The sequence below is a fragment of the Leptidea sinapis genome, chromosome 3 (genome assembly GCF_905404315.1).
Source record: "Leptidea sinapis chromosome 3, ilLepSina1.1, whole genome shotgun sequence".
Lineage (NCBI taxonomy): Eukaryota > Metazoa > Arthropoda > Insecta > Lepidoptera > Pieridae > Leptidea > Leptidea sinapis.
The window spans coordinates 15,371,836-15,660,193 of record NC_066267.1 but is presented as its reverse complement, the minus strand read 5'-3'; the positions used below and the strand labels follow the sequence as shown (position 1 = coordinate 15,660,193).

The 288,358-nt window shown below is 34.3% G+C and overlaps 3 protein-coding genes across 6 annotated transcripts; all 3 read right to left on the bottom strand.

Moving 5' to 3' along the window:
- Positions 1-62,437: 62,437 nt before the first annotated feature.
- Positions 62,438-224,403, bottom strand: LOC126979362 (5-hydroxytryptamine receptor 1-like). Of its 3 annotated transcripts, none has more exons than XM_050828600.1 (5): positions 224,179-224,403; positions 176,499-176,519; positions 120,209-120,242; positions 70,561-71,965; positions 62,438-70,215 (listed from the first exon to the last, which is right to left on the bottom strand). In XM_050828600.1, the coding sequence occupies exons 4-5, from the start codon at positions 71,569-71,571 to the stop codon at positions 69,481-69,483; spliced, it is 1,746 nt and encodes a 581-aa protein (XP_050684557.1). In that variant the 5' UTR covers positions 71,572-71,965; positions 120,209-120,242; positions 176,499-176,519; positions 224,179-224,403; the 3' UTR covers positions 62,438-69,480. The 3 variants fall into 3 exon arrangements, with proteins under 3 accessions (XP_050684557.1, XP_050684559.1, XP_050684558.1); XM_050828602.1 differs by having other exon boundaries at positions 62,438-70,080; XM_050828601.1 differs by lacking the exon at positions 176,499-176,519.
- On the bottom strand, positions 84,340-88,976 carry LOC126979363 (5-hydroxytryptamine receptor 1-like). Of its 2 annotated transcripts, none has more exons than XM_050828603.1 (2): positions 87,905-88,976; positions 84,340-87,559 (listed from the first exon to the last, which is right to left on the bottom strand). In XM_050828603.1, the coding sequence occupies exons 1-2, from the start codon at positions 88,913-88,915 to the stop codon at positions 86,825-86,827; spliced, it is 1,746 nt and encodes a 581-aa protein (XP_050684560.1). In that variant the 5' UTR covers positions 88,916-88,976; the 3' UTR covers positions 84,340-86,824. The 2 variants fall into 2 exon arrangements, with proteins under 2 accessions (XP_050684560.1, XP_050684561.1); XM_050828604.1 differs by having other exon boundaries at positions 84,340-87,424.
- Positions 193,045-193,863, bottom strand: LOC126979341 (uncharacterized). Its single transcript, XM_050828584.1, has one exon. It carries the CDS (start codon positions 193,861-193,863, stop codon positions 193,045-193,047), a length of 819 nt encoding a protein of 272 aa, XP_050684541.1.
- Positions 224,404-288,358: the final 63,955 nt, after the last annotated feature.

The following is a 288,358-nucleotide window of genomic DNA, read 5'->3' as shown; positions in this document are numbered from 1 at the left end:
AAAATTAACTATAAAAAAGATAAAAAATCTTCTATTTGAATGTTTGAAACACTTGGACTACACTTAAACTCAAAACTTTTTTTTAATTTTCTTAATATTATAAGATAAGAATTTTTTACAACACGTCATGTACACCAAGTACTACACACATAAACACTACACACACCCATAACCATCACCCACTCTAACGCCAATTACTTTATATATCTAATTAGGTTATCTTTATCTACAATATATTAATTTTTGTATATCCTTTTCATCTTTATAACCATGTACTTTTGGGGGCTCAGTGACTTGTAGCACAGGTATACAATACCTATTTCAAGTACTGGTCTCTCACAATTCAAACCATGTCTTAATATCGAAATTAATAAGTGTGTACTATGTGATTGTAAGAGAAAATAAATATATTTTGTATCGATTTTAATTGAATTCTAACCTAACTCTACAAGGCCTTGAAATGAAATGAAATTTTATTTGCAAGAAACATTGTACTTGAGATGTTTTTTTTTTTTTTATGGAATAGGAGGACAAACGAGCGTACGGGTCACCTGGTGTTAAGTGATCACCGTCCACACTCTCTTGCAACACCAGAGGAATCACAGGAGCGTTGCCGGCCTTTAAGGAAGGTGTACGCGCTTTTCTTGATGGTACCCATGTCGTATCGTCCCGGAAACACCGCACAAGGAAGCTCATTCCACAGCTTCGAAGTACGAGGAAGAAAGCTCCTTGAAAACCGCACTGTGGAGGAACGCCACACATCCAGATGGTGGGGATGATTTCGTAACTTGTGGCGTGTCGTGCGAAGGTGAAATTCGGCGGCAGGAATCAGGTTGAACAGCTCTTCGGAACACTCCCCGTGATAAATGCGGTAGAAGACACACAATAAAGCGACGTCTCTACGTAACGCCAAGTGATCCAGCCGTTCACAGAGCGCTAAGTCCCCGACAATTCGAGCTGCTCTGCGTTGCACGCGGTCAAATGGATCGAGCTGATACTGGGGTGCGCCAGACCAGAGATGACAGCAATACTCCATGTGAGGCCGGATCTGCGCTTTGTAGAGCGCTAGAATGTGGGCCGGCTTGAAGTATTGCCGTGCTCTATTTATGACACCCAGTTTCTTCGAAGTCCATTTGGCTTTGCCCTCCAGATGGCCTCGGAATTGGCAATCGCTCGAGTTTTCGAGACCCAGTATTCCGATACTAGGCGAGGCTTTAAGGGAAGTGTTCTCGAAGAGCGGTGATACGGCAAATGGGGTTTTGTTAGTGTTAAACGCGCAAACTTGAGTCTTCTGGGGGTTAAAGTGGACGAGGTTCAACTTACCCCATTCCGCGACCTTCTCGAGAGAGGACTAGATATAAGACACAAGTTTCTCCCGGCACTGGTCAACGTTTTCCCGAGAGAGACCTGCATGGCCCGTGTATACTGCATCACCAGTGCTGTCGTCTGCATAGCAATACATGTTGGCGGTGTTAAACATATCATTGAAATGCAGAAGAAATAGCGTGGGAGATAGCACACAGCCTTGGGGCACTCCAGCGTTCACGGGCTTGGGATTCGAGCAATATGCGTCGACAAGGACCTGTATGCTGCGCCCAGTGAGGAAGCTGGAGGTCCACTTGCATAAGCTCTCGGGAAGCCCAAATGATGGAAGTCTTGCGAGGAGCGCCTTGTGCCATACACGATCAAAGGCCTTCGCTATATCCAGGCTAACTGCCAGGCCTTCGCCCTTGCTTTCAATAGCCGCCGCCCATATATGTGTTAGATATACCAGAAGATCGCCAGTCGACCGACCATGGCGAAAGCCGTACTGGCGGTCGTTGATCAACTGGTGACTGCTGGCGGTTAATTATGCTCTCCATGATTTTGGAGAGTAGGGAGGTAATAGCAATAGGCCTGTAGTTTGCCGGATCCGAACTGTCTCCTTTTTTGGGATCGGATGGACTAGGGCTGACTTCCATTAATCAGGGACTACGCCTTTTGAATAAGAGTGCCGGAATAAACGCGTTAGCACCGGCGTCAACTCAGGGGCACACGTTCTACGAAATGCCATCCGGTCCGCTCGACTTCCTGACGTCCAATGAAAACAGAGCTCGCCTAACAGTTTTCTGTCGGAACTGTACTTCAGGCATGGAGCTCTGACACCGCGGGATGGTCGGCGGTGTTTTTCCGTTGTCGTCAAGAGTCGAGTTGGAGGCAAAAAGAGTGCACAGGAGATCGGCTTTCTCTTTTGCCGTATGGACCAGGGTGTCATTCCTCATGTGCAACGGCGGCATGGACGGCTGGTTGAAGTTACCAAGAGCAGCTTTCGACAACGACCAGAACTTGCGTGTTTCGGTCGGGTAACTGGAAAGCTGCTCGCCAATTTTGACGACGTGCTTCGATTTCGCACGGGCGATTTGCTGCTTAAAAAATCTGGAGGCACGGTTATATTTCCTCTTCAGAACTTTGCAGTTCGGATCCTTTGAGCCCAGCGCCGCAAACCAAGTTCGATACGCCTGTTTTTTGCAGCCAGATACTGCTTTAACTGACGCATCGAACCAGGGCTGTGATCTGCCACCGATCGGTACTACAGAGCTTGGTATAAAAATATCCATGCCCTGCAGTACCAGATCGGCTACTGCAACGGCACAAAATCGTTAGGCGTTAACATAATCTTATATATAAAATTCTCGTGTCACAATGTTAGTTACCTTACTTCTCCGAAACGACTTTACTAATTTTTACCAAATGTTATATGCATATTCAGTAGGTCTGTGTATTAGCTACTATCTATTTTTCATCCCCCTAAATGTTAAGGATAGTCCACCCCAAAAATTTATTTTATTATGATTCAGCATTGAAAAATACATACTTATTTAAATTTTCGCCCTTCTATGACCTATAACTATTTTTGTATCACGATTTTTATATTATTCTGTTCCATCCACTAAACCGATATAGGGTTGCAAGATGGCAATCGAATACAATAATTGTAGCCAATTATATCGTAATATTTGGTAGGTCTGAGAATCGGTTGCACCAAAATTTTAATAATTGATTTTATTTTAATATGTTATATGGCAATACGACGTTTGCTGGATCAGCTAGTCCTATTTATAATCCAATATGTTTCGTCAATTGACATGCAAATTATTATTATTATTTAATCTTATTTCACAAACTACTTAGTAAGAATATTATCGAGTAGTAGTAGCGAGGAAACGCGATACGCATTAAACGCGATGTCGCGGGTAAAAGATAATATATAAAATATTTCTGATTTTCTTTTAAACTATCTCTATTCCTAAGCATAGTCCAGCGTTTGATCGAAATTAATAACCTACCTCTTTCTATCTATACACCGCAAAACCTTTAAATTAAAACCTCAAGCTCATTTATTTTATATGTTAAAGCTCTGTTCAAACTGAGGCGAATAACGCGCAGGACGCGGGACGCGTTTTAGCGTAATTCGCTCGCTCGCTTAGCCTCTCCAACTGACGCGACTTCCCGCGTGTCTATTTTGGTTCTTCTGTAGAGAACAAAGAGCATAATAATATATAGGGAAAAGAGAGCCCTCTCTACGCATTATGAGCTGTCTATTTGAAAACTAGCGCTACCTGGAGATTGGCCCCGAAAATAACTATATATAAGCTCGAAATTATAAAATTCATTTTTAATGTTGTGACGCAATTAAATAACTAACTCTACTTTTTAATGTAGGTATTGCAATTTTTCACCATGTTATAATTGCGCTTAGAGTTAGTTATTTAATTTACTCACAGCATAGAACATGAAGGATAGATTTAGTAGTGTAAATATGCAAAATGGAACACGAGAGCTACATACATGCGCAAACGGTAGAAGTAGCCGCCATTTTATGAGTGGGCAGTGACACAATTAAAAAACTTTATGGCTCACTTCTACTACTAATAAGGCACTAGAAGTCAGAAGATTTTGATAGGAAGCATTCCATACTTATATTCTAGTATCAAGGCAGCGTTTGTTGCCCTTCCGATAGTTTTAGTGCTTGTGTTGTTGTTATAGCAATGTATGCATGGATATTTCTCTCCTACCCCCAAGCATACTCGTACAGCCAGTGAGAAGTCGAGTCTTGTCGCGTAGGGTAGCGCAATAGAACGTGCATATTTAAAATATTGATTAAAAATAAATACAAAAGGTATAGTTAAAATAAAACTGAGGTATTATTAAGAAATAAATGAAGTTTATTTCTAAAAATAACATCGTCTAAATGATGACCCTCTCTAGGACGACACTCGTCTAATCGCAAACGGAAGTTATTCAAAGCTTTCTTCAGTAATGCTGGTGTAATTGCTGAAATTTCACCACGGATATTCTCCTTGAACTGATCGATGTTTTTCGGATTATTGCTGTAGACTTTGTTCTTGAGGTATCCCCACAAAAAAAGTCAGGAGACGTCACGTCTGGACTACGTGGGGGCCATGGGATATCACCTCTTTTCGAAATCAGTCTGCCAGGGAACATCTGTTTCACAACCGCAATGGAGTCATTTGATGTGTGACAGGTAGCTCCGTCTTGTTGAAACCAAGTCCTAGAATTCACTATTCTTGAATTTTCAAGCTCTGGAGCCAAAAAACCTTCTAACATCGCAACATAGCATTTGGTATTAACAGTGACGTTTTGCCCCCGCGCATTTTCAAAGAAAAACGGTCCAATTGTTCCTCTACCAGAGATTGCTGCCCATACTGTCACTTTTGGACTATGCAGTGGTTTCTGGTGCTTGAGTTTGGGATTCTCACTGTTCCAGTAACGACAATTTTGACGGTTTACGAGCCCATTGATATGGAAGTGGGCCTCATCTGAGAAAAGGATATTGTCAAAATTGGAAAATCGATTAAGCATTTCATTAGCAAATGCGAGCCTTGCTCCGAAGTCAGACTCTTTCAATTCTTGTGTTAACTGCAGCTTGTAAGGATGCAGTTTAAGATCCAAGTTTAAAATTCGTTGCAAACTTCGTCTCGATAAGTGTAAGACAGACGATCTCTTGCGAGTAGACATTTGTGGATCTCCTCGTACAGACTGCATAACTCTCGCAATATTATCGTCAGTCCTAGATGTTCTTTGACGACCTTTTGCTTATGGTTTAAACGTTGAACCAGTCTCTTCAAAACGCTGTACCCATATTTTAATTAAATTAGCACTCGGAGCTTCACTAATTTGCCGTTGTCCATATTCAGAACAATATAAACGCCTAGTAACGATGTATGAACGAGAGTTCTCGTAAAATGCGCGCACGCAAAATGCGCGACGCTTCCCGTCAAAGTGACTCATAGTGACTAAAACTCCATGAGCCCGCCTACCCAACGATGCAGACTCCCCCCGCCCGCGCACTTTCTACCCTGCGAAAAAAGATGATGCAATATGCACGTTCTATTGCGCCACCCTGTATTTGCGGCCATGACGGCCCACGTCCTATGTCGTTAGCAAAACTTTTGAGCTACGGGCAGTTTTAAGACGGTAGGTTACATTATTATTATTTACATTCACAGATTTGAGTCCAATATGGGCCCTGTTTCATGGTCTAAATACGTAAATGTATTTTCCTTGTTGTAGTTGAAAGCTTTAAAAACGAGTGACAGCTGACATAGCTTTCATTTTCGGGCTAACTAACAGATGGCACTACAGTCTTCTGACAACGTCACTTTAAGGCGTCTGTCCCACCCCTGGTGGAGAAACATTATACATTATGAGATCTCGCCGGGCGTCCCGCTCTTGTTTCGATTCAACTTGAGCGAGAATTTGAACACGCCCAGACAAGTTAGCTGACACAATCGGCGCGAGCGAATTCCGTCTCACGTCCCGCGCGTTATTCGCCTCAGGTTGAACAGAGCTTTATCGTATTTATCTCTTTAATTTAGGATGATCTTCTATGGATGGTCCTGTTACCCGGGAACTCTGTTTCGTGTTTTTTTTTTAAATTATAGTTATTTAATTTTTAGTATCGGTAATTAAATGCTTCAAATTTAGTGTGTGAGTGGATTTATGCATCCACTATTCTCAATATCTTGTGTTTTACATATTATTTTACATTTACTTTTTTTTAATATAATCGTGTTAGGCATTTACTAATTGACGTTTGAGTATTTTTGCACCGCTTTACATATATTGTAATTGAAATAATTTGTAAAGCGATGAACCTGTAAATGTTGATTTAAAAGAGTGGCAATGAGTGTTTTGCCACTTCTTCTTATTAATAGTTGTAACTATAAAAAAACTATTTGACAAACATAAGTTTCATTTCCTTGACCTAAATGAATAACGTGATTTTGATTTGATATGAATATTAATGAAATTTACATTTAAGCACTTTAAAGCAACCCAAATTTAAATTGGTTTCAAAAGAATTGCGTGATCATGCAAAAGAACTGAACACTTTCTTAAAGTTAAAAAACAGAAAGTTGAGACAAAATACAATTTATAAAATAAATGAAGTCCAGACTGTAAGCTTTGGATTCAATTGGCTACAATACAGCTTTGTGTAACGCTTCGAGTTTCTATATCCTTCCTTTGTTCAATTTTGTGCAATTCCAATTAACTAGTTATTGTGAACAATTGCAATGAAATTTTCAATTAAAATAAAATGTAATGTACAAGCCGTTCTATTGTATGTCTCAATCGCGATCACATTACTCACCGAAGAAGTTCGTTGAAACATTCACTGTTCAATAGACATACCAAATTGGATTCCCATTCTAATCTAAAATCCAATTCACTTTGTCAAAGAATTTATACAAAGGCTTTTGTTACCGATCGTAAAGATTTCACGAATATTTTTGAGAATCTTTATATTTTTGATCTTTAAATATAAATTTGATTTTTCAAAGAATGTTGTGAGTGTCTCCCTTTATTTATTATTAACAGCTTCTGATTGTTTCATTTATCATTATAATATTTTAATTATAGCTTTGCCAAACATCTTATTATCGTTCCTTCCTTACGGTTCAAATCACGCTGAGCGCGTTTTATACTTTGTCAGCTTTACTTTGTAAGCGTCAAAATCGACTAAGTCTAAGTAAGTTCTTTTAATATGAGATATAACTAGTGAAATTCCATCATAGGTCCGTTTCGACATTAAGTCGTAGCAGTAACCTCTAATAGATGTATTGTTACAGGACTGATCTATCTGTATGTTTTTTTTTGTTTTTTCGAGAGGAGGAAAATACATTTACGTATATAGACCGTGAAATAGGGCCCATATGTCGGGCTCGAAAGTGTGAATGGACACCTACAGTCTAAAAAAATCCCTTAAGCCGTAGCTCAAATGCTTTTCTAGCGACGTAGGACGTGGACCGTGGAAGCCGCAAATACTACGCCACGATGTCGCTGGGCGACTCTTAGGAAGACTCGACTTCTCACCGGCTTTTTGATTGGACGTATGAGAGGAATATCCATCGGAAGGGCAACAAACCCTGCTCAGATAGAAGAATGTAAGTACGGAACGCTTCCTATCAAACTTCTATATGTGTCTTCTTACTTCTAGTGCCTTATTAGTAGTAGAAGTGAGCCATAAAGTTATATCCAATTTTATACCTTGGGTATGTTAAATACACTTGGTTGGGATATCTGCGTATGGGTCAGGTATAACAACTTACGGCTCTCAGGGGGATGGTGGGCGGCCTTTACTACTTGAAACGAGTTGCCGTGGTAATATTGCCTCGTTTATCCTCAGGGATAGCGGTATTGAGTATGAGAATATGAGTGACGATTTAGCGCGAAAGCTCAGGTAGAGACTTTTGTATACACTGCAGTACACTCCTGGTGAGACTAAATTTGAAGGCCGCAGTTATATTATTGTAGTGGAGGGATGAGGAGGGAGAGTTGAAGAATGGGCGCCGGTTTTCGAAACTAACTTAGCATAGCGGAGCTCGGCCGCTACTTCACGCCGGTTTCCTGGTCATCTATTATTTCAATAATAAATATATCATAAAATACAAATTGATCAACAAAAATCTTAATTTAATAATATTTATGCTGGGTTTTAATTTCATTTACGCTTTCCCTATAATTTAGAACTAATTTTCTGTGGAGCAGTAGTTCTTTGTTTTACAAGAGGCTTTTTTCGAAATAGAAAGATATAAAAGTATAAATGTTGAAAAATGCCTTGTATGCCCATACAAGGCATTTACCCAGGCTGTACGATCACTTAGATATTCAGCTGTGGAGTAGAAGGATTATCAACAAAGCCATTTTTTTATAAAACATTTAAGTTTACTTATAAATTATGCCCAAACAGTAGTGGCTGGGACTTTATTATAAAATGTATTGAAATAAACCTATTTGCCATGAATCGACAGAAATGGTATTGGATACTGACCCAAATGAACGCTGGGGTAACAATTATTTCTCCTGCTGCATGTCGTACCACTGCCACTAACCATTTGCATAATCAGTCCATAATTCTAGTAATATTCTGTTATCGATAACACCATGTAGCATTGCGTGATAGCAACTATGCATTTTATAGGTCGTATTAAAAGTCTCTCGATTTTGGTGAAGAAACTTTTTTAAAGAAAAAATTACCCATTTTTAAATCCAGTGGAATTATTATCCAATGTTAATATACAAATAGAATTTATAATCCAAATTTATGAACGATGCAGGATGTGACTCGTCCCACGACCTCACGAGTTCCGCCCGAGCGCTCCTTCCAACAGAGCCAACCGTTCGAGTACGCATGGGTGGTAAATTTTGGTATATCTTGTTCAACTCCCAGGTTGTCGCTCCTCCTGCGGGTTTGAGTCCCGCATCGATCATGCATTTTGGTTACAAATTTAATTTGTATAATTAATCCCAGCAGTGATGGTTATCACTTCTACAAATAACATATTGCAATGGCAAAAATCTTCATTAGGAACCTTAAACATTTGGCGCCGATTTCTTTATTTTCAGCCGATTTTTGCACGAGAAAGTACTAATTATGTGCTTCAATTTTATATGTGTTAATTTTATCAGCAGTTCGATATTTGAAACTATTTTTTTATCATTTTAAGTAATGAAGTTCATAATATGAACGACGAGAAATTAATAGTTAGTATTTGTTGAGTTGTTACAGTGGAACAAAAAACATACAAGGTTTTATGACGATACGTCACTCGAACGGTTAGCTCAGTTGGAAGAGCACTCGCACGGAAGGCGAGAAGTCGTGGGTTCAAGTCCCGCATCGTTCATATTTTTTTTTTCGAATTTTATTTATCTATTTATCCTAGAAATGAGGGTTATCACTTTAAAACATAACAAATTGAATAGTATCTGTATTTTTAAAGCAAAGCAAGTAACAAATTCTTCTTGAAGACCAAAGACGAAGAGAAAAGACTAAAAATATTATATATGTATTTTACTGAGAGAGCTGGTGTCACTAACTCATTAAACTTTATTTTATATATTAATATATATATATATATATATTAATTTTAAACATTTTTATCAGAAAAAGTAATGAGAGTAGTATATGTTCACCTGTTGGTAAAGTTAATATTTTTGTTTTTTACTAATCCTAATGATTACATTTTTATTTATAAACTAGCTGATCCAGCAAACATTGTATTGCCATATAAAATAATAAAAAAAAATTTGGGGTATAAAAAATAGATGCAACCGATTCTCAGACCTACCAAATATATTGTACTTATTCATTGTATTCGATTGCCATCTTGCAACCCTATAGCGGATTTGTGGATGGAAGAGGATAACATAAAAATCGTGATACAAAAATAGTTGTAGATCGTAGAAGGGCGGAAATTTGAAGTTGTACCTATGTATTTTTTTAATGCTGAATCATAAATAAATAAAAGTAAAAAAATTGTAAAAAATATATATTTAGAAAAATAGATGTTGGTCGTTTTTCAGACCTACTCGGTATGTACAGAAAATTTCATACCAATCGGTTCAGCCGTTTCGGAGGAGTTTGGTAACAAACACCGAGACATAAGAATTTTATATATTTGATGAATAGCTAACAATAAAGCACTCATAATGTAAACTCACTTGATGTTGTCATTTTATACAGGGTTATTGGTAATTCGACGTAAACCCGACGTTAGGAGAAGATAGACGTGATTATGGGTGATAATTTTAGGCCCCATATGCATTATGCAAACTTGAACCATTATGTGTTATTACCTTTCCTGAATGTAAGGGTTAAGTCTATAAGTTAACCCTTTCATTAAGTTATAGACTTAACCCTTACATTAAGATTGGTCTCCGTTGCGCTCCAACTAGTTACCGCTATATCTTAGAACAAAGCTTTTTTTATTACGGCAACTATTACATGACGACTAAGCTATGTCAATATGCTACTTTACTTGGACATTGTAAAACAGCCCCTTAGTGTCACAAGCCCAGCAATTTTACTAGCTAGGATAGCTTTCAAACGAAACTTTCGGGGACCCAGTACCCTGCGAACGGCTGGATCACTTGGCGTTGCGTAGAGACGTCGCTTCATTGTGTGTCTTCTACCGCATTTATCACGGGGAGTGTTCCGAAGAGCTGTTTAACCTGATTCCTGCCTCCAAATTCCACCTTCGCACGACCCGCCACAAGTTAAGATATCATCCCCACCATCTGGATGTGTGGCGGTCCTCCACAGTGCGGTTTTCAAGGAGCTTTCTTCCTCGTACTACAACGCTGTGGAATGAGCTTCCTTGTGCGGTGTGTCTGGGACGATACGACATGGGTACCTTCAAAAAAAGTGCGTACACCTTCCTTAAAGGCCGGCAACGCTCTTGTGATTCCTCTGGTGTTGCTAGAGAATGTGGGCGGCGGTGATCACTTAACACCAGGTGACCCGTACGCTCGTTTTTCCTCCTATTCCATAAAAAAAAACACAAATAGGACGTGCACACCGCAGGCAGCAGAAAAAGGTACACAGACAAATGCATCCTTTGTCTGTGCATACAGAATTCTCCCTAGGAAAATATTAAAATATAGTAAAAACCGTTTGTATTTTTGCATGTAATATGTAACAGTCACAGAAAACCACATTATTCAAATAGAATCAATATGATAATATATCAATGATATATAATTAATAACAGGCAATACTAATATAGTCAAAAAATACTTAATTTAATTAAAGTAATATAATTGAGAACCTGAGAAGAAAAGAAACAAATTTTGGAAACAGCTTCAAATTATCCATCGAATAATCTGAAGTTAAGATCATCATTAAAAGTTTAAAGGTGAGTACATCTCTAAACATCCCTTCTAATTAATATTTACATAGCTTCTAAAACCCTTAAACAATCAAAAGTTTGAAATATATAATCCGTTTTATTTCTTAGCTAATTGTTACTTAAATGGATAAAAAGATGTATCTAAAGGTTTTAAATATTTACGAAACTATTAAAGTTATTTTATCCAGATTTACGTCCAAGGCTATGACTATGACTTTACTCGTTTAATATAATAACTTCATTACAAATTTCTTTGTTGATAATTATTTCCTTACATTTATTTCCACCTGAAAGTGTGCCGTATATATACGTATACGGTTTTCAAAGTTTTAGGGACCGTCAAAAAAAAATCATGTAAAGAGGCCGGAAACGCTCATGTGATTTGTTTAGTTAACTTATTGGGCTAGTGACATTTAACTTAGCTTTTTTAGGATACATTTAGTTGCACAAATATTATAAACTAATAACACTGCAGAGTTAAGAACAAATTTCACATTCTTTCAAGTCTACAAATGGCCAATCTTTAATGAAGACGAGGAATAATAATGGTACCAGGAATAAACCCTGAGGCACGCTCATCCACAATGCAGCTTCTGATGAATCATCATGATTAATTATTACTTCTCGAAGTGCCTTATTAAAAAAAGCCCGCTGAGTTTCTTCATTTGAATTTGAATTTGAAACAACGGAGGATGGGCAACAGCATCTTTCGTTAAGAGCACACCATCTACTGCGATCACCAACCTGCCTGCCAAGCGTGGCAATTATGACAAAACCTCCCAAACATAACAGACACTATAAGGCCCCCAGTCCTCGGCGGTAGCGACCACAGAAGTGACGGGCAGGGGGTGCTAAGAATCCCCGAGTTTGGCAAGGCGACCATAGGCCCTGGCAACATACACTGCGGACATACACATACACTGGAGGAACTGAAGGAAGCTTTGAGCAGATTACGATGAGATGGCATGCGATTATCTGAGGTTTGCAGACAGGGCGCGGACTCGATAATCCTAAATTCCGGACACATGCTCTACTTCCGGGAGGGTGACCAAATGTCCCAGGGTAGTGTCGGGTTACTCGTTCACAAGTGTCTAGTCAACAACGTAAATAAAGTGGGAAGGGTGTCGACAAGTGTCGACTGTCATACCTAATATTAAGAATTACTGAACGATATTCGTTAAAGCTTATACAGGATTTTGCTCCAATTTCGACACAGTCAAACGAGGAGGTAGAGGCCATGTATGAGGATATCTCAACAGCCATTCACACTCCGAAGACCCACTTTAACGTTGTCATGGGAGACTTCACCTCAAAACTGGGCAATTGTAACGGCAATGAGTAAAGAGTGGGGCAATTTGGTTATGGAATCGGAACACCTGAGGCCAGATACTAGCCGAATTAATGGAGAAGGAAGATCTCTATATGATGAACTCGTTCTTCATGAAGCCAGAACAACGACAAATTGACTTGGATCAGCTCCGATGGTGCTATCAAAAATGAGATTGACTTCATTATGTCGACCAAAAGACAATGATGTCTCCGTGATCAAGTCAGTTAAAACTGGGAGTGATCACAGCATATAAAGAGGCACAAAACTGGAGCAGTCTCGACTAGTGAAGTCTACGCTCCGGCCGCACCCATCCAGATCCAAAACCCCGAAAACTTTCAACTCGAATTGCAAAATCGGTTCAAATGCCTCGGTGAATGCGTAGACGTTGACGAGTATAATAATAGGTTCAAACGGCTGGGTCTTCATGGACAGCCGTTCAAAAAGAACGGGAAAAATCTCATACTGAAATACAAATTGATGGATGTGGGTCGCCAAATGACCCTTCAGTCCCCAGACGATGCTTCCCAGTATAGGCATCTAAATAGACAGATCTCCAAGTCATTTACTAGCGCCGCCACAATGCAAATTGTGTGAAGGCGACCATAGAGCATAACAAAGGCTCCAAAGTATTCGCACGAGATTTGTCTATTGGGCAGAGCCAACTGACGAAGCTGAACCTACTTTACCTTATTTGGCACATCTTATATTATTTAAAGTCAGAACTTTACTCTTTAAATAGCTGCTATACTACTTTTAAAATAAAAGTCTAATAAAACAAACACCTTCAGGATTACAGTCAGTATGCAATTATTTGTGCTAACAAATTGAATATGAAGGGGAGACACTAAGAATTCAAAATATGTCTATAAATAAAATGGGTGGAAACATTCGAAATATTCAGTATAAAGGTCTTGTGAGTTCATTAAAATAAAATTAACAGATTTCAACAAAAATTAACCTCAATGAAACCCCGTCGAGGAAGGAAATAAGTGAGGCGTAAAATAAAACTTTTGGAATATTTATAAATTAGGTACTTTCCTAACTTACAGATTCAGTGACCGTAAGGATATACATATTGATTTTTATTATGTGTACAAGTACAATATCCAAGTATTAACAGGGAAAGATGGACTTATTAACATTGTTAAGTTGGTGTTTGGTAGGTACCTGCTTCTTTCCTAAACCATCTCGGATGATCTAAGAAATTGAAATTTATAAGAATGTTGTCTGCCAACTTGTTTCTTATTGTTCTTCGAAACGGCGGCTCCAGATACAGATCTCGGACGATTCGCAAAAACTTTAAAAGAGAAAGAAATACAAAATATGATAGACAATGCACTTGCCTTATCTCCGGTGAAAAACAACTTATGAAATATTTTCTTGCACTTGAAATATACAACAGATCCCGCGTGGATAACAGAGACACATATTAATAGTTAATCGCATACTATTCACACTGGCGGCGAGGACTCTTTCCATTATGGTGGCAATACACGCTACGAGAAATCGTTACGATCAGACTGTACCGTTAGTTTGTCACAGCGACGAGAGCTGTCAAAGATAATACTCGTTGACCAATATTATTCTACTACAGTGAAAGTAATCGTTATAAATTGTCCCGTGATAAAATCATCGAAACCACACTGGCTTCAAGCTGCTCCCTTAATCATTTCTAGTTCAGTTAAGTTAGTTAAGTTCTACTCTCGTCTCTTTCATTGCCAGTGGTGGAATAAGGGTATAATGGAAAACTATTGCGGCTTGGACAGGTAGTCTAACTATCAAATCATTTAAAATTTGAAATGTAATCAGGTATAAACTAAAAATTAATATGTATTTATTAAACATGCATTCAAATTTATGTAGCTTAGAAAAGAGAACAAAAAAGATCACAAACAAATAAACTTAATTATGAAACCACAAATATAAAGTCCTTTGAAAACTTATACAATTTAGTTGTTTCTGGTCTTGTGAAGGGTCGCCATGCGGTGTTATAAGCCCATTTATTGTACTAAGCAAATGCTTACATAACAGTTGGAGAGATGAGTGTGTACATTAGTATTTAAAGATAAGTAATTTAAGTAATTTCAGCAGTTTCTTTGTAGACCGTGTATTGCCGCATTTAGTGACAACTATCAAATAATTCCACACTCACATGCAATTTATTTTTCTTATTGTCACACTTTTACACTTTTTACATCTTGCCCCAAACTAGGCATAGCCTGTACTATGGGTACAAGACAATGATATATTTAATACAATGTACTTACTTAAACATACATATAAACATCCATGACTCGGATACAAACATCCATATTCATCATATAAATGTTTGAACCTACCGGGATTCGCATCCGGGACTTCTAGCTTAGTAGTCAGGGTCACTACCTATTCGGCTATATCGGTCGTCAAAACATAATTAAACATATTAAAACATATTATAATTACATTTTATTACTTATTAAATTATATAAGAGTCATAAGATACTCAGACTTCGCTTATAGTAAGAAAGGCCTATTTTACTTCACTCATAGCATCATATAAATTACGACCACAAGTACGAATTTATTCGTCAAATATTTCTACCACTTGGAAGAAACAAGACTGTAATTATAAATAAAATGTAATGTTTTTGGTCAAAGAGGACCAGTGGGAGGGTGACACAGGATGCCGGCTAGATTATGGGTACCACGACGGCGCCTATTTCTGCCGTGAAGTTATATTGTTGCCGTTATTTATAAGCATTTCCGTGTTGTGGTCTGAAGGCCGCCGTAGCTGGTGAAATTACAGGACAAATGAGACTTAACATCTTATGCTTCAAGTTGACGAGCGCAGTTGTATTGCCGCTCGTCAACTTGAATTTATGGGTATTCAAGAATCCTGAGTGGCACTGCATTAGCAGGGCAGGACGTATCAATTACCATCTGCTGAACGTCCCACTCGTCTCACCCTTTATTATCATAAAAAATCATTTATCTGATGACTTTAGTTCCATAATAGGAACCACTTCCAAACAGATATCAACGACAATCAGAAATCTACGGTCACAAATGAGCGGACACAATCTAGTTTGACAAATAGCAGTGTGTGGTAGATATGTATAAATGACGACCATTCATCGTGACCCAAGTTTGAACAATGTCCTGTGACGTAATGGCTATCAGTTATCCGGGAGTGGTCGGTCAGGCGCTTCATTCTTAATGTAGTAAGGGAGTCTACGCCTTTGTGTCTTTTGAAGTGATGATTTTCTGTAACCTTTAATATGGCTGGAATATTGGATGTTGTAATCTTCACTCATTATATTCTTATATATAAAACTCTCGTGTTCCGGTGTTTGTTACCAAACTCGTCCGAAACGGTTAAACCAATTTGTTTGAAAATTTGTGTGTAGGTCTGAGAATCGGCCAACATCTATTTTTCATAAGGGTCACCTTAACATTTAGGGGTATCACCGACCCCTTATTATTATTTTTTATTTCTATTGACAATTTCTTTTATTTTTATTTTGTTATCATACAGCATTAAAATACATACATCTTCAAATTTTCACCCGTCTACGATAAACACCTATTTTTGTATCGCTATTTTAATATTATTCTATTCCATCCACAGATACGATACAGAGATGGCAATCGAATATAATAATTAATGTAATACGGTAAATTTTATGTAAGAACGATACATTTGGTAGGTCTGAGAATCGGTCGTCATTTTCTTATACCTAAAAACTTTTAATTATAGAAAATTGTATTACTTTATATGGCAATACTTAACAATAGGTGACCCGCAGGCCTGTTTATCTTCTCTTCCATAAAAAAGAAAAAAAAAATAACAAATACTCGTAATAACTTTTATAATATACCTACTGTCCAAATGTTGTGATTCTTATTGAATGTAAATTCCACTAAAATTAGTCTTAAATCAATTCGACACGTGTTTCGCTTCTACAATAGGCACTCTCAGGAGATGTGGACTTCCCAAATTCTGATAACTATGGACTTCCGCAAAATAATGCCTATTTCAATAAAATATACTTACTCACAAAGTGGCGACATATTAACGTGACAACTGAGGCGAAAGTATGTTATTTTTTTCATCTAAATATGCAGATTGAAAAATGTTATGTAAATCCGTTACTAACGTGGTTGAGCCGGCAGAAAAATGTATCAAAATCCGTTCGTAACGCATTTTCCGTTTTCTCTTTGTTTAAATATTGAATGATTTTTTAAACAAAACACTTTTAAAGGATAACTGTATTTTTACATTAGGTTTTTGCGTAAAAGTTACACTTTTATTATTATATTAGTTAGCCCGACGTTTCAAGACCTTTCCAGATCTCGTTTTCAGGGGGACTGCAGATGAATCAAAATATCAAAGAAACGAGTAAAAGATAGTATTTGTCAAAGTGTCAAAACATTATGAAGTTTAGCGCCATTTATTGCCTCGCAGGTGGTATTTGCTATATACAGTTGGTTTTTGGCAAAATTTACTGAAAGTGTGACTTGATAATAATAAAAATGTAACTTTTACATATAATTCAAAGTCAAAGTCAAAATATTTTATTGGCATAAAATCAAAAGACTGCTCGTCAACGTCAATCACAAAAAATACAATTCAGATACATTCATATTAATTACATAAAAGTTTAAACATATTTTCAAAACAATGCAAACCAGTGAAACAACACAAGGCTGAACCATATAATTCATAAAAAAACAACTATAATACTATTTAATTCCATATTGTAATATCGTTTACATAATCTTCAATACTGTAATAAGCCTTCGAAATAAGTCTGCGTTTAATAAAAGATTTAAATTTATTTATTGGTAATTCAGATACACTTTTTGGTAATTTATTGTAAAATGAAATACTATCAAATGCAAAAGAATTGTTTATTTTACAGAGTCTAGTAGGGGGCATTATAAGCTTGTTGTTATTTCTAGTGTTCAAATTATGTTTGTCGCTTATTTTACTGTAATATATAAACAAGGATATAACTAATAAGTATAACTTTTTCAGATTCTTAACAGCTAATTATTGAAAATCTGATAAACTTGTCTTGCAAAATTAACACCTGTTCCTCAGGGCGGTAATTAGTAAGACGTAGTATATTTTGAGGTCAAAACTAACTGAATTTCATGTATGATGTGGATAGACTTCCAATAAAGAATTTATTAAAAAGTACAGAAAGTATAATTATTAATTATAAGGTTCCGTTTCTTCCCTATGGGTATGGAACCCTAAGAATCAAAACCATCCATTCAAGGGCGTGTATTGGTTTTCTTACTAGTCGCAGTAGAGCTTTGGTATAAGCAAAGATTGCTTACCGTAGGTATTTAGCATCTAGTGTAAGGACAAATTTTATGAGTGGGTGTTCAATAGAAGTTTGGTACTAAAACATTGGAACCAAATTAAACTAAATTAACTTTAACACTAGTGCTATATTTATTTTGGTTCATAACGAGATAGGCACTGCCATAATGCCTATATAATATGTACGCCCCTGCATCAATTAAACTAGGTATTCTCTTTGTTGTACGTGGGTCACACTGAAAATGTTTAGAACTGGCCAGTTAGAAACGTTGCTAATGAAAACTTTTTTTGAATTTCAATTTTAGAACTCTTTGGTAGCCTAATGTAGTATATTGCATTCATTTGTCATTTGTTTTTGTGTATTGGCGGCAAATCTAAAACTCGGTGAAAGCGTACAAAAATACTATAGAAGAGACCCCTAAGGAAGAATGGGCCCACTGCTTTTCTCAGTGGTTCAATCGAATGCGACGATGTGTAGAGAGGAACGGAGATTGGTATTGATAACTTTCTACATTAAGTCGTTTTTCATTTTCTAAACATTTTCAGTGCTACCTAGGTAACAATTGAGAACCTATACAAAAATAAGGGTAAAGCGTTCTTTGAATACATGAAGTTATTCCAACAATTTCCATACGAATCCACGTAGATACGCTCCAGGATAGGGCGTGCCTTATACCTTTGATGTTTTTATTTACTTACAGGAGTCACGTTCAATGAGCAGTATATGCATTGTAATATATAGAGAAGGGAGAAATGTAGTAACGCTTAAATCATAATATAGGGATTATATTTATTATTTAGTCTAACTGCCTTATTCATAATAGAACGCTTTTCGAAGGTAAAAAGCTATATTAGTTAAAACGTGTTTTAAGCCTATCGAACGTTCGATAAAATTACTTATTCGTATTCGTTATATAAATCTCCCATCACTAATACGTCTCTATAGTACGCAACTTTGCCATTTCGTACAAAAAACATGATTTTTAACTAATTTAATGAGGAACTGTCAATGAGACAGACATCTTTTCAATATCAATGGTTTGTCAGTTGTCAAAAGTCGATGTCAAAATAATTTAAAACTTCAAAAATCAAAGTTTTGCAGTCTGTCGGTTGTCAATCTATGAACGGATATCCAACAACTTTGAGCGGTAAGCTATACACATTATTATTTAACGAACAGCTGATCGATGTCGGCCATATTTTTTTGCATTCGACTGCTTAAAATAGGTTTATAGAAGGGTCCTAGCTACTATTAGTCACGTCAGCTTTATCGAAGAGATAATGAGCGTTTTAGCTCTTATATGCGATTATGTCTGTGTGTAAAGTATACGTCCACAGTACAGTAATTTTTAGGGTATAACCTCAATTCTTCATACAAATTAAAACAATCACCTTATTGTTCTATGTTTTTATTTATTTCCTTTACACTATCTCTAATATTCAACACCTTCCATCTCAGAATTGGACTGTCAAGTAAAAATACTAAATCCTCGTCCATAGTTTGCAATACCTGACATACATCGAACCGCTACGAGAGCTCGCGGCCCACTGGCCACTGTGGCCACCGCACGCCGCATCCGCCTCAGGCCCCCGTCACCGCACATTCAGTGTGGACGCACACTTAGCCCATTTTTCCATAATCATAGAATAAAAAAAAAAATATTAGCCTACTTAACATACTTAACTATACAATTTTAGGTGACCATGCCCAGAACCAGTTAAGAACCATTGAACGCATCGTCTACGTAATTATACTAGAATAAGCCTTCTTTGTCAACGAAGTTGTAATATATATATAAAAGTAAAATATTAGTTCTTTAAAAGTGTCTAGTTTTGTTTAAAGTACGATTTACTCTATTTTACTGCTTGAAACACATACACACAAAAACATATTACAAGAATAAGATAACGTCTTTCTCTTATTAGAGCCTTTTTTTTATAAAAGAGGAGGCAAGAGGCTCACGTGATATGGATGGTGAGGAAACCGCCTGTGGACATCCGGAACACCAGGTGTCAAGAGATGTCAGATCAGACCAGTGGGAGGCTCCTTTGCACAGGATGTCGGCTAGATTATGGGTACCACAACGGCGCCTAAGAAGGCGCGAAGCAGGAATGTGTAAGCATTACTGTGTTTCGGTCTGAAGGGCGCCGTAGCTAGTGAAATTACTGGGTAAATGAGACTTAACATCTTATGTCTCAAGGTGACGAGCTCAGCTGTAGTGCCGCTCAGATTTTTTGGGGATTTTCAAGACTCCAGAGCGGCACGGCATTGTAATGGGCAGGGCGTATCAATTACCTGAATGTCATGCTCGTCTCGTCCCTTGTTTTCAATAACAAAAAGATGCGTGCCAGTTTTTAATTTGGGAGCATTGTCTATGGTTGAAGGTTCTTAAGTCTAAATAAAGTGATAAATGCGGTAGAAGATAACCCACATCTCTACGCAACGCCAAATAATCAAGCCGATCGGAGATGACTAATTGATCGGCGAACATTCGAGCCAATCTTCGTTGTATGCGGTCAAATGGAAGAAGCTGGTATTGGGGAGCAACCGCCAAGAAATAAGAACAGTAGGTTCTTTTGAGGCCGAATTTGTCCGAGCGGGTTGCAGGCGGATAAATCTTTTTAAAGGCCAATTTAGCATTCTCTTCCAAGTGACTTGATATATCGACGTAGAGTATCCCACTCCAGGCTGTGGCAGTTAGAGGTGTGATTAAGAAAAGAGGGGATACGACAAAGGAGACTTTTTAGCGGTGAACTCACTAACTTGTGTCTTCTTAGGGTTGAAAAAGACTATAATAAAAGTGCTAATACACAAATTGTGTTAAATCAAATTTTATTTAGCTTAGGGCTTTGTTATTAATAAAATGATTCAAAATTTGTTTTACCATTAAAAAATCAGCCGATTAAATTATAATTATTGCAGTGCCCTGTACTTTCCCCGGGGCGTAAAAAGAATAGGGGAGTCCCAGGCCCATGGGTGTCGTAAGAGGCGACTAAGGGCTTTTTAGAAGTGAGAGAGTCACGCTGCCGTCTTATGACGTCAGCACAATCGGGCCAGACTCGTCCGGGTTAATTACCACACTCGCACAGAATACCAGCGTGAAGTAGCGGCCTAGTGCCGCTATGTTTCGCATAGGTTAGTGTCGAGGACCGGAGGCCATCCCTTCCCCCCCCCCACAAAATATGAGAGCGGTGCGTAAAAAGATATTACCCCAGGAGGGTACCAGATGCTCTACCAGAGCCGGAGAATCCCTCCCCGAGCACTCTCGCTCGGGCCGCCCTTCGTATTCTGGGGTGGGCGCAGAACCGTGCATGACCGAGAACAAACGAGGCAGTAACACCACGGCACCCCGCTCCACGCTCAACGTGGACCTTTGCAATATCAGGGGAATTCACTCAAACTTAAACGCCGTCCACCACCACCTTGAGACGGCGAAGCCGGCCTTGTGTTTCCTTACGGAGACGCAGATAGACGCGACCTAGCGATACGTCATATTTAACGTACCCCGGGTACAAAATTGAGCACAATTTTTTGCCTCATGCCGGGGTATGTGTGTACGTTAGGGAGGATATCTGCTGTCGCCGTCTCGGCAATTTTGAGGGTAGGGACCTGTCCACTCTCTGGCTCCGCGTAGATTTAGAGGACCGCGTCCGCATCTATGCGTGTGTCTACAGGTCCCATAGTGGTAACGCAGAAACCGATCATCTCATGGGCTGCGTTCAAGCGGCAATTGACGTCGTGCTTGCACAGATCCCCTCCGCTGAAATCGTAGTCTTGGGTGATTTCAACGGGCACAATGCCGAATGGCTTGGATCACGTACCACAGACTACGCAGGGCGATCTGTACATAATTTTGCATTGGCGTATGGTCTATCCCAATTGGTTGCGTCGCCAACGCGGCTCCCGGATGTGGATAGCCACATGCCGTCCTTATTAGATCTTCTGCTGACTACACATCCCGATGGTTACCAGGTCTTTGTCGACGCCCCTCTCGGAACGTCCGACCATTGCCTGGTCAGGAGTGTAGTGCCTATCCGACGCCAACATAGCAGACCACCAGCGACCCGCCGCGTTTGGCACTACAAGTCAGCAGATTGGGATAGGATGCGTTCCGTTTTTGCATCCTACCCTTGGGGCAAGGTTTGTTTCCCTTCGGATGATCCTAGTGCCTGCGCCATTGCGGTAGCCGATGTGATACTGCAGGGCATGTATATTTTTATACCAAGCTCTGTAGTACCGATCGGTGGCAGATCACAGCCCTAGTTCGATGCGTCAGTTAAAGCAGCATCTGACTGCAAAAAACAGGCGTATCGAACTTGGGTTGCGGCGCTGGGCACAAAGGATCCGAACTGCAAAGTTCTTAAGAGGAAATATAACCGTGCCTCCAGATTTTTTAAGTGGCAAAGCGAAAATCGGCGAGCAGCTTTCCAGTTACCCAACCGGAACACGCAAGTTCTGGTCGTTGTCGAAAGCTGCTCTTGGTAACTTCAACCAGCCGTCCATGCCGCCGTTGCACATGAGGAATGACACCCTGGCCCATACGACAAAAGAGAAAGCCGAGCTCCTGTGCGCTCTTTTCGCCTCCAACTCGACTCTTGACGACAACGGAAAAACACCGCCGACCATCCCGCGGTGTCAGAGCTCTATGCCTGAAGTACAGTTCAGACAGAAAACTGTTAGGCGAGCTCTGTTTTCGTTGGACGTCAGGAAGTCGAGCGGGCCTGGCATTTCTCCAATCGTGCTTAGAACGTGTGCCCCTGAGTTGACGCCGGTGCTAACGCGTTTATTCCGGCACTCTTATTCCAAAGGCGTAGTCCCTGGCTCATGGAAGTCAGCCCTTGTCCATCCGATCCAAAAAAAAGGAGACAGTTCGGATCCGGCGAACTACAGGCCTATTGCTATCACCTCCCTGCTCTCCAAAATCATGGAGAGCATAATTAGCCACCAGCTTTTAGTATACCTAGAGGGTCACCAGTTGATCAACGACCGACAGTACGGCTTTCGCCATGGACGGTCGGCAGGTGATCTTCTGGTATACCTAACACATAGATGGGCGGCGGCTATTGAAAGCAAGGGGGAAGGCCTGGCAGTTAGCCTGGATATAGCGAAGGCCTTTGATCGTGTATGGCACAAGGCGCTCCTCTCAAAACTTCCATTATTTGGGCTTCCCGAGAGCTTGTGCAAGTGGAACTCCAGCTTCCTCACTGGGCGTAGCATACAGGTCGTTGTCGACGGATATTGCTCGAACCCGAAGCCCGAGAATGCTGGAGTGCCCCAAGGCTGCGTGCTATCTCCTACGCTGTTTCTTCTGCATATCAATGATATGTTGGACACCTCCAACATTCATTGCTATGCAGATGACAGCACTGGTGATGCCGTATACACGGGCCATGCACGTCTCTCTCGGGAAATCGTCAACCAGTGCCGGGAGAAACTTAACGGAATTGAACCTTGTCCAATTTAACCCCCAGAAGACTCAAGTTTGCGCGTTTACCACTAAAAAAACCCCATTTGTCGTATCACCGCTCTTCGAGAACACTTCTCTTAAAGCCGCGCCTAGTATCGGAATACTGGGTCTCGAAATCTCGAGCGATTGCCAATTCCGTGGCCATCTGGAGGGCAAAGCCAAATTGGCTTCGAAGAAGCTGGGCGTCATCAATAGAGCACGGCAATACTTCAACATTCAACATTCCGGCCCACATTCTAGCGCTCTACAAAGCGCAGGTCCGGCCACACATGGAGTATTGCTGTCATCTCTGTTCTGGTGCACCCCAGTATCTGCTCGATCCATTTGACCGCGTGCTACGTAGAGCAGCTCGAATTGTCGGGGACTCAGTGCTCTGTGAATGGCTGGATCACTTGGCGTTGCGTAGAGACGTCGCTTCATTGTGTGTCTTCTACCGCATTTATCACGGGGAGTGTTCCGAAGAGCTGTTTAACCTGATTCCTGCCGCCGAATTTCACCTTCGCACGACACGCCACAAGTTAGGATATCATCCCCACCATCTGGATATGTGGCGGTCCTCCACAGTGCGGTTTTCAAGAAGCTTTCTCCCTCGTACTACAAAGCTGTGGAATGAGCTCCCTTGTGTTGTGTTTCCGGGACGATACGACATGGGTACCTTCAAAAAAAGCGCGTACACCTTCCTTAAAGGCCGGCAACGCTCTTTTGATTCGTCTGGTGTTGCAAGAGAATGTGGGCGGCGGTGATCACTTAACACCAGGTGACCCGTACGCTCGTTTGTCCTCCTATTCCATAAAAACAAAGTGCCAATCCTACTAATAATTAAAAGTAATCATATTATAATACAATAATAATAATATTGACACACTTTTTACACAAATTATCTTGCCCCAAGTTAAGCATATATAGCCTGTGCTATGGGTTACAAGACAATGATATATTTAATACAATATACTTACTTAAACATACATAAATTCATATAAACATACATAAATACATTTAAATATCCATGACTCGGAAACGAACATCCATATTCATCATATAAATGCTTGCACCTACCGATATTCGAACCCGGGACCTCTAGCTTAGTAGGTAGGATCGCTAATCACTCGGCCTTACAGGCTATTATGGAAACAAACTACGGAACAATTTGATGTTATAGTGGTATCTGACTTTAACACGAACAATATGAGCTGATTCGTACACAAAACAAAAATACCTTAAGCGTAGCGTACCGCGGTATGTTTTAGACCAGTGGTCGGCAAAGTTATTAGCCAAAGAGCCAAATATGAACATAAAAACAATTGCAAAAAAAATAATTAGGAATGGCCAAATCTGCTTAAATAGCTTAACTTATATTTATACATTATATTACACTTAATAAGTACTAGACAAACTAAAACTAAATTTGATACTTAATAAACATTTTTATCAACGAACAATGTGCGTGCATATCCTTGGAAAGTTTGAGCGAATTTTAATTTATCAGAATAAGATGTAATTTTTTTCCAACCAAGTTTTACCGTGGATATTCTTGCCATAGCCATACTTGAGGAGCCAAAGAGCCACATGCGGCTCTGTAGCCACACTTTGCTGACTACTGTTTTAGACTAATTACTAGGCACAATCAAACACAGCTAGTTATAATGCTACAAAAAATACTGATTCACAAAAACTCAATGACGCTAATATTTTTTCAAAATTACACGAAAATCAACAAGCAATACCAGTACCTCTCTACAAGGCAGTATTATATCATTAGGATTAGCCAGAGCTCTTAAAATACTTTGAAAAGATGCTATAACAAGTTAAAGTATTTCTCCTAAGTAATTGGTTTTAGACTATACTGATTATTTCGTAGAAAAGATCCTCCATTAACGTTTCTAAGGAGGGTTCATAACATGTGTTCGTTAAGCCGATGAGGATGTATGAAGAGACGAATGGATTACGTCGAAAAAGATTTAAGAATCTGAAGTAGTATCTCAGTAACTAACTACCTATGTATGATTAAAAAAAGCTCTATACTTCAGTAAATAGCATTATTGAGTAGCGTTGGCATTCATCCATTCTATAACGCAGTGATGCTTCAATAAACACTATTAACAGCTTGCCTGAGGACATCCGACTAGAAACCAGTTAAAGGATATTTAAAACTAAACTTAAGAAATATTAATGTCAACACTGCCTTAAAATTAAAATCAGATTTTTGATTTTATTTTTTATCAATATTTGTTAATAACACTTGTATAAAATCAATGTTCTAATAAGCACTAATGTATTACAAGAGACTTGATCCTGCAGACAAACTGTCCAAACAGTTTTGCGGGACTATGTTAGCTTTTAAGATTCTTTCTGTAAATGATTAATAGTATAAATAAAAAAATAAATAATAATAAGCATTGAAAAAAGAAATTATTTCTATTATAAACAATATTAATATAATAAAAAAATAAAATAAAAGTAATATTCCTTTATTTTATTTATATAAATAATTAAGGGCTGTCTCTGTAGGTCTGGTCAGACTTAACCTGAGAGTAATACTAGGTAGAGTCTTGCCATAAATACAGAAATAAAGAAAAATAATTTCTATTGCAAATAACACTTACTACTTTTACAGTGTGTTAGTTTAATACACATATTTAAAACAATTTAAAATATAAAAAGCTTATTTGAAGTGGTCTCCATTGGCTGCAATACAGTCCTTTAAATGTTGAGGCCAGTTATTAATCGAAGCACGCACTCTTCCTATGGGAAAATTCTTCACTGCCAATGGTACGGATTGTTTTAGGGGCTCCAAACTATCATGGCGTTTAGAGCAAGCCGTACTCTCTAAAACTGACCATAAATCTTAATCCAGCGAATTTAGATCGGGACTAGACGACGGCCAGTCTTCAGCTCTGATGAATTCCGAAACGTTCGTTTCCAACCAAGACTGCGTAAACCGAGATTTGTGACCCGGCGCTGACCATTCTTGGTTACTGAACATGGTATTGTTAAGGGGCTTCACTAACTTCTCAAGAATGGTATCTTGATACACTTGAGCTTGAAAAGTCTTTGTGTGAGTTTGGTTAGTTTCTGACTATGGGATCGATGACAATTCAATTTTTAGAAGCAGATAAACGATACACAGCTGAATCTTTTATATGCTATCCGGATATTTAAGTCACCTACCGTAACGTCGTTATGGTCAAGTAATTGTCTTAGTCAAATATGATGATCAATGGAACTCCTTAATGACTTACAGTACGTGTGCGATCTGTGGCAGAATTGCAAACTGTGCCTAATCAAATTGCAATGACCTTACATTCATTGCTGAATTGCAAAATTTAGTAGGTCTATACATATTCAGATAAATGAGTATACTTCAGATTCTCTAAAAATAAAAAAAATAAAAAAATAATAATAAAAGAACATTCAAATTCTTAAAACTATAAAAATAATATGCGTTAAAATTATAAAAGCAATTACGTGCTTTTATACAATCTAATTAATCTAATTCTAGTTACGATTATTTTTAATTTTGGAGACGCTATTATTTATATTATTTTAGTGCATAACATTATATCTATTATTTTGGTAAGATTCTTTGAAGTCGGTTGTTTTTTTGTTACAACAAGATCCCAGAAAATGTTCAAAACAAAAGTATTACGTTATTCAAAAGAATTGTTAAAAAACGTTTGTGTGGTAAAGGTTACTATAACATAAATGACTTTCTTAATGAAATCACAGATTGGGAATGGAGTGATCGCCTTCAGGCTATTAAATAATAAGTTTAATTGTACAATATTACTTTGTAAGCATATTGTTTCGATGAAAAAAAAGCCCGCTGAGTTTGTTGCGCCCATTCTTCTCAGGTCTGAGGCTTTCATTTTGGAATGGGTGGTAGTTGTTTGACTTTCAATAAGTGATGTCACATCCTATTTTGAATAGAAATATTTGAATTTGAATTTGTTATTTAAGTATAGTAGAATAATACGTATGGAACCCTGGATGGGCGAGTCTGACTTGCAATTCTCTGGTTCTTTTTTATAAGAGGGAGCTAACGGGCAAGTTGCTCAGGCTCATAGTAAGGAGTGGTGAGGAAGCCTATGAACATCGGCAGCACCAGGAAAAATTGCATTACCGGCCTTGAAAGTAAGTGCTCTATTCTTTAAGGTCCGTGAGTCGTTTCGGTTCGGGAAAACAAAAGCCGGTAATTATTTATAGAATTAGTTTAAGATTTTCGTTTGTTTTGGCAATGTTTTTTCCGTGGAAAAAATAGCGTTTGCGGCTAATACTGACTAATTTGCGAGACTTATCTAGCCGGCAAGACAAACGCATTCCTTCTAAATTCTTTTTGGACCGGGAATAATTTGTAAGCGAAATGTTAAGCCTGTAATAAACAATATGCAAAGAATGCACAGTAATTGTACAAGTTACTGCTAGTTTATATGCCATGGTACAATAAAAATATAAATAGTTATATGAAACATGGTTAATAAATAGGTTTTACAAATTATTTATAACAAGTGCTTCAACACTTGTTATAAATAAAACCACCAAAGGTTGCTTTATCATATAATTTAAGTATCCTGCGTCCGCCGATAAAAAAGTTACATCAATCTACAGAATCACATATTATACAATGCAATAGAATAACCCATCAAATATGGTGCTTTACCAGATGGCGTCCAATGGTTCGGCCGTACCGAACCCGATCATGTGTTTAGACAATAAAAATGTCAAAAGCTTATCATCTCGCCCTTTTCGTCAAATCAGTTACTCAGTTATTCTACATGAATTTTCACATTTTATTACTTTTCAAAAGGAAAAGTATACCGTAATGAAAAACCAAATGCATTCTTTGATAGCATGAGCTAAAATGTTTACATATTTTTCATCAGTTTATTCGCAAATTTTCTCAGATCTTTATCTATACCTAGTAAATATAAGACTGTCTCTACTAATATCAGTACGTTTACCTGTGAATTTGTTAATAATGACTGAGTTAGATGTGCTGTGAGACCTGAATTCGACTGTATTTTTTATATTTGTAACCACATATCAACACAAGGAAAAGAAAACAACATGATAGGTCTCCAACAGAGTGAAAAACCACCCAACGACTATTGTTTTTTTTATGGACAAATGAGCGCTCGGATAACCCGCCGGTTAAGTGATCACCGCCACCCACATTCTCTTGTTACACCAGAGGAATTATTAATTACTGGAGTGATGCCTACCTTTAAGTATTTATTGGATGTGATTACTAATTATGACAGTAATCACTGTTGGTTTATTTTATTTTAATATGCAAAAATTAATCTTCAAGAGAATAGTTTGTCAAATGTGAACATACAGTAAGAGTGACATATGTGTCAAATGTCAACGTACAGTAAGAGTGACAACTATCATTTTTATTTTACCTACATCACGCCACCGCTATATATAATATATATATAAAGTATAATATATATAAAGTATACTATATATAAAGTAGCTTACTCTGTTGCTTGCAGTGCATTACTTTATTACAACGGACGTAATACTTCCTAGTGATAGAAGTGATTAAAATCAGTGATTACAGAAATTGTTTTCTTTAATTTCATGCCCATATACTTAGTTTTCAATAGGTTATGGGCCCAGTGTACGTGTAAATTAAAAGTATTGTGTTTTTCAACAAATTGTGCAACGATGGAAAATTCTAAAATTAAAAGAAATATAAAACCATTTGACGGAGAAATATACAGTGTTTGTAAATTAAGAATATGTGCGTTGTTGAGTGAACTGGATCTTTTAAATGTTATTGAGCAGGATCCATTAATCCAGTGTAGTGATTGGAAGAAAAGCGATTTAACTCTACCCTCAACTCATAACGGAATTGTCACAGCGATTGTTTGAATTGTCAGAGCTTTGTTTGAAGATAATTTGACGTTGGCTTTTGTAAAAACGAGGATCTTGGACCATGAAATAAAATTAAAAAATGAATCTAGTGATACGAGTTCCAAAATATTACAAGTGGAAAGAAAAACATAAATTTCAAGAAAAAGGAAATTTGATAGTTACCCTGTACCTAATAAAAAATAATTACAAAAATATTAAATCTAACAATAAGCCGTGTTTTATAAAATGTGATCATTGTGGACACAAAGGTCATGTAAAAAACGACTGTTACAATTTTAAAAGGATGAAGCAGTACAATAATACGGAGAGGACACGGACACACACTGGAAAATGAGTGAAAACAAAATTATATTTTTATTAGATTCTGGAGCATCAGACCACACCATAAACAGAGAAGACCTACTTATTAATTATACTGTCTTACATATCCCGCTTAAAATTTCGATTGCTAAAAACAATGAATTTATTACAGCTATAAAAAGAGGAACCTTGCAGCTTATTAGTAGCATGGGCATTCGTGGAACGCTGGAGGAAGTTCTATTCTGTCCTGATGTTCCATACAATTTATTATCGGTCACAAAGATGCAACGAGCTGGATACACAATTATTTTTAATCAACAAGGAGCCCAAGTATGTAAGGACGGTAAATTCATAATGAGAGGTATGTCAATCAATAATTTAATTTCTGTAGATTTTGAAGCGTCAGTCGTCCTGTTTCCCAAGTATTTAACATTGATAAAAATAGTTACGAATTATGGCATCAACGGCTAGGACATATTAGTAAAAACAAATTTTTGTATATAATAAAATATGATATGGTTGATGACCTACATCTTATTCAGACTATTCTACCAAACAATAGTTTGTGTGAGGTTTATATTAATGGGAAGCAGAGTCGGCTGCCGTTTAACCAGGCTAAAGATAAAAATTATATTAATAGGCCATTATTGGTGGTACATTCAGATGTTTGTGGACCTATTACCCCTTTTACGATTGACAATAAGAATTACTTTGTACTTTTTGTTGATCAGTATACCCATTACTGTGTTGCTTATTTAATTACATATAAATCAGACGTGTTCATTTGTTTCAAAGATTTTGTTGCAAAAAGTGAGGCCTAATTTAATCTAAAATTAGTTAATTTATATTGTGACAATGGTGGGGAATTTTTATCTACTGAAATGAAAAGTTACTGTGTTGAGAAAGGAATTTCTTATCATTTGACAGTTCCTAGGACTCCACAATTAAATGGTGTTTCTGAGCGAATGGTAAGAACCATCACTGAAAAAGCCCGTGCTATGTTAAACGGCGCTAATTTGGAATAGTATTTTTGGGGTCAAGCTGTATTAACAGCTGTGTATTTAATTAATATAACACCAACTAAAGCTCTGAAATATTCACGAACACTATTTGAAATGTGGCATGATAAAAAACCAAATATTAAATATTTAAAGGTTTTTGGTTCAACTGTTTATGATCATAATAAAACGTGTAAGACAAAATTTGATAATAAATCATGGAAAGCTATCCTAGTAGGGTACGAACCAAACGGTTATAAAGTTTGGAACACTGAATGCGAAAAATTCATGGTAGTCAGAGATGTTATAGTAGACGAGACTAATTTTCTACAGTCCAGGCCTTCGCTGAAGCCTGAAGAGAATGTTCAAAATTCTCATGACAAAACTGATGTGGATTTTAATCCCAAATCAGTGTCACCAAAGTCTCGCATTCCTGACAATTGTAAATCAGATAATTTGAAATCTGATATGAAGCATGAATCACAGAACAAAATTCGCAAATTAAACCATAATGTAGTTCAGTTGGACAACACAACTGATTCGTGTTTAAATAGCCCTTTATCCACGACTAGTATAGAAGAGTAATAGGATTAAAAGTCGTCCTCTTGTTTCTTATAAACATGATGACTGTAATTATTTGTTGTGTGCTCAATAAATTTTTTGTAAACTTCCAACTTCATTTACTGAAATTAAAACTAGAGAAGATAGAGTTCATTAGGAAAGTGCAATACAAGATGAATTAAATTCTCTTTCACGTAACAATACGAGGACTTTAGTACCACGACCAGAAAATAAAAATATTGTAGACTGTAAATGGATTTTTACAGTCAAGAACGATGAGTTTGGAAAACCTTTAAGATACAAGGCTCGTTTGGTTGCAAGGGGCTTTAGTCAAAAAATACCTTGCAGATTACAATGAAACTTTAGCTTTAGATTTATTGTTAGTTTTGCTAATCCATTTAATTTATTATTACATCACATGGATATTTAAACTGCGTTTTTAAATGGAAAGTTGAAAGAGGAAATACATATGCGAGTCCCGGAAGGTGTATTACACAAAAATGGGTACGTATGCAAATTAAATTAAGCATTATATGGACTAAAGCAAGCAGCTTGGTGCTGGTTTGAAGTTTTCGAGCAATGACTTAGTGATAGCGTGTGCTGAAATTGAAACTATGACTAATTTCAAAAATTATTTAATGACTACATTTGAGATGTCAGATTTAAAAGATATTAGATTATTTCTTGGCATTAAAGTTACTAGATTTGAAAATAAAATAACTTTGGATCAAAGTGCATACATAAACACAGTTTTAGATTAATTTAAAATGCACGACTGTAATCCTGTTAGTACTCCATTGGAACATAATCTTAATTATGAAGCATTAAACTCTGAAGACGCATATAATGCTCCGTGCCGAAATGTGATAGGTTGTTTAATGTACATCATGTTGTGCACTCGTCCAGACTTAAGTGTAAATATACTTAGTAGGTATACAAATAAAAATAACAAAGAACTTTGGCAATCTTTGAAAAGGGTACTTAGATATTTAAAAGGTACAGTCAATTTAAAATTAACTTATTCTAAATGTGACTATGACAATATTTTATGTGGATACGTGGGACTCTGATTGGGGTGGAAAGGACATGTCTGATAGAAAGGGCACAACAGGATATTTATTTAAATTATTTGATAAATGTTCGATTACTTGGAATACAAGGAAACAGTTATCTGTGGCGGCTTCTTCTACCGAAGTCGAATATATGGCATTATTTGAAGCTGTCAGAGAAGCTTTGTGGCTAAAATCATTAGCAGCAAGTTTATGTATAAATATTGTTAGACCTATTATAATATTTGAAGATAATAATGACTGCATAAGTATTGCTAATAACCCGACTAGTCACAAGAGGTCAAAACATATCGATATTAAATATCATTTTTCAAGGGAGCAAATTGAGAAAAAATTTATGAAATTGATCTACATTCCCACATGTCAGCAGCTAGCTGATGCCTTGACTAAGCCATTACCAGCCCTCACCTTTCATAAACTGAAAGATGGAATGGGCTTAGAAGTGTGATTCTACGTTTGATTTTGCTAAATTTAATTTACTTTTACTTTGATAGAAAAATTATTAATTAAGTAAAGTTTAATTTTGATTAGATATGTAAGATGGTCTGATTAGGTTTAACTGGGTTTCCCTAATCCTAGCAGCAAATGTTGGGCCATGTTTATGTTTTCCCAGATAATACTAGGAAAGTATATACGATCCGTTTAGGTGAATTTGTGATTATATAAATTAGATGGATTAATTTTTGAGGGGGCGTGTTGGTTTTTTTTATTTTAATATGCAAAAATTAATCTTCAAGAGAATAGGTTGTCAAATGTCAACATACAGTAAGAGTGACATATGTGTCAAATGTCAACGTACAGTAAGAGTGACAGCTATCATTTTTATTTTACCTACCTCACGCCACCGCTATAAAAGTAGCGTACTCTGTTGCTTGCAGTGCATTACTCTGTAGCTTGTTGTACAGAACGGGCGTTATACTTCCTAGTGATAGAAGTGATTAAAATCAGTGATTACAGAAATTCTTTTGTTTAATTTCATGCCCATATACTTAGTTTTCAATAATCACGACCATCATGTTCACGAAGCATCCATACAAAAACAATGAATTTAAGCTCTAAATGTGGATGCATCCAATATACGATTATTTATATTCATATAACAAGATTCATATATTAAATGGAAAACTCTGAGCGAATGAATAAAACTCCCACAATTTCTTTATAAATATGTATTAACGAAGGATGTTAAACTAATAGATTTATAAAATTCAAATATTTAGGTCATATCTTAACGGAAGATCTGAAAGACGACTGCGAGGGATTGCGATTGAGAGGGAGCGAAGGGCGCTCTCGGTACGTAGCAATCATGTTGTACGAACTATATAAAGCACGAAGGTTTGCAAAGTGCAGCAATGAGGTGAAAACAACACTATTTAAAACTTATTGCCTGTGTATGTACACCTGCCAACTGTGGTGTAATTATTCAAACAAGACCTTAAGTTCACTAAGAGTGCAATATAATGATTCCTATCGAGCTCTTATGAAACTTCCAAGGTATTGCAGTGCTGCAAGTATGTTTGAGAGTGCCCGACTTCTTCGCAATAATTCGCACAAGAATTGCTTCTTTTTGGGATCGAATGAGACGCTCCACCAACGGAATTCTGATGACTGTCTCTAACAATGTATATAATAACGATATTTTCAAAAGATGGATGGACATCCATCTTAATAAAAATAGAAAATAAGATATTTAATATAAGTAAGTAATTTGTAATTTGTTTAATTTAATTTTTTGCATGGTTAGTTAATTCGATTTAGTTGTAATTTAATTGTAATTTTGATTTTAATTTGTATTTTCTATGGGTTATGCATGAAATAAATGATTATTATTATTATTATTATTATAAATGTTGCAATTAATCAAAAGGTACGTGCGCCTTGCACCGGAGTTATGTCGTAACGGGCCGAAGTTGTGCATGATGGGTGCCTGCATTGCGATGTCTCGCTGCCGTCTTCACGTCATTGACAAAGGCGCGATGTTCAAGCCTAAACAAGCAACTTATAAACTTATTCGTTATATATATTAAAGCCATAGTAAAATAATCTAATTGATTGAAATGAATGGCTGTTTAATTTCTTGTATGTTCTTCTAACGAGCTCTACTTTTTCCGAACATATGGTAGATTCAGTAATTAAAAGAAATTTTTATAGTCACGATACAAAAGTGCTTAGCTTAAGCTTAATAAAATAAATTTTATTTGACTTTGACTTTGACTTACAAAAAGGTATACGCGCTTTTTTTCACGCATATCGCCTTGTCGTAGAGTTAAGATAACCTTTAGGAATTATTTAAGAGTTTAAGTGTAAATTAAAATGGTAATTGCCTAAAAATCTTATGAAACTCAATCCAGGTATTGAGTTTGAGGATTATCGAGTTTAATTTATATATATAAATGAATTTCTGTTCATTAGTCTTGCTAAAACTCGAGAACGGCTGGACCGATTTGGTAAATTTTGGTCTTGAATTAGTTGTGGAAGTCCAGGAAAGGTTTAAAAGGTGAATAAATATGAAAATGCTCGGAATTAAATAAAAACAACAATTTTTTTTTCCTTTTATGTGTCCATACATAATTTCTATGAGAGAATTTATTGACGCACGGTTTGACAGTTCTGCTGTGAAACAATTTCATTACGACAGCAGGCTGCATATTTTACGAAGTAATTTTTGATGTTATGATATATTATTGACAAATTCATATAAAAACATTATTTTATTTATTATATACAGAACAACGTCTGTCGATTCAGCTAGTATATAGTAAAGATATAATTTTAAACAAAATGGTCTAATTATAAGTAAAGGCATTTAGTGAGTATTTCATAAGATGAACATTTTTTTTTTGTTATTTGGTAGAGTGCTAGTAACCGGCATCGTCATGCTCGCTTAATGCCACTGCATCGACGTGGGGCGGGTCATTCCCATCCCTAAACTATGGAGGGAGGTGATGGCGCTGCTTGTGGTGACTGGATGATCCTCTCGCCGGCAAGTCTGTTTCATGTTTTTTTTCTATTATTTTCTTTATTTTTTTTAATTTAAGTTATGATATATTTTTTATAAGCTAATAAAGCTTATTAACTGCTCGCACAATGTCTTTATTGTATTTACGGTATATCTGAATTGATGCATCTACTGTTTTGTACTATAATATGTATGTACTCAATAACTATAACTATGTTTTTACTTATTAATTAACCTTTTTTATGACTTACTCGTGTAAGCATTTAGTATTTGACGTTTGAGTATTTTTGATGCATTATTTTTCGAATATTGTAATTGAAATGATTTGTAATTTTAATTGAAAATAAGAACTTGTAATACCATTCTGTTTTGAAAAGAGCAACCTTAGAGTTTCTTGCTCGTAGGAAATCTGCCTTTCGAATGAGCTGTATGAGAAAACGGTATTTTAAGTGTAATGCAATTAACCTATGACATATTTTTGAATTAATTTGATTTGAATGGACTGATGTAATCATATTATAGTTAGCAAGCCCCTCACTCATCCATAGATGACTAACTTCTCAAATTAAAATAATATTTTGCAGTTAGTAAAGCAAAGTTAGCAATAATAACAGCAAAACTTTTCAAATTGTTCAACGTAAAAGCATTTCACCAACTATATAAATAAGTTATCGTCTAATGTTATTTAAACTAAGGTAATATTTCCACACTCTCGTAAATGGTTCACTTTGGACTAAACGCGAAATTGCTTTTAAATGTAACCATGGTTTATGTACACTTTGGTGAATATTTATATAGTTTATTATACACTAGTATTTACTCGCGCCTTCGTCCACGTTGAATTGTTACTTTGGGCATTTTTTTATCTTTTGGGATAGATTTCAATTAATACACACACAAACTGCTCTTTCCGCTGCTGGCAGCGTTCTTCTTTGATACAGTGCAAATCCCTTGTCATTGTGGATAGCCTCTTTAATAGTATTTCCCTGTGAACTTTAATCTCCTATTTCATTCCCATGTAAGTCAAAGTTTCAAAAATGCTAAAAAAAAATTATAAATTACTTCTTATCAAGTACTTAAATACAAAGTTTCATGGTTTTATCTTCGATAAAGACTCCCCTTTTTCAACCTCTCCATTTTTTTGCTAGTCTATTTCTGTACTAAATTTTATCAAAATCGCGTGGTTTAGGCGTGGAAGCGTGACAAACAAACTAAATTAATATTTATAATATTAGTAGAGATTCTACCATTTTATTATTAACTTGCTGATATCCCGCGACTTCTTCCGCGTATACACAGCACTGAGCACGTAGGAGAGACATTTCAATTAAATTTTTAAAATAAAATAAAACTTATAATATATGCTGTCGCGACACATTTAGTGAATATTGTGTTCTGCAAAGTCGTAGTACATTATTTTATTCTATCATCAACAACTTTCACAGCGCATGCTATGTAAGAAATATTTTAGGTAACTTTTTACACCTTGGGTTACATTATTGGACTTATAGTAAGTATCCCTTATTTTTTTAAATATAATATACCCTAAGGCATCCGGGGATAGTGTAGCTTGCCAACAGTGAACGAATTGTTAAAATCGGTTCAGTGGTTTCGGAGTCTATTCAATGCAAACAAACAATCATATATTTTCTCTTTATAATATTAATATTGACTACAGACGAATAATAAACTCAAATGCTTGAGCGATATTATTCATTTTAGTACTGGTAGGCAACACCATTTACCTTTCGATTGTTTTAAAAACTCTAAACCATGTATTGATTCTGAACGACTTTTTGATCATTTATTATCTCAATAATTTAATTATAAACAATCTGATATGTATTTTAAGAGCAATAATAAACAAAAAAACATGCCCAACTACAAAACATTTTTTTTTATATACCTAGACTTTTCTATATTTGTAAAAACTCCACAGTGTATTTTATTTTAAACTAGCTGACCCGACAGACGTTGTTCTGTATATAATAAATAAAATAATGTTTTTATATGAATTTGTCAATAATATATCATAACATCAAAAATTACTTCGTAAAATATGCACCCTGCTGTCGTAATCAATTTGTTTAACAGCACAACTGTCAAACCGTGCGTCAATAAATTCTCTCATAGAAATTATGTATGGACACATCAAAAGAAAAACAAATTTGTTGTTTATATTTAATTTATCAGCATTTTCCTATTTATTCACCTTTTACACCTTCTCTGGACTTCCACAAATAATTCAAGACCAAAATTAGCCAAATCGGTCCAGCCGTTCTCGAGTTTTAGCGAGACTAACGAACAGCAATTCATTTTTATATATGTAGATAACAGATAATGACTTGATAAAGGACAAAATCTGTATATCTATGATGTGTTGAAGTTTCTGACTTACATTATAATGAAAGGCTCTCTCAGGAGTATTTTAACGATGGAAGACCGTAGCCGTGTATACATGTATAAACTACTTACGAACTGTACTCAGTGTTAAGACCCCGATACTCCTTTTGCCTATTACTCACTACTGGCTGCTGTCAATATTCTATATTATGTTTGATTGTTAATTTATGTTTGTATGCGATTTATAGTGAATATACCTACGCCCATACGGTTTCGAAAGTTTCTGAATAAAGTTCTTTTACATTATTGTAACAAGAGTTCTTATCCGTATATAAGAACTCATTATAATAAGTTTGGCCTTAAAATTAAAGAATATTTTATTTTAAAATGATGAGAAAATAATCGTCTAACCGCCGTTTCCAATATTCAGTCTATCTCTTACTTGATATAAAAATCGTAACTATCGTTGACTTTTCTGTCCCAATAAACTTATCGACGGTAACTCACCTTATCCGTACACGCTGTCGGTCAATGGGACGACGTATAGCTTACCAGCGATAGAAGGTTTGTATGAAAATTGCAATTCACGCGTCCCAATATAAGGCGATAAGAATGACATATCAGGTATATTGGGACAGCTTCAGATTATTGACAGCTAATTACTGACAGTAGAAGGTAGTAATATATTTCTATCTGTAGATAGTATGTTGGGAACGGGCGTAAGATAGATTAGTGTTGGAGGATGCGCTACAGTATTCAGGATTCTTATAAAATTCTGTAACATCCTTAACCAATATTGACGTAACCGCATTATAAGAAATATATATGTAGTTTTTAACCGAAGCGTTTACATAACATTCTTGAACGAATGTTTTGTTTTTAACATCATTAATCAATGACAACTTTTTCCTTGAACGGACCCGATAGTTCGATGAAACATTTTATAAATAGACTACGGAACTACAAGCCAAAAACGTTCATGACGATGCAAAATGTAAATGAAATAGCATTAATTTTACTTTAATAGTATCACTATGAAATTTATATCATTTATTGCAGAGTCTTGATAAATTAATTTATTTTTACGAAATTATAATATAAACATTTTTTAAACAAGATACACTAAAAAAGACTTTATGACAAGATTGTTATTATTTACGCAGATGCGTTAAAATTAAAAAAAAAGTACCGGCCAAATTCCAGCCAAATGGCAAAAAAGGAACCCTTATAGATTCATCATGTCTGTCTGTCTGTCTGTACGTCCGAATATCACAGCCACTTTTTTCCGAAACTATAAGGACTATACTCTTGAAACTTGGTAAGAAGATGTACTCTGTGTACCACATTAATATTTTCACACAAAAATAGAGAAAATAGAAAAAATAAAAACAATAAAATATGGGGGTTCCCCCATAATTAGAACTGAAACTCAATTTCTTTTTCATTAAGCCCATACGCGTGGGTATCTATATATAGATAGGTCTTCAAAAATGATATTGAGGTTTCTAACAACATTTTTTTCTAAAAAGAAAAGTTTGCGCTAGAGGAACTTCCAAAGTTGCAAAATATGTGTCCACTCCTATCCTATAACTTCTAAAAAAGAGGTATTGACAAAACTATAAAAATTATGTACAATACCATACAAACTTTTGCCGTCAATTGGTTAAAAATAAGTAAGTAGTTATTTTTTTAAATACACTATTATTAAAAAATCGATCAAAGTTACAACGAAATACAAGAACTTTTATATTTTGTTACTTGCTGCTACGGAACCCTTTATGAGCGAGTTTTTTTTTAGTTTTTCTAACATAACTCAGAACCGGTGGCTCATAGCGACAAAAATCTCATACTTCAGTAATTTTCATAAAATTCTCTCCATAAAAGGTTGTATATACTTTTTGCTGGGATCAATAATGAGGTATGAATGAAAGATGATGGACAGTAATAAAATAATTTGTAATTATCTTCTAAAGATAACCAATCATCATTAACATCATCATGGAACTTGTTGTCAATTGGTGCTACGTTAGTTCATAAGCCGGAGCATACACCGCAGACACATCGCACCCGACACCTAGTGGTGCAGCGGTAAAATGGTGTTGAGAATGGAGTCAGGTGCCACTGGATCGTTGTTTGTCACCGGCTTTAGGACGCCATAGTCTCCTCTTGCCCAGCCCCGTTGGGTTGGTGGTAGGGTTTGCCGTGCCATTGTTGTATCTGTAAAAGAAGTAATAAGATCAGCCTAAATATTTAACTCAAATAGTTATTTATATTACAGTATTTGGCAGCTTTTGTGATTAATTAAAGCTGTAGATACACTCTCAACGAGTACTGCATGGAAGCTCCTCAGGTAGGGGGATGAGTGGCCAGACCTGATTTTGGTTGCTAGTCGCCCTGTTCAAAACTCTCGGCTGATGTTGAAAGGTCACTGAAAATGTCTGAATAGTTTTGGGTCAGTTCTGGTTTAGCCGTGAAGGGCTTAGAAATTCCTACTTTGCTATTTCTATAGATGGCGGAGGTGGTATCGCATCCTAAGAAGCCGTGAAGAAGCAAAATAGTCTTGGAAAATGTAAGATGTTGAAGAAGTCACACTAATATCAATTTTGGTCTACACCTTTCCACTCCTTGGTTTCATAAAGAATACATTGATATTAAGTGGAGCCCATCCCATGAGGAGAACTATCAAGTTAACATCCTCCCCAACTATTAAAATAGTTTCATGAACGGCAGTCTTATCCAAACCGCACCTGATAAGTCTACCATCAGCATCTCCTGTTGCATCAGTTGTTTCAATCCCTACTGCTGCGATTTTTATGCTTTTGTTTATTGCGACGAAATGCTCCTGTTGAACATTTATGATAGTATATCCGTTGCAGTTATGTAGCTAAGAAAGAGCTGGTTCTCTCAAAAACCTTTTTATTGGGTCACACCTAACGAATTGTCTTCTGCAAGCATTGTGAATAACACGACTCGTCTTATACCTCAAACATGTATTTCTCCCATCTTTTCTTAGTGCATTCCTAATGCCAATTATTATCCCTATATTTCCGTCCTTACACAAGTCCATTTCAACTACAACATCACAAATTAGACACTTCTTCGACATGTTATAGTATCACGTAGAATAATAATTACACCTCGCGACGCGATGTACTACATTAATAACCACCGACCTTTTTTTGTGCGCACGCAACCAATTTTTTCACTAGCGGTGCGCGCTTACCTAGCATCTACACATTACCAGGCTCCACCGGTGGGTCGTGACTAGTTGGCGATGCAGTAATTCCCGGGAGAAAGTATATAGAACCTTTTTTGTAGACAATTTTATGTAAATCACAGAAGATAAAGATTCTTTTGTTATAAGCCTGCGTTGACCAAACACTAAAAAAGGGGGAGATTTCACTATGTCTTTGAAGGTGCATAATTTAGTACCTTCTCGATTTGTTTAGTCTTTAGGTCATATCTAATGCAATTTATGAATATATAATAAATAACTAAATAATAAACATATGAAAATCTACACCATTTCTTGGTAATGTTAACGAGATCTGCTCCTCTCACGTCACGAAACAGGCTATATTTTGTAAGCAAACCAAATTTTTACGGATATTTCTGGAATTCATTTATAGAATCCGTATTATAAACGATACTCCAGCCATTTGCAGGGCTAATATATTTTCGAGTTGTATGGTTAGCAAAACATGCCCCACTGAATGTGACCCCATTCTTGCCCTCCGTTCATTCAGCGAATAACGTTGATGAAAATGGACGGAAGCCTTAGAGGAATTCTTTCGCAAAGTGCTGTCATGAAAATAAGATCATTTTGTTAAGAATAGACGATATTGCCGACATTACGATCATTAGTTCATAGCATCTAATGAAGTTTTTACTTCAAAAATCACTTGTATCATAAAAAACCTTGTAATTCTTGTATGTTTATAAAGTATGTACAAAATTTTGCAACTTTTATAATTGTAGAAACATTCTTCAAATGATTTGAGTTTTCTTTAGTGTTAATTTCGTCAATGTTTGTCTCTACACGAGACATCCTCAGGACGTGTTGACCCGCCAAAATATGGCACGAGACTGAACAGTCTACACCTCCCGAAGATGCCTCGTGTAGAGGCGAAACACGTGTCGAATTGTTTAAAGACAAATATTGGCGGAATTAACACTAAGAAAACTCAAATCATTTGAATAATTATGGATTTCCGCATAGCAACGCCTACCTCAATAAATTTTCAATAAATTGTAGAAACGATATAACTATAAATTTCAATATTACGAAAAATTTACTGTTTACTTAGTATAGGACTCACAGAGCACAAATTCAAAGAATATATCAAAGCTTCTTTGAGAATTAAGACATACTATAGTAAAGTAAATTAATTATATGTATAGAGAGTAATGATACATGGTTCTTGTCTGGCTCTGCACAGGCCACCTAAAATCGTATAATAGTAGGCTAAGTTTTAAATTGATTTAAAAGAATGCTGGGAGAGTTTCTTGCACCGCTTCTTCTCTCTCAGAGCGCCATTTGTTTGCGAAGCGGTAGTAGTATCTAGTAGTTATTAGAAATGACATCAAAATAGAATTCTAAAGGAATCAATTTTGAGAAAATAAATGCCTTTTATGCCTTTAAAGATGGACTAGGAGTTTCTTATCAGTTCTACTCCCCACGTCAATGCGTCTTTACGAACTAATGTAGTTTCATGACGTTTACCAAGTGTTGTTCCAATATTATGTTATGTTAGTGTCACTCCCTATGGTAAATAAATATATTTCTATAGAAAATAATTAAGATAAGGTAATCCTTTTGTAAAACAGTCTTCAGTTGAAATAGTAGCTGAGATATTTTGAATGCAACTCAAGAAAATTTAAATTATTTCATGAATAATATTAAGGTAAACTCACCACTTAGCAATTGCGTCTGAGCTACATTAGATGCAGCTCGATTCTTTTATGTTATGGAAAATATTATATGATATTCTGTTCCGCATAGCGGAACGCTTGTTCGGGCTGTCGGCTCAAATCGACTAACAGCCGTTCCCGATATTAAGTCTATGTCCAGTTGTGGCCTACTTGAGAAAAAATCGTAACTATCGTTGACTTTTCTGTCCCAATAAACTTATCGACGATAGTTCACCTTATCCGTACACGCTGTCTGTCAATGGGAGGACGTACAAGTAGGCCACAACCGGAGATAGACTGAATATTGGGAACGGCCGTAAGCGAGTCAGTCAGGCAGAGCAAAACTTACCAGAGTATGACCAAAGTTAAGTTAAGAGTAGAACCAAAATAGTTATATTAAACCTCGTTTTGATAAAGTTTTTTTCTGTGTTGTCTTTTAAGTTCTTAAGCACAAGCCGTTTTTTTAGGTTGACACTAAAACGGCGCCTTGTGATCAATTTTGATGCCGTTCAGAGAATTTCGGCCATTTTTGAGAATTCTAAGCTGGACTTGATTTTAATGGATAAGGCGTATTACATAAGAACCAATCAAGTAAAACGAAGCTGTCAAAAATAAACTTCGAAGTCTCACTTAGTCAACTCGAGTCAACATTATCCGAACTAGCGTAACATAGTCCAGCGTGGCGGTACTGTCTCATTCTACACACAAATACTGGAAATGTCGATGCGTCTAATGAAGTTTTCTCTTCAAAAATCATTTGCACGATAACAAACCTTGTGATACTCGTAGGTATATAAAGTTCGTACTCAATTTTACCACTGAAATTATGAAGATGATAGAACTATTATTAATATCAATATTACGAGCAATTTACTGTATTTAAACTTATAGAGACATAGTAATCCTTTTGTAAGGCAGTATACATTTGAAATATTAGCTCAGATATCTTTAATGCAACTCAAGAAAATTGAAATTATTTGATGAATAAATGACTTGCGTCATAGCAAACCTTACTTGTATATAGTCCTTAGTTTTGTAAAGACGATAGAACTATAAATTTCAATATTACTAGCAATTTACTGTATAGAAGATTAAAGAAAATGGTAATCCTTCTGTAAGACGGTATGCTGTTGATATAGTAGCTGAGGTATAACTGAATACAACTCAAGAAAATTTAAATTATTCCCTGAATAATATTATGGCATACTCATCGCAAAGAAACTGCATCTGAGCTACATTACGTGCTTAATAGAGGCAGGTCTATTTTTTATTTATGTTATGGAACCAATAGATGTCGCGAAGTGTTACTAATTTAAAATATTATTCAACACCTGTTCTGATCAAAGAATACTACAACAAACACTTCTGTTGTGTCTTTGTAAAACAACGTTTTTTTCTTTGACTTACACCAGGTCTTAAGGTACAGGTGAATAATTATTTGTACAGGTTGTCCCAAAGTTATGGGACATGAAGGGAAAGTACCTTAAATATCGAAGATGGGCTATTTTACTAAAAGAAGACTTTATGTTATTTTAAAAAGTTAGTAATTCTGCATTCAAAGATTTTCTAAAAATTACTTGCCTCGTCTGGGAATCGAACCGACTTAAATGTAAACAAAAAAAAAACAGCCCTACTTTTATGATGCCAATCGAAAGAATGGCCAAAAACTAATAACTCTTCTTAAGTAACATAGTATTTCATAAGTAACATTAATATTTGAAATATGAATATCAACAAGTAACTATTTTTTATGTGTGTGTGTATTATTGTGGTGACCTTGATGATTTGACCAAACTTTTAAGATTCCTTCTCGATGGGAGGTACGCATAGAAATTTGATATAACTGCATATATTTGTTGATGGGTTAGATTTGGAAGTTTGAGTTTGTTTAACCACACCAATATTATTAATAAACACTCTGTATGTAGATATATACAGCATTTCACATACAACCTGATGGGCTTACATGAATAAATGCTTAAAGTACTACACTAATAATAAACCACCACATTAGGTAGTTCGCTTTAGGTAGACGTTAATTTATTTGGTATTTGGTTACATATATTATTAATGGTTAAATTCAACGTTAACAAATACAACCAAAATTAAAAGCGAACGAATTCACTATCGGAATATTTTTAACTTACAAAAATAATTTTGTGTCGTAATATTTCTAAATTGATTCCGCATTGAAGTATGCTGAGGTACTATCAACATAAACCCGCATCGTACATCTCATCTCACAGTTTGAATTGAACTTCCTGAACCATCGAGTGCTAAGTATGTATTGTACTTTGAACTAAATATATATGTAGAAAAAAGTACATATATAAATAATGTTCACGTATAACCGGATATGTCTGATTTGCTGAGTTATAATGATCTTATGAAATATAGAGTCAAGATATATTTTGAATGTCCCAAATTTGTGAAGCTTAACAAGTGGAATGTAGAATTAAAAAATAAGAATTAGTTATATTGACGACCTGTATAGCCGAGTGGTTCGCGATCCTACCTACTAAGCTAAAGGTCTCGGATTCGAATCCCGGTGCCAGCATTTATATGATGAATATGGATGTTTGTTTCCGAGTCATGGATGTTTATATGTAATTATGTATGTTTAAGTAAATTTATTGTATTAAATATATCATTGTCTTTTAACCCATAACACAGGCTATATATGCTTAACTTGGGGCAAGATAATTTGTGTAAAAAGTGTGTCAAAATATTATTAATATTATTATTATTATATTAAGCTTAATGGATTACGGCTTACCTACAATACTTTACAAACTAGTAAAGGCGAATGCTTAAACAAAACCATGGAAGGGTGAATAAGGATTGCAATTTGATTCCCTTCGATCCGACAAGTACCGGCCGGATGGGATTGATTAAATCAAGATGATTTTCAAATTTAGGGCCAGAATGAAGATTTAGTAAGTTAATCGAGTGTAATTAAATAAAATAGTAATCGATACTTTAAGGAAATATCCATTGGGTTATTATTGCTGTTGTTTATAAAATTGTAAGTTATTCTTGAAAATGTGTAAATAAATAAACTACTATCTAAAAGCTGTGACCATTTTTATTAAAACCTTTATATAACTCCAGTCACACTTGAAAACGTAACGATTGGAAACACAAACTTAAGACTAACACAATCCATAAACTTGAAAAATTCACATCTCTACTAAACTCTTTAAAAAGGTACTTTTGAAAACGGTTACTATTCTGTTAATGAAAACTTTGAGAAAAATAAAAAATTTTAAAGTCTGCCCCTCTGTTACTCATTACTATGCCTTTGAAAGTGCATAAATTAGCCTTTTTAACCTTCATAATTTTTAGTCACTAAGTCGAAAATAACGCAATTTACTAATAAATAAAAGAAATAGGTAAAGTGCATCATTTGTGTGTAATATGCCAATTTTACGAAATAAAAGAGTAATATAACTGAAAAGAAGGTATCTAAAATTTGGCTCTAGGTCGTGTTCTGCAAAAACTATTCATGCAAACCAAAAAATTAACGAATATTTCTGGAATTCATTTATAAAATCCGTATAATAAACGATACTCCAGCCATTTGCAGGATGATATTTGCGAGTTGTATTGTTAGCAAAACATGCCACCGAATGTGACCTCATTCTTGCCCTGCGGTCATTCAGCGTATAACGTTCATGAAAATGGACGGAACACTTAGAGGAATTCTTTCTCGAAGTGCAATCATGAAAATAAGATCATTGTGTTAAAAGAATAGAATAGAATATAATTCCGAATATAATTCACCTAACAATTCGACATGTGTTTTTTCGCTTCTACACGATTCTACACGACGCATCCTCAGGAGATGTTGACTCGTCAAACTTTGAAGTTTACACTTACAAGTTTGATGTGTCGAATTGTTTTAAGACGAATATTAGCGGAATTAACACTCAAGAAAACTAAAACCATTTGGATAAATATGGATTTCCGCAAAATAACGCTTACTCCCAGAAATTTTCTATCATGAAAATATTTAAAATTACTAGTACTTCGTAACATCTATAGGGTCATCGGCAGTTGACATAAGCATATCTCGAGGTGTTTAGATATTCGATACATATTAAAATCCGTTCATTTTTTTATCGAAGAGGAGGTCTAATATTTTCATCACTTCAACCGAAAGACGTCCACTGCAATAGCGGCCCAATCAAAGATCTCCACTAGAGGAAGAAAATAATCATACATTTTCCATAACTTAAATAAAACAAACTAGAGCAATTAGCTTCTAATGTAGCTAATATGCAGTTGCTAAGCCACCAGTACACCTTAATATTATTCATAGAATAATTTAAATTTCCTTGAGTTGCATTGAATTATATCACAGCTACTATTTCAACTGTATACTGTCTTACAAAAAGATTACCATATCTCTATCATCTTCTATACAGTAAATTGCTGGTAGTATTATTTAAATTTATAGTTCTATCGTCTTAAAAATTGTAGTGGGTAAGAACTATCTACTTAACTAAAGGTAAGGTTTGTTATAATGAAAGTGAATTATTCGTGGAATAATTTAAATTTTCTTGAGTTGCATTAAACATAGCTCAGCTTATATTCCAAATTTTATTACAAAAGGATTTCTGTCTCTAATAAGTTTTCATAGATGGCTCGTAATATTTAAATTTATTAAATTTCTGTCATCTTCACAATTTTGGTGGTAAAATTTTGTACGAACTTTATATACCTACAAGTATTATAAGATCTGTTATCATGCAAGTGATTTATTCGTAGTATAATTTAATTTATCTTGAGTTGCATTAAAGATAGCTCAGCTTCTATTTCAAAAGTATTACTATGTCTCTATAAGTTTTCATAAAGTAGATGGCTCATAATATTCTAATTTATTATAGTTCTATCGTCTTCACAATTTCAGAGGTAAAATTGAGTACGAACTTTATATACCTACGAGTATTACAAGGGTTGGTATGATGCAAATGATTTTTGCTGTGTAAAATTCATTAGGCCGTCAAATTCAGTACCGTCACGTTGGGCTGTGTTACGCTAGTTTGCGTAATATAAGCTCGATTCGAGTTAGGGAGAATCTGAAGTTTTCACTTATCTTGTGGAGTCTGGCAAACGTTTTTTTCTTTGACTTACACCAGACCTTAAGATGAAGGTGAGTGTTTATATACCGCATTGCTATCGAAATTGAAGACAGAAGGAATTAAAAGCAAACGAAGACGCAAACGGAATGCATTTTTTATCTTACAAAATTAAGCTTACTATATTTAGCGTCTTAATATTGTCTAAATTGATTTCGCATACTTCAAGAATGTACTATCAATACAAACACGAGTCGATCATTTCATCTCACTGTTTCAATTGAACTTCCTGATTCACCAATTGTTAAGTATTGTACTTTGAACGTTAATACATAATATGTAAAAGTATGGTTGTTTAATGTTGATGTAGAAGAATAATGGTTTGGACACGTGGAGCGAATGAGTGAAGAAAGAATGACGCATCAAATATATAAGGCAAGTGTGTGTGCGCAAGTCGGTCGCGGGAGACCTCGTAGAACATTTGTCGACCGAATTGGGGACGTTTTGAGAAAAGGAAAGGTCCGAAGCACCCCCAACAGGCGAGCATGTATGAAAAGAGTAATGAATGTAGAGGAAGCGCGTCAGGTTTGTAACGATATAAGCAAGTGGCATTCTATTGTCTCAAGGACGGGAACAAGGCGTGAGTGTATGTAATGTAATGTGATGTAGAAGTAAGTTCTTGTAATATTCACTATATATAGACAACATAGCTGATTTATAACTATCTAGTGAAGTATAAAGTCAACATACTTTTTTGAACACCTCAAATTTGTGACGTTTAACAAGCTGAATGTAGAAAAAAAACGTAAATTAGTCACAGTAAGCCTCATAAATTGTGGGCTAAGTGGCTGTTATACCTAGAATACTTTACAAACTAGTAAACGGTAGAAGGGTGAATAAAGATTGCAATTTGATTCCCTTCGATCCGACAGATCCCGGCCGGATGGGATTAGCATTAGCGTAATTAGCATCCTTGATTAAATCAGGATGATTTTCACGTTTAGGGCCAGTATGAAGATTTAGTTAGTTTATCGAGTGTAATTATACTTAAGGTAGTTTATAAATAAATAGTATTTAAAAAGAACTAGAAAATACGCTTTTTATAGAATTTTAAGTTTGGTTTATTTATAAAAGTGTGTGTTCTTAAGGTTGCACTTAATTTGCATTATTGAATTAAAAATTCTCTTTGGTATTTGATAATTTCCTAATAATTAAATAAATTTATGAAAGATAATGGTTGAAATTTAAAATTAAAATCAATTCCTGCCATATAGACGATAGACGAAAATTTTATAGATTAATAAAAAAATATTTCGCAAATTGAAAAATGGAACGTCCCACCTCTTACTTAAGAGTTACTCTTATAAGGGTTTAAGGTAAAGATTTAATAATTAAATTAATGTATTGTAATCGGTTCTCGATAAATCAACGAAGTTTAAACGAGATCTGGCCGTTAAGAGTGGGACAAAATTGTGCCCAAATGAGTCGGTTTCAAACAAACATACATACAGGTGAAGCTTATAAAAAGCGTGTGAATAAAAAGTAAAAGATACTTAATGGAAATATTCCTTAGGTTTTTAGCACTGTTGTTAGTATCCGAGGCACCCAAACCTTTGGCATAGCAAAATCGATTAGTATAAATGATAAGTTACACGCACGACTTGTTGGTTTTTGCACATTGCTACCTCTCGCGCCTCCAGAATTTGTCACTGAACGATGGGATTACATAAAAATTTAGTCAAAGATTTGAGTGCATCCGTTGGCAAAGTAAAAGATTTTTCAACGTACATGAAGAAATACTGGCTCAAACATGAAAGTTTCATTGCAGGCACTCCCCACTAAACAATATAATTAACAAAAATTCTGTGGTAGTTAATAAACTATTAAATATCTTAAAACAGGATGTGGACATTGAAATTGAAAAAAGCCCAAGGAAATAGAGAAACTTCAAAAAGATAAATTTATTATTAATACGCAAACGAAACTTATTAATAATTATATATCTTTAGGCCATTTTACGGAAATATTACTTTAATTAAGGTGCAGTTAAACCCGTGTTGTAAAGACGAGGAAAAAATAATTTTCCGTTCATAGTCGTTCGTTATCTAAACTATCGAGAACGTCGAGATCATGAGAATAGAAATTGACACATAACTTATAATATCAATTACCAACAGGATGTAGTAAAACCCTTGGTGTGACGACGAGGAAAAAAAATTACTCGTAGTCACACTGGTGTGACAAACTGGTGTGACCACGAGTCGGGAATGGGCGATATCTAGGACGTGCATTGATTTTCGAGCAAGGTAGGCACAGTTGATCTAACTAGTTGTATTTGAGCTTTGGAATAAGCAAATATTGCTTACCGTAGGTATTTAATATCTAGCGTAAGGAATTTTTTTCTGAGCGGGTGTTCAATTGAAGTTTGGTAATAAAATAACGGAACCAAATTTACTTTAACACTAGTGCTATATTTATTTAGGTTCATAACGAGGTAGGCACTGACTAATTGCCTATATGATATGCACGCCCTTGAGTAATATACTAATGTAGTTATTAGTGTACTTCAGTTATTTTCACGGCATCATGACGTACGGTATTTTACTGTGGGGTCATGCTGACATTGATATAGTGGTTGCTGTACAAAAGAGAGATGTTCGTGCTATATATCAGCTTAGTTATAGACAGTCTCTCAAAGAAAAAAATAAAGAAATAAATATTATGACTGTTCATTGTCAGTACATTTGTGAAAATTTAATAAACGTTCACAAAAATCGTCACCTTTTTGCTCTTAATAATGATTTTCATTATTATAACACTACAAATAAGGGATTGCTTGTAACTAATTCTAATAGGCTTAATATCTAAGTGATCGGACAGCCTGGGACTAGATTATGATTATTTTATAGCAATAGCAATGACAGTACAATATACTATATTTTTATTAAAAAGAGCGCAAAAAAAAAAAATGCTGGGAGAGTTTCTTGCGCCGCTTCACCTCTCTTAGAGCGCCATTTGTTTGCGAAGCGGTAGTAGTATCTAGTATATTAGAAATTACATCAAAAAGAATTCTAAACGAATCAATTTTGAGAAAAGCATTTTATGTTTTTAATGTACAATTTACCAAAAACATCAATACTTATAGATTGCAATCGTAATAATCGTGTAATCGTTCGTAAGAACCTCTAATAAAGTTAGCACATGTGAGACAGACCGCACGAGCTTGCAATATGGGTGAATAAATTGAGGAGAAATTGCATTCACCTCGTTATGCTGAAGAGCTGAATGTTTATGTTACGTAACGTATTCCTGGTGAAATTCAAAATTTATGCAGAGAATGTAATGATAGTGTTATTCATGGAACTGGTGCAGTTTTAAATTGCACAAAGCATTCATAAATTTTATGTTTTATTAAATATAATACTGTCACTTTCTTTTTCATTTTGACCAATTACGTTCTACATATATACATAAGAACGTTATTGATTTTGACAGTCAAAGATAGCATGTAACGAAACATTAACTTCGATTTCGATTCGACTATTAATTGTATGATTAATGATTTGAATTCATTCAATAACAGAAGAAAGAATAGACTGTGTGTGCCTTTCAATATGTTTGTTAGAGTTACGGGCTCCTTCATAGGTCTTATTATTCAATTTTACATTAAAATAACGCTTCTTTGACACAGAAGGCTTACTATAATATAGTAGATTATATAGAGGACTAGCTGACCCGGCAAACGTTGTTTTTCCATATAATTTATTTTTAGTATATATTTATGATACTCACAAAAATTTGAATTTCTATTCGTAATAGAATTTTCAATCAGGTTTTGCATATCCAGAAGTAAAGGCCGGCAATGCTGTTGTCATTCCTCTGGTAATGCAAGAGAACACTCTGTGGGCAGCGGTGATCACTTAACACCAGGTTGCCCGTAGGCTTTTTATTCCACCTTTTCCATAAAATAAGATAACCCGCTAGAAAATTGTGATAATGATTTTAAATGAAGAAAGTATTTTCTTGTTTCGTCAATTTTGCAACGATTTTATATTATTCTGCGATTCGGGAAGGAGGCAAATCCAACAAATTCAAAATCATGAAAATCCGACCTCTGTTCTCCAGATATAAGTGTTCGAACAATTATATTGTGTAATATATGTTAATTTGTACTAAGAAATTTTATGATTATTTCACCAATAGCTATAAACGCTATGGTTTCTAAGAATAGATAGGTACGGATGTATGCATATGATGGTTGATAGGAATGCAAAAGTTTAGGTAGTCACTGCAATATATTCCTATGTAGTAATTATGTAAAACCATTTATTTCAGTCAGCATACACATGCAGATTTTACGATTTAAAAACGCGTGAGCAAGTCACGTAGAGTTGGCCATAGGAAAAACATGGCATGTAAAAATGAATGCTTGCTTCTCTTAAGGATTGACCATGCAATTTGTTGATAGTCATTGAAAATTCAAATTAATAGGAACTGCAGGCGTTTATAATTAATAACCCCTCCCACACCATCCTAAGCCTGCAAGCCCGTCCAACCGCCTGCCACCGGACCGCACTACAATATCATGCACTTGGTTGTTTATCGTTATCATCATTACTATCCAAATATTTGTTCAAATAATAATAATAATAATAAATTTATTTATTTCAGGCAGCATTGCCCATATATTGTTAGTATTAACTTATTTTAGGATTAGTAATATTACAAAGATTTATTTTTAGATTTAAGAATAATATTCTATTTTCTATTAATAAAATTATGTACATTATTTAAGACTCTTAATATACTATTTTCATTTTTAATAATTCTATCCCTAATTAAAAAAATATTTTTCCTCAGAATAGCATAAAAATCATCTACTCTGTATAAGGCAAACATATGAGATGTACTACAAAAACGTGGTAATCCCAAGAACATCCTAAAAGCATTATTATATTGAACTCTAAAAATGTTCATAGTTTTACGTGTATGCTTCACCCACAAGTTACTTGTATAAAACGACTGACAGTAGGTGGTGAACAGTAGCTTTTTGACATTCCTACTGCACTTCTGAAATCTTCTAATTATCATGTTCGCCCTAACTGACAAATTTCGTCTCTCTCTCTCTATATCATCATCATCACACAGAGTGCTGGTAACAAAATGGCCTAAATATTTAAATTGATTTACATTTACTAACTCTTTTCCATTAAGATATATTGGAGGGACGCAGTCAGGACCTCGCCCTGACCGAAACACTAAAACATTACTTTTTTTTTTCATTATAAAGTAAACCATGTTTACTTGCATATTTTTGACAGATTCCCACCATCACTCTGAGTCCTGAGGGACTGAGGACAGGGACTGAGGAGAACCATGTCATCTGCGTAGCTCAGGTTATTAACATTACATCCTCCTATATGACATCCAACATGAGTCTCACTCAGTTCATCAATCAAGTCATTAACATACAGATTAAACAACAATGGAGAAGTTAAACCACCCTGTCTTACTCCACAGTTTAGAACGTAAGGATCTGAATATGAACTTTGCCATTTTACTACATTGTCTGGCACGCCAGCCCTTTCTAACTTACCCCATAACTTATCGTACACCACACGGTCAAAAGCTTTGCTTAAATAAGAAAACAGGCATATACTGATGTTTTTCTTTCTGTGTAATAAGCAATACAATTTTTTAAAGAAAATATAGCTAGATCAGTTGAAAGGTTAGGCCTAAATCCAAACTGTCGCTCATTAAGTTTTATTGTATTCTCCAATAATGGTAACAAAATCTGTTCAAAAACTTTAGAAAGTAAAGTTGATAAAGATACTGGTCTATAATTATTGACATCAGAAAGATCACCCATTCTGTTTTTGGTTACAGGGACAACTGTAGTCCTCATAAAATCCAATGGCAATATGTTATGCTTTATGAAATAATTAAACAAAGCAGTTAACACTGTGATTAGAGAGGATCCAGCATACAGTAAATGTTCAATATTTAATTTATCGTGGCCGGAGGATTTACCTCTTTTAACACTTTTAAAAGATCTAACTACGTCAGAATCCTTAATTACAAAATCTACCTGCTTACAAAAATCAGTTTCATAATATACATTGTTCATCGCTAAGGAATCAACATGAAAATGCATTTTAAAGTTATTATACACAACCAATAGTAGTAGGGATTGACCTAGTCCCTTTACAAGAATTTGTGATACGCCAAAATTTAACAAAATTTTTATTAGTGTGATATTTAGCCAATAAATCATATTTAAATTGTTCTTGACCCATTTGACACTTTCTTAATGCGGATCGAAAGCTATTCCTTGACGACCGCATCATTTCATATAATGTACCACTACGAGGCTTATTAGCTATAACCCATAATTTAAAATACGTCCTTGCTTCATCATGGTATTTCTTGACATGAATATTCCACTTAAAAATACACTTATTCCTTTTTTGTTTCTTATTAATATGTGTATATATGGCACCTTGCTGCAAAATGTTTATTATTCTATTATATTCTGATATAATAAGACTTAAATGCGTTTTACTTAAACAATACGAGGTACAATTTTGACAATCAAGTTTTAATTCCGTATTTTTTAATTTACTTTCACAAAATTCAGTATATGATTTAATTTGCTGTAAAGATCTATTGCCCCAATGTATTTTATTAAGCGCATAATTATCACTCATAACGATTTTGAGTGGCGGAATATTCATGTCAAACTTACAGCACAACCGTAAAGGTAAATGGTCAGACCATGATACATCATAAAGGATTTCACATTTTACAATAGTGCGTTAGGCTGATATTGCAAACACAGTGATCTAACCACTTCTGTGACCCATGCGCGTCACTTATAAACGTAAACGTCGACTGCATATCCAACATATCAATGTCAGAGCAGCGCCAGTCCATCTCCTCACAGAAAACCATAAGTTCCCTCCCAAACAAAGAGTCTGGATGAGCATTGTAATCGCCTAACATATACACCATTTGCACGTCACAACTTTCGACGACAGCGCTCATTGCGCCTAGCGTGCTTGTAAACTCCGGTAAGTTATCGCTACAATCACAAGGCAACAATGTACACACTTATCGCAATAAATAATAAATTATTTATTTTAAACTTAATTGCCACTACACGGGAACTTTCATCATTTGTAGCAATTGTATTTGTTTGTTGAAAGAGATTCTTCCTCTACAAAAGAGCCACGCCACCATATGGTCTACCCCTTAAAATGCCTTCGGAAGCATTTACACCTGAGATTTCCTTTATCAAAAGGAAATTTTCGTCAATTTCAGATAAAAAGGAGAGGTCATGTGGCATAAGCCAAGTTTCTTGAAGAGCGACAATATCCGAGAGTTGACATAGCTGACGAATATGCTCTATCGATCTCTTTTCAGACTTACAATTGAAAGATGATATCTTATATCTTTAAACGAGTAATTATTGTATATAAATATATATATAAACTGAATCTTGGAAACGGCTCCAATGATTTTAATGAAATTTAGTATACAGGTAGTTTCGGGGGCGCAAAATCGATCTAGCTAAGATTAAATTTTAAATAATGTAGTTTTATTCGTGTTTTAATGAGAAACTGCTACAATAACATTAGAATACAAAGTTAAATTTTGCCACTATATACAAGAATATAATATTTCAGGTGGGTAATCCAGATGTACTATAAGTTTTTTTTGTTCAACTTTTGTACCTTCTTGAAAATCCGAGCAAGGCTCGGGCATCCAGGTACTATATAATAATGTAGTATAGACAGAGATTATTTACTTACTCTACTTTAAATATCTGTAATGTAAGTATGATTCTGATAAGTAAGCTATATAATTGTAAAGTTTTAATAAAAAACATACATCCAGACGTCCATACATTCTTACAATCTTTCGTATAATGTGAGTAGACAGTACTAGTACTTCTTTGAAAAACCGGAAGGTAGAGCTGACATTTTTACTGGGATGTAAGATTAAGTTTAGTATGTATCGATGTATGGGATGTTGATGGGATTTTTAAATTTTATAATACATGAGGCACACTAAAAGTTTTGCACTTCTAGCTAATGGGAACTATTTGAATTTCAAATGTTATATTATTTTAAACTTTGTAACCTTCTTAGTAATAAAAAAAAACAATTGGCGGGAAATCATATGTCAATTGTTTTTTATCACACATCAAAGTTCTACGTACGCAACGAAAATGGAATTAAGTCGAAAATATTTTAGAGCGATGATTTTTATGATTTTAAACGTTCTCTCTCTCCTCATGAACTGACAGCGGAGCAGAAGCGGGCTCGCGTGGAATGGTGCTCACAGATGCTAATGAAGTACGACCACGGACATTCTAATGCTGAGACGAAACGTGGATTTATAGTTTTGAACCCGAAACAAAACAGCAATCTTGTGAATGGGTGTTGAAAATGAGAACAGGCCAACAAAAGTGAGGCAGGCCAGAAATGTCGTAACAAAATGATCGCATTTTTTTTCTCATCTATGGGTCCCATCTACACAGTTCCACTTGAAGATAAAAGAGTATGCCGAGTGGTATTGTACCATTTGTTTACCCAGGGTTTTAAAAGAAGTCCGCGAAAGACGACCAAAAACCCGCATTTTCCTACATCTTGACAACGTTTCTTCACACACGGCCAACAAAACTAAGTAATTTTTAGCGTCCGAAATAGTACAACTCGTCACTCATCCTGCACATAGCCCCAATCTAGCACCCTGTGATTTCTGTATTTTTCTCAAACCCAAAGATGAGAGGTTTCACTTTTATCAATTCCGAAGAGGCAGTGATAGCGTTCAATCAGCACGTAGAAAACATACGTTCAGATATGTGGTCCTCTTGTTTTAAAATGGTTCAATCGCATGAAAATTTTTTCAAAAGTAAAGAGAGAGAGTATTTTGAAAAGCAATAAACATAATATTTTGTTTATACCATGTTGTTTTTTTAAGTTACGAAAAACTTTTAGTGTGACCTACGTTCTTACACATTGTTTTACCGGCAATATAAGGTATCAACTAAATTAGGTGAATAAGTTGTTGTGTACTAACCTATTTAAGACACTATAGCATTTTATTTTTCCTACGGGAACTCGTTAGTTTTCCAGGATGAAAAGTATCCAAGATGTTGGACCGGCAATATAATTATCAACATGCCAAATTTTATTAAATTAGATGCATAATTTGTTACTAACCTGTATAATAAACTATAGTTTTTAATTATACTATAATTATAAGTAAGTAGGGGTTAGTTTCTGTCCCACGGGAACTCTTTGATTTTCCAGGATGAAAAGTATCTAAGGTGTTCACCGGCAATATACGGTATGAACATACCAAATTTGATTAAATAGTGTGCATAAATTGTTGTGTACTACGCTATATAAGTAAGTAGACGTTTTCAACTTTCCCACAGGAACTCGTTAATTTTCTGGCATTAAAAGTCTAACCGGCAATATAAGGTATCAACACGGCAAATTTTATTTCATACGTTGTTGTGTAATAATAATAATACGCTATTTTAGTAAGTAGAGGTTTTTAACTGTTTCACAGGAACTCTTTAATTTTCCGGGATAAAAAGTATCTAAGATGTTGACCGGGGATGTAAATTTTCAATTAAATCGGTCCAATAGTTTCGGAGATTAGCCCGTACAAACAGACAAACAGACAGGGAAATAAGAAATTCCAAAAAAATCGGGACTTGTTCTATTTCTCTTCTAACATCCCCCTGACTCTCTTTTGATCATTTTTTTTCTTTGTACATAAATTTGATCTTTACAGATTTATTATAAGTATAGATATTGATGCATGGTTCTTGTCTGGATTTGCGTAGGCCACTAATTGTATTTTTTTTATTAAATATGCTAAGTTGTTGTATGATTTAAAATATGGGCGGGGTTTCTTATCAGTTCTTCTCCCCATGTCTAAGCCCCTTTACAAACTGATGTAGCTTCATGACGTTTTCCAAGTGTTGTTGCAAAAAGCAAAATGTTATGTTATTGTCACTCCCTATGATAAATAAAAATATTTCTATTTCTTAATAATTTCTTCATTAAATACACTTTATTATTAATTTGGCTATGCAATGATTGACAATCAATAATTCGTCGCTCATCAATATGCAGTTAACGTGCAGTTACCTATATGTTACGAATTGACAAAATAAAACAAGTTATAATTTTCTGTATGTAAAAAGTAAGTAAGTGCGATATTATTCAAAACATACTCTTAAAATTTTTAACTTGTCAGTTATAGTCAAACTAGACTGTGATCGGCGGTAATCACTTAACATCAGTTGACCTGTACGCTCGTTTGTCCTCCTTTTACATAAAAAAAGAGACTTGTAAAGCCTATGGCATCAATAGGGTACAGTTTAATGTTGCATATCGCATCCTAATGAGATTGACTAGGTACTGTAGTGCGTCTATCATGTTCGTAGACGGCGGTATCAATGAATTCTTCGCTATTATTATATTTTGAATAGCATTGCTACTTTATCTGAGTACTTTAAAAGTCCCATTTTTAAACAAACGTGTACATTAAAGTACGATAAATAATTTATTATTTAATGTCATAGAGGATAGATTTTTTTAAAGATTCAATAAAGTATGTACTTATATAAGTGATCGTGGCTGTTTAAACGACAGACGAAATGAGAGATTTAGAAAAAAAGTTCCATATTCTCCAAGACACAATGGGAGACAGAAAAAATAAAAAAAAATTGAAGTCTAACGTATATCAAGATTTTTTGAAGTAAAAACTTGAGCACTTTTCTTGGGATGGGTATAAAATGATAAATTCGCGTCAGTGACACGTGACCTGATCGAAAATTGGTAAACAGTCGTTGAAATTATGGATGATAGTTGATTTTTCTGAGAGATAAACTTTTTCAAGTAAAATAATTGTAGTAATAATAGTGCTGAAGTGTTAATTTTTTTTATTTAATTTCAGGGACTTGTAACTGTTAAATAGGCAGTGGATGCAACTCTCATTTTTTTTTTTTTATTTATTTATTATATACAGACACTTTATCACATAATATTACATTATATTTGGTCACTACACTAGGCGTAGCCTGTCCTGTAGGCAACCAATTTACATCCTAAGGTTAACAATATGAACCGAAAGGTCAAAAAGTGCACTCTGTATATGTGTGTGTGTACACGTGTGTGTCTCTGGGTGTGTGTGTATGTGTGTGTGTGTGTGTGTGTGTGTGAGGGTGGGTGTGAGTGAGTGTGAGTATCTGATTAATCATGCTACAAAGTATTAACATTATATGAATGCTAAGCTATCACTTTAAGAATAGCTTCCATGTCTGCATAAGTGAGTGTGTGTAACCATCTCTGTATTTTAAATTTGACCTGATGGACCGAGCAATTTTTATGTTTATACTTATACTTGTAAGCTTGCAGCCTATAAAAGTATAGAAACAGAATATCGTATAAGGTTTTCACAAATAACATTTATCACGGGGAGTGCTCAGAGGAGCTGTTCGGGTTGATTCAAGCGGTCGAATTCCACCACTGGACATTACGTGCAAAGTACCACCCGCATCGCGTTATCGTTTGGTATTCCACAACCGCGCGTTTTGCAAGAAATTTCTTGGCTCGCACAGCCACTTTGTGGAATCAATTACCGGCTGCGGTTTTTCCGAACCGATACGACTTAGGGACCTACAACAAAAGAGCATGCCTTACAGGCCGGCAACGCATCTCTTGAGACCTGTTGTTGCGGATGTCCATGGACGGCTGCCTCGCCTCTCCCCATCCCGTGAGTCTCAATGCATTATTATTTCACATGCCCAAAAAGTAAGTAAGGAAATAAAGGCGTGGCGAGTGCAAACAATATTTCAAAAAACTTCAGATGACCTTGTTAGGTACGTACCTAACAAGGTCATAACCTAGTACCTAACAAGCATACTTTTCTAAATAACTTTACTATTAGATTGATAAATACAAAAAAAATAAAGGATAGTGCGATATTCGTTGTTGTTAACGGCAGCAAAAAGTCACAGCTTACTTACCAAGTTATAAAACGACGAAGGAAACTTTTCCTTGGAAAGGAATTTCTTTCCACGAGGACTTTTTATAGTTTGAATTAAATGCGATCCCATTATTATAGACGAAATAGCAGACGTACTGAGTTTTTCGACCTTCAAGCTGGTAGAAGCGAATAAAATATATCTCACGGGTATATTTCGTTTCCCTCAGTTAGCCTTGTGTCGTTCTCGAGCCATCATTTTTCGGAATGTCTCGACGTAACGAGGGTACAAATGTAATCTATCTCACACTCACAATGTCAGAAGCAACTGAATTGGGATGTTTTCATGGTTAAAACATTATAATGTAAGCCCCTTTCATGCGATTCCATAAGTTTTTGAAATTCGAATTCGAATTCAGTTTACTAGTAGGTTTCAGTTTAGTTTTTTTTTATGGAAAAGGAGGACAAACGAGCGTACAGGTCATCCGACGTTAACGGCCTTTTTCAATAACCTATCTATCCATACTTTATCTCACTAGACGTAGACAAATCTGTCATTTTACGCTTACTTACATTTCAATAACCTATTGACAGCCGCCACCCAGATTCTCTTGCTACACCAGAGGAATCACAGGATCGTTGGTGTACGAGCTGTTTTTGAAGGTACCCATGTCGTATCGTCCCGGAAACAGCGCACAAGGAAGCTCATTCCACAGCTTTGTAGTACGTGAAAGAAAGCTCTTTGAAAACCGCACTGTGGAGGACCGCCACACATCCACATGGTGAGGGTGATATAGTAACTTGTGGCGTGTCGTGCGAAATGGAAATCGACGGCAGGAATCAGGTGAAACAGTACTTCAGAACACTCTCCGTGATAGATGCGGTAGAAGGCACATAATGAAGCGACGTCAAATGAAGAGATTATTAAAGACTACATTAACCACCTCAAAACAGGATTTAATATATTTTTCTTGGATGGATGGATCTTTTTTTTTAACTGACTTGGCGCTGAGCATCGTTGTTTAACACGGATAATGTTTCAAACAGATGATATGATTCCAGTCATTCAAATTCAAATTCAAATTCAAATTCAAATATTTTTATTCAAAATAGGATTTACTGGGATCATATTGTAGAAGCATATACATCGCCCAACAAAAGACTTACTAACTCGACCCAACCGAGTAGTAGGCATAACAAGTTTATGTTTGTTCCTCGTGTTAACATTATGAATGTCACAGTTTCTAGAAAATTCCTCAATGTGCTTATGAACATACAAAACATTATCAAAAATGTATTGAGAAGCAACAGTCAAAATGTTTATTTCTTTAAATTTTTCTCTTAATGATTCTTTAGGACCTAGGTTATAAATCGCGCGAATAGCCCTCTTCTGCAGCACAAAGATGGTATTAATATCGGCCGCACTGCCCCATAACAATATATCATAGGACATAATACTATGAAAATAACTAAAGTATACTAATCTCGCCGTATCTATGTCAGTTAACCGTCTGATTTTCTTAACCGCATATGCTGCGGAACTAAGCCTATTCGCCAATCCTTCAATATGGGGGCCCCACTGCAATTTGGAATCAAGACTAATGCCAAGAAATATATCAGATTCCACCGGTTTTACCACCTCTCCATTTAATAAAATATTCGCATCTACATTTTTGACATTTGGCGCGGTGAATTTAATATATTTGGTTTTATGATTATTTAACAATAAGTTATTGGCGCTAAACCAGTACACGATGTCGGATAGAGCATTGTTTACTTCATCATATAAAACTTGGCTTTGTTTCACTTTGAATATAAGTGAAGTGTCATCCGCAAACAATACCACCTTGTGTTTTTTTTCTACAAGGTTAGGTAGATCATTTATATAAATTAGGAAGAGGAAGGGTCCAAGAATAGACCCTTGTGGTACCCCTATTCAATTCCACCTTCTCCCTCGATGCCAAAAACTTGGATACCATTTCTACCTGTAGATGACAGGATATGGTACGTTCCTCTGCAGTGCAGTTTTCAGGGACTTTCTAACACGTACTATCAAACTTTGAAATGCAACTTCAAAGTGCATGAACGTGGCTCAAAGGCCAACAGCTATTTTGTGGTTCGGCGGCGGTGGTCACTTTCCACTGACTTACGACTGTTTGTTCGCTTCTCCCATAACAAAATTGGTAATATTTTACAATATCGCTGGATAATGTAAGCTTTAGGATTAAATTCTGAGTTTTACCTTATTTATAGGACCTCAAACTCTGAAGTCATCTATTAGGTGATTCTACTTCCTCCACTACCTCTAGACTAGTGGGAGGCTCCTTTGTACAGGATGCCGGCTAGATTATTGGTACCACAATGGTGCATACTTCTAGCGTGAAGCTGTTATGTGTAAACATTACTGAGTTTCGGGCTCCGTAGCTAGTGAAATTACTAGGCATATGCGACTTAACATCTTATGTCTCAAGGTGACGAGCGCAATTCAAGTGCCGTTTTTGGGTGTTTCAAGAATTCTAAGCGGCACTGCATTGTAATGGGCAGGATGTATCAATTACTATCAGCTGCTCGTCTCGTCCCTGATTATCATAAAAATAAAAAAAATAAAAACCTCAATTATTTTTCTTTGAAAGTTTAAAAGAAGAAGATTTAATAAATTAACATAAATTAAATTTCCAGAAAACATTTGCCCTGTGCTTCCCTAGGGCATGAATAGAAGTCCCAGTCTCAAGGGTGTCGTAAGAGGAGAGTTATTTACCAGTAGGAGGCTTCGTTGCACAGAAAGCCGGCTAGATTTTGGGTACCACAACTAGGTAGCTAGTGAAATCACTGTGAAAATGAGACTTAACACTAATTATCTCAGAATGTTTGGGGTTTTTCAAGAATCCTGCGCGGCTCTGCATTGTAATGGGCAGGGTGTATCAATTACCATCAGCTGAACGTCGTGCTCGTCTCGTTCCTTATTTTCATAAAAATAACATGATAACATTAAAACCAGTAAGGTATATTAAAACACCAGGAACCAAAGTCTAACTTTATTTATCACCTGAATCTACACAAGAAAATACACATCGTTTAATAACAATTATTACGTGTCTACTTTATACACAATATATAAAATTAAAAACAGATGTAAAAAAGTATAATACAATTTTCATATTAATTCCATCTTAGCTTTTTATTTCACTGAACGTAATACATCAAGGATTGATAATTATATAATAAATCATTGCCAAAATACTGCAAGGTACAAATTATTGGCGAAACTGACAAAGAATGCCGCAAAAATTACTTCTAAACTAGATTAAATTATTTACAGAAATATTAACGCAAGATTCAAAGAAAACATGCACAATAAGAATCTTAATGTCATAAGTAAGATAACAGAACAATTCGGATTATATGTGCCTAAGATAAAGGTGCATTACATTGATGTCACATATTTGTGTGAATTTATTGTGAAACTCCGAAGATATATACAGTCTATGTGTGTTTATGTTGCTAGAAAGTTCTATCTTCTGTCATCGTGCGAGTTTAAAGGAAGCTTTAACATTCTCAGATTACTCGCACACTCGCATAATAATGATAATATTGCTTCCTAATTTGTGCGCCTCAGCCCTAAGTAGGTACCCAGTAATTAAATACGAGTTGATCATACAAATGATTTAAGTTTTCTTTAGTGTTAATTCCGCCAATATTTGTTTTGTCTCGTGCCAGATTTTGGCGAGACAACACGTCCTGAGGATGCCTCGTGTAGAGGCGAAACACGTGTCGAATTGTTTAAAAACAAATATTGGCGGAATTAACACTAAAGAAAACTTAAATCATTTGTATAATTAAAAATTAAATTTATGGATTTCCGCAAAGTAACGCCTACTTCAATAAATTTTCTACGAGTTGATCATATTGTGAGTAAACTAATCTATGATTGAAAAAATTAAATTTGTAACCAAAATTTATAATCGATGCGGCACTTGAACCCGCGACCAGTTCCGTCCGAGCACTCTTGCCAACTGAGCCAAACGTTTGAGTCGTAAATTTTGGTAGATCTTGTTCATTAATTTTGGTTACAATTTTTATTTGTATTATTTATCCCAGATGTGAGGTATATCTCTTTAAAAATAACATATTAAGTAACTTATCAATGTGTTACGAATCCAATGCAGCTACGTCCTGAGTATATATACTATACCTCTTTATTCTGTGATATTGCTCGGACAATACTTAAGTCTGATGGCTAAACGGCTAATAAAATTTGTTGGTTTAATTAAACATCAAACGAGTCTTAATAATAAGATATAATATATTACACAGAATAAATAGTTGGGTATTGCCATTATTTTATTTCTTTACATAAGAAACCTGATTTTTACATCAATTTGTTATTAAAATGAGCCAAAATCTTTCATAGGAACGATTTTAATAGAAATATAAAACTTTCTTAAATTATCTTGTACATTTTATTATTTATAGACTTTTGAAGATTACAAGTTAATTGTCTACGTTTATAATAAATAATAAAACATTTTAAAAATATTTAACAAAACGATAAAGTATTTATTATCAAATATGACACTGTACGGAGTTAAAAACTACCAGATTAAATTATAATATAAATAAAAAAAAAATTACAAACCCATATTTATGCATATTTTATTATAAATCCTACACACAGGGACAAGTAAAAAATAAGGACTCCGTGACACATTACATAACAGTGTAGCATCGAAACAAGCCGATTAATGTGTAAATACATAGCTCCACGCTCACACTTACACTACTACAGGCCGATAGGCGGCCATTATGAGAATTGTCATCGTCTGTGACAGATCAGTTTGTGTCTCTATAAAATATTTTAAAAATGCCATCGTGCGTTGTGAAAAAGTGAAAAAACGATACTATGTAAGTATTTGTGGCCATATATGATTATTTAAGGGAGAAAAAATTGTGTAACTAGTATCCCCGTAACCACACACACACTAGGATAACAGTGCTTCACTTGCTAATATCACGGCGCGGAGTCCTTCTTTTTTTACTCGTCTGTGCCTACATATAGACATTTGATTTCACAGTATGAATAAATATACACGTACTTAATAATTAGGACATATATAAGGTCCCCTATTATGTCACCATTTCCTACAAAAACCGAAACAAACGCAACAATCTATGTATTTGCGCTATCTCTAGTTTACGAATTAATAATAGAATTTTTACAAAAAACCGATGTTTATTTTAATTTAATTATTCTATTGAAGGAACTACCAAGAATTTAGATATTTATATTTAAATACATCAATTTGAAGTGTCATTGTGTCAAGCGTAGTTTCCCCACGGTATCTGTTATACTCATAATATTAAATTATCTTAAGTATTCTACACAATGCACAATGTTAAAATTACAGTTACTATTATTAACATTATTTACAATTAAACTTACATATAAATCGTAATATTTTATAACAAAAGGTCGTACATCCAATAATACACGTCAATGTCACTTATCTATATATATAAATGAATTGCTGTTCGTTAATCTCGCTAAAACTCCAAAACGGCTGGACCGATTTGGCTGATTTTGGTCTTAAATTAATTGTGTAAGTCCAGAAAAGGTATGAATAAATATGAGAATACTCGGAATCAAATAAAAACAACGATTTTGATTTTGCTTTGATGTGTCCCCCGTCGTTCAGAAATCAAATTAAAATAATAGTTTAAAATGAATAGCTAATTAGAATTTTTATATCTTTCTGACTTTCTCAGGAGGTAAAAAATAAACTTAATTTTAGCAAACTTAATTTAGCAAGCTTAACTCTGTTTTGTAAGTAAGCAACATCATGTGTAATAAATTGAAAATAACAATATTTTCTGTAATTAAAAGGGTTTGCTTTTGTTTGTTTTAATTGTTATTATACAAAAGTTTAGGTCTTTTATTTATCGATTGAGGCAGTTCGAAGTCTGCCGGGTCAGCTAGTTTCTTATAAATTAAATCATCATATGTTCAAATTAATTGTTCAAACAAAATATTAGTAACAATATTTCTTTACAAAGTTTAACAGTATTAGTCCATCATTATTACATATAATTTATAATCAAGGAAGATTTTCAAGCGTTTTAAAATGTAACATTTGTTTGCTATGTATAAATAAATAATATTAACACACATAATATATATTTACATTAAATTAATGTTACGGCAGTGCCAATTTTGTATCTCTTTATCGTATTGCTCGTATTAATAGAAGATTGTTTATAAATAATTGTATTATTTTAAATACTCAAATATCATAAACAGTCCATGATGAGATGGACCCCACTCATTATGAGCACCAAAACAGAAAATGATTTGTTAGAACAAATTTATTATCTGTAAAAATGTTAGTATTGCTAAATAAACATCGATATCGATAATATTATTTCATTTACATTTCGAACATCTCTGAAAAACAAAGAAATTTGATTTGACCTCTATTCTAATATCAGTCGCGATGACATTTAGTTCGAAATGAAATATCAATTTGCAAACAAATTTGACAAACGCTGCACGTAAGTAAGATATCGATAAGTAAGATATGATAGTTGGGGCCGACTCCAGTTTGTAACTGAATTAATAAAAACTATGATAGCTGCCAGAAAATTTGTACAATCACATAAACTATTATTATTATGCAACATCTTTTTGGAAAGTGGATTCATATTACTATATGATCATCATATCATATAGTAATATGTATATATCTATCATATCATAGCTACAAAAGAAAAATACAGCACTCTGTTATGTCCTCACACTCTGTTACGTACTAGCTTTCGCTAATATGTGTAATATGTCTAATTTTGCAATTGTAATCGTTTTAGTTCTTATGTTAACAATGATTTATTTGATGAGCTCTTTTTCCATAGGACTTTAATTTATTTTAATTTAAATTTAATTTCTCATAGTTTTATTTAATTTAAAATTTTGAAATACATTTTTTTTAATATTTATTGCTTATTAATTTTGCTAAAACTCTGTTTGTGTTCGTTTGTTAATTGTTCTCAATTTGCACCTATAATTGGGGTGTCACTTAAATTGTTATATCTGTGTTAGTTCTTAAGGAATTGTATTGGTATTCACCCTGTTGGAGCAATAAATAAATAAATAAATAAATATGCAGGTAGAAAATGTGTTAGATTAATTCTTGGTTTGGCTAATATTAATTAACTTCACGGACTACAATGCTGGCTATTTACTGATGGGTTTTTGATTAAAAAGCAACAAGAGGATAATATATTTAATTGCGTGTAAATTTTTTAAAGAGATACTCGTAGGTACACGTCAAAACAGTTCGGGCTTTTGTTACACAGAGTAATGAATCATAATATCATAGACCACAGAGAATACAACTAAACTTGTAATTTCTGAGGCTATTTACCTACAGATTACATGTCTATGTAGTCATTAGGTCTGGTTTACATTGTTTCAATTTAAATACAAGCTATGAATCAGCCTAAATGGTTTTACAGTGAAACTTTCATTATATCCTTAAATTTTTCCATCTATCGTATGTCACATTACAGCTGGCCGAGGAGTAGGGTATTGAGTCATTAATTTCAACTACTGCTTAAATGTCGAGTTGGCAGAGTGGTCTAAGGTGACATATTTTAGGCGAGGGTTCGAACCCCACATGTGACAAAGATTTCTTTATAACATTATATATTTATTTTATGAAGGAGTAACGAAGCGTTATATCCATAGATTTATTTTTATAAAAGTTTGACTTGCATCAAGGTTTCTTAAAATAGACATTTGCAATTCATCTGCTTATATTATAATTGTTTTTATTTTAAACTATGTATCACTCGGGAGAAAGTAGGAGTACACAAGTCACTCAATCGCTTAGTTTCTCCAATGGTGAACAAAGAATCTTTGAATCATATGTGACTTACAATAATGTCACGAAAAAATGAAAATAAACTCTGAATGAACAAACAAAACCAACAACTATATCTACTATCACATGTATAATATAACTCGCTATACATAGTCATTTTATCTATTGATTATATTTACAAATATACAAAAATCTCCCAAAACCTAGGGAAAACTTAATAGGTATTTCTACATGACATTCGGAATTACTATTAAATAAAATAAGGAAATAAACATTCAAGGTCAATGATTTCACTAACTCAAATCTCTTACTTGAGATAATAATCGTAACTATCGTTGGTAACTCACCTTATCCGTGCACGCTGTCTGTCAATGGGACGACGTATAGCTTACCAGCGATATAAAGTTTGTATGGAATTTGCAATTCACGCGTCCCAATATAAGGCGTCAAAAATGACTTATCGGGTATATTGGGACAGCTTTACATTATTGACAGATAATTACTGACAGTAGAAGGTAGTAATGTATCTCTATCTGTAGATAGTATATTGGGAACGGCCGTAAAGAGAATCAAGAATTCTTCGGAACAATAAACCATTGAAAAGGAAACCTCGGTTTGTAAATTTGACGTTTATTAGACCTATTAAAAGACACAAACCCCCTTTTTTTCTACAAGTAAGTGATAACCACCAATCCAACTTTTAAATAATTAATATCAATATTATATATAAGCAAAATTAGTTTAAATACACCACACATGTTTAACTTTTCCCATTCTCTCCGGTATTTTTTTCTCTATGTTGCAATCTCCGCGCATGTAGCTTTAAGGTCCGTGCCTTTTATACCACTAACAAAGAGGATATAGATACTATATAATAGGAGGAGGGACTGCCTAAGTAAAAATTGAAATTTAGTAGAAATCGTGCAGTAATTTGATATAAGTTTGAAATAGTAGTAATTACAGTATCGCGACTGGCCACGAAGTCCGGCTAATTTGAAAGCGATTTTTTTAGAGAGTTGCGCTAGGTTGCCAATAACACTATCGCAATGACAGCTTGATCATAATCTGCTGTTTTAAAAGACAGCTTTGCAGTGGTGATCACTTTCAATAACATAAATTCTCAATTCTCGTAAATTTTCGAATTTCATTGTATGTTGTAGGTGAGCGCGTGTATAAAGCAGGAAGTTACAGCTTCCTTTGCGTAATTACTGTCTGTCGGAAGTTTACAGCGCAACAGCTATGGAATTTGATATAACAAAGGGAATATAACAATAATGAGAAGCGCACCTGTTAAAGAAGGACGTATGTATTAATATTAATAGTCTTATTATTCCATTTTGCATTTTAAATTTAGAAGCGTTAAAACTCAAAATCGATACGATAGAACTATCTATTCGATACGATAGAACTCAGACCTGAGATGAACAAGCTAAATAAAATCAACGGGAATACATGTTTAAAATGTTATTGGTATGGTTACATTAGCAAAGTATTCAGCACATTGCCCATATAACTAGTACGGATGGAAACAATACCCTTCTCACAGGTAAGAATCCTGGATAAGATCAATAAACCAACTACAACATTACCACCAACAAAGATAGACCCAAATAGTAAGTTGTATTTAGTCAAATCAAGCAAATCCCATGCCAAAACTAGCATAAAGCTTCATCTAAGAAATAATGATCTTTTCACTATCGGATCCATAGTGACCAGACATTGTCCTCTGAACTTTTATATGATCACCGACAGCTTCTTTTGTTAATCGATACGTTTATTAAATATGAAGAAAGTCACAGATTGATTCGATTATTACACGAGTTATTTTGATTAAGGGTTTGTATTCTTTCACTCGGGAGATAGATCGAAGAGCTGGTGTGTAACTCTTATCTTAAATTAGGCCGATGAGACTATTTAAAATATAATTCCGAAACCCTATGATAATGTCATAGAGAACAATCTAATAAGTTTTCCCTGAGTAACATTCTTTGGTAAAGCTGACAAATGCCTTACATCATGGTATCTTGTTATAATACTTAAGCTATAATCTTACTTATATTACAAAGTGTACTACAAAGACTAGTATGATTGGTACAACGTTTATAATACTTAAAAGTCTTCGTAAAGATTTTTATTATTTATATAGATCACAGAATCTAGGTCTTTAACATCGACCCGGGATATTGACAATCATAGAAAACTTTCAGTTGCTTTCGCCTCTTCCTTATCAACAGCAGACACTATTTCAACGCCTTCATCATAATTCTGCACTTTGGTGGAACTGTTGACGCAGTAATGTGGCTCTGGTCCTCCATATTGACTATGGTAAAATTCTTCTCGCATCATATGATTTAAATTTGAACATCTAAAAAAGAGAATTTCTTGGAACGGCTTCCGAAAGTCCCTATTCAGGGTTGCGTAGATTATGGGATTGAGAAGGCTGTTAATGTAGCCTAACCAAAGGAACAGAGCGCTCACAGCATCTGGGATCGTGTCTTCGCTGACGAATGGTCTTACAATAGCTAGAACAAAGAAGGGCAGCCAGCATATTATAAATGCGGACATTATTATACCGAGAGTTGTAGACGCCTTGCGTTCTTTGGCTAATTGAAACCGTAACTTCTTCTGATGCGGAGAGGTTGACGATGTATGCAATAAGTCTTTGGCAAAATGACTCTTATGAGCGAAGTTTGATAAAGAGGATCGTATTCTTCCCTTTGTTATTTTTTGGTTCGTTTCAGATGACTGTCTTCGTAATTCTCTGTTTTGATTATTGTCAGGATTAGGCCCCTGTAAAGATTTATTAATGGTATGAATAGGTTTTGTTGGCGTTTTTGGAGCTTGTAACATAGGGCACTGTGACTCATTTGATTTTCTTCCTATTAGACGCGTTCCTGTTTGACTTTCAGTTCTGTCAATACTATACTGAAAGAAAAGCATATAAAAGTTTAGAAATGACTATTTTAAAAGATTTTTTATTACGGGTGTTAAAATATTGATGGTTAAATAGAAATACAGAGTTGGGAATCAATTAAGCTACGTTGTATTTATATGTTTGTTCCCAACTGAATGTTTTGGTGGAGTATATACACAAGTTATCTTGACTTTATTAAAAATAATTTATGAGCTACCAGTTCTTAATCAATAAAATAAGACTGAAGAAGAATTTAGAAAGTTTACTTGTAAAACAACTAAATCAGTATATGGAATACTGATCATAATATAGATATAATAGATAATTATATTATATCACAATAATTATATACATACTGTGGTATTTGTGCTAGTAGTGGACCCTCTAGTTTGGTTTTGCTGCGACCCACTTTCTAGAAGTTTAGCTTCAGCAGCTCCTCCATTCTTCACATTTATTTCCAAATAACAGTGCGTCTCTAAATGAGACTGGGCTCGTCTTTCATCTTTTACAATTTTTCTAGCTGCGCTGAATATTTTGTAATATACTACCAACATTACAGTAAGGGGCAGATAAAAAGATGCAAACGTTGCGTAAATCTGATAGCCTTTGTTTTGTGACACAGAACAAGACGTATCTGTCTTTTCATTTCCTAATATTAATACTGGTGGAAGAGATATAAACGCTGCACTCATCCATACTATGAAAACACAAAAGAGCATCCTTCTTGGTGTCCTCTTCACCCCATATTCTAAAGGTTTTGTTATTGCATAGTACCGATCCACTGATATCATACACAAATTAAGGATACTCGCTGCGCAAGATAATACATCGCTGGAGACCCAGAAGTCACATATAAGTGGTCCAAATGGCCATGTACCTAGAAGGTCATATACCATTGCTACAGGCATCACCAAAATAGCGACACACAAATCGCTGACAGCTAATGAAACTATCAAATAATTGCTCGGTCTTCTCAGTTTTCTTACTAAACAAACAGCTACGCAAACAAGAATGTTTCCAACAATAGTTCCAAATATGACAATCATAAAAATGATAGCCAAAAGAACTGTTACAAAAGTAGAATACTTCGAATGTTTTATGTGCAAATGCTTCACAGCAGTCACGTTGCTGTCGTATAAAGTCCAATTGAATGACGAATTGGGGCTTATATTGATTCCAGAAAAAGTTGAATTGCTGAAATCGAACGAGGCCAATGCGGAGTCGGTCTGAATTATCAAAGATACAAGTATGGAGATACACGAAGACAAAGTAACAAAGCTAGGTCGTGGATAGTAGAAGTTATTATTTTGAGTCGCCATACGATTCCCTGAATGGGGCGATATTATTCGTGTTCTTGGTTTTACCATACATTAGGTTTGGTGTATTATTTTTATCACACTAAGTAACCAGATAATTTCTTATTTTATCCGTCCTTTAAAAATCAATTAATTTCTAAATCAAGTATGATGCATGAGCTCGTAGTGAAATCGTTTTGTTTTCGAACGACGTAATTGATAACAGTCGGGAAATGGCTCTAATTGATATAAGGCTAGGATTGCCTTTTCGATTTCAAGCCGATCCATTGGATTGTGTATTTGAATTTATGGAAACTCTTCTTTTGTTTTCGGTACTAAGGTTTCGTTTCGCTTGATTTTGATTCGTCGTTTGTTCTTGTTGTTTTAAAGGCGGTTGGCTTCTACTTCAATATTCCGCTAGCAGATTGTTTCATTAGTGACGTTGATCAGGATAAAGGTGTTCGACCTGTAAAGAAAATAAAAGTTTTATAGCAACAGCTCTAAGCTATATTTCCCCTATAATTTCGTTTGCATAAATATTGCAACACCACTTGTAGACAAAGACCATTAGTTAACTCAGGTATTTATTAAAATTATTTTGTGTTGATGGTAAACAATAACAGTGAAATATGTTTGTCGATTTCAAATGATTATTCAGACATGATTATGGAAAACTTGCGAAACAAAAGTGAGGCAGGCCAGAAATGTCGTAACAAAATGATCGCATTTTTTTTCTCATCTATGGGTCCCATCTACACAGTTCCACTTGAAGATAAAAGAGTATGCCGAGTGGTATTGTACCATTTGTTTACCCAGGGTTTTAAAAGAAGTCCGCGAAAGACGACCAAAAACCCGCATTTTCCTACATCTTGACAACGTTTCTTCACACACGGCCAACAAAACTAAGTAATTTTTAGCGTCCGAAATAGTACAACTCGTCACTCATCCTGCACATAGCCCCAATCTAGCACCCTGTGATTTCTGTATTTTTCTCAAACCCAAAGATGAGAGGTTTCACTTTTATCAATTCCGAAGAGGCAGTGATAGCGTTCAATCAACACGTAGAAAACATACGTTCAGATATGTGGTCCTCTTGTTTTAAAATGGTTCAATCGCATGAAAATTTTTTCAAAAGTAAAGAGAGAGAGAGTATTTTGAAAAGCAATAAACATAATATTTTGGTTACCATGTTGTTTTTTTAAGTTACGAAAAACTTTTAGTGTGACCTACGTTCTTACACATTGTTTTACCGGCAATATAAGGTATCAACTAAATTAGGTGAATAAGTTGTTGTGTACTAACCTATTTAAGACACTATAGCATTTTATTTTTCCTACGGGAACTCGTTAGTTTTCCAGGATGAAGAGTATCCAAGATGTTGACCGGCAATATAATTATCAACATGCCAAATTTTATTAAATTAGATGCATAATTTGTTACTAACCTGTATAATAAACTATAGTTTTTAATTATACTATAATTATAAGTAAGTAGGGGGTAAGGGGGTTCTGTCCCACGGGAACTCTTTGATTTTCCAGGATGAAAAGTATCTAAGGTGTTCACCGGCAATATACGGTATGAACATACCAAATTTGATTAAATAGTGTGCATAAATTGTTGTGTACTACGCTATATAAGTAAGTAGACGTTTTCAACTTTCCCACAGGAACGCGTTAATTTTCTGGCATTAAATGTCTAACCGGCAATATAAGGTATCAACACGGCAAATTTAATTGCATACGTTGTTGTGTAATAATAATAATACGCTTTTTAAGTAAGTAGAGGTTTTTAACTATTTCACAGGAACTCTTTAATTTTCCGGGATAAAAAGTATCTAAGATGTTGACCGGGGATGTAAATTTTCAATTAAATCGGTCCAATAGTTTCGGAGATTAGCCAGAGACGTATGCCAGTAATTATCTGGTAAGACTGTTAGTACTTTGCTAAAGTTAGAAATGTGCCTTTGCTCTTAGTCAAGATGTGCTTTAGTAGACGACTAAGCTAGTTTTTAGTCAAAGTATCAACAACAGTTTTAACTATAAGAATGATTTTTTTCAAATATTTAATAATAAACAATTTGTTATGGATTTTAAAGTGAACACAAATAAAATGTGAAAACAAAATTTATGTAGGTACGACGCGGGACTCGAACCCACGTTTGTGTATTTAATAATAAGTCATCAATATCCTGAACTTGATCCGCAGTATGGTTGTTTAGTAAATTTTGGAAATGAACAACCTACCCTTTAGGTTACCTTCAAAAATCGTGGACAATATAAATTAATGGCTCGTTTTTGAAGTGAAAACGTTTTTAGCGGCGTTGAGCACTTTTCTTGGAATGGGTATAAAATGTTAAACTCGCGTAAGAACACGTGACCTGATCGAAAATTCGTAAGGCAGTCGTTGAATTTATGAATGAAAATTGATTTTTCTGAGAGGGAAATTTTTTAATGTAATATAAATTGTAATTTTTGTCTACGATAGCGCAATAAATGAAAATTGTATTTAACCACATAAATACAAGTACTTTTATACTGATAAATAAAGCAATTCGTGCAAAGTTATTCCCTAACCATTCCAAACTATTCAAAAATACACAACGTTAATGTTCAAGTTTTCACTTCTGCCGGCACACCCGGAGTGCAACCCGTTATTTCTTCAAAATTTGAGTGTCCTACGAAAATGCAATTACTTATACTATTAAAATGAGTCACGGTAATACGCGGGTTAAGCTCGTATTTCAATAAGCTTAGAATAATATACTGTTGCTTTCTATATCATATTACAGCATGGTCTAAAGTTTGCGAATGATCATTAGTGCGTAATCTCAGAAGCACGGAGTCACGACTGTGCTACTTTTGCAAACAACCAGAGCAACATAACTTTGCAATGGGCGCTTTGCCAAGGCATTAGACAGAGAAATAAGAAATTCCAAAAAAATCGGGACTTGTTCTATTTCTCTTCTAACATCCCCCTGACTCTCTTTTGATAATTTTTTTTCTTTGTACAGAAATTTGATCTTTACAGATTTATTATAAGTATAGATATTGATGCATGGTTCTTGTCTGGATTTGCGTAGGCCACTAATTGTATTTTTTTTATTTAATATGCTAAGTTGTTGTATGATTTAAAATATGGGCGGGGTTTCTTATCAGTTCTTCTCCCCATGTCTAAGCCCCTTTACGAACTGATGTAGCTTCATGACGTTTTCCAAGTGTTGTTGCAAAAAGCAAAATGTAATGTTATTGTCACTCGGTTGTTGCTTGTAATATAGTATAAATAAAAATATTTCTATTTCTTAATAATTTCTTCATTAAATACACTTTATTATTAATTTGGCTATGCAATGATTGATAATCAATAATTCGTCGCTCATCAATATGCAGTTAACGTGCAGTTACCTATATGTTACGAATTGACAAAATAAAACAAGTTATAATTTTCTGTATGTAAAAAGTAAGTAAGTGCGATATTATTCAAAACATACTCTTAAAATTTTTAACCTTGTCAGTTATAGTCAAACTAGACTGTGATCGGCGGTGATCACTTAACACCAGGTGACCTGTACGCTCGTTTGTCCTCCTTTTACAAAAATAAAGAGACTTGTAAAGCCTATGGCATCAATAGGGTACAGTTTAATGTTGCATATCGCATCCTAATGAGATTGACTAGGTACTGTAGTGCGTCTATCATGTTCATAGACGGCGGCATCAATGAATTCTTCGCAATTATTATATTTCGATTAGCATTGCTACTTTATATGACTACTTTAACAGTCCCATTTTTAAACAAACGTGTACATTAAAGTACGATAAACAATTTATTTTTTAATGTCATAGAGGATAGATTTTTTTTAAAGATTCAATAAAGTATGTACTTATATAAGTGATCGTGCCTGTTTAAACGACAGATGAAATGAGAGATGTAGAAAAAAAGTTCCATATTCTCCAAGACACAATGGGAGACAGAAAGAATAAAAAAAAATTGAAGTCTAACGTATATCAAGATTTTTTGAAGTAAAAACTTGAGCACTTTTCTTGGGATGGGTATAAAATGATAAATTCGCGTCAGTGACACGTGACCTGATCGAAAATTGGTAAACAGTCGTTGAAATTATGGATGATAGTTGATTTTTCTGAGAGATAAACTTTTTCAAGTAAAATAATTGTAGTAATAATAGTGCTGAAGTGTTAATTTTTTTTATTTAATTTCAGGGACTTGTAACTGTTAAATAGGCAGTGGATGCAACTCTCATTTTTTTTTTTTATTTATTTATTATATACAGACACTTTATCACATAATATTACATTATATTTGGTCACTACACTAGGCGTAGCCTGTCCTGTAGGCAACCAATTTACATCCTAAGGTTAACAATATGAACCGAAAGGTCAAAAAGTGCACTCTGTATATGTGTGTGTGTACACGTGTGTGTCTCTGGGTGTGTGTGTATGTGTGTGTGTGTGTGAGGGTGGGTGTGAGTGAGTGTGAGTATCTGATTAATCATGCTACAAAGTATTAACATTATATGAATGCTAAGCTATCACTTTAAGAATAGCTTCCATGTCTGCATAAGTGAGTGTGTGTAACCATCTCTGTATTTTAAATTTGACCTGATGGACCGAGCAATTTGTATGTTTATACTTATACTTGTAAGCTTGCAGCCTATAAAAGTATAGAAACAGAATATCGTATAAGATTTTCACAAATAACATTTATCACGGGGAGTGCTCAGAGGAGCTGTTCGGGTTGATTCAAGCGGTCGAATTCCACCACTGGACATTACGTGCAAAGTACCACCCGCATCGCGTTATCGTTTGGTATTCCACAACCGCGCGTTTTGCAAGAAATTTCTTGGCTCGCACAGCCACTTTGTGGAATCAATTACCGGCTGCGGTTTTTCCGAACCGATACGACTTAGGGACCTACAACAAAAGAGCATGCCTTACAGGCCGGCAACGCATCTCTTGAGACCTGTTGTTGCGGATGTCCATGGACGGCTGCCTCGCCTCTCCCCATCCCGTGAGTCTCAATGCATTATTATTTCACATGCCCAAAAAGTAAGTAAGGAAATAAAGGCGTGGCGAGTGCAAACAATATTTCAAAAAACTTCAGATGACCTTGTTTGGTACGTACCTAACAAGGTCATAACCTAGTACCTAACAAACATACTTTTCTAAATAACTTTACTATTAGATTGATAAATACAAAAAAAATAAAGGATAGTGCGATATTCGTTGTTGTTAACGGCAGCAAAAAGTCACAGCTTACTTACCAAGTTATAAAACGACGAAGGAAACTTTTCCTTGGAAAGGAATTTCTTTCCACGAGGACTTTTTATAGTTTGAATTAAATGCGATCCCATTATTATAGACGAAATAGCAGACGTACTGAGTTTTTCGACCTTCAAGCTGGTAGAAGCGAATAAAATATATCTCACGGGTATATTTCGTTTCCCTCAGTTAGCCTTGTGTCGTTCTCGAGCCATCATTTTTCGGAATGTCTCGACGTAACGAGGGTACAAATGTAATCTATCTCACACTCACAATGTCAGAAGCAACTGAATTGGGATGTTTTCATGGTTAAAACATTATAATGTAAGCCCCTTTCATGCGATTCCATAAGTTTTTGAAATTCGAATTCGAATTCAGTTTACTAGTAGGTTTCAGTTTAGTTTTTTTTTTATGGAAAAGGAGGACAAACGAGCGTACAGGTCATCCGACGTTAACGGCCTTTTTCAATAACCTATCTATCCATACTTTATCTTACTAGACGTAGACAAATCTGTCATTTTACGCTTACTTACATTTCAATAACCTATTGACAGCCGCCACCCAGATTCTCTTGCTACACCAGAGGAATCACAGGATCGTTAGTGTACGAGCTGTTTTTGAAGGTACCCATGTCGTATCGTCCCGGAAACAGCGCACAAGGAAGCTCATTCCACAGCTTTGTAGTACGTGAAAGAAAGCTCTTTGAAAACCGCACTGTGGAGGACCGCCACACATCCACATGGTGAGGGTGATATAGTAACTTGTGGCGTGTCGTGCGAAATGGAAATCGACGGCAGGAATCAGGTGAAACAGTACTTCAGAACACTTTCCGTGATAGATGCGGTAGAAGGCACATAATGAAGCGACGTCAAATGAAGAGATTATTAAAGACTACATTAACCACCTCAAAACAGGATTTAATATATTTTTCTTGGATGGATGGATCTTTTTTTTTTAACTGACTTGGCGCTGAGTATCGTTGTTTAACACGGATAATGTTTCAAACAGTTGATATGATTCCAGTCATTCAAATTCAAATTCAAATTCAAATTCAAATTCAAATATTTTTATTCAAAATAGGATTTACTGGGATCATATTGTAGAAGCATATACATCGCCCAACAAAAGACTTACTAACTCGACCCAACCGAGTAGTAGGCATAACAAGTTTATGTTTGTTCCTCATGTTAACATTATGAATGTCACAGTTTCTAGAAAATTCCTCAATGTGCTTATGAACATACAAAACATTATCAAAAATGTATTGAGAAGCAACAGTCAAAATGTTTATTTCTTTAAATTTTTCTCTTAATGATTCTTTAGGACCTAGGTTATAAGTCGCGCGAATAGCCCTCTTCTGCAGCACAAAGATAGTATTAATATCGGCCGCACTGCCGCATAACAATATACCATAGGACATAATACTATGAAAATAACTAAAGTATACTAATCTCGCCGTATCTATGTCATTTAACCGTCTGATTTTCTTAACCGCATATGCTGCGGAACTAAGCCTATTCGCCAATCCTTCAATATGGGGGCCCCACTGCAATTTGGAATCAAGACTAATGCCAAGAAATATATCAGATTCCACCGGTTTTACCACCTCTCCATTTAATAAAATATTCGCATCTACATTTTTGACATTTGGCGCGGTGAATTTAATATATTTGGTTTTATGATTATTTAACAATAAGTTATTGGCGCTAAACCAGTACACGATGTCGGATAGAGCATTGTTTACTTCATCATATAAAACTTGGCTTTGTTTCACTTTGAATATAAGTGAAGTGTCATCCGCAAACAATACCACCTTGTGTTTTTTTTCTACAAGGTTAGGTAGATAATTTATATAAATTAGGAAGAGGAAGGGTCCAAGAATAGACCCTTGTGGTACCCCTATTCAATTCCACCTTCTCCCTCGATGCCAAAAACTTGGATACCATTTCTACCTGTAGATGACAGGATATGGTACGTTCCTCTGCAGTGCAGTTTTCAGGGACTTTCTAACACGTACTATCAAACTTTGAAATGCAACTTCAAAGTGCATGAACGTGCCTCAAAGGCCAACAGCTATTTTGTGGTTCGGCGGCGGTGGTCACTTTCCACTGACTTACGACTGTTTGTTCGCTTCTCCCATAACAAAATTGGTAATATTTTACAATATCGCTGGATAATGTAAGCTTTAGGATTAAATTCTGAGTTTTACCTTATTTATAGGACCTCAAACTCTGAAGTCATCTATTAGGTGATTCTACTTCCTCCACTACCTCTAGACTAGTGGGAGGCTCCTTTGTACAGGATGCCGGCTAGATTATTGGTACCACAATGGTGCATACTTCTAGCGTGAAGCTGTTATGTGTAAACATTACTGAGTTTCGGGCTCCGTAGCTAGTGAAATTACTAGGCATATGCGACTTAACATCTTATGTCTCAAGGTGACGAGCGCAATTCAAGTGCCGTTTTTGGGTGTTTCAAGAATTCTAAGCGGCACTGCATTGTAATGGGCAGGATGTATCAATTACTATCAGCTGCTCGTCTCGTCCCTGATTATCATAAAAATAAAAAAAATAAAAACCTCAATTATTTTTCTTTGAAAGTTTAAAAGAAGAAGATTTAATAAATTAACATAAATTAAATTTCCAGAAAACATTTGCCCTGTGCTTCCCTAGGGCATGAATAGAAGTCCCAGTCTCAAGGGTGTCGTAAGAGGCGAGTTATTTACCAGTAGGAGGCTTCGTTGCACAGAAAGCCGGCTAGATTTTGGGTACCACAACTAGGTAGCTAGTGAAATTACTGTGAAAATGAGACTTAACACTAATTATCTCAGAATGTTTGGGGTTTTTCAAGAATCCTGCGCGGCTCTGCATTGTAATGGGCAGGGTGTATCAATTACCATCAGCTGAACGTCGTGCTCGTCTCGTTCCTTATTTTCATAAAAATAACATGATAACATTAAAACCAGTAAGGTATATTAAAACACCAGGAACCAAAGTCTAACTTTATTTATCACCTGAATCTACACAAGAAAATACACATCGTTTAATAACAATTATTACGTGTCTACTTTATACACAATATATAAAATTAAAAACAGATGTAAAAAAGTATAATACAATTTTCATATTAATTCCATCTTAGCTTTTTATTTCACTGAACGTAATACATCAAGGATTGATAATTATATAATAAATCATTGCCAAAATACTGCAAGGTACAAATTATTGGCGAAACTGACAAAGAATGCCGCAAAAATTACTTCTAAACTAGATTAAATTATTTACAGAAATATTAACGCAAGATTCAAAGAAAACATGCACAATAAGAATCTTAATGTCATAAGTAAGATAACAGAACAATTCGGATTATATGTGCCTAAGATAAAGGTGCATTACATTGATGTCACATATTTGTGTGAATTTATTGTGAAACTCCGAAGATATATACAGTCTATGTGTGTTTATGTTGCTAGAAAGTTCTATCTTCTGTCATCGTGCGAGTTTAAAGGAAGCTTTAACATTCTCAGATTACTCGCACACTCGCATAATAATGATAATATTGCTGCCTAATTTGTGCGCCTCAGCCCTAAGTAGGTACCCAGTAATTAAATACGAGTTGATCATACAAATGATTTAAGTTTTCTTTAGTGTTAATTCCGCCAATATTTGTTTTGTCTCGTGCCAGATTTTGGCGAGACAACACGTCCTGAGGATGCCTCGTGTAGAGGCGAAACACGTGTCGAATTGTTTAAAAACAAATATTGGCGGAATTAACACTAAAGAAAACTTAAATCATTTGTATAATTAAAAATTAAATTTATGGATTTCCGCAAAGTAACGCCTACTTCAATAAATTTTCTACGAGTTGATCATATTGTGAGTAAACTAATCTATGATTGAAAAAATTAAATTTGTAACCAAAATTTCAAGTTTCAAGTGCCGCATCGATTATAAAATCGATGCGGCACTTGAACCCGCGACCAGTTCCGTCCGAGCACTCTTGCCAACTGAGCCAAACGTTTGAGTCGTAAATTTTGGTAGATCTTGTTCATTAATTTTGGTTACAATTTTTATTTGTATTATTTATCCCAGATGTGAGGTATATCTCTTTAAAAATAACATATTAAGTAACTTATCAATGTGTTACGAATCCAATGCAGCTACGTCCTGAGTATATATACTATACATCTTTATTCTGTGATATTGCTCGGACAATACTTAAGTCTGATGGCTAAACGGCTAATAAAATTTGTTGGTTTAATTAAACATCAAACGAGTCTTAATAATAAGATATAATATATTACACAGAATAAATAGTTGGGTATTGCCATTATTTTATTTCTTTACATAAGAAACCTGATTTTTACATCAATTTGTTATTAAAATGAGCCAAAATCTTTCATAGGAACGATTTTAATAGAAATATAAAACTTTCTTAAATTATCTTGTACATTTTATTATTTATAGACTTTTGAAGATTACAAGTTAATTGTCTACGTTTATAATAAATAATAAAACATTTTAAAAATATTTAACAAAATGATAAAGTATTTATTATCAAATATGACACTGTACGGAGTTAAAAACTACTAGATTAAATTATAATATAAATAAAAAAAAAATTACAAACCCATCTTTATGGATATTTTATTATAAATCCTACACACAGGGACAAGTAAAAAATAAGGACTCCGTGAAACATTACATAACAGTGTAGCATCGAAACAAGCCGATTAACGTGTAAATACATAGCTCCACGCTCACACTTACACTACTACAGGCCGATAGGCGGCCATTATGAGAATTGTCATCGTCTGTGACAGATCAGTTTTTGTCTCTATAAAATATTTTAAAAATGCCATCGTGCGTTGTGAAAAAGTGAAAAAACGATACTATGTAAGTATTTGTGGCCATATATGATTATTTAAGGGAGAAAAAATTGTGTAACTAGTATCCCCGTAACCGCACACACACTAGGATAACAGTGCTTCACTTGCTAATATCACGGCGCGGAGTCCTTCTTTTTTTACTCGTCTGTGCCTACATATAGACATTTGATTTCACAGTATGAATAAATATACACGTACTTAATAATTAGGACATATATAAGGTCCCCTATTATGTCACCATTTCCTACAAAAACCGAAACAAACGCAACAATCTATGTTTTTGCGCTATCTCTAGTTTACGAATTAATAATAGAATTTTTACAAAAAACCGATGTTTAATTTAATTTAATTATTCTATTGAAGGAACTACCAAGAATTTAGATATTTATATTTAAATACATCAATTTGAAGTGTCATTGTGTCAAGCGTAGTTTCCCCACGGTATCTGTTATACTCATAATATTAAATTATCTTAAGTATTCTACACAATGCACAATGTTAAAATTACAGTTACTATTATTAACATTATTTACAATTAAACTTACATATAAATCGTAATATTTTATACCAAAAGGTCGTACATCCAATAATACACGTCAATGTCACTTATCTATATATATAAATGAATTGCTGTTCGTTAGTCTCGCTAAAACTCCAAAACGGCTGGACCGATTTGGCTGATTTTGGTCTTAAATTAATTGTGTAAGTCCAGAAAAGGTATAAATAAATATGAGAATACTCGGAATCAAATAAAAACAACGATTTTGATTTTGCTTTGATGTGTCCCCCGTCGTTCAGAATTCAAATTAAAATAATAGTTTAAAATGAATAGCTAATTAGAATTTTTATATCTTTCTGACTTTCTCAGGAGGTAAAAAATAAACTTAATTTTAGCAAACTTAATTTAGCAAGCTTAACTCTGTTTTGTAAGTAAGCAACATCATGTGTAATAAATTGAAAATAACAATATTTTCTGTAATTAAAAGAGTTTGCTTTTGTTTGTTTTAATTGTTATTATACAAAAGTTTAGATCTTTTATTTATCGATTGAGGCAGTTCGAAGTCTGCCGGGTCAGCTAGTTTCTTATAAATTAAATCATCATATGTTCAAATTAATTGTTCAAACAAAATATTAGTAACAATATTTCTTTACAAAGTTTAACAGTATTAGTCCATCATTATTACATATAATTTATAATCAAGGAAGATTTTCAAGCGTTTTAAAATGTAACATTTGTTTGCTATGTATAAATAAATAATATTAACACACATAATATATATTTACATTAAATTAATGTTACGGCAGTGCCAATTTTGTATCTCTTTATCGTATTGCTCGTATTGATAGAAGATTGTTTATAAATAATTGTATTATTTTAAATACTCAAATATCATAAACAGTCCATGATGAGATGGACCCCACTCATTATGAGCACCAAAACATAAAATGATTTGTTAGAACAAATTTATTATCTGTAAAAATGTTAGTATTGCTAAATAAACATCGATATCGATAATATTATTTCATTTACATTTCGAACATCTCTGAAAAACAAAGAAATTTGATTTGACCTCTATTCTAATATCAGTCGCGATGACATTTAGTTCGAAATGAAATATCAATTTGCAAACAAATTTGACAAACGCTGCACGTAAGTAAGATATCGAACGATATGATAGTTGGGGCCGACTCCAGTTTGTAACTGAATTAATAAAAACTATGATAGCTGCCAGAAAATTTGTACAATCACATAAACTATTATTATTATGCAACATCTTTTTGGAAAGTGGATTCATATTACTATATGATCATCATATCATATAGTAATATGTATATATCTATCATATCATAGCTACAAAAGAAAAATACAGCACTCTGTTATGTCCTCACACTCTGTTACGTACTAGCTTTCGCTAATATGTGTAATATGTCTAATTTTGCAATTGTAATCGTTTTAGTTCTTATGTTAACAATGATTTATTTGATGAGCTCTTTTTCCATAGGACTTTAATTTATTTTAATTTAAATTTAATTTCTCATAGTTTTATTTAATTTAAAATTTTGAAATACATTTTTTTTAATATTTATTGCTTATTAATTTTGCTAAAACTCTGTTTGTGTTCGTTTGTTAATTGTTCTCAATTTGCACCTATAATTGGGGTGTCACTTAAATTGTTATATCTGTGTTAGTTCTTAAGGAATTGTATTGGTATTCACCCTGTTGGAGCAATAAATAAATAAATAAATAAATATGCAGGTAGAAAATGTGTTAGATTAATTCTTGGTTTGGCTAATATTAATTAACTTCACGGACTACAATGCTGGCTATTTACTGATGGGTTTTTGATTAAAAAGCAACAAGAGGATAATATATTTAATTGCGTGTAAATTTTTTAAAGAGATACTCGTAGGTACACGTCAAAACAGTTCGGGCTTTTGTTACACAGAGTAATGAATCATAATATCATAGACCACAGAGAATACAACTAAACTTGTAATTTCTGAGGCTATTTACCTACAGATTACATGTCTATGTAGTCATTAGGTCTGGTTTACATTGTTTCAATTTAAATACAAGCTATGAATCAGCCTAAATGGTTTTACAGTGAAACTTTCATTATATCCTTAAATTTTTCCATCTATCGTATGTCACATTACAGCTGGCCGATGAGTAGGGTATTGAGTCATTAATTTCAACTACTGCTTAAATGTCGAGTTGGCAGAGTGGTCTAAGGTGACATATTTTAGGCGAGGGTTCGAACCCCACATGTGACAAAGATTTCTTTATAACATTATATATTTATTTTATGAAGGAGTAACGAAGCGTTATATCCATAGATTTATTTTTATAAAAGTTTGACTTGCATCAAGGTTTCTTAAAATAGACATTTGCAATTCATCTGCTTATATTATAATTGTTTTTATTTTAAACTATGTATCACTCGGGAGAAAGTAGGAGTACACAAGTCACTCAATCGCTTAGTTTCTCCAATGGTGAACAAAGAATCTTTGAATCATATGTGACTTACAATAATGTCACGAAAAAATGAAAATAAACTCTGAATGAACAAACAAAACCAACAACTATATCTACTATCACATGTATAATATAACTCGCTATACATAGTCATTTTATCTATTGATTATATTTACAAATATACAAAAATCTCCCAAAACCTAGGGAAAACTTAATAGGTATTTCTACATGACATTCGGAATTACTATTAAATAAAATAAGGAAATAAACATTCAAGGTCAATGATTTCACTAACTCAAATCTCTTACTTGAGATAATAATCGTAACTATCGTTGGTAACTCACCTTATCCGTGCACGCTGTCTGTCAATGGGACGACGTATAGCTTACCAGCGATATAAAGTTTGTATGGAATTTGCAATTCACGCGTCCCAATATAAGGCGTCAAAAATGACTTATCGGGTATATTGGGACAGCTTTACATTATTGACAGATAATTACTGACAGTAGAAGGTAGTAATGTATCTCTATCTGTAGATAGTATATTGGGAACGGCCGTAAAGAGAATCAAGAATTCTTCGGAACAATAAACCATTGAAAAGGAAACCTCGGTTTGTAAATTTGACGTTTATTAGACCTATTAAAAGACACAAACCCCCTTTTTTTCTACAAGTAAGTGATAACCACCAATCCAACTTTTAAATAATTAATATCAATATTATATATAAGCAAAATTAGTTTAAATACACCACACATGTTTAACTTTTCCCATTCTCTCCGGTATTTTTTTCTCTATGTTGCAATCTCCGCGCATGTAGCTTTAAGGTCCGTGCCTTTTATACCACTAACAAAGAGGATATAGATACTATATAATAGGAGGAGGGACTGCCTAAGTAAAAATTGAAATTTAGTAGAAATCGTGCAGTAATTTGATATAAGTTTGAAATAGTAGTAATTACAGTATCGCGACTGGCCACGAAGTCCGGCTAATTTGAAAGCGATTTTTTTAGAGAGTTGCGCTAGGTTGCCAATAACACTATCGCAATGACAGCTTGATCATAATCTGCTGTTTTAAAAGACAGCTTTGCAGTGGTGATCACTTTCAATAACATAAATTCTCAATTCTCGTAAATTTTCGAATTTCATTGTATGTTGTAGGTGAGCGCGTGTATAAAGCAGGAAGTTACAGCTTCCTTTGCGTAATTACTGTCTGTCGGAAGTTTACAGCGCAACAGCTATGGAATTTGATATAACAAAGGGAATATAACAATAATGAGAAGCGCACCTGTTAAAGAAGGACGTATGTATTAATATTAATAGTCTTATTATTCCATTTTGCATTTTAAATTTAGAAGCGTTAAAACTCAAAATCGATACGATAGAACTATCTATTCGATACGATAGAACTCAGACCTGAGATGAACAAGCTAAATAAAATCAACGGGAATACATGTTTAAAATGTTATTGGTATGGTTACATTAGCAAAGTATTCAGCACATTGCCCATATAACTAGTACGGATGGAAACAATACCCTTCTCACAGGTAAGAATCCTGGATAAGATCAATAAACCAACTACAACATTACCACCAACAAAGATAGACCCAAATAGTAAGTTGTATTTAGTCAAATCAAGCAAATCCCATGCCAAAACTAGCATAAAGCTTCATCTAAGAAATAATGATCTTTTCACTATCGGATCCATAGTGACCAGACATTGTCCTCTGAACTTTTATATGATCACCGACAGCTTCTTTTGTTAATCGATACGTTTATTAAATATGAAGAAAGTCACAGATTGATTCGATTATTACACGAGTTATTTTGATTAAGGGTTTGTATTCTTTCACTCGGGAGATAGATCGAAGAGCTGGTGTGTAACTCTTATCTTAAATTAGGCCGATGAGACTATTTAAAATATAATTCCGAAACCCTATGATAATGTCATAGAGAACAATCTAATAAGTTTTCCCTGAGTAACATTCTTTGCTAAAGCTGACAAATGCCTTACATCATGGTATCTTGTTATAATACTTAAGCTATAATCTTACTTATATTACAAAGTGTACTACAAAGACTAGTATGATTGGTACAACGTTTATAATACTTAAAAGTCTTCGTAAAGATTTTTATTATTTATATAGATCACAGAATCTAGGTCTTTAACATCGACCCGGGATATTGACAATCATAGAAAACTTTCAGTTGCTTTCGCCTCTTCCTTATCAACAGCAGACACTATTTCAACGCCTTCATCATAATTCTGCACTTTGGTGGAACTGTTGACGCAGTAATGTGGCTCTGGTCCTCCATATTGACTATGGTAAAATTCTTCTCGCATCATATGATTTAAATTTGAACATCTAAAAAAGAGAATTTCTTGGAACGGCTTCCGAAAGTCCCTATTCAGGGTTGCGTAGATTATGGGATTGAGAAGGCTGTTAATGTAGCCTAACCAAAGGAACAGAGCGCTCACAGCATCTGGGATCGTGTCTTCGCTGACGAATGGTCTTACAATAGCTAGAACAAAGAAGGGCAGCCAGCATATTATAAATGCGGACATTATTATACCGAGAGTTGTAGACGCCTTGCGTTCTTTGGCTAATTGAAACCGTAACTTCTTCTGATGCGGAGAGGTTGACGATGTATGCAATAAGTCTTTGGCAAAATGACTCTTATGAGCGAAGTTTGATAAAGAGGATCGTATTCTTCCCTTTGTTATTTTTTGGTTCATTTCAGATGACTGTCTTCGTAATTCTCTGTTTTGATTATTGTCAGGATTAGGCCCCTGTAAAGATTTATTAATGGTATGAATAGGTTTTGTTGGCGTTTTTGGAGCTTGTAACATAGGGCACTGTGACTCATTTGATTTTCTTCCTATTAGACGCGTTCCTGTTTGACTTTCAGTTCTGTCAATACTATACTGAAAGAAAAGCATATAAAAGTTTAGAAATTATTATTTTAAAAGATTTTTTATTACGGGTGTTAAAATATTGATGGTTAAATAGAAATACAGAGTTGGGAATCAATTAAGCTACGTTGTATTTATATGTTTGTTCCCAACTGAATGTTTTGGTGGAGTATATACACAAGTTATCTTGACTTTATTAAAAATAATTTATGAGCTACCAGTTCTTAATCAATAAAATAAGACTGAAGAAGAATTTAGAAAGTTTACTTGTAAAACAACTAAATCAGTATATGGAATACTGATCATAATATAGATATAATAGATAATTATATTATATCACAATAATTATATACATACTGTGGTATTTGTGCTAGTAGTGGACCCTCTAGTTTGGTTTTGCTGCGACCCACTTTCTAGAAGTTTAGCTTCAGCAGCTCCTCCATTCTTCACATTTATTTCCAAATAACAGTGCGTCTCTAAATGAGACTGGGCTCGTCTTTCATCTTTTACAATTTTTCTAGCTGCGCTGAATATTTTGTAATATACTACCAACATTACAGTAAGGGGCAGATAAAAAGATGCAAACGTTGCGTAAATCTGATAGCCTTTGTTTTGTGACACAGAACAAGACGTATCTGTCTTTTCATTTCCTAATATTAATACTGGTGGAAGAGATATAAACGCTGCACTCATCCATACTATGAAAACACAAAAGAGCATCCTTCTTGGTGTCCTCTTCACCCCATATTCTAAAGGTTTTGTTATTGCATAGTACCGATCCACTGATATCATACACAAATTAAGGATACTCGCTGCGCAAGATAATACATCGCTGGAGACCCAGAAGTCACATATAAGTGGTCCAAATGGCCATGTACCTAGAAGGTCATATACCATTGCTACAGGCATCACCAAAATAGCGACACACAAATCGCTGACAGCTAATGAAACTATCAAATAATTGCTCGGTCTTCTCAGTTTTCTTACTAAACAAACAGCTACGCAAACAAGAATGTTTCCAACAATAGTTCCAAATATGACAATCATAAAAATGATAGCCAAAAGAACTGTTACAAAAGTAGAATACTTCGAATGTTTTATGTGCAAATGCTTCACAGCAGTCACGTTGCTGTCGTATAAAGTCCAATTGAATGACGAATTGGGGCTTATATTGATTCCAGAAAAAGTTGAATTGCTGAAATCGAACGAGGCCAATGCGGAGTCGGTCTGAATTATCAAAGATACAAGTATGGAGATACACGAAGACAAAGTAACAAAGCTAGGTCGTGGATAGTAGAAGTTATTATTTTGAGTCGCCATACGATTCCCTGAATGGGGCGATATTATTCGTGTTCTTGGTTTTACCATACATTAGGTTTGGTGTATTATTTTTATCACACTAAGTAACCAGATAATTTCTTATTTTATCCGTCCTTTAAAATTTCTAAATCAAGTATGATGCATGAGCTCGTAGTGAAATCGTTTTGTTTTCGAACAACGTAATTGATAACAGTCGGGAAATGGCTCTAATTGATATAAGGCTAGGATTGCCTTTTCGATTTCAAGCCGATCCATTGGATTGTGTATTTGAATTTATGGAAACTCTTCTTTTGTTTTCGGTACTAAGGTTTCGTTTCGCTTGATTTTGATTCGTCGTTTGTTCTTGTTGTTTTAAAGGCGGTTGGCTTCTACTTCAATATTCCGCTAGCAGATTGTTTCATTAGTGACGTTGATCAGGATAAAGGTGTTCGACCTGTAAAGAAAATAAAAGTTTTATAGCAACAGCTCTAAGCTATATTTCCCCTATAATTTCGTTTGCATAAATATTGCAACACCACTTGTAGACAAAGACCATTAGTTAACTCAGGTATTTATTAAAATTATTTTGTGTTGATGGTAAACAATAACAGTGAAATATGTTTGTCGATTTCAAATGATTATTCAGACATGATTATGGAAAAGGGGTCAAGTGCGAGTCAGACTCACAAAAAAAGGGTTTCTGTACAATCGTACTAGATTTATGAAAAAATGTATTTACTAAAAAAATCACAAGGGTTTATTGACTTCAATAGATACATCATTATACACAGACATAGTGTCTGTGGCATAAATAATAAAAGGATTATACGAGCATTATATTAACGATTATAAAGATACATATAATGCTCGACTTGGTGGAGACACTGCCGTGGCAAAAAGAAGCGGCACGGCCGTACCATCCTTTTCTCAAAGAGCCATTTTCGACCCCATATAACTTGTTGTGTATAAAGCTATAAGATTGAATTTGAAGTAGCCAAGCAGACAATTTTAAATATATATTTAATATTATACAATAAATACTATTTAAAAATTTAATCGATATTAACCAGTCATTTAAGAATTATTACTATTCAAACTTTATAAATTTTGTCACTCACTGACTTACTGACTGACCGGTCATCAAAAGTTTAAGGCACTTATAGCAGACATAAAAACTTTAAATTTCAGCTGATACGTTAATTAATTACGTAATAACTTAATATGGAAGGGGTCCTTAAGTAGGGACTGAATGAATTGACCGACTTGGATTTGGATTACACGGATCGCACAAATTTTTACGGTAGAAGAATTGCGTTGCGAGACTTGTTTTTTTTTATTAGTTATGTTTATTATGGCATATAAATATATAAGATAACTTTTATTTTACAACATGAAGTCCTGACCTGCAATCCGCTGTCAGAGAAATAGATGGACGGCCGGACAGAAGAGACATAGAAATAGGGTTCCTCTTTGTATCCGGAATCACCAAAACAAGCTTATGCTTGCGACTTTGTCATGTTTTCTTGTTGCTTAGACGAGCTGTCTGATCCTAACGATTTGATAATAAATCACGATGATATTATATTCTGATTCCCAGAATAAATGCATCGCAAATGAATCTTATTGTATAGCAATTTTCATTTAAATCGGTCATGCCTCGCCTGAATCATATAAAAAGACAAAATAAAAAAAAAACTATGTATTACTATTTCTTTGTTTTTTTCATAGACTTAAAATATACTCATAGACAAACAAAGCATTCGAGAGAAGAAAACATCTATAGCGTAGATACAGTAAAATAGAAAATTAAAGTAAACTTTTCCGTTATCAGAAACACGAAAGGCGCATTCACTTTAATTAAAATTCAAATATTTTTATTCCAAATAGGATGCGACATCACTTATTGAAAGTCAAAAAACTACCACCCATTCCAAAATGAATGCCTCAGGCCTGAGAAGAATGGGGCAACAAACTCAACGGGCTTTTTCTTCATAAAAAATATGTTTACAAAGTGATATTGTACAATTAAACTTATTATTAAATAGCCTGCGGGCGGTCGCTCCATTCCCAATCTGTCGTATCATTAAGAAAGTCATTTATGTTATAGTAACCTTTACCACACAAACGTTTTTTAACAATTATATAATATGTTCACACTCCCTCTACCAGTGACATCTAATCCTCACAATCCAATATGTGCCCACGATGCTAGAGTTAATCTCTATTTAGCCCTTGGGCTCCCCTAACATTTTATAAATAACCTTTTTTCAAATGCATGTCGCTCTGTTTTTTTTGTTTTTTTTTTTTTTTTTATAAAGAGCATTGGTAACAAGATCATCAGCTCAAACCAAAATATAATACAAGAAGGATATTTAAATCATTTTTCAATATAATCGATTACAAGAAAAAAACCCCGTTAGGTTTATGGGCAAAAAATATTTTGTAGGTTATACCCCCACTTTATCTTAAACTACGTCAGCCACGTTTCGACATTGTGCGATTTGTGACTCTGTCAGGCGATCCATCAGATAACTATGATATCTGCTACTACATCCATCCTATAATTTAAATGGCGCTTACCTGATCGATATCACTATTTGTACATTGTGAAACGCAAATGATGTCTATATTCGATAGATAAGTAGCAAGTAGCCTATTCGTAACTTTACTTGGACATTGTGAAACAGCACCTCGATATTGTAAATTACCTACAGATAAGTAACCATAGACAGCACATACTAGCGTAAAATCAACCTGACAACCCAATAATTCAATTTAATTTATGTGAAAATACTAAGGAGGAACTTGTCAATAAGGATCGGTTACAGTTACAATAAATTCACTTGCCGTTTCTATCTTCCTGTATATACGTTACAGATGTTCTTTTTCCTCGAATACTTCGTTTGTCTTTAAGCTAGCATATTGTCAGTCTATCAAAAAGAAAGTGTGTGTTTTTATACGTATGCACGCAAGAAGTTATAATCTTTGGCGTAACAAAGCAAAAAATCCTTAAAATTATTTATTGCTCCTGCTATTCTACCTTTGTAGAAAGAAAAATCTTGCAAAGATGGCTTTGACAATTAATCTACACTGGCCTTCAAAAGTAAGTATCACACTTTTAAAATTGGGATAACGTTTTAAGTTCACAAGATATACTTTCGAAATAAAAAGGACTCCAAAAAGAATTTAATTTTGTACATAAAAACTTTATAGTCGGTAACCTTCTTTTAAGAATTGGCTGAAAAAAAACTTCAAAAACAAAACCATTCCTTTTTCAAAGTGGACGTTTCCGAATTACAATTTTACCATTCACATTTTTCTTTCTGTTTTAAATTTTTTTCAAGATCGATGGGTCTTGTTTTAAAAATTTATGCTAAAAAGCACATAACATTTATTTATCATGCCTCTTTCAGTTGAAGAATGTGCTAGGATCATGGCTTTTCTGGAACTAGGCATCAGTATGCGTCGCACTGCAAGAATGGTGGGTGTGACGGTACGAACGGTCCAGAAGGTAAAGCGAAGGTACGAAGAGACTGGACACCATCTGAGGAGACCTTGTAATGGCAGACCCAGGTGTACCAGTGCCCGAGAAGATCGTTATATTATTTCCACTGTGTTAAAACATCGCCACCAAAATGCAGTTGAAGTCCAGCAACAGCTACTTCAAACCCGGAGGAACTACATTAGTGACAGTACAGTGAGAAGAAGATTTGAAACCCCGAAGACCAGCGAGTGGCCCAAAACTCGAGAGACAGCATCGAGTAGCGAGACTGCGATACGCCCGTGAACACATGCAGTGGGATGAAGAAGAATGGTCAAGAATTTTGTTTGCAGATGAGTCTCGATTCTCCCTTTACACTTCTGATGGAAGGCGAAGTGTTTACAGGCGACCTGGTGAGCGATACCTTCAAGCCTGCATCTCAGAAAGAGTCCAATACGGTGGAGGCAGTGTACATGTATGGGCTGGCATATCTTCAGAAGGTCGCACAGAGCTAGTAGCCATAGAAAATTGCACCCTCACTGGGCAAAGATATGCTCAAGAGATTCTCAATGAGTATGCAGGGCCGTATTTTGCAAATATGGGTGATGGATCGATGCTGATGCATGATAATGCCCGGCCACACACGGCTTATATCGTACAAGAGTATATTCAGGAGGTCGGTATCAGCGTGATGGCTTGTCCATCAAGAAGTCCTGATCTCAACCCGATTGAACACGCCTGGGATGAGCTTGGGAGGCTAGTCAGAAATCGCAGACCACCACCTACTACCCTCAGCGCACTAAAGCAGGTCCTGGTAGAAATGGGAGAATATTCCCCAACATCGGCTCCGAAACCTAGTGTTCAGTATGCCAAACTGGCTCGAAACTGTAATCAGAGCTCGAGGAGGCAATACCAGTTATTAAAAATTAAATAACATGTAATACATTTTAGTCGAATTTTTGTACACGAAACTAAAATGTTTCATTGTTTTATCTTTTTAAGTTGAAAATGTTACTAATGTATAATTTTAGTTTCTAAAAATTAAAGCCTATAAAATTTGCAACAAAACGTTTTTAATCTTAAATCTCTACCTTCTATAATTAAGAAAAAAAAATAATTTGAAAATTGCGATACTTACTTTTGCAGGCCAGTGTATATATATAAAAATGAATTGCTGTTCGTTAGTCTCGCTAAAACTCGAGAATGGCTTGACCGATTGGGCTAATTTTGGTCTTGAATTATTTGTGGAAGTCCAGAGAAGGTTTAAAAAGTGAATAAATAGAAAAATGCTACTAAATTAAATAAAAACAACAAATTTGTTTTTCCTTTGATGTGTCTATACATAATTTCTATTAGAGAATTTATTGACGCACGGTTTGACAGTTCTGCTGTGAAACAATTTCATTACGACAGCAGGGTGCATATTTTACGAAGTAATTTTTGATGTTATGATATATTATTGACAAATTCATATACAAACATTATTTTATTTATTATATACAGAACAACGTCGGTCGGGTCAGCTAGTTATTAAATAACGAATACGGCTGTATGGGCTTGAACCCTTTACCTGTCCTAATAATGGACAAAGAAACCAAAAAATAAGTAACGAATGTCGCAAACATCAGAAAATTTTAGAAACCAACTTCACCCTGCTACGTAAATGGGCGCGCATCCTAAAATTTCACTCTCATCATTTTTTCATAACGCGCCTAAAGAAGTATAAATACAAAAAACAAATAAACAGTATATGACATAAAATTTACATACGTTTATTTCAATTGAATAACAAAGGAAACGACCAACATACTAGATACAATATTAGGCGACATGACGTTATGAAAGCCCACTAAAGTTTAATGTGACCATATCATCGAGGTACACCCATCTTGAAGCAATAATGTTGTCTTATATTACTAACTGCCCATTACTCGACGTATAAGGTGATCAGCTCGTTAACATGAATGATACCCATCTACAAGTTACGACTACTGAAATTAAACATGAGATGAATAATTAATTTTAAAATATCTTTATTGGTGTCTATGCGAATAAAATTCAGTATGAATTTTTAGAACGATATTAAAATTCTGATATTTTTATTCAAAATAGGATCTAAAATCACTTTTTGAACTCAGCAGGCTTCTTGTTTTTTTTTTTTTAATTTCGTCACAATTAAATAGTACATTACATTTATTGTTGAATAGCCAGAGAGCGGTCGCTCTATCTCTAGTATCCTTAGGAAAGTCCTGTATGTTATAGTAACCTTTACCACACAAACATTTTTAACAATTCATTTTAACCGATCTTGAAATGGAGGAGGTTCTCAATTCGATTGGTATTTTTTATGTATGTGCACCGATTACGCTGAGATTTATGATCCGATTTTCATGATTCTTATTTAGTTTGATGCGGAATGTTTGCGATTTGGTCCCATTAAAATTTGGCATAGTTTGGCCCAGTAGTTTTCATTTCATAAACATTTATGAATATTTTTGATTAGGTGGATGGTGATATAGTTTGAGTCCTGCTTTTTTAGTAGTTTTTATTTAGATTTATTCTTTATTATCATTTTTAAGTGGATCTTAGGCTACCTGTCATTCATTGCTAACAAACTGTCTTCACGATATTTTAGTGTCTCACAAGAATGTGAAATAGGGGATCTATATTTGTTAAGGCACGCGGAACCTTTCGTAGTAGGCCTACCCATAGCTAATTAAAAAAGTTACATTTTAATAAATGACAATATAAGCAACTTAATCTTATGGTTTACCTGATTAATGATACTAAAAAGAAAAAATAAAAAAAACTACGTTTAAAAAACCGACTTCAAACATTTTAAAGTATAAAATAACTTAATAGAGATTTAATTTAATACACCTCTTATGCAAATTTTATACTTTTGATATTACCAAAATACTATTATTTGTATGTGCTACCTATTGATAGGTTTGAAGTCAGTGTCATGCCATATGGCAAATACCTATTATGAGCAGGTACCTACACTCGCCACGCGGGACTTTGAGCGGGATAGCTTCGTCTAGAACTAACAGTACTAAACAAATAATAGTATTTTATTAATATTAAAGGTTTAAGATTTGCATAAGAGGTTTCTTAAATTAAATCTCTAAGTTATTTTATACGTTAAAGTTTTTGAAGTCGGTTTTTTTAAACATATATTTTTTATATTTTGTAACACATTAATTGTTTTTTACCTTTTTTGAGATCGTATTGTAAAAATATAAACATCACCCAACTACAGACTTACTAACTCATACTAACCCAGTTATAGGCATTGCTAGTTTATTTTTGTTCCTGGTACTATTATGATTATGACAGTTTCTAGAAAATTCGCTTCTGTACGGAGAACTAGATCTATGACCCAATCCTTCAATATGTGGGCCCCAATATGTAGTCTGGCTGTGCATAGTTTTTGTCTATATCGCGTCAAAAAATATTATAGATGTGAATAACAAACGTATCTACAATCACTACTTATTTACATAAATTGTTATGACATGGCGACATAATTATACATAGCATCTAACGAGGTGTCGTGCGTTCATAATGTTTAAAACATTATTGTTATAAATATTCATTATATTATTGTGATCAACGAAAAGTGTCTCATTATCATATAATAAAAACAAGCCCGGTCTTAGAATATTCCCCAGTATGAGCCCGATTTGCATATTTAGCTAATCAGCGAAATATGCGTAAAGCTGTGACGTATTGAGTAATGCATATTTATATAGGTTTAACGATGCTATCACTTTCATACTACCGTCATTATATCAGCTTAAATTAATATAAAGTTTTTATAATGGTGTAGATATATAAGCTTGGATATATTAAGCTCGTTTTTTATGGACGAGGAGGATAAACGTACGTGTTACCTGATATCAAGTTATCACCGCCACCCACATTTTCTTTCAACGCCAGAGGAATAACAGAAGCCTTTCCGGCCTTGAGTGGCGGCATTCGGGCGGTTGAAAGGCCGGCTTTTTTTAAGGTACCCATGTCGTATCGTCCTGGAAACGGGCGTTTTTAATTTGTTCCGTACCTTTATAAAATACAATACCAAATAGGTTTTAAGCTTTTGAGAATATTACTGGCACATTTATGAAGTGTTATGATGCTTAAAAAAGTTTATTCCAAATTCGATTTAAGACATTGTCTTGTGTATCGTGGCGGGAATAGTTGATATATAGTTCGTATTAACTATAAATCATTTTTAGATAATTATTGTCGGATTGTATTTCCTATTTTTGAGTCCCAGTTATGTTTTGGGCAATATATTTGGATAAGAATTCTTGAGCGCTAAAACTTCAAATGGACAATTCTATTCTTATTTCCGAGCGGATCATTCGAATAGAATTGGCTGAGGGGATTAATAACAATTATTACTGATGAATAATCCATTATTTATTCAACCGTTTTCGTGATTTAGACGTTGATGAAGGATCGCCTAATTTGAAATCGGAGATTACGTGAATAAATTTGGAAGGATCTTATTCATTTTGTTTGATTACAATGATTCCATGAATTAACAATGCTTCTTCAGATATCTGCTGAGATGGCAAACTGAAATGTTGCAAAAAAATGGCCGTGAAGTAGTAGACATATTGTCTGCAAAAATAGTGGCCCATATTTATTTTTATAGTTAAATTACACTAAAAAAGACAAATTACAATAAGAACCAAACAAAACTTCATTTCACACACTAAAAAAGTAAAATTACCATCAATCAACTTCATACAACGTCTAATTACTAGTGGGAGGCTCCTTTCGACAGGATACCGGCTGAACTGAGTTTCGATCTAAAGGGCGCCGTAGCTAGTGTAATTACTGGGAAAATGAGCCTTAAAATTTTATGTCTCAAGGTGACGAGCGCAAATGTAGTGCCGTTCAGAACTTTTAGGTTTTTCAAGAATCCTGAGTGGCACTGCATTATAATGGGCATGGCGTATGAATCGCCATCAGCTGAACGTCCTGCTCGTCCCGTCTCTTATTTTCAAAAAAAAAATATACGATTAGCCGGCAAAATAAGCCTATATAAATTGGCGGAATTAACACTAAAGAAAACTTAATTCATTTGTATAATTATGGATTTCCACAAAGTAACGTCTAATTCAATAAATTTTAATAAAGGATTTTATAAATATAAAATAAATAAAGTAAAATTTAAAATTGAATATTTGTTTAAAAGAATAAACATACAAAAAATATTACAATAGATTTAATTCGATTTGAGATAATTTGTTTGATAATGTGTCGTTATCATAATTCTGGTATTATATTATATTCAAATATAATTTGAAAAACAACAAAATTTTATGAACGATGCGAGACTCGAACCCACGACCTTCAGAGTTCCGTGCCAGTGCTCTAACCAACCGAGCTAACCGTTCGAGTGTCGTATCGTTATAAAATCCTGTATGCTTTGTTCAACTCTCAGGTTGTGGCTTCATCTACAGGATCTACATTACAGTTGATAACCTGCTCAACCCCGATATTTGGATATTAGGAAATTGACATGAGATGTCGCTATTGTAAATCTAAACAATTTGTTATATTTTTAAAGTGATAGCCCTCACTTCTAGGATTAATACACAAATATATATTTGTGTCGTATTATCAGTTGGTTAGAGCACCGGCACGGAACGCTGGAGGTCGTGGGTTTGAGTCCCGCATCGTTCATAAAATTTTGTTGTTTTTCAAATTTTATTTGTGTATTAATCGTAGAAGTGAGGGTTATCACTTTAAAAACATAACAAATTGTTTATAATATATTGTTCAAATTGCACAGCAAATTTTGTAATTTTTGGTTTGGTTCATAACATGGGTATGGGCAGGACCTTTTATAATTACGAAGAGCTATCCCAGTACAATATTCTATTGTTCTTTTTGAGAAAACATTTTCAATTTACCGCAGGCGTTTTTATTTTGTTTGAGTTCATAAGCCCCTGTGCAGAGATAAGTTAATGTGTATTTTCCGCTGAATAATACATTATTTGTGTTTCAGATGGTTTATGGTTCCTTTGATTCGGCATTCCTGTTTTTAATTTTGTTAAGACGCAAGGTTAGAGCAGGTTTTGTAATGTCGGGATCAAAGTAGAAAACAGGAGAATATTATTCTTAATTATATTTACCGTGCGTTGCATTTTGAAGAAATTAGTCCATACTGAATTAAAATAAAAATGGAGGGTGTTAAGCACACTTCGTTTTTCACACGACATAATTGGACATTACATTAATAGTATGAAATATTACTTATGTTTACGCCGAGGTTATCCAGCTCTTCGACAACACGGACCTAGTGAGAAATTTCAAAAATGCTTTTTTGAGTTAGTGTTGTAAAAGCTAGTGTAATATAGTGCACTGAGTGTACATATATAATATATTTTCTTTATTACCCGCCGCGATGGCAAGCGTCCTGATGGAATGACGCTGGTGGCTTGGGCACGGGGAAGGGCGCTGGTGTGGGACGCGACTTGCGTCGACACTCTGGCTCCTTCTCATGTCCAAGTTTCGTCAGTTGGTGCTGGGGCTGCTGCTTCGACTGCCGAAGACAGCAAGCGTCGCAAATATGTTGGCCTCAGTGAGTCATACATCTTTGTTCCGTTTGGTGTCGAGACACTTGGCCCGTGGGGTCCAGAGGCGCGGAGAATGTTCAAAATACTATCTTCGCGCCTCAATAAGGCTACTGGAAACCCAAGCGCTGGCAGCTATTTCGGTCAACGGATCAGCCTAGCTATCCAACGCGGTAATGCTGCCAGTATTCTTGGTACGCTTCCACGTAATGATAGTTTTAATTATATGTAGTCGTAGTATGGTAAATATAGTTATAAGATTTATTTTGTTTGTTGTATACTTTTCTTCAAAATTATATTTCTGGTGACTTGTTAGACGGACTCACGTATGAAGGGATCCAGTTATTTGAGCATCAAAATAGAGTCTTGGCAGACAGTAAAAAAAAATACCTTTTTATTTTCCACCATAGAAAGTTAAAACTAATCGTAAATACACACAAGAGAAATGACGAAAACCTATTGCTAGAAATAGCATCAAATCTTAAGGTAGCTAAGGCCTTTGTCATTCTTAAGAATTCTAAAATAACGTTTCTGTCGCCCTAACGCTGATGAGACAAAAATTAGTATTATAAAGATAACTGCAGATACGACTGCAAATTATAACAAATAACTAACAACTACAGATATATCAATAAAAGAAAAATTGTTAGCCCCACGATATTGATCTTAGATATTTTTTATGGAAAACGAGCGTACGGGTGTGGTGTTAAGTGATCACCGCCACCCACATTCTCATGCAACACCAGAGGATTCACATGAGCGTTGCCGGCCTTTAAGCAAGGTGTACGCGCTTTTTTTGAAGGTACCCATGTCGTATCGTCCCGGATACACCGCACAAGGAAGTTCATTACACAGCTTTATAGAACGTGGAAAAAAGCACCTTAAAAAACGCACTGTGGAGGACTGACACATGCAGTTGGTGGGGATGATATCCTAATTTGTAGCATATCGTGCGAAGGTGGCATGCGGCCTCAGGAATCAGGTGAAACAGCTCTTCGAAAATATTATGAAAATAGCATTGATGTAGGGATAAAAACCACAAAACAGTCAAGAACATTTGTGTGGAAAAATGGCTGGTAATGCTTCCTCTTAAACTTCTTCTTCCATGCAATATAAAATAGAAATTTCACTGAAAAGTTTAATCTTTCCCCCTGCTCAGCCTTTGCACAGCGGCCGGCGAAATTCGCAGCAAATTTAAATAAAAGTGGGGTTGTCAAGAGACTGTTGGTTGTGAACTTTTGCTGTGGCCTTAATATATGTAATTCCTTTGAACTTTAGGATTAGGTTGAAATTGCTTTAATTGTTTTTATAACTCAGCCATGATAAAACTGACTGGATTCACTTTTACACCTAAATTCTTAACACGCCTGGTCTCAATGTGATCCTGCATCAAACTGTGTCAAGCACATGTCCCAGATACCACCAATAATTGACGTTGACGAATTATTAATGGAACTTAGAAAATTTACATGTCGAGACAGAGTCTCTTGCTGTTAAACAACCGATAAAAACAAGCCAGGAATATTAGTTTAGTGTGCGTGACAACGCTACGTTTTACACTCGCGATTTGTATGACACTTTGTGTTAGTCTGCGTGAATTGCTTAAAATAGAGGTTAGCTCTAAACTTTTTTCGACGCTTTGACAGCTGTCATATAGAACTATAGTACCAATGCTTTAAAAAGTGTTTTTTTTTTATTCAAACTATAGTACCTACAACATAATATCTTATTAAATTATCAAAATAATAATGTTGATGACGCATACAATTCTTTTATTTAAACTTAATTGCATTTACTTACGATAGTTAAGGAATTATATTTATCGTGCTAAAGGCGTGATCGATCTACTGAAATTAATATTGATTGCTTTAAGTTCACGAAAACAATTTAGTTGGTACATCTACCGTCACCGTGACGTCAGTTGTTATTGTTAGGTGTAAAAATAAAATGAGGGTAGCCGATAAAAACTAACGCACAATCATCGCCTGCATTCAGGCTTGAGCTGTCGAAAAGTACTGACTCCTGAGTATTTGATAACGATGGTGATAATGAAGAGTATGACTATGGCAATTCTGATATGATTTTATAAGATATGCAGAATTGCTTGAGGTCGATTGCCTCCTTGAGCTTGAGATGAGTAGAGAGATTCCTACCGCCGAACTCCAACTTGATTCAACTTCAAACTTAGATATCATTCTGTTAAATGGTTCAATAATTAAACATGTTCAGTTTTTTGTGTGGATTTAATGCACAATAGAACTGGTAAACTAGATTAATACTTATATCAGTACTTAGAACAACTTTGCCTTCTACTTCGATTGTAATTTAAACTAAAATCGAGCAAACTGATCAGCACCAAATGCCCGGTTGTTCGTCGTTCTCTCCTTATTATATTAATTTTGTGACAGAATTAAATTATTAATTAAACAATTAATTATTTCAAATCATGTTTATATTATGCAACCTTACAATTCTCATCATCTGGATATGTGAAGACCACCTCCACCTCCATGAAGTTTTCAAGGAACTTCATACCAAATTGTGGAATGAGTTTTATTGTTTTTCCAGGTCCAGTTTCCTTATGAAGAACCAACCGCCCATGGAAAGCGTTTGCACTTTCTAAAAGACCAGCAACGCTCTTGTGATTGTTCTCTCTTGCAAGATTTGTTTGTATATATTGTCAATCTATGGTTTTTTGATTTGAAATATTTGAATATGCCTAGTACTAATAATCTTTAGATAGACATACCATTAATTATTTAGTAATTGCTTATTACAGGCATACTGTGGTGCTAATAATGAAAATTTTTCCCCAGTTAGATAGAGCGTATTGTCAAAGCTATTTTTCATCCGTAATCGTTGGTTACGTCATCCAATCTTAAAATTATTTTAACGATTTTAGAATTTAATTGCTTTTTAGAAAGAATAGTGAAGATCAATGTTGTTTCCTTCACCTAGTATGAGCCAATTTCACTTTATTCCTGAGTCGACACACAAAATAAAAGAATCATAACATTAGAACCGCTCTTGATATTTGATACCTCATATTATTATCTATATTTAGTATGTACGAAACCCAATAATCAAACAGAAAATGGTTTATATCTGTCTTTTACTAAGATTAATAAAAACATAGTAGTTTGTTAAACCTGCTAACTATTATTACCTGTTGGTATATTAATTATTTTAACACGAATTTATATTTTCTTCACGCACTGATTTCTTGCGTATGAAAAGCTAGAAATTTTTGTGTTCCAATAAAAAGAATCGTAAACGATTTCTTTAATCTTATATTTTTTTCTTTTCCTAATAAAAAATTCACTGCAAACTGCTTAAAGAGATACTAAAGGTAATTGTTAAAATTATTCAATATTTTATGCCTCTTTAATTATAGCCTCTTTAAATATTTAATTTATAATAAACAACAATTTTAAGTAAAGGTAATTTTATATGACCAGTTGTTCTGTAAAAATAACTGAAACTAAATTGATACAGTGCAGTGTTAAAATAATTTTGTTTATTGTGAAATACTGACAGTGTTACACACAAAGCAAATTGCCTGACATTTCCCTGAACTGGAAAAGCCCTTTGTTTACATTTCCATTGCAAAAACAGCCTTCTGAAATTGTTTACCGCAAAATTTTATTTTGATCACAAAAAATATTCTTATAATATAATTTTAGCTCAACACAAATTTATCATAATATTAAAGACAATAGAAAATAAAAAGGTTGGGAAAATTTTATACCAATTTTACATGAAAATTCAAGATTTTTTTCAAAGTTTCTTTAGATTTAATTTCAGTATGTCAGTAGTATATGGTAGTAGTTACCACAGTAGACATATAGTTAGTATAAATCCCTACTCTGTGGAAGTAGTGACATGTTAAATGTGTTTTGGTGTAAATTTGGGAGTTCTGATCAAAAAAACGCGACAAAAAGTTTTAGCAGTCTACTTTTGACGTTAATCTGAAACCGCTTAAAGAATTCTTAAACCATCGAAACACGTTTCAATCTGAAGTCCGTTAAATGGCGAATTCCTTAAGACCTCTGAACGAAACTTCCTTAATTATTGGGGCTTGCTAAAGATATGTGGTGTCTATCGTTTAAGCAAATATATTTTGATATGGTACCCTCCTGGAGTAATATCGCTTTGTGCATCGATTCCATTTATTCAATCCAGACTGGTCTAAGTCTGGCCCGATCCTGGTGACGTCTCAATTCGACCTTCTTATGAGGCAGCTAAACTTTTCACACCCTTCGGCCTCTGTTATTCCTCTTTCCTCTGGGGAAATACAGGGCATACGAGACGTCCATTGCATCAAATATTATACAAAACGGCCTTACTTGGTATAAAGTTACGCCTGAGAATAAACTAAGAATATTCAAAATGTTTACAAATAGACATTTTGCTTATGATTGGATTATTCGGACTTATATCCCATTTCCTGCGTTTATTTGCAAGGCTGCCTGATATTCGGAAAACTTTGAAATTATCATTGTATTGACAGTGTTATCAGCGATATGGTCAACATTTTGTATATTTTTAGTTTATTCTCACATATAACTTTATACCAAATATATTTTTTGTACTTCTTATTCTTCAAATGAAACCAACGTACAAAAATTATTCAAGTATTCGACATTATTCGTGTGTTTTCTTACACATTGTATTCCCGAGACAACAAACCAATCTCCCAATTCTCGACATCCAATAACGTACTAAAATCAAATCGGACTTAATTACTTTCTTGATTGATGGATCGAGTAATGAAGCAATATATATTTACAAATGAAGGATTTTCATGGTAATCTATGTAACTATGTATTTCATTAGTAATGGGTTGTCTAATCTACAAATAATCGTAAAAGACCAAAAATATATAAAATATTTTATTGCGATTTCACTTCTTGAAATGCGATTTAATTCTTTATTCTCCTTTACTTTTTTACTCAGAAGAGTAGCCGTTGAATGTTAAGTATATTCTTTTCATGAGTTCTACTTTTTAAAAAAAGGAGGAGGTTCTCAATTCGTCGGTATATTTTTTTATATTTGTTACCTCAGAACTTTCGACGGGGGAATCAATTTGGATAACTCTTTTTTTATTGATTTATATCTGAAAGCTAGTGCTTCCTGTGTGGTCCCACAGCAATTTGGTCCAGACCTAATCGTAATTAGAATAAGTTACCTATTGTTTTGGAATAGTGTTTTTGAAGTCAGTTGTTTTTTTGTTAATTTTTTTTCGAGCATAATGTGATGGACTCAGTAATTTAAGAGCAATATTCGAAATGACGATTCAAATCCGTTTAGTTTTTACCATCCACTTACAATATACTAACGTAAAGACAACATGACGTGTGACAGACAAGAACAGCAGCAGCTGTAAGAGAATGTATTCTTATTGAACCCAATTTTAATTGACAAGTCAGCCATTTTGCCAAATAAATACTTTCAATTTTGCAATTGCTAAAGCAAAAAGTTTTGCTTTATGTTCGCGTCCGTCTCCCGCGTGACATAGTGTTACTCTTTCTAATGAGCGTATACAATTTACTTTAAACATTATTTAAAAGTTAAAATAAGGTGTTAATTTGAATGAATGTTTTAATATTATCTGTATAAGTTAATCTATACGTACCTATATAAAACGCCGCTCAGATATTTTTTGACGACCGTTTAATTGAGGAATCCAGTTCTTTATTATACGTCAATTGATGCCGCAAATAATTTTGGGTTCAATTAAGAATCCTGAGCGACACAGCATTGTAATGCCCAGGTAGTGCCCTCAGCACCCTTAGTGGCATGGTAACTAACTAATATATTTCTGATTTCTATTGTCTTAATTGAATTAATGCACATGTTCATAACATTCACGGCCTTTCAAATAAAATTCGCATAAAGTTATAACTAAGCATAAACCAAGAATATGTAAAATGTTTCCAAATAGCCATTTTGCTTACGAATGGTTTGTTCGGACGTATAACCTTTCCCGCGTTTATTTGCAAGGCAGCTTGTCATTAGGAAAACTTCAGAATTATCATTGTATTGACAGTGTTGTCAACGATAATGTAAACATTTTGCATTTTCTTTGTTTATCATCAGTTATAACTTTATATCAAGTTTATGTGTAAGGCCGTTAAACAATAATTTTTGACAATTCCCGGTCCATCTATCGCCAACGCGAGCATGGTTCGATCGAATCGAAAATCATGTTCTTCCATCCAACGAATACCACCTGTTGAATAATAGTGTGCAGAAATTACATAAAAATTCTTCCAGATAATAAGTGTTTTCGAGTAATCTTTACAAATTTGTAAAATAAATGCTAATCTTATAAAATCTCTATTGCACGCGCGAGGTTTCTATTGCATGCAATGTTTTCTTTATTTCTACAATTTATGAGTACATGATGAATAGCCGAATGTGAGGTAAAATTTGTGTAAAAAGCAGATATTTTCAGGGTTATACTGAATTCTGCTCAGATAGTAACATAGATACAAAGCACGAAGTCCCTTTTAAAAGATGCGGTAATAAAACCATTAGGAGGCTCCTTTGCACAGGATGCCGGCTAAATTATGGGTACGACAACGGTGCCTATTTCTGTCATGAAGCAGTAATGTGTAAGCATTATTGTGTTCCGGTCTAATGGGCACCGATGCTAATGAAATTACTGGGCAAATGAGACTTAACATCGTATCTCTCAAGGTTTTGAGCGCAATTGTAGTGCCGCTCTGAATTTTTGGATTTTTCAAGCATCCTAAGCGGCACTGCATTGTAACAATCTGTCTTGCATGGCGTATCAATCACCATCAGCTGAACGTCCTTTATTTTGGAAAAAGAAAAAAACGCCATAATCACGTACAAAATATATGTCTCGTTGGCCGCTCTTAATCGTTGAATACATATCGTGTTCTATTTAAACTCAATTTCGTTTTAAACTTACAGTACTCCATCCATATAAACGTTTAAGCTGTTCAAACAATTTTGATAGAGCCATTTATTTTCTGTGTGCTACACTGCCAACAGCACAGATTTAAACTGAATATTTTTGCATACATTATTCGGACACTTCATACAACCAAATTTTTAATCGACTTCGAAAAGGAGGAGGTTATCAAGTCGATTGGTATTTTTTTTATGTATGTACACTGATTTCTCTGAGATTTATGATCCGATTTACGTAATGTTTCTTTAGTTCGAAGCAGAATAAATGCCATTTGATCCCATAAAAATTTTACATTGTTTGGCCTAGTAGTTTTCATTTTGATGATATGATTGTTTTTTTTAGGAGTTTTCATTCAGGTTGATTATAAAATTATTAACTTACACTAAAAATTTAATAATAAAAAATGTTTAAAAAAACCGACCTCAAAAACTGAAAAGTATCAAATAATTAAAAATTTAATTTAATACACCTTTACCTTTAATATTAATAAAATACTATTATTTGTATGTGCTACATATTGATAGCTTTGAAGTCAGTGCCAAGCCAAATGTAATAGTAAGTACCTACACTCGCCACGCGTGACTTTGAACGGGATAACTTCGTCTAGAACATAACAACCCAAGCGGACAGACACGCGTGGCCAGACAACCTTAATAATTACAGTAAGTAAGCTGTTTATAATATTAAGTTTTCTTTGATTTATGGCTTGGCACTGCCTTAAAACCTATCAATAGATAACACATATCAATAATAGTATTTTATTAATATTAAAGGTAAAGGTTTGCATAAGAGGTGTATTAAATAAATTTTTTAGTTATTTTTAATCATCTACGATCAACAGTTACTTTTGTAACGCGATTTTAATATCGGCAATACAACGTTTGCTGGGTCAGCTAGTAATATATAAGTTTTCAGAAATTTTCTGACATTCGTTAATTTGTTCTCTGTTTTTGTTTTTCGTTTCCATTATTAGGATAGGCAAAGGGTTCGAGCCCATACAGCCATATTTGTTAATATTCAATATCAACGCCATATTGATGCTGTGCTAATAATATAATATAATAAAATAATAATTTCTTATTATAAAATATTTAATTAATGAGTGAAAATTTTAAAATGTGCGAATGGTATTACTGAATTAAAAATAGAATATATAATGAAAATAATAATCAGTTATCAAAATGATTTGAATTTTCTTAAGTGTTGATTCCGCCACTGCCTCGTGCCAGATTTTGGCGAGTCAACACGTCCTGAGGATGCCTCGTGTAGAGGCGAAACACGTGTCGAATTGTTTAAGACAAATATTGGCGGAATTAACACTAAAGAAAACTCAGATCATTTTGATAATTATGGATTTCCGCAAAGTAACGCCTACTTCAATAAATTTTCAATAATCATTCAATTAAAATGGCGGAATCCCAGGAACATTTTACTCTTTCATCAAAAAATAAGAATAAAAGAGAAAAACAAGAACCTGATTATGACCAGGCCTGCAAAAAGTGTAAGTGTTTATATTCTGATGAATAATAATATCAAAATATAACATTATAATATCATTCTTTGTGAAATATATAAAATCTCACTTCATAATATAATATAATTTATATTAAGTATTAATGAAGGCATTTTTTATTTTAGGTAGAGTAAATGCCAACTTTGCTCAAAAAATGAAGTTATATCGTCAGCTTTTCCGAGAAAAAAAAAGCAAAAAATCTAAAACTGCTCCTAGCTCTTCAGTAATACGTGTGTGCTTAATTGGTAATACGGCTTTATTTAATGTTAATTTAATGTAATATATTAATACGTCTGTTAATTATTCCTAAAGTAAATTATTATTAAGTTTTACTTCAATCGCGCGTAACGATTACACGCACACACTTTTTTTTTCATATTTTTCCGCGGTTTTTTTAAACGTAGTTTTATTTTATTTAATTCGTCAGAAATTTAATTCAATCTTGTTAGGAATTTATATATATGATACACTTCCTTTAAAATGGAACTGGAAAAAAAGCCTTATTTTATTTAAGAAAACATAATAAAATTATATATTTCTTAAGGTTTGATTGATTGCGGTCTTTATAGCATGGTAAAAGCAAAATGGTACACTTTTTTTTACGTGAAGATATAGATTCGTTTGTGTATTATGATCAGCTTCTAAATGATACACTAGATAGATAACAAACTTGATTTAAAATCTAAAATCTCATTGTCAACGACAAGAATAAGCGAGGATTTCCTTTAGACTCTCATGTTTCACTCGCTCGAAATAATCGTTCTTGACAACTGTAACTGTGAAAATAAATGCAGATAGATATCCGAAACTTTGTTGACATGCCTTGGCTTCAACACGCGACTGTGGTTTTTATCGTAACAGCAAAGTGTATATATTTCTTTGAACATACAAGTATTTGTAGGATTCGGTTAAATCCATACGCAATCCGTTCACGTAGACAGTTTCTGTCTGTGTTCTGAAATTAAAAAAGTTCACACACTTGAGCTGTCATATGACTCCATGTTATTAGTTCCCTGTGCATTGGAAACCTTTTTCCACGATGACATTTCATAACTGCGTAACCTCAGCGGGCAGCCGTCGGCTTGGAAACGCTTCACTTTTATTACGTCACTAACATGGCGGCCGAATCCCATTTTATCGTGCGCGGATTGTAACGATTTTAGTAACGGATTCTTTATTCAAATTATTGTTATTTTTGGAATCGTTTCCTTTCCAATAAAAAAAGAATCATCGAAATCGGTTGGCACAATATATTGAGTTATTCGTAAATTTATCATCCACTTTGCTATACGTATGTATAGCAAAATTTAAGACTTTTATGGGTTTCTCATGCATTCCATAGTAAGATCTGGACTAAATTACAATGGGACCTACAATGATACTAGGGAAGCACCAGCTTTCAAATAAAAAAAGAGTTATCAAAATCGCAAAATTGCACATTAACTAAAAAAAGGACATTGACTGATGAAAGTTCTACACAAAATAGTAAGGAATACCAACAAGAAATTATTAATAACGCCAATTTATTTACAGATAATTTCAAACGAGACAGTTCCAATCCACATTATAATTAATTTCATAGTTATCTCAATCCGCTCGAGCCAAGAAGACTTTCATTGAAATTTTATTTCAAACATTTTCACCTTGAATTAACGAACTTCAGAATAATTGGCGGCGATTTGAAGCCGCTTGCTGTGTGAAGTGACATAATGTTGACAAGGGCGAGAATCTTATCATTATTCATTGTTATAAGTTTGGCAATGAACTTGAATGGAGGAAAATAGTCGTCAATTGACGCAGGCGGCAATTTCGTCAACAACAGTCATAGCTAAAAATAAATATCCGTAACTTTTTGGTAGTTTTCTTTACTAAGATTTTTTGAAGTGAATCTTCTGCAGGCGCGACCACTAGGTAACTGGACGACAATGCAACGGAACTGGAAGTCCGTTACAGCAAGATGGCGTCACGTTTCTGTATCATCCGGTTTTTGGTTTCTTCGTCCATTATTAGGACAAGCAAAGGGCTCGAGCCCATACAGCCATATTCGTTAACATTCAATAAGAACGTCATATATATGGTAATTAATAATCTAACCTTAAATTTCTTATTTTGAATTATTTTGTTTATTGGGTTATAAGTTTTAAACGTGCAAGTGCGCTTTTTCTCTCTCAGAGCGCCTTTTGTTTCCTAAGCGGTAGTAGTATCTAGTACATTAGAAATCACATCAAAAAGAAATCTAAAGGAGTCAGTTTTGATTAAGTATTTGTAGTAATTTAATTGACGCTAAAAAGTATTTGAAATGAATTAATTATGAGAAAATAAATGCATTTTAAAAAGAAAAAGTTTATTGGAACTTGAAATAAAACTTTTAAGCGTTTCATTTTATTTATAGAAAAATCGATTTACTTTTTTAAAAGGGTCTCGTTATTTACAAGCTTTCGTTCTTGAAATTTCAGTAGCCGGTAACTAGAGGAAGGAGACTTATTTCAACAAAAAAAATTTAGATGAACAGTGGCTGTGTATACTTTGTCGAACCCTCCTGCCGTGTTTTATGTTTTTATTTAAAATATTTAAATACAAACTCAATTTCAATTTATTAAACGAAAAAAAAAATATGAAGAGGAAGACAAACAGGTGGATATGGGTTACGTGATGGTAAGATTACCAGAGGAATCACAAGAGCGTTTCCAACGTTATAAAGTGTCTAATAATTAATGTTCATATTTTTTTATTGAATATATGGGACGAGACGAGCAGGACGTTCAGCTGATGGTAATTGATACACATATTAAGTCTCATTTGAATTTGAATTTGCTTACACATTACTGTTTTATTACAGAAATAGGCGCCGCCGTTGTGATACCCATAATTTAGACGGCATCCTGTGCAAAGTAGCCTCCCACTGTTAAATATCAGTACATCACCTTACAAACTCATTTGTTTTAAATATTAAAGTTATCGTAAAATGCTCTATTGATTGAAAAGAATGGCAATTGAGTTTCTTGTATGTTCTTCTCACGAGCTCTACTTTTTCCGAACTTATGCTTATAGTTTAAAAGAAATATTTATAGTGAAGATTCAAAGCGCTTAGTTTAAGCCTAATTGAATAAAGTTTATTTGACTATGTTTCAATTGTAAAACTGAAATCACATTGAGGGAGGATTGAACGCGGACCACTGTGGTGTGAGCCCTAACCGACTTCAAATATTAAGAGATTCCCGGGTTCCAAAATATAATAAAATGATGAATAAAAAACAAAATCCGTAAAACACTTTCTCCTTTACTAATTGGGTTAAAAAAATACTAAGTGACAAAGATTTGTCCGTTTATAAAAAGGCCTTTCATTTGAATAACACAAACAGAAACACCGGATTGCTCGTAAATTCATTAATTCTGACTCTCTAATTATAATTTCTCTCCCGCCTGTGAAAAGTTTAATTTATTAGAAGCTTGTAACCCGACTTTTAATTAGAGAACAAATGTGTATCATAATCTGATGACATTTTACATTACAAAACATAATTTTGAAAATGGAATCAATCACAGCACTAACCTGTGTAAATACCACTGGACAGGCTGTTCCATATGTTTGCCAGAAAAAATTTTGTGGCTATTTGAAGCGCCACTCGCGAGTGTCCAGAGATCTAATTTTGACGTATAATACAAATGGCTGCGAAGTAACGTACAATACTCTAAACAATTTTTTGCATTTTTTGAATTAATCTCCAAGAATCAACGTAATAAAGTACACAATTTTGGTAAATAGTTTTCCACCATCTATCGATGTTTGCTGAAGTTGTCATCACTCGTTTTAGTACCGCAGACTCTCGCTACATGGCCGACAGCGCCAAAATTGCGAATATCAAACAGGCACAAAAGCACTTTGACAGCCGCCAGTCCAGTGGTATATAGTAGAGGTCAGTGCGTCACAGGATAACTTGTACTCGAGTGCTTTTTGATGTGAAACATCTTCGGGACAGATCAAGCGATGTCTGGATATACTTCAGCCGTTTTCACTTTATTTGGTACATTATATATTTTTTTTATATGACAGTAAGGGAAGAGACGAGTGGGATACTGATTGTGATTGGCAAAAAATGGCACCCATTATCTAGCCGGCATGTGTACACAGGAGCCTCCCAGTATTTGCCTTTAGTCGCCTCTTACGATCACAGTAATCTCTAAGCATTACTGTGCCCTTCAGTCCAAATGAGACTTAACACATTATGTCTCAAGATTTGTAATGGGCAGGGCCTACTAACTACCATCAGCTGAACATCCCAAAAAAAAATATAAAAACACATTTTATGTTATCGTTTTAGTCCAACACTGTTCAACCGATCACTATGTAAATTGCCATTGTGGCTAAATAATACCAAACTAGTGATTGACGATTTCCCAACCAAATTTAAAAGGATCGAACTAATCTGGTAATGAATCTGAAAGGTTATAATTATAACCTTGCATGTTTGGAATAAACTGAATTAATTTATTCTATTTTTTTTTTATGGAATAGGAGGACAAACGAGCGTACGGGTCATCTGGTGTTAAGTGATCACCGCCGCCCACACTCTCCTGCAACACCAGAGAAATCACAGGAGCGTTGCCGGCCTTAAAGGAAGGTGTACGCGCTTTTCTTGAAGGTACCCATGTCGTATCGTCCCGGAAACACCGCACAAGGAAGCTCATTCCACAGCTTCGTAGTGCGAGGAAGAAAGCTCCTTGAAAACCGCACTGTGGAGGACCGCCACACATCCAGATGGTGGGGATGATATCGTAACTTGTGGCGTGTCGTGCGAAGGTGAAATTCGGTGGCAGGAATCAGGTTGAACAGCTCTTCAGAACACTCCCCGTGATAAATGCGGTAGAAGACACACACACATTTACAACGAGTTAAAACGGTTCATCGCCGCTCTTACACAACAGTCTCATTATGCCTCGCCTAGTATTAAGGCAAAGCCAAATGACTTAGAAAAAGTTTGGCGTCATTAATAGAGCACGGCAAGTCGTGGTTCTGAAAATCGCAGGCCCTACGTCATATGGAGTATTGCTGTCATCTCTGGTCTGGCGCACCCCAGTTGACAACCATTTTACCACGTGCAACGCAGAGTTGCTCGAATTATTGTGCTCATTGAATGGCTAGATTACTTGGTGTTATGAGGAATGGAATTCAGTATGTTTAACATTAAGAAATACATAAAATAAAACATAACAAAATAAAATGAAATGAAAAAGCAATAGATGCTCTCAGCCATAGTTAAAACTTGAAGTGGAAATTGGCCGATCATATAGCACGTCTTGAAGATAGTAAGATAGACAAAGATAGTTAGTTTATGGAAAGACACATTGAGTAAGCGCTATAGAGGAAGACCATTAAGACTTTTATCTAGATGGGAAGATGATATTAAAAAAAATAGCTAGCCCACAGTAAAAGAAAATAGATCAAGACCGAGAGACATGGAAAACTTTGAAGGAGGCCTTTACTTGAGAGGGGTTCCAGTAAAATAATAAATTAATACCCACATACTTAAAATATAACAGCCTTACAAATATAGTTGGTTTAAAGACATAACTACCTGAGAATAAACGAAATTTAATGTTATTTGTAATTCTGGAAATAATGGTATAGTACGCGCCTAGGCAATCGCAGGTGGCTATGTTCTACTTATCTTACGTGGTGCGTATATGTTTTTTTCCCCACCTGAATGAAAAGCTCGCTTTTAGTAGGGACTAAGACCAGGGGGTACGAGGGACAAAAGTCGCCATGCCGGGAGAGAATCGGCCACTTTTCTCCCTCGTACCAGGGACTAAACCTGAGCATTTCAACGAGGTGGAAAAAAAAGAATTTTTATTTTTTTTTATTTACGGTACCTAATTATTAAGAAATATTTATATGTTGGCATACCAAAGCCAAAAGCTATGTTTAGATTTATAGAAGCATTCAATCTAATTCAGAAACAGATAGCGCATCTCCGAATTTCATATTTTACGACATAGCACATATAACCGCACAATAACTATTCCCATTAGCCGTATTTTGGTGAATCAAGTAAATAGTTTGTAAACTACTAATTACCATTGAGCAGAACACAATCAACGACACTTGCGGTTATTGTCTTAATAATTTATATTGTGTTGGAGCTTGAGAATTATGTGTAGTAAACAAGACCGGATTCAATGTGTTTCACGTTTGTTGAAATGTTAATTATTTCAGTGAAATTCCGTACAATTAGTATTTAAGTCTTTGTTGATAATAATTACCCGGGTTCGAATCCTGGTAGGTGCAAACATTTATATGATAAATTTGTAAGTATTTATGTATGTTTGAGTAGGTGTACTGTATTAAATATATCGTTGTCTTGTACCCATAGTACATATTATGTAAAAGTGTCAATCTATATATATATATAAATGAATTGCTGTTCGTTAGTCTCGCTAAAACTCGAGAAGTGATTTGTGGAAGTCCAGAGAAGGTTTAAAAGGTGAATAAATATGAAAATTTTCGGAATTAAATAAAAACAACAATTTTGTTTTTCGTTTGATGTGTCCCCCGTCGTTCAGAAATGAAATTGAAAGAATAGTTTAAAATGAATAACTAATTAGAATCTTTGTATCTTTCTAACATTCTAACTTTCTCAGGAGGTAAAAAACAAACTTCATTTTAGCTACCTATAGTTGGCAGATTACCTACAATGGCAATACAACGTTTGCTGGGTCGGCTAGTATTATTATAAAAATATGTCTCGATGATAAAATATATGTGAAAAATATAGTAATATATTTTAATATATGTGATGACTTATGGTACGGAGACGTGGTCGCTAACTATGGGCCTGATGAGAAAGCTCATGGTCGCTTAGAGGGCAATGGAGAGGTATAATAGAATATGCTCGGAGTTTCCCTGCGAGATAAATGAGGAGATCCGTAGGAGAACCAAAGTCACCGACACAGCGACAATGGCCGTTGGGGCAGTAAAGTCCTCGAATGGCGACCACGTACCGGAAGACGCAGTGTTGGTAGGTAGGAAGACAAGATGGACCGACGCGACGATCTGATTAAGATCACCGGAATACGTTTGATGAGGGCAGCGCAGGACCGATCATCGTGGAAATCATTGGGGTAGGCCTTTGTCCAGCTGTGGAAGTCTTCCGGCTGATGATGATGATGATGTCTCGATAATAGGATCATCTGCGAGAGTCAGTAAATAACCAGAATTAAGCTGTAACCGTATCTTTATTTTTAAATATAATTATTCTGAACTTCAAAAAAGGTTATAGAATCTTGTAAAATACCTAGTTCCAAAGTGATATTTGAAAATAGAAAAATTCTAAAGAGCTTAGATTAAATTCTCCCATTCATCTTTTTTGATGGGATCCGTAAACAACACGAGGAATCCAATAAGTAAAAATAATCAATTAATCCCACAACTTATGTATATCTTTTACCGGATGTTTGAAATCTAAACAAGTTTAGAAATCAGCAATAAATTATGTTCAGTAAAAGAACATATTTATCTTTTGCGTTCTACACTGAAATCGCTCATTATTCATGTGGAATTATTATTGATCTTTAAAGATGATCGACCATTTTTATCTGCGCAAGAATAATGATTATAGATGTTATGGTATCAAATCTATGAGCATGGATACATGACGTTCATGCTACAAATTGCATCATAAAAATGCTTCGAATGTTAACAATTTGTTTTTTTTTAAAGTGATAACCATCACTTCTGGGATTAATAACACAAATAAAATTTAAAAGCATAATTTATGAACGATACGGGACTCGAACTCGCGACCTCTCGCGTTCCGTGCGAGCACTCTTTCAACAGAGCCAACCGTTCGAGTGACGTATCGTTGATATATTTTATATGCTTTGTTCAACTCTCAGTTTTTATTTATCTACGGGTAATTATAATATTGGGCTAACGGCCGTTCCCAATATTCAGTCTATCTCTTACTCGAGATAAAAATCTTAAGTATCGTTGACTTTTCTGTCTCAATAAACTTAACGACGGTAACTCACCGTATCAGTATTTGCTGTCTGTCAATAAGACGATGTATAGCTTACCAGCGATAGAAGTTTGTATGGAAATATCAATTCACGCGTCCCAATATAAAGAATGACTTATCGGGTATATTGGGACAGCTAATTACTGACAGTAGAAGGTAGTAATTAAAACAATTTGTTATGTTTTTAAAGTGATAACCCTCACTTCTAGGATTAATACACAAATAAAATTTGAATAACAAAATTTTAAATTTTGCTTTTTTTGTGTATTTTCAAATTTTATTTGTGTATTAATCCTTGAAGTGGGGGTTATCTCTTTAAAAAAATAACAAATTGTTTAGATTTGAAAGAGCGACATCTCAAGTCAATTTCCTAATATGCAAATATTGGGGTTGAGCAGGCTATCAACTGTAAAGTAGATCCTGCATTCTAGCTGCTTCATAGCCACAACCTGAGATTTGAACAAAGCATACAAGATTTTATAACGATACGTCACTCGAACGGTTAGCTCAGTTAGTTAGTTTTATACCGATCATTTAGAATTTTTATGCTACATTGTTATCTTACAGAACGGTTTTATAATAATCTATATTAGAAAAAACATAATTTTTGACAAATCGTAACCTTGAGTCGTTTACCAATCATTTTGAAATTTTTACCGAACACTGCACACTTGTTGATATAGTTTTTGTTGATATATCTAAATCTGATGTTTGTTTTCGGAAATCTTTTATACACTGTATTAAAAACCCCTGTACTTCTCTAACATTCAATTATATGTGGAGACACCACAAAGAAAAATAATATACGCATTAAGTTAAATAAAGTACGGGATTTTTTTAACATCCTATATATAAGCGAGCCACAGTGTAGCATGTTCGGCACTGGCCTGTATAAATACAGTGGTACAGGCAGTTCCATATGTTTGACAGCAAATTTTTGTGCCTATTTGAAGCGCCACTCGCGAGCGTCCAGAGAACTAATTTTGACGTATAATACAAAAGGCTGCGAGAGAAGCGTATTATAGTACTCTAAAGTATTATTTCATTTTGAATTAATTTCGGTCGTTTTCCATGTCATTTATACTTCAGGAATCTACGTAATAAAGTACACAATTTTATTTATGTAAATTGTTTTCCTATCGATGTTTGTTTAGCTGAGGTTGTCGTCACTAGTTTTAGTACCTCAGACTCTCGCTATATGGCCAAGAGCGCCAAAATGGCAAATATCAAACAGGCACAAAAGCACTCTGACAGCCGCCAGTCCAGTGGTATTTAAGGTATGTTCCGATATGCACTGCGACCACTGTACAGTGTGACGTCAATTTAGTATACTGTGAAGCAGTTCCTTTATAGCCAGTTATACTGGTTACTATTTAAAACGGAACGCAATCCCGTATACTGTCGTATTTTTTGACGCAGCATTCAAATGAGTGTAGTACAGTTTTCTAGTTCATTAAAAAATAACTGTTGTTTGAGTACAATCAAATTAAAAATATTTGGGATTAAACTGTAGGTATTGTTTATAAAACGTTAGGAACTCGAGTGGTTTTGACTGATCACGTGATCAAAGTACTGCGAGTAAGGTACCTCGAAAACGTCAGTGCTCACAGTAGAATATGGCGGCGAGTTATGACTGTATACTGGCAGTCCATAACGGAACGAATTTTTCTACAGTGATAGCACTGTGCAGTGCTCGCAGTGCATATCGGAACATACCCTTAGTCGAGGTCAGTGGTGTTCGGATTCAACCAGTTTTAAATAAAATATTTTGTCATTTGTGTCACCACGCATAGTAAACACACAATATTTGTTATGAACGATTTGTAGTACATGAAATATGAAACAAAAGGTATAGTAATCACTAAGCAAGTAGGTAGGTACATCTAATTATTATTTAGATTCTATTTTAGAAGGTCTATGACCTCATCACGATATCAGTTACGTAAACGCTTATCATATTTTTATCATCATGTTTACGTAAAATGAGAAATTCATGTCACACACACCGTAATAAGTAACTTAGTTACCATATCGATGCTTTAAAAACGCGTTAAGGCATATAGTCTGCAAAGCCAAACCTTACTGATTTTATAAATATGAAACTTTGTATGAAAGTGGCAATGTGCAGATATGGCTGTCAATGTTTAGTATGGTTTAATTTGTGGCATGTTCATATTTCAGCTTTCTTTTTGCGATACGACGCGATTTGCCTACATTATGTATAGAATGTTATTGCATGCAATGTTACTGTAGTCACAAAACTACAGAGTATTAAGCATTGGTAACAATATTGTAACATACATCAACAAAATAATAAAATACAAATGATTTAAGTTTTCCTTAGTGTTCATTCCAACAATATTTGTCTTTAAGCAATTCGACACGTGTTTCGCCTCTACACGAGGCATCCTCAGGACGTGTTGTCTCAAAATCGGGCACGAGACTCAAAAATCTGGCAAAGATTTTGGCGAGACAATACGTCCTGAGGATGCCTCGTGTAGAGGCGAAACACGTGTCGAATTGTTTAAAAACAAATATTGGCGCAATTATCACTAAAGAAAACTTAAATCTTTTTTTATAATTATAGATTTCCGCAAAGTACTTCATTAAAAATAATATAATACTAAAATACACGATTTTACCGAAAACTGAACTCGAAAACTTCTGTTTCAGCGTAGTACCGATAGCATAATCAATACATCAAAGCAGTCTTATTTTAAGCTACACGATATTAACTCTACCATAGGTATGCTGTATGCCAGTGTTTATCTCGTATAATTATAAAGTAAACTATTCTGTATTAGCCACTGACTAATCATCTGACCATCTGACTGACCACTTGTATAATATTATATATCCCTACTAATATAATAAATATGAATGTAACTTTGTTTACACCAATATGAACCAATTTTGATGATATTCAGTACATAGGTACGACTAGAGCTTGGGAAAGGACACAAAGGCTAACTTTTATCGCGAATATTGAACATTTTCTAAGTTGGGAAATTATTGATTTAACCCCGTTTTTCAAAAATCGAGTTTTCATCAGATATCAACGTTTTAAGGCCCTATGAAGCGTTCCTGACGATTTTAAGATAGTGTCTGTATGTCTGACTGCGTGTCTGTGTTGCCATTCAAAAGGGCTTGATTAAACAGAGACTTTTAATATAATTTGGACCTGTAGATTTTGAGAAATCTTACAACAACTACGAAAAAAAAAATTCTAAATGTGGTTGTTTGGAATAGTTTTTCAACGGCTTTATCAATCGACTCAAAACTGCGTGAAAATCGGTTTATTCATTAAAAAGTAATTGCAGTTTAAAAATTAATAAAATTGTGTTTTATTTAACTTTTACCAGACAAAACATTAAGCAGAGCGCAGTTCCACCACAACCACGATACATACAATTGGATTAAAATATCGGCACCAAATTAATATATAGTGAGTACCCGTCATAATATTTACAATGTTAAAGGTTCACGATGATAAAAGTTTAAAAATTCTTATGAATTTTGTAATACATTTTATCTGAACATCTTCTGGGATCTTGTTGTAAAAGCATATTATATTATACCTTTAATTTTCAAGCTGTCATTATCCGTGTAGATTTCTGATGACTGCTTTCGGACCTCGCCACCTTAGTATTAGTAATATCGTCAGGGAGTATGAGTACCAATCGACCCTTGTCGCGATCAGGGATAAACTGACACCATTATAAATACCCAATAGAGACTGAGTCAAGTCAAGGGCACGCAGCAAAGTAGAGTTTACGAACAACAAATTACGAAAATAAACATGAAGCCATCAAAAGTTTTGGAACTAACTTTTGCGGTTATCTTTTGTGCGATGAATCGAAGATATATAACTCACTTGCGATGTATATGCTTTTACACTATGATCCCAGAAAATGTACAAAGCAAATGTTATTAATATTTAAAAGAATTGTTAAAAAACGTTTGTGTGGTTAATGTTATTATAACATTAATGATTTTCTTAATGATACCACAGACTGGAAATGGAGTGGCTCAGCCTCTTTAATTATAAATGTTTATTTTACGATATGACATTGTAATCCATATTTTTATAAAAAAAAACCCGCTGAGTTTCTTGCGCCCGTTCTTCTCAGGCCTAAGACAGTCTATTGTGAATGGATGGTAGTAGTTTTTGACGTTCAATAAGTGATTTTGAATCCTATTTTGATTAAAAATATTTAATATTTAATAAGTAACCGTTGTGTATTGTTGATTATCAATAATCCTACATAAGCTATAGGTATATTTTTATTTCGACCCCTTTTTCTGCCGTGAAGCAGTAATGTGTAAACATTACTGTGTTTAGGTCTGAAGGGTGCCGTAGCTAGTGAAATTAATGGGCAAATGAGACTTAACATCTTATGCCTCAAGGTGACTAGCGCAAATGTAGTGCCGCTCAGAATTTTTGGGTTTTTCAAGAATCCTGAGCAGCACTACATTGTAATGGGTAGGGCGTATCAATTACCATCAGCTGAACGTCCTGCTCATCTCGTCCCTTATTTTCGTAAAAATAAAGTATAAGCTTAAAGAATCGCGGTTAGAACTTCAGATATTTTATCCGTCCGTGTTCTCAATGCGAAACATAATGATCAAGAGTATTCTGTCTCTATTATCTCAGTTATCAAGACAGTAACAAAACACACTTGATCACGATTTGATTAAAATAAATCCTAAAAGACGGCGGACGATAAAAAATAAAGAGCTGTCAATATTTTTGACAAGGCACGCCGAAAGTACTCTATGAAAATATAATTGATAGTAAAATAGTCGTCGCATCTCACCGTTTTCGAGTTGGCTTCAATCCGTTGATTATATCTGCAAGAAAAAGTGTAATAAATTAATTATAATACTGAAAGTATTTTCAATTTAACATAGAAAAATTTATTTATTTATTACTGGCAAGCATTGTAGGTGCCCTAATGTCCTGGATGTTGCAAAGTGGAGTTTATAACATACATTAGTAATTGTTCGTGGAATCAAATGTTTTTTTTTTAAATCATATGCATAGTTGGTGAGAGTAATATTTGATGGCGTGGTGCGATTTCAACCAAAAATATTTTCCACTCCTTAAGAAATTTCAACTGTTTAAATGACATACATACATAACCTGAATCGCGGAAAACCACGATAATGACAAACACATAATGTGGATTATACCAACGCAATCCAAAGGATTCAAAATTTATTTCTTATAATCACTATAAGTAGCAGATACAGCTAGCTGTTTTGTTACTGAGCCTAGGCTAGTTAGTTACAAACATAACTTATGTAATAAATAGGTATCATTCATGTATCACAGTGTTTGTCATCAAACTAATACGAAAAAGGACCGATTTTAAGGGGTTCCGCAGTCAAATGGCAAAAAACGGAACCCACATACTTTTTTCCGAAACTATAGGAACTATATATACTATTGAAACTTAGTAATAAGATATATTGTGTGAACCGCATTAAGATTTTCCTATAATATTAGAAAAAAAAACACAAAATTTTGGGGGTAGTACTTAGTAGTGAAACTCAAAAATTATTTTTCATCAAACCCATACGTGTATCTTTAGGTCTTTAAAAATGATATTGGGGTTTCTAAGATCTTATTTTTCTAAACTGAATAGTTTGCGCGAGAGAGCTCTTTTTAAACCTCCCCCAATGATCGCCATGACGATAGGTCTTGAGCTGCCCTTATACAACGTATTCCACCTATCTTAACCAGATCGACCGATTCAACTTGTGAGGGGCCTACCTGCACGACGTCTTGCAGTATGTGGTCGTCATACAGCCCCAACGACCAGCTGTGCGTCGAGCTATGTGCCCTGCCCACTGACACTTCAGTTTCGCAACCATCTGTTTTATGTCGGTGACATGGTTCTTCTACGGATGTCCTCATTTCTGATTCGATCTCGCAAGGAAACTCCGAGTACAGCTCTCACTAATGCCTCCTAAGTGACCATGAGCTTTTTCATTTGGCCCACAGTTACCGACCCGACTGCGTATGTCACCACTGGCAACACACACTGGTTAAAAGCATTCGTCTTCAGACACTGTGGGATTTGGGACGAGAACATTTTACGGAGCTTCCCGAACTCTGCCTGAGCAAGCAGACATGTATTTCCAAAGTTCAAAAAATCGTAGAACAGAGTAAGTATCAAACGAAAGTTTATCTCAAAATATGACAAACAAAATTGTATGTACAGGCAGAGGCTACATAATATGTATACAGAATTGTTAATTATTGAAGTGTGTTAGGGAAATAAATGAGTCAGCGGATCTGATAATGTGAAATGATGATGCAACACGAGAATAATTATGAGAGACCTTATTTACAGACTCAGACATAATTACAGATCATCCGTAACACCCGCGTCGCTTTCGGTTTCCTCACAATCTAAACATTGCATCGGATTTTCTGCGTTCTTATGTTATCAGATTCTTTGCACAAAGAGATCCTGATACGAGATGTTGCTTGTCATTTTTTGTATAATAGAGGGCAAGGCATACGGGAAAGCGGCTCAGGTGATCGGTAGTGGTGAACGCCCATGGATATCCACAATACCAAGGGTAGAGAGATGCGTTGCCGCCTTTAAGATGGGCGTGTGCATTATGCTTGAAGTATATTGGGGACGGCTGTTCCCAATATACTATCTAAAGAAATAGATAAATTACTACCTTCTACTGTCAGTAATTAGCTGTAAATTATCTGAAGCTGTCCCAATATACCCGATCAGTCATTCTTATCGCCTTATTATTGGGACGCGTGAATTGCAATTTCCATACAAACTTCTATCGCTGGTAAGCTATACGTCGTGACATTGACAGCCAGCGTGTACGGATAAGGTGAGTAACCGTCGATAAGTTTAGTGGGACAGAAAAGTCTTTTTATCTAAAGTAAGAGATAGACTGAATATTGGGAACGGCCGTTAGTCGTATCGGTTCGGGAAAACTGCAGAATCCACAGTCACTGTGCGAGGCAAAAAATTCCTAAGGCAAGCAATAAGGTGTATCTTATTAGCGTAACCCATGATCGTATTGGAATAAAACACAAACAATTTAAAGCCCATATAAAATTTTAAGATACAAAATATTAGGCATTTAATGGAAATCTGCTTTTTAAAAACAACAATCCTTTTTTCTAAACTATTCACATATTCAGATTTAGAAAAGAGTAAGAGTTGTAACTCTTACAGAAAACAGTTTAATGGTACACATGATTTTGGACATAAAAGACCATTTAATTATACTGCGTAAAAGAAATGCCAATCTTACTAAGTTACCACTTCAGCAAACCATTATCGCGTTATAGTATCAACACGTCCTTCGGTTCTCAATGGTGACCCTCCTTGAGGACTGTGGCCTACTTTATGATGTGTCAAATTACTCGGTAAACAAAAAGCAATTTTCGCAGCCATTGCTTCATGTTACTCATTCAAGTATCAAGGATTCGATGGCAAATATTTGTTAGTACTTTAGTGAATAGTGCAGCATTATTGTGTAAGACTTTTATAGTTGTGACCGTTTCATCTACTTCATGAAATGTATGATTGAAATATGCTACAAAAATCTGGTTTTATGGTGATTTAGGAAACTTCTAAAACTTTGAAAGGTATAGAGATTTGGTGAGGATTTTAATTGATGAGATCACCATCAATGACCACTGGAACTCTTCAGTGATAAGTATTTCACTTATAGCAAGAAGATATCACCATTAAAGAGTTGTGCAAAAATAGTGCCATTGATTTGATGGTAAGAGTTCAAATGTTTACAATTAATTTACTCATTTATTTAACCTCTTTCATAACGGCTACTTTCAAATTTAAGTTTTAAAGAAAGCTATTATTTATTTAAATTCAAATCAATATTTTTACTGACTTTTTTATGGGAAAGTGATAACTTCTCTCCAATGGATATATATCTCAAATATCAATGATTTCAAACACGCTGTTATTGATAAATATTATACAAAAAATAATGATAATTTAAAGTGCAATAAACTAATTGTAATCTAAGCGAATCGGCCGTTGTTAACTAGTAGGTCCCAAAAACATATTAACACTGTTAATCACAACGCACGAGCTGAGCGTAGCGTGCCGCGGCAGCGGTTGGCGAGTGCTTGAACCGAAGCCGCCCTTGTTATTATTATTGTTTGGCTTGATGGCGTATCCTTTTAGATTTCGCCAATTACGAGTGTATATTAATAAACTTTGCTATATATGGCTTCGTAAATAAACATGGTCTTCAGAAACTAAGAAATTTGTTACTGCTGAGATTATTCACCGCAAAGAACACTGTTGATGTATCTAAAACAATAAAGACAAACACAATATATACAAAGAGTTAGTTGGTTGTTCACTGCTATTTCAACAATAGTTTCAGATTCAAAATTATATACACGCTCCAATGTTTACTCACAGAACCAAGAGCAACTCAAAATACACCCGGTCAAAAATTCTCTTTGGTGTTTTTGTCTAGGGATACGTAGATATTGGCAGTTTTTGACGGTTGTCTTGCCGTTTCCACGGAGACTCGGTAGCATAGGACCATAGAAACGCTTGCTGTGTACATTTGTACACTAGATCACGTTATTTTACAGATATTAGATTAACTTGTGTTACTCCAAAAATTAGAAATGACGATCTGTAGCAATGATGGTCTATACATATGGACAATTCACGTCATACAAAAACAAAGCCGAAATAAGGCATATGACACATGCCACAAATGACACCATATAATAAGCTTCGACTATTATTGGTCAAAACGCAGCAATGTTAAAAATTTTTCAGTTTAAGCTGCGTATTTTGAATTTAGAACCCGATTTGGACATTGACATCAGTGGAATAGCAGTTAAGTATTTTTTAAGACCTGACGAAAACGAGGGTTGCTATAAGTTTTACGTTTGTCAGTCTCTATTTTCTGTTCAAGAACTGTTCAGTCAGAGGTTTTTTCAATCAAAAATCACACTCATATTATAAAGGAAAAGGATTGTATGTTTATTTATTGGTTTGCTAGTCCTTAACGCTCTAAATGTATTTGGATCTAATAAGATAATGTCACGTATAATGAGAGAGGCAAAGACTCAAATATAATATTTTTAGAAACATAAAATAATTCGTTACTGAAATTTTAAGTTCCCTGAAATAAATATAATTTGTAAACTTTTCTCTTTGACAGTTACACATCTTTTCCAGGGTACCTTTTTGGCATTTGTAGTGTAAGTGGACACCAACATTTCTTTGTATGACAGTTTTTTTCCAATTATAAATTAGACAAAATTTACTTTCGAAAGAGATTTCACTATTTTTAATGTTAAAAAACTTTAATCATGCTTGATGGGCATGAATTTTTAAACGATATATAAGCCTTAAGGAAATGATTCGAAAACCACGATAATGACAAACACATAATGTGGATTATACCAACGCAATCCAAAGGATTCAAAATTTATTTCTTATAATCACTATAAGTAGCAGATACAGCTAGCTGTTTTGTTACTGAGCCTAGGCTAGTTAGTTACAAACATAACTTATGTAATAAATAGGTATCATTCATGTATCACAGTGTTTGTCATCAAACTAATACGAAAAAGGACCGATTGTAAGGGGTTCCGCAGTCAAATGGCAAAAAACGGAACCCACATACTTTTTTCCGAAACTATAGGAACTATATATACTATTGAAACTTAGTAATGTATATGTATTGTGTGAACCGCATTAAGATTTTCCTATAATATTAGAAAAAAAAACACAAAATTTTGGGGGTAGTACTTAGTAGTGAAACTCAAAAATTATTTTTCATCAAACCCATACGTGTATCTTTAGGTCTTTAAAAATGATATTGGGGTTTCTAAGATCTTATTTTTCTAAACTGAATAGTTTGCGCGAGAGAGCTCTTTTTAAACCTCCCCCAATGATCGCCATGACGATAGGTCCTGAGCTGCCCTTATACAACGTATTCCACCTATCTTAACCAGATCGACCGATTCAACTTGTGAGGGGCCTACCTGCACGACGTCTTGCAGTATGTGGTCGTCATACAGCCCCAACGACCAGCTGTGCGTCGAGCTATGTGCCCTGCCCACTGACACTTCAGTTTCGCAACCATCTGTTTTATGTCGGTGACATGGTTCTTCTACGGATGTCCTCATTTCTGATTCGATCTCGCAAGGAAACTCCGAGTACAGCTCTCACTAATGCCTCCTAAGTGACCATGAGCTTTTTCATTTGGCCCACAGTTACCGACCCGACTGCGTATGTCACCACTGGCAACACACACTGGTTAAAAGCATTCGTCTTCAGACACTGTGGGATTTGGGACGAGAACATTTTACGGAGCTTCCCGAACTCTGCCTGAGCAAGCAGACATGTATTTCCAAAGTTCAAAAAATCGTAGAACAGAGTAAGTATCAAACGAAAGTTTATCTCAAAATATGACAAACAAAATTGTATGTACAGGCAGAGGCTACATAATATGTATACAGAATTGTTAATTATTGAAGTTTGTTAGGGAAATAAATGAGTCAGCGGATCTGATAATGTGAAATGATGATGCAACACGAGAATAATTATGAGAGACCTTATTTACAGACTCAGACATAATTACAGATCATCCGTAACACCCGCGTCGCTTTCGGTTTCCTCACAATCTAAACATTGCATCGGATTTTCTGCGTTCTTATGTTATCAGATTCTTTGCACAAAGAGATCCTGATACGAGATGTTGCTTGTCATTTTTTGTATAATAGAGGGCAGGGCATACGGGAAAGCGGCTCAGGTGATGGGTAGTGGTGAACGCCCATGGATATCCACAATACCAAGGGTAGAGAGATGCGTTGCCGCCTTTAAGATGGGCGTGTGCATTATGCTTGAAGTATATTGGGGACGGCTGTTCCCAATATACTATCTAAAGAAATAGATAAATTACTACCTTCTACTGTCAGTAATTGTTTAATTGTCAGCTGTAAATTATCTGAAGCTGTCCCAATATACCCGATCAGTCATTCTTATCGCCTTATTATAGGGACGCGTGAATTGCAATTTCCATACAAACTTCTATCGCTGGTAAGCTATACGTCGTGACATTGACAGCCAGCGTGTACGGATAAGGTGAGTAACCGTCGATAAGTTTAGTGGGACAGAAAAGTCTTTTTATCTCAAGTAAGAGATAGACTGAATATTGGGAACGGCCGTTAGTCGTATCGGTTCGGGAAAACTGCAGAATCCATAGTCACTGTGCGAGGCAAAAAATTCCTAAGGCAAGCAATAAGGTGTATCTTATTAGCGTAACCCATGATCGTATTGGAATAAAACACAAACAATTTAAAGCCCATATAAAATTTTAAGATACAAAATATTAGGCATTTAATGGAAATCTGCATTTTAAAAACAACAATCCTTTTTTCTAAACTATTCACATATTCAGATTTAGAAAAGAGTAAGAGTTGTAACTCTTACAGAAAACAGTTTAATGGTACACATGATTTTGGACATAAAAGACCATTTAATTATACTGCGTAAAAGAAATGCCAATCTTACTAAGTTACCACTTCAGCAAACCATTATCGCGTTATAGTATCAACACGTCCTTCGGTTCTCAATGGTGACCCTCCTTGAGGACTGTGGCCTACTATATGATGTGTCAAATTACTCGGTAAACAAAAAGCAATTTTCGCAGCCATTGCTTCATGTTACTCATTCAAGTATCAAGGATTCGATGGCAAATATTTGTTAGTACTTTAGTGAATAGTGCAGCATTATTGTGTAAGACTTTTATAGTTGTGACCGTTTCATCTACCTCATGAAATGTATGATTGAAATATGCTACAAAAATCTGGTTTTATGGTGATTTAGGAAACTTCTAAAACTTTGAAAGGTATAGAGATTTGGTGAGGATTTTAATTGATGAGATCACCATCAATGACCACTGGAACTCTTCAGTGATAAGTATTTCACTTATAGCAAGAAGATATCACCATTAAAGAGTTGTGCAAAAATAGTGCCATTGATTTGATGGTAAGAGTTCAAATGTTTACAATTAATTTACTCATTTATTTAACCTCTTTCATAACGGCTACTTTCAAATTTAAGTTTTAAAGAAAGCTATTATTTATTTAAATTCAAATCAATATTTTTACTGACTTTTTTATGGGAAAGTGATAACTTCTCTCCAATGGATATATATCTCAAATATCAATGATTTCAAACACGCTGTTATTGATAAATATTATACAAAAAATAATGATAATTTAAAGTGCAATAAACTAATTGTAATCTAAGCGAATCGGCCGTTGTTAACTAGTAGGTCCCAAAAACATATTAACACTGTTAATCACAACGCACGAGCTGAGCGTAGCGTGCCGCGGCAGCGGTTGGCGAGTGCTTGAACCGAAGCCGCCCTTGTTATTATTATTGTTTGGCTTGATGGCGTATCCTTTTAGATTTCGCCAATTACGAGTGTATATTAATAAACTTTGCTATATATGGCTTCGTAAATAAACATGGTCTTCAGAAACTAAGAAATTTGTTACTGCTGAGATTATTCACCGCAAAGAACACTGTTGATGTATCTAAAACAATAAAGACAAACACAATATATACAAAGAGTTAGTTGGTTGTTCACTGCTATTTCAACAATAGTTTCAGATTCAAAATTATATACACGCTCCAATGTTTACTCACAGAACCAAGAGCAACTCAAAATACACCCGGTCAAAAATTCTCTTTGGTGTTTTTGTCTAGGGATACGTAGATATTGGCAGTTTTTGACGGTTGTCTTGCCGTTTCCACGGAGACTCGGTAGCATAGGACCATAGAAACGCTTGCTGTGTACATTTGTACACTAGATCACGTTATTTTACAGATATTAGATTAACTTGTGTTACTCCAAAAATTAGAAATGACGATCTGTAGCAATGATGGTCTATACATATGGACAATTCACGTCATACAAAAACAAAGCCGAAATAAGGCATATGACACATGCCACAAATGACACCATATAATAAGCTTCGACTATTATTGGTCAAAACGCAGCAATGTTAAAAATTTTTCAGTTTAAGCTGCGTATTTTGAATTTAGAACCCGATTTGGACAATGACATCAGTGGAATAGCAGTTAAGTATTTTTTAAGACCTGACGAAAACGAGGGTTGCTATAAGTTTTACGTTTGTCAGTCTCTATTTTCTGTTCAAGAACTGTTCAGTCAGAGGTTTTTTCAATCAAAAATCACACTCATATTATAAAGGAAAAGGATTGTATGTTTATTTATTGGTTTGCTAGTCCTTAACGCTCTAAATGTATTTGGATCTAATAAGATAATGTCACGTATAATGAGAGAGGCAAAGACTCAAATATAATATTTTTAGAAACATAAAATAATTCGTTACTGAAATTTTAAGTTCCCTGAAATAAATATAATTTGTAAACTTTTCTCTTTGACAGTTACACATCTTTTCCAGGGTACCTTTTTGGCATTTGTAGTGTAAGCGGACACCAACATTTCTTTGTATGACAGTTTTTTTCCAATTATAAATTAGACAAAATTTACTTTCGAAAGAGATTTCACTATTTTTAATGTTAAAAAACTTTAATCATACTTGATGGGCATGAATTTTTAAACGATATATAAGCCTTAAGGAAATGATTCGAGCAAATGAGACTCATCTTATAAGAAAAGCTGAACCAACCGCGACGAAATCGGTAGAGCCGTTCAAAAAATATATGAGGTTTACTTACATCCATATATACACATAAACACACACGATACACACATTCACACCTCTTTTATTTGAACTACAAGCTTTTACATACTATGTACTACGGTTTTTGAATAAGTAATAAATTTACTTACAGCAGCTATCTCCAGTTATTGTTATCAATATTTTAGTAGGTTTACGCAATGTGGTTCATTGTTAATACATTTTGCCGGTACCCTTTTAATAGGTAATGAATTAGTTAAAAGCATCATTGTCTTTGGACATAATGGTTTGTTAAACAACATTTTGGGTGAAGTCTAATAAGTTTGTAATTAACTAATTTGCTACATATTTAACAATATATATAGCTCCTTGCATTTATACAGTAGGTAAGTTATAATATGCAGACTTAGATTAAAGATTGGTCTCCACTTTACAACCCTCAAGTATAATCTGCATGGCACAGCAAATTTATAATAAATTACCAGAGCATGTGAGAAACTGGCCTAAAAGGGAATTTAAACATAAACTTAAAATATATGTAGCGCATAAATGTTATTATAAGATCAGTGAATTTTTAAATTCAATAGCAAATAGCCAGGTTTTCCCAGTTTCCTGGATTCCCCCCTCCCCCCCCCACAAACCTCATGTATTAGTTTTTTAAGCATAATAAAGTTTTATCCCTCAATACGTAGATAGGGTTGTAGAAATAAGTTTTCTGATACCTACATATATAAGGCTTAATTGTAAATTGCTTTAATAAGTAGATTTAAGTAATTTTGTATATATAATTTAATACCAAATATAGAAATTTTGAATTTGAATTTGATTTTTTTTTTTGTAAATTTTTAATAGAAAATGACTTTGAAGCCTTGAAGTAACATTGACAAATAAGTATTTAGTAACTGCTTATTTTGAACATAATTTTCAATTAAACTATGACATTTATAATAGTTTTTCTTAATAATGATATGGTCGCTCTTATTTTTAACTTCATGATGCAATTAATTTAATTTAACTTTATTTCATGATGTAATCAATTTTGTTTTATGATATTTATTATGATTTGATTATAATATCTATATGTCAAATATTTGTATGCTCAATAACGGGCACGACTTGGAGAGCTAAAATGTATTAAAATAATGTATCTATAATGTATTACCCTAGTCAACAAATAAAGATCTTACTTACTGCGCTCCAACTCGATACCACACTACCTAAGAACAATAGCTTTTTATTAAGGCAAATATTAGATGCTTGTGTGCGTGGCATCTTGACACTCAATGGCATCTTTCGTCTTTTGTAACATACGCTTCGTGTTAAAATATTTTTATTCAAAATAGGAGAGGCACAAGAAACTCAGCGGGCTTTTTTTTTTATATAAAATATGGATTACAATGTAATATCGTACAATAAACATTAATAATTAAAGAGCCTGAGTCTACGTCAAGGCTAATTGTTTGTCAAACATCGCATTTTATGGTTTAACGATAGTAAGCGCAATATTTAACAGTAACGTGTCTGTATTCGTAGCGTGAAAAAACCGGCCCTAACAGCCGGCATATTTACCCTTTAAATTTATTTTATTTATAGTAGAAACAAGCATTTCGTAGCAATCTCTCGTTAGAACCGTACACTTTGGATATACTAGTGCTTCAACAACCCGAGGATAAGTGATCAATTTTGATTTCTCAATGTTTGTTTTAGCTAGTTTAATATTGGAGATACTAAGAATCTAATACCAAGCGTGGCGGACAGTTTACGACTTGTCAGTCAAAATCGGTTACAAAAGATTCTCTTTCCATTTCAATCTTGCTGTATCTCCGTTACAGATGTTATTCTCTTTTGCACGCCGTGTTCGCCAATACGCTAGCATATTATAAGTTTAAAAAAGCAGCTGAACAGCTAAGCAGAAAAAGTAATTTATGAGTACATTATGAACGGCCAAATGTGAGGTAACATTTGTGCAAAAAAGCAGATATTTGGAATGTTATACTGAATTTCTTTCTTGAAATTTGTATTTTCTGCTCGAAACTGATGCAATGCACAAGATCCCTTTTAAAGAATGCGGTAAAACCAGTGGGAGGCTGCTTTGCATAGGGTACCAGATAGATTATGGGTGTGGTTCCTATACGGCGTCTATTTCTGTCTAGAATCAGTAATGTGTAAACATTACTGTATTTCGATCTGAAGGGCGCCGCAGCTAGTTAAATTACTGGGCAAATGAGACTTAACATCTTATGCCTCAATGTGACGAGCGCAATTGTAGTGCCACTCAGAACTTTTAGGACTTCCAAGAATCCTGAGCAGTATTGCATTGTGATGGGCAGGGCGATGATGGTTTATGATATAAACCATCAGCTGAACGTCCTGCTCGTCTCGTCCCTTACTGTCATAAAAAGGTGACGCTTTTTGAGAACGTTAGTATGTCCAATTTTTGACATCACACTTTGCAACATTGTAACTATTTAAATAATGTTTTTGTTAAAATGGCTATAATTAAATCAATATTGTGGTCGAATTAACTCTATTCTTAGCTAAAACGACACTGAAACACCTAAAGCAATTTGAATTAACTTCCTCTTAAAATATAGGAGCTTGTAAAGTTTTATGAAGTCACGATGTAAGTCGTAATAAAGTTTATATTTTCTGCTTCCAACAAAATTAAGATCGACATCTTTTGGGAGATTTAAAGACCGTTTTGTTTACTGTTACATATCTTATTAACGACTTTTATTTACACCCATCCACTCATCCTCTATTACAGATTCAAAAACACCCAATGTCCTAAAAACCATTACATCATCCAAACGAGTGTTGTAATGAAATTCAGTACAACATTACATCATCCGTTTTCATACTGACTCTTCTTTGGATGATATTATGGTTACTAGGAGTGACTTTTTTAATGTTAGCACTAAGCTAACTGTTTCAGAATCTTTTTTATAGAGGATTCATATTATGGGTGTAGATAAAGTCTTGTATGCAACTGTTGATAATTAGGTATTAAAACACTCATGTGATACTATTATCACACTCGGCTTCGCTTTATGTGATGAACCCACATTCGTGTTTTAATACCCCTTATTACCCAACAGTTGCATATATAACTATTACAACTTGTGCACGTAGCTTGTATATTAAATAATTTTCGTAAATACTGAAAAATTTGCTATAAATATTATGTTATGTTAATTTGTCAATATTTTAAAAGCACAGAGCTAATAACGATCCTTCAAGAACTAACTATAGTAAGGCCGACGAGACAAGAAAAAGAATGTACACAAAGTTTCAGGTCTTTAAAACATTTTTAATTGAATAAATTACATACGAATTATTATTTTTTTTATGGAAAAAGGAGGACAAATGAGAGTACGGGTCACCTGGTGTTAAGTGATCACCGCCACCCATAATATTATTAATAAATTTATAGGAATTCTCTATTCAAATTGTTGTCGTCTGCATTAAACATAGATGATTCATCGGAAGTGTCCGAATCAGCCGTATTGTTGACAATATAACTCAGTATAATGTATCTCAGTAACCGTCCGTTTGGTAAAATTCTTTATCTACACCCATGCTTTAAATCCTCTATTAAAGATTCTGAGACAGTTAGCTTATTATCAACATTAAAACACCCAAAGTCGTAATAACCATTACATCATCCAAACGAGTGTTGTAATGTTGTACTGAATTTCATAACAACACTCCTATTTTTTTTTCAATCCCTTCATGCTCAAAGAATTTTAACAGACACCCACATTCTTATTGCTCGATGCGTGGTATCTGTATGAATTTCAAAAAAAGAACATTTTCGTTTACGCGCGTTCCACACTACCAGAACGTCGCGTGCCGTAAAAAAAAGGTTATTCGAATCCCCGCCATTCTTTTTTAGATATTTTTATTGCTTTGTTTACAACAACTGAGCGATTCATTTTAAACGCTGCAAAAGAACATTATATTCATGTGAATTTGTAAATTAAAAAGTAAAAAATGTAAATTACTACTAAAATAAATAATTATTTCATTAATACTTAGTTTATTTGTATATAAGCAGTAATGGATAATATAAGGTTACTACTAGGACTGGCTGTTTTAATGTTAGCTAACTGTTTCAGAATCTTTTAGAGGATTCATATTATGGGTGTAGATAAAGTCTTGTATGCAACTGTTGATAATTAGGTATTAAAACACTCATGCGATACTATTATCACACTCGGCTTCGCCTCGTGAGATAAATCCACATTCGTGTTTTAATACCCCTTATTACACAACAGTTGCATAAATAACTATATTATCTCATCTCATTGGCCTAAGGCCAATTAAATTAGTGAAGAAAAAAAATACGTGAAAAACTACACGCGAGGGTTTTTATAGAGATTATCATTATATAGAGGGTTTATTGAAACCCAAAAGGGAGTGGTGAAAACAAAGACCCAGCAGGGCTAACTACACGTCCATTTAGGTTGGTTTAAATTATGCCTTTGTATTTTATTACATATTTTTTATGGATTAAACTGTTGATCATAACGCACGAGCCGAGCGAGTTATGCGAGCGGCAGCGACCGGCGAGTGCCAGAACCGAATTGGTATTTGTAGTCCCAAAAAGTAATATACACTGTTAAGCACATATTTAAAACTACCGTATATTACTGAAAAGTCCTTTGCTCGCGTCGAATTGGGACTTTTTTAATATTATTCTATGTCACATACCCACGCCATTTTTCTTGTTTGTAAACAAGCGACGTGAGAATGTGCCTACGAGAGATACATATATTGAATGTGAGTGTCAAATTACTTGGGCCCGTGCCCTGTAATTTGTTTGGAATGGAATAGAACTCTCTAGACCATAGTACATATAACGTCAATGTCACGTGCCACCTAAGTCCTTAAATCTATATTTTGTACTTAGTGGTCGCTACTTGTAGATTAATTAGGTTTCATCGCTCATTCATTAACTGATTAAATAATTATCTAATCAAAATAAACGTAAACGAATTGCAAAGGTCCTTCATATCTCACCTTCATATTTAATAAATCTTATCAAAGATACCAAAATGGTTTATCTTTCGTATTTAATTTAATTAAAAGATCGTTGAAGCTTGACGTTTGATTAGCACATGATTGGAATTGAAATTTTTTTGTCGGTTTGTATAATTTCTCTGGAATACATTTGCCTATTTTAATTAAATTTTTGCTGTCAGCTGTTATTTCAGAGCAGTATTTCATTATTGTAAATTAATAGCTAGATGGATAAAATATCTGCTGAAATTCACCATCGCAAATTAATCTCGAAATATTATGAATGCTTTAAACGGGATTGAAATACAAAAATATTTCTCGACAAAAAAGTTGAGAACATATATGACGCAGGGATATGATAAAAACTATGATTTGGTCATATCGATGTTAAAATATCAACACGATTTTATCATTTCTCGAAACAAATCTAGTGAATTGATCAAATGGTGGAGTTGGTTCCATGAAATGACAAACAGTCTTTTCTTTGGTATTTAAAAGGTTTATTTGGTTAAGACTTAGACATAATTTGGTAAGAATTTATCGTGTCGCAGGTGGAATGTGTTGAGAGGAGAAGGTGGGAGGGAGAAGTTCTTTGTCCCTTTGCACCACTCTCATGAAAAGGTAACGCACCATTCTGACGACCTGTATAGCCGAGTGGTTAGCGATCCTACCTACAAAGCTAGAGGTCCCGGGTTCGAATCCCGGTAGGTGCAAGCACTTTTATGATGAATATGAATGTTTGTTTCCGAGTCATGGATGTTTAAATGTATTTATGTATGTTTATATGAATTTATGTATGTTTAAGTAAGTATATTGTATTAAATATATCATTGTCTTGTAACCCATAATACAGGCTATCTATGCTTAACTTGGGGCAAGATAATTTGTGTAAAAAGTGTGTCAATATTATTATTATTATTATTCTCTTCAAAATCAAATTAACGTAGCCTAACCTCTAAACAGATAATTAAGTCTTTTTTTAGGTATTTAAGAGGTTTATTTGGTAAAACTTAGACATAATTTGGTAAAAATTTAGTATCGTGTCACAGCTGGAATGTGTTGAGAGGAGAAGGTGGGAGGGAGTTCTTTGTCCCTTTGCACCACTCTCATGAAAAGGTAACGCACCATTCTGACGACCTGTATAGCCGAGTGGTTAGCGATCCTACCTACAAAGCTAGAGGTCCCGGGTTCGAATCCCGGTAGGTGCAAGCACTTTTATGATGAATATGAATGTTTGTTTCCGAGTCATGGATGTTTAAATGTATTTATGTATGTTTATATGAATTTATGTATGTTTAAGTAAGTATATTGTATTAAACATATCATTGTCTTGTAACCCATAATACAGGCTATCTATGCTTAACTTGTGGCAAGATAATTTGTGTAAAAAGTGTGTCAATATTATTATTATTATTATTCTCTTCAAAATCAAATTAACGTAGCCTAACCTCTAAACAGATAATTAAGTCTTTTTTTAGGTATTTAAGAGGTTTATTTGGTAAAACTTAGACATAATTTGGTAAAAATTTAGTATCGTGTCACAGCTGGAATGTGTTGAGATAAAACCAGGAACCATCTCCTTCCACCCAGCCTGTCCAAGTCAGGGTATTACGCGAGTCTGGAGGTCGATTCGCTCGCTTTTACATCCTAAGTTCTTCTAGAGGCGTCACTTATTGTCATTTCGCGGATTCAATTCCGGTACTTGATCAAACCACTAGATTTGTTTCAAGAAATGATAAAATCGTGTTGTTACTTAAACCTATTCCGTGATTTGATCAAATCACTTATAGGGGAATTGACCAAATCTCTGTTATTATCATATCCCTGGGACATGATACATCTTATGTATTATAAAGAGCAATACTTGTGACGACATGACAGTGTGTATAATTCAGATATTCTGAACAGTAACTAAGCAATATACAGGCTGTCCCAAAGTTATGGGACATGAAGGGAAAGTACCTTAAATATCCTAGAAAGGGTATTTTACTGAAAGAAGACTTTGTGTAATTTTTTAAAGTTAGTAATTCTGCATTCAAAGATTTTCTATAAATTACTTGCCTCGTCTGGGAATCGAACCGACTTAAATGTAAAAAAAAACCCCTACCTTTTATGATATGTAGATAATTGAAAGTAGTCAATTAAGTGGGTATTTTTGTAAATTAATTAATTAAATGCTCAAAATGTGATCCCTCCTGTCTTACGCAAATCGCCAATTTTTTAATAAGTCCGCTGACTTTTGATTTTCTTATCATTTTATGGTGAATACTCGATATGAAATGGCACAATTCTGTTTGTAACTCGCCCACGTATCGCTTTTAAACTAAAAAAAAAACTATGCTATAAAGTATTTTAACTATGATGTGGGTACTTATTTACGAATAATCAATGCTATCTATAGAATGATAACATTTCTACTTTTCGAACGTTGTCGTCTTTAATAAATAACTTTCTTGAAATTTGACTCAAATATTTTACGTTGCTCCTTTCTTTTGAAATACTGTGTTACTTAAGAAGAGTTTATTAGTTTTTGGCCATTCTTTAGGTTGGCATCATAAAAGTAGTGGTGTTTTTCTTACATTTAAGTCGGTTCGAGTCCCAGACGAGACAAGAAATTTTTAGAAAATCTTTGAATGCAGAATTACTAACTTTTAAAAATTACATAAAGTCTTATTTCAGTAAAATACCCTATCTACGATATTGAAGGTATTTCCCTTCATGTCCCATAACTTTGAGACGCCCTGTATAGATAATTAAGTGACGTATGTGTGTATGTAAGCCTACAGAACCTATGACAGAATTCATTCTTACTTTGAGTCACATTACAGGCCGAAAGTTAGAAGATTTAGAAAAGCTAAATCCGCCGATTAATATCCAAGTACCCCACTCATTGAACTTAAAGTAGCAAATCCTGAGAAAAAAAAACATTTAGTTGCGATCCTGAACAATAATCAAGGAATCTGCTTTCCAAAGACTCGTATAACGTTTGGCATCCTTCTTACACCTTTTGTTTTTTTTTATGAAAATAAGGGACGAGACGAGCAGGGCGTTCAGCTGATGGTAATTGATACGCCCTCCCCATTACAATGCAGTGCCGCTCAGCATTCTTGAAAAAACCCAAAAATTCTGAGCAGCACTACAACTGCGCTCGTCACCTTGAGACATAAAATGTTAAGTCTCATTTGCCCAGTAATTTCACTAGCTACGAGGCCCTTCAGACCGATACACAGTAATGCTTAGACATTACTATTTCATGGCAGAAATAGGCGCCGTTGTGGTACCCATAATCTAGCCGGCAAGGATGCCGGCTAGATTATGTTGTACATCTCATGTACAACCAAACTATGAAAGTGTATCCAAGTGCTGTTTCCATGACGATACGACATGAGTACTTTCAAAAATTCCACGTTAGCCTTACCCAAGAAGCCAGCATCATCCTTGAGATTTATTAGGTATCACTTAACATCTTGTGGCCACATGATTTCTTGTCCTCATCCTCCATTAAAAAAAACCACCTATAAAATGATAATATCATTATATTTTAACAATTTATAACGAGTATTTTCTCCAAGAACAGGCATTTACTTGTTCCAGTTTTCATCTTTAGAAATACGCATAAAATTCGGCCAAGAGAAAAAAATCCGCAAAATAGATGAAACAATAGATGCGGTATGAATGGGCGGTGTAATATCCAGGTCGTATCCATCACCGTTGGTTAGCAGTGTCACAAGTTGATTGATCGTTTGTAGTGACGAGGCGTTTCGCTCCAGTTTCACACAATAAACAGTCTATTAGAGGACTACTTTTGATATGGAGACTTAACGTACGAACAGTACTGCTCGTCATTGCAGAAGCGACGCCTTAAAAATAAATTTGTTTATTTTCTCGTTGTTAGAGGCAAATTGCTCACAACATGTAGACGTCTGTCATTCTACAACTGTGCATTTTGCGAGGACATCTTATAATTATATAATTACCAAATTTATATTGACTTAAGTAACTTTTAGGTTTTCGTAGGCAACGCCTATCTTGATCCTTGGTGTTGCATGTGTATGAGCATGTGCTGGTAAATGTCTACGGACGGTAGCCTCTCACCACTCCCATAACGTGTCTTTCGTCTGTTCGCTTGCTTTTAAATAAAAAAAGTTGTTTTGAATCAATGAAGTCTTATTTCTAAATACAAACACTAATAATAATCGATGATTTGAAATGATCTATAACTAAAATATGTGGTACATGCGCTCCTTCAAGTGGCATGATGACAGATTTTTCATCTTCTTCTATAGTGTCGGTGCACCTTTATTATTTAAAAAAAAATATTTCAGCAATAAAATAAGCTGTAGAGCGAACTACTGTATGTTTATCAGTATTCTTTGATTTGCCGGGGAATATGCTTATAAATAATCACGGTAGCCGATTATTACTTATCACTTTAGAAATCAATGATACCGTCGTGCAGGTACCACGGCAGTTCTCCTTCCCTAACATGGCGAATAGCGACTTAGTTACTCGCATATGCAAAGGGTATCCTAGGGTACAATTCTGGGGCCAATCGCTAAATAATTGTCATGGTTTACCAATACCGTTACAAGGTGCTTCCTTATTTAGTTTTTGTAAACCGACAACACTATAATATTAGCTCATATAATTTATGTCTAGATAGACTTGTCACAGCTGTGAAAACGTCGTAAATGCAGCGTGCATTGCTCAAAATAGAGGTTAGGTCACTAACACAAAGTGAGTGTAAGACGTAGTTTGTCACGCACACTTGAGTAATAAACCTGGCCTGTTTTCATCGCTTGTCTACCAGCAAGAGGCTCTGGACGTATAAGTTATTTAAACATTACATATCAAAATCGAATCGAAATCAATTTTCGCCCAGAAATTAAAGCGAATTTAGCACGCACATACATATTTATGTCATTTCTTTTCATTAATTTAACAGCTGACCCCATTTAAGAGCGCAATAAATTAAGAAAGCAGCAACCTATTTATTTTATCTCACGTAAGATGTTGAAATACTCTTGTGATTACTAGAAAGAGTAAAGTATTGTTTATTTTATTTTCATTTTATATGTCAGTGAAGAATGTTAAGTAATAAGCACTTCTATAGCACTGACATTGGATGATTGGGTAATGTAAATTTGTAGTCAGAGTTTTGAAAACATTCAATGCAAAGTAGAAGATCCTTGCTGGTCCGGATTACAGTTCTTTCAGAAGGTATTGTAAGGTACTCCTAAATATGTTTCCGTTTTATTGGTTAGTAAACTTTAAATTTTGAGGAATTTCCTCAGTGTCACATAGATCCCATCAGCATATATTTTTTTATTGGAATCAGTCTGGAAGTCTGTCGCTTGGCGAGTGTAGGTACCTGCTATCTCATTTGACTTGGCACCTACTTAAACCCTATCAATAGGTAGCACATACAAATAATTGAAGTTTATTAATATTAAAGGTATCAGATTTGCATAAGAAGTATATTAAACTAAATCTTTATTAAGTTATTTTATAATTTTGAGGTTTTGAAGTCGGTTTTTTTAACGTAGTTTTTAATAGTGTCAGTGTATATGTGCCGGCTGCCGCTATGTGTGAGTGCAGTTTAATAACTTTTAAGCGAACTCACTCCATAGCACCTAACTAAAACCTATTTATTTTTATGATATTCTTCATAGGGAGACAGTCGTGTATAGCCGAAAGTTTGACAGTGCCTATTATTTTTACGGCAATAAAATATAAGATATAGGATTAATCTATGTTTTACCTTTGTTATTTACATACAATATGTATTATTTTTATTTTTATAATATTACCTTATTATTATATTGATTTATTATAATATTACCTCATTTATATTGATTTCGTTACAAATAATTAGCAATTTCATAAAATGTTTTTTTTTTTTATATAGTATATTATTTTTCAGTTATAAAAGACACAAGAATAAGAATAGGTTTGGACGAACTATTATGAAAATTTGTATAAAAAATATAAGCGCATTTTTGCCACACTCTAATTTTACTGAAAGAACATTAAGAAGTCTTCTATTTAATGTGCTTTCAAGAGCCTTTCGAGACAGTCAAGTATTTAAACAGTGAACCGCTTTTCTTAAGATTTGCTTTGTTAAGTATTATAGCTAATCTCCTGGATATAGTTTACGTTATAATTGAAAATACATTACAGTTTACTAAAGTAATGATATGTTAACATAACCCGTACGTACATTTAAATAAGTTTTTTATGCGAATTTTGGGATTGCTTGCTCCATAGGAAATTTAAGCCGTTCTCACTCCAGACATTAATTACCTACCTCTAAAACTGGTTATAATCTTTAGTTCAATGGTTTCAACAAGAGTTTGATTCGAGCGTAATATTACTATCACCAGTTGTGAAGTCCGGATTGTTAACTTCGAGACGGGCTTGGATAGTTTGCTTCTTGTACCAGTCTTGCGTAGCGTCGTGTGTAGTAAAGGATTCTTCCAACATTGTCTCTCCTTTTTCATAAACTTTTAACTTCCTGGCTCCAAGATTCATATAGATATACATATACATACTACCAAACCATAAAAGACCAGGATGACAGACTGAGTTGCAACTTTTTCTTCTTCATCATGGTTACGATAATACACTATAGTAAACCGTAACGTAAAACTCTCTAATATTAAATCAATTACTATTTTAACACGTTATTTTTTGGTTTGTTATGTACTTTTATCTTTTTATATTAAGTATAAACTGCGGGTGTTTTGTAAAATAAATGTTTTTCTTTCTTTCTTCCTAAATCAATCGTGAAAATATTTTTGAAGGAAAAAGGGGATATTTTTTAACTGTATGATTTTATTTAAGGCAATAACAATTATGTATCTGCGCTAGTTGACTACAAATAAATAACACTAGATTTCTTTATCAAATACAATGTTTTAAGATGCTTTGTTGACATAAATCAGCTAATTCAGCTTTAACACCATTTTTATAACCTCGTTAACACACGTTATATAATTTAAAGAACGAGTTTAACAATCAAAATAAACCTTACAATGAATCAAATAGACGATGTAATGAGGCTTGAAATTGTACAATCAAAGAAGATTGGTTTAATTAAGAATATTCATTCATCTTTATTTCGAGATACTGACACTACCGCAAATATTTCTGTCTGTAAAGACTATTTTGGTTTAGCATCAACTAACTGGTCATGTGAAACTGAAAACAGACACTCAATTTTGTTTATATCTGTCCAACTTTTTTCAATCTGAGATTTACTCGCAACATCAACATTTGATGCTATTGAAAACGTAATAGTATTTGTATCCTTGAGAAATCATTTATAATATAAATAAATCTAGATGGTTTGAAAGCTGTCTCTTGCATACGAAATAATGGCTAGAAGCTATATTGGCTTCGGTCCAGGTTCGAAGTTTTTTGTTAGTAAATTACCATTATCATTCATTTGAGAATAATATTTTATATTATCATAACAAAAGAGGATCGAATATTTAATAAATACTTCTTGAGGGTTTTGCTAATATCAATAGAGACTAAGATTTTTTCTTATAATATGTAGCATTCAGTATTAGATAGTATCATTATCTATAAATAATTATATGTTCTTAATGACTAATTGATTTATCAACGCAAAACCATAACCACCAGGGTTTAAGTTCACATTTTACACAAAGGTTCCTTTTAAGGATATGATTAAAACTAGAGTAGTTATATAATACTAGGTGACCTGGAAAACATTGTATTGCCATATTAATTAATTGAAAAAATATACATATCAAATTTCATAAAAATCGATCAAGCTATTTCAGAGGAGTATGGCAACTAACATATCACTATGAACATTCACGAGAATTTGATATATATAAAGATGTAGTTCACATACAGATATTCAAGGATTCACTCTATGAATCTTACAATTTGGAAACGTAATTATTAGTTGTATCCTCCATAGAAAAAATCCAAAGCTATTTGAAAATATAACATAAATGCTGTGTACGGCGAAATTATTTACGTAAGGCCATCATATTAATATAATAAAAAAAACTACATGGTTATTATACCTGTACATTTTCAAAATGTGTGATGTCCTGAACATTACTCCCCTTTTATTACGTTAGTGAGCACTTGAAATGGATTTTGGTAAAATAATAAAAAAACTACATGGTTATTATACCTGTACATTTTCAAAATGTGTGATGTCCTGAACATTACTCCCCTTTTATTACGTTAGTGAGCACTTGAAATGGATTTTGGTAAAATAATAAAAAAACTACATGGTTATGATACCTGTACATTTTCAAAATGTGTGATGTCCTGAACATTACTCCCCTTTTATTACGTTAGTGAGCACTTGAAATGGATTTTGGTAAAATAATAAAAAAACTACATGGTTATGATACCTGTACATTTTCAAAATGTGTGATGTCCTGAACATTACTCCCCTTTTATTACGTTAGTGAGCACTTGAAATGGATTTTGGTAAAATAATAAAAAAACTACATGGTTATTATACCTGTACATTTTCAAAATGTGTGATGTCCTGAACATTACTCCCCTTTTATTACGTTAGTGAGCACTTGAAATGGATTTTGGTAAAATAATAAAAAAACTACATGGTTATTATACCTGTACATTTTCAAAATGTGTGATGTCCTGAACATTACTCCCCTTTTATTACGTTAGTGAGCACTTGAAATGGATTTTGGTAAAATAATAAAAAAACTACATGGTTATTATACCTGTACATTTTCAAAATGTGTGATGTCCTGAACATTACTCCCCTTTTATTACGTTAGTGAGCACTTGAAATGGATTTTGGTAAAATAATAAAAAAACTACATGGTTATTATACCTGTACATTTTCAAAATGTGTGATGTCCTGAACATTACTCCCCTTTTATTACGTTAGTGAGCACTTGAAATGGATTTTGGTAAAATAATAAAAAAACTACATGGTTATTATACCTGTACATTTTCAAAATGTGTGATGTCCTGAACATTACTCCCCTTTTATTACGTTAGTGAGCACTTGAAATGGATTTTGGTAAAATAATAAAAAAACTACATGGTTTCCATATCCTATACCTACCCTGTACATTTTCAAAATGTGTGATGTCCTGAACATTACCACCCTTTAATTACGCTAGTGAGCACTTGAAAGGTTTTGGAATATTTTACCCCTAAAGGGACAAAACAAGGGATGAACTGTTTGTGTAAAAGACCATCACATTAAAAAAAAGATGCAAAAAAAATCACATACCTGCTCTTCGATTAGATAATATATTATGTACTAGCTTTTACCCGCGACTTCGTCCGCGTTGAATAGTTACTTTGCATATTTTTTTTATCTTTTAGGATACTTTTCAAATAATACACATACAAACTGCTCTTTCCGCTGCTGGTAGCGCTCTTCTATGATACAGTGCATATCCCTTGTCATTGTGGACAGTCTCTTTAATAGTATTTCCCTGAGAATTTTAATATCCTATTTCATTCCCATGTAGATCAAAATTTCAAAAATGCTCGAACAAATGTTTATAAATTATTTCTTATCAAGTGCCTAAATACAAAGTTTCATGGTTTTATCTTCGATAATGATGAATTTCCATACAAACTGCTATCCCCTATTTCAAACCCTCCATTTACTTTTTTACAATAAAAAGTAAATTTCCTTTTTTCAAGCTCTAGTTTATTTCTGTGCTAAATTTTATCCAAATCGGTACGGTGGTTTAGGCGTGAAAGCGTAACATATAAACTTACATTCACATTTGTAATATTAGTTGGGATATTAATAATATTAGCACTATTCAAATTATTTATAATATATAGAGGGCGAATTCGTGGTTGAAAATGTATATGGGCGGGCGTTCGTTACTTTTGGCCAGTGAAGCGTACTTGTGGCGATATTAACATAAAATACGGTTCCACTCGTAATTTATATGGCGTTGATATTACTATTTGGAAATGAAAGTGAGCGACAATTTTCTTCATTTAAAATGTATTTGAAAAAAAAAATTTTTCTTTAAGACTTTATTTCTATAGGCGTAATTTCCTGTAGAAATAGACAAGAAATCTGCAGGATTTAAGTCTTGCTATAACAAAAATATACTTGTAGGTATATATAGACGGAAGAATGGGAAATTTTTATTATGACAATAAGGGACGAGATGAGCAGGACGTTCAGCTGATGGTATTTGAACGCCCAGCAATTACTTGCAAAAATTCTGAGCAAACTCGAACGCTAACTTGCACTGTGTAAACTAGACATAAATATAAATATAAACATAAATCGTAACAATGTCCTGCACTACTTTTGCTGATTTTCATCACGGTTGTATAAGCTTGGTACGAAGGTAACTATGTGGGTGTTTGAACTTGATTTTCACCGTCTTTTTTATAAATAACGCATCAAATTATCATCGTCATTATTAATAATTTGCCAATGCTGTTGACTCATACAGCTCAGTGGTTAGTGACCCTGGCTACCGAGTTAGGGGTGCCGGGTTTGAATCCCGGTAGGTGCAAACATTTATATAATGTATTTGGCATTTGTTTGATTCGTGGATGTGTAGATAAAACTTCAAAATCGGTTATAAAATCACTTTACTTCACGATCAGTGCATTATGCAAAAATTAATCCCGTATAATTTAAATAGTCACTAATACTTTCGAATTCAATAACATTTAACAATAATTATTAATAGATTAGGTGGACAAAGAACTATATATCGAAACCGTGGTGCACTCACCATGGCGGTAAGACGAAATGACAGTTGTCAAATCTAGTTCTGCCGTATTCTGACAATGACATTTTGAATGCGCCGTCAAGTATTTAAGTATGTGTATTTATATAAATATATTGTTTTAAATTTATCGTTATAAATACAAAAGGCATAAAAGGCATTTTCTCAAAATTGATTCCTTTAGAATTGATTTTGATGTCATTTCTAATAATTACTAGATACTACTACCGCTTCGGAAACAAATGGCGCTCTAAGAGAGAAGAAGCAGCGCAAGAAACTCTCCCAGCATTCTTTTTTTGCGCTCTTTTCAATAAAAATATACAATATTGTACAGTCATTTCGATCGCTATAAGGAAATCATAATCTAGTCCCAGGCTGTCCGATCATTTAGATATTCAGCAGTGGAGTAATTGGATTTACGATAGAGGCTTTTTTTTATAAAACATTTAAATTTACTTATAGATAATGCCTGAACAGTGGCTGGGACTTTATTATAGAAGTGTATACATTTACCCTTAAAGCTATTATGTATCTTATGAAGCCTACTAGAATTAGTTACAAGCAATCCCTTATTTCTAGTGTTCTAATAATGAAAATCACTATTAAGAGCATATATATATATACCAAAGTGTAATCCGAAACGTCTCCTTCTTGACCTTATCGTCTAATATCTGCTGAAATTCTTGATATTTGTGCAATTAATACGTATTTGAAGTTATACGTAAGTTGTCGCTATTTCATCAAAGTTCAGGAAGTCAGTTCTCACTCATCGTTGGCCATCATCCAAAACGTGAATTAATATTGACATCATAGCGATGCCAATGAGAAATGTCTAAATTTACGAATATCATTAGAATTAAATAATGATATTTATGTGTGGATTGATGGATTGGGCGGAAAGCTTCTCTGACTGCTACGTGTCTTTAGTTAAATCTTTATTTTCTCTTAAATCTCCTGTAGTAACGATACATACAATGGTTCGGATACAATGCGTTATACAGTGAAAACATCTCATCAGTCTGTTCTGGCGTTTTATTTTGATTTATTAATTTGAAAGTGTTTCGTACTATTTGGATGGCACTATTATCACTGTTTTATATTCTTCATGATAAAGCTCTACGAAAATATTAAGTGTTGCCCAAGATCTTTTAGCCACCCAATCCCAAATCCTATTCTTTCAACGTTCCTTTCAAAGTTTTAAAGGCATTTTCTAATTTTTGGCATAATATTGTTGTCATAGACGTTATTTCCGTTTTATCAATTAAAATACATATATCGTTGAGGCAGTTGAAGCGGAAGGCAGGAGTCAGGCATTGCGACGTTTGCTTGAGATTATTATTTAGAATCAACTTTTCATCATACGTCACAATTAGTTCCCAAATTCATTTATTTACTTTCCTTATACACCGTAAGTCTTCAATGTGTGCATCTGTTTGTAGATCAGAAAATTCATAGAACACCAATTTTTGAAGATTTTTTATTTTACCGATTTCATTCAAATGGTCAGTATTATCGGTATCTCAACATCCTACCAGCTATTTTGATACCAATCAGCCTCTAACATAGCGTTCAGTTCAATGTCATGTTTTCCTAAGTGGCTGATGTTTCATTCTTCAAGTCGAAGTCGTCTAAGTCCTCTACGATTAAACGAAAAACGCACAGTGAGTTCATTTGCTGTATCCTCTCCAATTACAGCATTGATATTGCCAGCTGTTTCTGCTGCGTTTTTTCCATGCCAGAACTCATATTTAAAAAAATAGTCTAATTTTTAATGTATCCTTATCTACTTTTGTGGACGTGGAATTGATAGTCCTTCAGCTGATGATGATTTTTATGTAAACACTAGCTGACCCAGTAAAGGTTGTATTGCCATATAAAGTAATACAAAAAATTCAATAATTATATTTTTTGGAGAATAAGAAGTAGATACGACCGTTTCTCAGACTACCAAATATATTGTACATAAAATTTATCGTACTACAATAATTATTATATTCGATAGCCATCTTGCAACCATATTGCCAATCTGTGGATGGTACAGAATAATATAAAAATCGTGAGACAAAAATAGGTGTTGATCGTAGACGGGTGAAAATTTGAAGTTGTATGTTTTTTATTATGCTGAATCATATTAAAATAAAATAAAAATGTCAAAAAATATTTAGGGGTGGGTCGCTCTTATCCTTAATGGGTATGAAAAATAGATGTTGGTCGATTCTTAGACCTACCCGATATGTACAAAAAAAAATCATACAAATCGGTTTAGCCGTTTCAGAGGAGTTCAGCATATATCTTCATCACTTTGCAGAACTCATGTTTTTTTTCCTAATTACTAATTAGCACGTAATTTTAAAAAATCCGAAAAACAAACAATATTTAAAGTAAATGTTTTCCCGCCTTTTTTTGTCTTTTTTTTAATAATTTTTTCAAGAACGAAATTGAGCTTCGCCGTTCGATATTTAAAATCGATGACTATTATACTCATACGAAGACAAGGCTGAATAGCGAAGCGACCTCGTTTGTCATTGGGCTGAATGCATGATGATGGTTAGATGTACGCGAACTTTTTGAAAGAGTGAAGAGTTTTTTTTTTTTAATTTCTAATCGCCCTAGGGCTTTTCTAGCTACATTTTTACCCTATAGCGCTAATTGGTCAGTAATATCAGTAATACAAGCCCCATTTGGGGGTAATAAGGATATACTTACCGAATATGAGAGAAGTAAAAATATTTGAATTTACATTTGATTTTAAATTAAATGATAAGTTGTAAGTACTTGAATACAATAATTAATAGCGATTCCAATGAAAAGGTCTTACGAATTTGTTCGAAATTTCTTCTAAACATTCCTTATGAAGTACTTCGTTAGATGCCTATGATAATGATATGCTCCAGAAATCTTATTCAATCTGGATTTTCTTTCCAATAAAATCGTAATAAAGCCACGATATTCAAATTATATTTCATTTAACGCTTGAAAATGAGAAAGAAATCAACGACTATAAAACGATATTTCGGAATATAATAGGATACAATAAAGAAAATATTTATTTACCACGAGGAGTGACAATAACGTAAATTATTGTAACAACACTTGGTGAACTCCATGAAGCTACATCACGTCGAAAAGGTGCTTTGACTTGAGAAGATGAACTAAAGAAATAAACTCCTGGTCCATCTTTTACATCATATTAAGTATTAAAATATTATTATTATACTAGCTGACCCAGCAAACGTTGTATTGCCGATATTAAAATCGCGATACAAAAGTAACTGTTGATTGTAGATGGGTGAAAATTTGAAGTTGTATATATTTTTTAATGCTGACTCACAATCAAACAAAATTAAAAAAAAAAATTGCCGTGGCCCACCCTTAACATTTAGGGGGATGAAAATAGATGTTGTCCGATTCTCAGACCTACCCAATGCACTCAAAATTTCATAAGAATCGGTCAAGCTATTTACGAAGGAGTTTAACTAGAAACACCGCGACATAAGAATTTTATATATTAGATGATTTCTTAAGGATACAAACACTATTACATTTTCAATAGCTTCAAATGTTGATGTTGCGAGAAAATCTCAGATTGAAAAAAGTTGCACAGATATAAACAAAATTGAGTGTCTGTTTTCAGTTTTACATGAACAGTTAGTTGATGCTAAACCAAAATAGTCTTTATAGACAGAAATATTTGCGGTAGTGTCAGTATCTCGAAACAAAGATGAATGAATCTTCTTAATTAAACCAATCTTCTTTGATTGTACAATTTCAAGCCTCATTACATCGTCTATTTGATTCATTTTAAGGTTTATTTTGATTGTTAAACTCGTTCTTTAAATTAATTAATTCCGCTACAACCGACAAAAAGTACAACAAAAGTTTAAAAATGGTATGTCTTGTTCATTTCTCAGGTTGTGGCTTCATCTACAGGATCTACATTACAGTTGATAAACTGCTCATCGCCAATATTTGCATATCAAGAATTTCACTTGTGACTTCGCTTTTTCAAATCCGTACATTTTTTTTTAAATGTTAACCCTCACTTCGTTCTGTGCGAGCGTTCTTCCACTGAGCTAACCGATCTTGATATGTCTTGTTCAAGTCTCAGGTAGTGGCTTTATCTACAGTCCCGATTTTAAAATTACAAATCTTAAAAACTATGGATCAATATTGCTGAAATAAACGAAAAATGCTTCATAAAATTAAGAAGGAACGCTACATATATTTTGTGATTATATTTAATGCAGCACCCGCAACTTGCAAACATGTATGAAAAGAGAAATAATGAATGTAGAGGAAGCGCGTGAGGTTTGTAAGGATAGAAGCAAGGGACATTCTATTGTCTCTGCCTACCCCAACGGGAAAAAGGCGTGATTTTGTGTGTGTGTGTATTTAATGCAAAGATTCATTACATGATAAATGCAAAGGAGATATTGGAGAAGTGTGCTACAACTGAATAACATAGAGATTTGCAATATGTTACTATCTAGTCACCCCAATTGTACAAATATACCATTCTGATGTTTTATTATATATTGTCATATGAAATAAGCGACCGCTCGTTGTATGAATTGTCATATGTCATGAAATTTCATTGACTGAATTAATTGTATTGACGTAATGATACACAGGATTTAATACAAAAGAATATAGGTTCCAGATAAGTAATCGCCATCATATCATATGCTTAAACATGGTCCTATACCGCTTCTTATGGTATAAGTGTTATAGGATCAGTAGTTTTCGCAGTATAACCGAAGGAAAACACTACACAGTAAGTTTTTTTTTCAATTTAATTTCACCCGCTGATTGTCATGGAACTTGACAGCGTGACAATGAGGCAGCGGGAAACGTATGTAGCCTTCAAAGGCCACATTAAAATTGCTTCATTTCGCTTGAGCCTACTCACATTCTGAGTTATTCTCATATTATTTTAAGCCTATACTCGTAATTTCCTGGATAAATAGAAATTGAAAATGCCAGACTTAAGTGTTGCTACAGCAAAAATATACGTGTACATAGATATATATATGGAAGAATGGACTGCATGTATTGTAAAGGTAACTCTATATTATATTTGGTGGACACCGCACAGTATATTGTTATAATAAGCTAATAATCGAAGGAAAAAACCGTTTATTCGTATAGATAGAAGCATTTATATATAATGTCATTCAGAATGAACAATTACAATAAGACGAAGATAAACAACGTACCTATTTACTTAAGTATTTACTATAACATGACGCAAGCCGCGCGTCACTCAATGCGTACTTATCACAAGTGCAAATATAAAACTATTGATATCTACTGAGATATAATCTCTACGTAGACAGAGTATTATGAATGGGTTAGGATTGTTAATAGATAATAGACAATCAAATTATAAAAGGCAAGGTGATAATGATGTTTATTGGCCACGATCGCTATCTTAAAATATTGCAAGAAACAAGAGAATCTCTGGGCACGCTGAGAACTATTTATTGTGAGTATTAAAAAAAAGACTGAGGAAGACGTGATCACTGAAAATTTTAAGCGGCATTGCGACTGTGCTGTTGGTCACTTTGAGATACAACATGTTAAGTTAACACTTTGAGAAAAATATATTATGAACTTACTTTGAGAAAAATATGTGTACTTTGAGAAAAAAAATGAGTTTCATGCTAAATCTTTTCATTAGCTCAACCCTTAACTAAGTAGCAGTAGATTCAATAAGAAAAAAATTTTTTTTGACATCCATAAATGTCATTTCCGTGATATACAAGAATGAAGTGATTTTGATTTAATTTCACTCATACAGAGTGAAATTACATCCTCAGAACTACTTCATTTAATAGATTTTCATATACCATCCCGTGCTACACGCTCTAATAATTTATTTCATCTCTCAAACACCAAGACTTTTTGTTCTCCAAAACTCAACATTTAATGATATAGGTACGTTTTCGTGCTCATCTAAAATTTACAAACGCAGAATAAAACATATCCTGGCACAAACAGAGTAAGTTATAAATCACGAAATTTCTTCTAAATTATAATAACGTCCACAATTGCATTGTGATAGATTTATTTATTAACAGGTTGTTTGCTACTAAGTGTAATTTAAGTGTAAATTTAAATATTAAGTGTACTTAGTGAAACTGTTTATGCAGACATCCTTGTGTCCATATTTCTAAGTTTTTTTACTATATCTACCTTATGTTTAGGGGTATATCTATATTTGTTTCCAAATAATTTGTAAACTGCGATGATGTTCCATTATCTAATTTGTTTTCTGTACTTGGCTTTGACATTTTTGTAGTGTTCCCAATCCGGCTTATTAAAGGTATTCATAAATCTAATATTAATAGCATTCCTCACCTTAATTCTAAGGCGTTCTAACTTAGGTCCCCTCAAGGACTTCTGTTCTGTTTCGTAAAATTTTGTTATTAAATTTTGTAATGCTGTTCCGAAAGTAACTCTATCTATTTCATAATTTTCTGCATATATATGAATAATGTATACTTAATATTATAAATAGGACTGTTTTGATTGTTTGTATATTTGCATTCAATAGGCTCCGATATTATTGAACCGATTTGAAACATTCTTCCGAGTTAAATTAGCAGCGCCGCGCCGTCCGCGTCGTCAATTTTTATGTAATTATGTACCAACCCTAGCACTTCGCCTGACGTAGGTATAAATTTTAAGGAGACCGCTGATATACGCTACTGTTTTAATACTTGTATTCTGACATTAATGGCCATTTTTCCATACAAACATTCTCGCCTCTTTATTCATTGGTTTTTACTTCTAGATCAAATTTATTTTCAAATAAGATCAGTATCATGATTATCTATTATTTCACTCTGTTTTGCCTTTTTTGATATTTTTGTTTTTGTCAGTGTTTGCATTGAACAGGCTCCGAAAGTACCGAACCGATTTGAAAAATTCTTTCACTGTTGGCAAGCTATATTATCCCCGGTAAGAAAATAGGGATCCCTACTGAAAGTCCTATAATTACATTATAGGTGTAAAAAAATGTACGCGGACGAAGTCGCGGGTATCTAAATTAAATCAAAGTCATCTAGTTTAAAATAAATGTGCTGTTTGACTGGCTCATCAACCAGTTATACTTTATACCTACGTATTTCAAGGATTAAAATGTGTTTAGCAATACTCAATAAATACGAATCGAACGCCGTTATATAGCTATAAATAAAACGATGAAAGTAAAAATACATTGTATATCATATAAACAAATCACCTCACAATATACTAATAACATATGCAACGTTAAGTTAACACAGATGTTACACGGTCTGTTGAAAGTCAATGTCGAATATTTATAGAATTTCATAGTTCGTGCATTTATTGGAATTTGTGTGTCGAAATAATAATAAATTATCGTCTGGAGACCGACCTTATAGAGGTAGCAGAATTTAAATATATTTTTTTTAAATATAGATATCTCTGAGATGCAGCAAGATAGAAAAGGTAAGCAAATCTATTAACCTCCCATAAGCTCCAGTGCACAAGCGTACACGGCAAGCGTTTCTATGGTCTAAAGCTACCGTGGACAAAGTAAGACAGCCGTCAAAAAACTGCCTATATCTACGTATCCCTAGACAAAAACACCAGAGAGAAGTTCTTAACCGGATGCATTATTAATTGCTCTTGGTTCTAAGAGCCATAAAACAAAGCGCAACACTTTTGAAGACAAAATATATTAGTTTTTATTGACTTTAGCAGACGGCGGCCATTTTTGCTTAGCATATAATGGGAACATTATTTTGTATAAAAATATTTTTTTGAATGAATTCATAAGATCATACGATAACGTATCGCCTATAGTAAAAATGTTACAGATAATTCAATTGCAATATTATTATTTTGACTCGTTTAGCAAAATAGTCACAATTACTCGTACAATTCTGAAAGAGCGGCGATATCACAGCACGAATCTATCATAAATCACGTTTTTTGTTTATCTAGCAACCCGCAACATAAAGCGTATAATGATACCTCGACTAGGTTAATACTGTTACTGATATTGACTGATAAGCCGTAAACACGAAGACATTCTGTTCACTGAAATGGTTAAAAATCATATTATATTATACTAGCTGACCCGACAGGCGTTGCTCTGTACATAATAAATAAATACTGTTTTTTATGAATTTGTCAATGACGTTCTGAATTTGTCATTAATATTTCATAACATCAAGAATTATTTTGTAAAATATGCATTCTGTTGTTATAATGAATTTTTTTTTACAGTAGAACTGTCAAAGCGTGCGTCACTAAATTCTCTCATAGAAAATATGTACATACAAAGCAAATATTGACAGTAAAAATAATTATGGGTCCCAAATAAAAAAAAAATCTCTCAAGTTGGACCAAACTGCACCCTAAACGGCTGGACCTATTTTGATGATTCTTTGTGTGTTCCAGTGAATTTGAGAATGGTTTAGATTCTCAATTCTGTCCATAATGCTCCATAATGACCATGTGTATGTTAGTGAAATCCTCCTAACGGCTGAACTTATTTTTCAAATTTAAGACGTGTATACAGGACGTCTGTCTCAAACTACCTACAAATTTCTGATGTGAAATTACCTGTAGATTATATTCATATATTATTTGTTAAATGCACACTTCAGGATATTCCATTATTTAATAAAAATGTACCAGATTTTGAAGTTAATTGAGCAGTCAATAACACTATGGTACATAAAATAATACTATACAATTGTAATATGATTTAAAAGGAAGATTATGTTCACACTATGTAAGTGTAAGTAAGCGTTCTTAAAATAATACTAATAACGCAATAATACTTATAGTACCAAACCCAGAAATCAACGCCGGAGTATTTCGATATTGCAAGCAAACGGAATTCGTAAGAATAGCAGCGTTATAAGTAGGTACAAAAAAAAACTGAATTACTGACAAGTTGAGAACACACAACACAACACAACCATGAGAAGAATCGAGAGCGACTGACTTGGTGTTTGTTACCAAACTCCTCCAAAACAGCTAAACCAATTTGTTTGTAAATTTGTATTGTATTGTAATATATTGGGTAGGTCTGAGAATCGGCCAAAATCTATTTTTTATACCCCTTAATGATATGGGTTACCCACCCCTAAATATTTTATTATGATTCAGCGTTTAAAAATGTATACAACTTCAAATTTTCACCTCTCTACGATCAAAACCTATTTTTGTATCGCGATTTTAATATTATTCTATTCCATTCTCAGATACGCAATAGAGTTGCAAGATGGCAATCGAATATAAAGATTATTGTAGTACGATAAATTTTATGTACGATATATTAGGTAGGTCTGAGAATCGGTCTTCATCTATATTTTATACCTCAAAAATTTTAGTTATTGAATTTTTTATTACTTTATATGGCAATACAACGTTTGCTGGGTCAACTAGTATTTTTTTATAATTTGTATAATAATAAGTAATCTACAATATCGATTTAAATTATTCTGAATCTTTTTTTTTTCATATAATTAAACCACTACCTAATTCACACACTTATAAATCGATATTGGTCACGTATATTCGCCTTATGTTTAATTGTATATCAAAATCGTTATATTTTGTATTATATTCACTCCTACATTGTTTATATTTAAGTGGAAACTTTATTGGCTTGTGTCATATAAATTATGTGTTACAATGTGTATATAACTTAAGCTGTTTTTTTTCCAATAAATAAAATAATTGGGTTGTCATGTCGCCTAAATATGTTAGTAGGTATTATCTGTCCATCACATCTAAATATCATTAGATATTTGTGTTGAGTGATAACAAAAGTCCCAAATAAGACTAATTGAGCTGCAGATAAGTAAATAAAATCAAAACTTGTTTTACTTGTAATGATGACCATGACTTTATAATACAACATACGATTTTAATAGAAGAAAAAAGATTTGACCTTACTTACGCTTCCGATACGATTGTTCACGTTTTATCAAAAAATATGTCGATTATACTTTTATTATTAGGAAATAATTTGGTTATGAATAATAAACAAGCTATTTTACAACCACTTGGCCCCGTGTTTAAATATTCTAAGGATGGGTTTGAATCCGTTGTGTGAATATTAATGTTTGATTCCAAATGTATGAATAGGTCTGTGTATTTATTACACAAATTAAATTTGTAAACATAATTTATGAACGATGCGGGACTGCAACCCGCGACTTCTCGCGTTTTGTGCGAGCGCTCTTCCACTGATCCAACCGTTCGAGTGACGGGATATATATATATATATATATATATATATATATATATATATATATATATATATATATAAATCTTGTTATGTCTTGTTTAACTCTCAGGTTGTGGCATTTATTTTTTACAATTGCTTTTAATTTTTTAACTTAGAAGAAAATTTATAAAACGTATATGACGTGATTTGAGTCTATCTATATATTATTATGTTTTAAAAGTAAGCCCATAGCTATCAAGCGCATAATCATTTATGGATTTATTCTGTCATTTCTTCTCAAAAAACCATTTGATTTCTTAGGTTTTTTGAGGCAAGATCTCGGAGTTCTACCGCAAAAGCATAAATGACCTTCCCGAGGGACCGCAGAAATATATACACACTGAAAGAATATTTTTATATTATTCAGTACAAAAAGACTATTTTATACTTCAACATACAAATTTATAATAAAACTAAACTCCATGAATAAGTCAATTTGTGTTTATCTTCACCTCATCAAAACATCTCCCATTGAAAAGAATCTTGTAACTAATTCAATAGGGATCTGTAATCTCACAAACAAACGAAATACAGGTTCAAATATATCTTAGTCGCAAGCCCCTGTATTAAATATTCAAATGCTGAGTTAGGTAAGAAATGCCCACTTGTTGAATAAAATACAATGTCGGCTTACGTCAGGGTGGGCTTCAGGCTTAAGATGTCGAGCTTTGCTTGGAATATCTCCAAGTGGGAAATGATAATATTATCTAGAATGGTTTGAGTGATTTATGAAGACATCGATTCTTAGAATCTTGTATTTGGTTTGTTTCTTTATATCACAGATGCTAATGTTGTCGAAACATTTATTGTATTTGCTAAAATTTTATAAAACAAAACTACGTTTAAAAAAACCGACTTCAAAAACTGAAAAGTATCAAATAACTAAAAATGTAATTTAATAGAACTCTTATGCAAACCTTTACCTTTAATATTAATAAAATACTATTATTTATATGTGCTACCTATTGATAGGTTGTAAGTCTGAATGAAAACTCTTAAAAAAGCCGTACACAAAAAACAATTATATCATCGACGTAGACAATTTTTTTCATAAAAAATATTCATAAAATGAAAACTACGAGGGGAGGTCAAAAAGTTCGCGGAATGACTGGGAAAAAAGATGAAATGATACATTATGTTATTTTTCCTTTTCAATATATTCCCCCTTAACACGAATACATTTTTGGGATCTGGCATATAACTTATTAATACCGTCGAAAAAATAGGTTTTGTCTTGGGCGTCAAAATACGCCGAAATCGCCGACTTGACTTCATCATCGTCTCTAAATTTTTTTCCACGCAGCTCTTTCTTCATCTTTGGGAATAAATAAAAATCGCTAGGGGCCAGGTCTGGACTGTAGGGTGGATGGCGTAGTTGTTCAAAACCGCATCGATGAATGGCAGCCGTCGCAACATGACTCGTGTGAACGGGCGCGTTGTCGTGCAAAAGGAGTACACCTTTTGTCAGTTTTCCTCTTCTTTTTTCTTTAATAGCTTCTTTTAATCGGTCCAATAGGGAAGCGTAGTACTCTCCCGTTATAGAAACACCACGTTCTTTATAATCGATCAAAAGAATACCTTCAGTATCCCAAAAAATAGTCGCCATGATCTTTCCGGCCGATTGCGACACTTTAAATTTTTTTGGGGGTGGTGTGCCTTTTTTGTGCCACTGCATCGACTCCTGCTTTGACTCAGGCTCATAGTGGTGAACCCAAGTTTCATCACCGGTTACAATTCGGGCCATAATTTCTTCCCTAACTTCTCCACAGCGGTCCAAATACTCGCGGGAACAGTTGACGCGCTCACGTTTTTGCAGCGGCGTGAGCATTCTCGGGACCCACCTTGAACACACTTTACTCATGCCAAGATGTTGATGAAGAATATTTAAAATTGTGGTTTCTGATACTCCAACTGATGCTGCAAGTTGTTTCTTCTTCAACCTTCCGTCTTCCAATACAAGTTTTTCAACTTTTTCAATGATTTCCGGCGTAGTGGCCTCAATGGGCCGTCCAGGTCGAGGATCATCTTCAATTGACTCCCTTCCTTGCTTGAAAAGGCCGTGCCATTTGTAAATCATGGTTTTACCAGGAGCAGAGTCTCCGTAAACAGCTAACATCTCTTGCAAAATAGTTTGAGGCGTTTTTCCTTGTTTGGTGAGGAACTTTACGACGGCGCGATGTTCAATTTTCTCCATAGTGGCTAGTTTGTTCCCGATTTACTTGTTCACTCGTTTGTAACTCGAAAGCTAATGACCCAATTAGGCTAGAAATTGGCATATATAGTAATTATGAGTTACTCAAGTAGCGGCTACCTGGAGGAGCGACCTCACCCCCGCCAACCCCGCCATTCCGCGAACTTTTTGACCGCCCCTCGTACTAGGCCAATCTATGTAAAATTTTTATGGGACCAAATGGCATCTATTCTACATCGAACTAAAGTACTAACTAAGAATTACGTAAACCTGGTCATAAAATTCAGAGTAATCGGTATACATACATAAAAAAAATACCAATCGAATTGAGAACCTCCTTCTTTTTGAAGTCGGTTAAAAATGTAGGGGAGAGAATAGCACATAAGATGGTACGCCTCGGAACGTATTTGGGGTGGTCGTGACTGACCGCGGGTTAAAACCCAAGGCGGGGTTCACATTGCCCTAATCTACATTATTAATGTTTACAATATTATGTTATTTTAAAGTGAAAACCCTCACTTCTAGGAAAAATTACACAAATAAATTTGTAACCACAATCTACGACCCATGCGCACTCGAACGGTTGGCTCAGTTGGAAAGAGTGCTCGGACCCAACGCCGGTCGCGGGATCATTTGCCATTTGCTATAGAACCCGCAATCATGCCTATCTTTAAAGGGTTGTGCGAAGATTACTGACCGCCGTTTATCGCCAACACAGACTTACCTCTCTGATTTATTTTCATTGAATAGAATAGAAATATAGTTATTTAACAAAGAGAGTGACAATAACATAACATTTTGCAACAATACTTGGTAAACCTCATGAACCGACATCAGTTCGTAGAGGCGGCAAAGGAAGAAAAAACATGGCGAGAAGAAGTAATAAGAAACTCCCAGTTTGTCTCTAAAATCATATAAAAACTTATCCTACTTAATATAATATTATACAATTTTAATTGGCCTGCGCAAAACCAGACAAGAACCATGCATCATTAGCCTCTATATAATCTACTATACTACAGTAAGCCTTCATTGCCAAAGAAGCTTAAATATATTTCTTTTGTCCAGTATACTGTCTGACATTTTATTGTAAAATTTAATACCAAGATCTATGAAGGCACCAATAACTCTAGCTAACTGTTTAAAAAGCACGTACAGTTTATTTCGTACTTCTGAAATGGATGAATTCAAATTAAATTCGTCGAAAAATGTGTCACGTTGTGTGGGAATGATCAATATCCGCGATGAATTCCTAAACTACTGAACCGATTTTAATCAAATGATACAAGCTGTGTGAAATTTGATCCAACTGGAGAAATAGGATAGTTTTTATTTTGATTCGTAACCATTACTGTTTTTTAATTTAAAAGTTTATTTCTGTATGAATATTTCTATGAGATAAATTATTGTTGCACAGTTTGACAGTTCTGCTGTGATGTTATTGCATTACATAATAATGCATATCGTATATCGTAATAAATTGCGGTATAATTATCAACTAGTGCGGAGTAATGAAAGGATAAACAATAATATATACTCAGTACCAGCTCGGTCCAATTGACCGCGTGCAACGCAGAGCAGTTCAAATTGTCGGGGACCCAGTGTTGCGTAGAGACGTCGCTTCATTGTGTTTCTTCTACCGCATTTAACACGGGGAGTGTGCCGAAGAGCTGTTTCACCTGATTCCTGCCGCTGAATTCCACCTTCGCACGACACACCACAAATTAGGATATCATCCCCACCATCTGGAAGTGGCGGTCCTCCACACTGCGCTTTTAAAGAAGCTTTCTGCCACGTACTACAAATATATGGAATGAGCTTTCTTGTGCGGTGTTTCCGGGACGATACGACATGGGTACCTTCAAAAAAAAGCGCGCACGCCTTCCTTAAAGGCCGGCAAAGCTGCTGTGATTCCTCTGGTGCTGCAAGAGAATGTGGGCGGCGGTAATCGCTTAACACCAGTGTTCGCTCGTTTGTCATAAATAAAGTGTGATAGCAGATGTTCTACCAGGTTTTTAAATATAAAACATTTAGAATATAATTAACAAGTAAATGATTTACGAACAGCACCAGTTGTCGTGCCTAATGAAATGTTAATGAAGCGAATATTGATTGAGTATTCAACATTAGGCTCGGATAATTAAACAATCGCCTAGCATATATTAACAATTGATCATTATTTCATCAAGGACGATATATTTTATATAATACACTGTGTTATCATGTTTAAATTATTTGGTGAAAAAAATGAGCAAAAACTTAAGAGGCAATTTAAAGTTAGAAAAACTATGAGATAACTCTGTAGAATAAAAAAAATGTCGTTACTCCAAAAAATAATAATACTAAGCATTTTTATATTTCTATATTAGAACAATGAATTAAATACAAACTAAGTAATAGCTAATTTATAAAATGTGATAAAGAGTGGGCCATCTTGTGTTTTAAATTTGAAGTACTTACCGATTAACTTTGAGTTTGAAAGGTAGAATTACATTCACTTTTTGACAGGTAGTTTTATGTTTGATATTTGCGAAATGGGAGGCTATACGCTCGAACAAAATTGGAAAATATTGAAAAATTACTTCCAAAGTTGTGAATATTTAACGCAAACTGTAAGAAATTTAGATGGAAAATTTGAAACACTAGATGGCCCATCCTTTATTATCTACACGTACTGTTTTCCGCCATTTTCATATTAAAATGATTATCAAAGGTATAAACCTATATTTGTTAAGAGGTATTTCAAGTCTATATAAAGTTCAAAAACATTGTTTATTCGTAATCGTTTGTTACATCTCTGATAATTAATATTATGCCTGTAAAGCCTGTATTGAATATAAAGTTACCGTTACAGAGAAATAAACTTAAAAATAGACAACTGTAAATCTCAAAAATTTATCAAACATCTGTTTATGAATACAAAGGAATTTCAAATCCACACGGGAAACTTCGATTATGTAGTAATGCTGGGGTCACATCATTGACTGTACGTTAAACTAAACGAACTAGACTCACAATCACGCTCAAAAGTTGTCTGAAGGAAATCTCTGCCTATACGTCTATTAGGCAGTCTTCGTGTAGTTGTGTTTCGACCGCGCTTTGAATACAACGCCACGCAATGACAGTGTTCAGTGAAAAACTGTCCAAATAACAGCATATCCAAACTTAAAAAGGATGGAGTGTTATATTTCAGGTAAGTGCCCATTTAAATTTATAAAACTGTGTAACTAACTTGACTTTTAAATCATTTTGCTAATTAATTATATTTCAATTGTTCACGTCCAAAATTCTAATGAGAGTATACAATAAACTTTGAACATAATTGCCATGAAATAAGGTGCTAATTTGAGTTAATGTTATACTTATCAGTACCTATAAGTGAATCTATACGTAGGTATATACAACGCCACTCGGATATTTTTTACTACTGGTAATAGGCGATTGGGAGTCTAGTTGCTTATTGTACGTGAATGGGTCACATGGAGGTATAATTTATGAGGTTCTATTCATTCGGTTCGATTCTAATAAGGCAAAACAAAATACTGAAACTAGATAAGTTCAAATTATCGAGATTTTATTCAATAATGTGTGTGTGTGTGTGTTAAGCCTTATGTGACCCCAGCTTAACATTATGAATAGACTGAAATCGAAAATCAAACGACAAAGGGGAAACAGTGGACCGACGATGGCGGCCATTTTTTTTGCTAATGGGGGACTTAAAACAGGTACATAAAAGGGTCCTGGCTTCTTTAAATATCATCAACTTTATCGGTATAATGAGTGTTTAGCTCTTTGTGATTATATATAACATTTTTCAACAATATAATCAAGAGCAAGTCATTAAAATCTTTGTTAATGTTTGCGCCGCAATCGTCTATTTTTAACCGACTTCAAAAAAGGAGGAGGTCTTAATTCGTCGGTATGTTCTTTTTAACCGACTTCAAAAAATGTTCACATTTCGTTGGTATGTTTTTTTTAATGTTTGTAACCTCAATTTTTTCGACTGGGTGAACCGAATTTGATAATTCTTTTTTTATTTGAAAGCTGGTGCTTTCTAGTGTGGTCTCATTTGGTTCAGATCTGACAATGGCATCCATGAGAAAACCATAAAAGTCTTAAATTTGCTATACATACGCATAGCAAAGTGGATGATAAATTTACGAATAACTCAATATCTCTCAATATATTTCGATGATTCTTTTTTTATTGGAAAGGATATACTTTGAAGATAGTTTTGTTAGGTTCTGATTACGGAATCCATGATTGAATTGTTAGTTAGTGTACTTCAAATTCATTACAAATCATAAAAAAAAAATTGTTGTATTTTTTTATTATGGCAAGCTATAGTGCAGATAAATTCCTGTAGATAATAGAGAGATAACTATGGACAATAGACGCATTTGTATCTGATTGGCTCATCTAATGCCAATTGACTCTTGTGCCGGTTAATAACCAATCGTCACCGAGAACCGGTACAGTCACATGCATATTCATTCATTATTACTCGGTGTAATGCATTCATTCACCAAACGCCGAGCGGACACAGACTTTAGCACCTCTAGAGAGTTCCTAGAGGATAAGCGGGGGCCACCAGCAGAGACCATCTCTTCCTCGGGACCTCACGTCTTTCAATTGTTTCGCCATACCTAATTTTCGTTTTTAATAGCATATGTTTTCCTACGCACACCCACGCGCTTATACAGATATAACTTAAAAAAAAAGTGTCCGCGTTTCATCTTTACGTGCGACGGTCTTACAAATAAGCTTGGTATAAAGTTCTACTTGAGAATAAGCCAAGAATATTCAAAATGCTTACAAATTGGCATCTTGCTTATGATTGGTTTATTCGGAAGTAAAACATTCGGAAAACTTCAGAATTATCATTGTATTGAGTGTTGTCAGCGATATAGTCGATTTTATGAATATTCTTGATTTATTCTTAGGTATAACTTTATACCAAGTTTATTAATTGTAAGGAGTGTGAGCTATTTTTCTTTTCTTCTCACAAACGCTGTTCATTTAAACTCAAATTTTGAGCAGCATTCGCATTTTTATGCCTAAAAAGAAAAAAAAGAGTATAAATTTGACACTTATAAGATTGTACCATCACTTCGGTCACGCTTGCAACTGAGTCAATGATTTAAATTTTATGTTTTGTTTTTAAATGTATTAATTTGTACTGTTTGTTTCTCGAATTAAATAAATAAATAATATCTGATAATGGTACCTAAAAAAATAAACTTATATTTATGGAAACAAATGCTAGGGAATACATAATCAAACGTAGAGAAATCTCTATGATCAAGTAGATAGTATTATTATTTCAAATTCAAATATTTTTATTCAAAATATGATGTGAAATCACTTATTGAAAGTCAAAAAACTACCACCCATTCTAAAATGAATGCCTCAGGCCTGAGAAGAATGGGCGCAACAAACTCAGCGGGCTTTTTTTTTCATCATAAATATGTTTTACAATTAAAGTAACATTTACAAAGTAACATAGTAACATTGTACAATTAAACTTATTATTTAATAGCCTGAGGGCGGTCGCTCCTTTCCCAATCTGTGGTATCATTGAGAAAGTCATTTATGTTATAGTAACCTTTACCACACAAACGTTTTTTAACAATTATTTTGAAGAACGTAATACATTTGCTTTGAATATTTCCTTCTATTCGCATGTCTCATATAACAACACATTTCATATCATGACCTAATAGATAATTTATTATGAAATTATAACGCACGATATTCTATTTTTATATATTTATACAACAGATTCTGGTGGAACAATTGGGTCATATTCAATCTTGGACCAATGATGAAATGTTTCGGTCATGAATCGAGAGCTCTTACGTTCTTCAATAACGAAGTAATATTGATAGACGCAGTGCGGTAAAAAATTTAGGTATTTCATATAGATTTAATATTTTGTTTTAAATTATTTCTTATAATTTTAACTAAGATAATTTATGCGTCTAACGGCCGCTTTCAATAACGTATCTCTAGTTACGGATATGTTGCTATCACCGTTTAATGACAAGATCTTATCTATCCAAAGTTATGTCCAACATACTTATAGTCCAATGCTATCTGTCTGATAGGTTATTGAAATGTTAGTAAGCGTTAAATAGATAAAATAGATTTGTGTACCTCTAGTAAGTAAAACTAAGGATAGATAGGTTATTAAAAACAGCCGTAAATTGTCTCCATTACTCTTACGGCCGTTTTCAATAACGTATATCTAGTTACGGATACATTTCTTTCACCGTTTGATGACAATATCTTATCTATCCATAGTTATGTCCAATATTATTAGATATAGTCCAGTGCTATCTGTCGACAGGTTATTGAAATGTAAGTAAGATTAAAAGGATAGATTTGTGTACCTCTAGTAAGTTAAACTAAGGATAAATAGGTTATTGAAAACGGCCGTTAGACAACCGATAAAAACAGGCGACAAATATTAGTTTAGTGTGCGTCACAAGCTACGTTTTACACTCGCGATTTGTATGACACTTTATGCTAGTGTGCGTGCATTGCTCAAAATAGTGGCTAACTCGAGAGTCAATTTTTTTTCAACGATTTCACAGATTCCAAAGCCATCTAGAACATAAACTTAGCGTAATATACAAACACTCTGCTCATTACGGCGATACTAAATTTACGATGTTCATGGGTGCTAGTTTTACAGATGTGTTGGTGAAGTGTGTGGTATTTTGCTTATGGTCAATCCCAAATATTGATATGCGGCGTCATATTCAATTTTACAATATTTTATTTTATTCTAACATATTTTTTATTTAATATTATCTTAAGAAAAAAATATTTAGTATTTTTCTACGAAAATTAATATCACGAAATTAGTATTGAAGAATCAGTATTTACCTATTATTACTTAAATGTTTTTATAGTTGAAATCTTGCAATATGAAACAACACAATCAAATACAGAACACGACGCCGTTATATTTTTAATTAATATCCGTTAAAACACAGAACAAAAACGATAAGAACACTAAAATTAAAATGCGGTCCAATTTGACAGGAGACTAATGGACACTAAATTCATTCATAAAGGTTTCATAATCTTCATCTATTCCTTCTCTTTCTCGCATCTAAGTTTTTATGTAAGTATAGTTATAGCACTCTCATACAGGGTTCATCTATTACGGTAAGTTTATGAACTAGATTATTTGAAATGATCAAGATTATTTCTATATAACAAAATAAAAAAATTGATATTTGAAGTGAAAGCGTCCCTAGACGCGGTGTTCGCTTTATTCTATGAGACTTATCGAAGACTAATATATATGGTTAGTGACCCTGTCTACTGAGCCAGAAGTCCCGGGTTCGTATCCCGGTAGCTGCAAACATATTTTATATTACGAATGTTTGTTTTCAAGTCATTGATATTTATTTGTATGCATGCTTCATTAAGTATATTGCAATAAATATATGCGTTGCCTTGCAACCCAAGACTTTGACAATGAACAAGACTTGTGAAAAGTGTGTCAAAATTATTATCATCACACTCAGCTATGTAAAGCTTGTTCAGGTAAAGTCGGCTCGAATCGATATAGGTAGAGTTACCGTATCGTTTTTAGTGTTCCGTAGCCAAATGGCAAAAAACGGAACCCTTACAGATTCGTCACGTCTGTCTGTCCGTATGCCACAGCCACTTTTTTCCGAAACTATAAGAACTATACTGTTGAAACTTGATAAGTAGATCTATTTTGTGAACCGCATTAAGATTTTCACATAAAAATACAAAAGAAACAATAAATTTTGGGGGTATTGAAACTTGAAACTCTAAATTTTTTTTTCATATAACCCATACGTGTTGGGTATCTATGGATAGGTCATCAAAAATGATACTGAGGTTTCTGATATATTTTTTTTCTAAACTGAATAGTTTGCGCGAGACACACTTCCAAAGTGGTATAATGTCTCCCACCCCCTGCAACTACTAAAATAAGATAATAATATAACTAAAAAAATATATGAGGTACCAAACATGGTATGCAAACTTCCACCGAAAAATGGTTTGAACGAGATCTAGTAAGTAGTTTTTTTTTAATACGTCATGAATGAACAACGAACTACGAGAACTTTATTTATATTTATTATACTTGTATACATCGTATAACTTTATTATTTTACTTGCTCCTACGGAACCCTTCATAAGCGAGACCGAATCACATTGGCCGCTTTTTATTAAGCTGATGCAGTTCTAACATCAGCTGTCGTGTGATTTTAAATATACTATATGTATATGCTTTTCTAAGCTATTTTCTTATTAAAGCACATACGTCTCTGTAAGCTGTTATTTCATTTACCGAACTAATACGTGAAATTATTAAGAATATTGGACAAGACTCATTATCTATGCTATGGAATATGAAAGTACAATAAAAATCAATTATAGAATTTTATAGTACACCAGTGTACTATAAAATTTTTGTGTACCAGTGTACTTTAAAAGTAAGTATCACACTTTTAAAATTGGGATAACGTTTAAAGTTCACAAGATATACTTTAGAAATAAAAAGGACTCCAAAGAGAATTTAATTTTGTACATAAAAACTTTATAGTCGGTAACCTTCTCTTAAGAATTGGCTGAAAAAAAACTTTTAAAACAAAACCATTCCTTTTTCAAAGAGGACGTTTCCGAATAACAAGTCTACCATTCACATTTTTCGTTCTGTTTTAAATTTTTTTCAAGATCGATGGGTCTTGTTTTAAAAATTTATGCTAAAAAGCACATAACATTTATTTATCATGCCTCTTTCAGTTGAAGAATGTGCTAGGATCATGGCTTTTCTGGAACTAGGCATCAGTATGCGTCGCACTGCAAGAATGGTGGGTGTGACGGTACGAACGGTCCAGAAGGTAAAGCAAAGGTACGAAGAGACTGGACACCATCTGAGGAGACTTTGTAATGGCAGACCCAGGTGTACCAGTGCCCGAGAAGATCGTTATATTATTTCCACTGTGTTAAGAATCGCCACCAAAACGCAGTTGAAGTCCAGCAACAGCTACTTCAGACCCGGAGGGACTACATTAGTAACAGTACAGTGAGAAGAAGACTTGCTGAAGCAAATTTGAAACCCCGAAGACCAGCGAGTGGCCCAAAGCTCGAGAGACAGCATCGAGTAGCGAGACTGCGATACGCCCGTGAACACATGCTGTGGGATGAAGAAGAATGGTCAAGAATTTTGTTTGCAGATGAGTCTCGATTCTCCCTTTACACTTCTGATGGAAGGCGAAGTATTTACAGGCGACCTGGTGAGCGATACCTTCAAGCCTGCATCTCAGAAAGAGTCCAATACGGTGGAGGCAGTGTACATGTATGGGCAAGGTCGCACAGAGCTAGTAGCCATAGAAAATGGCACCCTCACTGGGCAAAGATATGCTCAAGAGATTCTCAATGAGTATGCAGGGCCGCATTTAGCAAATATGGGTGATGGATCGATGCTGATGCATGATAATGCCCGGCCACACACGGCTCATATCGTACAAGAGTATATTCAGAAGGTCGGTATCATCGTGATGGCTTGGCCATCAAGAAGTCCTGATCTCAACCCGATTGAACACGCCTGGGATGAGCTTGGGAGGCTAGTCAGAAATCGCAGACCACCACCTCCTACCCTCAGGGCACTAAAGCAGGCCCTGGTAGAAGAATGGGAGAATATTCCCCAACATCGGCTCCGAAACCTAATGTTCAGTATGCCAAACTGGCTCGAAGCTGTAATCAGAGCTCGAGGAGGCAATACAACTGGTATTGCCTCCTAATATTAAAAATTAAATAACATGTAATACATTTTAGTTGATTTTTTTTACACTAAACTAATAATGTCTATTTTCATTGTTTTATCTTTTTTAAGTTAAAAATGTTACTAATGTATAATTTTAGTTTCTAAGAATTAAAGCCTATGAAATTTGCAGCAAAACGTTTTTAATCTTAAATATCTACCTTCTATAGTTAAGAAAAAAAAATTTTGAAAAGTGTGATACTTACTTTTGCAGGCCAGTGTAGGATTGAGAAAATTCTAAGCAGTAAAATTTAGTTAGTTAGTAATATGTATATTTTAGTTTAGTAATATGTATTTGAATTGTCATTTATTGAAGTAGGCGTTACTTTGCGGACATCCATAATTACGGCACAAGACTTGTGTGCCAGTGTTTCACGAGTCAACATGTCCTGAGGATGCTTCGTGTAGAGGCGAAACACGTCAAATTGTTTAAAGACAAATATTGCTGGAATTAACACTAAAGAAAACTCAAAACATTTGAATAAATTATGTGGCTCTAGAAGTCCTTTAATTATTTTGACAGTTGACAGTGTATAGGTGACAGTTGGTTGACGCTTGAGGACGCTTGAGTACCACAGAGCAAGTAAACTTCGGTTCGATACTGGTTAAAGCGAGAAAGTCGCAAACCAAAACGTATAATTCACAACAAATTTAATGTATACGCGTATATACGTATTGGGACAGCTACAAGGTCACAGAATGGCTCAAGCGGAAGATCGGCGCTGGACATACATGATATGTGTGTCAGCATATGCCGAGCTTGTGCCTATTTGCAGCTTTACTTTTGTTAATTATAAATTTTTTTAGCTGCAAATAATATATTTTATTATTATTATTAATTGTAATTGTAGATGTAGGTATATACCGTATTTATATACCATAAACACTGTCCGTGCTGCAAAACATGGTGCGTACTGAAAATCAGTGTCGAGGCTCAGACGGTTCGACCTATACTGAGTGGGCCTCCCATTGGCAATACTAAAGTGATTGCACTTCTCCTTAATGTTATAGTTCTTTTTTTTTTTCACTTTCACTAGGTCTGTTTTAATTATTTTTTAGTTTTTAAGTTTAGTTTACATTTCTCGTTGAATTTATTTTTTGTTAAAGTTTCCTTTTTTATATTATAAATTAAAACCTATTTTTAGAATTGTAATCATGTTTCCAATAAAGTTTATTGTTATTATAAAAATTACAATGAATAGTTTTGGCGTTTAGGTCTTCAGAGAATACTCTACATTTACACTGGAGCGGTAAAGACGAGGTCTAGTCGAATAATATTATATAATAGTTTAAAAAAAAACTAAAAAACACGCTATAGAGTAAAAAATTCTCTTTGGTATTCGACAACATCCTAATGTTAGATAAATAGGTTGAAGATAATGGTTTAAATTTAATATTAACATCAATTCCTGTCTTATCGGCAATAGATGAAAATTATATAAATCAAAAAAAAAACCTATTTTGCAAATTGAAAAATGGATAAGTTTTATCAAATTAATGTATTGTCAACAGTCATCGATAAATCTACGAAGTTTGAACGAAGTCTGGCCGTTTAAAGTGGGTCTAAATCGGGCCCAAATGAGTCGGTTACAAACAAGTATACCCGCAACGGTCTTATCTTCGCCGGTTTAAGTTATTGCTAGTGTTAAATAGCTAAATAGTGAGCTGTTAAAAGATTCAAATAAATATTCGATATTGACTTGTCAACTATTATTTCACTTTTTAACTTTAACAATGCTAAGGAATACGATCGTGCAACACATTCCGCAGTTATGTTAAAGTCAGCGTAACTATTTACATTAAATTTGACTTCAACCTTAACTATAAGAGTTAATGTGATTCAACCCAGCCTTATTATTTACCAGTGGGAGACTCCTTTGCACAGGATGCAAACATTACTGTGTTTCGGTCTGAAGGGCGCCATAGCTAGTGAAATTACCGGGCAAATGAGACTTAACATCTTAAGTCTCAAGGTAACGAGGGCAATTGTAGTGCTGTTCAGAATTTTTGTTATTTTCAAGAATCCTGAGCGGCACTGCATTGTAATGGACAGGGCGTATTAATCATACCATCAGCTGACCGTCCTGCTCGTCTCGTCCCTTATTTTCATAAAAAAAGTATTTTCACAGTGACTAGAAAATATTGTATAGATAAGTAAGGCCAACATGTGGACACACCCTAACTACGGTATTAGGTAGCACAGATTTTATGAGGCGGCAATAAAATTTGACTTTTTATGAGGTTATCACTATCGATCCGAATCGGAAATGTGTGAAGGACTTATCTTTATGTGACTATCAATTTCCTGTTCTTAAGTGGAGTAAGTAATATAAGTTATTCTGTGAGCGACGACATCGGGTTAGCGATATGGGTGTAATTTATAGTTTATTTTTGTAAACAACATGGTTGTCCTTGACCCGATTTCATTTGGTCGTCAAAAAAGACGTGCAGTAAATCAATTGTTCTTTTTTTATGGAAAAGGTGGTATTAAGTAATCACCACCACCCACGTTCTCTTGCAACACCAGAGGAATCACAGATGATGAAATTGTTTAAGTGCAAAATTTGAGATTTAATTATTAGATTAAAAAGATGCAAAAATTATTATATTAATTATTTTTTATCCTAGTGTAAAATGGTATTTTACCATTTTATAGCCCCCACCGCACCGCCTCTTTCGCCTATTCATCGCGAAGATGTTCTACTCTACTTGCTTTTTTTTTTAAATTATAAAGAGACTTATTTTCATTAACCTTTTAAAAACTAAATTCATAATCCAAATCGAATAGTGCTAAAACGGACGAGCATAAATTTATAAGTTATCTCAAGTTGTAATTTTTATTTAATCTTGATGGAAATGTTGAAAAATGATTTTAACACTTCTTGGCCATTTAAAATTTATATTTGAAGTTTTTTTTGCTTTTGTGAGGTTAGCGACTTTATTGATCTTGATGACAATTAGCACAAGCATAGTAAAACATGTGCATGATATCCATAAATCTATTATAGTGTTAATTTTGAAGTTCCGAACGTAAAGGCATTAAGGTAGTAGGGACTAATATTATAAATGTGAATATAAGTGTGTTTGTTACGCTTTCACGCCTAAATAACTGAACCGGCTTTAATGAAATTTATTGCAGAGATAGACAAGAGCTTGGGAAAGGACATAGGACATAACTTTTATTGCGAATAAAAGGCTTGGCGGGGTTGAAATAAGGGTGGAAGTTCGTCTCTATCGAAGATAACGCCATGAAACTTTGTATTTAAGCACTTGATAAAAAATAAATACATATTAATTGTTCGAGCGTTTTTAAAATTTGCAAAAGGGGAATGAAACTTCTATAGTTTGTAGCTTATAAAAATGTATTAACCACAGCAGTATCTATTTGTATTATTTGAAAAGTGAGTATAATAAAAAATAAATAATGCTGCTCAAAGTAACTATAACTATATGCACGTAACTTATATTTAGTTGAAATATTATTTTTTCTAATATTTATTATTATTTATTTTATAGCAAATACTTTTTTTAATTAAATTTGTACTGAATAATCTATGCTAATATATAAAGCTGCAGTGTTTGTTTGTTTGTTTGAACGCGCTAATCTCTGGTACTACTGGTCCGATTTGAATGATTCTTTCAGTGTTGGGTAGTCCATTTATCGAGGAAGGCTATAGGCTATGTTTTTGTTTTTCAAAATTAGGGATCCGTAATAAAATTGCTATTTTGTAACACAAGGTGTAAAATCGAAAACCTATTTTTGCGTGCGCTGCAAAACCTATTGACAATAGAACAAAATGATGTACAGGCTATAATATAGGCAATATTTTATTACATATAAAACTGTCGCGTGAATTATACTTTATATGGCAAAACAACGTTTGTCGGGTCAGCTAGTAAATATTAAATATACAAAAAGTGCAATAAATACACGTGAAATATAAAACATCGAAACGCAATGCTATTGGTTGAAACGCAGTGTGACGTCAAAGTCTAGATAAACATAAGCAATGGTATGGTTCATAGATATTATTTTCGGTGGTTAGCGATATATTAAATTATATGTTGGTTTTTTTATTCAATGATCTGTATAATTATTATTTACAATAACTGAGAGTGGATTTGTTAAAACGCAAACAGATAATCTTCCAAAAATAGATGCGTTTATGCTGCTGTTTGATGACGTGTTTTTGTGTTTCATTTATTATTTTCATTAATTTACTCGTATTTTCTCACATTAGTTTCTAAAACTAAACATAATGTATAAATGCATAAAATATAATTTAACTGGAATTACCATATCCATTGTTTTTTTCTGTTATTAAAGATCATTAACATAATATGATTCTCGTGGAGATCAATGTTAACGTTCTGTTTTAATTATTTGCATTTTTAAAGTAAAAAACAATCAAACTATAATCTAAATAAAAACGCGCCCACTCATTGTATGAATTATCACTATATGTTGTGAAATGTCATGGACTGAATTAGTTGTATCGCGAATTTATAGGCATTTCTAGGTAAAAAAATAGATTCTAAATAAGTAATCACCAACTTATTATATACATAAATCTTCTCCGAAACACGCTGCATCTAATGGTACAAGAATTATGATATGATGATAATTTGATCGGTTCTGTAGTTTTCGGAGATAACCGAAGGAAAAAACCGGCCATACATTTATTAGTACAATATAGATTCTTGGGATAGACTCTGACGTCACAGAAACCCCGTGCAAAATGGCGCGTTTGAATAGCCGAAATACATTGCCGGGAAATAATATTTATTTTTAATTGAGTTAGAATGTTTTGATCTATAATTTGATGTGTTTGATAATTTTAGGATGTATAAAATCAAATGTAAGTATTTTTAAAATTCATGCATGTACCCTATTGCACGCGGACGAAGTCGCGGGTAAAAGCTAGTACGGTCATAAACTAAGAGCATAGTTTATTAAATATCAAACAGCTATTGGAATTTTTCATGTTCATGTATTCCTGGTATCTAGGGAATAATGCTTTATGATCCGAGCCACGTTTCTGTACTTCTTCAGTAATTCCTTGGAGACTTTAATTCTAATATAATAATACATGTTCATATTTTCCAAGTTATCATAAAAGCGGACACTGGATATGTATTCGGTTTTAATGAAATATCTCCTGATAGTAATACCTTTTTAATGGAATCTGATTTTCTTTCCCGAAATATTCACTTCATTAGCATTAGTAAAAAAAAGTGTGTGTACTTATGTATGGACGCAAGAAGTTATACTTCTTTAGCGTAACAAAGCAAAAGTCATAAGAGTTCCTCGAGCTATTCCTACGTTTTGAGAAAGAACAAAATTGTAAAAATCTTACACAGATGGCTTTGACAATTAATTATTTAAACTTTAAACCTTTGCCTGTCCTAATATTGGAAGAAGAAACCAAAATAATGCGCGCGCATCTTAAAATTGCACTCTCATCATTTTTTCATAACGCGCCTAAAGAAGTATAACTTCAAAAAAATGTAATTTGATGGTAAATTTAATATAACTTTATTTATTACAACGGCTTTACTCACGGTGTATCGGTGTTGGTACCGCCTAGTTTCAGACCATTCGGAGATCCTTCATCAGGGTGAGTGGAGTGGGTTCGCGATAAAGTCCCGTCTCATACTGCGTATTTGTGTTTGTAGTGCTTGGCTTGACAAGTTAAAGATCACGGTATCACTGAAACTATTGTGTCACTATTGGTGTTCACGGGTGCACAAAATGTACTATTATCTCTCACACTCTCTATGTTATCATGAATTTAAATCACCTCAACTGTTATATGAGTTGTTAGCCACATCCAGTCTTTTTTATTCTGTATAAATATAAAATATATTGATGTTGTTAAGTTAGCAATTTTTTGAGTACCTTCATTTGTTGTAATTATTCACTTTGTTTGTTTTGGATGCTTAGTCATAGTAACCTAAAGTATTATTATATTGTATAATTATGTAAAATTCTCATGTAAGTGATTTTATGTTAAATCTAATGAGAATAAAATACGTCTTTAAACCGAATTATTGGCACTTTTAGTCTTATTACGAGATGCGTTTAACAACGCGGGTTTCCAAGTAGGCGGCAGAGCCCAACCCTTGTATCTATTTAAATTAGATAAAAGATACTATTCGGTACCAACACCGATAAACCTTCAGATAAGCTATGTTATAGTTATTTGTGCAACTGTTGTATATATATGTTATATATTATATATGTTATAAGGGGTATTAAAACACGAGTGTGGGTTTATGATAATAGTATCACATGAGTGTTTTAATTCCTAATTAACAACAGTTGCATACAAGACTTCTACACTCATATTATGAATCCTCTATAAAATATTGTGAAACAGTTAGCTTACTGCTAACTTTAAAAAAGTCAGTCCTAGTAACCATTACATCATCCAAACGAGTGTTGTAATGAAAACGAATGATAAAATATTGTACTGAATATCATTACAACACTCGTTTTCGATTAATATAAATAATCCAATTACGTGTAAGTTTCTTTTTATTTGTTTAATTATTTCAATGATTTTTTCCTTTGTGTTTTTGAATAGTTTTAGTTTACAACCTACAATGAGTTATTATTTTATATTATCTTTAAGGCGACGTCACCAAATGGCCCAACAGAAGACCAGCGCTGGTTTTCAAACCAGCAAATATGCTGAGTTGGGACCACTTTGTGACGTATAGAAAATAATATACCTCAATTTTGTTTTATTGTACTACAACGTCACAAATTCTTTTTTTTTTCTTTCTTTCCTTCAATTAATTTATACACATAACGTTTATTAAGATTACATTACGTCATTAAAAATAAAATCATCTTTATTCGTAACAGACCATGCCACTAATAATAAATTACGAATTCTTATTATACAGCGCAAATCGTCGATACATTTCTAAACTACTTCACTTTGACAAAACGTCTATGTTATCTATAAAAAAAGCTAATACTGAAGCATTTATCTTGACATTAAACTTCTGAATGCATGATGTGCGACACTGGATAACATTCAGTTATCTACAAAGGAAATTCTAGCTCGTCACGGTCTGTCGAATTGTTTACAAAACTATTTCGGCTTCGTTAAAGATTGGAATTGTATATTTTCAGCATTGATGTGAGTTTTTATACGAGTTATAATAAAGCATTTATTTATTTCTAACCAAGGTAAGTTAACTTTAACCAAATTTACTAAACTAGCCCAAATTATTGCGAAACTGAAGTGGTAGTGGACAGCGCACATAGTTCGACGAACAGGTGGCCGTTGGGGCAGTAAAGTCGAGGATTTTACCCCAACGTAGACCGGAAGACGCAGTGTTTGTAGGCCCCCCACAAGATGGACCGACGATCTGGTCAAGATAACCGGAATACGTTGGATGAGGGCAGCGCAGTACCGATCGTCGTGGACATCTTTGGGGGAGCCCTTTGTCCAGCAGTGGACGTCTTCCGGCTGATGATGATGAATGATGTTTATACGTAACAAAATAAAAACTGCACATTGAATATTTAAAAAAATATTTGCTATGTGTTTTACAAATAATACCGAATATAAGTAAGGACTTTAGAATTTTTGTCCGTTTGTCTGTTTGTCTGTAGCAGTCTGTATGTACGAGGAAAAATGCAATAAAAATAGATACTAAACTCAATCTTTGACCTTATATAGGTTACTAGCTGACCCGGCAAACGTTGTTTTGCCATATAAAGTATAATTCACGGGATAGTTTTATAAGTTATAAAATATATTGCCTATATTATAGCCTGTACATTATTTTGTTCTATTGTCAATAGTTTGTGCAGCGCACGCAAAAATAGGTTTTCGATTTTACACCTTGTGTTACAAAATAGCAAGTTTATTACGGATCCCTAATTTTGAAAAAAAAAACATAGCCTATAGCCTTCCTCGATAAATGGACTACCCAACACTGAAATAATCATTCAAATCGGACCAGTAGTACCAGAGATTAGCGCGTTCAAACAAACAAACAAACAAACACTGCTGCTTTATAATATTAGTATAGATAATTCATACTGCTAAATGCAGGCATAATATTTTTGGTGCTTTATATTTATAGGGTCTAGGCGGATGACGACGGATACACGGATTATTATTATTACATCTAGCCACGCTGCTGGTTATATTTTAAAACCAGCTGACCCGGCAAGCGATGTTTTGCCATATAAATTATTTTTAGAGTTAAACCGTTGCTTGAACATTGCAACATTACTTTATTTTTCAAAAAAAAAAAAATCCAAAATAAACGTAGCTAAGTTACTCCTTATTACATCATCTACTTGCCAATAAAAGTCACGTCAAAATCAGTCCAGAGATAAACTGGAACAAACAGACAGACTTCTTCTTCTTCGTCGGATTACTCTTGACAGAGCAGTCGTGGTCACGTCGAACGACGAATTATTCTGCGCCAGTTATCCCTGGATGATGCTTCTCTGGCACATGTGTTGAGGGGAGTATTGGTTAGGGCTTTGATCTGGTCTGTCCAGCGCATAGAGGAGCGTCCTCTTGACCTACTGCCGTTGACCCTTTCTTGAACAAAGTTCTCTATGGCATGCTCTCCACGTCGCGTTATATGTACAAAGTATCTGAGGATACGGGGTCTGACTATAGATGAAAGCCTTTCTTTCACGTTAAGCTCTTCAAATATCGAGACGTTTGTGCGGCGTTGTGTCCAAGATACTCGTAGCATTCGTCTCCAACACCACATTTCTAGTGCGTCAATCCTTTGTCTCTTTCGTTCTTTGACTGTCCATGTTTCGGCACCATATAGTAGTATGGGAAATACTAGAGATCTTACTTTAGTAACTTTGGTGATATTCTTGTCCCGCCATATCCTCGTCAACTTCTGCATTGCAGATCTGGTAATAGCAATTCGCCTTCTAATTTCGTCTTCCGATCCACTAGTACTAGCGACAAGTGATCCTTAGTATATGTATGACTGTACAACCTCGCAATTAGCAACCTCGACAAAACAGACAGACAGACAAAAATTAAAAAAAAAATGCTATTTCGGTGTACGTACCGTATACATATTCATATACATGTAGTAAAAAACGGTTACTTCAATATTCCAGACAGACACTCCAATTTTATTTATATGTAGGTATAGATTAGCAAATAAATTTTCAATTCAAATTTCAGATTTACTACTTAATATTGCTTAATTGGCTAATGCAGAGCCTAAGTTTCAGTAGATAAAGCCAAAATTTAAAGTTGTAATTCTGTTTGCAAAAACTACTAAATAATTCTCCTTAATAACGTTATAATAAATTACTTGGGAGATTACCTTCGTCGACGTTAATGTTATCTGAAACAGAAGTTAAAATTTGAGTAAATATTTATTATACAAATTTTTGTTTACACACTAGAATTGTATTATTTAATTTCAGTAGTGAGAAAAATAACAAATTGTTTAGATTATAAAACAGCAGCAATTTCTTTATATGAATTATTGTGGTTGCGCAGGTTATTAACTGGAGAGTAGATCCTGTAGATGCTGAAGACAAATAATTTTAATAAATTAATACTATTATATAGTTTGTTAACAACTACAAAAATTACTTCATTAACACTAAATACATCCTGGTATATTGCAACTTATACTGTGCAACAATAATTGTTGTAATTGCAACGTAGTTACTGTGAGTTTAACTATTTTGACCTTTTTGATCCCATCAATCGTCTACGTGTCGCCGCTCAAATGAAGACAAAATAAAACATACATTACAACAAGCTCCTGCCTATGTCTTTACCCGCCTTAAATTCGTATCATGCTCTCCTGCGGACTCATAAAAATTTAGGGATGCATTTTTGAAGTGAAAACATATTTAGCGACGTTGAGCACTTTTCTTGGGTATAAAAATATGTTGAATGTCGCGTCAGGACACATGAACTGATCGAAAATTCATAAGATAGTCGTTGAAGTTATGGATGGTGAAGTTAATTTTTCTGAGAGATAAACTTTTTAATGTAAAATAATTGTAATAGTTCTGAAGTGTTACATTTTTTATGTAATATAAATTGTCATTATTGTGTACGATAGCGCAATAAATGAATATTGTATTTAACCAGATAAGTGCTTTCATACTGATAAATAAAGGAATTCGTGTGAAATTATTCCATTTCGAAATTAAAACCTAAGCTTAGATAGCTTTTCAGCTAAACGACCGCGGCTCACTCAAATCACGGACCAGATGTGTACTGGATGGAATGATGATGAAGGAAAGAAATGACCATGGCGCACTTTGCTGATTATTCTTTTAAAATCATAAAAACAGTTAGGTTTATATTTGCACGAAAAAGATTATATGACAATTGTGTCGAATAAAATGATAACAGTTACTACGGAATTGTACGTTTAAGCTAATTTCGATCTACTTGTTTATTAAGGTAGGTGATGATTCAATATTGTCGATAGTACCTCTTAAGATACAACGTGTGTGCTAAACATCATAATTGGTTGTGTAGTTAAGGCGTTACAAAGAGACAAACTTGCACATACGTTTATATTATTATAGATACAATTAAATATTTTTTGTTCTTTTTTGCACTTCTATTTAGTATACGCGTATTACAACCAGGCAATAATTCAATAAAATAAAGCTAGCCGTACCCGCTACTAATTTACCATTAGTTCAACAAGAAATAGGTTCCAACATCGTGCACTAATAGCCTACCAATTAGTAAGGGCTTATAATTTAGTAGGTGCTTAGGCTCAAAGCATTTCACCCACCCCTAGGAGTATTTCATTTTTGTGTCATAGCAGTATAAAATAGATATCAGGTAGGTATAATAAGACACTTAGGGCTATATTTCACCGTGACACCACGGTGGTGCAACCAGTCGCGCCTCTGTTATGTTATAAGCTACCAAAACGAGATACCATACAGACACCAGAGTCATGACGCGTCCGAGCTGGCTTCGCAACCAAACGGATACCAGATGAGCAACTTTCTATAGTATCTATATACATTTTGTTGGTACCGGCGACTGGTTGCGTCACCATGGTATCCGTAAGCTAGGATTATATATTCACCGGGACACCACGGTGGCGCAGTCAGTCGCGCCATTGTTATATCCGTAAGTTACCAAAACTAGACACCAGAGTCATGACGCGTCCAAGCTGAGTGCGCAACCAAACGGAAACCAGGTGAGTAGCTTTCTATAGAGCTGTATACATTTTGTTGGTATCGGTGACTGGTTACGTCACCATGGTATCCGAAGCTAGCCCTGTATTTCACCGGTACTCCACGGTGGCGCAACCAGTCGCGCTACTGTGATGTCCTTCAGCAACCAAACTAGACTGGTGTCTGGTACAGATACCAGATTCATGACGCGTCCGAGTTGGTCACTCCACCAAACTGTTTGCGCAACCAAACGGACACCAGGTGAGTAACTCTCTATAGAGCTGTTTTCATTTTGTTAGTACCGGCGACTGGTTGCGTCACCGTGGCGTCCCGGTGAAATATTTCCCTAAGATTCTACCGATACATATCTTCTAACGTCTCCAGTAAGTATGATCATTTATTTGTGAGTCAGTTCAAACATAACTATGCGTAATACAAACACATTATTTGTAAGTTATCATGTTTACAATTAACAAATATTATCTGAGATATGTTGATTAAGAATGTTTGTTGATAACAATAAGTCCATTAGATACTTATAGATAATAAGCACTCAAATAAATTAATAATTCTAGAAATAATTCAACTGAAGAAATATTAGTTTTGGTTCAGGTTGAAACTTTTAATGGCAAGAAAACAGGTTTATGTGGGTTCGGAATAAACTGCAAATTTCATCGATTTCTATATTATTTTATTGAATCAAATCAAATCAAAATCACTTTATCCAGTTAGGTCAAGGAAATGACATTTATTAATGTCAAAAGTTTTCTTTTCTTTTATACTGACCGTATTATAGGAAAAGTTTGAGCTTTAATGAGAAGAATTGGCAAGAAAGTCAATGCCACTCTTTTAAATCGACATTAACAGCATCACTGTTTTTTTTTATATGGAATAGGAGGACAAACGAGCGTACGGGTCACCTGGTGTTAAGTGATCACCGCCGCCCACATTCTCTTGCAACACCAGAGGAATCACAAGAGCGTTGCCGGCCTTTAAGTTTTACAAATAATTACAATATATGTATAGTAATGGAACAAAAATACTAAAAAACACAAGAGTTATTGAGTAAAACATAAATAAAATTATGCGAGCATTGTAGTGAAGTTGACTGAAAATATTCCAGCATTTTAATATTTTTTACCTGTCTATAACTAAAATAAGTTCAATTTTAAGTGACACTAACAAAAATACGGCTATTAATTCTATTTACGGTTTAAAACGCTAAACACTCGTCACTTGACGCCTGACCTAGGCCTCTAAAGCCAAACAATCTTAAAAAAAGTCTCGTAAACTTAAAAATCACTTTTTACTAACATGTTCATACAAATCTAATCCCATGGACATTAATAATTCTAAGCTGCTAGTATCTATAGCAGTAACAAGCAAGTCATTTCCTTTAGTGTCTGAGTCGATATAATATAATGGAGCTATTTATGTCGATCAAAGGTTTCTTGCTATGTAGGTTACGCTTTTCTATAGGCCGAATTATAATGGAAAATTGCTGTAATACTGTTAAACAAAATGCGCCAATGAACCTGCACAGAAAAAAGTATATCTCCTATTTACTACATTAAAGTTGGCTCCGACTTTAAATTTACAATCCACAAATTTAACACTCACCTATAAATATTTGACGAGTTGATCCGAGCCTTTGGATTTATATCTGAGAATTATATATCGGTAGGACTGATTAACTTTTGAAAATCTATATATAAATATTTAAGAGATTTCCACGTATATAGTCACTCATCACGATATCTCTGGAACCATTAGAGCTAAAGACTTGAAATTTGCTAGGAATATTCTTTTCACAGAGTAGAGGTCAGCTACGAACGGATTCTCCAAAATTCCATCCGCAAGAGTTTTTTTTATTATGAACAGAACAATGTCTGTCAGGTCAGCTAGTATTTTATAAAGCGATCACCTCAAGACAGCATATTGACTTCTTGACTTAACTTTATCCTAAGATCTTGATATATATATGTATGCTTTAGCTTTCTAGTCTTAGTCGTTTTTTTATAGATAAGAAACAAAATTTAAACCATCCTTACGTGGTCGCATAAGACGGAACGAAGTAGGTATCAGTACCTACGTTAGCGCGCGGCTACTAGATTTTTTAAAGGTTGTTCGAATATTATAGGAAAATTGAATTATTTCATTATATATTAGAGTTTCTTGCTACTTCTTCTCTTTAGCTCAACTCTTTGCGAAGTAGCAGTAGATTCAATATATATTGTATATATATATAGCAGTATATGCCAATTCCAAAAAAAAGGGTAACTCCAAGTTTTCAAAACACGAGGCGGGTTACATATTGCTGGTTATTGACTGAGAATAATTTATACAGGTTTAGTAAATTCAGCAATTTTTTTTATTTTATTATTTTATTTGGGAGACTTACAGCCATAGTTACACATTTTACACAACAAATAATAAATGCTAATTACAAGCTTCCACGTATGTTTTTAATTGTTCAGATTAATATATAACACAAACAATACTGTAATACATAAATAAAATTTGAAAAACAACATTTTATGGACGATGCGGGATTCGAACCCACGACCTCTGGTGTTCCGTGCCGGTGCTCTAACCAACTGAGCTAACCATCCGAGTACCGTTTTATAAACTTCTGTTTCCTTTGTTTGCAGCTCTGTTTGCTTTGAGAGTTGAACAAAGCAAACAGAATTTTAGTATAATTTTATTTGTGTATTAATCCTAGAAGTTAGGGTTATCACTTTAAAAACATAACATATTGAATACTGTAATACAAAATAGAATCTAACTTATGAGATTAAGTGCTTCATTTTTATATTGATATAACAGACTTATTATGGTGTAAATTGTGCCATGTTCCATATTTCGTCTATCTTACAGCGTTATTTGTTTAAAGTACAGAACGCCATTAATTTTATGCGTGGTTTCGTATCAATTTTTATTTCTGATTTTTCCATTAGGTAAATGTTGTTAAATATTGGATTAGTCGTATTTCGGACATTTGCAGTAACATTTACAATTACATCACTACTAATATCACAAATGTTAATGTAAGTTTGTTTGCTACGCTTTTACACTTGAGCTACTGAACCGATATTTATGAAATATGGTACAGCGATAGACTAGACCTTAGGAAAGGACATAGGCTACATTTGATCCCGGAAAAATTTATGGTTCCCGTGGGATTTGTGAAAATTGAAAGTCACGTCGTTGAGCTATAACAATACCAATAGTAGGTTTAGTTTGTAATAGCAATCTTCATCGAAATAAGATTCATATACTATGTTGGGAACGGGAGCGAAAACGGGAACCGAATATGGAATAGGATATGAACCCTTTATCTACGCAGACGAAGTCGTGGGCATTAGCTAGTAAATTGACGGATAGAAAACGTACAGTGTACAATAACAGTAATAACATAATTCCATAGTTGATTCACCTAGAAGATTGTTGTCTAATCCTCAGAGAACAGATGGCGAGACGGAACATTGTGTCGGACATTTTGATATCTAAACCAAGAACTTAGAAATCTGACCAACCCATACCGAACTAATACAATAATATATTATCTTATATAGCCAAAGAGCTTGCAGTTTATTTAATACAATATTTGAACATCATCGAGATTTTAGAACTGGGAAGTGACCTTGTCAACAAGCAGTCGTCAGTTTGCAGGGTTTGATTAGTGATTTTTGAAGTGCGCTATGACAACACATTCAAATTTATTTTTTTTATTTGCAAGGTAGATGTTTTTGGTTTAAGTCCATGACATCCTATACATTTTAGGCTACGACTACGACCATATATCTATACATTGCCGCATTTACTCCAGTTGCTTAAATTATTATTGGCAAAAAAGAAGCAATGTAAAACATTTATTCAGTTTAGAATCGATTCGGATAGTGACAGTTGACACACGACTAAGGAGAAAGTTATAAGTACACTTTTACTGTTCTGCTATCTGCGTATGATATGTCCATATTAACAAACACCTCTCAATCTCAGAGATTGCAGAGCGTGTAGATTCTGTAACAGTGTAGATGAAATCCCGCTACACATTTGAGATACGTCAGCTCACTGCAAAAGACATAATCAGATTCATGAAAAGAATCAATGTTAGCAGTGAGCTACAGTTAACAGTGGCTATCACAATAGATCACATTGGTCGCAGTGAAACAGGGCTGATATGAACTGGAAAAACGTTTAGTTCTTAGCGGAAATAGTAATACACAAAAATGGTTCATGTTATATGATTCTTGTAACAGTGTTAAACCTTTGGTTTGTCAGGGTATTGGTATAACGTTTCATTACCTCAGCTTATTACATAATCAAAAGTGCTTCTGTGGAATTAAGCCGATACAGACTGAAACAAAATAAACGAAGCATTCAAATCACGATTCTTTCTAAAAACATAATTGAATTTCTCGTCATAAAATAATAACGAATATAAAAAGACATTGAGAGTAAAAGAATTCTTAAAATAAATCGTTTGAGTAAACGATATCTTAGCCAAGAGAATGTTTATCTTAGTGTAAGTAAATCTAAAATATTCAGAAACTTTGTTCTTTGATTGAGCGACCTGTAGGCGTATTTGCCACGAATGTCAAAATCAGCAAATTTAATATCTAGCAGCCGATAAACTGATTACGAAATTGTTATTAACAGTCACTTTTGTAATTTCAAGAACTTAATGTTTTGATGATCCTTTTGTTATCTGTCAAGGTCACTTTTGCTGCGTTTTGTTGCTAGTTCAACACAAAAACGACTTCATATTATGTTCTATGTAACAGCTGCGTGCTTACTGTTTATAAACCTCTCTTCTAAGGCAATATGTTTATTATTTCTGTTAAGAGTAAACTTTACAAGCAATTTTCCAAACAAACTTCTTCACTGTTGTATATATACTCTTGGTTATTTGTGAAAGAGATTTCGACCTTCGGTGCTACAGCTATATGGATATCTAACAGGCAGCATTTTTAGCTTTAGTTGAACTACATTGAATTTGCTCATTTGCCCTTTTAATGATAAAAATCTTAATATATGTTGCCAATATCAATAAATGTATTTGTTTTTTTTTTTGTAAAAAGGGATATCAAATAAAAAAGGTATAAAGAGTTATTTGTTCAGTTAGTTGAGTGAAATATCTCCATAGTGCGGTTTTCATGACACTTTCTTCAAAACGAGAAGGGTCCCTCAAAACAGCAACCCTAAACACACTAAGCAGCGGTGAGCACTTTCGAACAGGTGATCTAAACACTCGTTTGTCCTAGCATTCCTTGAAAGAATGTTGGGGACCCAGTGCTCTCCGGCTGGATCACTTCGCGTTGCGTAGGGACGTCGCTTTGTTGTGTGTCTTCTACATTTATCTAGGAGAGTGTTCCGAAGAATTGTTTCACCTGATTCGTGCCGGTGAATTCCACCTTCGCACGACACGCCACAAATCAGGATATCATCCCCACTATCTGGGTGTGTGGCGGTCCTCTACAATGTGGTTTTCAAGGAGCTTCCTTCCACGTACTACAATGCTGTGGAATATGCTTCCTTGTGTGGTGTTTCCGGGACGATACGACATGGGTAGCTTAAAAACAGCGATTACACATTCCTTAAAGGCCGGCAACGCCCCTGTGATTCGTCTGGTGTTGCAAGAGAATGTGGGCGGCGGTGATCATTTAACAACAGGTGACCCTTACGCTCATTTGTCCTCCATTTCCATAAAATATCACGATGATGATTAATCACGTATCATAGAACTAACATGTTGCAAACAGATGCGATGTGATGTCATATAAAATTTGTTCAAGAATACTGCACGTAATAATTCTTCTTTAATTAACAACTATTTTTATGCTAAGCAAGTCGCGTTTGTCATCTTTATGTCGCGACCGCAAAATATGACGTGTTTACGATAGCTGAACGCCCTAGACAAATGAGCTAATCAAAATATAAGCTACACGAAAAATTTCATGGCAATTTGTAAGCTTATACAAATAGTTTTTGGCCACGACTTGCACAAGGCAACACCAAGGTCGTCATTTTGCGTGATCATGTGAAATGCTTTCTCGTTTAATTTGGACACAAAACACTATCTGATAGGAGGAAAATATTAGATTATCTCTTTTTATATAAAATTGTTAACGGCGGAATTGACTGCCCCGATATTCTCTCGTTAATTAATGTATCCGCTCCCTTGAAACTTCCGAGAATCAGCAGACACGATAAATTTTTAACAAATACTGCAATATTCTCTCGTTAATTAATGTATCCGCTCCCTTGAAACTTCCGAGAATCAGCAGACACGATAAATTTTCAACAAATACTGCAAAGTCTAACCTAGATCACTTTCGTAATTTTAATAGAATTGTTCGCACTTGCTATATATAGCCTTCCGAAAGATGATCCAAGAATAGACATTCTTAATGATAATTCCTGCTTTACGGCATAAACTTCGGAAATTTTGCTAGACAGCAATATAATTTTCTGTTCAAAAAATTCATTTTATGCAATATTTTAGTTCTGCCATTAGTAAAATAAGTTTTGTTTATATTAATTCATATTCACTTTACTTTATATAAACTAATTATGTAATTGTATTTCTTAGTATTAGTTCTTATGTTACATAAAAATATTTAATGTAGTTAGTTATTGATTATTGTGTTGGCGTTGCTAATAAATAAATAAAATAAATTAACAAATAAATAATTTCATAGAGGTACTTAGATTTCGGGAGCAAGCGATTGGGTTTTTAAAAATAGAAATTAAAATGAATATTTTTGAATCGAAATAAGAGTTTATTATTTATGACCCGAGCTTACAGAGGTTGATGCAAAACTGATCTTAATAACTAAAATATAAATGCAAAATGTAACTTAAAACTATCTTACCAGCTACTGTTATAATAACAAGTCGCCCGGAAGGGCCGACTGATAAGAGAAGTGCTGCGTTAGGCTCTACCGCAGCGTCAGAGCTTAAGGCTATATTGCACTATGGGATAGGATATATAACTAGATAGTAAATATTTACTTCCTTGTTGTATGTATTTTGTGCTCATATTCTTTTATAAATGACAAATTGTTTTTAGAACTTCATTATTTTAAACCTAAATACTCGAACATTAATATAAATTACTGCCCATACCTTTACATCGGAAGTTCTAAATAAAAATTCTAAACAATGAATTAAACTACATATTATAATTTTGATATCAGATACCAGGTCTCCCCAAACTGCCTCCATTTTCAGCGATGCAGTGCCACTCTTTCTCAACTTTTGGGAAATCTGCCAAATATTTTTTATTTGTCCCCTCTGTGGCTTTCTCTATTAGATACTGTTCTGTTACGTTTTTTGTGCTACTTCTCATCATATTAAGATAACCTATCAAACATGGTAATACTTAATATATAAAACCCATGATAAATATTTAAAAAAAATCAAAAGCATTCACCCGAATCGGAAAATATGAATTTCATGGAATTTAAATAATTAATCATTACACAGGTACTTTTACGTATAATTTATAATATGCAACCAATATTTTAAAAATAATTCACAAACCTAAAGGTTATTAGAAACATGAACAAAAAATGTCTTTCTGCATGAACATTATCATCATCTCAGTCAGAAGAAGTCCACTGCTGGACAAAGTCCGCCTCCAAACATCGCCATGATGATCGGTCCAGCGCTGCCCTTCATCCAACATATTCCGGCGATCTGGACCAGATCGTCGGCCCATCTTACCTACCAACACTACGTCTTCCAGTACGTGGTCGCCATTTGAGGACTTTACTGCCCCAACGGCCATCCTTCGAGCTATGTGTCCTGCCCACTGCCCTTTCAGTTTCGAAACCATCTGGCATACGTCGATTGACTTTGCTTCTCCTACGGCTCTCCTCATTTCTGATTCTATCTGCATTCTGCATGAACTCGCCTGATCAAAATATTTTAATGTCGCATATTTTTAGATTAATTTTACATAACTTTAGCTCCTACTGTACTCGTAGTACTTTTTAGATTTTAAATGATTTTTTTACATCTTTAGCTAACACAATTAAGTACAGTATTTATTTTGCATCACCATGTGGAAATTATATTTAAAATGTTTTAAAACTCTAAATTTAGATATAAAAGTGTTGCAACTAGTTTTTGGTACTTCTCAGTAAAGCCCAATTTTTCTGATATGGTCAATGTATATTTAATAATATTTTATTTGATTTAAAACTTTATGCCTTAGATTAAGGATTGGTCTCCGCTGCGCTCGAACTAGTACCGCAGGCGTAGTCGCAAAGTGCGGCAAATAATACTACGCCCAAGTGGGCGTAGTCGAAACAGCCTCCAACAATGTGTGACGTTGACGTGCCACATGTTTTGTTAAACTTTGCTAACAATTGAAACTAAAATGCCGGATTGAAAACTTTGTAAATTATAATACTGCAAGAATTAAGAAAGACACTGGGATCACATATCATCAGTAAGTATTTTATATTTTATTAATTTCAATGTAAAATAGCAAGAAGCGTTTGTTACAAAATTTGAAAGATGCCACTGAGTGTCTAGATGCCACGCAAGCAAGCATCTAATAGTCGCTGTAATAAAAAAGCTATTGTTCTCAGGAAGTGCGGTATCGGCGCCACAGCGAAGACCAATCCATAATCTAAGCTTTAAACTGACTAATTTATAACTTTATCCTACGCACGTCTAAACGTTTCGATTCTTATCGTCAGCTCTGGGACTATCGCAAAAGTACGGTCATGACATTTCAGGCACAATAGATTGGGGTAAGCCTTAATTTATTAAGGGTTATGAGTCATTTGTTAGCAAAATTTTGAATTTTGTAGCCTAATTATTCCATTTGATATTTAAGAGCAGTCTTATAATTTATGATGCCCCAAACATTATTATTAATTATAAAATATTTTGAAAATGTTGAAGAGTTTATAAATAATATATTCTTAATTATAATAGAAAATAGAATTTAATTTTGCTTTCGCGTCCTTACTATCTACTCAACAATTTTATTTTTAATTTATTTTATTTTGGCGAAAAACAGTCATACGTACAAAAAAGTGTTTGTGTACTTATGTATGCGCGCTAGAAGTTATACTTCTTTGGCCTAAGGAAGCAAAAATCATTAAAATGATTTATATATCATGGTCCTCTACGTTTTTAGAAAGAACTATTTTGTAAAAATCTTGTAAAGTTGGTTTTGACAATTAATTATTAAATAATGAATACGACTGTATGGGCTTGAGCCCTATGCCTGTCCTAATAATGGACGAAGAAACCAATAGAAAATAACGAATGACGTAAACGTTAGAAAATTTTAGGAACCAACTTCAACCTGTTACTTTTGTGTTACAGTGATGCGCGCGCATCTTAAAATTTCATTCTAATAATTTTTTCATAACGCGCCAAACGAAGTATAACTTCAAAAAGTGTAAGTTTAGGTACTTATGTACACACACAAGAAGCAACACCTACTTTTTTGGCGTTTGAAAAAACTTTAAAGTAGCAAACATGATAAAATGATCGAAGAAATAGATTTTATTAAAAATATGTTTTTAAAGTGATAACCCTCACTTCTATGATTAATACACAAAATAAAATTTGAAAAACAAAATTTTATGAACGATGCCGGACTCGACTCCGGCGTTCCGTGCCGGTGTTCTGACCAACTGAGCCAACCGTTCGAGTTCGAGGATCTGTGAATCGGCCAACATCTATTTTTCATATCCCTAAATGAAGGATCACGCACCCCTAAATATTTTATTCAATTTTTTGACAATTTTTTAATATTCTTTTTATTATCATTCAGCGTTGAAAACTACATTGGTACAACTTAAAATTTTCACCCCCCTACGATGAATCCTATTTTTGTATCACGTTTTTTATATTATTTTGTTCCATCCACTGATCCGCAATAGGGTTGTAAGATGCCAATCAAATACAATTATTGTAGTACGATAAATTTTATGTACGATATATTTGGTCTGAAAATCGGTCGTCATGTACTTTTTATACCCCAAAAATATTAATTATTGATTTTTCTTTTTTTATTACTTTATATGACAATACAGTACGTATGCTGGGTCAGCTTAATATATATAAATTACGTGACACGTTGTTTGTCCGCGATGGTCCTAAACTAATGAACGGATTTTAATGGGGATTCATGGAGTGCAGTTTAGTCCAACTTGAGAGATAGGATAGTTTTTATTTCGTTTTGGGACCCATATTAATTTTTATTTTCAATATTTGTTTTGTATGGACATATTTTCTATGAGAGAATTTAGTGACACACGGTGTGACAGTTCCTCTGTCAAACAATTTCATTATAACAACAGGGAGCATTTTTTACGAAACAATTCTTGATGTTTTGAAATATTATTGGCAAATTCCTATAAAACAGTATTTTCTTTTATTATCTACAGAACAACGTCTGTTGGGTCAGCTAGTGTTATATAAATACCTAAAATGTATCGTATGACAACTCTATGCCATCAAAATCAATATTCACATTCGTAAAATCAGCATAATATTCATAGCAACATCGTCATATATAATTGTCTATATTCAAATCAAATCAAAACAAATCAAATCAAAATCAGTTTATTCACGTAGGTCACGGAAATGACACTTATGAATGTCAAAAAAATAAAATATTTTTCTTATTGAATCTACCGCTACTTCGTAAAGGGTTGAGCTAATAAGAAGAAGTAGCAAGAAACTCATTGCCACTCTTTTATATCAAGATTTACATTTAAGTACATCGATTTACAAATCATTTCAAATTACAATATAATATGTAAAATGATGCAACAGACACACTCAAACGTCAAATAGTCAATGTCTTACACGAGTAAGTCAAAAAAGTAAATGTAAATTAATACAAAAGTTATTGAGTACAGTAGCTGCATCATCCACATACACCATAAATAAATAAAGGTATTCTTTTAGCCAATAGTACCTAAAATAAATACAGACGATGAAAGAAAAAACGGCCCTTTTTAATTATTGTGTCTCTGAAAGACTCTTTTGAACAAAGTAATACATACTTAAAACATTGAATAAGAGTTTTTGCTTATATCAAGATCCAAGGTTATTTAGACATTACATTTGGGATTAAAGTAGGAAGCTGCCGATTTCTACTAAACATTCAAACATTTTACTGTAAACAAATAAAATTTGAAAACAAAATTTTATGGAAGATGCGGGACTCGAACCCGAAGCTCAGTTGGGAGAGCACTCGCACGGAACGCCAGAGGTCGTGGGTTTGAGTTCCGCATCGTTCATAAGATTAGGTTTTCAAATTTTATTTGAGTATTAATCCCAGAAGTGAGGTTTATCACTTTGAAAACGTAACAAATTGTTTATTTTACTGTAAAGTTAAATATATTGCTATGTGCTTCCACTGGAAAGAAAGAATAGGAAAGCCTCAGGCCCAAGGGTGTCGTATGAGGCAACAAAGGGCATTTACCGGTTTGAGGCTTCTTTGCACAGGATGCCGGCTAGATTAATGGTACCACAACGGCGCCTATTTCTACAGTAGTAATGTGAAAGCTTTATTGTGTTTCGGTCTGAAGGGCGCCGTAGCTAGTAAAATTACTGGGCAAATGAGACTTAATATCTTATGTCTCAAGGCGACGAGCGCAATCGTAGTGTCGCTCAGAATTTTTGGATTTTTTTTTATGATAATAAGTAATTGATACGCCATGCCGATAACAATGCAGTGCCGCTCAGGATTCACAAAAAACCCAAAAATTCTGAGCGGCACGACAATTGCGCTCATCACCTTGAGACATAAGATGTTAAGCCTCATTTGCCCCGTAATTTCATTAGCTACGGCGCTCTTCAGACCGAAACACAGTAATGCTTACACATTACTGCTTCACGACAGAAATAGGCGCCGTTGTGGTACCCATAATCTAGCCGGCTTCCTGTGCAAAGGGGCCTCCCACTGGTTCCCATTTTCAAGAGTCCTAAGTGAGTGAGTTATATTTTAGAGATAAACATATTCCCTCGTGGATATTATAAAAATCTATTCTAAAACTTAACAAACAATAGTAACACCTTCCTCGAGAACCATGCTATCCGTTGGTGATAACGTCATTAAAATAAGTGCAGTAGTTTTTGAGTTTATCGCGAACGGACAGACAGACGCGGCAGAGGACTTTGTTTTATAATATGAAATGATATACTTCAGTCGTAATATTCTATAAGACTTCTTTTCGTAGGCTCCACTCAAACAACATTTTAAAATATCATTTTACTTAATTCAATTACTTTTTACCAGTTCAATTATTTACATAACAATTTACTGACATTGCGTGTATATAAATTTGTTTGACTTGTTATTAATTATTATTTGTTTTACACAGCATGCAGGCAAGGAATGAAGAAGATCTTTTATTGTGATTTGTAATATCACCACAAATAAAATATGATCTTATCTTCACTACATACTATAAAACAAAGTCGCTTTCTCTGTGCCTATGTATGCTTAAGTCTTTAAAACTACGCTACAGATTTTGATGCGGTTTTTTAAATGTATAGAGTGATTGAAGAGGTTTATATGTTTAATAACATCTGTAGAGTAGGGTCCTATTAACAGGCGGAAGTGTTGTCTTCAATAAAATTCAATATAGCTTCTTCAATATGTATATTACTTCATTGCATTAATTATTATAAGTGAACCGAACTACATGAGTTACAGACCGCTACTGAATATAAAAATAAAATATAATTGATGGGAACACAGTGTGGACACGCATACATAAACAAAATGCTGCCTTAAGCATATTTGCATACGTGTGTCCCTACACTATTAATCAAGTACTCGTCTTTCACTTGCGCGTCAGCAAGTTCGTCGAAGTCGAGTACAGTCGGGCACACAATTGTTTCTACACGTGATAAGGTATCGGCTACAATATTATCTTTACCGCTAATATGCTGTATGTCGACCGTGAATTCACTTATAAAAAGTAATTGTCGCGTCCGTCTAGGCGTTTCTTTACTATCGTTACCTATTTTAGAAAATGCATGACACAAGGGCTTATGATCTGTAAATACTGTTAAAGGACGGCCTTCAAACAATTTTCTAAAATACTTTATGGCCTGAAAAATCGCTTACAACTCCCTATCGTATGTAGAGTATTTTTGTTCGGTAGGAGAAAACTTTTTGGAAAAATTTCCTAAGGGTATCCACTTACCTTTAACTCGCTGTTGCAGAACAGCACCCATGCAGGTATTAGAAGCGTCTGTCATCAAGGCAAGGGGTACATCTAAGAGTGGATGTGACAATGTGACGGCATTTTGAAGACCTATCTTACATTGCACAAAAGCATTATCACTGTCGGCATTCCAAATTATTTTCGATTTATCATTTTTCTTAGCGTTTACTAAATATTTATTGAGTTCGCATTGATGTGAAGCCAAATGAGGTAAATGAGGTCTATAAAAATTTATCATCCCCAAAAAACGTCTTAAGTCTGATACTGTTACGGGCTTAGGATAATTTAAAATGACCTCTACCTTATCTTTAAGCGGTTTAATACCATCTGCACTTACTTCGTGGCCTAAGAATTCTATACGCGACTGTCCGAAGCTACATTTGCTTAAGTTTACAGATATGCCATAGGTATTAAAACGTTCGAATACTAACTTTAATTGTGCTTGATGTAAGGTCTCATTTTCGCTGGCAATTATTACGTCATCCAAATAATTAAATAAAAAATCTAAACCTTGTAAAACCGTGTTGTTCATGAAGCGTTGAAACGTTTGTGCTGCGTTTCTTAATCCAAAAGTCATTCGGGGAAATTCGAAAAGTCCAAACGGGGTAATAATTGCAGTTTTTTCTATATCGCAAGGGGCAACAGAAATACAATGGTAGGCTCTATTAACGTCTAATTTTGAAAATATTTTCTTATTGGCCAATATAAAAGTAAAATCGTGTAATCGAGGAACTGGATATCTATCGGGCTTCGTAATCGCGTTAAGCTGTCGATAGTCGCCACATGGCCTAAGTTCGCCGTTCTTCTTTACAACGACATGAAGGGGACTGGCCCAAGCGCTTTTAGACGGCCTACAGATACGTAATTCTTGCATTATTCTAAACTCTTCCTTCACCTTTTTATATCTATCCAGTGGCAACGGTCTAGCTCGAGCATGAACAGGTGGACCGCTCGTCTCGATATAATGTAAAACATTATGCGGTGTAATTTCCTTAAAGGACATCGGTTTAATAATGTTAGGATACATACATAATAAATTGTAATATGGATGATTTTCACAAACAGAATTCAGCGAATGTTGTGTACACTTAATTATTTATGGAGGCTAACACATACAAATCAGTAGTTTGATCTATTAATTTTTTTCTGTACAAATCGACTAAGAGCTTATGATGCGTTAAAAAATCCGCGCCTAAAATTGGCTGTTTAAGATCTGCTAAAATAAATTCCCAACGGTACGGTCTTCTTAAATTAAGATTTAATACTAGAGATTTAACGCCATAAGTTGCAATTTCTGTACCGTTAGCAGCATATAACTTAAAATCTGATTGCAGTAATTTAGTAAAAGGGTTTTTGGACACTGGTAAGACAGACACATTGGCACCGGTATCAACTAAAAATCTTAAATTAGAATTTAAATCTGTTACCATAAGACGGCTGCAGGGTGTAATGGTACAGACCTCCGCCTTTATCTGCACCTCCCGCGCTAGTTTTCCGGCTGGGTAGCTGCTGCACTGGGGCTGGGGCTTCCCTTCCACGCGCACGGCGGAATGCACTTATGAGCACGCTGTCGGTACCTGAAGTGGTAGCTGCACAACCAGTCGGGTGCACCGGGACGACGTCGCTTTGACAACGACCTTGAAGAGTCACGAAAACTGCGTAACGATGACCAGGGTCGCCGATGTCTCGATCGGGATCGTTCGATATTCGAAAGACGCGCGTTTATTTTTGCCAATTCCGCAGTTAGTGTGGCTACCTCGACGTCCTCATGACTGGTCTTCTTCTGTATCACTTCCGACACTTGACTGGAACGTGTGGCTTCCGCAACATTATCCGCAATCATCGCCAGGTTATTTAAGTCCTTTGTTTCTGCCACCACCAGTACGGCCTTAATCGTAGGTGGCAGATGACCTTGCCACAAAACTCGCAGAGTGTCGTCCGGTATTTTATCTCTTGCCAAATCACGCATTCTATGGAGTAGCTGGGAGGGTTTCTGGTCACTCAATTCCATCTCTCCTATTAGTTTTTCTATTTGTCTATATTTTGAATCTTCGAATAATGTTAATAATTTATTTTTGAGTTTAATGAATTTTTCGGTGTCCGGCGGTTTTTCTAAAAAATCTGTTATCTGCACAATAACTTCTTTAGGTAGTTTTGATATAACGAGATCGAATTTATTCTCATCGCTTAATTTTAGTGGAGCCAAAATTGCTTCCACTCTGTAAAACCAAACTCTCGGCTGATCCATCCAAAAATCTGGGATTCTCGAGGACACTGTGATCGCGTAGACTTCCGCGGGTGGCATTGCTCCAAGGTTAGGTGTTGTTATATTACATTTTTCTTCAATTCACTTTTATTAAATACTGTATTCACTTTTATTCTAAGATGTGTTCTTTTGTCGGGGTCACCAATGTAGAGTAGGGTCCTATTAACAGGCGGAAGTGTTGTCTTCAATAAAATTCAATATAGGTTCTTCAATATGTATATTACTTCATTGCATTAATTATTATAAGTGAACCGAACTACATGAGTTACAGACCGCTACTGAATATAAAAATAAAATATAATTGATGGGAACACAGTGTGGACACGCATACATAAACAAAATGCTGCCTTAAGCATATTTGCATACGTGTGTCCCTACAACATCCATTAAATAGTGGAGAAATACTGTTATTTTTGAGGTTTCTAATGTGACGTCGTAAATAATTACATTTTTTCCGCTTACATTCCGCAAACGCAGGCACACATTGTACACATTGAAAAGGTCTACAGAAAATTCACATTATTTCAAGAAAATTTGATGTAACATCAAAATGAAGTACCAGGCGCACAGGATGTAGAAAGGTCTACGAGATGTAAAAAAACTATCGACAATGCTGTCAAACATGTCATGTTCGACAAAAGAGTTCTGTGGCGTTTATCACAAAATTCGCATTCTTTCAGTGAATGACATAGGCTATATATTTTATACCCGTGCGAAGCCGGAGCGGGCAACTAGTATCTTATATTGTTAACGTATTATTTATTAATCCTCGCCACTAAGTCTCACAATATAATAACATACGCACGACAATCGAGCGATACTAATAATTATCAATTATCATGCAAAACATGACTGTGAGGAAGCAATTAAGAAAGCACGTTAGTACATTGATATGCAAAATGATAACGTGCCACAGTTACAATGACACTAACTACAAATAGCTTTCTTTACCTCACGAGCAGTTGCAATTGTTATTGAAACAGAATGTTCTAGACGCGAGAATGATCTTATCATATCAACCTATCACACATTTAGTAGAATACGTTATTGTAGCATTGAGGCGCGGTCATACCTCAATATTTACAAAAATTGGGTTGTTAGGGAGTCGATTACAACATAACGCAATGAAAATACTCCGACGCAAAAAATACAGTGCACAAAGAAGGACTTAAAGAAAATTTTGAACCGAATAGAATATTTATATATAATTTGAAGTATCCATTAAAAAATTTGGAAGTTGCTTCCCAAAAATAAACTTTGGAGTCAAATTTGTCTGAATTTTCAGCGATAAGAACAAAACTATGTCACGTTTAATAGTATTGGTGAACAATTAATAAATATTCGTTATTTTTTTTATTTTAAGTCAGATTGAATGAGTATGCATGGCTCCAACTATACAGGTTAGTGGTAGTTTGGTGATTTTTTTCTCGCACTGTCTATAAAAAACAGAAATGTAAAGGAAGAATGAATTTTCGACTTATATTGCGTAGATATTTAATTAGTAGTAGTATAGAGATAGTAATTTATTATTTAAAGTTTTATATAAACTGTCAAGAAATGGTTTCAATTTTGCGCTATTTTGGCGATTTTTTGGGATAGCGGCCTTAATGTAAAGTGAAGTGCTTATTGTGTTTTTGAATTCACTTATTATTCTATTATTCGGTAGCTGGATGGATAGTATGACAGAAGGACAAGACAAATGTAACGAAATAGCTGATTCCAGGTGGTAAACGTAAAAGAAGCAGACCAGAAAGAGGTGGGATGATGGCATCAGACAAATGGCAGGGGTAGATGTGGAAATTGGAATAGAATCGCAAACAGAAGACTGGAAAGGAAGAGGTTTGAGGAGGGGAAAAATATCTAATTATAGATAAACTAATATTTAATATTGTATTCTCTGAATAAAAGGATATTATTACTATGACCAGTACATACCGCGCGTTTTATACTATTTATACCAGCGTGAAATACCTAAACTTTAGTCATAAAATATAAATTGTGGCTTATTTACTTCTAAAAGATCGCAAAAGCAAGTACCGTTGTATCCGGTTGACGCCAGTCTGAACCCCGCCCACCACGTAACAATGTGTTTTCGATTTTGCGAATAATATATTTATTCGACGCTCTACAGTAAAGAAAAACATCATGCGGAAACCATTGACGCACAATAAACTATTCACAATAACGCTTAAAAATTGTCCGAAGCAGAACTCTGCCTACGGGTCTTTTAGGCAGTTTTCGTTCAGTTGGGTTTCGACCGCGCTTTGAATAGAACGCCACGCAATAAATAAGTGTTGAGCGAAAAACTGTCCAAATAACAGCTAATCCAAACTTTAAAAGGATGAAGTGTCATATTACAGGTAAGTAGCTCCTTTAAATTAACAAATTTATGTAACTAACTTGTATAAAAACTTTAAATAATTATTTAATTCAATTGCTAAAACAAAATGTTCTTGCCTCGTGTTCGCGTCCGTCTAGCCTGTCACGCGTTACTACTTCTAATGAGCGTATACATTAGACTTCGAACATTACTGCAATGAAATAAGGTGTTAATTTGAATGAATGTTTTAATGTATTGTATAAGTTGATGAATACGTTTACACAACGCCACTCGGGCATATATACATCGGCGACCTTTTAATAGGCGATTGGAAGTCTTCTTGTTTATTGTACGTCGATGGTAGAATCTTACAGCCACCTATAGATATTATTTTAAATATAAAGGAACCTAGAGCGTTTTCAGACAGGAAACGAGTTAATCGCCCGTGAATACCTGTTATACCCTATTACATATAAAAAATAGGCGGCATACAAGGTATCGCGGAAATAACCACACACAGATAAACCTCATTCCACCAACTTCGTGCGCGACTGTCCCACGAGGTGACTGACGGTAGCGTGGACGGTGTATAAAGATGTCAGCGGGTAGCGGGTGGCGTTTCGGGGAAGGACAACGCATGAGACTGCCGTACTGACTGCTGATACTGGCTTGAAAACGCCCTGGGTTCAAGCACTTTGAGGCCCAGTTCGATCATCAGATGTTGTTAAGACCAAACAACCGTTTAATGTATCTATAGGTTTAACTTGCTTTGTTACTAACACATTATGATCCTTCGTTGGTCGAAATAAAGAATTTATTATTATTATTAAAGATTTGTGTGTTTTGTGTATTTCCGCACGATGGTTTTCTTCGTCGTAAGAATATGCTGTTCGCAAAATCGAAACCACAATGGTAGGTGGCGGATGGGATTCAAACTGGCACCAACGGAATGGATACAACTTTACTAGCTTTTAAGAGCCTCTAGAAGTAAATAAGCCAAGTTAAATGAAGGGTTAAGTTTGAGAGCGCTTTTTTTCCGATTTACTTGATAAAAAAAGGCAATATTTAGGCTATCTAAAGCTAGTAGATCTAATGCTAGAAGACCTATAGATGAAACTGATTATCATGTTTAAAAAGAACAATATTATGTCCTGACAAAAATAAAACTCTTTAAGGTTTTAATATTAGTGTATATTGTGGAATGTTAATGGAATAGACGACAATTAAAAGTGAGTGTTACGCGGCAAGGCCGGGAATTTTTCGTTTATTTTGATTTTGGCACGCGTGGCTAATGATCAATGTATTCTTAAAAATGTTAAACAAATGAGACTGAAAGCGTTGTGAAAAACATAACTATATGAAGAGATCACCTATCTATATGACATATAATTTTTATACAGTGGTAATAGGGTTTAGTTTGGCAATCCTTTGGATTCGGAGCCGTAAACATAATAGAACTTTAGTCGTAAAAATAATAATCTATTATTTAAACACAAATAAAAAAGGAGCATAGATTAGGCTTAAATGGCTTGGAGGCATTAATAAAAGTTTCAAACAACATGCTTTAAGATAATAAATAACTTTGTATATTTCAGCCTTATCTTGCACCGCGGACGCTATAAAGTTTTCAAGTTAAAATGTTGAACTACCTAGTGATAAAATTTTAATAGATTATCTCTTAAGGAGAGCCGATTAAAAGTTTATGTTTTAATATGAAATTGTATAAGAAAAAGCTGTATAAGAGTAGATAATATATTCTCTTTATGAGAAAAAGTGACGAGATTAGCAAGAATTTCACGTGATGGTGATTTATACGTTACTAGCTCAACCGACAGACGTTGTACTGTACATAATAAATAAAATACTGTTTTTTATGTATTTGTATATAATTTTTCATAACATCAAAAATAATTTCGTACCTTATGCTTCTTGTTGTTATAATGAAATTGTTTCACAGCAGAACTGTCAAACCGTGCGTCAAAAATTCTCTCGCAGAAAATATGACCATACAAAACAAATATTGGAAATGAAAATAATTAAGGGTCCCAAATCGAAATAAAAAGTATCCTATCTCTCAAGGTGGACCTAACAGCACTCCATGAAGTAATCCCCATTTAAGTCCGTTCATTGTTGTTGTTTCCTCCTAGTTTAGGAGTCCATCGCGGACAAACAACGTGTCATGTAACTTATATATATGTATTAAGATGTTCAATGACATTCTCTAAAGCCAAAATATGGAACATGCCACAAAATATACCATAATAAGTTTCGACAGCCACATTGCCGCATTTACTTCGATTGTTTAAAATATTCTTGGTCAAAAAGCAGCAATGTAAAACATTTAATCAGTTTAGGTAACATGTTTTTAATTTAGAACCCGATTCGGGTAGTGACAGTTGATAAACGAGTAAATAGGAAAATGAGCTTACATTGTATTTAAGCACACTTTTGCCGGTCCGCTGTCATACTTAATGATATGTCCCTATATGTGTATAGAACGTTATCGGCTATGTCCGTTAAATGTTTATTTATTTATTTATTATTACAAGGAAACATAACAAACACATCACAAGAACTGAACAATATAGGAAAGAGATACAAAATATAAATGTAGATGCGTCCTAACACATGTTTCATAAATACAATAATAACAAAAAGAAAAATCAAAGGTACAGTCACAAAACGCAAACATTCACAGAAGTAACTAATTTAAAAGATGTAGACAAATGAAATTAATTAAAACTAAACTTGGGGCAACGATAAGAACGATTTTAATTTTAATTCTAAACTGTGTCTGAACACTGCAGGGGAGCACGAAAATATGTCGATGTCGAGAAAACTATTGTTGTAAGATTTACACATTCTGTGTAATGGCGCGCGAAACCCAATGTTTGTTCTTGGGGACGATAGCTCAAAAGTAATGCATGTGCGGAGGGACCTGGCTGGGACGTGAAAGCCTACGAGACTGAGGAGCTCAGAAGATGTCAGCTCACCAGTACATATTTTCTTTAAAGTTACACAGTCTGTTATAGTGCGGCGCTGACATAGCTGAAGAAAGTTGTATTCAAGCAACAAATCATTATAGTGGGCTCTATTTCCTTTTACACGATAATTTAATGTGCGTAAGAACTTTTTTGAACAGTCTCGACTCTTTTTTCGTGGATCGAGTAAAAAGGATTCCATATTGGGCTTGCATATTCTAGTTGGGGTCGCACGAGGGACTTATAAAGATATGTGTAAGTACATTCTATGAATGAGATCGTATCGTTTGACATTTCGTAGAGAAAAATATTAGCCCAGTAATTTCAAAAGCTACGGTGCCCTTTCGACCGGAACATCATAATGTTTGCTCATTACTGCTTCACAGCAGAATAACGCATTTAGCAGGCAACATGTTCAAGCCTTCCACTGGTTTTCGTCAAACGATTTCCGTGATATCTATAGGTCTTACATCATACGTCAGGAAGACTGTCAGATCATTTTACTCTGCTATTTATGACAAAAAAATCTCTATATAATTTTGTGTGGCTCAATATTAAAAAAAATGGTTATTTTGAAGCAATCGTATTTTATCGTGTACCTTGTCGTATATCAAAAAGAAAAGTTTGCCATCATTTTGATTTATCAAACAAATTTTTATAATATTTTAACATTTCTAACACCCTCAGGTTCTTTAATTATTAATGTTTATTGTACGGTATTACATTGTAATCCACATTTTTATAAAAAAAAAAACAAGCCCGCTGAATTTCTTGCTTCATACTTCTCAGTACTGAGGCAGTCTATCTTGAATAGGTGGTAGTTTTTGACGTTCAATAAGTGACTTTGATATAGACGCTGCTACGGAAATACTAGACTGGAGTTGCGAGCTCCACATTAAAGGCTCTTTCACACCACGTTTTTTTTCAGTCACAGTTAACCCGTGTAATGCAACTGTAACATTGTGTTCTTAACTTATCCATACCTTAACAAAATTGTAGTAAACAGCACCGTGATAACATGTTTCTGTTGTTGAGAACACACACGTTCAACTAGTATGAATAAAAACAGTATATAAATGATTTGAGTTCTCTTTAGTGTTAATTCCGAGGGCAGGAGGGTCTCGTGCCAGTTTTTGGCGAGACAACACGTCCTGAGGATGCCTCGTGTAGAGCCGAAACACGTGTCGAATTGTTTAAAGACAAATATTGGCGGAATTAACACTAAAGAGAATTCAAATCATTTATATAATTATGGATTTCCGCAAAGTGGGCCTACTTCAATTAATTTTCAAGAAACAGTATAACAATTGTATAATCGTGGCAACACTTGATACTTACGCTAGTACTATTGTTAATGAGGAAATGCTTAACAGAAACGTACAAATTGGATACATCCATTTACAAGCGAACGAAAATTGTTGGCTTGGCATGGTGAATCTAAGTTTGGGACACGTGTGTTTTAATCTTCAATTTACTCGAAACAAACATAAACTCGCAATTCCATCTACTAGGCTCCGTAAAATTGCTAAATCTTTTAAAGTGGATTGTGTTATAGTTTATAATGGACTCCCAAACGAAATTAAAATATTACCTATTAAAAAATTTAAATGTATCGTAAAAAATAAATTAACATCTAAGGTCTATTATAATGTGAAAGATTATTTGAATGATAAAGATAGTTGGAATTAATGTTCTAAATTTTGTTAATGAATATTGTTTTACTCATTTGAATGCTATTGCATTTTTTGTACTTCATCCTGACTTGCACTATATAACTTATAAAGTTTTACAGTGAACAAAGATTTTTTGACTTTGACTTTGACTCTTCAAGAAGTGTTGTTTGTAATGATGATAACAGCAATACAATATTTAGTAATCTGTCCTATTCAAGTTTAGCAACTAGTATTAGTAATTATAGTGTATGCACGCAAGAAGTTATACTTCTTTGACCTAAAGAAGTAAAAATCATTAAAATGATTTATTCCTCGTGCTATTCTACTTTTTTAGAAAGAACAATTTTGTAAAAATCTTGCAAAAATGGCTTGGACTATTAATTATTCAATAATCAATACGACTGTATCGGCTTGAACCCTTTGCCAACCTTTGCAAACCAAAAGAAATAACAAATGACGCAAACTTCAGAAAATTTTAGGAACCAACTTCACCCTGTTACTATTGTGTTACAGTCTTGCGCGCGCATCTTAAAATTTCACTCTTATCATTTTTTCATAACGCGCCTAAAGATGTATAACTTCAAAATGTGGTGTGTCAGAGCTATAAAATAAATCAAATTCTACGAGGACATAAACGTTCAATTAAATTCATTAAAGATTCCTCCGCCAATGATATATTTGCTTTAATGGAAGCAGAAACGCAGTTCCCTAGGGCCAATCTTAATCTAGGCAACATTAAAAAAATATCATTAAAAATCAAAATGACTGAGAACGAAGTTACATTAGTTTATATTCCAACTATTTCTATTCAATAATAATATCATCGAATAATCAAGTTATGAATGACATTTCCAACTGCGAATCGAATAAAGTTCTTAATCTTCGAATCGTAGTAAATCCTTAGTGGTGGTTATTTAATTTAGAAATTGCTGATAAGTCAGATTCTATTAACACAAATATCAAGAACCTTGTAAGGTTACTCTCTATTCAGGCACAATGCACGGATTTACCGGTAATCTTTACAAAACAAATACTAAGTACACATATATGCATTATCTGAGTAAATGAGAAATATAAACATTATGTGCAGCAATATAAATTGTGGTGATTGTAAACATACCTTCGTATCTCTTCAACAATATAGAAACTTCAGTCTTAAGATGGCGTCTACTTTTTGGTGATTACTGGTATAATTAGTCTAGTGTTGCCACTGTTTGACGTTGGAGGAAAATTTTGCGTTTATTCATACTTCATTAATTAGCCCAACGCTTCGATGAATTAACACAAAATTATCTATACAAAGATCGAAGAGATAAATTTGCAAAAAAATCTTTCAATTCCAAGATCAAAGCACAGGGTTCCAGAAAATTCGAGAGCGGTATGATTCTGATTAAAGATAATTGGGACAAAAATACTTTCAAAAATAGAAATCATTTTCGCAAAATTCACGGCGAAGAAAAAATTTATTTAGCCTGTAGGTACTATGATGTCCCAGGTAAATAGGACATGCATAAAGACATGACATGACACATATACCTGAAATTGGTATTTAGATGTTTAAAGTTTAGGATCATCATAGGCGAGTCTAAAAACAACATGCGAACCTTATGAATAAAATTAAGGATAATTCAACAATTCAAAGTCCAATATATAACATTACTGATTTCCAATGGCACAAAAATGGTACCTAGCGTAATTCATTTCACCTTAAACCGTTAATAGAGTATTCGTATTAGCATTTATATCAATAAACAGACCGCAACATGCCTTGTCGTGGCCAGATAATCCTTATGGGTGTTCGAGCTTTTACACGCAATGACTAGTGTTCATACCGAATAAAGCCTAATGGATTACGGGCTTAAATATATTTTTACAGAAAACGGCGTTCTAAAAGTGTTTTTGCAGAATCGGTACCTTACATAATGAGTACGAATTGGAATTAATAAATGAGAGAATAATAATAATAATGTAATTGATAAAGACATGTTGGAGTGATTTGGCCATGTATGGGGGGTGGATGAAATTAGATTGACTGCAAAAGTTTTAAGAGATGATGTGGCTGATAATGTTGGAAAAGGTCGACCTACACGTCCCTTTGACGATCAAGTCGAATGTCTATGACGTTCTATACATATTAACAAATCACGAGATATAAAAACAACGCCGAAATATGAAACATGCCACAAATTACTAGAAGACTGCTATATTTTTTTTATTGTCACATTTACAGTTTACACGCGACGAAAAGTGTGATAAAATTGTCTTTAAGAATACTTTTGCCCTTCCTCTAACATACTGCGAATGATATGTCCTTATATGTATTTAGAACGTCATTGCGGGGATGTATTTTACAAAAGGGCGAGGACAAGAGCACCGAGAACAAGACAGCATGTTAATTATTTATTAATATTTGTTTTATATAGAAATTATTTTACCATTAGCAACATAAATTACTAGAATTAGGATGGAGATGGATGGACAGAGTTTTTAAACAAGGTTATATACCTGGAATCCTTGATAATAAATTAGTGACAAATAAATTTGGATACACACTTACAGCTCGTTAAATAGAATCCGGCAAAACAGAAAAGAGTGGATTAAAACCAAGAGCAAGCTCGTGCGAAATTTGGTGTTCTGAGTATTTTTGTATAGTTATATATACTAATCAATTCATGCAGTGGACAAATAATATGAGAACCAACAAATGTAGTCTCGACCAGGCTATCATCCATCTGTAATCCTTAGATATTTAGTCACATTGTCCAACAACCACATAATCTGGCGAGATATAGTGGGAACGTTTGAGGGGTCGAGGTCGGGGACCACGGGGTCGATCAGTGGCCCGCTAATCTGACCAAGTACAGAAATCAGTAATGGCATTTCAAGAAACTTCACCATCACGTGAACGTCGAAGCAATCCAGCTCCTTGACAACACTGATATAGTAAGAAAACTAAACCAAACAAAACCATTCGAGTTAGTGTAGTGCTAGTGAATTAGTGTAATACCTAGGTAACACTGAAAATGTTGAGAAAATTAAAAACGGCTTAATGTAGAAAGTTGCCAATACTTTTATTGTTTTTCGAAGTAATCTCCTTTCCTCTCTACACATCGTCGCATTCGATGGAACCACTGAGAAAACAGTGGGTCCATTCTTCCTTAGGGGTCTCTTCTATGGCATTTTCGTACGTTTTCACCGCATCTTCAGGGCTCGGTAAGTGAATACCTCAAATTTTATCTATAGTTCTTGAGTAAATAAAATTTGCAGGGCGCCAGGTCAGGACTGTATGGCGGATGTTCGTTATCTCGACACCTGCCATAGTCAAATATTCAACAGTCCGTTTTGCGTAGTGCGCTTAAGGATCGTCGCGGCGAAGGAGGATCCTACTTGGAGGGCGCTGCAGTCGAATTTTTTCCAAGAAAATAGGCAAACAGCGATTGACATACCAGTCTGCAGTAACTGCCCTTCCATCTTCTAGCACAATTGTCGCGAAATGACCTTTCCGACCAAAGATGAAGAAAAAGATATGTGAGAGAAGAAGAATCGTTACATCGACATCTACTGATTTCCTTACGACATCTGCATGCAATCTCAAAAAAGATCGAAAACGTTTATCGTAATGTTCATCCTGTTCTTCATTTTATATAAACACACTCCCTCACTCTTATGTAGTCAAGTAATAGAAATTTTGGCACTGCGTCGTATTATATTAAGTAGGCTAAGTTGTTATATGATTTAAATGATGGGCTGGGAGTTTCTTTTCACTTCTTCCCTACGTGTCAAATTTACGAACTGATTAAACTTAAAGACGTTTACCAATTAGTGTTGTTGCATATGTTATGTAGTATATTTCAATTTCTATTCGTAACACTTCGAATCTATTACAGTAAGACAATTATATTTTTATTGAACATTTCTCTCATGAAACTTCTGTAATTTGTGACGCTCTATCTAGTCGTAATGACTCTATATTTCATAAGATCAGAATGTTTAACTCAGCAGATAGCATAAAGAACAATATTTGTTCAGGTACTTGTCTCACATGTGTATTAACCTCTGTTCAAAGTACATTATACTTAACCCTCGATTGTTCAGGAAGTATCAATTGAAACTGTGAGATGAGATGATCGATGCGCGTTTGTGTCAATGGTACCCAGTTACTACATGGCCACAAAGATTAAGAGACTCTGCATAATAAATATAATACTAGAATGGTTAGGAAACAAAAGTTAATTAATAATTAAATATCAAATTATTACGGTAAACGTATTGATAGATATATGGTACCCTATGTATTTAATAATATTGATATATTAAGACAGACCCCCCAAGATAAAAATTGGATTACTTAAGAAAATGCTTAAGAATGTATTATTAGATAATATTAGGTAATAAGTATAGAAATATAACATATCATAATAATATAGTTATTCGCACCTTACATTATTATATTTTAATTTTAGAACCATTTTATGTTATGTTTGTATACCATTAGGCTATAAGTAAGTTATAATATAAACGTAACGTTTGGCGAGTAAATCAATATATGTTAAATGTAAGTATATATATGTAAGTAAATAAAAAAAGCTGCTGGAACGTGAAGTCCCCTCCTGTTCCCCTTTCACCCACTCGTCCTGTTGCGCCAGTACTGTTTGCAGTTTCATTACTGTTATGTGTGACATTTTCGTGCTATCGCTGAATCCTTTCTATTTGAAGATTTCAATGTAACGTTTTCACTTTTGTTGTTAATAGTTCTAGTTTGGTTGTTCTGTGTCGCTATAGTAGATCTCTCAGAAAAATAAATACTGACATTTTGTTCGTAACCCAGATTCTTTTATTAATTTTTCATTATTATAATAATAATCAGCAACATTTTTACATCAATAAATAATACAGATAGTATAAATCGTTGTTTATTTATTACTAAAAATGTCCTAGTGATGCTTGTTTTGCACACCGTAACAGAGGGACGTTGTGACGTCATCGACGAGTACAAGTCCGATCAATCAATCCGGTTTTTCAAGAATCCTAAGCGGCACTGCATTGTAATGGATAGGGCGTATCAATTACCATCAGCTGAACGTCCTGCTCGTCTTGTCCCTTATTTCACTAAAAAAAAACTAAAACAAAGTGTCATACAGACGTAGCTTGTCACGCACACTCAAGTATTAAACCTGGCCTGTTATTATCGCTTGACTAACATCAAGAGACTCTATCTAGACGTATATATGTAAATTATCTACGCTTGCAACATAATATACATTACAACACTCAGATATATGAAGGTCGTACTATCTTTTCACACTGAAATTGTGAAGACGATAGAAATATAAATTTCAATATTACGAGAAATGTTCTGTATAGAAGATGATAAAGATATGGTAATCCTTTTGTAAGACAGTGTTCAGTTGAAATAGTAGCTGAGATATCTTGAATGCAACTCAAGAAAATTTAAATTATTCCATGAATAATATTAAGGTGTACTCACCGCTTAGCAACTGTGTCTGAGCTACATTAGATGCTTATCTAAGATCTTTATGTTGGCGTATTTTGATACAATATACTACAGCTTGTCTTTGGGGATCTGCACCTCAAAAGGAAAAAATGGAAGACCCTTATAAGTTATCGCTTTGTTGTCTGTCCGTCTGACTGTCTGTGACCAGATTTTTATCTCGGGAACGCGTGGTATCAAGTTGAAATTAAAACGATATACTCAGGTCTAGTTCGTCAGTCTCGTTTTCAAATTCAAATTCAAACTTCTAAGTAAACGTAAAAAAAAATACGGCCATTTATACTCCAAGCAACGTTTAGTTCGACACGTCCAAGGTTATCAAAATTAATAGGGCATTTTCCGCTGATGTAGAACTATGAAATTTTACAATTAATACCGTCTTATACTTCAAGTTTAGGGAAAATTATGAAAACTAAATATTTGTAATTGAATCACAGACATATTTTATGGAACTGTAGGTGAGTCCAACTCGCATATTTACGTTTTTTTGGATTTTCATCTTGGAAAATGAATTATTTCAATTAATGAAATGAAATGAAATAAACGCGTTTAATTGAAGCTGTATTTTAACATCATTGTGTAAAAGTTACATTTTTATTATTATTTAACCCCACGTTTCGTGAATATTGCAGGCTCATGTTTTTCAAGAACCCTGTTTCTGAACCATGTTTTCAGTACCCTGACACCATAATTTCAGCACACGTTTTTATCATTATTTTTATTTAAATATTTATTTAAAATAATAAAGACATCTTGCGTTAATCAGAGAAAGTACTTTGTGAATTAGTTTTAGTTTTGTTTATATGGCATGATGGTTGGATATTAAAAATGGCTTATGCGACCAATAAATTATTATAACATATTGTATATTAGTATTCATAGTTAAGTAGTGCCTCCAGAGTCTTAATTTTATGTTCCTTTCAATCAAATAAAAAATACAAGTAACATGAACTAAGTTTAAGTTAGACGGTAAAAATAGTGTAATTATTAAAAACTATTTAAGTATACCTGTTATAAAAGTCATTAAAGTATTTGTATGAGCACATTTTAATCATAGTGTTACTTATATTATATTATGCTGTAAATTTTAATTAAGTTTCTATACTTTTACTACCGCACCCGACAGACGATGTCTTGTAAACACGTCTTAAATTTGAAAAATCGGTCCAGGCGTAACGAGAATTTCACTAACATACGAATGGGCAGGACAATTATATATGGACTAAATTAAGAATCTAAACCGATTCTCAAATTCACTAAAACACACAAAAAGTCATCGAAATCCGTCCAGCCGTTTAAGAGGTACATCAATTGTGAATCTAAACCATCCTCGAATCCTCTTGAACACACAAAAAAATTCGTTCAAATCGGTCCAGCCATTTAGGAGGAGTTCACTATCAACACACGCACAAAAGAATTATATATAATATAAGGATTCGGTGTCTGATTAAGGATTACGTTGCATTTGCAAATATATTGCATATTAATGCATAAATAATATTTTATAACTGTTGAACCTTAACTTCATAATATTTTTTACCAACTTCAAAAAAGGAGGACGTGTCATCCAAGATAGGTTTGTAACTACATACATAGTTATAGGTGAGATGTGCTTGAGTTCACATCTCACCAAGGAGGCGAGAGGCGAGAACGGGTCGCGGCTGAAGGAAACCGATTCCGTAAATTACAATAATCGTAACTAGAATTAGATTAATTAATTAGATTGTATAAAAATACGCAATTTATTTTGTACTTTATAGTACATATTATATCTATTGTTCTGAAGTAGTGTTTTAGAAGACGGCTGTCTTTTTGTTAACATCTTTTTATAGGTATATTCTGTCAATATATAGTCACAGTGTACAGAAATCTACCACTCGGTTACATTATCTTTGGTCTTGACGCCGATGACGCCAAATCATCGCTTTGTTACGGTGTGCAAAACAAGCATCACTAATTAATAATATCCTAATATTACTATTAATAAATAAACTACGATTTATTTTTTTCTTTATATTGATGTAAAGGTGTTTTGTGATGCTGATTAATATTATAATGATGAAAAATGAATGAAAGCATCTTGTTTAAGTACAAACAGAATTTATTTTTCTGACAGAACTATTACAGTCACACAGAAGAACAGAAATTACAGAACTATTAACGAAAATATCACGTAAATGTACCTAACGCTAATGAAATTGCAAACCGTACTGATGCAACAGGACAAGCGCAAGGGGGTGAAAGGGATACGGTAGGGGTACGTTCCAGTGAGGTCCAAAGACATTGAGGCCGTATAGTAATTATATACTGTGGTAATTGTTATCAAACTTGTAAGTGTAAGTCCATTTATGGCATTTAAATGTTCTAATATCTAATCCTCTGTCTGCAGTTTTATTAGTGAACCGATAGACGTTAAGAATTAATTTTAAATGTGATTATTATAATTACAATCACATACCATTTTGGTAATTGAAAAAAGACACGCCTATTCTTAACATTATAATCTTATTTTCATGACTGCACTTCGCGAAAGAATTCCTCTAAGGCTTCCGTCCATTTTCATGAACGTTATTCGCTGAATGACCGCAGGGCAAAAATGAGGTCACATTCGGTGGCATGTTTCGCTAACAATACAACTCGCAAATATATTGAGCCTGTAAATGGCGGCAGTATTGTTTGTAATACGGATTTTATAAATGAATTCCAGAAATATTCGTTAAAATATCCGTTACCTTAGAAAAGAGTGTAATTGTAGATCATTGATTCTAGAAGCAACTAGACTCCCAATCACCTGCTAAGAGGTCGTCAAAAAATGTTAAAGCGGCGTTGTATATACGTATTCATTACCTTATATAGATAACATTAAAACTTTAACTCAAATTAACACCTTAATTCGTGGCAGTAATGTTCAAAGTTTGTATACGCTTATTAGAAACAGCCTATAGACGGCAGTGGAGTGGAGTAAGAACATTCTGATTTAGCAAATGAGATGTAATTATTTAGCAAAATGATTAATACGTCAAGTTCAAAGTTAGTTACACAATTTTGTTAATTTAAAGGGGCACTTTTACCTGAAATATGATACTCCATCCTTTTTTAGTTTGGATATGCTGTTATTTGGAAAAGTTTTTACTGAACATTTTGTCATTGCGTGGCGTTGTACTGAAAGCGCGGTTGAAACACAATTAAACGAAAACTCTGCCTAACAGAAGCATAGGCACTGTTTGCCTTGAGACAATTTTTTAGTGTGATTGGTAGTCTAGTTCTTTTTATGTTCGCGAATTTTGTAGAAGAAAATCTTAGATACATTAAATTCAGTTGGATACCATTGGGAGGCTCCATTGCACAGGATGCCGGCTAGATCATGGGTACCACAACGGCGCCTATTTCTGCCGTAAAGCAGTAATGTGTAAACATAACAGTGTTTTGGGTCTGAAGAGCGCCGTAGCTAGTGAAATTACTGGGCAAATGAGTCTTAATATCTTATGTCTCACCGCTCAGAATTTTTGGGTTTTTCAAGAATCCTGAGCCGCAGCGCATTGTAATGGGTAGGGCGTATCAATTACCATCAGCTGAATACCCTTATCGTTTTGTCCCTTATTATTAAGTTATGTTATGGCAATAATCTCAGAGACCCACTTTTCGTATATGTTTCTGTTTTTTAGTAAAACAGCCATGTTACTCACTGATAATGTATTTATAAGATTTCAGTTTAGTAGTATTTCAGAGATGTGAATTTTATTTTATTTAGTATAATCAACCAACAGTAACACATTAATATTTAAAGTAGTTACAAGAAACCTTATAAATTGTGAAACCGACTAGATTAACAACTAGTTGTTATTTTGTGAAGAAATAGACACATTACAATAATTATTTCATTGTTCACTTTTCTTGAAATAAAATAATGTCACAGCAGGACTGCTGAGTATGTGCTGCACACAGTGAGCAAAATTTGATTTTAATCCGTTCAGTAGTTTGGGAGTTCATCGCACACAAACAACAAACAAGAAATTTTTATAGATATAAAAATGAGCAAAGCGCAATAAAAGTTTAAAAAAAAAATAAACTGGTTAACCTACGATACAACAATGAAAATATTGTATTGGTCCTAATAAGTTTGTAAATTTTTGCTATCGGTAATTCATTATATCATTATAATTAAAATCTATTTAAATGACTTGTTTTAATTCGATCATGAATTGTGGAATCCATCCATATCTAACATTAATCGATAAAAATGATTTATTTCAACAAATTTATAATGTGATAATACTTTTTAAAGTATTTATTTAAATAAATGTATTCTTAGAAACATAAGAAAATTTTCAAGACGTGACGTCACCTCTCCCCACCATCTTTCATCTTCATTTTCATTCTCTCTCCTTCCCACAAGCACACAGCCGCGCCGATCCGAGGTTCGAGTCTTCTTAGGAGACGCCCCGCGACTGTTGTTGCGTAGTCTTTGTGGCCTCCACGGCCCACGTCCTACTTCGCTGTAAAAGCCAGGGCTAACGTCGGTATGGGGTGTCCGCTTACGCGGACACTCGAGTCCGTCATATTACGCCCCGTTCCGGGGCGTAAATACGTAACAGTATTTCCTCCTCTCAAAAAAAAAAAACCTGCAACCGTTGATTAGTTAGTACGTTACTCTGCCCGATTTCTATTCGAATATTAGTCTTTGTGTTGTTTGAAATTTATTCTTAGAAGCTTAAAAACCCTTATTGATCTTATTTCCTAATTGTATTATACTTGCGTTAGTCGAAATAGATTGACATGATTTAAATATTGAAGTTTGACTGCACAACATTTTTAGAGCGAGGGTGGCTGATGAGAGGTGAGGTGGTGGCGAGAGGGAAGCAGTAATGTGCAAGCAGGAATTCAGTTTGAAAAACGGCGTAGCTACTGAAATTATTTGGTCAATGAGACCTAACATTACACTAACTTTTCAATCATTGACGTACAATAAACAACTAGACTCACAATCTCGCTCAATAGTTGTCTGAACTCTGCCTGCGCGTCTATAAGGCAAAGTTATGTAGCGACGGCGCTTTGATCACAACGCCACGCAATGACAAAGTGTTCAGTGAAAAACTATCCAAATAACAGCATATCTAAACTCATGAAAGATGGAGAGTTTTAACCATTTTGCTAAATAATTAGTGCTTCGTGTTCGCGTCCGCGACTTCGAACATAAATGCCACGAAATAAGGTGTTAATTAATTGAATGTTTTAATGTTATCTGTATAAGTTTATATACATACATGAAAACAACGCCGCTCGGACATTTTTGACGACTTTTTAACAGGCGATTCGGAGTATATTTGGTTGTAGAACGTCAATTCATTGAAAAATCACATGTATCTATTCAGCAATGTAAATTCATAGATTCACAGATAAAGTGGAAGCTATTATAGAGCGTATAAAAACGTGATAAAAACTATCACGTGCAAATAATGCACGAAACACAAAAGCAATTAAAACTTGTTTCGTCCAATAAGTTGGAACGGGTGAATTTTGACAAAACGCTCGAACGTAGCTTGAACGTCTATGAATAATTTATACTGCGTTTGTCCTTCACATTGTCGATAAATATTTTAATGGAATATTTGAATAATACTTCTATTTACATAAGTGTCTGCTTTGAGTTATAACCCGTCGTAGCACAATGAAAAATTCTGCAAGATTGATGTATATTGTGACGTGCAGAGAATGACAATAGATTTACCATGACTGAAGATCCAGGCACGAAAGTACGTCTACCATCAAATAAATTCAAATAAAAAATATTTTATTTCATATGTAAATCACATTACACTTGAAATATAATTTTTTTATACAGCTCATTCAGATTTACTTAGATGCAAGAAACTCTAAGGTTGATCTTTTCAAAACAATTTCGTATTTTCAATTGAATTTACAAATCTTTTCAATTACAATATATGCAGTGATACAACAAAAATACTCAAACGTCAAATACTAAATGCCTTACACGAGTAAGCCAAAAAATAAATAAGTAAAAAACACAAGAGTTATTGAGTACAATAGAAAGAAAACATGAAGCAGACTACCCGGTAACAGGATCATCCAGCCGCCAAAAGTAGCACCCGTTACGAGCATGACGCATGGAACAACCATCACCTCCCTCGACCATATTTTAGTAAAGGACGGACCCGTTCCACGTCGCCGCCACAATCTATTCCATATTTTCCATTGCATCGGATTCCTTACCATATCATAAAACTTTCGGGAAGGTTCTTCGCCTTTAAACTGGTAATTCCATAGTTCTGAGGATCGGCCACGTGATCTATCAATTTAATTTGTACAGTCAAATTTACTACTAATATAACCATACTGCGGGCCTACCATGAACTCTTATTGCGATTCAATTGACAACCTAAAATGAAATGCTTTGCTATTTCGTACCACGACGTGATTAGAGCTATCTAATTTAGGGTGACGTCAAATAAACTGATTAAATCGCAATGATGTCAATTGAATGTCAAAAATGATATCAACTGAATCGCAAACTTATTTAGTTCGTTCATTCATTCGTACCAAGAGGTGTTATTTCAACCTAAACTGGATAGCTTATTTGTCAAAGTGACCGATTCGAAAAAAGTTGCAACTTCCTTAGAAGAAAGTGAACCGTGTTGTTAATAACTTTTAAAAAATACTGAAAACATAGAAAAGAAAAATATTATTGATTAAAGATGAGATGAGAATACTTTACTAGACTTTTTTGTAAAACAAAATACTGAAAATAAATACCAAAAATGAAAATACTACAGACGAGGCAGTAAGGGCCCGGACTATAGCCTGTTCACAAGAACGAATTAAAAAAAATGTACTCTGTGGTCCTGTCAAATCAAATATCAATGGAGGTGCGTTCATAACTCGTTATTTTTACGAAAACACCTAAGCAAACATTTAATTGGAATTCAAAGAAGTATATTTTTTTATATTACTATTATTTAATAAGTACAAAAAAGGCTTAATGGCTTATAATTTGACGCTATAAAGCGCAATTTTAAAATATTCTTTTAGTATTTTCTACGCAAAAAAACCGCTAAAATCATATCATTTTAAGTTTCGAAACGCAATTTTATTTCGTTCATTCTTCATAAGCGATCCAAACGCCATTCAGTAAAAGGCACTTCATGGTACGAATTTTAATGATTCAGTTTGGGTGCCTAAACTGAACTGCATCGGATTCGCATCGCTTATTAAAAGTTGATGGTAGGCCCTCCGATGTAAGAAATAATTTAAAGGCAGAAACACGTCACCCCGCAACTAAATTTCTTCGATAAATAATAAAATCTGTTAAGTAGGAGTCGGACGCACTTGAAGGGTTCCGTATCATTGTACAAGATTTGACACTATGTATTTTTAAAGACGTTTCTTTTAATTCGTATAGCAGCCATCTTGAAAACCGCCATTTTGGATTTTTATACTGCTATTACCCGCCCAGTTGTTTAGGTTCATGATCATTGATGTGACATCCATATTCATCATATTATATATCTTTGCACCTACCAGGTTTCGAACCCGGGACGTGTAGCACAGGTAGGGTCACTAGCCACTTGACTGATATTATGTGTCGCCGAAAAAAAAGTATCATTTTAGAATTAAAGGGAAATTATGAAATTACCAGCGGAGGCTCCCTTGCCGGCTAGATTACGGGTACCACAACGACGCCTATTTCCGCCGTGAAGCAGTAATGTGTAAGCATTACTGTGTTTCGGTCTGAAGGGCGCTGTAGCTAGTGAAATTACTGGGCAAATGAGACTTAACGTCTTACGTCTCAAGGAGACTAGCGCAACTGTAGTGCCACTCAGAGTTTTTGTTTTTTTTTAAAATCCAGAGCGGCACTGCATTGTAAAGCACAGTGCGTATCAATTAACATCAGTTAAACGTCCTGCTTGTCTCGTTCCGGATTGGTATAAAAAAATATTGTAAATAATAATGCGCATTAAAATACAGGTACGTAGATATCTGAAAGACGAGGAGCGCTCCCTTGTCAATGTGACAAGATTTACGACAAAACATTTCAAGTCTCAAGAAAATATTCAAGCAATTAACCCCATCGACATGAATGCTTAATTTACACTGACGTTAACACGGCAAAAACAATGGCGCAAATGAAATAATATTGTATGATAAACATCTTTTTATTTACATATCGCGGCAATTCTGTCGCGGAAATTTTGTCATTATTATCATACATAGTTATTTGTTATTGCTAACTACTTTGTAAATTGTTTTATTTATAGCATAAATAACACTTATCACATACGATACATTTAATTTAACATAACTATATAAAATACTTTGATAATAAATTAGGCAGTACTTATTAACTACTTTTTTCACGTAGGAAAATTAGTTTAAGCGTTTTTTTTTGCAATAAAATCATGGTTATTCAAAAAAAAAACGCTTCTATATCTTATTATACTCTTACGTTATTTGACTTTTGACCAAGGCTAGGAAACTTAAAACAAATTTCAACTGGTTAACGTTTAAGGCCTCCTTCAAAGATCGCCATGACTTTCGGTCCTGCGCTGCCTTCATCCAACCTATTCCGGCGATCTTGACCAGACCATCGGTCCATCTTATAGGAGGCTTACCAACACTGCGTCTTCCGGTACGTGGTTGCCATTCGAGGACTTTACTGCCCCAACGGCCATCAATTCGTCGAGATATGTGCCCTCCCCACTGCCACTTCAGTATCGCAATCATTCGGGCTATGTGACTTTTGTTCTTTGATGGCTCTCCTAACTTCCGATTCGATCTCGCAGGGAAACTCTAAGTATAGCCCTCTCCATTACCCTCTGAGAAACCATTAGTTTTGTCATTAAAAGGCCCATACTAATCTACCTCGTCTGCGTTCCGTAAGCCATTGCTGGCAATGGAACGCAGCCAGTGGTGGCCTTCGTCTTAAGACACTATGGTATTTGGGACGAGAACATTATACGGAAAATTAGAAAATTGGACCTGACGAACTGGTTTATTTGTCCAAGGTACTGTAACAAGGAGTTCTTATCCGCATATAAGAACTCAATGTTATGCGGTTGACCGTAAACATTAAATATATAATTTAAAAGAGATTCGAGTGACGCGAAGAAGAACAGAATCGACTAATACAGATTAGAGAATGAAGTAAAGTAAGAACGGTCGGCCTTCGGCTCAATATAAAATATAATTTAAGATGTATTCAGTTATAAAATGAATATAATGCATTTGAGAGTATTAGATTGTTTGATTCTACAACGTACCTGCGTGTGAGGGAGGACTCACGCGCTACAGTACGTAGGTCTTAGGACGTAGACGTGGAGCTGATGATAATATTGTGGTTCAATGTAAGTGTATAATGTATAATTAATTTAATAATGATATATAAAATATATATTAGGAATTATTGCGATAGGAACTTCACGCATGAAAGATTCTATAGGATAAACATTTATTTCACAAATTTGTAAGGATTATTGAAAAACAATTATTTCCTGTAAGAAGTTTTTTGAAATCAGCTCAATATCTTTTGTCCATTTTTATCACTCCCTCTTGCTCGTCGTCAACAGGCGGTATGCGTTGGATGAAAGAACATGATTTTCGACTTTGTTTGCGATGACGATTGATAGGAAAGGACCTCCTTAATCGCTCTTACGGTAAAGAAAAATATCGGGAGGGAACATTCCATAACTAAGCGACATGCCATAAACTGTGTTATAAATCAGCCTCACCATCTAGTGAAGTGGCATTTCTCTTCAGATGGAATATCTAGAAACTTTCTACCACGTAAAGCCTGTGGAATGAGCTTCCTTGTACCAAGTTTCGAGGATGATACGACATGACTACTTTCATAAAAGGCTGGCTACAGTCCTGTGATGCCTCTAGTGTTGCAAGAATGTAATTAATAAGGTGATCACTAAACATTAGATGACTCCTCCAAAAATATGTTTTATGCAAACTACTCAATAATTTTTTTTTATGACAGTAAAGGACGAGCAGGACTTTCAGCTGATGATAATTGATACGCCTTACCCATAACAATGCTATGCCACTCAGGATTAGACAGACTACAATTGCGCTCGTCACCTTGAGACATAAGAGGTTAAGTCTCATTTGCTCAGTAATTTCACTAGCTACGGCGCCCTTCAGACCGAAACACAATAATATTTACACATTACTACTTCACGGCAGAAATAGGCGCCGTTGTGGTATCTATAATCTAGCCGGAATAACATTCAAAAATACTTCATGTAACATCTCCGACCGCATTTTCTCGATTTTCGCGCAAACCTATTCAAAATACCTTATTTAACAGGCCCACTTTTAAAATCTAATTTGAGATTCAACTCTCCAATTATCAGATCTGGTCGACAATACAATATGCTCGTAAGCAAATACTTAAATTAAGATATTCAACAATTGTTTTGGCTCACTTAAAAATAAAATACTTACGTAAGTCAAACTACTTACTATCACTGTAACTTTAGTTTGTATTTAATTGTAAATATCTTATTATACAGGTTGTCCCAAAGTTATGAAGGGAAAGTACCTTAAATACCGAAGATAGGCTATTATACTCAAAGAAGACTTTATGTTATTTTTAAAAGTTAGTAATTCTGCATTCAAAGATTTTCTAAAAATTACTTGCCTCGTCTGGGAATCGAACCGAATTAAATAAAATAAACCCTACTTTTATGATGCCAATCGAAAGAATGGCCAAAACTAATAACTCTTCTCAAGTAACATAGTATTGTAACTTTCCCTTCATGTCCCATAACTTTGGGACATGCTGTATACTTGATGTTGGTCAATGCTGTGCATTTCTGTTATATGTGTATAGATTATTTAAACTGCGGATATTTTTAATTTCATTTTTATTAATATATTAAAATGTCCCAAATAAATAAATAAGAAAAAATGCAACACATTATTATACATTATCAATACTGTTAACGTAATGACCTCTTGACCTTTTCCCTTCCTGCCTTACGCGGTGAGAAGACTTGAATGAAACTTGTATGGTTTAAAAAATTGATATATTGATTTATACCAAAATTAACTTAATTGGTATATCAAAGATGCGGCCCACATGCTACGAAAAGATGAAGAAAGAGAACACAGATTAAGTAGACACGTTTTGACATAAAGTATCACTGTCTAAATTGAATAAATATTAAAGGTTATTTTGACTGAACACATAGGATTTACTTTATTATTTAGATTTGATTAGAACATAATCTGCTGTGAATTCTCATTATATTATTATGTTTAACTCGCATTTTGACTGAATACTTACCTAAGTCGATTTATGTATCAAATAAAATCCAATGAAAATCACTTTATACATGTAAATCATTGAAATGACACTTATGAATGTCAAACAAAAATTTTCATATTAAATCTACCGCCACTTCGTCAAATGTTGAGCTAATGTGAAGAAGTAGCAAGAAACTCGTTGCCAGTCTTTTAAATCAAGATTTACATTTTCATCGTTTTACAAATAATTTCAATAACAATACAATGAAGGGGAAATACAGGAGTCTAGGCATCGAATATAATTTTGTCCCATTCGGTGTCGAGACCCTATGTCCGTGGGATCCTAGCGCTATAAGGCATTTTAAGGAAATATCAGATATATACCGAAGAGTTGGCAGCTACTTCGGACAAAGAAGACAGTCTAGCTATTCAAAGGGGTAACGCTTCCAGTATCTTCGGAACCTTGCCAAAAGGGACTCCTTTTAATAATATATTCTAGTTAGTAGATACATTATATTTTTTAAAGTTTTTAGTTTTAGGTTCATTGTTCTATCATAGTATTGTATATATAGTTACTAGCTGACCCAGCAAACGTTGTATTGCCGATATTAAAATCGCGATAAAAAAGTAACTGTTGATCGTAGATGGGTGAAAATTTGAAGTTGTATGTATTTTTTAATGCTGACTCATAATCAAAAAAATTTAAAAAAAATTACAAAAAAATTAAAAAAAAATCGTGTGGACCACCCTTAACATTTAGGGGGATGGAAAATAGATGTTGTCCGATTCTCAGACCTACCCAATATGCACTCAAAATTTCATGAGAATCGGTCAAGCCGTTTCGGAGGAGTTCAATGTTTAACACCATGACACGAGAATTTTATGTATTAGATAAGATTTGATCAATAAATATCTTTTATAACAATATAATATGTAAAGTGATCAACTAGGCAAAACTATATAGGTTAGGTCTAGGTTAGCGTTTTAGAAAAAAACAATAGATTCCCACTCGGGGAGACACCTACCGAGCCGAGGCGGTCCCCTATTCTAATTTCTACGTCATATTCTACGAGTGTTACGTTTGCTTTGTAAGCGAGATACGTTATCATAAAATATCGACTTTTTAATTCATATTGTATTCCGACAAAATAAAAAATTTATGATGAAAAGCGGGGAAGTGCAAGTAGGCCTCCTACATGGAACCCTTTATGTAGCAACAAGTACAATAATATAAGGGCTCTTTAATAATCATAATAATAATATTTCAGTTGTTTAAATGAAAGGTAATTTGCGGTTTACAATTTAAGACGTATTAAAAAAAACTACTTACTAGATCTCGTTCGGTGGAAGTTTGCATGGTAATTAATATCATATATTTTTCTAAGTTTTATCATTATCTTATTTTAGAAGTTACAGGGGGTGACACACATTTTACCAATGGAAGTGTCTCTCGCGTAAACTATTCAGTTTAGAAAAAAATTATATTAGTAACGTCACTATCATTTTTGATGACCTACCTTTAGATATACCATACGTATGAAAAAAAAAATTTTTGAGTTTCAGTTCTAAGTATGGGGAACCCCCAAAATTTATTGTTTTTTTTTTCTATTTTTACTTACTAAGTTTCAACAATATAGTTCTTATAATTTCGGAAAAAAGTGGTTGTGACATACGGACGGGCAGACAGACAGACATGACGAGTCCATCAGGGTTCCGTTTTTTGCCATTTGGCTACGGAACCTTACAAACTAACTTAATCAATCAAATAACAAGAAATTATAAACATTTTAGTATTCCTGATTCGACATAGATAGCCATGCAATAAAATATTACGTAATATCTTATTTTTACCATAGGTAGTAGTTGCTCTACTCAAATTTTTCTTTTGCGAGATATGGACAGACGTCTATTTAAATATTGTCTGTATTTCAGTGGAAGGCTCCTTTGCACAGGATGCCGGCTAGATTATGGGTACCACAACGGCGCTTATTTCTGCCGTGAAGCAGTGATGTGTAAACATTACTGTGTTGCGGTCCGAAGGGCGCCGTAGCTAGTGAAATTATTGGGCAAATGAGACTTAACATCTTTCGTCTCAAGGTGACGAGCGCAATTGTAATTGTCTTGAAAAACCCAAAAATTCTGAGCGGCACTGAATTGTAATGAGCAGGGCGTATCAATTACCATCATCTGAATGTCCTGCTCATCTCGTACCTTATTTTCATACAAAAAATTCATTGTCAAATTTCTTTTCAGTGTACGTCAATATTGTTATCGTTATTTATATAATAAGAAAATAATAGAAATTGAATCACTTAAATGTATTAAATAAAAATATGCTATCAATGTTACAGAGATTATCTATAAAACGATTGTGGCTTGACTTAGCCCGCTGGCCGGTCTTGTAAAAGGAAAAAGAAAGTATTAGGTCTTGAAGAAAGGTTTCAATATGAGTAAATGATTAGTTTTCCACTGGCAGCCACTATATGGAACAAAATTAGAAATCTAGGTCGTTTCAATTTTAAGAACAGTGACATTGTAGTCTTCGATCGAAATAATTAATAATCTACGTATTTCTAGATTAATGCGACATATACAATTTACTTGAATGTTGGCAAACGATCTGCTTTCGTGTTTTGTTTTTTTTTTATGAAAATAAGGGACGAGACGAGCAGGATGTTCAGCTGATGGTAATTGATACGCCCTGCCCATCATCACCTTGAGACATAGATTGTCAAGTCTCATTTACCCAGTAATTTCACTAGCTACGGCGTCCTACAGTCCGAAACACAGTAATGCTTACACATTACTGCTTGACGGCAGAAATAGGCGCCGTTGTGGTACCCATAATCTACCCGGCATCCGGTGCAAAGGAGCCTCCCACTAGTAATGTTTAACCTAATAAACGTATATTTAAAATTATACTTACACCATCATAAAGATTCATTTAGTTTTTAGTCTATATTTATACAGGATGTTATTAATGTTAATCGTTAATATTGACCAGGCGATTACTCCGTAACTATTACAGATATCAAAAAACTGTTATCGAAAGAACCTTACCTTAGTAGTACAATGACACCAATAACTTTTTAAAAATCCAAAGAGATTCCAAATTTTTTTTATTTCTTCCTTACTTCCATGCATTTAGCATGAGATTACACGGACTAGTAATAAATAAGGACTCCGTGTAACCTTAAATAACTAGCACCAAAACAAGCCGATTAACGTGTAAATACATAGCTCCACGCACACACTTATACTACCTACAGGCCGATAGGCGGCCATTATGAGAATTGTCATCGTCTGTGACAGATCAGTTTGCGTCTCAATAAAATTTATTATTTTATTAAATGCCGTCGTGCGTTGTGAAAAAGTGTAAAAAATATACTATATAAGTATTTGTGCTCATATATGAATAATTAAGGGAGAAAAAATTGTGTAACTAGTATCCCACGTAACCGCACACACACTAGCATAACGGTGCTTCACTTGCCAATATCGGGGCGCGGAGTCCTTCTTTTTTTACTCGTCCGTGTGTGATTAGTATAAATGTTTGAGTTTCCTTATTTTAAAAGGTTCTTAATAAAACCACTGTATTGAATCACGATATTTCTGGAACCATAAGGCGAAGTAGAGACTTAAAATTTGGTAAGAATATTCCTTTCGCAGAGTAGAGGTTAGCTTAAAAGGATTCCTCGAAGTCCGACCCGCAAGCTTTTTTTATTAGTGACAGAACAAAATCTGTCGGGTCAGGTATTACACATATCATTGTTACAGGAGAGAAATGGGTTTATGTGATAAAAAATGATACGAAAGCATAAAAATTTGCGATACCAAAGATCAAGAGATGCGTTACCTGCCTTTGAGGAGGGAGTTTACTCTTCTTGAAGGTTCCTGAGCCGTTCTGTTGCGGATTAATGTAGTCGGCAGATTTCACAAACTATCTTGCGAAAAGATTGTCGAATGCCAGACGTCAACGTTATAGGGAACTAAAAAACTTCTTTGACAAACAAGGCTTACTATATTATACTAGATTATATAGAGGATAATGATGCATGGTTATTGTCTGGTTCTGCGCAGGCCACTTAAAATTTTATAATATTATATTAAATAGGATAAGTTGTTAAATGATTTGAAAGATGGGCTGGTAGTTTCCTGTCAGTTCTTTTCCCTATGTAAAATCCCCTTTACGACCTGATCATCATAACGTTTACCAAGTGGTTTTGCAATATGGTATGCTATTGTCACTCCCTATGGTAAATAATTAATATATTTCAATCTTTCTATCTATCGATACAACACTAGTTTTTAGGGTAAAATACACTTTTATAACAAATACCCAGTCACTGCTCAAGCATTATCTATTTATAAATTTAAATGTTTTATTTAAATATAGCTATATGATTAATCCTCTACTCCACAGCTTAATATCTAAGTGATCGGATAGCCTGGGAATAGATTATAGTTATTTTATAGCAATAGTAATGACAGTACAATATATACAATATTGTTCTGTAATTACTATTGTATTTTATTAGAGTTCAAAAAAAGAATACTGGGAGAGTTTCTTGCACCGCTTCTCCACTTTCAGAGCGCCATTTGTTTCCGAAGCGGTAGTAGTATCTAGTATATTCGAATTTTGAAATGACAATCAAAAATAATTCTAAGCGAATAAATTTTCATAATATGCCTTTTATGCCTTTTAGGGGCTATACCTACCTAGAAAAAAGATTGCCAAGTGTTTTTTGGAAGAAGTAGAGTACCTATTTCTAAATGTAGGGAGGATAAATAATAATAATATAATGATCAAAACTAACTTATTCGATCAAATAACAAGTTATAAGTTTTTAATATTTTTGTTTAAGACAGTCATATCTATGTTTTGCCATAGATAGTAGCTCTATTCTTTGTTTTGCGAGATAGGGACAGAAGAGTATATCATTATTGTTATATTTGTTTAAATAATAAAAAAAAAATTGAGTCACTCAAACGCATTAAATAAAAATACGCTATCAATGATAAAGAGATTATCTATGAAACGATTATGGCTTGACTTAGCCCTCAGTGTAAAAGGAAAATGTAGTATTAGGTCTTCAAGACAGCTTACAGTATGAGAAAATGATTAATTTTCCATTGGCGGCCACTGAATGGAACAAAATTAGAATTAAGGTTGCCAAGTGTGTTTTGGAAGAAGAAGAGCACCTATTTCTCAGTGTAGAGAGGGTAAATAATAATAATAATATATTGATCAACATAATTTCACAATTTCACTCTTTTGAAACACAGGTAAGTTCAGATTCACTGATAAATACGAGTAAGTATAAAATACAAAAATGTATTTTCAAAAAATAAAGTGTACCTACAGATTAATAAAAGAGAGTATTATCTAGGTATAGTTGTTATATATGTTCAAATGTTTAAGGACGGTTTGTTCCTACAACAACTTATGACTTTTACGTTACCTATAATATTTTATTTTATACTATTTTGGCTGCGTTCAGAAGCGTCCCGGTTTTGGGTATAGGCTATCAAACAGAATACAGATTACAGATTTTAAGTGGGCGTCAATCGCCAAGTCCGAAAGTATGACGAATAGCGAAAAGTACTTAATTGTTTTAGCGAAAAGTTAGTATTCCTGGCCAGGATTCGAACCCGTTGATTTTAAAAAACATCATGTTTAATTACACTTTTCGGTAGTGTAGCTAATAATGGTCTAATTCTGGATTAGAGTTGTAAAAGTAACGATGGTAAAACAATAAATAGAAAGTTTTTATTTTTATTATGTTATTAATAAGAATGGCTGACATATTATGTAAAAATATAACTCTAGATAAGTGTTATAGATTTTAAAGTACAATCCTCTAGATTAGCGTATGGTTTTTCAAACTCTACCCCTCTAATCCCAGTAATAATTTCCGTGAAACTGAAAATAAAAAACCACCCTTTTATTCGTTCAGTACCTTTCAGTTCGATAACATTCGATTTAGCTGACAAGTGAGTAAAATATCATTTAAAAAAACAACTGCCAACATTCAACAAAAGTAGGTTTTATATTATACGCTTGCCTGCTTCGTGGAAAAAATATGAATATTAAATTGCGGCCAAATAATTGTATGTGAAAATAGCGAACGAATTTTCCATCAAAAAACAAGGGCCGGATTATTCTGCATCAGTGAATTAATTCATAATATTTATTTCCATGTTGATAGACAACGAATACAACAAAAAATCAAATGGCAAAAATATTCTATAGTATGTGCCTTTATGTTACCGGTATATCAGAAGGAAATTAGATTTAAAAAAATAGGCCTAGTGCCTAAATAAGTTTAATGGGTTTTAAAAATATTACCGCTTATTATAATCATTTTGCCATAAATAAAGGACATGCAGTTAATTAATGCCAATACTACAAATATGGATTACCCTCAAGCTCTTTAATTACCATATTTTCGTTCGTTCCACTTCAGACCGTCTGAAGCATGAAGGTGTGATATAAAAACCTATTTGGAATAAAAAAAAATTGAATTAGAATGACGCATACTAATTTTAATTTTTTTAATAAAATGTTACATGAGTAATTAAAACAAATTAGGTACTTACATTACTGAAACAGTTTTGAAAATGTCTCATAACTTTTCAACTGTAACCACACTTAACAGCGATACACAAAAAACTGTTTTATTTATCATTCGATGTACATACGTCACTTTAAACGAAACAAAACACTAACGGGCCCCACTTGAATTAAATATAACACACTACGTTATTTCACGATCGGAAAACTGCGCGCATGATTGCCGCATATTCACGTCCACCTTCGTTGAAATTCACGGCTTCACTGAGCGTCGCTGGTTGGTCGGCGAGTGTTGCCGCCAGACCACTAGGTCAACGCGCACCTGTAGAACACGCGCTATATAATATATTTGAATTTTTGAATATCGAACTAACTGTCTAGACTTTTATTTTTATTTCTATTGTAGTTGTATGTTATCAATGACTGCTTGATATAAATACTCTTTTCTTGCAGTATTGTTTAAACATCCTTTAATATCAAATATTAATGCTAAAAAAATATACTAAAATTCATTAATATAATATTAAATATTAAGAAAAAAACGAACATAATGATAATCCTATTTGGTTCAAGAATATTTAATAAATGTTATATTATATATTATAAATCAAGACTATTTTTACAAAAATATTTTAAAAGTCGTGGAAATCTTTGGGGGATGCCTTTGTCCAGCTGTGGTCTTCTTCCAGCTGATGATGATGACGATGATGATGATATATTTTCTTGTAATAATTTAAAATGTTAATTCCTCTAAGTTTTTTTTACTCTACATGCAGAATCGGCTCACTTAAAAATAAAATTACGCCTAATTCAATTAATTTCCTAGCATTCTGTATAAAAAAATGCGTTTGTGTGAATAATTACTTCGCTTAAATTAGCTGACCCATAGAAATAAATATAATAATACATGTTATAGTTGATTGTATTAACTCGTATCAACACAAATTGCACAGAACGAATGACCGCACATAAAATAAAATGGTCGTTAAATAATAGATTAACTTTATTATTGTATAAGTTGTTAAATAATTTCGTCTACACAATAAAAGCTAAGTGGCCAAAGGAGCATGCGATATCGATATTAAGGCTTAGTCTCCACTTGATTTACATCTATTTTGATTTATATCTATATTTTCATGATTTATATATTACTTATATACAGGGTGAGACACTAAAATACACAAGGACATGCTATTTGCTGTTAATATTATATATGAAGAAGTTTTTATTTTGAAAGAGGAGGACAAACGTGCTTACGTGTCAACTGATGTTAAGTGATCACCGCTACCCACAGTCTCCTGTAACACCTGAAAAACAATAGCCCGCCACAGAATATGACGGTTGGCCCGAGCGAGAATGCTCGGGGAGGGATTTTCCGACTCTGGTTTAGCCTGGCCCCTGGGGTAAAATCTCTTTGAGTACCGCTGACATGTTCTGGTGGTGAGACTGGGGGAATGATCTCGAGTCCTCGGCACTACTTCATGCCGGTATTTTGTGCGAGTGTGGTAATTAGTCTCGATGAGTTTGGCTCGTTCGTGCTGACGTCATATTTTAAGACGGACTCTTCCTCTTCTAAAATCTCCAATTATTAATGTATAATCCCGGTACTCGGTTGATGTCCACTGGTAAGTTCCTAGTACCTAGAATCAATAACTACTACGGTGATAGAACTTTAAAAAAGCTCCTACCATATTAAACAGCTTGCCTGACGACAACTGACTAGAAATTAGTAAGCGAAAATTTAAAACTAAACTTAATAAATATATTTTTTATGCCAATATGGGACGAGTCTTCAACCATTCAACTTCAACTGATGGTAATTGATACACCCTGCCCATTACAATACAGTGCCGCCCAGGGTTCTTGTACAATCCAAAAATTATGAGTGACACTACAATTGCGCTCGTTACCCTGAGACATAAGATGTTAAGTCTCATTTGCCCAGTAATTCCACTAGCTACGGCGCCCTTTGGTCCGAAACACAGTTATTATTACCAATACTGTCTTAAAATTACATTTTAGCAATACAGTAATTGTTATCAATATTTTTTGATTACACTCGTATAAAATCAATGTTCATATAAGTATCAATGTATTAAGAGACTTGATTCTGCAGAAAAAATGTCCGAACAGTTTTGCAGGGCTATGTTAGCTTAAGATTCCTTCTGTTAATGATTAATAGTATAAATAAATAATAATAATAATAAAAAATGTGCTTAGTCGCCTCTTACGACACCCTTGGGACTCCCCTATTCTTTTGACGCCCCGGTGAAGCACAGTGCACGTTGCCAACTTAGTAAAGTAACTTATCCAAGAGTTACGTGTTTTCTATGCGTTTACTGTAAGTAATTAAATACCCAACGCATTGTCACCGTGAGAACTCATGGATTACACGCTGATACCGATCAGATGATGATGATATATACTGTATCAACTCGAAGGTGTGATGAACTATTTTCATTGGATCACTTTTTCTTTATTTGATTATAGTATTCACTTTATAATAGCTATGTTATGGTTATGATTTGTAAAACAGCTTAAGTTCAGTTCAGTGCAGCACTGGATAGAGTAGCTCCCTTGGAATACTTATCACTGAAAAGATCCGGTGACATTCTGTTCCATTTCAACAAATGATAATTTTCGTGTTCCAAAACTAAATACGCTTTTTAAAATGTTATAAATGATGATCCTTGGTTTTTTTTGGAGAGCAGGAAAATATATTTACGTATTGAAAAATGGTGACTAATAAATTAATGAGAGTGGGAGGCAGCATTTTGAGAATCCTGCTATTTATGGTGTCGGGCCCCGTGGCCTTTTTTGGAGTGAAGCTCCTTAATAATAGTTTTCACCTCTATGCTAGAGGTGGGTTGTATTAGGTTGCCTGATCGGCTAAGCGAGATGCGACGTTCAACTTCACAGTTCAGTTCGTTCACATGGGCTGGGTCGGTAGCTGCGTTCGGGGTGCACTGACTCACCAGACTGTCGGCAAGGTACTCCGCCTTATCTTCGTCATCGAGAATCAGCAGCGGTCCCGGTCTGTCTAAAGGAGGCATTATTGTAGGCGGTTCCTGTTTGAACGTGCGAGGCAACTTAATGAACGACTCGTGCGTGGGTTTGAGGTCGCTGAGCAAGCGGTCCCAACGATCGCAACGGAGTTCCGCTATCCATTCCCTCACCACTCACGGTAGATAGCGAAGGTGACGCCTATTCTAGAATGTAGTATGCTCTAGTAGCTCCGCGCTTCTCAGTGAGCGGATCTCTGACCTCTGGTGGTGGGGGTATTAGTCGATGCGGTTGCATCGGAGGCACCTGCCTGGAGCAGGCCTCCATCCTGCTTTGGATGTGGGATGTCACACAGGAAATAGCGCTCTGAGCAACGTCACCCGGGTCAATGACGTCATGTTTTTAGTCCAGGGGCTGGGACGTTGTGGTCTCGAGTTCCTTCTCCAACCGTTGCCAGTCGATCACTGTGCTAGTGAGTGGCTGGTAGTTAGCGGGCGAGCCTAGGTTTACAATGACCGGCTGGTGGTCTGAGTTTAGATCGTGAATTACTTCTATTGAATTTTCATCAACTGTTACATTTTTAAATAAAGCAACATCAAATATGTCGGTTTATATGTCAACATCAAAACCACACAGGTTTTATGAAAAAACGGTAAAAGTGAAACTTTTTTTTAAATTTATTTGTGAAACTTTTCTACATTATAGACATTTAACTAAAACACTCACTAGCTGTGTCATTGTTTACCAAAAGCAAATAAAAGATTTACTTTAATTAATAACAACATTTACATTTAACACTGACAAACAACATTTACATTAAACACTGACAAAAACAAACAAAATACCGTGGAACACTGGCACAAATGAGTAATAGTCTATACATATACACTACACGGTCAGCTGCTGATAACTATAGGCGCCGCCCGACCGTCACGCGACATGCAAGACACAGACGAAAAACTTGGAAACGATGTAATAAAAGTTTCACTTTAAAAATAATTGACTACTTTACCTAAGGTTAAGTTAATTAATTCCCCAACGCATGGTAATCGCGTAGCACAGGAGTAGGAAGGAAACCTATAATAACATAAAATTTACTAAAAATCTGAAAATGTTACCAAGAAAATAATACTACGAAATATTAACGCTTTGTGTAGGTGCTAACCTAATACTAAAATACATTATCACTCCGAAATCAAATTTGATTTATTCTTTCACAAAATAACTCTATTTTAACGATATGAACGCAATAATTTATTTTCCCAATCTACATAATAGCCTCGCATTTAGAAAATATGAATTTGACAAACTTGTTAAATTAATTGAAATGAGTGTTCGTTTATAAATAAAATCAACTTACACAATTTTTTGACAAAGCGCTTTAAACAATTTCTAAATATTAGAAGATGCTTGGGATGTTATTTGCTTGTGGTATTAATCAAATGACATTAAGTTTAATGTTTCCCTTCTTATCTACCATTTTTGACATAATTATTCAAAATATTATAGTGAGAAACCTAAAAAGATTTATTGTAAAATAACAATAACAATCAATTCTAATACCTAATGTAATTTCTTGTTATTTCCATTATTATGTTGCAATCCCTAAAAAAAAATATTAGTAAGATCCTTGGCATATCGTATTTGATTGATCGTCGGATTTGATTCGGCCGGACCATCGTATTGGACAGGACCCCTCGCACGTATGGACGATTATAATAATAATTTTGTGCAACGGACAATGCCAAATGCAAAATTAGCAATCAATATTATCCCTTCCCACAAGCACACAGCCGGTCTGAGGTTCGAGTCTCCTTAGGACACGCCCCGCGACTGTTGTTGCGTAGTCTTTGCGACCTCCACGGGCCACGTCCTACTTCGCTGTGAAAGCCAGGGCTGCTAACAGCACAGAGGAGGTTTTAGTCGGTATGGGGTGTCCGCTTACGCGTAAATACGTAACCGTATTTCCTCCTCTCAAAAAAAAAAAATTAATATTATCATTTAAAAATAAAAAATTAAAATGTATCATATGAAGACATTTAAATAGAAGTGGATTTCAGCGAATTAATGCACGATTTTATTAATTACGCTTTTTTTAGATTTTTAGGTCCCCCAATTACTTATGAACTAAATTATTGAAATTGATTATTAAAGTGGAAACTTTTAGCATCGTTGTGAAATGAAAGTCGAAGAAATGAAAATGCGAAACACAAATTCACATAATGTAACGTGGGATAAAATGCTAAATTAAAGCATTATAAAGTGTTTTAGTACCAGGCGATCATAGTTGATGAAGAGATTGTCTTCTGTACGACGCGAGTATACTTTATTAATATATTCTGACGACATGCGCACGCCATATTACTACATAGACACCAGGAGAGCATAACATATTTATGCTCTCCTGGTAGTGGTGATAGTAATGTCTTTCATAGCGGTTGAAAACATGTGTCATCCTAGCATGTGCCAGGACTTCACATGCAGATAAGGGGTTCATGCACAGTGCAGTTTGCACTTCTGACATGTATATTTTTTTATAATGACACTAAACCACAGCTCTTTCATTCATAAAAAAATATCCAAATCACTCGAAATTATGAATAATCTGAGAAATCCAACAAAAAAGATACATGCAATTCAATAATTGAATTGACTCTTTATTGAAATTCATGACATTTTAACTTGATTGAATTGGTGCGTATTTGCGATAATGAAAACATACTTTTCCTTATATCATGAGTGATAATAACAAGTTGAAAAATGTTTTTTGGCACTTACATTGCCTGTTATTGGGCGATGTTTCGTGGTCTCTACCTCTTTTACCCGGTTTTTTCCATAAACTTATAATTATAATGTTACATTTTGATTGTTTAGTTTACAGTTTCTAGAAAACAACGGATAAACATGAAAGAAGGAACAAATATAAACTTGTTACATAATCTATCGTCCTCAAGAACAAACATTGGGTTTCGCGCGCCATTACACAGTATGTGTAAATCTTATAACAATTGTTTTTTTGACATCGACATATTTTCGTGCTCCCCTGCTGCCTTCAGACACGACTTAAAGTTAAAATTAAAATCGTTGTAATCGTTGCCCCAAGTTTAATTTAGTTTAATTTGTTTGATCTTTTGTATCAATGTGCATAATCAAATTAGTTATTTATGTGAATGTTTGCGTTTGTGACTGTTTAGCTTTTATTTTTGTTTTTGCTATTATTGTATCTGTGAAACACATGTGTTAGGACGCATCTATATTTATATTTTGTATCTCTTCCTATATTGTTCAGTTCTTGTGATGTGTTTGTTATGTTTCCTTGTAATAATAAATAAATATTCCTAGTCGAGTTAGTCCTTTATTGGGCTATGCTATGTATATGCTCAAAGGCATAGTATATTTGCTGGATCATTTTGAATGCTTTGTTTAAGCTTATGCTAATTAACCCCTTCATATCATTCCCCATATAACATGGTAAACTTAATTCAAAATTAAATGACCATGTGTGACGAATTCTCACAATCAAATACTGGTGTATTATAAAACTGCTTGCTTCTTGACAACAATTATATTATTTGTTTCACTCTTGATTATTACTTACTTATACTTCTTACACAATTATTAACAATTACAGAGCTTAATATTCAACGTCTGTATCCGACCAAACGCTCGATCGGAATGTCACCACTTTTTCAAAAGAATCGAATATATACCTTTCGTTTTTATAAAGTACCCTCATAACGGCATTTCAAATCGAACAACTTACTAGAATCGATTAAAACATATGAATCAAATACAATAATTGAATAGAGCATTATAAATTGAATATAGATATTAAAAATAAACTTAATTTAATTGACTAATCAGTAAAAAATAATAAATAATCATAAATTCATTACACATGTATTTTATGTTTTAATTACATATGTAGAGTTTTTAGACTTCACTATTCTTGTATAATAAGACGGCTTTTAATACTTCCTACATTTCGTAATTCTAGGTGAACGGAAAATAACATATAAATTCTGATTCAAAGACAAACGGATGGACGGACAAGACAATGTTGCTATAAAGGTTCTATTTTTTCCTTTTGAGGTTGGGACCCCAAAAACGATGTGTGCGTATGATAAAAGTATAATAAGTAATATTAAATTATTCTAGAAAATTTTCCTCTGACTGATACCGCGTTACACAGTAGAGCGTGAGAGCTCAATCTCATTCAAAACCAACAATTTACTTGCTCAGCACGCGCAAAGAACGTTTGGTTTCAAATATTTCAAATACATACCTCTATATTTATTATTAAGATATAATGTATAATAAATACCCTTTGTTTATTTAAGAATGATAATATCTACCTTTACAAGGAATCCCATTTATCGTGCCCGAACTCAATATTAAAAACAATGCATAATCCAGTGGGTCACAACTTAGAAGAATAAGCTGTATAATATATAATATAGCGGGTACTCGATATTCTAACTTATCTCCTGGAAACTCTTGTATAAGTTCAAAGTATACAATAGTTTATGTTACCTTGCACTAAGTTTAAAGTTTACACATATTCTATATGGGTAAAACGTGTTTGTGAACACGTTTAGTATAAAATATGGGCGTGAAAATTATAAGTAGGTAAGTGCAGTCATAAAATGTATTTCATGACTGTACGTTTTGACATTCAAAGTCAAAGTTCTTTATTCATTAAGGAAGCATTTTATCGCATACAGTGTACTAACATTTCTTAACTATACTAAGTTATATACGCCTTGTCATAGACGTGTTGTAAACATCTAGACTACCAATTGCCTATTAAAAAGTCGCCAAAAAATGTCCGAGCGGCGTTGTATACATATACGTATGATACAACTTATGCAGATATCATTAATACATTCATTTAAATTAACACCTTATTTGGTGGCAGTAATGTTCAACGTATTATACCGGGACGATACGACATCTGTACCTTCAAAAAAAGTGCGTACACCATCCTTAATGGCTGGCAATGCTCCTGTGACTCCTCTGGTGTTGCAAGAGAATGTGGGCTCGTGTGTCCTCCATTTCCATAAAAAAAGTTTACGCCTTTATGAAACTAATTGAATATGGTGCGAAATGTAACGTGCGACACGTCCGTCTCCTTCGCACATTTCAAATAAATGTAACAGCAATTGAAATGTAATTATTTAGCAAAATAATTAAAAACATCAAGTTAGACAATTTTGTTACTTTATAATGGTACTTACCTGAAAAATGACACTCCATCCCTTTGAAGTTTGGATATGCTTTTATTTGGAGAATAAGGGACATTCGCCAGTGGTCCTTCATCACTTGAGCTTGCTATATCATGCTAATACATTACAGTACACTCCTTGCAGTATGGTAGTAAATAAAATTCATTACAAAATACAATAATTGTAAACATCATTATTAAAATTTGCCATATGCTTAGCAATGAGACTTATTAATCGTCAGTTTCGGGAAACTTACTAGTTGTGCATGTCTTAAGGCAAAAGTAATATAGCGGACGTAGTAACTTATTACGCATCAGTAAATTAACTATTATGATTAACATTAAATACAATCACAAAATAGCAACTCTCTGAACATATTAATCCTCATAGGACGTGTTTTGACAAGTAAGTGCTCAACACTCTTACTAAACTTATTATCACATTTATATTCTTTTAAATTCAAACACTTAATTCAATTTGTTACTATTGAGGGTGACAATTTTTTTTTTACTAGACTATATCTTTATAAATTAAAGCCTATGTGTTATTACGATGTGTAAGATATATTATTGTACAGTTTTGTTAAAATACATTCAGTGGTTTTTACGTGAATAAGTAACAAACATTCACACACACGCAGAAACTTTCAGATTTATAATATTAAGTAGGATTATTCATTTTAAAAAACTGGTAGAGTATGATAAAATAAAATAAAATAATGATTTTCCGTCTGCTAATTCCTGTCCTATCCCGTTTTATTGAAAAATAAATAAAGATAAAAAGCACTTTTCAATAATCGTTTAAGCCTTTGGATCGATTATAAGCATAATAGAGTTCCCCCGAAACATATGTACATATATTATAGGGTTATATGAATAAGATTTCCAAGGCCTGCTTAAAAGGCTCATAGTAAATAGCTGTAATTAAGTAGAGTACTTAAAAGGCATCATTGTAAATTGCTGTTATGATTAGCATTTTGTGAATATTTAATAAATAATAAAAAAAAAAACTGAAATTTATTTTGTTTTCGATTATACTTCGTAGCAACAAGAGCGAATGTTGTTGAAACTTTACTTGTTACTTTGCTGTTAAAACAGAAGGTTAGTCAACAACTTCAAAAACGTGTTTATTCTTAGAATCACATCAATGACTTAAAGAAAATTCATGGTTTTATAATTCCCTAATTTTTCCAGTAGATAAGACTAAATGTAGAAGTAATATGGTCCATTTCATTAAAACTTTTATCTGGATGTGTGTCATTTTCAAGGAACTTTCTTCCACGTACAAGCAAGCTGTGGAATGATATTCCATGTGCGGTGTTTCCGAGACGATACAACAAGGGTAACCTTAAAAAAAAGCGCTCTTCTTCTTCCTCTGGTGGTAGAAGAGAATGTGGGCAGTGGTGATCACTTAACATGCGGTGACCCGTACGTTCGTTTGTCCTCCTTTTCCATAAAAATATTCCATATAGTTATAAAATATTCAATGAATTTAAAACAATTTCTATCGCAAGTTATATTAAAAGACTTGTTTAAATTATCAACTAAATAGGAACATTTGCAGACATTCAGTTAATATGTTATGATCCAAATATTTACAGCTACAATTGGACGTAATTCCAGAAAAACGTTCTAAGCTACAATCATGTCTACATTGAGTTAAGAACACAAAACTGGTCACGTGATTCATATTAACGGACTGATAAAATATGGCAGCCCTACTGTCACTCTTTAAATGACATTATGAATTAGTAGCCCAACCCACATGTATGGAATACACTAATATTTATTAATCTTTAAACACGAATTCCTTAAAATGTGATGTTTGTGGTTTGGAACATTTTTCACTAACTACGTCCAATTATCCTAGAATTAAATGAACTTACTATTACGCCCATAATATCACGAACCCAAAGTCTAATATTATCTTTGTAAATACTATTGAAGCCAACATTAAAATATTTTGATTCTCAATATGAAGGCTACACAAATACAGAACACGCTTGCCTTATGAAATATTATTACTATCTCGTTGGAGTACTATTTATTTAAGGGCACTTCATATACATATTTCACTCTTAGCACATATAATAGAGAAGTCAATTTACTTGTAGAAGTTAGATGGAAGGTAATTGAATTGAATTGTAACATTAAATTTCTACGAGCTTAATGTACTTGGACATATTCTTTGACTATTTTTTATGGGATAAACAGAACAAACTATTGTAGAGGATAACAGGTACGATACTATTTTCTTATACCTTGTATATTTTATTAAAAAGAGCGCAAAAAAGAATGCTGGGACAGTTTCTTGCGGCGCTTCTCCTCTCTCAGAGAGCCATTGTTTCCGAAGCGGTAGTAGTATCTAGTATATTAAAAATGACATCAAAAAGAATTCTAATGGAATTGATTTTGAGAAAATAAATGCCTTTAAGCCTTATTAAAATTAAAATGTAATTAATTGAATTTGTGACACTTTCAAACTAACCAATTACACATTTAAATAGTTAATTTTAATCAGTTTTACGTGAGCGCTACTCACCTAAAGCTATCCGACGTCGTACTCGGTACGGTCTGGACCGTAATTATAATAATTTTGTACGGTACACACCGTCGAATATGGTCCGATACCAGACCGCATCCCATGGTCCGGCGCTACCAAATCCGACCAAGTGTAGGCTGTAAGAGTTGACACCTGAATGGCTACGGCATGGTGTGCGACATGACGTAGGTGTCAGTGCCTACGCGATGAGCGGCTACTATATTACTTACAGGTTGTTCCGAAATGATATAAGGTAAAATTTATATCATACTAGCTGACCCGGCAGACTTAGTACTGCCTCAATCGATAAATAAAAGACCTAAACTTGAATTTGATATTGACAGGCACACATAGATTTAGTAGCTCTACGCATTTCATTAATTGTCGCCATTGTAACTCGTTTAGATCGTTTAAAGCAAATCGTTTAAATATTTTCTTATATCATTATATAATTTGAGACTAAGTTATGTCTATGTGTTTTTTGTAGTTTTTCGTTTTTTTTTAAAGTTCTAAATTACATGGCCTCAAATTTTTTCAACACACACAATACCGTAGGGGTACCTAGACAAGTAGAAAAGAGTAGAAGAGGGTAGAGTAGGGCGAAGTTGTATCATTCATTGCTACTACAGCTTTAACTTTTTACCATATTCATGTATATTTTTTTCACACCATCAAAAAGAAGAGATTTCAAGGAACAAAAAGCCTACCGATTTTTTTGAAAAAGCTGATATTTTGATGGCAGAATTTTAGATTGAAAATTAGGGTTCTTTTTCGATATTTGAGTCAAAATAAAGTGAAAACATAAATTATAAGAAATTAAAGTGTATTTGGGATATTAAATGTAAACTTTTCACGAAATTTCGGGGGAAAAACTACTTAGTAAAAGAAAAAAAATAAAATACTAATTGCTCAAGCAATTATTACTAATTATCAATAATTTGAATTTTTCACATAAATTTTGAGGTAATGTGAAAAAAGTGTGAACACTTAAGTTGTAGATCTTTTTATTACCTACAATTTTTGCCATTTAACTGTTTTCTTAAACAGACCCCCCCCCCCTTTTTCATTTGTCTACTGTGCTTAAGCATCGTATACATAAACGTTTTACAAGATGCGGAAAGCGTAACTGACTACATTGTAATAAATCACTATGTCACTTCTGTAATATGTATTTTATAGTTTGCAGCTATTTTCTATAAGTGGAGTAAAATTCTTTTGCTTGTTCAGCAGTAATTTTACTTCGAATTAGTGTGGTTGTCGAGGATGTCTTTGTACTGTGAAAAACTATGCTGCGAGGGTTCAGAAACTAGTTGATTCAACCAATACCCGACTCAGTGAAGCGACGTAGATTCTCCAAATCAATAAATTCTCATACAGAAAACAGATGTGGCGACATGACAGTATATCAAAAGGTCACTGTATCTGTAGTTGACACTTGAGCAGTGATCTCGTGAAATTATAAATATTAATGATGTCTCTTTAAACGAATTACTTATGCGGTGCTATTCATAATTTGACCTTAAGTTACGATCCTATCCACATTGCTCTAGATTCGTACTCTCCTATCATTTTCCTAGAACATTAACTGAACCATAACTGGATCGTCGATCAATGACATTATTTATTTAATAAATTCCGCCAACAAGGTATACTTACACTAATATAAACACAGTATAATACAAAAACCATAATTTCATAAGGTAAGTGATGTCTCAATTATAGGTGAAAATGATATGCTATCCAATTAAATTAAGTCACAAAATAAAATATGAACTATAATATAGTATAGTATATATCAACGACATTTTAAGAACAAGCTCGCTCGAAGTTACCAATATTATTCTACCAAATCTAAAATACTACTATTAAACACGGACGAGTTAAAAAAAAAAGGACTCCGCGCCGTGATTAGCAAGTGAAGCACCATTATGCTAGTGTGTGTGCGGTTATGGGGTATACTAGTTACACAATTTTTTCTCCATTAAATAATCATATATGGCCACAAATACTTATACACTATAGTTTTTACACTTTTTCACAACGCACGACGACATTTTTAAAATATTTTATTGAGACACAAACTGATCTGTTACAGACGATGACAATTCTTATAATAACCGCAGTAGGCCAATAGTAGTGTAAGTGTGTGCGTGGGGCTATGTATTTACACGTTAATCGGCTTGTTTTGGTGCTACATTGTTATGTAAGGTGACACGGAGTCCTTATTTTTTTACTAGTCCGTGCTATTAAAAGGATTATGATCTATTATTATCTATTTAAGTTTGGAACGCAATCAAGCGTCAAACTTTTGCAGAATAAGCATCTCCCAACGTTCGATCTTGTTACCAGAATACGCATCATACGATTTCCTTAAATTTTAACGTAACTTCATCAGAATCGGAACTCGGAAATCGGAACCTCGTTACAAGAATACGCAATTTGACTTATTAACGTTGCTTTTGGTTTTTGCGGTTTGCTATTAATAATTGTTGGTAGGTATTAATATTTATTTAAATAAAATTTATTTAAAAAAAATACCGGTGGGAGGCTCTTTGGCACAAGATGCCGGCTAGATTATGGGTACCACAAGGGCGCCTATTTCTGCCGTGAAGCAGTAATGTGTAAGCATTATTATGTTTCGGTATGAAGGGCACCGTAGCTAGTGAAATTTTAGGGCAAATGAGACTTAGCATCTTATGTCACAAGGTGACAAACGCAATTGTCGTGTCGCTTAGAAATTCTGGGTATTTTTAAAGGATTAAAAAGCGATTGTAGCTGAAGAAGTGAACCGACGTAAAACCTGAGTCCCCCTGAAAATGTGAGCCTGCAAAGGTCACGAAACGTCAAAATATTAATAATAAAAAAGTAACTTTTATCCAAAAACCTCTTGTTAAATATACCTCTATCCATTCCATTCATTTTCTCCAATAAGAGGAGCTGAAATTGAGGGCACATAATATCATACCCTCATTCGAAGATCAAGGTTTATGTATTTCTAATGTACATGTAGCAATCTGTTTTAGAAGGTACAAGAATTGCAAAAATGTCCACTTTATTCTCATACAAGACAAAGTCTCACATTTGAGCAGAATAAATTCATAAAATCTAATCTTATGATTGTACCGCCGGGCTTCCGAAACCGTTAACAAACAATCAAAATTAGCTAAATTTATGGCTGACCGCCAATATTATCTTTGTTGAAAACATGAATGATAGATGGACTATTATTAGAAGAAACGTTTTCATGAATATTTTTCTAATTTTGATATACGAAGTTCATTCAATGAAACTGCTTCACGTAATCAGAGTTATTTTTATAGAATACAAGTACTGACGCGGCAAATGTTAATTTGCCGTATAAATTAAGTACCCCGCACCCACTCATTGAATAAATTGTTACATTTAATGATATGCAATTGTCTTATTATTTGTATTGCAAATAATATACAGATATTTTCAAAATCATATTATATGTATATCAATAATATTGATATTACATATAATATTGATGTTAAATTCAAAATTAGAAGACTCAAATGGAGATGGGCTAGGCACATGCTAAGAGGACATGACAAATGGAGAAAGAAAGTGACAAGATTATATCTCAGGGAAGGGAAAAGGGTAAGAGAGGTAGACCCCAGAAGAAAAGAAGAGAATGATGGGATGATGATACCTAGGTAACTCTGAAAATTTTTAGAAAATGAAAAACGGGTTAATTTTGAAAGTTGCCAATACTTTTATTGTTTTTAGAAGTAATATCCATTCCTCTCTACACATCTTCGCATTCGATGGAACCACTGAGAAAAGCAATGGGCCCATTCTTCCTTAGGGGTCTCTTCTATGGCATTTTCGTACGCTTTCATTTTCAGGGCTCGTAAAGCAAATACCTCAAATTTTGTCATAGTTCTTGGGAATAAAAAAGTCGCAGGTCAGGACTGTATGGCGGATGACTCATTATCTTGGTGAAGCATTGCCGTGGTGAAGGAGGATTCTGCTTCGAGGGCGCTGCTGTCGAACTTTTTCCAAGATAACAGGCAAACAGCGATTGACATACCAGTCTGCAGTAACTGTCCTTCCATCTTCTAGCACAACTGTCGCGAAATGAACAAACCTTACCAACCAAAGAATGAGGCAATCATCTTTTATTCTTGACTTCTTCCTTTCTTTACCTTAGTTGGCCGATCCTCGAATGGACACACCCACTGAGCTGATTGTCTTTTGGTTTCGGGTTCGTAGCAATATATCCAGCTTTCATCACCTGTGACGATGTCAAGTACAGCATTTGAGTCACCGCCGTTGAACTTGTCTAACATTTGGCGGCACCAGTCCATGCGAAGGTGTTTCTGGTCGTCGGTTAAAGTATGGGGAATCCATCTGGTACAAAGCTTCCTGACGCCTAAATGTTCGTGTGATATTTTTTGAACTTGACTCATACCAAAGCCTAAGCTTGCCCGTATCTGCTGATAGGTCACTCTCTTATCTTCTTCTATCATGCGTCGCACAGCACTGATGTTATCTTCATTAGTCGCTGTTAAAGGATGTCCCTCACGCGGACCATCATTGAGATTGCTACGTCAAGGCTTAAACTCGTTTACCAATTGTAAATAGTGGCACGAGATGGGGCTTCATTAAGAAATGCTAATCGCAGCCTATCATAGCTTTGTTGTTGAGTAAGCCCACAACAAATGTCATAATAAATCATTGACCGATATATTTCTCGCGTTAGGTTCATTTTCACGAGTTACAAGAGTTTTAGATTTGCCGCCAATTCACAAAAACAAATAACAATTGAATGCAATATACTACATTAGGTAACAAAAGAGTTCTCAAATTGAAATTCAATAAAAGTTTTCATTAGCAATGATTCTAACTGGGCAGTTCTAAAAACTTTCAGTATCACCCGCGTATCAGAGAAGTGGCAGAAGCAGTAACGTGGCACAGAGTTGCTCAAGTAAGAGACGAATGGAAACGGGTGGAGGAGGCCTTTGCGGATTGGCAAACAGATCCACGAAAAAATAAAAAATATAACTATTACGATAAGTAACTTGGTTTTGAATGTTTTTGGTTGTTTTAGAGTATTGTCGCAGTTAGTTAAGATCTGAATATAGGCTATATTATTATATGTACAAAAATTTAGGTTCCGGATAAGTAACCAACGTATCATACACTAAAACCTTTTCCGAAACACGCTGCATCTTATGGTATAAGTATTATGCTACTCGGCTGAGTAGTTTTCGCAGTATAGCTGAAGGAAATGGGAACCACAACGAAGCCTATTTCTGCCGTGAAGCTACTTATTGAAAAACCTTACTTATGTTATATATATTAACATTACTATGTGTAAACATTACTGCGTTTCGGTCTGACGGGCGACGTAGCTAGTGAAATTACTGGGCAAATGAGACTTAACACCTTATGTCTCAAGGTGACGAGCGCAATTGTAGTGCCGCTCAGAATTTTTGAGTTTTTCAAGATGATTTCCTAGCTGACCTCTACTCGGCGAAAGGAATATTCATACCAAATTTCAAGTCTCTACGCCTTATGGTCCTAGAGATATCGCGATGAGTCAATATATAGGTAGAAATCCCTTATATATACTATAAAGAAGATAGATGAGAGCAAATTAGCAAAGTTACTTACTCCTTCCATCGTCCTAACATCATTAAATCATAAGACATTTCAGTTGTATGCTGAATAAACTTAACTTTTGGAAAATATACAGGCTTAGTCATGCATTTTTACATCGAGTGTATTGGAATAGTACATTGTTAAACAAGGGAGGAAAGGTTATTGTAAATGAGCTGTCAATAACAAACACAAACCCAACGAATTTAAACTTAACAAGCTGAACTGAGAGACGTTGTTCTGTTCAAAACCTAGCGGTGTGCGATCTGTCTCTTACTGTCAAACAACTGACAGTTATTTTAAATAACGCTTACATTAAAAAAGTTTATAATAAAGGTACTCGTTAAGTTTTTTAATATTTTTAAGTTTCTTCGCAATTTTCTTAATGTTCTTAAATGTAAAAACCTTCTGCGAAGTATTAGAAAACATCTTAAAAATGATGATTGAAATCTGTAAAGCCGTTGTCGACGATGATGCGACGACACAACCCAAGTATTACATGACGTTTTTCATTACAGATGTGGGAAATAGTAAAACCTTAGATTAAGGATTGGTCTCCGCTGCGCTGCAACTAGATACCGCAACTAATACTACGCCCAAGTGGGCGTACTCGAGCCAGTTTCGAACAATGTGTGACGTTGACGCCTAGACCTACTAAAACTTTGTATGTTTATTGATAAGTTTGTGTGTATATTTGTTACTTCATATCGTTCTAACTACATGGATTTGGATCTAATAAGTTAACGTAACCTATAATGAGAGAAACAAACACTGAAATATAATATTTTTATCTTCATTAAATAATCCGGTAATCTGGTTATTAAAATGTTCCGTGAAATTAATTTAATTTGTTAAAATTTGTCTTTAAGACTTAGACATCTTCTCCAGGAAATCGTTTCGGCATATGTAAAGTACGCAGACATCAAAATATCTTTGTATGACAGCTTTTGTCAAATTATAAATGGGGCTGAATTTGACTAAATAATATATTGACTTTCGAAAGAGACTTCAATACTGTAAAAAAAGTTTTTTCACAAATTTTGAGCATGAATTGTTAAACATTTAAGTCCGTTAGTGGTGATATATAAATCAGCCTCAATGAAATGATTTGAGCAAATAACACTCGACTTCTTTGGTTTGTACTCTTTACTACTCTCCTACCAACTGGTGCCAATTCTCTTTCATTATATCGTGTACGGAAAAGCTGAAAAACATGAGCTTTTTCAGATTTGCGGTATAAACAAATATCAATTATCACTAGGTAACGATATATCTGTGATACCGTGTAAATAGTACTTGTTTGTAATTGTTTACATTCTAGTAAGCCGTTCCCATTTATCGGCAATGACTATCCATGAGTACGCAAAATACAATATTGCTAATAATTTTTCATGGGCCTTTTAAAAAAGAGCGATTCTATAGTTTCTATTTCTTACTCTGTGCTGGTCGCGTTCATCTATCTCATTCTGACAAGCGGAAGAAAATGGATGTAAATACTTGTCAATAATTGTACCATATTCAATGAAAAAATATTCGTCTCACCTCCTCTATGGTCTATGCCGCCTTCACACAATCTACGCTATGGTCGTATCGCGAGTCAATGACTTTTAGATCTGTCTATTTAGCCACCTACGCCAGGGACTGAAGGGCAATTTGGTATCTCATATTCATCAATTTGAGAGTAGAATCTGAGATTTTTCTTATTCTTTTGAACAACCCTGCCTAGAACTTAGACCCTACCGTCGAACAGCTTCCACGAACAGGTTCCACATCAACGCAATCACCGAGGCATTCGAAGCTGTTTTTCAAATCGAGTAGAAAGTTTTCCGAGTTTTGGATATGGATGGGTGCAACTCGGAGCGTAGACTTCAACAGTCGTGACTGCTCCAGTTTTGGATTATATTCAATGTGTTCTTACTATGTTCTTACTCCCAGTTTTCACTGAGTTGATCACAGAGACAACATTGAATATATAATGTCTTTTGGTCGACATAATTAAGTCAATCTCATTTTTGGTAGCACCATCAGGAATAAAGCAATTCCAATTGCGTTGTTCTGTCTTCATGAAGAAGAAGTTCATCATATATACTCCTCTATTAAGTCACCCAGCATCTGGCCTTAGGTGTTCCGATTTCCATAGCCAAATTACCCCACTTAGACCAGGGTCGATAATTTTTGAAACCAAAAAAAATTACAGTAGGATGAAACCAATCGGTAAAGAACGAAAATATAACAAAAATTAAGGGAAAAATAAATTACGGGCGATCTGAGGTCGGGAAGTGGAAAAGGGGGGGGGGGGTGTTTAAGGGTAAAAAACGGTTTATCTCGATTTCCGGCAAAACTACAAGTCCTATGGCAAAAAGTTAACTGGCAAAGTTGTAGGTAATAAAGAGATCTCCAACTTTTGTAATTACACTTTTTTCACATAACCTCAAAATTTAGGTGAAAAATTCAAAAAACCAAGTTTTTAATTTTTTTTATTTATCTTTTTCAAAAAAAAAAATTCTACGAAATTTGGTGAAAACTTACCTTATTATGTCCCAAATACACTGTAATTTATTTGATTTAAAATATTTATTTTTTCGCCTTGTTTTAACTTAATATCAAAAAAGCACCCTAATTTTCAATCGAAAATTCTGAAGTAAAAATATCAGCTTTTTTCAAGTCCTTTTCCAATGGGTTTCATCCTACTTTTATTTTGTTTCACTTTTTATCATTTTCAAAGGCTTCGGCACTGGTCTAACTCTCAACTCATCGCTGCTACGTTTGCCCAGTTTTGCGTTGAAGTCTCCCGTGACACCGTTGAAGTGGATCTTAGGAGTACGAATGGCTGTTGAGATGTCCTCATACTTGGCCTCCACCTCATCGTCTCAGTCTGTTGAAGGCGGAGCGAAATCCTGAATGATCTTTAGCAAACATCGTTCAGTAATTTAGAGTATTAAGTACGCTACACTATTCGACACGCTCAGTGACGTAGTTGACGAGAGACTTGTGAACGAGGAACCCGACATACCCTGGGAAAGTTGGTCACCCTCCCGGAAGTAGAGCAGGTGTCCGGAATTTAAAATTATCGAATCCTCACCATGACTTCGGACTTCAGATAACCCCACGACATCCCATTATAGTCTGCTCATACTTCCTCCAGATCGTCCAAATTCTCGAGGCTCTATATAGACGTATAAATTATCTAAGGCAGTAAACTTAAGCCATACAACGGGGTTTGAATCTTTAATTTAATGGTGGGTTTTTCTGACAAAAATATAGTTTAAGAAAAAATAGAAACATAGGTGCCCTCAGTGCATATTTGGTTCATGCTAGTAAAGTATTATCAAAACTTCAAACCGAACCGAGTTTACGCTTAGAACTAGATTTAAAATGACACTTCGTTACAACTGTTTTTGTTAAGAAATATATATTTTCGGAGCGTGTTACTTTCCTTGGATTTCAGTTAAATATTTCGCATGCAGCACTTTTATTTTACAACTTTTATAAATGTGCCTGAAATGTGTTAAAATTTTCTGTTAAGTGTTAAAACACGAAATAACGAAGATTTTATGTAAAACACAAACTGCTTTAGAGTTGTTTCGCTTGCTAAAATAAAGGTGATTAAAAATTTGTCCAAAGTATGTAAGTGACGGCATTGCTTATTTTATTTTGAGAATGTTGGGAATTTTATGTGGAGTGCTTTTTAGCGTAAATTCGTTTAATTATTGTAAATGTTTCCAATCTTTCACACCTTTTAGAAGAAAGCTATTTGTGTTGGCTAAAAATATACACTAGAAAGGGTATATAAATTTAATATAATGTACTTTAAATTGACGGGACTAGTAACTAAGAAGATTAAAAAAAAACTTCAAATAATTTTCAAAAAGATGAAAAAATTTTTTACGCAGGGAGAGGTTGCATGTTTTCAGTTTCTTTAAAACGTTTATCTTATATTAACATTTTTTTCCTATTATCGTGCGCAAAGTTCGATTTTGCGCATGCATTTGCGTTCGCATAGTACCACTTTCCCACATTGACAAGAGCGTGCGGGAATGTGGTGAGCGTGCAGGAATGTTTGAAAATAATTTTAGTGGTCGAACTCTTCGCAACTTATTTGGGAAATAGTATACGATACTCGTGCGCACGTAGGTCATCCTGCACTCACTTCGCTCGTGCGGGAGCGAACTACTTTGCGCACTTGTATCGTAATGTACTTACTATAAATGGCATCTTTCAAATTTTATTTTGTATTTGGTTGATTTCAATGTAAAATAACAGAAGGCGTATGTTACAAAATATGTAACATGCCATTGAATGTCTAGATGCTGCGCACACAAGCATCTAATATTTGTTGTAATATAAAAGCTATTGTTCTGAGGTTCTAAGTTAATAAGTTGCTTAATTTAATATCATGACGATTTGAAGACGCCTGGGTATTGACGTGTCATTGCGGCTATAACTGGCAACTTATAAATATATTAAAAAAAGATAAGTGAATGTGAATACAAAAAAAGGGTTGAACCCGCTGTAATCAAGTTGTGTTCGATAATTTGTTAGGAATGGATTCTCTAGTACGTAGCACATAATATTATCTTAATCAGCCTAGTGAAACTCTCTAAGAAAAAAGCGATTCACCAGATTGTATTAAGCGTGCAGTGATTGATATATTGACAGAAGACGGCTATAATCTTGTAAAAAACGGAGAAAGCCAAAATAAACCACGTTTTAAGCATCTGTTCGGTTTCAAATTACGCCGGATTATACTTCGCCGCCCTATTGTAATTACTGTTTCGAACTTATGTTTCATACTAAACTAAAATTCAACTTTTACTTAGGCAGTCTCGCCTGTTATTAGTATTTACATCCTCTTTGCCTTCATGTATATAGATAACACCACAGAGAAGGGATAGACGTTTACACTTAAACTAATACGAATTGACAGTGAAGTATTACTTTTATATTTTGATACAAGTAACTCTAACATTGTATATAGAACAAAATATTAAATACAATACGTTTGTTTAACTGTAAAATTATTACGTTATTAAATACATTACATTTACAAAACCGTTACTTTGTTTTGTATTAATTTTACTAAGGATACTAAAATTCAGGGAATAAGTAAGATTAGGTTAACCACTTATTAGGTGTTTATTTAGAAATACGGCTTTACTCACGTTTTATCGGTGTTGTTTCTGACTAGTTTCGGACCATTTGGAGGTCCTTCGTCAGGGTGAGGGTAGTGCATTTGCGATAACGTCCCGTCTTTTCTTTCCTCATGAAGGACCTCCGAATGGTCCGAAACTAGTCGGTAGCGACACCGATAAAACGTGAGTAAAGCCGTATTTCTAAATAAGTAAATAATGTCTCACGAAAGATTTAATAATTTAATTATTAACCGATACGGAATTATTAGGTGGTAGATTTTGACATTATAAAAGTTCTTAATAAATCCTTTTCTGAATAAAAATATATAAATATGAAATTATATAACTGAATACGGTACAATAAGCTTTTTAATAGCAAAAGGTTCTGTTAGACCAACGTTTTAAAACAACATTCCAGCCGCGAATAACCCAGTGAAACCGACGAAGCGTAAAGAAAAAATTTCCATTGAATTCCAACAAGAATTAGAATCCTACGGGGCAATATAGCTGCAAAATTCTTAGCTCGTTTCAATCGTTTCATAAATATGTTAATGTTTCTCCCCTTTGAAGGATTAAACTTTTCACTTTCCGACACCCTTTGTTGGAAACTTAAAATCAATACTGTGGCGGTTTAAGGAAGCGGAAGAGATAAATTAGATTGTAAACCATTGAGCGACCCACCGGAATAATTTGATGTTTTGATAAACTTTAAGTATCTCACTTTGATGATATAAATAACTTTTAATTATTTAAGAGTATTTAAGTGATAATGAATATTTAAATAATATACTTTATAAGTGATCAAAATGTGTATATTATATATAGCTTAATAATTGTAAGTAAAATTGACATTATTCTTTTTTTTTATGAAAATGAAGGACCAGATGAACAGGACGTTCAGCTGATGGTAATTGATACGCCCTGCCCATTACAATGAAATGCCGCGCTGGATTCTTGAAAAACCCAAATATTCTAAGCGACACCGCAATTGCGCTCTTCTCATTTGCCCAGTAAGCTACGGCGCCCTTCAGACTGAAACACAATAATGTTTACACATTACTGCTTCACAGCAGAAATAGACGCCGTTGATACCCATAATTTAGCCGGCATCCTGTGCAAAGGAGCCTCTGAAAGGTGAATTCTATTCTATTTTACATTATGTTTTGTTGCCTTTCCAGTTAAACGTTTTTTAATTACCCGATATTTATTTTATTTGAATAAAGCTAAATTAGATATACATTTATTTAAAAATATTAATATTCACTTTGCATTAAAAAAAACTGTGAGTGTTTTATGAATATGGGCACATATAATTACGAAACAATATGAAGACTTTGCTTTGACTTTGATTAGAGTTTCAGATGCAATATATATATTTATACAAAATATAAGAAATAAAATATCAAAGATAATTCGGTATGGCTGTTCATACCTCTACAAAAATGTCGTTTATATTTAGCTATTCAAATTTAGAAGCAAAACAACATCAAATGAGAAATACGTGTAAATAAATAATATTACTAATCACCACATTTCAAGATAAATTGCATAAAATATAAAAACAAGATTGTTGTTTTAGAAACTAAAATTGAATTTATGTAGTCGATTTTTCCAGTTGCCAAAACAAATGATGATTAAAGTGAAGCTCTGTCAAACAACGGAAACGGATCTTTATAAATATACTGCTCACAAAATTTTGTTTTTTCTCTTTTAATTCTCTACTACTGCACCAAGCCAACTAGGTTCCTGTGAAATATGACTTCACCCGCGAATGTGTCACCAAATAGTTATTATTACCAATGATTAAATTAACAATGGATACTATGTAACATTAACTACAACATGACGTATAGTTTTGACACGTTTTGGGAATAGAATTAGGCTGCCTTAATTAATGATGTGCCGCTGCGGACGTTTCGATCTTTTGTTATCGACTATCGAGTTGTATTTATTTTAAAGGCGAAATCTTTTGTAGTACTTTAATATACAGGGTGTTAAAAATTCTGTACTATATCTTAAGTTGTGTATTGGCATCAAGTAGTAAGAACAAATAAGCTCATTAAAAAAAGTAAAAAAAAGGTTATCAATGCACCCAATTATAAAAGTTTGAACATCTTTTCCTGCGGCAATTTTATTTTTCCCCGCCCACACACCCATTTCATTCATGTAGCCTGCAAAGGGCGTGCGAGCGGCGGGCGGGCGGCGGCAAAAACAAATGTTTTGTATTAATAATAAACATCGCCGCCTTATTGGTTTGAGTCGCCGCACCGCGCACTAGAATAGATGAAATTTTATTTTTATCGTAGCATTTAATGTAAAGGGTTTTGATTTTTTAGTGATGTCTCCGCTTTCACTATCATATCCGTGTCAATTATCGTGCAGGGTTTTGTTAACATAGTGTAGATGTATATAATATATCGATGGTGAACGCTGAGAACCGTACTAAGAGAAACGCGGCTCTTGAAGCTGTGTGCGGGCGGCGAAGTAGTATTCCACCTGAGTCAATAGACTAAGCCTGGTGAAATGAAACAAAACTATTAAGTGAGGGATACACTTATAGAATATTTTTATTAGCGCCATAACTAACGAGGGGCGCAGGTCTCGAACTTGCACAGAATGATATTGGTATAGCCATCAAAATATATTCGGTTATTCTTGCGTTCATCATATTAATATGAGGTCAGAAAAAGATTATAATATTAACTTATATAAACAAAGTAATCGAATCGCACACGAGTTCTAATCAACAATTACAAATCAAGGCAGTTGTTTTGTAGAAATTCTTACACCCACAGTTGATTTAGTCCGAAACTTTTGCAAGCTCATTCCAGAAACAATTAGGTACATTAAATATTTGCTGATGTCTAAATAAACAGATATTTCTTCGTAATAGAGAATATTTGTTCCGCTATAAAGACTGTATTAGTTTTTCATGTTTTAGACGTTAGTTAGACCATGTTTTAACGAAAAGCATTGACGGAAAATTTTTCGTTAAAATGAATTTCAGCGCTATATTTGCCATAAAATACTGCTTAATTATATTTTCTAAAGTATCCTTAATCACAAAAGCAACGCACAGACAATTTATAAAATTAAATAATGTATGAAAATACTCCCTTCTGAAGGTATTTTCGAGAGGTCTTTGTGAAGCAACATAACTCTGATGAAATATTAAGTGTTAAGCTGTGTTCATATTGCGAATAAATTAATCAAAACTTTTCTATTATTATATTTAATTTAATAGACTTCGATTTGAAATTTTATGTTTGATATTGAGTAGGCGATTCGTACATATTAAATGTATGAAAAAGTATGTATAAAATTACTGTAATTATGTAGAATTAAATGCATTTATATGATTATTTTTAAGAACACCTTATCACTTCAAATACGTTTTGAAGATTTATAAGTAAATTTTAAATTTAGAGATATTTACCACTCTTAGTAATTTAAGTGAATGTAAAAATAATTAAATTTATCTATGTGAACTGAATATTTATATAGTTTACAAGTTTTGATAATCAATGATACTAAAACAAAACAGCTCTCAATAAAAATTTGTCATACATATTAATTATATTTGTAATGTTGTGTCAGTTTATTACTACACAATATATTTTTAATAAGACAAACTGCTTGCCGCGGTCTCTGTTGTCTTGGTTGTTATAATGCGTGTCATCAATAACTTTACCAATATATTATACAATCTCTGCTATACTTATGTTCGCCTGGTACCATAAAATGCGCTGTGGGAGTAGACGTATTACTTTCCTTCATTCGTGCAGAGAGATAGCGACTACCCTTTCGTAATATACGCTTTATACGGTAAATTCACTTTCGCCACAAAGTACCATATGTAAGTTCTTGCCCAGTACTTCCCTGGGGCATAAAAATAATAGGGAAGTCCCAGGCCCAATGCTGTCGTAACAGGCAACTAAGGGCATTTACAAGAAGGACCTTTGCACATGATGCTGGCTAGATTATGGGTACCATAACGGCGCCTTTTTCTCCCATGAAGCACCTGTAATGTGTTTGCATAATTATGTTTGGGTCTGAAGGACGCCGTAGCTTTTAAAAGCACTGGGCAAATGAGACTTAACATCTTACGTTTACTTCTTGTGTGCCGCCCAGAGTTTTTGAGTTTTTCAAGAATCCTGAGCGGCACTGCATTGTTATAGACAGGGTGTTTTAATTACCATCAGCTGAACGTCCTACCCGTCTCGTCCCTTATTATCATAAAAAAAAAACCTAAGGCGTAGCCAAACAGTGTAACAAAACCTTTTAAACATAAGTTTGCTCAGAATTACCACTTGCTCCCAAGGGCAATATCTGCACTGCTCCTCTTGTCCCTTATTGTCATAAAAAGAACTTGTAGGGATTTATATACTCATAGAACATTGCATGCGTGGTCTGTCACCGCAAGTTACCGTGCCGAACGGACGTATGTTAAACACCTATTAAATAAAGAGTACATTTAGTTCCGTGTCGGTGTTTATCTCATCTCTCAAAACGACAATCCTAAAAACTTCGTATTTAAATTTTCACAAAAAAAAACAATATTCGGTGTGAACGTAGCCTATGTTATACGTTGAAGGCGCTTCGATGACAGAGGAGTAGTACTTGTGTGATGTATGAGCAATTTTAAATATTGATCCGGCTGGGATAATGTTAGCGATATCTGAAATGTGTGAATGGGATCATACTCTGTTCGTGTTTATAACGGGCTGATTTCATTATTCTCATAGTGTTAGTACAATAATAATATAGTCATAAAGCTATTCTAGGTTTATGTGTCTTTCCTTTACCTGTAAACTTTCAATGATATAAAAACACCCTCAAATATCTTATGAATTTAATTTAGCAACTCTTGTACTAGTATTTTGATTAAATGTGCTACACAAGGGTTTTTGGGGCAGAAATATCGATCTAGTTTATATTTTCTGGGAAGACGTTTACTTTTTTTTATAGAAAAGAAGGACAAACGAGCGTACGGGTCACCCCATGTTAAGTGATTACCGCCGCCCACAGTCTCTTGCAACACCAGAGGAATCACAGAATCGTTTTCGGCCTTTAAGGAAGGTGTACGCACTTTTTTGAAGTTACCCATGTATCGTCCCGGAAATACTGCACAAAGAAGCTCATTCCATAGCTTTTGTTTCCTTGAAAACTACACTGTGGAGGACCGCCACACATCTAGATGGAGGGGATGAAGTCCTAATTTGTGGCGTGTCGTGCGAAGGTGGTAGTTATTTTGCTTTTATTTACTTAAATATAGCCCATATTTTACCCGGGCACTATGGCGGCGCAACCAGTCACCGCTAGCAAACAAAATATATACACCTCTATAGTGAGTTACCTCGTGTCCGATTGGTTGTGCAACCAATTTGGCGGTGTGACCAGCTCGGACGCGTGCACAGAATATTACAGGCCGACAGCTGACACGCTACAGCTGGTCAGTAATTGGTGGTAACGCGACCACTAATTGCTATAGACCTGTATGGTGTCTAACTCACTCAGTCGCCAGCCCGGCTGCCAGTGACACTCCCACCTCATTGCATCACGTGTGTATTGTTGTCTTTTGTTTTTAAGTGCGTTTGTTATTTTCATACGATGGATAATTTCAATACAGAAAAGTTTACTATTGAAATTCTAAGTATACTTTATAGTTTAGATAATTCCTCATCAGATTCATCAGCCAAGGCTACATAAGGATGACCCACCACTGTTTATTTACTCTGAAACTTTCCTTTCCTACTTACATACAACATGCTATCTCTACGAGGTATATTTATATACCGTCTCAGTGTGGTGTGGTGACTCTGGTGTCTGTACGGTGTCTAGTTTGATAGCTTACGGACATGTTCCGGCCCTGAATGTAGTCTTGGCACCAAAATGAGAATATAGATAAGGCGTTAGGCGTTAAGGGATGAGATGAGCAGGACGTCAACATCATGGTAATAGATACACCCTGCACATTACAATGCAGTACCGCTTAGGAGGAGGCTCCAGATTATTGAAAAATCCAAAAATTCTGAGCGGCAGTACAATTGCGCTGGTCACCTTGAGACATAAGATGTTAAGTCTCAATTGCCCAGTAATTTCACTAGCTAAGGCGCCCTTCGGACCGAAACGCAATAATTCTTACACATTACTATTTCACGGCAGATATAGGCGCTCTTGTGGTACCCATAATCTAGCCGGCATCCTATACAAAGGAGCTCCCCACTGGAATGTAATCTATGCACAGTAAGTTTTTGTGTTAATGATAAACGTCCCACAATATATAATTAATAATATGTATTATTAATAAAATATTTATCATAACTTTAAAAAATTTAATCAGAAATATATTTATTTATATGTATATGTAATAGTATAACTTCTCTACGTCTCTTCTAGGTTTGGATGGACAAATCTAAGGTTTGACAAGAACCCTTAGTGAAAGTTCAAGCCAATAGTGTGATTCGATACTTGACTAACGGATTTATTTTTCATCCTAAGCACAATAGACATACTCGTATGTATTCCTAGGTGCAACCGGAATGGACAGTCAAACGCTTAAATTAAACAATTGTTAAAGACAAACTTTGATGCTCCGTCACTTCCAGGTCTGTCAATCAAACCTCAGGTCAGATAAAGTCTAAGCCAATATCGATCATTAACTAACAAATTTATATCTAATCCTAGTAAAAATCGATTTAGATAGGCGAATGTCGAAATTACTATTACACCAGAAGGCAAATTGTTAGAGTTAAATGAAGTAAAACTTAAAACTCTATCTCATGAGTTGACGCTGGAAAAGTTATGTCGGCAAAAAGTTGTTCGAATTTGTGCCATAATTCTGTAATAAAGTCTTGAGGTGCTCTGGAGTCTTTTTCAAACTGACGCATTCATCCTTAGAAGCTGACAGATTCAAATTATACACCGTTGCCACGGTTTTGTCTACAACTATTATACAGTCCCCGACAAGTGTAGCGATTCATTGACAATGAACATACAAGGAAAGTATTAAAACTTATTGTAATTAAATATATAAAAGAATAATAAAACCTTAGATCAAGGATCAATAAGTATAAATTAAACTGTATATAACTTACTCTATTTATATCTAGCGCCTATTTCTGCCGTGAAGCAGTAATGTGTAAGCATTACTCTGTTTCGATCTGAAAGGCGCCGTAGCTAGTTTAATTACTGAGCAAATGAGCCTTAACATTTTATGTCTGAGGGTGACGAGCGCAATTGTAGTGCCGCTCAGAGTTTTTGGGTTTTTCAAGAATTCTGAGTGGTATTTCATTGTAATGGGCAGGGCGTATCAATTACCATCAGTTGAACGTCCTGCTCGTGTCGTCCCGTATTGGCATAAAAAAAATCTGGTCAATTTAGGCTCTGACCGATCGCGCCAGTTTAATCGATTCGAGTTGACTTTACCCGTATACATTTCATACCCAAGCCAAATAAAGTTCACAGCGCGATTAAACAAGTTATCACTTCAAATGTTCATTATACAGATATATTTATAGTAGACTACCTGTAATAAATATATGATAACAGATCAGTTTTCAGTATTTACTGTGATGAAAAATTTGTTTAGCGCTTTGGTCACAATCGGTTTAGTTGTTCACATACAACGAACAGCGTCGCTCGAAAGCCAGCCAAAGCAAGACATGATAAATTTTATTTGATGCGTTATATTCTAGTCCTAGATTTATTCGCAATCATTGAATGAGGATCGGGGATTATTAGCCTTTTCTTACAGAGGCTATTTAATAATAATATTAGATTTTCTTTAATATCTGTACTTACTCTTTAGAGAAATTAAAGCCTAAGACATGTGCGAGGGAAGCGATGGCTGGCCCATGCGTCATTCTTGTGAACGGGCGCTGCTTGTGATGCCTGCTCGGTCCTGTCTTCGGGGATTTTTATTTTATATTTATAATACTATATTACTAAGACTATTAACAGTGTATGCGTATTTATGCATCTACTACACTCGTTACTCTTTTCTAGTTTTATGTTATATGATATGTTATATTATATGATTAATCACTTCTTTTTTTAACTTACGAGTAAATCTATATGTCTGAGTTATATTGGTGTATCAGTTACATTGTATGAAATACAGTGTAAAATGCTAAAACTTTAAATATAGGTAAAAGAGGGGCAATGAGTTTCTTTCTATTTCTTCTCATTAAAGCTCAACTTTTCCGAAGTTGTGGTAAAATCTTTCACTTTCTCATGTAATTTTGACCTAAATGAATTAATGAACTTACTTTATTTGTTCCTTTTATGATTTTTTCTTTGATGATTCTTTTTTATTTGAAAGCTGTTGCTTCCCATGTGGTCCCATTGTAATTTGGTCCAGATCTGACGATAGCATCCATGAGAAAACCATAAAAGTCTTAAATTTACTACGTATAGCAAAGTGGATGATTAATTTACGATTAACTCAATATCTCGCCAACCAATTTCGATGATTCTTTTTTTATTGGAAAGTATATACTTCAAAGATAGTTTGGTGATAGTTTGGTTAGGTTCTGATTACGGAATCCATGACAAAGTAACGGAACTCTTCAATTCTTAGGAGCAAAATAACGATACTCGATAATCTTTTTTATGCTATCAGAATACTTAATTCATCTACCATAACATAGTTATGGCCAAGTAATTGTCGTAGTCGAATATGATGATCAATGGGACTCCTTAACGACCTAACGTAAGGGTGCGATCTGTGGCAGAATATCTTACTGTCTGTAATCAAATTGCGAAGCGCTTACGTTCATTGCTGTATTGAAAAATTTAGTATATCTTAGCCGATTTGTTAGTTAGTGTACTTCAAATTTACTAAAAATCACATTTTTTTTTTTAACAATAAATACCCGATTTCAAACACTATTTCAAAACAATAGATATAATATGCACTAAAAAGTATAAAAATAGTTGCGTATTTTTATCCAATCTAATTAATTAATCTAATTCTAGTTACGATTATTGTAATTTTTGGAGTCGATGTCATCCAAGATAAGTTTGTAACTACATACATAGTTATAGGTGAGATGTGCTTGAATTGTGAGGAGGCGAGAGGCGAGAGCGATTCGCGGCGGAAGGACACAGATTCCAAAAATGACAATAATCGTAACTAGAATTAGATAAATTAATTAGATTGTATAAAAATACGCAATTATTTTTATACTTTTTAGTGAATATTATATTTATTGTTTTGAAATAGTGTTTTAGAATTCATTTGTTTTTTGGTAAAAAAAATTTTACAAAGGATGCGTTATATCAATATATTCAAATTAAAATTTAAAACAATCGCCAATGAATTTAATGTGATATTATACCAAAACCATAGCGATAAATACGTGGTTAACACTGAAAATGTGTAGAACTGGCCAGATAGAAACATTGCTACTGAAAACTTTTTTTGAATTTCAATTTTAGAACTATTTGGTAACCTAATGTAGTATATTGCATTCATTTGCCATTTGTTTTTGTGTATTGGCGGCAAAGCTAAAACTCTTGTTACACGTGGTAAATATACAAAGTTATGATAGGCTGCGATTAGCATTTCTTAATGAAGCCCCATCTCGTTCCACTATTTACAATTGGTTTAACGAGTTTAAGCGTGGACGTAGAAATCTCAATGATGATCCACGTGAGGGACGTCCTTTAACAGCTACTACGGATGATAACACCAGTGCTGTGCGACGCATGATAGAGGAAGATAAGAGAGTGACCTATCAGCAGATAAGGGCAAGTCTAGGCATTGGTATGAGTCAAGTTCGAAAAATATTACACTAACATTTAGGCGTCAGGAAGCTTTGTACCAGATGGATTCCCCATACTTTAACCGACGACCAAAAACACCTTCGCATGGACAGATGTCGCCAAATGTTAGATAAGTTCAACGGCGGTGATTCACATGCTGTATTTGACATCATCACAGGTGATGAAAGCTAGATATATTGCTACGAACTCGTAACCAAAAGACAATCAGCTCAATGGGTGTTTCCTTTCGAGGATCGGCCACTTAAGGTAAAGAAAGGAAGAAGTCAAGGAAAAAAGATGATTGCCTCATTCTTTGGTTGGAAACGTCATTTCGCGACATTTGGTTGAAGGTGAATGGACAGTTACTGCGGACTGGTATGTCAATTGTTGTTTGCCTGTTGTATTGGAAAAAATTCGACAGCAGTGCCCTCGAATCAGGATACTCCTTCACCACGACAATGCTTCAGCGCACTCCTCAAATCGGACTGTTGAATATTTGACTATTGCAGGTGTCGAGATAATGAGTCATCTACCATACAGTCCTGACCTGGCACCCTGTGACCTTTTATCTATTAGATCCGGTGAAAGCGTACGAAAATGCCATAGAAAAGACCCCTGAGGAAGAATGGGCCCACTGCTTTTCTTAGTGGTTGATGTGTAGAGAGGAACGGAGATTACTTCGAAAAACAATAAAAGTATTGGCAATTGTCTACATTAAGTCGTTTTTCATTTTCTAAACATTTTCAGTGTTACCTAGGTATATAAATAAAATAATTGCTGGAAAATTAGTAGCATGACCAAATAATTTTTGAGTACGCCAACTTTCGTTTGCTTCTAGATACTGTCATTTTCGAGAAACTTCGGTGGTCCAAACAAAGCGTCAGTTTAGAGATGCTCGGCAACCTTATCCTAATAAATACTTAATTTGAAATTCCTTGAATATGTATGTACAAGTATGCTATTATCATGTAATAAATATTAAATAAAAACACATCAATCAAATGAAATTCCTGTGTAATGAAAAGGCTGGCCTCGTCTACAGTACCCTGGATCTGTCAGAAATGTCTACCGTACCGCTACTCGCGGATAATTTTCGAAGAGTAATTGCGTTCTAAACGAAATAACAATAAAGATAAGTTTAGGTCACACTAATAAAGGCATAAAAGGCAAAGGCTTTTTTTGCGCTCTTTTCAATAAAAATAAACAACAAAGTTCAGTAATTTCTATCACTATAAAATAATCATAATCTAGTCCCAGGCTGCCCTATCACTTAGATATTCAGCTGTGGAGTAATAGGATTGACGACAGAGCCATTTTTTTAAAAGACATTTAAATTGATTTACCCTCAAAGCTATTATGTATCTTATGTTAATATAACCCACATTTACTTAATTACTAAAAGCACTAAACCAAAATGCCGTTGTAGGAAGGATTTAACTGTATCACACCTACTAGAAGTCAGTCTGTGAGAAAAATCATTATGTGAACTTCACGACAACCTAAAATATTGTTTAGATCAAGATATTTGGTGTAAAAATGTACAATTCCTTAGGTTAATAAAAATCGACTTTAAATAAACTAATATAAAAACTAAAGAAACGTGTAAATATTTTTTAATGAATTAAAAAATCTTTTTGATAAAGTTGCTAAGCATACACACCGTACTTTCGGAGGCTATAATTATGAATCAAAAATTAAATACAGTTATTAAACAGGATGTTAATACTATGTAATGAGAGGCGGGTCTGCCTAAGTAAAAATTGAAATTTAGTTTAGTATGAAACGTGCAGTCATTTGACATATGTTTGAAATAGTAGTAATTATGGTACGGCGATTGGCGACGAAGTATAATCCGACTAAGTTTGAAAGTGTAGTGGATTTCAGCTATCTCCGTTTTTTACAAGATTATAGCCGTCATCTGTCAATCTATCAATGACTGCACGTTTCATATAATCGCGGGAATCGATTTGGTCTTAGATAGATTTTCTAGGCTGTACAGTTAGAGACAAAAGAGGAAAGCAACAGAAATTGTGTTTCATACAAATATTATAGAAATTTGCGACGATTAAGATTATTAATTTGGTTTTTACTTATGATTTGTTTATTTTAAATTACAAATGTCGAAAAAATTATTGATCAATATACAAAATCAACCAAAATAAGGTAAAAATAAAATTATCAGAATACAAACCTTTTTGTATGCAACATTTTATTGTTATTTCCATAAAGCTAAGAAAAGGTCTTAACGTGGGCTATAAATTATCAATACTTAGTATTACTCCCTCTAACTCTTCGAACTGTTTCAATCTTCTCGACATACTCCTTATCAAATTATCAATAAAATCTTCAGGGATTGCGTTCCATTATCCTTGTAACGCATTCTTAAGTTCACTCATAAGACAAATGGAGACAGAATTTCTTTTCTTAATAATATATATATGTCTCTCGAGCCTTATTGGAGATAAGCTTATTTATTAAAAGAAGATTCGTCATAGACTGTTAAATAAAATATAGTTTCCTGGTGTAGCTACCAACCGTGTATACATAATGTATAAAGTAATAGCGTTCATATGAAATAGCAGTATGATCATTAAGACAAAAGAAGATAAAAAAACAGTAAAACTAGGAGCCGCCATAGAGTGTGTAAAACAAAAACATTTTAGTAAAGTATGCTGGATTTGTATAAAATCGGATTACTGCACGTTATTTATTTTAAACCCATATTTTTGAGTATTCACCCAACATGTCTTGTACAATTTCGGATCCTGAATAAAGCGCCAACTTTTGATGGCACTTGCCAAGTCCCATACTCTACTTACTCTTCACTGCGGACCTGCCGACATCTGAATCTTTAATTACGGGAACCTTAGCTGACGATACCGCTATACTACCTACACATAAAGAACCAAAAATAGCCGCACAAATACTTCAAGAAGGGTTAAATGACCTATCCCTATGACCTAAAAAGTGGCGGATAAAAGCAAATGAAACAAAATCTGTTAACGTAACATTCACCTTAAGAAGAGACTCTTGCCCTCCAGTTACAGTTAACAACATTATAATCCCACAGACAGATGATGTAAAATACCTTGAATTGCACTTAGATTAAAGACTTACCTGGAGAAACATATTTTCACTAAGAGAAAGCAACTTAGTATCCAAACGCGGTAACTTTACTGGCTCATTGGACGAAAGTCTCAATTGACTCTCCAATACAAAATATACAAGGCAATACTGAAGCCCGTCTGGACGTACGGAAACCAACTGTGGGGTACTGCCTCCCATACAAACATTGAAATCATACAAAGGTTTCAAAATAAAGCATTCCGCATGATGCCCAATGCCCCCTGGTTCTCGTACCCAACGAATCATAACACCACGATCTACGCCTGCCAATTGTTAAACAGGAAATTATATGCCATAACAGAACCTACAAAGAGCGCATCGAAAGACACCCAAACACTCTAGCTCGGCCACTTATGGAAAACCACAACAAAGCGCGACGTCTAAAATGCAAAATACCCCAAGATTTAATACAATCAGTTTTATGTTTACATTGTTGAATGAACAAACAAATTTAGTCCCATCACCTTTGTTACGTGTCTCTTCCGGGGGTAATACGTCACAACAGCCGACCAATCACAGCGCGTCATTTCATGGGACGAGGGTATAAAAGAGCGGCTTCCGGCTCAGTTGATTCAGTCTCGTGCCAGATTTTGGCGAGACAATACGTCCGGAGGATGATGCCTCGTGTAGAAAAACACGTGTCGAATTGTTTTAAAAACAAATATTGGCGGGATTAACACTAAAGAAAACTTAAATCATTTGTACAATCAGTTTAAACACAGCTACTGGTACTGTTTTAACACTGAGGATGTGACACAGGTGACATACCGAGCACGCCAGCAATAGCACCAAACAACATACTGCTGAATGTCCCACAAAGGAGACAGATTGTAGTAAATAAAGTATAGTTAAACATTAAAATAAAAGATTTTTCTCATAATGTTTATGCCATTTGTCCTATCGTCCCGTTCCGGCTTGACGTTGAATTTTGGGACAGCCTGTATATATCGTGTAACGGTCCTAAATTTGACGCTTTCGTGTAACGCTTAGAAATCTGACACTTAGCTCTGTTAGAGAGCCCGCGCAAATAATAAAATATAAAGAACCATTCTTGGCTTAGGTTCTAAGAAAATGTGTAAAAAATAAAATAAAAATGCTAGATCTACACAAAATAATCAGGCTACTTAAGTGGCACTGGGCAGGACATATTTGTAGGATGGAAAACAATAGAGTCGGGACCACGAGAAGAAAAATAATAAAAGTGAGATCACGTAAACACGTTCAATAACAGATTTGGATTCCAATAGATGCGGACGGTACTGGAAAGAGATGTTTGGTAAGATTTAGGAGAGGCCTACCGTACAGGGGCGTCTTTTTCTTTTAAATTTGAACAAAATAAATAATTAACATACGTAAAATTATTCAAATTATAATAAGTTTTAAATGTAAAGTCTCATTGTAGTAGACAAATAAATGTTATTTTAATTTAATGTTATTTAACAGCGTTAAAACTTAATAATTATGATAGTTAATACATTTAACATACCAATGAAATAATATTAGCATTCTAATTTTATCCTCCGTATAAATTATAACATGCCAAATGATTGAAAATGTGTTCACTTATGTTGTGTATTTACGCAAATATGCGGTGTGTATATCGATACTATTATAAACATATTCGTTCAAACATTTGAGTGGGAAAAAGACTGAGGCTCTCACAAGTTTAAAAGATGTAAGGCATTATAAGCTTGTAAGACTTGAGTTTAATATATTATGCAGCTTTAACAAATTGTTGAGAGAGTTGTTTTCATAAATGTTAGATTTTAATAAGACCGTAACGTATACCGGGAAAAACAAAAACTTACATCTCCAATTAATTAGAAAGGAAAAAATTTGATATGCTTTTTCAACCCAGTTTATTTGCGATTTTTATTGGAAGAAGTATAATAATCTAGAATGTTCCATCATCAACAAAATTCGTATACCTAAATATTCTGATCCACAAAATAATATCTTGCTGAAGATTATACCGAGTGCTGAGGAAATCTCTAAATAATGAGTTATTTTTAGTCAAGAAGCGGTTTAAGATTCGCAGACTCGACGAGATCCTTGTAAAAGCAAGTCTGTTTAATAATTGGACGATATTATTTTTTGTATAAGTTGTGAAAGTCTGTTTCATTTTGATCGGTATTTTTCAGTTACGTATTACATAAATTACAATTGGTACTGTGGTATTGTAATTCATGAGAGCTGGATTTATAATTCCTTGGAAAGCAGTTTTTTACCATTTAAGGATTAATGTGTGTTTATGAATGATTAAAATGATAACATATATAAGGTGTCATATTTTGATGCCAAAATGGTTTTACCTTTAAATTTTTTGTAGTGTATAAGTTAATTTTAGATCATTTGTATTATGAGATATGAAGTTTGCCAGTTTAAATGAAATAGCTCACTATAGGCAGAAAGTTTTGATGAGTAGTTAAGTCACAAGCAGTTTTCATATACTAACGACTCTGCATAAGTTCTTTGATTAAGGCGTTTCTATAAATACGTAAATATGTAAGTATCCATCCTTACACTGTGCTTTAAGTATGTGTCTAGAATGTTGGCCATATTCTATTCCAATTAATAATAATTTATTGCAGATAGAAGTTGTAGAATTTATAAGGTTATAGTTTTAGAATTCATCATCATCATCAGCTGGAAGACGTCCACTGCTCGTCAAAGGCCTTCCCCATAGATTTCCACGACGATCGGTCCTGCGCTGCCCTCATCCAACGTATTCCGGCGATCTTGACCAGATCGTCGGTCCATTTTGTGGGGGGCCTACCAACACTGTGTATTCCGGTACGTGATTGCCATTCGAAGACTTTACTGCCCCAAAGGCCATCCGTCCGTCAAACTATGTGCCCTGCCTACTGCCACTTCTGCCAATTTTTTAAAAACAATCATGTAGCCAATTGTACTTACTTACTTATTGAAGATTTCTCCATGTGTTCTCTAATACATATATTTGAGCATCATTAGTTATTACAAACATTTTAATTCAATAGAAATCATATTATATTTAAATATACTTAAGCTTCAAAATTACCAATAATTAAAATGAAAAAAACTTGAACTGTCTAAGTTCAATCAGACTTTGAGTACTTTGCAACTAAAATAAAGATTACGTCCACCAAACGCAATAATATTTGAATGGGAAATCTCGCCGATTTTTCTCTTTGATCAAGAAGGTATACCAGTATTAATATGTTACTAAATTGTCTTTCATAACGACCATGATACGTCAATAATACTGAAATATACCCTAATCTTGGAATTTTTATCATTTATGGAAATATCTAAAAAGGCCATCTGCATAGATTATATAGTAGGAGGCTCCTTAGCACATAATGCCGGCTAGATTATGGGTACCACAAAATGGGTGCCTTTTTCGGCCGTGAAGCATTAATGTGTAAGCATTATTATGTTTCGGTCTGAAGGGCATCGCAGCTAGTAAAATTACTGAGCAAATGAGACTTAAAATCTTATGTATAAATGTGACGATCAGTGTTTTCGGGCTATTTTAATGGGCAAAGCGATTCAATTGCCATCAGCTGAACATCCTGCTCGTAACATCCCCTATTGTCATAAAAGAATATACCTCTTTGTTTATTTGTATGTTATTAATTCATGGTTCAGCTTAAATTTACCAAACCATAGTTCAAGACGTCATAGCTTCAAGTGGTCTACTAGATCAGAGGCAAAGTAACAAGTTGCTCGCATCCAGAATGAAGTTATAATTTAATAAGCTTGCGAAATTATTCAGTTGCTGAGTTTATATTAAGTCAATAGTTTTAGTGCCTGAGGGGGTTAAATTGTGGCTAAAGTTGGAGAATTCTTGCTCCAAACAATTACCTATGAGCTGTAGTTATATTGAGAGTATACTAATATACCATGAATAGGTGACAGTTTTCTTAAAATCGTAATTTTGTCTTCATGAAGTCCCTGATAGGCAAATGGGACTGGCCAGAAATTAGAAAGATATTGTGATCTGCGTGATCGTCAGTTTCTTCCAAAAATAACAACTATTCATGCAAACTTATACCTTTTTAAGTAGGTATATCATCTATATACATATATCTAATATACGGAACTGACTGCCAGCCACAAGTAAGGATATCATCCCCACCATCTGGATGTGTGGCGGTCCTGGTGTTGCAAGAGATTGTGGGCGGCGGTGATCACTTAACACCAAGTGACCCGTACGCACGTTTGTCCTCCTATTCCATAAAAAAAAGCCTTCACTAGTTGGAGAGGAACTGGAAGGAAGAGGTGGTTTGAGCTTAAGTTAGAGTTTAGTATTATAATAATTATGAACATTGTAGAATGTTTTATAAATTAATGTGAGAAAAACTGTGTCATGAGACACAACTTTATAAGTACCTCTTCTTTAAGCTTCAATAGTTAAATTTTAAGTTGAGGAATAAATGAATATGAATAAGTCTAGCTCATTAACATCTTAGTTGCAAGTTAGAACGTTCAACTGGGAATAATCAACTTGCATAGTGCTTTTGACAGAATTAGTCGTCCATTTAAAAGTGTGAATAGATTAGTTGTAAGTTAAACGGTAGCTTTCATTCTAATATAATAAGGTAATTTCTCTTGTTAACATTGTTTTTTTTTATAAAAATAAGGGATGAGATGAGCAGGACGTTCAGCTGATGGTAAATGATACGCCGTACCCATTACAATACAGTGCCGATCAGGATTCTTGAAAAACCCAAAAATTCTGAGCGGCACTACAATTGCTCTCGTCACCTTCAGACATAAGATATAAAGTCTTATTTGCTCAGTAATTTCACTAGCTACGGCGCCCTTTAGTCCGAAACACAGCAATTTTCACACATTACTGCTTAGGCGCCGTTGTGGTACCCATAATCTAGCAGGCTTTCTGTGCAAAGGAGCCTCCGATAAATGTGAGATTATTGACTTTAATGACATGAGAGTTAAGATCCTTGTGAATTTCGGATGCTTATAGATAATCCTTTATGAAATAAATAGCTAAAATTTCATTCATCAACTTTTCGAATTTAAAACTTCTATTAGCCCACCGCACACATATTTTTTCGTAGGTAGGCTAGGCTGATCCGTCACGCTCTGAGGTGAAAGCTGAGCGGATGCGGATATACATTGATTTTTTTTACAAAATATGGGTGTAGAAATAAAATAACAAGAATGGTATTGTTGTTAATATTTTTATTTATTATTAGTAGTAAATAAAAATTCTTATATTAACAATTTTTATATTTGCAATATTGATTTTTTAACAAAATTGCCGTCTTCTCGGGGTAGTATCGAATATCAAGCTTTATTATTTTGACTGTACTTCTAGTGCAAAAACAGAGGCAGATCATTTTGAAAGAACATTAAAAGGAGCGATCTTAAATATTATGTTATGATGAAACTAACCTGCCTCAGTTATTTCCTTCGTCAATTGTTTTACTTTACTGGAGCTCTTAAATAAACTCAACTCTTCTGGGTGCATTAATTTTAGGTGATTTTTTAAAGGCGAGGTGGTACGGCCCTAGCGAGAGTAGGCGTTGGCCATTTTCATTTGCTTAAAATAATTCAAATATGACTTAGTGTCGGTATTGAGGTTGTTATTTACTTGTAGTAAATAATTATATAAGCTGCAGAAATCTCTATTGAGACACAAAGCACGCTGTTTTTTACAATAACATTAATCGAAATATGAATATATCGGTCTTAAGGGCGCCGTAGCTAGTGAAATTACTGAGCAAGTGAGACTTAACATCCTAAAGAATCATTGATTGATTTTTTGATATGATTGATTGCAAAATTTAAAGAAATTAACATTTTGACTATTGCTTCTCAATATATTCTTGATAATGTAATGTATATTCATAGGCTTATAAGTAAATTTAGTAGAAACTGTAATAACCATAATGTTAACACCAGGAACGGCTAAGTCGAGTAAGTTAGTCTTTTGTGGGACGATGTATATGCTTTTACAACAAGATCCCAGAAAATGTTCAAAACAAAAGTATCACGCTATTCAAAAGAATTGTTAAAAAACGTTTGTGTGGTAAAGGTTACTATAACATAAATGACTTTCTTAATGATACCCACAGATTGGGAATGGAGTAACCGCCCTTAGGCTATTAAATAATAAGTTTAATTGTACAATATTACTTTGTAAACATATTTTTTCAATGAAAAAAAAGCCCGCTGAGTTTGTTGCGCCCGTTCTTCTAAGGTCTGAGGCATTCATTTTGGAATGGGTGGCAGTTTTTGACATTCAATAATGATGTCATATCCTATTTTGAATAAAAATATTTGAATTTGAATATGTCTCAAGGTGACGAGCGCAATTGTAGTGATGCTCAGAATTTTTGGGTTTTTCAAGAATCCTGATCAACACTGCATTGTAATGGGTAGGGCGTATCAATTACCATCAGCTGAACGTCCTGCTCGTCTCGTCCTTTACTTTCATAAAAAAAAAATTAATACGTTAAGCGGAGCTGAGCACGGAATGTTTGACTTAGAATTTAATTAATGATACACATAACAAAAGCATCGAAACTTGTCATCGAACGAAATCTTTGCTACAATTAGTCAATGATGAACGTGTGGATGGCATGCGTCAATCGCCGACATAATTTCTTTCCTGCCGCAACTACTGTGACATCCGCATCCGCGTGCAACTCTGCATCGATTACTGCGGATGCCGATGTCCAAATTGATGCGAAAGTTACGGAATGACGGATTACGCAGATGGCAGCAGGTATTCGCAATATCCCTAGACACTAAAGTATTAATTATTTTGTCATTTTGAAGCTGACAATGCATTGAATTCACTGGTATTCAGATCAGAAGTTTAATAAGTTGTAACATGAATGACACATAAATAATAGGATGTCACAAAATAAAAAAAAAACGCGTATCGTAAATCAGGGCCTGCTATTTGGTTTATTAATACACCACATTTAAAAAGAAATCATTGGCAGTTACTTTTACAGTATAATATTCGAATCTATTTGAATTTGGAATAAATGTCCCAATAAATATGCTTGTTTCTCTGTCCCTGTTGCAATATTCGGTAATATTGGACTAGTTACTAAAGCTTTCAATGTGAATGTTTAACGAGCACCTTTCAATATGGGCTGTGGTCTTACTTCTAGCGGTATAAAGATATCTAAAAACGCAGAATAATTGATATAAGTTAAATGTCTATCAACATATTAGTATGTACATTCCACGTTCAAATCGGGTATTTTGCAAGACAAAAATTTATTTTCTTATATTTCTCAGATCATTTATACGTCTAGATAGACTATGACAGCTGTGAAAACAATGAAAAAAATTGAGTTTAGAACTAACCTATATTTTGAGCAATTCATGCATACTGACACAAAGTGTCATACAAATCGCGAGTGTAAGACGTAGCTTGTTACGCACACTAAATTAATATTCCTGTTTGTATCGACTGTTTAAAAGCAAGATACTCTATCTAGACGTATATATTATCTAAGTAATCTTGAAGGTTTGTTATTTTTAACTTCCCTCTGAGAAAATTGATAATTTTAAAAATTCGGGAAGTTATTGATTTACCCCGCTTTCCGAACATCGAGTTTTCATCAAATCTCGACGTTTTATGGTCCTAGAATGCTTCACTGACTATTCCCGCGATGGTGGCCGTACGTTTGTATGTATGTATATAATGAATATAATAGTATTTAATACGAAATATATGAATCTAGCCAAAAGAAAATTAAAAAAAGAGTGTTTTATTTAACTGTTATCAAACATGATTTTCAGAATGTTTCTTTCAAAATATTCCGAAATTTAATCTGATCAAATGCATGTTCTAAGTTCTTTTATAAATAGCTCAAAGACATTGAACAGCTAACTTTTTGAGGTTTAATAGCTCAAAATAACACAAATTATATTATAGAGCTAACAGCTTGAAGAGCTCGAAATCGTCATAATATTATGTACAATTTGAAGCGTTTAGAATGTAGTTGCAGGGATGGCCCTTAGGGTCAACCTTTTTCTTATTTTTTTTTTTAAAGTGATAACCCTTACTTCTGGGATTAATTACACAAATTAAATTTGTAAACAAAATTTATAAACGATGTGGGACTCGAACCCACAACCTCTCGGGTTCCATCCGAGCGCTCTTCCACTGAGGCAACCGTTGGAGTGATGTATCGTTAATAAATCTCGGTACGTCTTATTCAACACTCATGTTGTGGCTTCATCTACATGATCTACCTTGCATTTACACCTAACCTGCTCAACCCCAATATTAGCATATTAGGAACTTGACTTAACTTAATTTACTTAACATTCAAACCTAAAGGATTTATTAGGAACTGCACATGTCTGAATTTCAAGGAGTTGGATTTTATTTAATCCACCTTGGAGTTTAATTTCAAATAATTAATAATAATATCAGTAGGTACATATTTATTCTTGTTTTGTTCGATTCCCGTGAAATACGTATTCAAACATGAATATTATTTTCACACTTTGCGTTTCCCTATAACTTGCGACAAACCTGCACTGGAACGCATCGATATACTTATTTACAAGAATGAGCCATAGTAAAGCATTACTGGGGTAAGCTAGTAATATATAAATCAAAGTTTCAAAACTTTATAAGCTCTAACCAAAGCTAGAGAAACCTCCACGCAATTCCACCCATGCTGGACTTATTATGGTCAATTGTTAATAAAAGTGTTTGCTATACCGATACGAAATTTGGAATGATCATAGGCGTGTCCCTATTCTTAAAATTCTTATCTTCAAATTCTTATAAACCATTCGTCATATTTTGTATTTCGTAAATTCAGGCCCGAAAATATCACAAACATACTACTACTACGCCCATCAGCAATTATCCAATATAAAATCGTCTCTATGGGGATCAAACTGTGGCGTGAAGCACTAATGTGTTAACATTACTGTGTTTCTGAAGGGAGCCGTAGCTAGTGAAATTACTGGGAAAATGAGACTTAACATCTTACATACGATATATATGTCTCAAGATGACGAGGGTAATAACTAATAATTATAGATCCGCTCAGAATTTTTGGGTTTTCAGGAATCCTTATTATATATATTATATATAATCCAAATAACAATTTTAGGCAGGGCGTATCAGTTACCATCACCTGAACGTCCTGCTCGTCTCGTCCCCTATTTTCATAAAAGAAAAACTCACAGCTCGTTTCTTGAAAGACTCGAATGCACTTGACTAAGAGCCCCACAAAAGAAAATGTTATATCCATCTATATTTTAATTTGCCTTTTTTTAAATATTAAACGCTGTAAATAGCGACCTACATCGGTATTTCCCCACGCGGCTTAGCTAGATTGCACAGGGCACAGACTGGCACGGTTCCATACTTACTGTGCATTTTTATTAACATTGTTGCCGATGTTTATAGCTTCATTTTATACAGACTTTACTTCCTGAGCTTCTGAACTATAATATAAGTTTAATTTTTAAAATACGTACACTATTTAAATGTTTTGTTTAAGGAAGTATCTACTTTGTCTTAAGCAATGACATCCATCATATATGAGACTATTTTTTTTGGATTTTGATGATGATTTGAAATTTGTCTACAGAATGTGTATATAGTATGTCTGCAATATGATAAAATGCAAGATGATGCATTCAAATAAAAATAAAAATTACGTAAGTGTTTGAATAGGACCCATAGTTATATTGTACATTACCTTCTGATCGGAATATTTCGTATGCCAGTTAAACTCGCACTTCACACCAAACTGGTAAAGCTAAGTGAAATAAACTTTTAAACTTCTTTTAAATTAATGAATTGGAAAAATAAAAAGAAGAGCTCCTTCGGAAAAAGAAGAGCTTAGCCATTTCGGAGGTGTTTGGTAACAAACACCGAGACACGAGAATTTGATATAATATAATATATTGTTATCTAAAAAAATATTATCTTCTCAATGATAATTAATTAGTTTTTTATTGTTGTCCTTATTTTTGGTTTTCATCTTATTTGTTAAAGTTCGGAAATTTTTTAATGTACAAAAAAATGGCAATTTATATTACATAAAAAATTTAACCCTTCAGAACTATTACAATAATTTTACATTAAACAATTTATCTCTCAGAAAAATCAACTTTCATTCATAATTTCAACGACTGTCTTACGAATTTTCGATCAGGCCACGTGTCCTGACGCGAGTTTAACATTTTATACCCATCCCAAGAAAAGTGCTCAACGCCGCTGAAGACGTTTTCACCTCAAAATATTATTACACTTACTGAAAGCGCTAACTACGGCATACAATTTTGTAGCCACTTACTGCCGTATAACTATAAACTATTAAACCCCTTACGTCAACTTAATTTCATGCTAGCTGTATTTTAAAGTGTATTGTGTTATAAAATACACCTTCACCATTCTTGGAAACTTTGCGACCTTTCATTTTATGTTTTATGCAGAGTTAAATCATATTGTATTTTTTTATTGTCCTAGGACACGCGTGGGGACTGTATTTGATAACTTGAAGAAACTATATTTGTTATTTTTTACATTCAAATAAATCAAATCAAAATCATTGTAATTAATTTGACGGGTACTCCCGTTATATATTTTATTAATTTGATGCCGATATTTCGATCCAATTGCATGAAACGTGGTCACGACGGAACTGTTCATGCAATTGGATCGAAATATCGGCATCAAACTAATCTTCCTCACTTCTAGGATTAAAGCCACAACCTGAGAGTGAAACAAAACATACAAGATTTTATAACGATACGTCACTCGAACACTGGCACGGAACGCCAGAGGTCGTGGGTTCGAGTCTCGCATCGTTCATAAAATTTTGTTTTTCACAGTTTATTCATTTAGTTTTCTTTTTTACCTCGTATTCGGAAAAGGTTTAGCTTTTATAAGAAGAATTGGCAAGAAACTAAATGCCACTCTTTTAAATAAACATTTACAGATTAATCGCTTTATAAATCATTTCAATTACAATATATGAAAAGCTTTGTAACAAAAATATTCAATCGACAATTACGCAATGCCTTAAACAGTCAAAAAAATAAAATGGATAATAATAAGTGAAAACACAAGAGATATTGATGTGAGAGTAATATGCATCAATCCATACACACCGTAAATAAATATAAGTTTTATACGACCATTTAGCAGCACTTATAAAAAACTAGCTGACCCGGCGAACATTGTTCCGTCTTAGAGGCAATAAATGAGCAGAATTTTGATTTAAAGCAGAATTTAATTTCAATATTTTAATATGATAATAAATATAAGGAAATAAAAAAATCACGTTCGTTAATGATTCTTTATTGGCTGTGTAATTTGGTGTTTGGGTTGCACTCTTCAGTGAAGCACCTTGTGATAAACGACATTTACCGTTTTATTATTATACGCAACAGCAAATAACGCAGATGGTCTACCATCCCGTGAACATGCCACTTATAATTCATTAAACATGGGAAATGGATTCTAGATTCAGACCACAAACTTTCAAGGATTGGGCTTAAGATTTGAATGGTCAGGGCGAATGCGAGACGGATCGAAAAGGAAAGATTTGCGGGCTAACTCGACATGCAAAATGTTCATGAAGTAATTGCTGCAGATCTTGAAGAATTGCTATTATCATTGCTGCATTGATCTCTTGACATCGATCAAGTTGTTCCTCCATTTTGCCCATGAAGTATAATTGTAAAAATTTATGCTGTGCATCTTAACTTTAATTTAAAGAACATAAAGCAGAATTTCTGCTAACAGTATCATCCTGCCAACAATAGTAGCGCCCATTCACGAGCATGACGTATGGGCCAACCAGGGCCTCCTTCAACAATATTTTTGGGTAGGGAACGACCAGCCCCACGTCACCACCACAAGCAGTTACATATAAGCGAGCATGACGAAGCCTGTTGCTGTGCCTGAAATTATGTTCATCTACGTATATTATAATGTAATACTCAATAAATACCTCTGTTTACAATTTGACCATTTTGATTAACCATTATCTTAGAGAATATCTAAATAATATCTCCTTCAGTTCCATTCAAAATCCCCAGACATCCATACACCCTAGTGTAGAATTAATTACATACAAAACATTTTTATAAATCAGAAAATAAGTTTAAGAGCAAGATATTGTCACCATACATTTCCTAATTATTTGTTTCCACAGTAAACTTTAATCTTTAACATGCACTTTTATTAAATTTTATGTTATGTTTTTTTTTTTCACTTCTTTAAAATTAAAATAAAACCTGTTAATATTTTTTTATGAAAATAGGCGACGAGACGAGCAGGCCGCTCGGCTGATGGTAATGGTTACGCCCTGCTCATTACAATGCAGTGCCGCTCAGGATTCTTGTAAAGCCCAAAACTTCTGAGCAGCACTACAATTGTGCTAGTCACCTTGAGACATAAGATGTTATTGTCTCATTTGCCCAGTAATTTCACTAGCTACGGCGCCCTTCAGACCGAAACACAGTAATGTTTATTACTGCTTCACGGCAGAAATAGGCGCCGTCGTGGTACCTACCCATAATATAGCTGGCATTCTGTGCAAAGGAGCCTCCCACTGGTAAAAATTCCATGCCATAAATTTAATTAAATTTTTTAATTAATCTCATAATCATTATTGTTATATTATCTATATTATTTATATGTAACTGGATTCAAATTTTACTTTTTATTAACCAAACTGAGGTGATGCGTACATCTATTATAGTCACGTGTTTGTTCCTTATTAACTAACTCATTGATTGTTAAATATCTATCGAAAATATATCATGATGTTGATGTTACGTATAAATAAATAAAAAAAACGACATTATGAGTCCAAGCACTAATAATAATTTGAATGGAAAGATTCACGTAAATAAATCGTGTGACGTTGTGTTAACAGCTTCGTTCGCACCATCAATCCGCGTCGGCCGACCGATGTTTAAAATTTCCCTACATTTTAGTTTAACATTTCCTGTGTTTATAACACTATGTCAAGATTTTCGCGCGTGGAACATAAATAAACGTTAATGTGGTTTATTAATAAAGTTTTTCTTAAAGTATCGTCTTCACCAACGTCTCCATTCTCTAAGAACTTGGCATAAAACAACGCCTTTCGGTGTTAGTACAGAGTCGCATTCTTAAGTTCTTCGGTTACGTCTCTCGGCGCGAGAGTGAGCCCATTAAGCGCCTTGTCGTGCAGGGCAAAGTGGAGGCCACCAGAGGGCGTGGAAGGTCGCCCATGTGATGATCTAACCAAATTAAGTCTGATGTGGGTGGTCCATAGAACGAGTGTAACCAGGCTATCAGCCAGCAGGGAAAAGTGGGAAATACTCGTGGGGTGAATTACATCTGCCCCAAAAGATGTCACTTCGTAATGACCACGACTGCCAAGAGAGTAACGAAAAAGAAGAAGATCTTCAACTTTTCAATGCATCCAAAGCGTTCAATAAAAAAAGGGTGTGTGTAAAGGTGTACACACGTAAGAAGTAAGATTTACATTCAATTAGTATCTGCAGTAAATGTATAAATCCATTGAAATGAGCAAGTATTCGTAATTATGAATGTGAATCAAGTAGACATTATTTTTAGACGTATTTTCAGTTTCAAGTTCTAGTCCAACTTCAAAGCACAATCTGTACAGTACACCTAAATATATTTTTTTTCTATTCAAAGAAACGCGAAAATAATGGTGATTAATTATTTACTTCTTTGCGCATTCTTTCAATTATATTATATCACTTAAGGCTTTTAATTTGCTTGTCCTAAAGGAAAAAAAAATATTCATGAAATGCTCAAGCCAATTAAAATAATAAGGATTACGAGTATTTGTGTAAACAGCTTTCCAATTAACGGTTTATAATTTCCCATTTTTAAAGTATTAAAATGGACAAAGTATTCTTTCCTTAAGAGATATACATTTATTTATTTATTTATAGCTTTATTTCCTTACATCTATACATTTAGATATTTACTTATAAATTGTATTTGTTAGTATGTGTTAGTATTTCACAATTTTAAATAAAAAATACCAATTTTGTTAGTATAATTAGTTATTATTTTCGACATAAGGACCGCCCTTAGCGCTAAAAGCCTCCTCCACTGATTTCCTCTTGTTCCTGTCTCTTGCAATTCTTGTCCACATCTTTCCTGCTGTTTCTACTATGTCATCGGTCCATCTCTTATTTCCCACATCACTCATATTTACTGATACTTAAAATAAAATCAGGTGATCTTCAAACAAATTATAAATAAAAATTAATCCAACACACTCACGTGTTGGATTTATCAAACGAAATATATAATCACTCAATCACTTTTACTATAAATTTACTTGAATTTGAATAAGACTTTTAATTTTATCACTTACTAACTAATATATTATTCTTTACGTCACTATACTGAACATTGATAAAAAACACCATGCCGCGTAACCGCAAATCGCAAGTGACGACATTGCTATTAAAATTCTCTCATACGTCGATAAAGAAGTTTCACTTTAAAAAAGCAATGTAGACTTATTGTAAATAATTTTTGTACAATTTAATATAGTAGGACATGACAATAACACGTTGGTTCTTGGCGGGTGAGGGATGAACCGGAGGCTCCGTGGTGAAAGTTTTTTTTAAAGACGATAAGGGACGAGACGAGCAGGATATTCAGCTGATAGTAATTAACGCGCCTTGCCCATTACAATGCAGTGCCGTTCAGGATTCTTGAAAAATCCAAGAGTTCTGAGCGGCACTGTAATTGCGCTCGTTACCTTGAGACATAAGATGTTAGGTCTCAGTTGCCCTATAATTCCACTAGTTACGGTGCCCTTCCGATCGAAACACAATAGTGCTCATTACAACTTTACGGCAGTAAAATGCGCCGTAGTGGTACCCAAATCTAGTTGGCATCCTGTGCAATGAAGCCTTCCACTGGTAAATATCCTTAGTCGCCTCTTACGACACCCTTCACCTGGGACTCCCTATTCTTTTTATGCCCCGGAGAAGCACAGGGCAGACCTGTTGCGTTACAATAGCTTTTGTTTATGCGTCAAATTTATGTTACGAAATAAAAAGTTACTAATTATTGCGTTAATAATTTATTAATTGCGTGTCAAATAGATATGACGAAATATTTATTGTGCTTATCACGTTTTTTATTGTATTTAATGTGTTTTATTCAGTAATTGATATGATTTAATATTTACTGTTTAAAAAAGTAAAAAAAAAATCGCATTTTTTGTTAACTTCAAAATGTAGTCGCGAAATTTTATTGTATCTTTGCTTGTATTCTTTTGATTCCAAGCTTTATTGCTAAGGATGTATTGAAAGTGGCCTATCCGGTTCTTAAAACCTCAGTTATTAACAATGATATTATAGTATTAAAAGAGAGAGAATTAATTAATATCATCAATGTGGCTATATATTATAATCAATATTAAACTATTTTTTTATAAAATCAATGACACATTATCTACCTATTTTCAATGCAGTTTTACTACTTTATAGCTTTTACTACATGAACTCATGAATGAATCGTAATTTAGGCATAAATCACGGTGTACGGTAAAAAATCATATCTGATGAATTAACTGTATTTTCTCTATACAAATACGAAGCAATTAGTAAATTAGAGTTATCTCTTTTTCGCTTGAGATAATTGCATTAGTAAATGCTAAATGCTAAATGTAAAGGATAGTTATCCTTCTTTGACGTGTAATCGTAATGTAGTGTGTTATTGCAATATTAAATTATTCATGTGTGCGTTAGTGTATCATTTTCAAACACCGAATGTTGTCTACGTAACCTATCTATACTTTTAAATATCATTGGTTATTAACAGCTCTGGGAATTGACATTAATATTGTTACATTAGAATACCTTAGTATTTAATAATTGATTTTTAGTTAATAGGTTTAATAGGGTCGATATTGTTTTATTAGAGACAATTTTATGTTACAAAATGAAATACAGTTGCATGAATAATATAATTAAAAAAAATTATTATTTGCGTGTCCAAAATTGTGACGAAATATTATGTTGTGTTCATCACCTTTTTATACTAAATACTAAATTTTATATAATTTGACTATGTAATATTCAATAAGTGAGAAGTATCAAGTTATTTACTTTATACTTGAAATCAGGGCCGGATTTAAACTTAATGCCGCCCCTGGGCACCGGAAAAAAATCCGCCCCAATACTGGAATTTTACTTGAAGTAAAAATATAAAATAGTAATTAAATTTCTTTAATTCCACAAAATAAAAAAATCGATTATTATTTTAAATCTCCAAGGAAATAAATTGATTAAATCTTTTTTATTATTAATTTTTACTAAACGTGCCGAAATTATAATTTACAAATAATGGGTAAATTGAATTTCTTAAATTATCAATAAAACCAAAAATTTAGCATACTCGATAAGACTAAAAATTTTTTTTAACTTTGCCGCCAACTTAAAAAATTTGCCGCCCTGGGCACTTGCCCCAACTGCCCCTAATGTAAATCCACCGCTGCTTGAAATGTAACATCTTAAAATATACAAAACTAAGAAAAACACGTAAAAATTATATTCCAAACCGGCGGCTTAAGTTGAAATATATTCAGCAATTCAAAATTCATAACAATTATAAAACTCAAAAGCATCAAAATATGTCATATTGTCAAAAAATAGTGATTGAAAGATTTATAATATGAATGATTGATGACCGTTGAAGCACTTTGGGTAAAAGGTTTAACATGTTTTTCATAAAGCATTATCAATTATAGCTTTGATTTGTTTACTATATTTAAATTCAGAAACGTTGTAAATATTATTTTATATCCAATATAATATATTATCTTTTTTAATTAATAACGATGTCATTTAAAGCAAAATAAATAAAATCACTCGATTCTGTTGCAGCAATTTAAGATTATAGAAAATATTATTATTGTTGTATTTTACTTTCATTATATACAGCAGCTCGAATTGTTGGGGACCCAGTGCTCAGTTAACAGCTAGACCAATTGGCGTTGCGTGGAGACGTCGCTTTATTTTGTGTCTTATACCACATTTATCATGGGGAGTGTTCCGAAGAGCTGTTTCATCTGATTTCTGCCGTTAAATTCCACCTTCGCATGACACGTCACAAATTAGGATATCATCCCCAACATCTGGAAGTGTGGTTTTTTAAGGAGCTTTCTTCCATAGGAGCTTCCTCGTGCGGTGTTTCCGGGACGGTGTGATAAAGGTTACTATAACATAAACGAGTTTCTTAATGATACCACAGATTAGGATTGGAACTACCGCCGTCAGGCTGTTAAATAATAAGTTTAATTGTATGTTATTACCTGTAACCATATTTTTTATACGAAAATAAGAAGCCCGCTGTTTATTGCACCTGTTCTTCTCAGGTCTGAGGAATACTTTTTATATATATTTTTATGAGGAATAATGGCTGGTAGTTCTTGACTTTCAATAACTGATATCACAAAATATTTGAATTTAAAATTGAACAAGAAAAAATATCAAAGAAATCAGATAAAAGTTTTATTATAATTAAAAATTTATCTCGATGGACTTTCAACGGTTCGGCGTCAAATTTCCAACGACAGTTTAATCCACTTATAAAGTAATTTAATTAATTGTGACTCAAATATCTTAAGGGAGTGTTAATTATGTTTTTATCTCAGCTCCCAAAGTACTTTAGTTACCTGAAGGCTTCTTTCAAAAACTGAAGTTAATGTTATTTTAAATTCTTATGAAACGTGAGTTAAGTCAAAAATGTTGAAGACTTAAAACTTCGCAGTGCATTCACACGTGTCGCCGAACGACAACTTCCAATAGCCTACCGATAGTGTTGAGCTGCCATTGATACAAATCCAAAAAAAATCACGAGTTGCACTCCGGGAGTTCCTACAGAAGTGAAGACTTATTTTGGCGCGTTAGACAGTTTTTAGATTGGTACTAGAGTTATTGGGTTATGAATTGTATTTTATTTATGAACTGGATTGTATTAATTATTAGAAACTTTAAAATTCATACAAAAACATACATTTAAAACACTTACAAACAAATATTGGAAATAAAAATAATTATGGGTCCTATATCCTATCCTATTTCTGAAGTTCGACTAAACTGCACTCCATGAAGCAATCCCCATTAAAATTCGTTCATTAGTTTTGGAGTTCACTGGGAACAAACATCAGGACACTGCATTTATTTAAATAAGGAAGATATCGCTATAGAAAAGGGCTAAGTGCCTAACGAATAAAACTTATAAGACTTTTGAAATCTCTTCAGTAATTTTTCCGTGATGCGCACACAAATGAAAAGCTCTATATGAAAACGTCATGCGTCATGCTCGTGAACGGGCGCTACTTGTGTCAGGATGATCCTGTAGCCGGAAACTCTTATGGTTTTAAAATTAAAAATTATATTTTTTATAATTGCTAATAAAATGGTCACCTTTATTTATTTACGGTGTGTGTGAATTTATGCATCTACTGTACCATGGCCTAGTATTATTGTTGATACAGTAGTAGTCGGCCATGACTACTCAATAACTCTTGTTTTTACGTATTAATTTACATTTTTTTTTGAGTATTTGTAGTTTGAATATTATTGCTGCATCACTTTACATATATTGTAACTGAAATGATTTGTGAGTGAGTGACTCTCACAATGAGATTCTTGCCCCTTCTTACTAAAGCTCAACCCTCAAAGGCGGCGGATATAAAAATAAAAGTCATTTCCTTGACCTGCTACTTACTTATTCATATTAAGTGATTTTGATTTGATTACCCTAAAGGATTGCTAGCAAGAAGCTTTTGATTACTGTTAGTAAGAATATAATATTAATATATAATATTAATCACATGTTTACGCAGATTTGTCACAATGTAAGTAGAGGTATTTGGAGTTTTGCATGATATGTAGATTAGGATTCTTTTATTGTTGTTTGCTTGAGTTCTCGTAACAGGTTTCGTCATGCTCACTTTAATATCACTGCTTGTGGCGACGACATGGGAAGGGTCGTCCCCTATCCTAAAATATGGTTGAGGCGATGGCTGGCTCATGCGTCACGCTCGTGAACGAAAAAAAAAAAACGCTGCTTGTGATGGCAGGATGATCCTGTTGCCGGAGACTCGGTTTCAGATTCTTAAAAGTTATTAAATATTATATAATACTAAATTTTTATTTATAATCGCTTATAAAATGCTCACAGAATTCCTATATTTATTATTTATTTATGGTGTATGTGGATGATGCAGCTACTGTACTTAATAACTTTTGTATTAATTTACATTTACTTTTTTGACTTACTCGTGTAAGGCATTGACTATTTGACGTTTGAGTATGCTGCATCATTTTACATATTATATTGTAATTGAAATGATTTGTATATCGAAGGAAATCTAAATCTTGATATAAAAGAGTGGCAATGAGTTTCTTGCTACTTCTTCTCATTAGCTCAACCCTTTACGAAGTAGCGGTAGATTCAATAAGAAAAATATTTTTTTGACATTCATAAGTGTTATTTCCGAGACATGAATAAAGTGGTTTTGAGTTTGAGTTTATGATTATATTTATAAAGATTACTAGCTGACCCAGCAAACGTTGTATTTCTATATAAAGTAATAAAAAAAAAACAATTATTCATATTTTTGGATTATATAAATAGATGCAACGGATTCTCAGACTACCAAATATATCATACAACAATTATTGTATTCGGTTGCCATCTTGCAAGCCTATAGCGGAGTTGTGGATGGAACAGAATACTATAAAAATCATGATACAAAATAGGTGTTGATCGTAGACGAGTTAAAATTTGAAGTTGTATGTATATTCTATATTTAATGCAGAATTATAATAAAAAAAAATGTCAATAAAATTAAATTTAGGGGTAAGTTTAAGGGTATTTACCCTTATTATTGGTGGGGGGGGGGTATGAAAAATAGATGTTCACCGATTCTCAGACCTACCCGATGTACACACAAGTATTCAAACAAATTGTTTTAGCTGTTTCGGAGGAATTTGGTAACAAACACCGGGACACGAGAATATATACAATAATAATGATATTGACACACTTTTTACACAAATTATCTTGCCCCAAGTTAAGCATATATGTTGTGCATATATAGCCTGTGTTATGGGTTACAAGACAATGATATATTTAATACAATATACTTACTTAAAATTACATAAATTCATATAAACATACATAAATACATTTAAACATGCATGACTCGGAAACAAACATCCGATATTCATCATATAAATGCTTGCGCCTACCGGGATTCGAACCTGGGACCTCTAGCTTAGTAGGTAGGATCGCTAACCACTCGGCTATACAGGTCGTCAAAATAAGGTTATCCTTGTTGACACAATTTACTCTTAACATCATAAGTATATGTAAAATATAATGTGGCTTAGATTTTGCACATAACGTTCAGTTCAATGAAGAGCAATGTTATACATCTAAAGAGTGTCACAGAAGCTTGAAACCATGAAACATATTCAGAATATTAAGTAGCTCTCCACCGATTAGTTTACTAAGACCTTTTGATATCAAGCTGTTCTTAACTTCGTTGAAGAGATTGTTACCAGCTAAGCTTAACTTAGTCTTCATGTTAACTTAGTATTAAATTATTTTATGTGTACCTGTACATTTCTGAATGGCTTTAATCTATCTACAACATAATAATATTGACACACTCTTACACAAATTATCTTGCCCCAAACTAGGCATAGCCTGTACTATGAGTGCAAGACAACGATATATTTAATACAATATACTTACTTAAACATACATCAATATAAATAAACATCCATACTCGCAAACAAACATTCATATTCATCATTTAAATGTTTGCACCTACCAGGAATCGAACCCGGGACCTAGAGCTAAGTGGGCAGGGTCGCTTACCACTGGGCTATAGCGGTCGTCAATATAGTCCAGTACCCCAATTAAGCACTATATATTTACAATAACTAATTTTTTTTTAATGAAAATAAGGGAAGAGACGAGCATTCTTGAAAATCCCCATAAATTTTGAGTGGCACTACGGCTACGCTCGTCACCTTGAGACATATGATGTTAAGTCTCATTTGCCCAGTAATTCCACTAGTTACGGTGCCCTTCAGACTAAAACATATTAATGCTTACACATTACTGCTTCACGGCAGAAATAGGCGCCGTTGTGGTACCCATAATCTAGCCGGCATCAGTGCAAAAGAGCCTCCCACTGGTAGTGGTTACATGATTACATGTCGTAAAAGTTATTATAACGAGGTAGCGTACCAAGAAAAGTGGCTGAATTTCCGTTTCCAGTAGCTTTATTGAGACGCGTAGATAGTAAGTTGAAAAATATCCGCGACTGAGGCACAATACAGTTATACCTTACCATAGTTTTACCAGTGGCAGGCTCCCTTGCACAGGATGCCGGCTAGATTATGGGTACCACAACGGCACCTATTTCTGCCGTGGAGCAGTAATGTGTAAGCATTACTGTGTTTGGTCTGAAGGGCGCCGTAGCTAGTGAAATTACAGGGCAAATGAGTCTTCTAATCTGAGACATCTAATGTCTCAAGGTGACGAGCGCAGTTGTACTGCCACTCAGAGTTATTGGGGTTTTTCAAGAATCCTTAGCGGCACTGCATTGTAATGGGCAGGGCGTATCAATTACCATCAGCTGCCCGGCCCTTATTTTCATAAAATAAATACTGAGTTTCATATTTAAGTAAATATCCAGGCCTATGTCCACTCTATAAATTCTAACTTAGATCCACTAGATGAAGCCATGACTGAAGATTTAAAGAAGCATGTGAAGATTTACAAACGATGCGTTATATTAAATTATCGGCATATCTGTTGGGTGAAGAGTGGGGAGATCTAATACCGCATTATCTTTAAGAATTGGGACTTCATTGTTTTATCCTAGAAGTAAGGAAAATTACTTCAACATTAAATAAAAAAAGTGTGTGGACTTATGTACGCACGCAAGAAGGTTGTAGAAAGAACAATATTGTAGGTATTAAATACAACCAATGATAATATTATTATTCTTACTGCAGTACTTAAGTAACATGTAATTAAATATCATTAAACTATATTTCGTATTAAATTAGAGAATGTTTTTTAAACTTCTATATTGATTGAAACTATGCATTGAAATTAATTAAATTATTGTCCACTGGCTGTTGTTCACTACATATTTTTTAGGAAAATAAGAGACGAGACGAGCAGGACGTTCAGTTGATGCAGTGCTGCTCAGGATACTTAAGAACAATAAATCTGAGATACAATACAATTGTACTCGTCACCTTGGGACATAACATGTTAAGTCTCATTTGCCCAGTAATTTCACAAGATAAGGCGCCATTCACACCAACAATTCATTCATTCACACCAATCATTCAAATCAACACAAAAATGCTTACACATTACTGCTTCACGGCAGAAATCGGCGCCGTTGTGGTACCCATAATATAGCCGGCATCCTGTGTAAAGAAGCCTCCTACTGGTAAAATCAACATGCGAGTTTCAAGAGGCTTGGTAGCTGAAGTATGATACAAATTTTGATACAAGTGGTCTAGTTGACCAGCAAACGACAGGGTGTAGAATATGCGTGACGGAGTGCACGGGCATCGTAAAAATTCACTCTGATAATTGGGCGTAGTTCCTGAAAAACGTTCCAAGCCCCAAACATCACATTTTAAGGAATTTGTGTTTAAATTTTAATGTACATTATTGTATTCCATACATGTGGGTTGGGCTCCTAAGTCATGATGTTATTTAAAGAGTGACAGTAGGGCTGCCATTTTTTGTCAGTCCGTTATTATGAATCACGACGACATGATTGTGGTTTGGAATGTTTTTCTGGAATAACGTCCAATTTATCCCTAACGCCTCCAAGTACATAACCTCAAAAACCAAAAGTAAAACACAAAAACAGAATGTTAGTAACAGTTACTGTTAAGGCTTAGCGTAACTAAAATAGAAAACCAACAATTGTTCAAATGGAATATTTATTAAGCTCCGGATCAATATAAACATGGCAGTCAGTTTAAGCTGTCGACAAATGTTTACTGTTTATGTTGCATTATTTGTTTAACACCTTGCCGGTCCACGTAGGGCTTACACGAGTATATCATATTTTATGTTTACATTTCATAAACTGGTCTGAATTGTTATTGAAGCATTTAATTTGTCTAATTTAATTTTATGTTAAAACTTCTAGTTGCCCGTTGCATTCGCAACTAAAAGTTTTATCTCAATAACATGTTTAAGTAGGGATTACAGGGAGAGTTGTCATACTGAAACATGCAAGGCAAGCCTGTCAGCCATTAAGTTGGCATAGCGACATCCCATGCACAGACGCAGGCCAAGAAATGGAAGATATTAGTAGGATTGTACCGTGCATTTGAATATCATACATTTAATTAATCTTATATTTTATATCAGATTTAAATAAGAGCCATTCTAGTTCAAATTCAAATATAATGTGAAATCACTTATTGAAAGTCAAAAAACTACCACCCATTCCAAAATGAATGCCTCAGGCCTGAGAAGAATGGGAGCAACAAACTCAGCGGGCTTTTTTTTTCATCAAAAATATGTTTTACAATTAAAGTAACATTTACAAAGTAACATTGTACAATTAAACTTATTATTTAATAGCCTGAGGGCGGTCGCTCCATTCCCAATCTGTGGTATCATTAAGAAAGTCATTAATGTTATAGTAACCTTTACCACACAAACGTTTATTAACAATTCTTTTGAATAACGTAATAATTTTGTTTTGAACATTTTCTGGGATCTTGTTGTAAAAGCATATACATCGCCCCACAAAAGACTTACTGACTCGACTAAGCCGAGTAGTAGGCATCATCAGTTTATGTCTGTTGCTGGTGTTAACATTATGGTTATGACAGTTTATGGTTAATTCACTTATGTGCCTATGAGTGAAAAAACATTGCGCGTCATTAAAATATACCTGTACAATTTTTTTTGTTAATTGGTGAGTGACTTTCCGTGGCAGGCTTCGTATAGCTTCGATGCTCGCTTTGGGCCGGTATCAACCACAGCGGAGATGAGAGGAGATGTATTTTGATAACCAATCAGATTTCGTTATTTCCACATCTCCACTCCGCTAGGCTTCGTTAGAAATGGATCAATCGGAGAGGAGAGGAGATGTCTCATTTACTATAGAATTTTGTGCCGTGTCGAGCGATCAAGCAGGTCACATCTCCCCTCCGCTTTGGTGGAAATAACCTGACAGCTTTGCGGCTTATCTCCTCTCGTCTCCTCTCGTCTCCTCTTTGCTGGGGAGAGGTCGTTCACTTCTATAATATATGGCGTTGTGAGCCTACTTGCGTCGTACGAGGGACGCTTGGGATGACTGAACGATCATGTCATAGCGAACTCTGCGTTGGTAATTAAGCCTTTATATTATAATTATTTGTGAGTATCTTTCATATTATAACAATATCACTATATGTTTATAATGTTAGAGTGCTACTCCTTCATCACCCACCAAAGAGCTAATAGAGTTAAATAAATATTATGACTGTATATTTTATTTGTATTACTTCATAGTCATTACATTGAAGACATTGTTTACTTATATACTGAAACTGTAAATTAATTTTTGCCTTATTCCTTTATTAAGTTTTCCTTTTTTGTGATTATTTAGTTTCAATATCAGCTCTTTACGCCTGAAACACAGGATTACCTAGTTCAGGCACAGTATTAACTAGCTCTTAAGTAAGACTTTTGTATTATTATTATATTTTGTAATATAAAAATCGTTCAATAAGTAATTTGAAATTGAAAAAAAAGAATGTCTTTGTAAAATTGCAATACTTTTAATGATTAAACAGTTTAAAAGATATATAAGTACAAGCTGACCCGACAGACGTTGTTCTGAACAAAATAAATAAAATACTGTTTTCTTATGAATTTAGCAATAATATTTCATAACATTAAGAATTATTTCGTAAAATATGCTCCCTGTTGTTATAATGAAATTGTTTCAAATCAGAAATTTCAAACCGTGCGTCAATAAATTGTCTCATAGAAAATATGTCCATAAAAAAAAAATAATGGAAATAAAAATAATTATCGAAATATAAACTATCCAATCTCTCAAGTTGGACTTAACTGCACTCAATGAAGTAATCCCCATTTAAATCCGTTCATTAGTTTAGGAGTCCATCGCGGACAAACAACGTGACACGTAATTTATATATATACAATAATATTTTTTAATTCTGTGCGTACATAGTGCAACAAAAATAAAATAACAAAACATTAATCCAATCCCTGTTGTTCCAATAAATTGCGTTCGTTTAATAAAAAGCTTATTATTCATGTTTCCATGACGTTGTAATGAAAGCAGGGATTTATTTCGCGACGTTATTTTCATTCAGAACTTAATAACTCTTCAAGATTAATTTTGCGAGTGGGGGCGCTGTAGGCATGTCTAATACATTCAGCATTTTGATACCTTTCAGATTTGGTTTGATTTATGTGTTTTATTTTTAACGTGTATTGGTTTTAAATTATTTTTCATAATTCTTAGGGCTATGTTTAATAATCGTGAGTCATTGGTGTCAAAGTTATGAAGAGACTTAGGACCTAAGAATAATAGCTTTTTTATTGCGGCAACTATTAAATGCTTATGTGCGTGGCATCTTGACACTCAATGGCATCTTTCAAATTTTGTAACATACGCTTCGTGTTATCTTACATTGAAATTAATTAACTACAAAATTCTTACTGATGATATGTGTCTTTCTTATTTCCCATTGTCTTTCTTATTTTTGTCGTATTCATTTTACAATGTTTTACTACGCAACCCAGCATTTTAGTTTCAATTATAAGCAAAGTTTAACAGAACATGTGGCACGTCAACGTCACACATTGTTCGAGACTGGCTCGAGTACGCCCACTTTGTCTTAGTATTAGTTGCCGCACTTTGCGACTACGCCTGTGGTATTTAGTTGGAGCGCAGCGGAGACCAACCCTTATGCTAAGTGAAGGACAGATATTTCAAGTAAACATAACTAATTACGTAATAACTTAAGACAATAGGACCTCTAAGTAGAGACTGAATAAACTTACTAACTTGCTATCACACAGATCTCGCAACTTTTTTACGATAGTAGAACTACTTTGCGAGTCTTGGTTTTTTTTACAAGTTACGTTTTTGATGGCGTTAAATATTATTCAAAAAAAACAATGTTTATAATTGGCATGTACAATACTAAGTTTACATAAAATTTCAATGATAGCTAGGATGATCCGTTGACCGAAATACTTGCCAGCGCTTGGGTTACCAGTAGCATTATTGAGGCGCGTAGAAAGTACTTTCTACATTTTCCGAGCGTCTGGGCCCCAAGGGCCAAGTGTCTCGACACCAAACAGTACAAAGATTAAGACATTATGAACTTCGATTATAGTCAAAACAATTTAGTATTCTTAGTGATCTCCCTCAGATCTGGGCTTAAAAAACAAATTAGATTTCTAACTACCGCCTAAGTGCTCTTACCAACTAAGCCAACTGCCCGAATGACCCACTATCCGTAAAAGTCTACCAGATGGACTTGGATTCTAACAGTGGGAGGTTCCTTTGCACAGGATCCAGTCTAGATTATGGGTACTACAACGGCTCCTTTTTCTGCCGTGAAGCAGTAATGTGTAAGCATTATTATGTTTCAGTCTGAAGCGCGCCGTAGCTAGTAAAATTGCTGTGCAAATGAGAATTAACATCTTTTGTCTCAAGGTGACGAGCGCAATACTGCTCAGAATTTTTGGGTTTTTTTAAGTATCCTGAGCGGCACTGCATTGTAATGGGCAGGGCGTATCGTCACTTATTGTCTTAAAAAATCTTCGTATTTTCGTTCAACTCTCGTGTTCTCTGTTAATAATTAAATAACACTAAATCTCAAAAGATTATTGGCTGAGTAAAACATTTCGCACAATTTCGGTTACTGTACGAATACGTAGCGGCTTGAGGTATTCCATCATGAATATTTTAAGCAATAAATCTTTGAAATGGCTTAAAATATCGCAGCAATCACTCTTGTTTATTGCCAATGTAAATATCTTTGTTTGAATTGGCTCGAATTAGAAATGAGCTTCATTTATTTAATGCAATTGCTTATACAAATTACATCACATACGAACTACACCATACTTAGTACCCTTAGTTATTATTTCATAAAACCCTTTAAAATTAAGAATGAAATATTGGACCTTTTTGCCTCCTCGCTGTCCCTTTTTACCCCTACTACGGGGCAAAAAGAGACAGATGACAATGTCTAGAAAAACAGTAAAAATATATATTTCTATAATGATGAATCAACCAAGAATTGGTCCAAACATAGTTCGATAGTTGTTTGTTTCTCTTGTGTTGTTTGTTTTGATGTAGTAGGTTTAGTTTTCGCAATATAACTGCTAAAAGTGAAATTGGACCTTTTTGCCCCGCGCTACCCTAGTACAATCAATCCAGGAATTAGATATAAGATTATTATAAAAAAAATTAAAACAATATTCAAGGCGTTCTTTTTAAATAACGTGTATATTGGTTTAATAACTTTATTTCTTGTGTTGCCTTTCGTTGTCGAAGCCATTATTGGTGCGTAGCGTTTTCTGCTATTCGCAATTGAGTACTTAACTGTTCGTTATAAAGTTGAGTATTATTTACTTATTAATATATCATTTTATTTAATTATAATTTTCATCTCAGTTCATTTCTTCTTCATTCATTATTTCTTCAGTATAAAAAATAGATGCAACCGATTCTCAGACCTAATAAATAAAATTTGTGTATTTAAAATAGCATACTATATAAACAGGATTAGTCCAGAAATCGACGTCAAGTTGGAATCGGGTAAAAGGCCAATAAGTACTAGAATAAAAAAGTTTTTAACAAAAAAACAGTTGACTCCAAAAACACAATTTCAAAACAATAGATATAATTTGCACTAAAAAGTATAAAAATAATTTAGTATTTATATACAATCTAATTAATTAATCTAATTCTAATTACGATTATTTTTATTTTTGGAATCGGTGTCCTTCCGCCGCGACCCGCTCTCGCCTCTCGCCTCCTCATGACTCAAGCACATCTCACCTATAACTATGTATGTAGTAACAAACCTATCTTGGATGACACCGACTCCAAAAATTACAATAATCGTACCGGAAAATTATGGAGTTCCCGTGGGACAGTTATAAACCTCAACTTTTTATGTAGCGTAGTACACAACGACTTATGCGCATTATTTAATAACATTTGGCATTTTGATAATTATATTGCCGGTCAACATCTTGGATACCTTTCATCCTGGAAAACTTTCGAGTGGGAAAAATAAAATACTATAGTTTCTTATATAGGTTAGTGCACAACAACTTATGCACCTAATTTAGTAAAATTTGTCAAGTTGATACCTTATATTGCCGGTAAAGCAATGTGTAAGTATTATAAAATTTAAAAATCCCATACAAGGGACGGGTTCCCGCGAGAAAGTAAAAGATTATAAAAATATAGCCCAGCATAGCGTTATTCATTTTATTAAATCAATTGTGTGTGACGGGCATCATTTCCACCTGAGGCAAAAAGTGAGAACGACAGGTCATTTAGGTCAGATATAATATATAGGTACGTCGTTACATACTAAACTTAATCTTAGAACCCTGTGAAAATCTCAGCCCTACCACTTAGTGAGTAGAGTAGATACTTCTTTGAAAAGCCAGAAGGCTTTCCAAAGAAGTATCTACTCATATTATAAATACAAAAGTTGGATGAATGTATGGATGTCTGGATGTACAGACCTGTGAAAATCTCAGCCCAACCTTCTGGCTTTCGAAAGAAGTATCCACTAATATTATAAATACGAAAGTTTGTAAGAATGTATGGACGTCTGGATGTATTGATGTATGTTTGTTGCTCTTTCACACGAAATCTACTAAATGGATTTAATTGAAACTTCACAATAATATCACAATAGCTAACATGTCAGAATCATACTTGCATAACAGATATGTAAAGTAGATTATCTCTGTCTATACTTTATAATTTGAACAAATATTTGAATAGTTATGACGATGACGATAAACAACCGAGTGTGCGATATATTGGTGCGGTCCGGTGGCAGGCGGTGGGACGGGCTTGCGGGCGACCGAACGGCTGTGGGTGAAGGGGTTATTAATTTTAAGCGTCTGCAGTTCCTATTAATTGTCATTTTCAATGACTATCAACAAATCGCAGGGTCAAACCCTAAACGAAACAGGCATACATTTGGGCTTGCCATGTTTTTCCTAAGGCCAACTCTAATTGACTTGCTCAGGCGTTTTTAAATTGCAAAATCTGCATGTTTATGCTGACTGAAATAAATCATTAAGTGTTAAGTGATCACCGCCGCCCATAGAATGTTCCCTTGAAACACCAGAGGAATCACAAGAGTATTGCCAGCCTTTATCTCTGGATCTACTAAGCCGATTTTGAAATTAATGTTACGAATATACTATATATTAGCCCAAAAAAATAATATACTTTTTCATTTGTAAAATACGTCGGAGAAAAAATCGTCGAACCCTGAAAATAAATTATATGGCAAAACAACGTTTGCCGGGTCAGCTAGTATTCAATATTGTTTCTGGCTTGACATCGACTTCTGGACCACCTGATTAAATTTGAACCTTGGGCATGAAAATCATGGATGACAATATTGCCATCTCATAATCGAATAATAATTTCAGACAGTGTATAAGCTCGTGGGTGACTTAAACTCATACGGCCTCACAAATG

Bases quoted from the DNA above. Each gene is read 5' to 3' on its own strand.
- LOC126979362 (XM_050828600.1), bottom strand. From the start codon at position 71,571: ATGGTAAAACCAAGAACACGAATAATATCGCCCCATTCAGGGAATCGT. The intron at 70,216-70,560 runs GTATGTATATAA...CTTTTCTTTCAG, and splicing joins CTACTAGCACAAATACCACA to TATAGTATTGACAGAACTGA.
- LOC126979363 (XM_050828603.1), bottom strand. From the start codon at position 88,915: ATGGTAAAACCAAGAACACGAATAATATCGCCCCATTCAGGGAATCGT. The intron at 87,560-87,904 runs GTATGTATATAA...CTTTTCTTTCAG, and splicing joins CTACTAGCACAAATACCACA to TATAGTATTGACAGAACTGA.
- LOC126979341 (XM_050828584.1), bottom strand. From the start codon at position 193,863: ATGCCACCCGCGGAAGTCTACGCGATCACAGTGTCCTCGAGAATCCCA.